The 287,334-nt window shown below is 40.9% G+C and overlaps 9 protein-coding genes and 1 long non-coding RNA gene across 30 annotated transcripts in view; 7 read left to right on the forward strand and 3 right to left on the reverse strand.

Moving 5' to 3' along the window:
* CLDND1 (claudin domain containing 1) overlaps nt 1-5,558 on the forward strand; it is a 7,747-nt gene extending 2,189 nt beyond the window's left edge. Inside the window, exons 1-5 of one of the 2 annotated variants that reach the window (XM_062622065.1) lie at nt 879-999; nt 2,050-2,351; nt 3,556-3,663; nt 4,045-4,182; nt 4,285-5,558. In XM_062622065.1, coding sequence (XP_062478049.1) covers nt 2,063-2,351; nt 3,556-3,663; nt 4,045-4,182; nt 4,285-4,505 — 756 coding nt within the window. In that variant the 5' untranslated portion in view covers nt 879-999; nt 2,050-2,062 and the 3' untranslated portion in view covers nt 4,506-5,558. Of the gene's footprint in view, nt 1-878; nt 1,000-2,049; nt 2,352-3,555; nt 3,664-4,044; nt 4,183-4,284 lie in introns of those variants that run through there. The other variant, XM_062622066.1, reaches the window with a different exon arrangement.
* Nucleotides 5,559-23,659: 18,101 nt separating this feature from the next.
* Nucleotides 23,660-35,595, forward strand: LOC134165377 (phospholipase A2-like). The gene is made up of 4 exons (XM_062622067.1): nt 23,660-24,399; nt 27,621-27,786; nt 33,145-33,251; nt 35,351-35,595. The coding sequence occupies exons 1-4, from the start codon at nt 24,063-24,065 to the stop codon at nt 35,512-35,514; spliced, it is 774 nt and encodes a 257-aa protein (XP_062478051.1). The 5' UTR covers nt 23,660-24,062; the 3' UTR covers nt 35,515-35,595.
* Nucleotides 35,596-37,738: 2,143 nt separating this feature from the next.
* LOC134165378 (uncharacterized) lies at nt 37,739-44,911 on the reverse strand. Of its 4 annotated transcripts, XM_062622070.1 has the most exons (4): nt 43,619-44,911; nt 39,520-39,960; nt 38,626-38,766; nt 37,739-37,914 (listed from the first exon to the last, which is right to left on the reverse strand). In XM_062622070.1, exons 1-4 carry the CDS (start codon nt 43,683-43,685, stop codon nt 37,880-37,882), a joined length of 684 nt encoding a protein of 227 aa, XP_062478054.1. In that variant the 5' UTR covers nt 43,686-44,911; the 3' UTR covers nt 37,739-37,879. The 4 variants fall into 4 exon arrangements, 3 of the variants coding, with proteins under 3 accessions (XP_062478054.1, XP_062478052.1, XP_062478053.1); XR_009965505.1 differs by lacking the exon at nt 43,619-44,911 and adding an exon at nt 41,580-42,113 and having other exon boundaries at nt 37,739-38,766; XM_062622068.1 differs by having other exon boundaries at nt 37,739-38,766.
* Nucleotides 44,912-47,008: 2,097 nt separating this feature from the next.
* Nucleotides 47,009-101,045, forward strand: GRAMD1C (GRAM domain containing 1C). Of its 4 annotated transcripts, none has more exons than XR_009965506.1 (18): nt 47,009-47,129; nt 48,688-48,816; nt 66,325-66,409; nt 69,845-69,948; nt 71,573-71,668; nt 72,770-72,850; nt 79,255-79,373; nt 80,457-80,577; nt 84,476-84,638; nt 91,252-91,398; nt 92,154-92,272; nt 93,244-93,386; nt 95,054-95,157; nt 95,861-96,040; nt 97,820-97,836; nt 98,377-98,487; nt 99,334-99,439; nt 100,803-101,045. XR_009965506.1 is itself a non-coding variant. In XM_062622071.1 (18 exons), the coding sequence occupies exons 1-18, from the start codon at nt 47,127-47,129 to the stop codon at nt 100,878-100,880; spliced, it is 1,947 nt and encodes a 648-aa protein (XP_062478055.1). In that variant the 5' UTR covers nt 47,009-47,126; the 3' UTR covers nt 100,881-101,045. The 4 variants fall into 4 exon arrangements, 3 of the variants coding, with proteins under 3 accessions (XP_062478055.1, XP_062478056.1, XP_062478057.1); XM_062622071.1 differs by having other exon boundaries at nt 97,820-97,877; XM_062622072.1 differs by having other exon boundaries at nt 91,255-91,398; nt 97,820-97,877.
* A 1,934-nt stretch (nt 101,046-102,979) lies between these two features.
* On the forward strand, nt 102,980-114,291 carry ZDHHC23 (zinc finger DHHC-type palmitoyltransferase 23). Of its 2 annotated transcripts, none has more exons than XM_062622076.1 (4): nt 102,980-103,122; nt 103,394-104,086; nt 104,733-104,900; nt 111,747-114,291. In XM_062622076.1, exons 1-4 carry the CDS (start codon nt 103,016-103,018, stop codon nt 111,808-111,810), a joined length of 1,032 nt encoding a protein of 343 aa, XP_062478060.1. In that variant the 5' UTR covers nt 102,980-103,015; the 3' UTR covers nt 111,811-114,291. The 2 variants fall into 2 exon arrangements, with proteins under 2 accessions (XP_062478060.1, XP_062478059.1); XM_062622075.1 differs by lacking the exon at nt 111,747-114,291 and adding an exon at nt 105,759-106,482.
* Nucleotides 114,292-114,399: 108 nt separating this feature from the next.
* RBM11 (RNA binding motif protein 11) lies at nt 114,400-122,929 on the forward strand. Its single transcript, XM_062622077.1, has 5 exons — nt 114,400-114,623; nt 118,557-118,719; nt 119,684-119,762; nt 120,496-120,589; nt 122,501-122,929. Exons 1-5 carry the CDS (start codon nt 114,522-114,524, stop codon nt 122,828-122,830), a joined length of 768 nt encoding a protein of 255 aa, XP_062478061.1. The 5' UTR covers nt 114,400-114,521; the 3' UTR covers nt 122,831-122,929.
* LOC134165383 (uncharacterized) lies at nt 115,713-116,914 on the forward strand. The gene is made up of 2 exons (XR_009965507.1): nt 115,713-116,123; nt 116,464-116,914. It is a non-coding gene; the product is annotated as an uncharacterized LOC134165383 (long non-coding RNA).
* A 2,416-nt stretch (nt 122,930-125,345) lies between the features above and the next one.
* On the forward strand, nt 125,346-157,400 carry LOC134165384 (multidrug resistance-associated protein 1-like). Of its 11 annotated transcripts, none has more exons than XM_062622080.1 (28): nt 125,368-125,640; nt 126,778-126,839; nt 129,476-129,617; nt 131,098-131,140; nt 132,149-132,326; nt 133,773-134,027; nt 135,349-135,414; nt 135,992-136,129; nt 137,457-137,603; nt 138,133-138,217; nt 138,335-138,401; nt 139,079-139,205; nt 140,941-141,117; nt 141,631-141,798; nt 142,860-143,046; nt 144,501-144,570; nt 145,500-145,560; nt 146,562-146,781; nt 147,272-147,426; nt 148,525-148,680; nt 149,681-149,880; nt 150,675-150,801; nt 152,098-152,199; nt 153,120-153,263; nt 153,922-154,080; nt 155,109-155,275; nt 156,238-156,432; nt 156,924-157,400. In XM_062622080.1, exons 3-28 carry the CDS (start codon nt 129,578-129,580, stop codon nt 157,033-157,035), a joined length of 3,546 nt encoding a protein of 1,181 aa, XP_062478064.1. In that variant the 5' UTR covers nt 125,368-125,640; nt 126,778-126,839; nt 129,476-129,577; the 3' UTR covers nt 157,036-157,400. The 11 variants fall into 11 exon arrangements, with proteins under 11 accessions (XP_062478063.1, XP_062478074.1, XP_062478070.1 ...); XM_062622083.1 differs by having other exon boundaries at nt 131,104-131,140; XM_062622081.1 differs by having other exon boundaries at nt 125,380-125,452.
* Nucleotides 157,401-159,205: 1,805 nt separating this feature from the next.
* On the reverse strand, nt 159,206-166,910 carry HSPA13 (heat shock protein family A (Hsp70) member 13). Its single transcript, XM_062622091.1, has 5 exons — nt 166,863-166,910; nt 165,319-165,659; nt 164,439-164,652; nt 163,678-163,845; nt 159,206-162,654 (listed from the first exon to the last, which is right to left on the reverse strand). Exons 1-5 carry the CDS (start codon nt 166,885-166,887, stop codon nt 161,984-161,986), a joined length of 1,419 nt encoding a protein of 472 aa, XP_062478075.1. The 5' UTR covers nt 166,888-166,910; the 3' UTR covers nt 159,206-161,983.
* Nucleotides 166,911-194,584: 27,674 nt separating this feature from the next.
* Nucleotides 194,585-272,893, reverse strand: SAMSN1 (SAM domain, SH3 domain and nuclear localization signals 1). Of its 3 annotated transcripts, XM_062622092.1 has the most exons (15): nt 272,756-272,893; nt 266,248-266,288; nt 263,776-263,813; nt 262,301-262,387; nt 257,885-257,949; nt 254,025-254,093; nt 248,736-248,859; nt 247,227-247,603; nt 212,745-212,816; nt 212,034-212,189; nt 209,462-209,582; nt 207,885-208,036; nt 205,418-205,624; nt 204,285-204,435; nt 194,585-195,820 (listed from the first exon to the last, which is right to left on the reverse strand). In XM_062622092.1, the coding sequence occupies exons 1-15, from the start codon at nt 272,882-272,884 to the stop codon at nt 195,618-195,620; spliced, it is 1,992 nt and encodes a 663-aa protein (XP_062478076.1). In that variant the 5' UTR covers nt 272,885-272,893; the 3' UTR covers nt 194,585-195,617. The 3 variants fall into 3 exon arrangements, with proteins under 3 accessions (XP_062478076.1, XP_062478077.1, XP_062478078.1); XM_062622093.1 differs by lacking the exons at nt 247,227-247,603; nt 248,736-248,859; nt 254,025-254,093; ... (3 more) ...; nt 266,248-266,288; nt 272,756-272,893 and adding an exon at nt 230,292-230,460; XM_062622094.1 differs by lacking the exons at nt 247,227-247,603; nt 248,736-248,859; nt 254,025-254,093; ... (3 more) ...; nt 266,248-266,288; nt 272,756-272,893 and adding an exon at nt 216,029-216,109.
* Nucleotides 272,894-287,334: the final 14,441 nt, after the last annotated feature.

A 287,334-nucleotide genomic window follows, 5' to 3' on the forward strand; every position in this document is an offset into this window, starting at 1 on the left:
CCTGCTCACCAGCCTGTTCTCTGTTGCTTGCCTCAAGAGTGAGTTCCCAGAGGATCTGCTCAGCTCTGAGCTGAGCTCAGCGGGAGCTGGGCAGCAACAGCTTTGGCCCTGGGGATGCCACTGATCCTGTTTGCTTTGTGAGAAGTTTGTGAAGGAGAGAGGATCTCTCAGTGAACTCACTAGGGATAAACAGGGACATCATATCTATACAGGAGCTTGCTCTCTCCCTAGTCTACTCATCCGGTGTCCTGTGTACTTTGAGTGAGATGCTGGGATATCACTGGAGAATGGAAGTATGTAACCAGGAATTAAACACTGCAAAGAGAATTTGCTTTCAAGTCTGGATCTGATTCTACGTTTTCTAAGTAAATAAGACCAGATATGATGTTTTGCCTCTCAGTATTTGCCCTAGCTTATGAAAGTTCATTGCTTGTGGATTATTACTTAAATATGGTTGTGGCATGCAAACCTTGCAGAATTTTAAATAAGTGCTGCTTGTCACTTCACCAAAACTCGGCTCTGCTCCTGCTTGTTGCTAAGGATGCAGTTTAGGGTTGAATATTGCAGAGCATGTACCTTATTTAATACAGAAATTAAGCATAGGGAATGATACGGGCACACAGTATTTCTCCTCCACAGCCCTGTTAGCCAGTTTCAGCCAAATAGAGGGAAAGGAAATAAGAATGGTGTTGTAAGCAGCAAATACCAGTGCCTTTGAAACTCCCTGTTTTAACTTGCACTTGTTTCATAGTGCAGAATTTCCTACTGGCAGGTCTGACTTAAGCTTTTATGTTTTCCCCTGTAAATGTTGTGTTTAAAGACATTTGCTCTTTCCAGTTGCAGTTTGTTCAGTTGAAAGAAGTTAGACCAAAATATTTTGATCAACGTATGTGGGAGAAGGGAGGTGGAACAAACAAGAGACAAGAGCTGATTAGCAGCTCGTGTCACCAGAGCAGCTCTAGCTGCTAAGTTAACTTCAGTTGAGCTCTTTTTTTTCTGGTAAGTGCATCAAGCCTGATTCATCATAATCCATAAATGTAATCAGGCACAGAAAACGTGTGATAATAACAGGCATCTGAGAGGAGCCCTCTGACATACTGCACTATCTGCAAAACATCCCATGTGTTAGCAATCAATTACTCATTAAAGTCACATTACTGTCATAAGTGTAATCATGCATGGTATCTATTTCCTCCATGCTTCCTTTGATCCTGAATTTATGTCACTTGTGAGCATGACCCTGCAAAGAGGGCATGAGTGACCCCTAATAACAGGGAGTCAGAGCAAAGTCCCCATGCCAGCACATGCAGGCCTTTCAGGTTTAGAAGTCTTGTCATCTTGTTCCTATGGAACAGAGCACACCCCCCCGCATTGTTTTAGTTCTTCAGAAATACTGCTTTATATATTGTGGCATTATTGCAGCATTTATCACAATTTCCAAATTGGCCTTTCAGTACTTCCTTCATGTACTATCTCTAGTGGCTGGGTGCATTTCTCTGCTTCTCTAAAGGCATTCTGGCACCTTGGCATGGCTGCCCTTTGTGAACAGCCTGGAAGAGCTTTTTTGGCATGCTTGTGGTTCTTAACCTTTGGTGTAAGCGGAAGTTGTGAAAGCTGTATGGGATGTGAGGTCCAAAATAACTTCTACCCTTGCTAATCCCTTAAGGAAAGATGAGTCTTCTGCCTGGATGCTGTGGATGGATTCTCTGCAGTTCCCTACAATCAGGATCACAAATGGCAGTGAGCTGTGCCATCTGCTTTGGGGACAGAGTTGCTGTTGCTCTGTCACTTGCTGTCTCATGAAGAGCAGCTAGCACAGTGTGACTGGGAGAAGGGTGATACCAGTGTCTTGAGCTCACAGGTCCAGTGGATGCAGACTAGTACTGTAGAGTTGCTCAGTGTTCCTTTGATTCCAGCATGTTGGAAAAGACATGCATATCCTGAGGGAAAATTGCATAAGAGGAATGATGTCACAAGTTTGACGCTGCTAGGATAACTTTAGGTTTACTGTCAGAATAGTTACTCACTTGGCTCTCTCTTTCCCTACAGCAGCAAGGGTGCAATGATGGACAACCGTTTTGCTACTGCGCTGGTAATCGCTTGTGTTCTCAGCCTCATCTCCACCATTTATATGGCAGCTTCCATTGGCACTGACTTTTGGTACGAATACCACACCCTTTACCCAGCTGAGAATGTCAGTGAAGCTGGTAGGAGCATCTGGGACGAATTTGTCAGTGAAGAGGCAGATGAGAAGACCTACACAGATGCGCTCTTCCGGTGTAATGGCACAGTTGGATTGTGGCGGAGATGTATCACTGTACCCAAGAACTCTCACTGGTACAGCCCACCAGGTATCTCCAGAGCAATTAACACTTCCCTAGCTTGCCTGTGGTGGTACGTGCGAACTTCCTAAGAACGTGTTCATGCCACTTTCTTCCTCCAGAAAGCTTATTTCTAGCTTATTTGGTTTTGTGAGGTTTTAGTAAAGACAGTCTGAATTTTTAAAGAAGCAAAAGAAGCAGAATGGTCTGTAGCTGTCAGTGCTGCAGACTCTGGATTTGACACATGGTAGTTGATCTAAATGAAGTCTGGTATAGCTTGATTTTTTTTTTTTTTTTTTTTGCATCTTCTGTCCTACTGGGGATACAGTTATAGTTGCTCTGCCAGTCGCTGTCTTTTTAGGAGAGGTCCTGGGACCCAGCAATGGAATAAAGGTACTGCTTTGTCAAGGGAGCACTTCTTTTATCCAGCCATTTGTTTTGCTCATGTCACAAGTGTCCCACTGTTGCATCAGCACATCTTGAACTCCTTGTACTGTAGTGATTGAGGTAGAATGAAATATTTGTATTCTTTTTCACAATGGTTGGGGTCTAAAAAAGTGTGGTGAGCAATTTTAATTGCTTCAAAGTAGATTTTTGGAGACTTCCTGTGTGTGTGAAGCCCTTCATTTTGAACTCTCTTGAAAAAAATATACTTTCAAACACTTTTTCTGCAGAAAAACACATGACATGAAATACTTTTTTTTTTTCTTTCATGAAAATACTTATTTTGGTAGACATTAAACCAGCTCTGCTCAATAGCGTTCTCAAAGCAAAATCTGAGACATAGGAGAAATCTATTGCAAAGAAGCAAGTATTTTCTATTCTTTAAATAGTCCTTCCTATCCCATTTTTGAATGAAGTGTTTAGTACAATACTACATTCTGCACATGGAGATAAGCACAGCTGACTACAAGAATATGTAACAGCATAGTTGAGCATCATGTGCCACGTTTTTTCCCCAATCTGCCAAGCATGGCACAATTCTCTCTGGATAACTTGGGTAAGCTTGAAGATTCTGTGTGTTTAAATGCTGACTGTAGTAACTACATCATAGTAACTACATTGAGAACGTACAGATCTCAATTGTCATCCTGCAGATCTGTTTTGAGAGTTTGTTTTTTTTTCTCTAAATGGAACTCTAAGGAGCTTCCCAGCTCAAATGGTTGGCAATTGAGGAATTGTAAAGAGGGGTGGGGGGAAGACACCTAATGGTTATTTTTAATTTTTTCCCCAGAAACAGATATGATTACAAACTGCATCAGTTTTTCCCTCTCTGACCAGTTTATGGAAAAGTACATAGAGCCTGGAAATCACAATAGTGGCACGGATTTAAATCGAACTTGTAAGTGTCTTTTACTTCTGGCAGGTAAACAAGTAGGATGGGGAGGGGAAAGATGTTTCTCAAATACAGTCACTAGTGAGGAAAGCATGTGTATCTTGCTCTGCATTTCTTGGGTTTTACAGCAGCACAAGCAACAGGTCAAAGTTTAAAAGAAAAACTTAAATGTGTTAGCAAAGGTTTTGCTCATGAATGCAGTACAGGAATTTGCAAGTTAACAAATCTTCCTACTTGAGTGGAGCCTTTGGTCCTTTTTAGCTATGAATGTAAAATGTCTGATGAAGCAGAAGCAGTGTGGGTAGAAGGGAATATAAGACGGTGGGAGAAGATCAGTTTCAAGCCCATCTTCAACAAACTTGTCTTGTGTGTTTCTTCCATGTGCAGATCTCTGGCGACTGCAGTTTCTTCTGCCCTTTGTCAGCCTTGGCCTCATGTGCTTTGGGGCTCTGATTGGGCTCTGTGCTTGTGCCTGTCGCAGCCTCTACCCAGCCATTGCCACTGGAGTCCTCCATTTCCTAGCAGGTAGGTCTCCTGCCATCCACCACTCCATTCTCCAGAAGCCCATAGTGACAGTCGGAGCACTTCAGCATTGAGCTCATTGTCCTTTCCTACTTTCTTCTCCAGGGCTTTGTACGCTGGGCCTCGTTGGCTGCTATGTAGCTGGGATTAAGCTGCTCCATGACAAGCTGCCCCTGCCTAATGATGTGAGGGGTGAATTCGGCTGGTCCTTCTGTCTTGCCTGTGTCTCAGCACCTTTGCAATTTATGGCAGCTGCTCTATTCATCTGGGCAGCTCGTACCAACAGAAAGGAATTCACTCTCTTGAAAGCGTACCGTGTAGCATAAGTGCTGCTGCTGAAGTACTGGGTTTCCATGTTATAGCCCCCGCTGTCCTCAACCCTTGCGACTTTTTTCTTTTAGTCAGGATTTTACCTTGTACTCTGTGTGCTTCTTGCCAGTTGAGACAATTTAGCCTACAGGCCCTGAAGACAAAGACCTCTGGGTTAAATGACCAAACTCTGCCAGAAGTCTGCAGAACTTGAGCAGGTTTTTTAATTGTTGGGGTTTGCTTTTTCTTAAGAATCACTGTTATTTTTTAAGCTCCAATTGGTTGCTGACTATCCCCTTGACATGCCCTTCCTAATTTTATTACCCTGTCAGCCTGGAGGAAATAGGAGTGGTGGTGTGGGGTGGAAGAGGCATAGGAAAAGATGCAGGTATAGGAAGAATGGGAACCTTGGTGCACAAATAATAAATAATCGGGAGCTGTCTGCTGTGTGATCCAAGCAGGCAGGACCTACAGAAAGTACTCAAGAGACATGGGGGAACTCATAAACCTCTGTTGTGGAAATACTGTAGCTCAGTCAGTCCTGTAGCCTAGCTTTGGGTCTCTTATTCCCGCTAGTTAGTTACCTCCTATGGCTTCTGCCAGAACTGATGGCAGGCAGAGCAGCTGGCTGTGAGAGAGCCTGCACAGCACGGCACAGCATGCTGAATGGAAGGCTATGTGCTCGCTTGTGCCAGGGAATGGGATAACTTGGCCCACATGGAGCTTTGTGCTGCTCTAGCTACACTGCTTCCAGGACCCAGGCTAGTTTGGTATCTGCACTACCTGTGGTTGTACGCTCTGATCTTAACTTGTGGTGCTTTTGCTTGCTGTGAAATAAGGTTTTCCTCTCTCTTGTTGTGTTGAAAATGACCCCTCATGAGTTTTTTGGTTTTAATTTGGTTTAGTGTATGTGTGTATATGTACATATATAAACTTAACTATTTTAAAGCTCACCTGTTTATCCTGTATAGCACACAACAAGTTTTTTTAAAAGGTGCTGCTCTTTTCCCATCTTGTCCCAAAAGTATTGTTTAAATGAAATAATAATAATTAAAAAAAGACTCAAAAATTTTCCATGTTGCATTAATCTGATGGGAGGCTGAGGGAATGGTCTGGAGCAAATTTTACTTGCAGAAAGAAGAGCCAATGTCCAGATCATTCTCTGTTTTCAGGGAAAAGACACCAGAAACAATGAGGTTAAATTTTATATTTGTAAATGCAGTTCTTGGGCTCCTGCTCACTTCAGTTTTCTCCTGCTCAGTCACTGGGGAATGAACATCCCATAATCTCTAATTAGCTCACAACTTCTGCGCATATTTCTTCTAAATCACTGCAGCTCTAGCCTGACTGGGTGGCATGTCTTATCTAGAAGACAGTGTTCCAAGACTAAACTGTTTAAATCTGAGTCTTTAACACCCCTCAGTTCCTTACTGCATCTTTAATATAAGAAGTGTGGCTTAGAAGAAATAAATCCTGGCAAAATGAGTACTTCTTTGATGGCAGGGGTTCTGTGGAATACTGTTGATGAGAGTGACACAAAAATAGGCATTTTTGTCTCACAGCTAGGGTTTTTACTATTTTGTTTTGTTCTTCTCTCCCCTTTTTTTCCCCCAGTAGTTGTTTCTACCCAGGCTGTGTTTGCTGGGTCAGCAAACACCAGATCAGGGGTATCTGCTAGTACCATTTCTTTTTTTTTTTTTGTCATGTGTGTGATAGGGATCAGCCTACTTCTCCTTTTATTATCATCATTGGAATCTTTACAGAATGAAACAAGGGTGGTGATAAAAAACAGGTTCACTGAAAAAGTCGTTCAAGATAATCCTCTTTCTCCTGCTGTTGAGTATTTCTTTACCTTTCCTCCTAAACCAGCTTTCCCTCTGTACAACAGGCCAGTTCGAACCTGGTGAGAGGGGTGGTGCTTTTGTGCACCATCTGAGAGTAAGTGAAAGTCTGTGCTGCTGCTGTGTACTAATGGGGTGCTTTTTCAGAGTCATTCTTTATTTCTGATTTAGGTAGATAAGGCCTAACTGCTCATCTTGTCTTGTTCCTCATTTGTCAGAAATACTAGGGCATGGGAGCATTAGGTCAGGTCAAAAGGACTGGAAGTTGCTATTCTGCATTTGAAGAGTAAACACAGCTGCTTGTTTTATCTACTGTAGTTCAGTGGTTTGGTTGGTTTGGTTTCTTTTCTTCAGGAGCTGACAAAAGATAGTGTGTGATGTTAATCTGAGTGGTGGGACTCCTGTGCGCTTGCTGTCTCCTCTTGCATCTGACACCTGTTTTTCTGACCTGTAAATCTCAGTTTTCCAATGTTAACATTCTTCCTTCCAAAAGAAGGATTGTTATGGAGAGAAAAGGGAATGTTAGAGGCACTGTCCTTTCTTGGTCATTTTAAGTATCAGTAAAACCAAGATGGCCTACTTTTGTCTGTGATTCAGATAAGTGCTGAAATGAAGAAAACAGGCTTTACTTGATCCTTGATTTGTACCATTTTACTAAAATGAGGGTCACCTTTCAGGATTTGTTTTAGGTGGTTTTTCTTCATTCTTGTGTAAAGAGTTCTTGATTAGAATGAATTTCAGCGAGAGGCAGATTGCATGCAAAAAAGAGGGCTAGCCCTCTCTGCTACCTGGGGTGATGGATCTATTAACTGTCATGCCTCGTAACTGTGTTTTGCTCGAGGTGTAAAGGGAGCAAGAGTTCTTGGGCTGCTGGCTTGGGTCCACTAAATAGTGTTGGAGGACAGAGAAAGAGTCGACATTGAGGTTGGTGTAATTCTATAAAAGAGAGATGATTAGGCATACTAACAGATAATGAGGCTTCTTCAGCCAGAGCGTGTGTTACAGGTCTTTCACACTGGCAGATCCTCATTCCGCATTTAAGTGCTGGCTGCATTCAAGAGAAGGTCGAAGCCTTTGCGTACATTTATGGTCATGTACATGTATGAAAATGCAAATACCCTTGCTCAAAAGAGTGAAAAGTGCTCAAACTCTGGAGGAAAGAGGTGAGATCAAAGGCTAATTTGTGTTCCTCAGTAATTTATGGTCTCGCCATGGGAGATGTTTACTGATACTGGTTCAGTATTGGAGATGGGGAAGAGGCAGATATACACAGATCAAAACAGATGAAGAAAAGGCATGTCCTTGTGTTTCTGTGTGCACAGAAGAAATGGCACGTATCTCTAATGCTGTTGTATGGGCCAGTGAAAGTGAAGGCATCTCAAAGGAAAAGGAGAAACAAGAGAAGGAGGAATTCCTCCAGACTGAGGGTGAGAGCTGGGGACTCTTGACACTCTGTGGGAGCAAGCTCCCAGGGCTCCAGCATGACTGGTACTGTGCAGCCCACCCACAGTACCCTCACAGTGGTGGCATAAGCCAGTGGGCGAGCTCTCCTTATGTGCTTATGAGAAGTCCATAAAGGTTCTGTCTGCTGAATCTTGAGCTGAGCAAGCTGCATTTGTGCTTCAAACATGCCCCTGTATGACAATGTTTCCTCTTCGTAGGCTTGGGCTTGTTTTCCTGCCACCACTGTGGAACCTCTAGGAAAGCAGGACTAGCAGAAAGCCGTGCAGAGCAATAAAGTGTTTAGTCTGCGTAGCAGCCTCTTCTTATTTTCTTCCTTGAAGTGACATTTTCCCTGTCCTCTCCCCCTGCTGGTCAATGAAGCTGCAAAGAGGGGTTTTATTGTGACTAAAGACAGCTCCCACTGATATTAGAAGAGAGATTGCTGAAAGCAGGATAACAGTCAATCCCATGTCCTTACTTTAATACAAAGGCCATATAGTGCCGACACAAAAAAGTTTAAACAGAGGGGACAGTTTGGCACTTATGGAAGAAGTAGCATGTTGTGGGTACGAGTGTTAGCACAGTCTTGGATGACCCAAGAGGCCTTTCTATATCTGTTGTCATGCTAGAAACTGTGTGGTAGTCTAGTTTTCCTTCCAGATTGCATGGTGGCCATCTAGTCCTTTCCTCATGGAAGGTGTGTTGGAGTCTTTCTGCTGACAGTGATAGTGAATGCCTCCTTTCCCCTCATCTGAAGTGCTCTGACGTGTGTTTTAAGAAAGGTGTTTGGTTTGGGGGGGCGGAATTCTGTTCTTTGTCACTTACAGTTGCCACCAAGTTATTTACAAGCTCGGTCTGTCTCCTGCAGTGCTGTCATTGTTGTGGGATTCAGGTTAATGGCTTCTGAAAAGCTCTTTCCTCCTCGCTAGCTTTGTTTGCACTCAGCCAGCACCTGCTCACCTTCAAAGAGATTCTGAAATGTCAGCACTCTGTCATCATTGTATCTCAGGTTGATTGTCTACCTCAGTCTGTGAGTATTTCCTGCTTGAGTAGATTGTCTATCTTAACATCTTGAAGTGGCTTCCACCACCTCTGTAGCTTTGTGCTATAGAGCTTCTTTATAACCTGGTTTCTAATAGGAAAAGTTCAAAAGTTTGCATGTTTACTACTGGGTTCAGTTGCTGTAGAATATTATTCTTGGCCTATATTTTTAACTACAGTCTTCAAGACTGCAGACTGCAAAGTTGTAGCCTTTTTCCAAGTTATGGTTCAGATCTATTCATGCAGTGGAAGAATGGCTACTCTAACTGGAAGACTGTATAGGTGTCTGGATGTGGCAGTAACAGCCATATGCAAAATGAGACTTCACAAGCACCTGTCTGCCTACTGATAAGTGCCAAACCTTTGTACAAATTGATGACCACTGACAAAAGGGACAACCATAATGTATTCCACTCCTCCCTCCCTCCCTCCCTCCTCCCTTCTAAAATTACCACTCTTAAAAATAACCCCAGGGACAGTGTTTTATGCATTGATCAGGTTAGAGCAGCAAGTGTCAAGTCTCTGTGCTTCATGCTTTCTGTGTACAGATAAAGGGTGAAGATAACTGATTTTTTTGCAGAGGATCTGAGTATCTCTCTAGCCTTGCATTTTCTGAGGTGAAGATTGAAAATTTTCAAGAAAACTGGAATCTGTTGTGTAATGAAAATTAATTACTTTCATTAATCAGAACTCTGCTAAAAAAGTGATTTTTTTTTTTTTAATGGCCTCTTCTATCTTACATTAAATGGTTTTAGAATATTTTTCAGATTGATGCTTGCAAAGAAGATCATCTGGTTTTTGTATTGTATCACTATCTCAGAAGTAAGTGGAAACCTTTACGTATGTAACTTTTTAATGGACCTACCCATTGCATCTGTGATTTGGGCTAGGTCTCAGTATCAGACAGGCATGGGTTGTTTGATTGTTTTAAGTTTGGAGTACCTACTGAAGATAAGGTGGATCCAAACATCCTCAGTAGCCTTTCAATAGGGTGTCTGTGGAGGATCCAAGGCAAACCTTTCCTGGTGGAGGGAGTGCAGCTCTGCCGGTGCCCCACCATTTTTCCATACTCAGCGGTGGAGACTTGTGTTAGCTCTAAGTGCTGGTATTGGGTATCCTTTGCAGTGTGTTGGGTGTGATGAGAGCCTTTCCCAACAGTGTCCAACTGTGATGTGTCATGACTAGACTTGGGCTAAGCTCCTGAATCACTACTGCCCTGAATTATGGGCTTTTTCCTTCTTCTGAGGCCAAGTGCAGCTTCTAATTTGATTCTTTGGGAGATTTCTCTGCAGAGTCTAGTGGGTGACACTATTGGCTAAGTATGGCAGTACCTTTTCAATTAAATTCTTTCTATATAAATTCACCAAGAAACCTCCCTCATCATCAACAGATTTGCATGTGACAAACATGTAAAGAGCATCAAAACAGACCATCCTATATGTTTACACCCATGTTGATTTAATTGTGTATTGAAGCACCAAAGTGATGTGTGTTTTGAAGCACTGGCTGGATGAGACCAAGAGCGTGCTGTAGCAGCAGTGCAGAGCGGGTGCTCATTTTCTGCGATGCCTCAGCTCTGCCAGAACCTTCCTGCCTACAGTGTTATTGACAGAAGACGCTGGAGAACTGGTTCCACAGCCTCTCCAGATCCTTCCTGGGTCTCAGCCCTGCACTAGACCCTGCTCCCTTACCACTGCTGATTCCCTAATTTAAACAAACTGCTTGTGTGGGTAGTCAGTTTACTGAAGTCATTTCTCCAACCCTCATTAAATTGCCTTGGTTGAGAAAAGGGTGGGGTTTGTCTTCACCAGAATTAAGCTCTGCTTTCTGAGTGCTTTCTGAGTTGCAGTCCTTGCTTTTGCAGGCAAAGGGCTTTTGTCTTGCACTCAAGTGTCCCATTTAACTAAACTTTTGATTTGCATTTTGATGTTTACTTCTACACAGAATAGCAGCAGCAGTGGTATGAAACCACAGCGGCTGCCCAGTGCTGGAACTGCTTGGGTTCACAAAAGGTCTTCAAGTTCTGGAAAATGATTAACCACAAATGATGAGCAAGGACATAATGAATGGTGTCAGTGGGGTGCTGCTGACAGTCACCCCTGCCTCCCAGTGCTGAACTGGGAGGTGAGGCAGGAGGAGCTGGTGAGTCAGGCATGGGCTGCAGTGGGAAGTAAGAAGTCCCTGAGAGTGGGTCACAGGTTCTGGAGTGGCTTCACCATTCTTGAGCCACTGCAGGCCGGTCCAGGAACAGCTCTTGGATAACTGTCAGTGCTGCGAGGGACAGCATGGACAGCACTCCGTGATTTCCCCTATAGGCCTGGGGCCACACAGGAGGCTGTAGCAGCCAGACCTGTCCTCTACAGGGAGCACAAGGAAGCACACAGCATTATGTGGAGAGGAAGCCAAACCTGTTTCAGAGCAGATGGGTGTGTTTTACCTCCTGCCACCTTTGTGAGCTGACAGGAGTGTCCTCATCCAGGTGACAGACTTGTTATTCCCCTTCTGCATCTCCTTGCTTCCTTCTCCCAGCTGCTGCGCTGATTCTCCCCTCTGTCCTCTCCTTCATAGCCCTTTTACCACAATCAGTAAGCTATCTACTCCCTTCAGAGGCATGTTGGGCCATACTCAGAGGACCTGAAGTCTGTCCACATCCCTGTTACACACCCAGCTGGGTGTGTCTGAAAGCCTGAAGCTTTGGAAATGTTATGCACAGCAACATTTGTTAGGGCATGCAGCGATGACCTATGAATGCCTTTAAAGCACTGGCACCCTTTTTAACTTGGCCTGGATGCTGTTGGCTCTGCTCTTCCACGTGCTCAGCTTATGGTTTAAATTCTCTGCATCCAGTGTTTACAGAATGAGAGATAAGACCTTAATTTGCAGCAAAAGAGTTGAGTAGTACAGTCTGGGCTAAAGGAGCTCTTGTTCCTGCCAGTTGTCTGCTGCCATTATGCTCCCTACCCTGTCATCTTCACCTGGGGAGATGCCAGCAGGGAGCTCATAGCTTCTTGATATTTGGGCATTGTTCATGTTCAACAAGCTGGCAAGGAAACAGGGATCAACTGGTAGAGCAGTAAAAGAAAACCCCGATGGTGCCATCATGCACAATGCAAAGATTCTGGTCTGCAGGTAAAGACAGTTTGTGGAGAATCTTTCACCCCATTTTTCAGAGGAGGTATCATACATTCAACTCAGGCTTTTCCTTTATTGCCAGTAATTTTTAGGTTAACTGCTAGGGTTTCTAGAGATCATGGGAGTCACCTTTGTCTTCTCACTGGAAAGGAAGATTTTCCACAAAGTTGTTGCAGAAGTCACGCTCCGCTGCCCAATGGAAAATCCTAAGGGATACTTGAAACTGAGAAATAAGCAGGACAAAGAAAGTCAATGATAAAGATGAAATTCAGGAAGATGAAATTCAGGTCATGTTCTCTGTAGGCTTCCTATTCTGGGATGTAGTAACTTGGGATATGGGTAAAAGATACAGGAAATAATTGTTTTTCCTCACTTGACCATGTTCAGCCTCAGCTGATACGTGTTAAAGTTGTAGATCATTGGGGTTATTCTGAGAGGAAGGAACAGCACCTCTAGAATGTCTGGAAACTGTAACCTACAGAACAGGGAGCAGTGGAGCCATTCTGTAGAAGGAAGGACTCTGGGTGGGGCAAGTCCTGGTTTTCACAAAAGGAATTGGTATGGGCAATGGGCAGTAGTTCTCCACAGACACTGGTGACACTACAAGGGGTAACCAGCTTAGCTTTTAGTGAAGAGCAACTAAGACGATAGACAGGAAGAAAAATCTTGGTGTAGGCATGCTTCATCCTGAGCTCGGTGATTATTTGTCCCTTCAGCCCAACACTTATATTCCTCATCCAAGCCATCTTACGGAAAAAATATTACCTACCCAAGAGCTCATCAGCTAAGTGTTCCCAAGTTCAGCTGAGTGTTAGTGGCTTCGTATTAGTGATATCTTAATATCTGTTCTGAGGTAGTGTTTTTCTTGAGCTTGTTCACACAGAGGTATTCAGTCAGCTGGCTCCCTGAAAACTTCTTTGAAGTTTGCCTCAAAATGAGGTTAGTTCAGCAAGACTTTTTCCATGTTACTGACTTCTAAGACAGAATTATTTATCTTTCAAAGAGGAAATATTTGTTTCTCATGTTGCTGTTCTTCTGACAGTAGATTCTGCCCTACCTGAGTTCATTGTGTCCTACCAGAGGTGCTTCTTTCTTGAGCTCTTCTTTGTTCCCTTGTCTTTATTTTCTAAGTGAAGTTCTTTCTAACCTATGACTGGTTTCTCTCAGATGAGTTCTTCAAACTCTTTCCAGCTCATGTGACTGAATACTGCACAAATCTTATAGTGAAAAATATACAAACAAAAAGAGAATAGTAAAATGACGAGCAGTTAAGCCCAGAAAGAGGAGAGTTGGGTCCAGCTAGAAATAACCACATTTGAAGAGAGTTCCTGGCATCTCCATGTAATGATGGTAGGCACTTTTTGTGCTCTGTGGGTATATGAAGCTGATGCAGTTGTGCTCATATTCAGAAGTTATAAGGAAATGCTGCAAGTTCAAGTCTGGTATGACCAGATCACCTATTTAAGGGCTTTAAATAAAAATCAAAGATTTTAGTGTTAGAGGTTAATTTTGTTTCAAAATCTTGCCCAGAGTCTTACAGAAAAATAAGGAGAGACTTCAGGACTTTGTTGCTTACCTAGGGTCAGTGATGTGGGGAATTTTTTTTGAAACCATATTTTGGTTTTCAGGGTATGGGGTTTGTTTTAGTTTGAGATTTTGTTTGGGTTTGCGGCAAAGAAGATCTTAGTACTTGGTTCTAGCTAAGAGAAATGTATCCCCAGCGATCACTGCACCAATACATTTAATCTCTAGGATTACATTGCTTTGTAAATTGTCATAGGGCATTGAGGCTAACAAGTTTACCTTGTCTGAGGCTTTATCCTATGAAGACTTAGAAAAATATTGGTGAAGAGGAAGTGTCAGCCAGTTGAATATTTCTGTTCCTTACTTTTTCACAAAGCACCCTGTCATTAGCCTGTTAACATCAGGCTTTGAGTTAAAGCTCTGTGTGATGGTATAGACATGAGTGAGCCAACACTACAAGAGAGCCCTGAATTTACAATGAAAAATAAATGCACCAGTACAGACCTACAGCTATGGGAAAACACTTGGACTTGATGCCCTCTCCCCAGTCCCACATGTAGGTAGTAGGAAATGCAAATTCAGAAATGTTCTTTTACTAAGAACAGTGACTGTAGCCAGAAAAAGCATGCAGAGAAGAAAATGTAAGACCCTCTTTTTTAAAGTAAGCAGGTGACTCGGAAAACAAGATTTTGGTCATATCTGGTGTTAACGTAGTGCAGGTAACCAAAAATGAATACACGAGTAGTCTCAGAAAAAAGGCTCCCAAATAAGAAACAAAGCACCAAACACACAATTTGGCAGTGGTCGAATGTGTGCAGATGTGCTCAGCACTGTGCAAGAGAGGACAGCAAGCTTGCCAAGCTGAGTTCCAACTAGACAGTGGCTTAACTATCCCTCCATCAAGGAAAGCCAAACTGCAACACCAAAGAAAAGTATGTAAGGGTTAAAATATCAGGACATAGAGATTACTGAGAAATACGTTTTGATTGATGGATGTATTTATTTATAGTTAAACTTCTTAAATAAGTGGCAAATTTTACCTTCAGCAGATTTACAAACAAAAGCAGTGCTGGAAGAGCGCACATGCAGTTTTGGCTTTTCCATAGCATAGCTGCAAAAAAAGTATGAATGTTTTGAAAAGAAAACAAGTAACATCTTGTGGATAAGCTACTCTAAGAAACAGACTCGTGTCAGTCCAGCGGAACTTTACAGAATACTTACTGAAGAAAAAACCCCACAATAATTTGTGCTTCTAATAAAATGGAAGCCATTAAGCAGATGGACAGAATCCTTGTCCTGAAGTACATAAAACCAGGAAAGCAGCTCTGACAGTTCTAGAAAACTCATCCAAGGTGCATGATTGCCTTGGCCGAAACAGTTTAAACAAAACACCCTGAAGACTTGACTGCTGGATGCATGCAACGATATGCATATAATGTGATTTGGAGAAAAGCCACAATATTCTTACAATTTGGTGCCAAAAATTAATATCAGCAATTTGGACAGAATGTTCGCTTACCATGGTAAGAACACTAGTAATGAGATAGAGGGGTTGAGAATGCCATTAAGGACCTGATTCAGGGAATATATGAACCCTCACAGCACAGTAGCTGTCCTACTAGAATGGCATCTACCGTTAAAATTCCTATGACTCTGAGAACAACTGCTAGAATGATTCTTCTGTCTCCTGGAAGGAGCCAAAAAAGCAGAACTAAAACATTTAAGGAATAAGTGCAACACCATACATGGTAAATCTGCTCACCGCCAGGGCCTGTGGCACAAGTCTGGAGAAGCCACCACAAAAAGCCCATGCATCTGTAGCTCTTGTCATATTGTAAAATGCTGCTTGCCCAACAGGAGAGTCTGGGAACTAAACAAATCTCTGTCCTCAGTCCAATAGAAGTAGCAGTAAAAATCAAGTCACCTGTGAGCTAATTTCCAGGCAGAGGCCAGGAAGAAACTGCATAGGCAAAGTGGCATGAGCCTTACAAGTGTTCACACTTGTTCCTTTGACTGGAGAAAAGAGAAGCCAAATCTTCATGTCGTGTGTCCCAAAATACCACTGCGGATTGAGTGTCCAGTATAGTATTGTTTATGGAGATGCTGAAACCCTTAATGAGTCTTATGTCAGAAAGTCTGGGAGCTGACTGCAGCACATACCAGAGCTGTTTGGAATAAGAAGAATCTCTTCAGGCAGAAACATGCTGGTTGCTGTGCAAATACGGCTGTGATAGAGATCGGGCACTCGATGTTCAGTGGGATATATAGATGGGGACAAGATGCAGAAAGTGCCAATGAAAATACAGAAATTCCAAACATACAATGGAGCAAGTGGGAAGGATGAGTGACTTAAATACAGAAAAATGCACTGAAGCTGAACGTAGCCATCTTAACTGGGGCTATACAGAACTGACCTACTCCCTGCTGCCCAGCTAAGGCAGCCAAAAGCCTTGCATGAATTTACCCACTTCTTTATCACTATAGATCTTTTCCTGCTAACTATAGAATCATAGAATAGTTAGGGTTGGAAAGGACCTTAAGATCACCTAGTTCCAACCCCCCTGCCATGGGCAGGGACACCTCACACTACACCATCTCACCCAAGTCTCTGTCCAACCTGGCCTTGAACACTGCCAGGGATGGAGCACTCACAACCTCCCTGGGCAACCTATTCCAGTGCCTCACCAACCTAACAGGAAAGAATTTCCTCCTTATGTCCAATCTAAACTTGCTTAAGTTTTAACCCGTTACCCCTTGTCCTATCGCTACAGTCCTTAATGAAGAGTCCCTCTCCAGCATCCCTATAGCCCCCCCTTCGGATACTGGGAGGCTGCTATGAGGTCTCCACGCAGCCTTCTCTTCTCCAGGCTGAACAGCCCCAACTTCCTCAGCCTGTCTTCATACGGGAGGTGCTCCAGTCCCCTGATCATCCTCATGGGCCTTCTCTGGACTTGTTCCAACAGTTCCATGTCCTTTTTATGTTGAGGACACCAGAACTGCACACAATACTCCAGGTGAGGTCTCACAAGAGCAGAGTAGAGGGGCAGGATCACCTCCTTTGACCTGGTCATGCTCCTTTTGATGCAGCCCAGGATACGGTTGGCTTTCTGGGCTGCGAGTGCACACTGCCAGCTCATGTTCATTTTCTCATCGACCAACACCCCCAAGTCCTTCTCCGCAGGGCTGCTCTGAATCTCTTCTCTGCCCAACCTGTAGCTGTGCCTGGGATTGCTCCGACCCAGGTGTAGGACCTTGCACTTGGCATGGTTAAACCTCATGAGGTTGGCATCAGTCCACCTCACAAGAGTGTCAAGTTCCCTCTGGATGGCATTCCTTCCCTCTGCCGTATCAACCGAACCACACAGCTTGGTGTCATCGGCAAACTTGATGAGGGCACACTCAATCCCACTGTCCATGTCAGTGATGAAGATGTTAAACAAGACCGGTCCCAACACCGATCCCCGAGGGACACCACTCGTTACTGGTCTCCAGATGGACATTGAGCCATTGACCACAACTCTTGGTGTGCAGCCATCCAGCCAGTTCTTTATCCACAGAGTGGTCCAGCCATCAAATTGATGTCTCTCCAATTTAGAGACAAGGATGTCATGTGGGACAGTGTCGAACGCTTTACACAAGTCCAGGTAGATGACATCAACTGCTCTACCCCGTCCATCAGTTCTGTAGCCCCATCATAGAAGGCCATCAAATTAGACAGGCAAGATTTCCCCTTATACAAGCATTCAGTCTTATTGTAGGCAGTTTCTTGGTGTGCTGGGAACTGAGTGACCCCCTGAGCCTCAACTGGCATCGTGAACTGATAAGGCATTTCAACAGGCACAGCCTGCATGGATCTCATTCCACCATGTCACAACCATCATTTTAATGACAAATAAGCACTTAAAATTATTATTATGCTATCTATGTCCTTCAATGTGGTCTTAAAGTTTACTGTGAGAGCTGACTGGTATGAGAAGCAGGCAAGAGAGCCAGGTAAAGGTTGAAATTTTTCTCCACTTGTAAGCAAAAGACTACATGAAATCATAACCAAAATTCCTTGTCAGGATTACTTGCTCAAGGTAAAAGAGGCAGTTTTACTGGCAATTGAGGAGATCTCTATGGGTCTGGGAGCTTCCTAAGTTGGCAGTTCCTCCCTGTGTCTTGAGGCACCCACTTATTAGGTATTCAGAGCACAGCAGCATCCAGTCTCACCTGACCTGTCCTTGTGCACAAAGGTACAGGCTTTGGTCAGATAAATCCTTATCATGTAAGGGAGAAAAGGACTGGCCCTGGGCCCACAAATATTTATTTATTTATCTGCTACAGGTACAAAGCCTGAAGATGAGGTGTAACACATGCAGCATGCCCTCCCCTGGGGGCTGATTAAAGAAACAAACCAATTGGGTGACCACAATGACCAGCTCAGAGCTTTGCCTTCCCAGCTGAATAGAGAGTTGTGTCCTCTCTTCTTCCTGAAGGGTGGAGCTCTTCTCACTGTTCTGATGGGTTTTCATTTTCTTTTTTTCCAAACCTTTTAATTTACTGCCTATGAAACCCAAAGACAACAATTTCCACAGCAGTGAAGAAGTGATGAGTCATGAAACAAAAACAAGGTATCAGTGGCAAATATGAGTGTTAGTGCAGGGGTGTATACATGTATAGAAAGACAGGGGGTTTGGAGAGCCTGTGGAAGTAACAGTACTATAACTGTGTAAATTACAGTATTTGAACTTCGGCTTGGTAATTCAGACTGTGCTTGGCAAAATAGCAAAGAACAGTTTCCCAGTAGGGTCCCTTGATCAAGATAAGCTTAATCATGGCTTAATCATGGCTGGTGAATGTCAAGAAAAGAGAGCAGCTAAACTTTTGTTTTCCAGTGCTTCTCCTAACGAATCTACAACAGTAACACTGAGCTCATGGACAACCTTCAGAATGGCTACAGGAAAGCAGATCGTGAATCATCATAGCACTGCCTTCAGGGAATGCTTATTTTCACGTTTCCCATAGGAATAGCAACAACCCCTAAAATTTAGCCCATTGTTGGCTTTCTTTTTATATACTCAGATACCAAATAGAAAAGATATTAGTCTGTATACTGGATGCATCCTAATAAAGCATTCCAGATAACAGAGTGAAGATAGTGTAATAGATATCCTCTTTTCTTCAGGAGGAGTCTGATTGCCCATCCTCTTAAAGGAAGATTCAGAGCTCCCAAGTGCTCCATGATCTAAACAGGAACAACTGTTGTTATGAATGGAGGCCTTCAATAAAAAGCACTCTTCTGTCTGGGTTGGTAACTGAACCTTGAGACAGTACCAGTGTGAGTCTTCAAGCTATTTATGATGTTGTAGGTGAGAGTGCGAGGTTGGGACAAAAGATGGAAGGAGAGAGGTGTGCAGCGGCAAGTGCAGAGGCACAGAAAAATTTAGCAACTGAAAAAAAGGAAAGTGAACTCTGAACAATAGGGAAATGGGAAGCTAAAGCAGGCAGCATTTGGAGGAGACGGTGCACAGCAGACTACATAGATAGGCAGCACTGGAATGCACTGGCAGAGCTGAGTGAGGATGGTGGTCAACAGTTGTCAACATTGAAATGTACTTGCAAAGGTGGAATAAGAATTCTGTGTGCTCCTGGTCGGTAGTGTGCCTCCTGCACCCAGACTGCCCCTTCCTGTCTCCCAGGAGGAGCTATGTACACACCTCTGTTTACATTACCTTCATAACCAGGAAATAAAAGTGTAATTTTGCTCTGTTAAGGATTTTCCATCAATTTAAACAACAGACTTTAAAACTCTGACACGTCAGAACAAGCATTTTAATGGGCTTCAGGGTCTGGATGAGTATCAGGAATCTTGGTGACATTGGTATAAGCTGGTCTTTGTCTCTGACAGTGGTTCCTGTTAAATGGACACAGACATTTATGTTAGCCATTCCTTTTCAGGAAACTCACAAGCATTTCAGGATCTTATCTTGGCTATTACAGTGTATATTCATCTCTGTGTGTTTGTGCTCCCTGGGCCTCCTATCAGATAAAGCAGACCAACCTCTTGGTGGTTCTCCTAAACGAAACCGCCTGAGGTGGTGTCAGTATTTGAATAAGACTCCTTTATCCAGCCTGTTCCGTTTAGGTATCCCTTAATTCTGGTAATATTTCCTCTCTTTTAAATGGGAAATGTCACCAGAGCTCTAAAATGAAAGCCAGCTGTGTATGGGTTCTCTGCTGGTAAGGTATGTAGGCTTTTGCTATAGGCAGTGCTCAATGTGCACCTTTGAAACTGTGCTGGGAGAAAACTGCAACAGCAAAAGCCTGAGAGAGGTGGCCCTTACTTCTTCATCACCTGAGGTATATGTGTGTGTGGCTGACTGTAGGCAAAGCAGGCACTGGCTTTGAGAGAGTGCTGCAGGCTGGTTCTTTAGCTTCACCCTTCAGAAGTGCCACCATCAAGATGAGGCTTGGCACAGAGCAGCAGTGAAGCTGAAGGAGATAGATAGATACCAGACACCCTCAAACCAGGAGCCACCTTTAGAACTTTCCTTCCGGGGCTGAGTTAGAAGACAGAAATAATACTGTTGTCTTTTCTCATCAAGTTTGGCTAGGCTGTGTCAATACTAACACACGGACAGACCTTGCATGCAAGATGATATTAAATAAGTCTGTTTACTTGTTATGTTGCTGTGTTACCTCCAATGCATGTGTAACTGGTTATGTCACCACAAATCATGTGGCAGTGTTAGATTTTGTTTGTTTGTTTGCTTTCCTCTGCACAGGTAATGTGGAGTTTGTTTCCCTTTAGAACCGATTCTTTCCCTTCTACCTCACAGTACCCAAATTGTCATTCTGTGTCCTTGAGTCTCTTTAGTCATGCTCCTATAAACCAGCCAGGGAGGGCAGGCAGTTCTTTTAGGGAACCTTTAACATCCGTGGTGTTGCAAGAAAGCTTCCTTTGCCCCTAATAGGAAAAACCCTTGGCCTGGGCAGCAAAAGCATCATTGAATCTGCTGGTGCTGAGCAGAGACCTCTTCTTGCAGTTGGTGGTGACATCCACAGAGATGACTGGTATTTCATTTGAGAAAGTACAGCCTCTGTTGGATGAGGGACAGCCTGGCTTCTGTAAGAAGCTCTGACACCTTGAACCTTGTTGGGTAAACATTGTTCAGAACTGTGGAGTCCTTATAATGTCTTCTCCCCTTCAGCTGAAGACTTTCCCCTAATAGTGGAAACAACAAGAAACCCGATAGCATGAAGCAGCATCGTCCCTAAGGGCCCACTGCTTTGGTGGTGCAAACCAAGGGAGCTCTGTTTCCAGCAGAGCTAGTTCATCTGAAGAAATAGCCTTTCAACCATACGGATTGATTGCCACATGCAAGTGACCGGGGACTTAAAGTTTATTGTGCATGCATTTTCAGATTGGACAGCCAGTAGTCTGTACAGCTGAGTTTGCTGAGACAATCAATACCCAACACCCTCTTGCTGCTAGTGAGAAGTGGAGCTCAAACAGGTAACATGCAAAATGCACGTGAAGGGATGGGGTCAGGGAATTCATTTTGTTTCCACAAACAGTAAAAAAACGTTCTCATGATCCCAGTGCACTTGTCAAGACATAGTAAGACCATGATTAGGACTTAATACTATTTAATAAATATGCTGATCAACTTAGGCAACAGCAATCAACAGTGTGAAACAATTATAAGGGAGCAATTTATTAATTCTGCTTTCTGTTTTAATGTTGAATTTGGGCATCACTCCCTAATAGTCTGCAGAAGTCTTCTTCAAACACTGCAGGTACATTTGGCTATCAGAAGAGTCTGTATTTATTCTGTATTTACTGCTGAATGGGGGACAAAACCCTCATCTGTTATTTGGGGGGCTGTGAGAAAGGGCATAATAGCATGGAGCTCAGCCTGGGGAGGGATGAAGAAACTATTGAGAGTTTATGGGTCAGGATTAAAGGGAGTGCAGGGACAGTGACATTATAGTGGGGGGTCTGCTACAGGCCACCGGACAAGGAAGACTGAGCGGATGAGGCCCTCTACAGACAGATAGGAGTAGCCTCACCTTCACAAGCCCTAGTCCTCTTGGGAGACTTCAACCAGCCCCATGTTTGTTGGAGGGCAGGGCACAAGCAAAGCATTGATGATAACCTTCTTTTCCAAGCAATAGAGGAACCAACAAGGAGAGATGCTCTGCTGGACCTTGTTCTCACCAACAGTTAGGGGCTGGTGGGGGATGTGAAGCTCAAGGACAGACTTGGTTGAAGTGACCATGAAATGGTGGTGTTCAAGATCCTTGGTACGGCAAGGAGAGCACACAGCAAACTCACTGCCCTGGACTTCAGGAGAGTGTTCTGCCTCTTCAGGGATCTGCTTGGTAAGGCACCATGGGATAAAGCCCTAGGGGAATGGGAGCCCAAGAAAGTTGGATAATATTTAAACATCTCCTGCAAGCTCAGGAACGATGCATCCCAACAAAGAGGAAGCTGGGCAAAACACCAGGAGTCCTGCATGGGTGAACAAGGAGCTCCTGGACAAACTCAGACACAAAAGGGAAGCCTACAGAGGGTGGGAGAAAGGACAGGTAGCCTGGGAGGAGTACCGAGAAATTATCCAAGGAGCCAGGGATAAGGTTAGGAGAGCTAAAGCCCTGGTACAATTAAATCTGGCCAGGGATGTCAGGGGCACAGGAAAAACTGCTATAGATAGGTCAGCAATAAAAGGAAGAGTAGGGAAAATGTGGGCCCTCTCTGGAAGGAAACAGGAGACCTGGTTACCGGGGATATGGAGAAGGCCAAGGTCCTCAACAACTTTTTTGCCTCAGTCTTCCCTGGCAAGTGCTCCAGCCACACCACCCAAATTGCAGAAGGCAAAGGCAGGGACTGGGAGAATGAAGAACTGCCTGCTGTAGGAGAAGATCAGGTTTGAGACCGCCTAAAGAGCCTGATGGTGCACAAGTCCATGGACCCAATGAGATGCATCTGCAGGTCCTGAGGGAACTCGCAGATGAAGTGGCCAAACTATTACCCATCGTATTTGAGGAATAAAAAGGAAGACCCAGGGAACTACAGGCCAGTCAGTCTCACCTCAGCTGGGCACTTGGAGGCAGCTCTCTGGCCTTGGGGATCCCAGGAATCCTGTGGAGCATCTGCAGAGGTTGCTCAAAACTCCCACTTGGTCCCCACTGAGCAGGGCCTGTCAGGCATCTGTCAGGGATAGAGCGTGCTCTAACAGGGTGTCTTGCTCACACAGATCCCACACGTTGCTTCAAAGCCTGCCTTCTTTGCACTTCCCATTTTGAGGACCTGTATCCGCAGGGCCCTCAAATACAGCACACCCACCCTCCAGCATCCTCCTTCCACAAACATACATTCTTCAGGTTAAATATTAGTCAGCAACAGCTCACATACATAGGATTTGGCTTTATTACCTGAGTAAATACATGATTACTGAAGGGAGTTTCTGAGGGCAGGAGGTGTGAGCTGCACAGCTCCTCCTGGGCCCTCCGGTGCAGTGGAGGAGCTGGGGCACAGAGCAGCGGGGTGCTCCCCTTGCCCTCCTCCCTCGCTGCTGCCAGCACACAGCCCATCACGGTGGCGGGCAGGGATTCTGCTGTCCCTTTTGCCCTGTATCACTTGATCTACACTGGATCTTGAAATCCTGCTCAGCAAAGACTGCCAGCTGCTGCAGCAGGGCTGGCCCCGGCAGAAAGCATCCCAGTGAATGCCTTGCTGCTGACCTTTGGTTCAAGTACCAATATTTAGCAAGCAAATATTTAAAACCATGCCGTTAAGAAGGCAGGCATGGCTTTACCATGGGGAACTCGGGCAAGGGGTGCTGCTGAGGTAGTCCTGTATTGGGAGAGGAAGGGGCAAGCAGCCTTCCTCCCTTCCTCTCCCAGCCCATAATACCCACACCTGGGAGGGGCAGATGCTTAGACCCCATCCACAGATGGCTGCTATACCAAGCAAGGCAGGCGATTTAAGGCCTTGGAGGGCTGGAATTTGTTTCAACCCCAAAAGCAAAAGAGCTGTGGCCATCCCTGCTGCTCACCTTGCCTGCTGCCCCATGCAAGCAGAGGCTGTGAGAGAGGGAGGCCACCTTGCCGATCTGGCTGACCAGAGCACAGCTGCCCCATGGGACTGTCCCCAGCTTCTGTGGGGAAGAAGCTGGGACCCACATACTGATGAGTCCTCAAGAAATCAGTTGGTGTCAGTCAGCTGCAGCAACAGGCCAAAAAGGTATTTTTCTCTCAGGAGTGGCACAGAATTAGCTCTGTTGGTCAGTTTATAATTAGGCACTTGCACCTAACAGTATTCTTTCTGTTGGATTTTTATAGTTTTGTCTCTCCTTTTTTAAATGTGAAAAATAATCAGGCTTAAAATAAAATAATGTAAAAACAAAATCAAAATTACCCTGGAAAGAGTGCTTATAAAAAGAGAAAATCCTTGCCAGAGGGATGCCACAAGCCACAGAAAGCCCAGCCTCAGGCCTCCCTTTTCCGCAGCTACTCAGAGGTTAACCAGGGTCTGGAAGCAAACAGCTTGAAGGAGCCCAGCTTAGTGCCTGGGTGTCTCAGGCTGTCCCAGGGACCGCCAGCCTAATGCCCTTCCAGCAGCCCTTCCCTCCCTCCCTCCCTCCCAAAGGCGATGCCAGGCAAACAGAGCCAGCCCTCGCCCTCCCCGCGCAGCAGGGAGCCCGCTACGGCACACACCGGACCCGTGCTGGGCTCGGGACCTCGCAGAAGAGGGTGTTTCGCTGCAGACGGGCGCAGAGCCATGTGTATATAAAGCCAGGCGGCGGGCTGGGGAGGCTGCCTAAGCACAACCGCACCTCGGCTCGCTCGGCAGCCCAGCGGCTGAACCCCGGCGCACCGGAGCGTGACAGCGACCTGCCCATGGGCTCCCGCCTGCTGCTGGCACTGCTGCTGCTCCAGGCAGGTGAGTACCACCGCCCGGCCCCTCGCCCTTCCCGTGCCTCCGCTTGCTGTCAGCTTTGCCAGCCTCACGGCGGGCACCTAGCCGTGTGTTGGCCAAGAGGAAAACAAAGCACTGCTCGACTCTCTCCAGCTCTATAAGCAAGGGCTGTGTAAGTGAGCCGCCTGCCCACCTTGCTAGCGGTCTGCGTTGCTGGGGCTGTATAAACATAGCTCATTTTCCTTCTGAATAGTTTCCTGCTACAAAGTTGTTGGTATCTCCGTCTCTTCATAGAAATCATAGACTAGTTAGGGTTGGAAAGGACCTTGAGGTCATCTAGTTCCACCCCCCGCCATGGGCAGTTGGAAGTACCTTCTTGTTCTATCAGTGACCATGGAGTACGCAGTTTAAAATTTATCTGAAGTTAAAATAATTTCTAAAAAGGCTGTTAAAAAGGGCCATAAATGTCTGCTAACACAAAGCCCTCATACGCAGAGACGATGTTACACTAAGCTGTCAGGACTGAGGTTATACCTGCAGTGCAGTTCTGAAATAAACACCTAAACCTTGACTTAATCCGCAGCAAAGACTGCCCGTTTAAGCAGGAAATAGAATGTGTGAGTTGTCAGATCCACCTCTGCTCCCCTCCCTGCAGGTATGTTCTCTGCTAAGGTGCCCTGTTAGTAGTATAACTAATGACTGTGCATGTTCCTTAACGGCTAAATGCAGGCTGCTGGGGAGATGCAGACCTTTTCAAGGCTTTCCCAGCTGTTCTGTCTTGAGCTGCCCAGCATAGAAAAAGCAGTTTCAGTTCTTGGACAAGTTATTAGCCATGCACCTGAATACTGAAGCTTACTTGCTGGGGTTGACCTCTCAGCTGCAGCAACACATCAGCTCAGAGCCCAGCCAGCCTTCAAAGAACAGAGTGGGAACATCAGAGGCTGCCTGGATGCTGGAGTGACTTCAAGCTCTTGCAGAGCGTGCAGCCCTAAGCACACTAACCAAGTCTCTTTGACTCAATTCCCTTTGGGGCTTTCTCTCCACTTTCATGAGTAGCTCTGCACTGTAATTACAGTTCCTTGATCCTCAGAGATACCCCTAAAAGAAGAAAGGTCTTTCTTCTTCTGGGTGAGCTGCAGTTACCTTACACCAGCCTTAGCCAGTGACCAGCAGACCAAGAGGTCAGCAACAGACAGCTGAAAAACCTGCAAACTGCTTGTCAGGAGGCCTGAATGCCTACAGAGAAGTTTTTGTTTTCACTTTGAGGGTCTGCAAACTGCAACAGGTTGAAAACGTGTGATTTTAACCCAAAATCCAGGGCAGCTCACTGCTTGTGATTTCCCCCTAGGGCACCTGGGAGCTGGGCCCCTTTCTAACTCTGGAGCCCCACTGTTTAGACAAGGGAAATAGGTCATCTCTTAGTTTTGAATAACACCCGTCTAATGTGTTTTTAGCATGAAACCTGAACACTCAAGCAGTGTTTAGGTGAGCAGCGCAGTTACTTTTTCAGGAATGTGCATTTAATCCCTGAGGAATGCTCCGGGAAGCATAAGGAGGCTATGTGAAACCCATACCAGCACAGCCTGAGGCACCAATCGCAGGATGGGAAATGCTGTGGGGCAGCACTCCCCTTTCTGAAGGTCTTGGCCTGTAGAGAAGGAGCAAAGCCCTGCCTTGTTCTGCATGGGGAAAGACCCTCCTTGTCCTTGCTGGTGCCTCAATCAGGCTAGAGGGGTGAGATAGCCCAAGAGATCCTGGGTGTGAAGCCCAAGGAAGGGGATTAGAGGCTGGGTTTTAAAAGGAAAGCAACAGTTTTAAATAGTATTGCGTCCTCGGGTGGTTTAGGGGATTAATTAGTCTGTGTTTGCACAGCACTTTGAAGAGGTCAAACGCGCAGGAGGCAAAGAAACTTCAGTAGCGGGTTCCCAGCTCCCAGCATCATCTCCCTCTCCGTCTGAGTGCGCTGCAAAGTACCCCCCATTCCAGCAGGCTTTTCTTGTTGGGGTGGCTGTGCATGGGTGGGATGAACTGATGGGGTAGGCAGTCAGTCTGTGGGGTTCAATACTAGGGGTGAGTAACTTTGCCATGCACGATAGAGCAGTGCGAAGTGCTCTTGGTCCTTCACAGTGGACACAGGCAAGAAATATTCTTGTCTGTTGCTATCCTTAACATGATAAGCACCAACGTTTGCAGCTGAGCATCAAAGCTGTTTGAGCATTGGGGCAGGGCACTCCTGGTTTCTGTAAGGGTCACTGCAAGGTAGAGCCTGTGATTTCTGGAGAGTTGCAAATTAACATGTGGAATGACAACCCTGCTGGAAAGACTTGTACCTCGAAACCCCCCCAACCAGTTTGGGGGCCACTGACACAGGACACAGAGCTCCCTTCGTCAAAGTTAATGCAGCCAACCTGATGTATGACTTAGATGGAATGTAATAACGGAAGCAGAGGTAAGTGTTGCCAGCACCTCCAGATGCTCAAAAGAAAGCTGCTACACATACATCTTGGCTTATGTAGGCACTCTGTCCCGGACAAAGTGTACTTTACAGGCTCAGGGACTTGTAGCTGACCCTACAGAAATTAATAGTACTGTCAGCTTTTTGTGATCTGGAGAAGGGGTTAAAACATCCAGAGTAGTAGGGGAAACCTGGATAATATAAGGCACTGTGGGTAACACAGAAACTTCTATGGAGAAGGGGTTAAAACATCCAGAATAGTAGGGGAAATCTGGATAATATAAGGCACCGTGGGTAACACAGAAACTTCTATTTTTGCTTAGAGCCCAGGTTAGGTCTGGTTGCACACTTGTCCTCTGCTGTTCCACATCCCACTTGGGACCACAGCATAGCTGTCCCAGGTTTGGGATCTCTGGGGCACAGTGAAGCCCAGCTGGCTCTGCATGGTGCTGGCACAGGCACTATAAAGCCAGGCTTGGGCTACATGTTCTGTTAAACCAGGTACACTGCTCTCAGGTATCATATAGCTGCAATCACACCCTAGCGCACCAGAGCTAGGGAGTCTTGCTTGAACTGAGCAATCTCTGCAGAAATAGCTGGCTTGGGTATTTCTGCATCCAGCCCCCAGATAAGGCCCCACACAGTCTACTTTGCAGGCTGAAAGTCATGGCTAATGAGATTGCCAGGGCCCAACCAACCCAACCAAACAAAAAAATCCCCCACTAAGGACTTAGGAGAATCATGTGAAGCGTTTTCAATCCTTGTGTGTAGCCATGTCCTGTCTTTGCAGTTTGGAAAGGTGCTCTGGGAAAATCCCATTCACTGCACACCCGAGGAATCATTGAATTGGCAGGAGCTATATCGTGTGGTACAGGACGGTCTCCCTTGGCGTATATTGGCTACGGATGCTACTGTGGACTGGGAGGACATGGCTGGCCTAAAGATAAAACAGACTGGTAAGAAGAACCCCAACTGTGTGTCCAGAAGCAGTGCAGATCTCCCCACTCTTCCCCGTGTATACTATGGTGACTCCACGGACTCACTGCTACCTCATAGAGAGGGAATTCAGTACATGCGAACATCACTGGGGAATTGTGAGGACTCACGTATCACTTGGTGTTTGAATGAGGGCTTAGCCACCTTCTGAATGGGACCAAAGCTCTTGGGGCTATGTGGGGTGGAGGGCAAAGGAGTAACCAGGATATGATTTCCTGAAATAGTTGCATGTTTATTCATAGAGAGCAAGCCCTGCCTGAAAAAAAGGGGAGTGATCAAGGTATTTGGAGGGTTGTTTCACTCAGGTCCTGAAAATGGCTGTGATGGGAATATCAGTGTTCATCCTCTGGAAGAAATCCAGATCATTGCAAGAAATAATAAATCCCATTGCCTTCATTGCCTGTTAATTCACACCGAATAGAGGAAGAACAACAACAGGGGAGAGCATTGTGTTATTTCCCCTTTTCTTTGTTGGTAGGGAAGATGCTGTGCTTATTCCTGAGGCTACAAGCAATGAGTCTAGGAGGTGTTGCAATCAAAGGTTTCTTCCTTGTACTTTGCAATTAGCATACATTTAAATCTTGAGCATGGTGGACTTTTGTGTGCTCTGAGCCTGTTACCTGCAATCTTATCTGGTTTGAAACCTCACAGACAGAGCACATGAATCTGTTCATCTACAGTCGATAGGTTGTATGCTACTAATAGGCAAGTGCAGCTTTTAGCAGAGGACAGAAAAAGGGTAAAAAAGGAACAAAAGATGCCAAGGTTAAAGACCAGCTCCTCTGGGCATGAAAGAACAGGTGTCCCTTGAAACTAGTGGAACTGTCTTCATTGATGTAGTGAGATGTTTCACTTCCAAAGCCCTCTCATCGCATCCCTGGTTTGTATCTATGAAACATTTCATCTATGAAATCTATGAATAGGGGACTTAGAAATGATGAGTAGCTGCCTACAAAATGTCATCGCTTTCATGTGTAGAGATTTCTTTTACTTTTCAGTACTATCTCTAGACTGGCTTATCACCACTTACAGCAGTGTCTGTAAGGTGGTGTAATTTTTGTTAGCCCTGTACCAGCTCTCATAAGCAGGCCTTTAAAGTAAAGCACGACTTCACTCATCTGGAGTACTTTTACTGAAGAGCTAACACCTAAAAGCTGTTTTCCATAGAGGTTGAGTGACCCCCAAGTTTAGGTGACTCTGGGAGATGCAAGTGGTCAGCACTCCTGAAAAAACAGCTAGAGGGAATAATATATGGACACACGCTCATCAGCCAGTGTTTCTGCTGCCGTTTGATTTCCATGGGATATGTTTTTTATCCTAATGGCAGAAAATGAGACTCTGCAGCTGGAAATGCCTCAAAACGCCAGGTGGTTTGTAAAAGGGAAGCTTGACCCTTTATGTGCATTCATTATTTTTCCTTAGGTGCAATGCTGGGCTGCCAAAAAATACCCAAAACAAAACAAAGAACCAAAACCAACAAAAAGGTTTTCAGTCAGGTTCTTAGCTAGGAGGAACTGGCAATGCCCCACTAGATTTAGCCCTAAAAATTCCCATTTCATGGCTGCTGGAGGAATCTTCTGTTCCTGAGCACTGCTGCAAAGCTCAGTGTTGTTGAGTACTCGTGTCTGCCAAAGTGACCACATTCTTCATATTCGTCATTCTAAAACAGAAGGAAGGCAGAGTGGCAAAATGACTGGCCAAGGGTGACAAACACTGTTTCAAATTACTCACCCCCTTGACACTTCTCGGTTTGTTACTGAGACCCTTACAAAAGGAGTAATTTTCTTGTGAGTAATTCAGTCGATCTGTCTAGACAGGGCTAGAGTGCTTCTGAGCACCTCTTTTCTGTGGGAAAATTAAAAATACCATTGAGTGGGTAATCCTTTTATAGGGTTTATTCCACACACTGACTTTGAGCCATAATGGCACTCCCTCTGCATAAAGTCAATAGATTTCTTTCTCCTTCTCCTTTGTGTTCCCCTGGATGGCTGCAGCACTCATTTTGTAAAGCAGGACCTGAAGGTGCTCAGCATCTCCTTGAAAACACCAAATACCATGACAATCAAAGTGTCATATGTGAGTTAAAGCAAAACAAAAGGATGCACAGCAGTGATGGTGCTGTTAACTCGACAAACACAACGTGACAAATTCTTACTAATGGCATTTGCTGAGAGGCAGGAATCTGATCAGCTGATTCCTGAGGACCAGCTGGAGCTGTCTGTAGCCATTAGTGCTGTCTCATAGCCCAGACGTGATGAACAGGTTGTTTACTCAGTAGATGACACAGTTGTGTTTGCTTTCCATACCTGTTGAGCAGTGCTCCCACATAGTGTTGGCTGGCTCTGTTTGCATGGGTCTAACCGAGCGTTAGCAGACTGTCAAAAGCTTAACACCACACTCTGACCCAGGTGCAGGAAAGGGCATTTCCAGACAGGAGGGGACCATCTGAAGGTGGCAAAGGACAGTGATAGGTTTCATCAGTCTTTATTCTCTGGCAGTGCAGTTTCAGCACATCTGAAAGGGATGTTTGTCAAATATGAGCCAAAGTCTTCTCACTTTGTGTTGATGTGAGCCACATGTCACCCTGCTGCAGTTATGGGTATCATCAGGAGGAACTGGTCTGATGGGAAGCAGAATGGTCCTGCAGAATTTATGCAACCCACTGATTCTGCCAAGCCGGATACGGAGCAACAGTTAGCTAGCACATCTCTCTAGTGCTCATTTGCTTGTCCTTGCCTGATTCACAGACCATCTTTTGCCCTCTCCAAGACTTGTCCTCACTTCTCGTACCTCTTTTTCTGTTAATTCCCTCTGTCTCTCCATGAAGAGCACTTTCATTCCCTTGGCACACAGGCTCCTAACGCCTTCCTTTGCCTGTCTACCTTCAGGTTGTTCCTCCTCCCCACACTCCTCCATCACTGACACCAACTTTACCAACTTGACTGATTCACTCCCCAGACCTCACAAACCCTACAATTTCTACAGCTCTGCCTCAGCTCAGCCCAATCTGTGGCTCTCCACCACGGCCTCATGTGCTCTGTGTCCCATATATGCGACACTGATGATGGGCCTGCTCTGCCATCTGTCGTCTCCCTGAGAATGGATGAGACTGTGCTGCTGGTTCAGGTATGTTAGCCAGGATGCCCTGGGCTACAGCAACTCCTCCAAATGACACAAGCCTCAGTCGTAGTTCACTGCTGTAGTCCATCCCTGTCATATCGTATGACACACTGTATAGGGACTCAAACATTGGAGAATGCTGAGGCTTTCAATCTGTCCACAAGGCTGCAAATTCTTCTCTCCTTTGGCTTTTCACCTCTAACCTCTTCAGAACAAGCCCAGGATTGAGGTGTTACGGGACCAACAAAGATCTGAGCCACAGCCTCTTACTGCCATCTTATCCAGCAGAACTGGTTCTATGGGCTGAATAAAGTTTTCTCAATTACAGCAGTTGCTGTAACTCCTCATGGGAAAGCATCTAGATACATATATCCCACAGGTCTGAGTCCCATTCTGAAGTCCTTTGAGGGGCTGGCATGGAAGGAGATACTAGTCTGCTCCTGATAACCTACATTTCTAGGTTTCACAATGCAGTGAGTAGTCTGGACATAGTCATCACACAGGTTTCATCTTCACTAGCTGAGAGAAAAAAGGCATTTTGTTGGGAGACTCCTCTGTGGGATGAAATTGCTACTTCCAGCTACTAAACTAGGAGCCCATTCAGCAAGGAAAGCACACTGGACTAAATTCAGCCTGTGCATAATCACAGCAGCTTGAATGAAGGTTGAATTGGAGCCGACTGGTCTGATTCTGTTGTCCCTTTCACATGATTCCCCTGATCTTGTTCCAGTGATTTTATTAGAATTTGCATCAGTGGTTGGTGCACTTCAAAATAGTTTTATGTTTTCCCCTGGGCTTTATCACCTCACACTGCTCACTAGCCTCATAGCTGTAAACAAGTTTCTGAGAGGAAAAAATCCTGCAGCCAAATGATGAAGTCTGTGATGGTCCTGAGCACTCGGGTAAGGTACTGAGCAGCTCCTGATGGGTCTCCAGAGAAGCCCTGGTTCCTGCACAAGGGACCTTGCCCTCCTTGCAGGGTTGTCCCACTTTTCCAGAGGGACACAATGATGGATCCCAGACTTTTACTGACTTTTCAGGTATGTTGGCCTCAGGTCTTGAAGACGACAGTCAAGGTTTTCAGATGGATTTGGTAATCTATGGGGAGCCAGCACAGCTATGCTCCCTTTGGGCCACCTCGTCAATCTCTTGAAAGATGAACATCAAGACTTAAGAGCTTCTCTGAAAGCTGTCTGCTCTTCATTTACCCCTAAGATCAGCCTGCCACGATGATTCCCAGTCAGTAGAGCAGTTTCTCTGTGAAGTCCCAGTGCTCTTGCAGGGACAAGCTTCTGGAAATGCAGGAGATTGCTCCTCTCTGGCTCCAGCCTCTGAGCTTGCACCATTGAAGCAACCTTTGTTATTCGGCAGTGGAATCTATAGCTGCTGAATATTTTCTTGGTGTATTTTGAGCCCCTAAATTACCAGAATAAAATTCAAGCGGGGTCAAATGGTCTATAAATTCTTAAGTACTTGACAGTGCGAAGCATCTCAGTCTATAGGTCAGACTGAGCTAGTCACCCTCAGCCCCCTCTATGGTCAATGAAATGCAATTGCACTTGCAAATGCAACGGTTTTCACGTGTGGCAGCTCTCTGCAGTATAGTAATATGAACTGCCCTCCAGACATGCATAAACGGAGTACAGTTCGGTGCCTTAGCTGTGGATGTTTACATTTAGGCATCTGACGTTAACTGATATGAATTCCAGCATTGAGGCTGATGCGTTTGTAGCCAGCCCTCAGAAACTGGATAGATCAAAGGCTGCAGGCCCACGTGAACTGGAGAGATGAAGTTGCCTGGGGATGCTGAGGTTACAAAACACATCCTGACTCCAAATCCTGGGATGGAGTCTGAGCCTGAGCCAGTGAGCCACGATCACACTCTTCATGGGAACATACCAGGTCCCTTCCAGTGAGATTAGCATGTATTGACCACACTTGCCCTTCTGAGCACAAAAGCTCAGAGGAAGAAGCACGGTTGTCATAGGAGCAAATATGGCATTAATGAGCTCCTGAGCCACGTAGACTTTCACAGGGGTGACAGGATGCTGGTTCATCAACAGATCATTTACTGACCAGGTGGGGCAAACGCTGATGTTGTGAGCTGTGTGTGACTGCAGCACTCCTGAGTACGTGCAAACGCCCCTGAGCAAATCATGCAGGAGGATGCCCAAGGATGACCTTTTATTCTCCCACAGGTGCTGCCACAGGCATGACTGCTGCTATGACAAGGCAGAGAAGGAAGGCTGCAGCCCCAAGGTGCAGCGCTACCAGTGGGCATGTGAGCAGAACGCTGTGCAGTGTGGTAAGGAAATGCTTGCTCGTTTCGGGTTCGCTTCGTTCCCTCCTTGGCAGGCACTAGGCTGACCTAAGAGCTCTGTGGGCCTCAGGGGTAGGTCTGTTGTATGGTGAGCTGGTTTCAAAGCCGCTTTAGGCAGCATCTGTTCTCCTGCAAGCTCTCTGCCCATCCCTTGCCTGGATCGCTAGGCTTGCCAACAGTCCCCAGCTGGAGCTGTAGGAAGGCTGGAGCTCCAGCACCACCATTCCAGGTAACCTGAGTCCTCCTGAGGTGGAGGAGTGGGAGTTGGGGCCGTGATGCGCACACATCAGCCATCTCAGTGTGGCAGGGATGCAGATGCTTCTCCGGAGGCTCTGCACTCATTCCCATTAAGTATGCCTGCTCCTCACTGACCTCCCCCCATAGCCGTGTGATGGTCTGCAGGGGTGGTCTTCCCATGGCAGTTCTGGCCCTCCTTCCAGCAGGCCTGTTCACTCTTTTACTTACCACTGTGTACTGCTGGAGAAGAGCTGTGCTATTACACGTGGATGCAAGACAGGTGAAGGAGGGTGCCAGCCTGTGTGCATGCCTCATGTGGGCCTCCAGCCTAAACCCTGGGGCTTCAGCGGGCATTTTGAGGCTTGCAGAATCAAGTGCTCTTGAGATCTTCAGGCATACAGCAAGTGTAGGCTGTGCTCAGCTCTACAGCTGGTACCCAGCCGAGGTCTTAAATTGCACAGGCACAGCTCATCAGTGGCTCACACCAGTTTGTTTTGACATACACCAGATGACTTGAGTCTTAGAATTTTTCACTTCTGTTTCTAAGCCTCCAAAAAGTTCCTGGTGGTAAAATCCATTGTGGAACACTTTGAAAGGTTGAGAAGAAACATGTGAGAGTAAAACTTGTTCCCATTCGACCCAGGCTGCTTTTTGAACATTAAAAGTCTGTTCGTCTTTATCAGAACTCCACAGGCTACTGGTGCAGTCTTCAGCCTCTCCAGCAGCTAAAAATCTGGTAGCAGGTATGGGACAGGGCACAGCGTATCTGCAGTTGCTCTTTTCCAAGTGCCAGAACAACCTATTAAGTACAAAGTCCTGGCTAAAGAATGGCTAAGTGCTGGCTAATATTTTAATATATAACTCCTCTCCCTCCCACTTACCCATATTTCCATAGCTAACCAGTATTGTCTGCTAGCTACTTTTTATATGGAAAAAAAGAATTCTTTTTCTTGTGAAGGAACAACCCTCACTGCACATGTGAGATGTACTATTGAGCCCACCAGACACGTGCAATGTCTGTCCCATAAAAGTGCACCGGGCTGCAGTTGCTCCAGCCTGGTTAATGACCATTAGTTAAACAAAGACCATTAATTCCTTAGACTGATGTCCAGACAAGGCCTGAGAAACATCCATTAACTGTTCTCCACAAGCCCTCATCAAGCTTCACTTCTCCTGACATCCCCCATGGGAAGGAACTCTAGAGATGTGTTCAGAAGGCAAATTTCCTACCCCAGGCTACCGCACAGCAGGTTTTTCTGGGCTGTGAAGGTATAGTACCTGATCCCATTCAGACAAAAGAGATATAAGAGCAACTCACAGAGCATGAGTGAAGGATATCTGGTGGGTGCTTTTACACCCTCAGTTTCCAAATGTCCCTGTGGGAGATTGCTCCTCTCACAGCAGCATTGTTTTTCCTTTGAAATTGGTCTGGTTTGCAAAGGGAGGAGTTAGCAGGGAAATGGACCGACTGGAGGGAAATGGAATACTTTTAGCTCAGGCTAAGCTAAAATAATTTTTAGCTTCCACCACTGAACTAAGCCCCCATTGTTCACACAGCTCTAGAAGTGGGGAGTGCTCTGAGCAGGGCAGATTTGTATAGGCATTGCCAGTTTATGTTTAGGGGCTACTTTCTGGTGCTCTTGGTGACAGTTAGGGTCAGACCTATCAACAGAGACAGCACAGGGGAGGGCCAGATCTACACACATACAACTTGTTGGTCCTTCTCTCCTCCTGCTCCCACAGCCTCTGCTCCCTAAGAGCTGCTTTATTATGGAATAGCTCCTCCTGAAACTGTTTCTTGCCTTCATCCAGAATCCCTCATTCTTCACTCACATTTCCTTTTGCAGATAACCTGACAGATCGGTGTGAAAAAATGGTGTGCCTATGTGACCAAGAGGCAGCCAAGTGTTGGGGAGCAGCCCCATACAACCCACACTTTGTCCTCTGGCCAGACTTTTTATGTGGACAGACTCATCCCACCTGCCATTTTGGATATGGGGGGCCAGAGTAGGTTTTTTTAGGACCTTTCTTATAACCCTTTGAATCTGAAGGCACTGGAATAAAATTTTACCTTTTTTACCAGGGATAACAATGGTGTGAGAGAATTTCTGTCAGGACAAGGTTTATGGGGAGGAGTAACAGGGTAACATACATGCTGAAATATAAGATCCTGCTCTGATCATGGCCTTCCCAGAAACAGAGGGTCTGGTCTGCAGCATAGTGGGAACGCATTACCCATCACCAAATGGCTTTTTTGTCCTTTCACATTGCCTGACCTGCCTCCCACAGACATGATCTGGAAAATACGTAGAGATTTCTGCTGGGCTGTCTTGTTAAAACAAACCAACAAAGAAACAAACCATCTCTGGGAAAGATACACTGGCCTCAGAAGTCCTGCGGCATGCCAAAATGGAAGCAGAGTGACCCACTTAATTTTCCTGGACCTGCAGAAGAGGGGACATCAAAGAGGGAGGAAGCCTCCTTATTCTTTATTTTTGCTTGAAGGGATTTTGCTTCCCACCAGAAGGAAAAGCAGAGTCTGGCCCAGGGCAGGGCTCCATCCTTTCTTGCATGGTGTGTGTGCGTTTTTCTTAATTTATATAGCCAGCTGTCTTATCCCTCATGTTCCTGCCTCACAGCACTGGGGACCCTTCTGAGATGTGTTCAGAGGTAAGCAGAGTTACGCTGGCCTACTGCTGTTGCAAAGCCAGCAAAGGTTTCTGACTTCTACTTGCTAGCAGGCACACCCATACTTTGCAAAAGAACTTATTCCCTACCCAGTACACATGCTTCAGAGCTGATATGGTGCTCTCCTATACATACAGGAGGTGCTCTCCTATATTGACATACCCCCTGGTTACTGATCACCTGGGAATCAAATATTTTCTTGTCAGGAAATGGGGACAGTGGAGAACATTAGTCACATCAAACAAATCTTTCATCACTCATTTTAAGGGCATTACAGGCTTATACTGAAACACTAAGTTTCCTTCTGGCAAAAGTAAAACAAAATCCTATTCTTTCAGCCCCTGGTAGCTATATTCAAGTTGGCCACCTTTGCCTTTTTGGTACAAACCTGTAAGCTGGAGCAAGCCTCTGGCTCATGAGACCCCACTTGGAGTATTGTGCATAGTTCTGGTGTCCTGTACATAAGAAGGACATGGAACTGCTGGAGCAAGTCCAGAGGAGGGCCACAAGGAAAATAAGGGGGCTGGAGCACCTCCTGTATGAAGACAGGCTGAGAGAGTTGGGGCTGTTCAGCCTGGAGAAGAGAAGGCTGCGTGGAGACCTCATAGCAGCCTTACAGTATCTCAAAGGGGGCTACTGGATATTAGGAAGAAATTCTTTACTGTGAGGGTGGTGACACACTAGAACAGGCTGTCCGGAGTAGCTGTGGTTGACTCATTCCTGGTAGTGTTCAAGGCCAGTTTGGATGAGGCCTTGAGCAATCTGATCTAGTGTGGTGTCCCTGCCCATCCAGGGGGATTGGAACTACCAATCCTAACCATTCTTTGATTCTATCAAGCCAACAGGACAAGAGCCTCTATATTGGGAAGTGGAGACAGATAGGAGTCACGGTTGCACTCCCAGAAGCAACACATTTGATTTTCTGGGTAGGTGTTAGCAGCTGGGGAGCTGTGGGGTTTGGGTAGGTCAGGCTCCTTCCGTCTCTTCTGAAGCACAGCTAACAAACTTCAATACTACCTTTAAAATAAAAAGCAATGGCAGGGAAAGATGCAATGTACCTCATCAGAGCCTAAATTCAGAGGTATGAGGTCAAACTAAGTGAGTTTTGGCAGTCAATAATACAAATGTCTTCACAAAAGGCTGTTTTGCTCCTGGCTGCAGGAGGATGCTGAATATGCCACTGTGTCTGAAAAGCCGCAGGAAAAAGAAACAGACTAACAAAAATAAAATGCCAAAGACAACATGTATTGAGGTAAAGGCTTTTATTCCATCTAGAGCTCCATTTTTGGGGTGTCAGAAGTTGTTCCACCTGCAGGTTTTGCATCTTCCAGTGACTCTTGTAAAGCTGCACCTCAAGCTACATGGAGCAAGAAGGAGAGTGAGTGATACAGAGTTAATACAACACAATAAACTCTTCCAAGGTTTCCTGGCAAGTAAGGAAGTTGTGACACTGTTCCTGCAGAGGGTTTGCAAAGGGATGATGCTGTGTGGACAGCAGCAGCCACGGGGTGTGGGTGCGTGTCTCGGCAAGGGCTGGAAGACCGTGCCCCTGTCTCCACCACGCTGGCCATCAGGTGGCGGCAGCGGCACAGTAAGTGGCGAGAGCATCTTTCCCTCCAGGGATTTCCTTTCTGAGCAGGACGAGGAAGATTTTTGGGTGCTGGGGTAAGAGGTACAAACCACACAGCTCACCACTGAAAGCAGAAAGTCAGCTGGGCTCCGTCTGAAACGCAGACCACATCCTGGTTGTGCAAAATGGGAACTAGGCTCGTTTCAAAATCCAGCCTTCAGTGTCAGTCTACTCTAATTGGGCCAGCTGACAGAGGTGGAAAAAACAGGCCAGCTTTCAGGTTCATCAGTTTCTTCTCGAGTCATTTATTTGGCTCATATCTAGGCATGGAAATGTCTAGTTTTGCCAACCTGATCAGCTGATCTAATAAAAGATATTACTAGGCTTTCCAAACCACACCTCAAACACACACTTAGGCCATCACAGGCTTTCTGTATGCAAAGCATTACAAGAATACAGATGTAAGCACATAGTTGGTGGGAAGAAGAACCATCCTTCAGCATGAACCTAGAAGAAGTGAAGGGGACCCAGGACTTCATTAAAAGAAGCAGTAGCATTTCATCAAACAACTCTGCTGAAGTGGAAATTAAATAAAATCCTATTGTTTTGTTTATAGGAACTCATTAGGCCCATGCATGAAGCTCTACCCTACATAAACAAAGAACTATTTGAAAAAGAGAATACAGAGCCAGCCCTGTTAGAGTTTCATCCACGTTGCTTATTTCCTGAACCAGGTACTGTGTCTGACCAGAAGTAAGTGAATGGCTAATTCCTGCTTAAGTTCAAAAAAAACAGGTACCTTTGGAAACAGACGATTGGGTTCTTTCTGGCAAGGTATTCCAGGCTTTGGCTTGTGTTTCTTACCTTGGTGAGAGCCTTGTCTCATGCAGAGGACACACCTCTTCAGCTGGGGGGTTAAAATAATGATCAGAACCATTATTCCTCCAACACCAGCTGCCACAACCCCAATTATTGTTCCAATGGATTCTTCTATACCAAACAAGCCTGGTGGAGAAGGAAGGTAGAGAGAGTAACAACAGATGTTGTCCAGACAAGTATATGCAATGCAGCCAGCATGTTTTCTGCAGTGGCTGCAGAGGAAGCTACTTATGGTGATATCAATTATGTCTATGTCTTGTCTAACATGAAATCATGGACTTCTACATGGAAGAGAGTGTATCGGACTATGGAGCTCAATTTTTATTTTATTCCAATTTAAGAAACTGCTACACTTTCTGGGGATTTAGATAGGACAGCCCATCTCTCTTGCAATCTCCCTTAACAGCTAGATGCTATGGCAAAAGATGCTGCTGCAGAGATAAGGAATGAATATGCAAGTTTGTGGGTTGGAGAGAAATTATATCCAAAAAAAGGAGTTTGGAACTGTTTTCTAAGACAGTATCTTGACACCTGTCACTCATGGAGGTTCTGCTAAACAGAGATGTGAGTATAAGAGAACTTGTCTGGCTGTTTCATTCTTGGCACTAACACTGATTTTAGTGATAAAACTATTCCTTCTCTTTTGGTTGTAAATGCACTTCCTTATAATAATACCCATGTGACTGCTTACAGAGGCAAGCCAATCAAAATTAGCTGGCTTAACGAAAATAATGAGAAATGCTATGGAGCAATTGCACTTCATGATACAAAGCCCTAACAGGTAGAGACCAAGCAGGCCAACCTCTTTCTTTTTGCATGTGTGTAGACCATCTCTGGAGAAGAAAGAAGAAAAAAGAAGTAAATAACATCAAATATTACCCAGAGCTCTCCTGATCCTGAGCTTTGTCCCATCTCCTGTCACCACCGTCCTGTCTGGAAGTGTAACCTCACAGAAATAAATACCATGGTCACTGATTGTCACATTGAGGATCACCAGGGAGGCATCCCCTTGGGACAAGTCTCCGCTCATGAAAAACCTGGAGTTATTTGTCAAGACAGTCACATTGTTTTCTAGCAGGTCCATCTGCCCCTTTTCATCTTCTTTGTACCACTTCACCATCAGGTCAGTCAGGGAGAGATGCTGTGGACTGTTAAAGTGGCAATTTAAGACCACAGTTTCACCCTCTTTGGCTTTTTCCTTGGCTGGTGTTTGAGTCACCAAAAGGTGCCATGGCTCAGGTGTTGTCAACGATGATGGCTGTGCTGTAATGCCAGTTACAGCTGCATTCTCCTTGCTTGCAGTTCCACTGACACTGATATCTGCACCAGGAAAAAGAAAGAAGAGGAAGGTTGAGGGTGATATCATGACAAACCTTCCAGCTGCTCCTGAATCCTAACCAGCACAAAGAATGGTTCCTGGAATTAGGACTTGAGGGTAGTCACTATTAGGATGATAGGCATTTTCTTCCTAGTTCCTGCTCAGATTATATTAATGTGTAAAGATAGGTCTTTTTTTGATCCTCAGTTCCTTTCTACTGCCATACTAGAGGAGGAGTAATGCCATTGTCCAATGGCTTTGGGTGACATTTAGAACCCATAGAACACTAATTTCTTTCTTCCCACCCCAATAGGTCTTGGGGCCTAATGTTCCTGCTTCAACTGCTTTTGAGGCAAAGCAAAAAAATGTACATACGCTTATACACAGGCAGCTTTGTTCCGACAAGTACAGTGAATACATGCATATCTTAATGCGGCTGCCTGCATCCCAAAATGTAATGTGAGTGTCTCAGACGTTTTGGCACATACTTCCAGTTTCAGGATGGGAAATCTTGAAATTGATGGCAGAATTTCCATTGCCAGAAACCGAATGCCCAGCAGATCCTATCAGCGACTTGGGGGATGGCACCTTAACATCCTGCAAGTACTGATACTGAGGGTGATATCTATCTTTTGTGAAAGGACTACATTGTCCTGCTAACCTGGGTTAGAAAAATATGGACAACATGCCTGTATACAGATTTAAACCTGCCTTCTCTTACTCAGCTTCTAATCATAGTATCAAACAGCCTCGAGATAAGAGTACTGTGAGTAGATCTCATTTCTGGAAACAAGCCTGGGCTCAGAAGATGAGGGGAATAGTTGCTGTCTCAAAAAGAGGGAAAAACAAACTCTTGAAAATAAGCCAACAGCTGTCTCTAAGAAAAGTGTTCAGACCAATTTTTGGAAAAGTTTCTCCTGCTGTTTTATTTTCTTCAAGTGAAATAGTCCTCCTTCACCCTAGTTGGATGTCCCAAGGACTGCAGACCATTCCACAGTGTGGAACTTGATTTTCCATTGTCTTGAGTCTTTCATTGCCATCCAAAGGATATGAAAGCTATTGTCTGGGTCTGGTAAAGCTTCACAATGACAATATTCTTCTATGCTCAGGGACAAATATCTGAGGCAATGGAAAACCAAATGCCTTGATGATTGGTTTGAGAGCTATTTTCATGGCTCCTCCAGGCATGCTTGTACACAAAATCACAGTTGTATCCATAGTTATTGTTATTTATGACTCTTATGGGAGTAGCACTGAGAATCAATGTCAGCCAGCAGGGCCCTGTTGTTCTAGGTGTCTTATGAAAGGATGGGGTATAGAGCTTACAGTTTAAATATCAGATGAGATAACTCATAGATGTGAAAACATAGAACATACAAGCTGTCTATGAAACTAGGCATCAGCAAAGCATGTGAAAAATCTTCAGAGCTGTCTGGTGCTCCGTGCTTCTACCTCGAAGTGAAAATCTTGGCCTTGTAACTGGAAGACTGATCCATGGGAACTGGATGCCTGTGATTTAGGTACCCAAGTATTATTGCAGTTTTGGATCCAGTCCCTTAAAACAAGTAGTCCTTATTAAAGATAGTGGATGAGATATTATCGTGATCACACATAACTTTACCAATAAGCCCATTGGATCTTTCTGGGGGAATGTGAGGTCCAGATTTTCCCTTTCCATTTAGATAACTGTATCAATGCAGCAGTCATAAAGTGGAAGTATCTTGACAAGGTACTTTGATGATGTATAGAGTCCAGTTGAAATACTCGACAAAGCTGAAGGTAGCTTGACATACTACAATCTTTGTGCACCAAATATTCTCATGTGACGGATTTGGTTGTTTGTTGGAGTGAATTTGGGCAGTTTTGTCATAAGTACTCTTTTAAAATCTCTGTTTGTTAACCATTATCATTAACTGAATACTGCTGCTTCAGCTAAAGCAGATGTGCTACTGCTACCTTGTTTTCAAGGAATGGCCACAGAATTTCTTGTCCACTACAAATATTCCAGCCTTACCATATACAGTCCCTGCAACACAATTATGATTTTTTATTCCTTTTAGTGATGTAAAAGTTATCATTTTTACACAGTCACTTAGTGGCACAGAGAACATAACTGGGCAGAAACAATGTGCTTTGATGTTGTCTCTGTTCATCATGAGTTTTATTTGCACCTCCTGTCATGAAAAATTGGCCTTATCATCTGTTATCCCACATCTTTGATTCAATACAAAGCATGTAACTTAAAGCTAATTAGGAAAATCAAAACGCAAGAGGAGTAGGCTGTATTATTTTTTCCCAGCTCTGTTTGGGGGTTTCACTGAGAAGATCACAGCACAGACTCTATTTTTCTTTGTTTCTGTCTTTCTTTCTTTTTCTTTTGAAAGGTTGCATAACTGGAACATAATAGTTCAGTGGTATTCAAATACACAATGCCCTTATCATACTGGCATCTGGGAGCATAGCATGCCAAATGCCTTGTTGACTTTGCTTCAAAGCTTTTTTTAAGTCAAGTGTTTCATTAGCAGTGATGTGTGGGTCCTCAGTCATGTGGGTTGTAGGGCTCAACCCCCGAAGGAAAGGAATTCAAGGCTTTTTGGTGAAAGCAGTTGAGATAGACAGAGAAATACAGCATGGATGGCCTTGTCTTCACCTGAAAACTGATTGGATGATCTAATAGGTCACCGTCATATGACATTGGTTGCTCATGGCCAGTTTTCAACCACGAGGGGAGAAAGCTCTCTGGGACTTCATGTAATGTGACAATGTGCTCCACATTTGGCAGTACTAATAAGGCACCTACTAAGCCATTAGCCTCCCCTTTATAGAATCTGCAGGTTGATACTTCCCCATGTAAGGCCATATCACTGGCTGTGAATGAGAAATGCATAAGGGAAGCTACAGGAGGTGGGGTGACAACAGGAAAGAATAAAATACACCTGCACTCTCTTCCAGCCCTGACGCCTCTAATTTACTTTTTGGTGCCTGGAGTACTCCTGAGCAGCCCTGCAAGCTGCCACCATCAGGGAAGCAGAATGGTGGCTGGAGGGCAGTGCAAAATTTTACCTCTCTAGTAGAGCCTCCTCTCCTTTGCTCACACTCAATAGATGAAGGAGAGGTTGAGGGCAAAGAGGGCTCGATTTCCAACCCAGAAACAAATAATCTCATTCTGGAATGACCATCTTTGAAATGGTTTTGTTGGCTTTAGAGCTCAACTTCACACTCTGCTGGTGCCATGGAGGTGCTTTACAAGCTGCATCCAGCTCCCAGGTATCTAAGATTAAGTGATCAATGACTGCACATTGCTCATTTTAATTTACATGACTTTTGCCCTGGGCTGAGGTTGGCTTTTGCAAATGTATTGTGGCAATAACCAGTTGCTAATACATCAGAAAACTAAAACAAAAATAAGTTTTCTACTGATGATTATACACATCTTGAGAAAGACATACTCTTTCTGAACATTTCTATTAGCTAATCAGGAATGCATCCATAAGGCAAAGTATGTTTTAATGCACTGCACAACACTAGGTATTGTTTTCCTGCATCCTGAAGAAGCCTTCAGTGGAAAGTTGAGTTTTGAAAAAAGAAGAGAACCTCTCAAGCCAAACTGTAGAAGTAGGCTGTATTTCTTCTAATTAAGGAAGGTGGTTTAGTACTCACCAACCAGCAAGAAGAAGAGGAATGAAGATGCTGCAGATCTATAGAGTTTCCCAATGTTCTGGCTCATAGCTGCTGAAGTATATAGCCTCACCGTCTCTCCCTCTGATAGCACGGGCAAAACAATATGTGTATGCTATTGCAACAAGACCTCACATTCTGCCCTGTGAATGTCACACTTACTAAAGTTACCACAGCTTTGAGCTCACAGTGCTCTGCTCTGGATGACAGCCACTTTTGAAGTGACAACAATGACTTCCCGGGGGCTGTTCTGATCTCTCCCTGAGAAGATGCTGAAAATGCTCTGAAAGCAGAGGGAAGATAATAACATTGTTTTCCACTTTGGCTTTGTATATACTGCAACTGTGGGCTGAGTACAGAATATCCAGATACTCAAAAGAAGACCTCTCTTCTGCTGAACCCCTCCATAGTTGAGGTAAGAAGACAAAGAGCTTATACTCCATTTAAGTAAAGGAGGCTGGAGAGGAAAACTGCTACAGCAGACGGCCTGTTTGCAAAACTAGCAGATGTGCTCTGGAACAGAGTCTAGGTTCACAGAAAGGTACACACACTGCACTGCTTTGTGGGAAGAGCTGCAGCAGCCCCAAACCCTGACCTGCAGCATCCATCCCCGCCAGCAGTGCCACTGCTGTACCAAGCATGTGACATTCTTGCCGGCTGGCTGACACCACTTACACCACTTCCCTCAGCTGCAGGGTCAGGGATTATGGCACACCTTATCTAACCATTCTATTTATCTTTAAGACTATTCAGATAATGGAATTGTACTTGGGTATCCAGTAGAGACTCAATTCCATATCTGTTCAAACACATACAAAGCACAATTCAGCTGAGATAGATAGGCAGGAGTATTCCTGCTTTTCTTTGCACTTGAAATCAAAAAGGACACCAAAAAATGTCCCCACCACACCATAAGGAACTCTGCCATCATGCTACTGGCATGCAGCTTTCTTGAATATGCTTTTAATGAATTCTGTCATCTTCATCTTTGCATGTGAATGCTTCTCAGTAACTGTTTCAAAAAATCCCACATCTGACTTGCAAAACTCTGCTGACCGAACATCAAAAGGAACAACCCATTCCTTGAGTGACTATTTGTTGCTCTAGCTTTGGTGTGGTAACACTTGTATCGGCAAAAGCAAGATAGGCTAAAAAGAACCTAAAAGGCAAGTATTTATTCTCTGAAATGGGTTGGGAGAGCCAGAAGACCTGGGATTACCAGGCAGGAATCACTCCAAAGTAAACTATACATAAGAAGGGAACTGGAACCAAGTGCAAAACAACATAGCACTTCAGTAGGAAGATGGAAGGTAGATTGTGAGGGTGTTCCGAAGGAAGTACTGCCAAACTGTTAGTGAGCAAACCCAAAATATCTACAAAAGGAAGAAGTTAGAAGAGTCAAAACCAATCAAGAGTTTGAGGAGGGAATAACCAGCAGAGCCAAAGGCACCTGGCAGATCAAGAGGAACTAGGGCTGATTTACTGGCTTAGAGTACTGGCCATGACTGTATGTCAGAGAAGACAGCGTGGGAAAATGGAACTGGACCAAAAGATTCCAAACAGTGTCTGATTCAAACCTAAGTATTTGGTGTGTTTCTAAAAAGCCCTCAAGTGTGTTGTGATGGACACACTACCCACAAATGCTGTTTCTGTTCATGTCAGCCTGTAACAGCAATTCTCTCATGAATCCTCCATCAAATAGGACATGCTTGAGCACAACTGTCAGGTCAGCCAGCTTTCAACTGAGGGAATACAAAGGGGTTTTAGTCTTGCTGGCAGCCGTCAGTTGAACATGAAGCTTTTTCCACTTGGATAACCCAACATGATTCAGGCAGAATCACAATTTTTGGACAAAAAGAAAAGTAAACTGGTCCCCTGAATGTTGTTGAGAAAAGCTTAAAAAATTGAGTTTCAGAGGTCGAAGTCAAGACAGCAAGCAACAAAAATGAAATAAACCAGACATGCTTTTTCACATTTTCCTGTAAATTTTGGAGACTCGCATTTGGCAGTGGTGTCCCTCTGTGCTGCTGGCAGGGTGGGGAGAAGGAAGAGAACTGGGAGTGAAGTTGAACCTGGGAAGAAGGGAGGGATGGGAGAAGATGTTTTTAATATTTAGCTTTATTTCTCATTACCCTACTCTGACTCAATTGGTAATAAATTAAACTAATTTCTGCAAGTCAAGTCTGTTTTGCCCATGACAGTGATTGGTGAGTGACCTCTCCCTGTGCTTATCTGGACCTATGACTCTTTTGTTGTATTTTCTCTCCTCTGTCCAGCTTAGAAGGGGGAGCGACAGAGCAGGTTCAGTGGGCACCTGGCCTCCAGCCAGAGCCATCTCACCACAAAGCTGTCCTGTCTGGGCCTGCAGCTGCGGGGAGGAATGTCAGCCACAGGGACTTTTGCTAATGTATCAGTGGGCAGATATCACATGGCCCAGAGATGTGCCTTCAGGGAAAGCCTCGACCCACTTTCTGGGGAAGTTTTGTGAGAAAAAGGACAGCTGGAAGAAACAGCCCTCCCATGCCAGGCTGCTGTACTTCTCCTTCCCTTGGACAGACATCCATCCGTCCATCCACCCGTCCGTCCACCCGTCCATCAGTCCATCCATGTATCCACGTTCATTGCCTACCAGCCAGCCCCCCCAGCAAGGTGGTGATTTCTTTCCGGGTTACAGGGTTCTTCATTTTCCTGTGAGGTGACTTGAGGGCACAGATGTGCAAGCCATTATTGCTCTGCTCAGGTTCCCCGTTTTGAGGGGCACGAACTTAACTGGAGCCCAGCCTTCCAAACCTCTGGGTGGTCACTGAAACCCAGAGCAGTTTTAAAAAGTCTGCCCACCATTTACTTCCTTCACTTCCCCTCACCCCGGCTCAGCCGGCAGCCTCCCCGCACAGCAGCTGGGCTGGGGCAGGCCTCCGCCCGCTACCCCTCCAGCACCCGCGAGGCCGGCCGGCATAGCGGCCCAGCACAGCGGCAAGCGGCTGATGGCAGGCTTCCCTTCCCCTCCCTCCCCCTAGGTGTCCCCGCGGAGCGGCCTCTCGGCAGTGTTTTCCGCTGAACCCTCGTCACGTTTAGGAACGGCTTTCGCGGCCCGGGCGTTGTTTAACGACTGCCGGGGCTGTGCGCCAAGGGAGGGTGGCGGGGCGCGGGTCTTCCCTTCAGGACGGAAGCAGTTAACGCCGCCTCCCCGGACCCCCCCGCCGCCGGCGAAGTTTTTCCTGCTAGAGTCCTCAAACTTTCCACCGGCTCCGAGGACTTCGTGATTAACCCTTGTGGAAGCCGCCGAGAGGCTGGTGGAGCTAGCCGAGGCGGCAATCGCCGGCCTCGCAGACCTGACCTCTCCACTCCCCGTACCGGCTCCCCGCCTGACTACCACTTCCCGCCTCGGCCCTGCGGCCCAGTAGCGCCTGCTCCTTTAAATAGCGGCCACGGCCCCGCCGTGCGCCCCGCTGAGGCAGTTAGCGGGTGCCGTGCCGCTCTCGCCCCCTCCATGGTAAGAGCCGTGGTCTGTGCGTTCCCCGCCCGCGCCTTCGGCGGGCTCCATACCCCCAGCAGCTGCCCCGCCACGGCCCGCCGCCGCACCGACCCCCGGGGCGAGTTGGCCGCCGGCGGGCTGCGCAGGTAGGTGCGGAGAGGGTGGGGGGGCGGATCCCCGCTTCTTCCCCGGCGGACGCGACGGGCGGGCCGAGGTCGCGGGGCTGCCCGGAGGTGCGGGCCCGCCGCGCTCCGCTCCACCGCCCGCGCACACCGCTCCGAAACTTTCTTGGGACGAGGCGGGCACGGCCGCGGGACGGGGCTGCTGTCCGGGCCCGAGCACTGCCGGCGCGGTGGGCCGCCGGTGAGGAGGGGCTGAGGGCGGCCGGCGGGGCTGCTGCGGACCCCGTAGGGAAGAGGGTCCGGGCTCCCGGGTGCCGAGAGCTCCCTGGGGAGATACCCAGCCGCACTGCCGGATGGTGGCTTCGGGGTTGCTGTGGCAGCCGCTGGATTCTATCAATATGGTGGGTCGGGAGGGTGATCCCGCGGCAGTATCGGGTCTGCCTGCCGTGCGTGAAGCCGGGGTGATGAGCAGCAACTAGTGGAAGAGTGGCGAGTCCGTGGGTTTGCGTGAAAGACCGCCAGTGAGCAGCTTTTCTCGCCCCACATAGCCCGGGGTGTCCCTGTTTTCTGCTTCACCCCGGTGCCTTCTCTCGAACGTACCCCCAGCCGGGGCCTGCGGTTTGGCTGGAGCCTCGGAAGAGTGCTGGCCTGCTGGCGGGGTGTTGGCACCCCTGTCTAGCCATGGGCGTTTGTGTGAGTGCCAACATTGCTCTGGTTTCGAGTCGTTTTAGACCTGAAACCCAACTTCATCTCTAATTGATGGGTCCAGTAATACAGGTGGTGTTAGTGCTTGGTTAGGGCCCTGCGCTGGTTGTGTACAGTTTCCTAGGCGGCTTGAGGCAAGTGAGTTTTTTGGCTCAGTTTCTCTTCATAAAGTAAAACTGACCTCCCAAGTGGGAGAGATACTAAGGGAGATTGTGTGTAAGCGTAGAAGTGTGCTTATCATTGTAATAAGTGATATGAATGGAACTGTTTGTCTCTGCTTGTTGCCCTTTTATTGCTATATAACAAAACGGACAACTTGCAGTGTAACCAAGTATAAATATTTGATGTATCTCATTATAATAACATATCTGTCAGCTAGTAAATGCTACACCAGCGTGACCTTTCTTAAGTTTTGAAAGGTCCCACAGATTCTGGAGACATGTTGATGTCCCATGTTGATGTTATTCCGGCTTTAATTGTCTGTGCAGCTTGAGTGTTCAAGTTAAGTGGCTGCTGTGGAAATAAAATACTCATAAAAACTAAAGCAATAATTAACTATAGTATACTCTTGGAAAAAATGTATTTAACATTTGGAAAAGCTGTAAGTGGGAAGTCCTTCCATGCCACTCAACTTGGTGAAACTAGCATGTCAAGTTTTACTTACCATGTACTTGTTATATGGATCAACCATCTTATTTTGCTTTTCTCCTCCATTGTTGGAATTACATACCTTGCTTCTTTGTTCATAGGAAGTTCATGAAGTGGATCATGGTCTTATTAGCCAGCTCCTTGCTGATTCAGAGGAGACTCCTAGTTCGTGCACAGAGAAAATGCAGGGTCCTGCTCAGTATAGCTGGAGTGCTGACTGGAGCTTTTGGGTAACATGTTTTATCTTTCTTCCAACTTGTGTTTTCTTTATAAATATATATATATATCTTGATTTTTATGTGTGTATATATATATACTGGCGTTATATCCACAGTTCTCAAGTTGCTTTGTAGTCATGAATTAGTAAAGCGCTCTCCACCCATGTAGTGAGGTAGGTAATTTTATCATTATCAGCTTACTAAAGTGTAAGCTGAGACTGAGAGGGGGTGAAGCTGTTTACCTGATGTCACCTATCAAGTTAGTGACAGGACTTCTGGTTTCTGTGCGCAGTCCTGTCTCCCAGTTCCTTGCATAGTTCATTAACCTATCCATGTCTCTCTCCATGCCTTTAGAATGACATTGTTGGTGTTGGTGCTTTTTAACAGTAAGGGCTGAGTTTTGATTCTCAGTGCTGGGTAGCTCTTCAAATGTGCTCTCCTAGTGTCTTTTGTCAAGTAAACATATTTGTTTTTCACAAGAGTAAATAAGCTTCCAGTGTTCTGTGTAAAGAATGGGATTTATGAATAGGAAGGACAGGAAGGTGGGATTTAATTTTGCTCCTGTCCAAGGAGATGCCTCATTGAAAGTTAAGGGTATAATAATAAATGCTGTCTTTAATTATTCAATACTTTCGTCATCATGCTTTTGATGGATTTCTCCTCTTTCCTTCCCTGCCCTCTCCCCCTCTCTCCGGTGCAATGAGAGAATGTAAACTTATGGATGTATACTTAGAGTGTATGTTTTGCTGTTAGTTTTGTAGATGGGTTGCTGCAGTTCAGAAGGGAAGGGGATCACTTGTGGCATGCAGCCACAGGCAGGGTAACACCTGATCTCATGAAGCACTTAGATGCCCTTCCTCATGGCTCTGACAGTCTGACTCAGGTTCTGCATCAGGAGGCTTCAGTAGATTGGCGTGCTTCAGCTTGTGTATAGGAGCATCATCGGGACTACTGTGTCCATGTACCGATGAGGTCAGCGAAGTGTTCATTGTGCTCAGCAGGTGAAAGATTAAGTAACTAGCAAAGGCCGTAGGGAATCTGTGGCAGACCTGCAAGCAGAACTACGGGATCAGATTTCCCAACTCTGTCTGTATAAATCTAGCTCGTATGTCTTTTCATTCCTCCTGTTCAAACTAAGCGGATGTTCTGCTGGTCAGAACATTGGTTTTGTATCTTGGGCCCTGGTATAACCTTCCCCTGAAATGCATGAGTACTTTTAAACTGAACAGCAGTAATCTGGAGCCAGTGGAAACGGGACAGGCCAAATGAATCCCAGCAGGCTGTAGACTTGGGTTGCTAGACAGTGAGTGAATACTTGAGTATTTTCTCCGCTGTTCCTACAGTGGCAGAGATGATACAGGGTTGTTCTGCCTTGTGCCCAGCTGTATATCTGTATGTGAAGCAATAGCAAAGTGCGCTGCACAGATGTTGGAATTTACAGCTATGCTCTCGTTAGATGGCAAATTAGGTTGTGCAAACTAGCTCTTGATGGTTTGTATACAACCATTAAAGCAGTTGGTAGTTTGTGAGGTAAAAACGTGCTTAGGTCTTGGGGCCAGTTTGTTGGACTTACAGTTAGCAACTCTGTTTTTCCTTGATCAGCTTGGCAGTATAAACTAAAGTCAGTAAAATGGAATATATGAGGAATATAACCATGCTACTGGCTTTGCATTGTTAGGTTTGAGACATGAGGGTTAGAAGTTTCTTTGCACAGAGCTTTAGGCACCTACATATTGTGTGCGCTCCCAGTGCCATTTTCTGCTTCCTGTAGTAATGTGTGCCTGTAATTTAGGGGGAATGGGATTCTTCAGCACAGTAGCAGCCACTAAGAGAGGTGTTGTCTGGTATGATTAAATGGTTGCTTTCTGTCTGATTTATACTTCAAGACCTTAGTATTTGTTTGAAGTTAGTGTTTATCAGGTTCTGCAAATATGATCTTGCAGTTAAAACAAAGGAGTCGTGTAAATACTTGCTTCTTCTAAGATGCCTGTGGCTTGTAAAGTGGCTTATAAAGCCATACTGTTTGTCACTGACTGCTTTTAAAAACCTCTACGAAGCTGGTTATAGGAGGCTGTGGTACTCATTTATCTCACCCTCAAGGGACTCAACTTGGAAGCTGCAAGAAGCAGAAAGTCAAATTCAAGACAAGTTAAGATATTCTAACTAAAATGTTATGTCATTTTCATCTTTCCCTGCTCTTCCAGGCAGAAAATGTGTTCTAATAACTTGCATGGTTTATGATCAGCTGCTGACTGTATAAACAAATTGTTAAAACTCCCTAAATACTGAGTCATAGTAAATGTGTAGGTGATAACACGGAAGGCAGCTTGTTGCAGTGTGCAAAGCATGTGTCACTAACATCTGACAAAGGATGACCTTTCTGTCCTGTAGCAGGTGTGGATTTGTTATGCTCATTCCTACTCATAGGTCACTAGGACTAAGGAATTGCTACAACAGCAAGAGTAGCCTGTGGTAGCATCCAGGGGTCAGCTTTGTTGCCTGGATTATTTACTTTGAGAGGCTACATCTTTCTGACAACTTTGGTTTGCTCCAGGGATTCATTTCTTCTAAGTACGTACTCTTTGCTTCTCTGATGATGGAAACCAGATGTGGATGTTAGAGCCTGACTGGTTTGACTTCAATTTCATGGATTTGAGTGGGAGTAAACAGTTGTGCCATGCCTCTGGAAGTCAGGCCAGGTATCATGAATGCTCAATAAGTGCTGTAAGCACATGTAATTAGCAGCAAGCTAGGGTTGGAAGCCTCTGGGATACAATTGCTCTCCTGGCTATGGTGAGTGGGGAGAAGGAAGGATAGCAGGAAAAATTAGCAGGGAAGGAAGAAGAGACTCCTACTGTGCATAATTTCCCTCCATCTCTTAAAAACCAAAACACAACTTTGGCTAGCTTGTTGAAAAATTTTGAGAAGAAAGAATTTTCTGTGCTGTTGTAAGCAGTTCTTAAATTGATAGTGTTACTAACTGCTGGTGTTAAGGTGGATGGTGCCTGGGTGGGTCTTTTGGGGGTTTTGTTTGGGGGTTTTGGGGGGGGCTGTTTTTTTTTTTCTTTTTCCTCCCTTGTCTGAAGACTGTTCCCTGGAGGTGGACAAAGCCAGACTTCTATAACCTCACTGGAGGAAGAAAAAAGCTTGATCACAAACTTAATCTGAGGGCTTTCCCTCTTCACTGGAACCTGTAAAGCTTGCACCTACTTTTGATTGCCAGTTTTGGCTACTGCAAATAGAAATGATTAAAGTCTAAGATGTTTTGGAAATTGTTATACCTGGAAGCCTCATCTCGAGAATTTGAATTCAATTTTTATCCTTTTTAAGCTCTTCATACTGAAATATAATCTGAATTAATATCCTTGGAAGAAGAAACCTTGTGAAAATCTTAAGTATTCTACTGTAATGAAGAAGGTAAAGGTGAAAGAGGAAGCTAATCAAAAGGATCCTCGCATCAAGACCGAGGCGTTCTGTCTGAGGACTCTAGTTTCTGTTAATAAGAAATCAAAGTAAGTCCACATGTGTCTACAATAAGAAGAATGCCTATGGAAAGAAAGAACAAAAAAGTAAGTCATTCCCTTGCAACGAAAAAGTAGGTGGAAAGAGTTGAAATCAAATGAGCATCTCAGAAAATTGCTTTTATCTGGGAGGCTTGTTTAAGAATTTGAAATGTGAGATGCCAAGTAGGTGTTGGGAAAAATAAGAGCATTTAAAAAAGCGAATCTGATGGCAATGTAATGTCAGTTTAAGGAGTTGGTCAGTGTAAAGGAGTACGACAATAGAAGCAAACAAATGGTACAGTTGAAAGTGAAAATAAGGCTTTTATTTGTACAAGATTTGGAAATGGAGTTTGAATTTTTACAGGCATGGATTTGGTTTCTGTGAGAGCTAGTCTGTGGGAGCGTGTGAGAATCTGGATGCCAAGAATATGATATATGACTCAAACCTGCACAGGACGGATGCGGATATACATTACTATTTGGAACATAATTTACTGCAGCACAGATAGAAGGTGGCGTACTTGGGGCCAAAGGCCAGAAGGGTTAGATGAAGTATTTCTTGCATCTCTATAGTTTGAGTGCTTCTTCCACGTTTCTCTGAAGAGTCATGTTCACTCTGGGAATGGTTTACTGGGCTTGTTAGATCGGTAACTGTGTTTTGGCGGGCTGGTATTTAAGGCCTTCTGATGGTTGCTTCATCTTTGTGTGCTTGTTATGTTACTGCTTCTGAAGAAAACTTTTAATCTCATCTGTGCCTTCAAATGATTGGGTTGTGAAGGACAGATATGGCTTGTGACTTTGGAGTAGGATTTTTAGCCTCCTATTCATTTGCTGGTATGAAGCAGTCTGCTGAGGAGGATGAGAACTGGGTGAATACTATAGGTCTCCAAAGAAGAAGACTCTTAAGCACGCTTATGCTGTTCTTTCTGTAAAGTGTCATAATAAGTACAAGCTTTTGCTGTACTTCTAGCACTGGTATGTTTTTTGTTTACATATATGGAATCTAGAATAGGTGCCTTTTCACCCATGTGATAGCACTGATTATACAGAAGCAGTGCTTTAAAATGGTGGAAAACAACAAAATCTGTATTTCTGACTAGCTTTTGAACATAGCTGCTTAAGCTAAAGTGTTTTACTTGCTTCTTGTTCTGGGAATCCCTCTATTGCTGTTGATGCAGCTCGAAACTGAGCATTGGGGTAGATCCAACTGCTGTCAAGTTTCAGCCTGTTCCAGAGACTGGCAGTTGGTGCCCTATCTAAATAAGCTTTCCTCACCTGCAGCAGTGGGAAGCTATATATAATATTGAATTACTATTTTACACATATAAAGAATTAGTCTAGAACCTGAGGATTAAGTTTAATAGATTAGGAAGAAAATACTTCAGCTTTGTGATTTACTTCAGTTCTTTCAGTCACTGGGAGCAAAACCATTAGAAATTCAGTATAGTTCAGAAAAAGAGCGTGGAGTTGGTTGAATGGTGGTATCTATTTAATTAAAGGGCAGCACATAGCTTGTGGAGTGAAATGCTTAGAAGATAATTCTAGGAAATGGAAGTAAGCTGCTTTTTTAATTTTTTTTTTTTTAACTTTATGGTTTGGTTAGAGCTTTGCTCAGTATTTCCTCAAACAGGCGGTGGTGTAGCACTGCCTTTGTCTGGTACAGGTAAGCTACTTGTATCCCTTAGGAGGGAAAGAAGGCAGGTAAACAAAACTGTACAGGATGTGATTGTTCAGTGGCACATTTAATTAAGCCTGTAGTAGCAGCTAGGGGTAGAAATTCTCCAGGAAATGTTTAAGAGAAAAAATAATCAAAATCTGAAATATTTTGTGGAGGTTTAGATGATTTGAGGCATGCAATTACCTATTCAAAACTGTAAGAATGTTCTAGCCAAGTGTATATGGCTTGTTTTCTAATGAGCACTCTGGAAGTAACATTTTGTGTCATCCTGTGTAGCAGATGGTTATGCAGTGATTGAGTTGTGTCAAGGTTCCTTGGTGGTATTGGCATTTTAGAAATCGCATGGGCTAAGTAAGGATTTTATTTTATTTTTTTTTAGGTAGTGCTTTCTTATTGAAACTGCTTGCAGAATCAGTAAAGCGCACACTTGGGATATTTGTGTATTTGTTACTGCAACCCCCTGAAGTTACTAGGGAAATGACAGGTAAAGTCGTTCAGGACTTTGGTTGGCTCATACAACTTCTCAGCTGCTTCTGTCTTCTGCTATGACTACCCATCAGGACTCAAAGATATTGCTCCTTGCTCAGAACAAGTTGAGGTATGTGATGATGGACCATGGTGTGTATGATCTGCTTGTACAGGTCTTGAAACAGCTGACCTTTGCACTCTGTTTTTATGTGAAGTTGAGGAAAAATTAAGTATGGTCTGTCTTTGCTTCGAATGGCTCAGTCAAATCTGGTAGTGGCTTTGTAATCTAGAAACAGCTACAGGCAAAATCTGCATTTGGTTCCCAAGGTAGAATAGGAAGAGATTAAATTGGGTATTTAGTAGGAAAAATTGCTTGGTGGGTGCTATTTTCCATGTAATTTCAAGTGCAGTAGGCTATTAGCAGGCTTAATGAGGTGAGCAGTGCAATTTGCACCAAAACAGTTCATGTAATTGACTACAGTCACTATGACATTAACTATGTTAACTACTGTTGTAATTTGTTTAATGCTTCTTCAGGTTTTCACCATAGTCCTCATCTAAAGTATTTATTTATCCTTCTATGAGTTGCTGAAAAGTAAATAACACCAGGAGGAATTACTACCAAGATGATTGTTTCCTTCATGAACTTTTTTCTGACTAAAATCTGGGGACTGTTAAACTTAAGTAAAGGTCAGGGATGCCGGAGTCCAGTTCTGGCAAAGTAAGGATGGGAAAGGGGAAATGAGGCATGCCATTCTTTTGCTTCTGTATTTGGCTACTTTCGGTTAAATGGAGCAAGTAAGTCTAAAGCAGCTTGATATTTATTTTCATTACTTCAGCAGCCTGCAGTGAAAGATCAGGTGAAGGAACAGATGTTCTTAACAAATAACATTGGCTAATTGTTTCACACACATGCTGTAGAAACAAATGAGTCAGATGAAACTGCTGTTCAGAAAGGAATGTATTTTTTATCCAAAAGGAAATCATCCTCACTGAGCTTTTAATTGCCATTGCATCATATTTGTTAGTACATTTAGGGCTGTTGAAATCTGGACAGCATAGTTACAGGAACTCAAAATTAAACTGGGGAGTGGACGAATTGTCTGAGCTAAAGGATAACTTTGTGCTGGGAGGGTGACAAACTCGCTTCAATTACACAATATTAAGATAGTAACTGCAGTGCTCATACATAAGAGATTATGTTTGTTTTAGAACTTGATGTATCACAGGGTTTTGATTTGTTGTGGGTTTTTTGTTTGTGTTTTTCAAATCCTTGTGTAGTAGATGAAATTACTAAAACAAAACAGATTGCTTGAATGCTGCATCTTTGAAGTCAGGAAAGTAGGCGCAGATACACTTTTTTTTTTTTTTTCTCCCAAATTGAAAAGGAGGTAGGCACTCAAGACCCTTGTGATCTTGGTTTGTACTAGTGTCTTAGGGAGGCAGCATGAAACAGTCTCTGGCAGGGGCATAATAGGCATAATTTTACTACCGGGTCACGTAAGTTATTGCCAGCTATGGGTGGTGTTGATGAGTATTGAGACAAGGAGGCAAAAAAATACAAAATGTAATCAGTTCTAAGTAATGTTAAGTTTGATGGCTTTGTAATGGAAAATAACTGCGGTGCTTGAATGTAGTTGACATAGTTTCAGGCCCTCAGGACTTCAGTACAAAAGGTGTGAGAAAAGCAGAATAGAAGGACAGGACCTGGGGATGGGGAGTATCTGGGACTAGCAGATGTCCAGGGTGGGCACAGATAAACTAACTGATAAGTAAAAGGACAGGATGATTGCTATGCTTGAGGTGTTAATAAATCCATTAAGCTGGTGTAAGCATCTACTAGGGAGTATCCCGGACTAGCAGATGTCCAGGATGAGAGCAGTTAAACTAACTGGTAAGTGGATGGGCAGGATGATTGCTATGTTTGTAATGTTAATTAAGCTTGTTGGGAAAAGTAAACGACCCTTAAAGAGCACCACATTTTTGTATGCATGCCGGAAACTTTCTGGAAAATGATGTAATATGGCCAGTGACCATATAAGGATGACCTGTATAGCCATTCGGGGACACACGTTACGAGGAGCTATCCCCCGTGTCTCCCGGCGCCGCAATGAAGAATACCTGCTTGTCAACTTGAAAGTCTGTTGGCGAGTTTGTTCCTGGAGTTTTCTCCTAATCAGTATGTTGAATGAGTCTGAGATTAGATCGTCTTGCCTCCTGGAAGCTAAAAACACCTTTATTTCTACTTCAGAGTTGGGGAAGATGTTTATTAATGTATGTGCCCAGATCTCTTGAGCTTTTTGCTTAACCTTCTTATTTAAAATGTAAATGTTTGTTTCATCCAAACTCGGAAGTACTTGGTAGTGGTTATATAAATAATTACATTAGAAGCTGAAATTATCATTTTTATTGCTAATTGCAGACATACAGATTCAGGTGTTTAATCAGCTGAAGATGGTGTTATCTTATAAACAGGAAATGCACTTATGCTTCTTCTGAGGCCTGAGCCACACTGGTACCCAGGCTTTGTCAAGGCCTTTCTGAGATCCTTTTGAGTCGTCTTACTGTCTTCTACAGGCAAAGGAATTGCCAATGAGTATTTTTATGTGTGAATTTGCCTCCCAATATCTTGCTGCCCTTTCAATACACAGCTATTCTCTGTAATGCATCCTAGCTTTGCTTTGGGAAGGCAGAAGAGTTCCTTGTTTTTCTGGTGAAACCAGTTCCTGTTATTTACATATGTAGCTGCTCTTGACAACAGAACCGTGAGCTTTCTGAAGCACCACCACTCAGCTAGGTGCACAAAGACAACTGCTTAATCCTAGTGAACAGCTGTGGCTGGCAAAATGACTGTAAATATAGCCCCATTGTATTCAATTATCTTCCTCTTTCAAGCTTTCAGGTTTAAATCTGAGTAATTAAAATGCCTTGAAATGCATTTTTCTGTTTCTTCTCTCTGCTTCCTCAGAAGGGCTGTGCTGGGAGAGGGATCTCTCCTTGCTGTTGAGTGAGTCATTAGCTCTGCGTTCAGCCAAGTGCCCAAGGGGATCCGACTTGTAGGAGGCTGGGCCTTCTGTGGGTGAGGAGGATGCACCATAGAGACACCTGCCTCTTCTATAGCTCTGAAAACCCTATGTGTGTTGTGATAGCTTCTAGGGATGCAGTCTTGCAGCTGGGGTTGGGTGGGTGGTGCCATGCAGCAGAGGGGCTCCACAGCCCCTCACTACTGCAGTGGCTCGTGGCCTGCTCAGCCTGCTGTTTCCTTTGTAGATCTCCTTGCTTCTGGAACAGCCCCCTACACAAACAGCAGTCAGAGCCTGACTTCATGTAGGTACTTGCAGGTCCTAGGTAAGGTAGATGGAAAGGGACAGACAGCACAAAGAAGTCAGAATAGATGCATGCCTGCTGTTTCCCCTTCAGAGCAGGTAGAGAGGTCTGATGGACATGCAAAACCCTATATCCATTGCCTCAAAGTGTCTGCTCCATGCGTGCAGACTGAGCTCTGGGAAGCGGGGCGGGGCGGGGGAGGTGATAGCATACTCATTTTGGGATTTTCCTGTCCTGCTCTGGAGCTCAAACTGAGGAGGTCTCTTAGCAAGGGCTTGAATTACAAAGTGGTCAATGGCCAAGTCTTGTGAGAGTAGACTTTGGGTCCATGTTGAGCTGCCAGGTGTAGATGCACTCTATCTATCTTTAAGACTGGTGTGTGGGCTATAGACCTCAGTGGTACAGATCAGTGCTGATCGGATACAGCAGTGCTGGGCATTGAGTGCTCCTTTCCAAGCGGGTGTTTCCCTGGTAATAGTACTTTCCACTGCTGTCCCCTTTGGGACTTTTTTGTGAACTTGAAATGATCTGTGCTACTGTAGTCTGCCTTCCAAATCCATTCAGATGATGCTGATTCTTAGATTGGAGCTGGGCAGGCTCTATGCCACCCCCACATCTGAAGTTTTCTTTGGCCACTTGTTACAGCATTTGTGTCTATGTTCCACAAGGCCAGTGTGTTTCAGCCTGTGTTTCCAAGCTGGCATGCAAGCAAAGGCTGGCAGAACACTAGCTTGCTCTGCTGGATGGGGTCCAGCACTCACTGAGCGAGTGGGTGAGAGAAGGGAGAGCCGTAGAGGCTGCCAGAGTGTTGGCCAGGGATTTGCATGGGTTGGAACAGGCTGCAGGCAGCTAGAGGAGGAGGTGTGTGTAGGGGTTGTATGTCTTCTGACTTTACATTAGCTTCATGCCTCAGTCAGTTTTATTTCTGAAATGAAGCATATGCTTTGCTCCTCACTGAACATGTCAAACTTGAGATTTTTATATCCAAATCAGTTGTTATGAAAGTACATTGGCTTCACCATTTAAAAACGCTTTAGAAAGCTTATTTGCCCAAAGTAAGTAGAGTATTATAAAGCAATTGCTTCATAAGCAGAGGATGTTCTCAATCCAAACTATTTTCTGTTTTTGGGGGAAAAGTCTGTAACACTACTAATGACAAGAGGCTTTCTTGTCACTGGTAAGGTTATCAGCTTGTTTCCCAAGGACCTTGTTGGAATAGCTTAAGCTGAACCTTATTTCAAAAAAATGAAATGGCTTGTGAAATTGAGCTAATTTCAGTGAGTTCTTAAGGGATAAACTTGGGAGAGTTCCTCACAAATTCTAAAATGAAGTATTTTGTTACAAAACTGTTCTGCATCTTTTCCACTGTTTGTGGTTTGTTTTTTTTTCCTAAAGAACAAAAAAATCCTCACCTGACTTTAACTGGTTGTGCAGCTTAAAGTTCGCTGAAGAAATAGGGAACCTCATAGTACATTAATAGAAAAAAATCAACTTTTTAAACATTGATTCTTTGAGCCTTCTTTCTGCTTGGAAAGGAAGGCAAATTTAAAAGTTCTTCACAAAAAAAAACAACCCCACATTTGTTCTATTCCTAGTTATGTAACCTAATGTTAGCAACAGAGTTCTCAGTATTTCATATGATGCTAAACCCTGACACTAAATTTTGCTGTCTGTCAAAATCATAATTGTGACAACTTTGTGGATTTTTCCCAAACTGTGCTCCAACATGATTTGACACTGTACTTGCATAGGCAAAGCTCAAGTATAAGACTTTCATTCCTGCTTTTGGAAGCACAGGGTAGCTGTTGAGGTGTAGATGACCAGGCCTTTTGTGAGCAGGATTCCAGTTCAGCTGAGTTCATGTCAGCAGTTGACCAGAACTGGCTTTCAGAAAAGCAGGGCCTTGCCACATGTCAGGTCAGTGATGGCTTGATGAGACTGATGTCCACGTACCAGGAGTTGGTATAGGCTAGGCTACTGTGGGATGGACTAGACCCAGACTTCAAAGTAAATTGAAGCAGTTTACATTTCTGAAGTACCAGATTCGGTCAGTTTCATGACACTGGGCACTACATGTTTTGTAAGTTGGGTATCCAGTATTTCAGAAGTTCTTGAAGAAATAGTTTTGAGGAGTTTTTTCTACATGGATTTTTGGAAGCTGTCAGTTAGGGGGGTAAATAATAATTTTTAGTATACCTTCCTGTGCATCTGTAAGAGCTAGTTAATAGAACACTCCTTTCTGGGGACTAGGGATTCTCTTTAGCCATGTTCATGGGATCTCATAGGATTTTAAAAGGAAAATAAAACAAGCCCACAAACAAAACCCTAGAAAGTAGCTTGAGTATTTGCTTGTGATCTGAATTTTAATATCCATTCCTTGCGATTTTACATGTTGTATTTCCAACAGAAGAAAGACATAGTTGCACCAAAATTCTTACTGGATGTCACTACCTGTACACAGATGCCACTGAAGGAGAACTGCCACGGGTTTATTTTCTGCTCAGTAATTAAGAAGTGTTAAAATCTGTTTCTCCTTCAGCCTCTGCAAATAAGAGGGGGGCTGGGCCTCAGAAAGGGACGTAATGACCCTAGTGCACAGCCCTGTGACTGCCAGTGGCCCACTGGAAGAGTGCCCTGTGCTTATGAGACTCCTCTCTCCAGAGAAGTTAAGGGTGAATGAAGAAGAGCATGTAATGAATGTAAGTAAAATAGTCCTGGCTCCTTAAACTCTTCCCACTCCCTCTGTGGCTATGAGCTGCATTTAGCTGCATTTCCACTTCCTTGAGAGCATGGGAACGTTTGGAAAGCAGGCTCCTAAGGCATACGACAGCTGAGCCTCCCCTAGTAACAGTTGCTTGTTTTTCTTCTTGCTGGTTGACATGCCTCATATGACCTGTGAATTAAATACAACTGTGGATAATTGTGTGTGATTAAACAGCTCCTTATTTAAAAATAAATAAAAAAAAAGACCAGACCAAAAGTGGGCACTGTGTACACATCCAGTCCCAAAGTGCATAGTGTACTGTACACAGCACAGCATGTCACCCTAAGTACGGTGGTGTTACTCTTCAGCTTCTGTGTTTTTTGCTGTGCAGGATTAATGCTTTTATGCTTTAAGAGACAGTAAAGAACAGTAGGTTACTGCGAGTAAAGCTTCTGAGTACTCAATAATTGGAAGTTAATTCTAATCCAGAATTTTTCTGTGATTCTGTCAAGGAATGATTAGTTAAAATAGATCACTGTAACAGTGGATCTGGGCTGTTTACTTGTGACAGGGTTAACAGAACAAGTCTGACGCTTTCAAAGTACATCCTCATGCTTGCTTTCAGAAGAAATGGAAAACTGTGCCCTAGAACTGTGAAAGAGATAAGGAAGACTGGTAGTCACATGGATGTGAGCTTCCACTGGGATTCTGTGTGTAAAAGCGAAATGTGAGGCAGGTTTGTGTGTGCTTACAGTGGTTCCTGCAGTGGTACATCTGGCTTTTAAGAAGCACATTGGACATAGGAAGGGATTCAGAAAAGCCATGAGAATAAGTCTGAAAAAAATCTTTTTGCTAATAGACTTGAGAAGTTTAATCCCTACCCCAAAAGAAGATATGGGGTAACTTGCTCACAATCTGAAAATAATTCACAAAGGGAATTATTAGCTAGGATGGATTTTTCCATAAGGATTGATCTTTTTAAGAAGGTAAATCTTACTTTTTTTTTTTTCCTTTCCTAAAAAATTTAGCCATCTCAGCTCTGGTTTTAAAGGAAGAGCTGAATTGCAAGATAGCTGTGGTTTGTGTGTTATAGATTAGATTGGGTGGTCGTAAAGAGTTTTCTTGGACTGAAGAAATGGTTGCAGTGGGATCAATGTTTCTGATAGAAAGGATTGTCAGACTTCACACCTTTTACAGATAACCTCAGCAAAGAGACTGGGATGGATCGAAGTGTGCCGCAAGAGTTCTTGTGTTCTTTTGGAGTATGTGAAGTCTTAAGTTTGCCTGCCTTATACTGCTAAATGAGGCTTTTGTTCAGGGCTGTTAACTTAGTCCTCTCCTAACCTAGTGATGCTTTAGACTTGCTGAAAGTGGAATATTGGTATGTTTTGTTTCTGTTTGTGTGCTTGCTTTTTAATTGCTCCCTTACCAGATAACTGTCTGACTGTTTGTTGTTCTTCTGGAATGCTTGCTTTTTCTTTCTCCTGGTGCTAAAAAGGATTTTAGATGCATGTGAAGGGAGGAGAAAACAATGCATTCTTCAGTTGAAATGCAGCAATTTTTGCCAGGATATTTAATGTTTGCTTTAATGTGTTAGTGTAGGATTAAAAACCGCTTTCATCCTAACCTTCCTCATATCCAGAGTTGGTTTTAACCATGTCTAGAAACTTCATATGCCACCTCTTCTGTCTTGGGAGAATAACACATCAGGTGGTCTTTATGTGGGGTGCTGAGATAGTGACATGGACTTGCTTGCTTGTAGACAGAGGAGTAAAGCCACGTATCTCATTGTACATCTTTTGATGGCTAAGTGTGGCTTCTGAGCATAGAAGGGGGGGGAGTAGGTCCAGCAGCTTGCTTATAGGCTTGTTTGATTCTGGGACCCCAAGCACATGGTAGTAACTGATACCAAGTCTGAAGCTCAGTGGGAGGCACATGATCCAATTGAAGATGTCCCTGATCATTGCAGGGAGGTTGGACTAGGTGACCTTTAAAGGTTCCTTCCAGCCCACGCCATTCTATGATTCTTTGTGCATCTCTTAAAGTGAGATGACATCAGAGTTGTATTACTCTAGTGTGAGGTCAACTTCCATGTGTTCTCAGCTGTTTTTATGCATAGCTGCATGTCAAACTATAGAATGCAAATTGTCAGGTAATGCGGTTTTTGTGGTGTCTTAAAACAAGCAGAAAACACTAACAAAGCAAATGCAAAATTATTACCGTCATTAGCAAATATTAAAAAAATGTGCACACTGTTCTGCTCAGGTTGATTGACTATTTGCATCCTTAGTGGTATGTGCAATCAGATAATTTCCTAATGATTAGTATTTCTGCTGTATGCCTAGGAGAAGGTGTAGCTTAATTATCCTCTGCAGTTTGCAAAATGGCACAAGCTGTTTGCAAGTGTCCATGCTTCTGAAGCTGTAAATATGAAGAGAAGCTGGTTTTTAACAGGCTTCTATTGTATAAATAACTCAGTTTAGCCCTGTTTAAGTTAACTTCTTTTTCTGGAGCATGACTTTGCATAGTTGGACTCTGGTCCATTTCTAAACAAGGGATGAGAATCACTGGATTATGTGTCTTCAAGTAGTATCTGGGTCTTACATAACTGTCTTCTGTAACTGGCACTGAGGAGGTTTTTATGCTTATGCTATTTTACAGGTTTCTAATGTATTTTGTGGCTTCAGATAAAGAATGCTAATATGTTGTTGGCTGGACCTAATAGTTTTCTTAATGATAAAGTATAGCGTACCTATAAATGCTGAAGATTATCCTTAGGCAAAGTGTTTGCCTGATGACTTATAATTAAACTTAGAAATGTGCATGTGTTAAAAATAAGTTGCTGTTTTCATCTCTTTAAATGCCATGCTACAGCCTAATTTATGCTTTTCTTTTAATACTTAGTGGTTAATTTTGTAACCCAGAGGTGGCAACCTTCCTCAAATGCTGCTGCATCTTGGGTATTATAATAGTAATTATGAGAGATACAGTTTTCATAGAAATGGAAATGTCTTATTTCCTTAAAGTTTGTAATAACAATATTATTAAAATTGTCCCTGCTCTTTTGTAAGTCCTTTGAGTGACATTTTGATCACCAAGGCATATACTGAGTACATAATAATTACTGATCTAAATGAGCTAGTTTTCATGTAAAGTAAGGAAAGGATAAGGTTAAAGTTTCAATGTGCTCACTTTTTTATGCTGATTAGCTGAAGATTCAGAGCAGGCTCTTTATAAATGTCCTAAGAACTCAGTAGAAACCTACAGTTAATAAGATGATTTGTTATAGCCTGTTTGTCACTCATGATAAAGAACACTTCTAAATGCTAGCAAGGGTTTCTCAGACAAACTATAGCAGGTTTCAAGCTCTGAAAGAATTCAATTGCTAAGTAAAACTCAAGATAACTGGAGTTTGGATTCTTGGCCCTGTTGAATTGGCTGATTCAAACACTAATATAAATGTGTCTGTGATACTGTAATGTTCCTCCTCTCTTCTTGGTTCTTTTTGTCTTACAACAAAAACTTCAGTGTAGCTCTTATCTCTTGTATACAGTATGTTTGAGAAATTGTTTCTCTCCTTAACAGCGTGGCTTCTTACATCATGGTTTCGTAGATTAGGCTTGAAGATTGTGAACTTTCTTTTGCTCTCGTGGCTGACTGCTTCTTTTGTCCCCTTGTATGTCGTCACAAGCTCAGATCTCAGTCAACTGAGGTATGACTGCGTAAATTGTAGGGCCTCTGCTGGAACTACAGGTGGAAACTTTGCAGCTTTGAGTTAACTTTTCATTTTCCCCTGTGCCTCTTTCTGGAGTAATCACACAGAACTCCATTTCTTCAAAGCTGTGCAGTCATTAGGTGCCTGTTTCAGGTGATCAGTTGAAAGCGTGTCTTTCAGGGCACAATGTGGCATGGTCAAGAAACCATAGCCTTTCTACTTTAGTAGATGACATGCTCTCAGAGAATGTTATTTTCATAATCTCAGAAATAGCTGAAATAGAACTGGAAGCATACAACTTAGTAGGACATATCTGATATGTTGCCCTGTTAGTTGTACCTGCAGCTTTCATGCTCACTCTCCTCAGAAGAGGAGGAGCGGACATATTTTTTTGTTTCACCCCTTCACTGCTTTTTTTCATTGCAATACTCAGAATATTAGTGGACATCAAATACGTACTCACCAATGGTCAGACTTCTGTTTATCAGTGGTAATAAAAGGTAACTTTTAAAGCTGAACTGAGTCAGGGTGACTTTGCCCTCTCATGTGTTTTATGCTCTTAAACACCTGACCTTGAAGTAGCACTCATGTTCTTGTGGCCAAAGATCTTGATTCTCAAGTATGGGTGGATGACAGACAGTCATAGGATGTGTGTGTAAGGTGGTGTTAAGGGAACCTCTGAACTGCAAGGAGGAGTAATCTGTTCTGTAGAAAACAGCAAAATGTGAGAATCTTAATAATTCTAATGGCACCAGTTTATTAAAAGACCCTCAAGCTGAAGATACGTCTGTCTTTGTTCTGAGATAGTTTTGACAACAATCACAGAGGTAATGAGAAAGTAGTGTCCAACTAACACGCTATAGGAGTGTGCTAAAACTGGGTATTTTCTTGTTAAACTTGCTGTAAGGTCATACAGTCAAAAGTGGTTCTTTGCCTCCTTTCTTCTTTCTTCCCTCACGCTCAGAGTAAATAGCCACTAATCTTATGGTAGATGGATTTAATGGTGAATGTCAGGTTTTGGAGTAATACAGGTGCTCAAGGAAAGAATAGCAGCCATGTGCTTAAGATCTTTAGAAAGGTTAAAACAAACAAAAAAAAATGTAAAAGGGGCTTTAATACTGTATTTGTACCTGGTTTTGGTGACACTTGAAAGTGATTAAATGACTTTTTCATGTCTTAGCTGTAGTCCAGCTGAGTCACTGCCTTACACAGCATTTAGTTAAGATGGCCCTTAAAATAAGCAGCCAACATCTGTTAAGAAAAAAAACTGGCCTTTTTATTGCTGTAAAATTAAAAATGGGGCTTTTACAGCAGAATTGTTTCTGGAGAACATGCTGAAGCTCTTTATTTGAATGGGAACAGGGACATTCATTTCTAAGAATATTGAGTTCAAGTCCATCTGGATTAATCTACTTTGCTGTTAGTTTACTGCCCGGTTTAAATTTCAGAGGAGCCACAGACAGTGATCTTTTTAAATATACGGCCAAATGTAGAACAGATCAGGGAATCAAAAGGTGATAGTGGTGCTGCTATTTGTGCTTACTGGAGGACACTTTTGCCTTTGCTCCTACTGGTCTAATTACAGCAACTGGCAAGCAACCTGGTCTAGTGGAACGTGTCCCTGCCCATGGCAGGGGGGTTGGAACTAGATGATCCTAAGGTCCCTTTCAACCCAAACCATTCTATAACTGTAGTATTCCTGAAATGGTACTCCAAATAGAAATTGGTGATCTAGGTTGTGTCCTTGTGACCAGCTGGTGGCCTGTATGAGTACTTGATCTGCTCTGTCACTTCCTGTGTCATGGCATTGCTGCCTGTTCATTCAGTCTGTGCTGGAAGACTTAGCTGTGGAAGGGGCTTTTATGTCCCTATGAGTGGAGGAGTCTGCCATCATACAACTGTAATGCCTTGCAATTGGCATCTGGCCTGATACAAGGAATAGTTTGGCCAATGCTATCCTAAATACAGAAGCACATTCTTATATAAGCAAGCATAAAGTTACAGTCCTTCATTGTTCTTTTGATGCTAATTTGTGCTTCAAGATAAAATTACACATCCAATATGAATACAGTTGATGGCTGAAAATCTGTTTGTTTGCTTAACCTTTTACCATTCTTTGTTGCAGCTCTCAAGTTCCACTTACAAATACAGGAGTGAGGAATTCAAGAGACAGTTTTCTCATCTGCCAGATTCCGAGAGACTCATAGTAGGTAAGATGCAGTCGTACAAAAAGCGTTTGTCTTCTGGCTGATAATTCCAGACTGCTGTAGTGCCAAGGCTGCTTTTTTTTTTTGTGGCAAATTCTAATTATAGCTGATAACTTCCTATTTTTCTGTCTCTGAACTAGCATCAGATACTTTCAGAGAAAGTCAAGTCCATACCCCTCTTCTGTATTGCCTGCTTTCTGAAAAAAAAGACGAATTCCTTCAGGAGGTTGAGAGGTGAAGGAGAGGGTACAGATCCTCCAGTTCATCTGGACACGGGATGGGAACCTCTTGATGTCTTTTACTTCTGCTACTTTTTAGTACTTTACTTCCTGACAGGAGTGGAGATGTGACAGCTGTTAGCTGACAAACTGGAAAGAAAGATCACTATGCAGGGTCCTGGTGAGCACTGAATACGAACTCAACATACCTGTACTGGTTTGTGCAATGCAAGTGTGAGAAAACCAGGTAGAGTTAATTCTGAGGGCACTGAATTTGTTGTATGTTCTTTCCAGCACAGACAGACAACTTAGTGTACTTCTTGTAGTGTCATACTAACCCTACCCCTAACCCCAGCCTAGACCCTTGCCCTGGGCACTTGATTAATGTGACTTCTGGGACTAAGTGACACAGTCCCAGAATTACAGTCCCACTTGTTATTTAAAAAACACTTTTTGGAGACAAATGCCAGCTACGTGATATGAGGACATAAAATTCAGCATTTAAATGATAATTCCCATCAGCTATTGTAGGATATAATTGAAAAACACAAACAAATACTCATTTTATCCTGACTTAATGGTGTGCACTTGGATGTATTTGCCACCATGGTATAGAGAGGGCAGTTAAAAACGTTTTATGCCTCACACTGGTATGTGCACATGTGGTTACTGCCCATACCGAGCATTAAGTGTATTATCTGGTGCTGCTAGTTCTGGGCTGGCTCATGCCTTGAGTGAAGGTTTTTCACATCCCAGTATACCAGTTTAGCTTACCCATATGCTCGTGACATAGGTGCAGTCACAGATATAACGCTCAGCTGGAGGAGCAGAGGAGATAAGTCTATGGGGTAGGAGGGGGCAGAACAAGGTGGCAGAGACTACGGTGCATAACTGCTTGGCATCAAAATGTTCCTTTTGAGCTCCCTGTTATGCTCCACTACACAATTCAGAGAAGGTAAGCCTGTAACCCTACCTCCTTTGCATGCAGTGATGCACCTTATTTCTGTTTTATAACTTGCCTTGCAGGTAAGTCTGCCTATGCTGCCTGAGCATTGTGTAACAAATGTACTGTCCCAGAATTGGGATTTGTTTTAATACAAGGGTGGTATTGTTTAATGTTCACCTTATGCCATCTTTAAGGAAGTGAATACTGGGAGGCTGTCAGTATGTTTCCAGTTTGCAGTGAGTTCCTTCCTAATTAATGGAAGACAAATTTGTGCAAGTGACAGCTCTGAAATTGTTAACTACCTGCATCCTTTTCCAGCCTTAGAAGGAAGCAGTTTTCCTCTGAAATGCCTTCTGCATTTTTAAAATACTTGAATTCAGTACAGAAGTGAAACAGAAGAAAGGGGTATTACTTCATAGCATTGTTTTGGTGTGTCTCGTGAAAGAGGGTTGATACAGAAAGCCATGTAGCAAACTGAAGCACAGGTTCAGTGAACAGATTGCCTAGGATTTGGAGGAAGATTTAGTGATGGGCTAATCTCAATAATGTAGGACCTGCTCCATCAGAAGCAAAGTCATTCCTTTGTATACATGATGGAGTTTTTACCCCATAAAAAGCAATGCTTCTTTGGAAGGACTTTTTGCGTTCTCTAAGCAAAGGGCTTTTTCTTTGCTTGATGCAAAGAAACTTTTATAGGCTTTACGGTGTTCAGAGAAGCAGTTAGTTGCTGCTGTTCATTAAAATAACTGTAACTACTCCCATTTCTAGTTTAGCTTTTAAAAAACTAAGCAGCTTCCACTGTAATGAGCACTGTATATAAAGATTTTGTGAAATATGATTATTTTCTTATAATGGAAAAGGAATGACTTAGACACTTGAAATGGGAGTTTAGAAGAGTGCCACTAATTTGCCTGAAAATGTTGTTTACAGGCAACATCTCCTTTTTTTGTGTAGGTAGGTCATGGTGTTGTTTATCACTTGTCTGGCTCCCTGCCCCAAACATAAAAGTCAGAATCAAGCTTCTTGATAATGCTTTCCTCAAGTCCTTAACCTCAAACTCCTGCTGCCTTCCCTCTCACTGCTCTCTGTGTTTTGGTATCTGACTTCTCTTTAAGCGTCACTTACAACTTAATGGTTTGGATTTCTTTTATTCTGTTTGCAATAATGTCTTGTATACATGCCTCATGCTTGTTGCAAGAAATTCTACTTGATTATTTGAGGGGAAAACCCAAGAGAATTTAAAAAATCATAATAAAAGCTCCTGTAGATGCAGACTTACCTTGAAGTTAGGATGGCAAGGGTCTCCTGAGCCTCTTGGTACTCAGAACAACTGTGTTCATCATCTTGTGGTACACAAAACCAAAATTCTGTCTTGGACACTAACAGATACATTGCTTTTCAAAATAACAAAACTCTTTGATGCCTCTAAAGTTAGAATCAATAACATCCTACTAGAATAGGTACACTTTCTATACATAAGGTAGGCTTCTTTAGGCTTGAGCTTCCAAAAGGGAAGTCTTGAGTTTCTAGCAGTAGTACTTGTGAAAATTCCTTTTGAATCTTCAGGGTCTGAAATTATGTAACTTGAGAGGTTTTTTTTAAAAAATGCATCAAAATCCTCTGCCCTTGTTCTTAATTAGCAGGTATCTAATGATGGGTAATTGTGTTCTAGATGAAATCTGTTTCTCAATAGGGATGTTTCAGCCACAGGCAGTATCATAATGAGGATGACAGTCAGCTTCTGAAAATACCTTATGCCTGAGGAACTGGGTAGCTTCAAGCTGCCTTTGAGTGTCTCACTTTGCAGATAGTTTTAGCTAGAGATTAGAATCTGTTTATTGGAAAATAATTATCTTACTACAACATATGAACTACTGTTATGTAGGAGTTGACAGTGTATATACTGTTATACTATAAACATGTTTGTGTATTCTGTTGTTTAGGCACTTTGAAGTTTGATTTATGAGTGCTTCTCCTGTGTACTCCTGATCTTGCCTGATACCTCTTCTGTGAAAATGCAGGATAATGTACCGGGGGAATAATACATGGAATGCTGTCCTCACACAGACATTTCCATCAGCCCTGGCATTGGGGTGTTCCCAGAACAATGATCTGGATGCAACCCAGTACAAGTCTGCCTTCACAGATTTTTGAAGACTGAAAGAAATAGCTTTTTATTTGTATTGTAATACCCTTATCTCATTTTAAGTTAGCATGTTTGGGTCAATTGAGCTGCATTAAGTGAGTAAACTTGTTCTTGCTCTCTATACATAGATTATGCCTGTGCACTCCAGAAAGATATCCTGCTGCAAGGACGTTTGTATCTCTCTGAAAACTGGCTCTGTTTCCACAGCAACATTTTCCGATGGGAGACCACAGTAAGATCTCTTAGCTTGCTTGAATCCTTGAATCCCACCTGTTTGTCCTGTACGATCAGGGTATGACTCCCTCAAATCTTGCCCTGTAAATCTCATCTAGTAACTTTGCATTGGAAAGATAGAGCCTCCGTCCCTGAGCGGAAATGCAGATCTGTTGCTCCATAAAATGAGAATAGCATTGGAGACATGAATGCTGAAATAAGCCTACTCCATCAGTCATGCAGGAAGGTGTTCAGGAGTTATGCTGAAACTGATCTCTTACATTTCTGGATGGCAATTTCCCTCTCCTTACTAAGGAGAGTTGTCCTATAAAGGGATGTAACATGTAATGTTTTCCTATAAAACCAGGAGCATGATACAGTACATAATGTTGCCCTGTTCAAGAACTCTTTAGCGTTAAAACTTTACTTGTTTTAGTCTGGTGCAAATATCAAACTAAGAACAGCCAAAGAGAATCTATAAATGACCTTGGCAAGTTCTCGTGTTGTGGTGTGTAGCTTTTGAACAGTATGGGGAAAAGCAGGTATTTGTGACATTGGCCCTCTATTTCTATCCAGTTAGGTTAATGAGTTAAAATTTTTCATTCAAGCAATTTTTGCATATGATGCAGAAATAGCATAAGGCAATGAATGAGAAAAGGAAAGTAACCTAGTTAATAGGTGATGGAGATCTGTCAAAATGTTCTGCAGCTCTAAGACTGCTCATACCTTAATCACTAAATTCTACTATGTGCGCTCTGAAGTACACAGGACAGATAACAAATACCTTGTGTACTGAAGACAATGAGGAGGTATAGAAATGTTTAACTGAAAAACAAGCTTAATTTCATGAGATGTATTTTACGATTTAATGTTTCTCATTGTAGACTTGAGATTTAAAAAAATCCCTTTGAAATCACACCCGTGAATATATACGATCTATTCAAAGACTGATTATTTTTTTCAGCCAAACTAGCATATATCCTGGTAACCTGTTCCTACCTGCCTAGCAGAGTGATATCCTGTGCAATATCATAAGGCAATCTGAACCTATTAGCTACAATGGTAGAGCTAAGTTTTGGGACCTCCTTAGCAGGCTGTGTTGATGCAGAGAGAAAGTGGACCTTCTGCACACAAAGGAAAAAGAAAGATTCCACTGCTCTACTATACAGAAACGTTTAGAATACTAATATGCAAGGCAAACACATCCAAGCAGGAAGATTTCCTTGCAGTGTGTGGACTGCAAATAAACCTCTGTGGAAATGGGATGATAGTCTGTCATCTGATTTATGTCCTACCTTATGTATAGCATACAGATTGGGATGGACTTTCACCTCTGTGCTTTGTATGTGGTTGGGATTGTGCCTTAATCCTTCAGTATTGCTCAGTGAATGGAAGGAAAGAAGAACGAACTACTTGCTTCTCTAGTCTACTATGAAAGGAGATTAGTCTTAAGTCATTTTAACTTGCTTCTACTTTGGAATGCTTGCTGTTAGCAAGTTGAGACAGTAATTGACTTTGTGATCTCAACTAAATTGCATCCCAGGGCTTGGGGTTAGTTTGAGTTCCTCTTGCATGTTCTGTGACTTCGTAAATTTTCAGTTTTAAGTTATTTGTAATATGTCATTAAATCTCTTCCTGCTTAGATTTCTATTGCCTTGAAGGATATCACTTTCATGACAAAGGAGAAGACTGCTCGGCTCATTCCAAATGCCATACAAATAGCAACAAAAGGAGAGAAGGTGAAAACCTGTATTGTGATGTGTTGGGTTTTGGTTGGGTGTTTTTTTTTTTGTTAGTTTTGTTTTGGTGTATTTTTTTTATTTTTATTTTATTTAACAGCAATGTCCAGGGCAGAGCACTTGTAGTTTTAAATCCAATTACATTTAAAGATTTGATCACCAGACTTGGTGATCTAGTCCCTATACATAGTGGCTTGATGATTCAACCTAGAATTCCCTAGAATCCCAGAAAGTAAAGGGGTTGTTGTCCCATTGGTTCTCGAAGGAAAACCATTTTAAAGTTTAGAGCATGACTTCAGAATGTGGATCCTCCAGACTGCAAAAATTTCAAATTCACTAGGTTTAAAGTGTCCCTGGAATTTCTGGAATTTCAGAAAACTGTTGAAAACAAAATGAATGATGTCGTGGAGAAATCTACTCATAGAACATGTAATTTTATGTGCTGAGAAGTGTAGGTTTTGGGTATCTATTTGGAAAAACTGAAAAACGTGATGCTCATGTGCAGTGCTCTTCCAGTATTTGTCTGCTCTCTCTCAGTTTGTTAACTTTAATCATCAAGGAAGATAAACCTCTTTCTCTGCTAAACAAACATTCAAATAGGAAAGATTTTAATACTGCAAATGATGCATCTCATTTGACATATTTTAATTATTTTGATTTCATATCTCCCTATGTGAAAAGATTAATGAAAGTAATATATAGTAGAAGGATGGAAAAGGCTGTGGCCTGCAAGAAATAGGTATACAGAACTCTAATTTGTTTCACATCCTATTTAAAAATGGGAGAAAGATGTAGCTGTGTAGTTAGTTGAGGGGGGACCTCTTCCTTTCTGCCAGAGATACAAAGGATTGCGATCAAATGCCCAGAAGAGCGAGTGTCTTTATATACTAATGGGAAGCTAACTTTTACTTACTGAAAGTGATTAAAAAGTGTGGAGTGTGAGCAATGGCACAAATGAGGTTTGTTGAATGTGAGAGGATCATGCTGTTGCTGAAAACCTTAGTTTATTCAAGACAAGGAAGGATTCTGATTTTGTTGAAAATACCTACAAGTGAGCTTTTATTTTATTTTTAAAAAGTGAGCACTTTGTTTTTCCTGCAGTTTTTCTTCACATCGTTCAGTGCAAGAGACAGAAGCTACCTCAGTATCTTTCGCTTATGGCAGAATGTGTTGCTAGATAAGGTAAGCTTGTAAGTGTGGGTGCCAGTGGTTAAGTAACAAAATAATATTTTTCTAATATAAGAAGACATGTTTTTGGAGGGTAAGAAGCTTTCCTTGAGAAGTTAGGTTTTTTCTTCTCGTACTGCCACCTACAACTTTGCTGTTGATGGAGTATTTTGTCTTTGAAGATAGGTTGCATGCTTTTCTTCACTACCACAAGCAGGTATTACTAAATTGGTATGCATTTTCTATGGCTAATTTGTGATCAACAAGGCAAGAGACTTTTTCACTGAAAGCTTTATCTTTTTGAGGAAAAAGCCTTAAGTCACCTTCTCAGATAACTTAGTTGAACCTTTGACAGCCAACTCATTACAGCTCCCCTGACCTTGAATAAATGCAGTAAAGGCAGGCTGTATGAGATGGAAGTGTATTTCGGCAATTTATGTTAGTTAGTTTGATTTATATTGCAATTTGTGAATACTTAAGCTAATCTGCTTTCTAAAAATGTCCCGACAATTTTGCAGAGCATCACTAAGTAATGCAATTTTTGTAAACCAATTCCTTCCTGTTTACGGATCTTGTTGCTTAAATATTTCAACACAGTTGCAAATGAGCACTGAAATATCCATATATAACTGTGTGCTACAGTGGTCCCCAAAGGCTTAAAGCTCTTGTACTGCTTAACTGTAGTACCCACAAAAGTTGGGTTGTTTTTTTTTTTTTGTTAGGTGAATTCTAGGGCAGATTAGAGGTACTTTTTGTCAAAAGCTGGAAATAAAGGAAAGTGCCATTTAAGGCAAAACTAATGTTTCCTGCAAATCTCTTATCTCTTGTATTAAATACTATTTTATTGTAACATCCCAATTATCTTGTCTTGAATCCAGCAGCTAGTGCTGCAAAACCCACAACGCGCTATGTCATCTTTTGACTGGAATGTGCAACTGGAAACCAGCCTTGTTTTCCTTTGTTAGCATAGTTTGTCAGGAATGGTAATTATGCAGTTGTTCAGTTCATGGTGCTGGAGGGTGAATGTATGGGCATTCAGGTACACAAACCTGTCCAAGGGTTTGGACCAGAGGCAGCAAGCTTTCTGCTGCTCAGTGTTAGTTTTTCCCCTGTGTTAGTTCTCTTTGACACTGAAATGCATGTCACATTAGAAACAATTTTTCACTTCAGAGCTGTAACTAAAGGATAGATATGAAAGTAGAAGTCATGGACTGCATGTAATATGAGATGAATTAAGCCAGAGAGTTTTAGGGACCAGTGGCTTGGGACCTCATCTTAATCTTTGTATCACATCTTGCTACTAGCATTACTTGCATCTCACTAAAGTACATTGAAAGGTAAGTCTGCAAATTTTTGCTTGGGGTTCTCAGTTGTAAGATAGAGCATTGCTATGAGGTGTAGGGCTTTTAATGTATGTTTGGAGCTACTTACTGAAACAGGATTTTTGTTGAGTTGAGCTCCTACTTCTGCAGTGCAGTAGTGACTTCTGATTCTCTGCTAGAATGTTTGAGTCACCTGTCAGCCTGCTTTATGAGTCTTTGATTCTTTGTTGCTTAACCAAACTGGATCAAGGTATAGAGGGGCACTGAGAAGTTGAAAGTAGGAAGTAAAGTTGCCAGAGCTGGATCTGACAAGGCTACAGTGACAGTTGTCCACTGACCCGTTGCTAAAAGAAACACGTTGGTGCATCCAAGCATTTTTGCTGCTTTCTCCCCATCACCCTATGACAGGAACAGAATATGTTTGAAAGATATCTCATATGTCTGAAGCTCTGGCATGGTATGCAGTGTCCTAAGTACGTGAGCCTGGTGTTTCCGGGTGGTGGGCTCAGTGGTCACAGGGATCCTGTCAGAATTTGTAAGGCTTGTGACAAAACCCCCAAATCTCACCCTGGAGCCAGTTTGAAAAGGAGCTGGTTTTAACGTTTCCTCCGTGAAGAGCTAGGTAGTTAAAGCATATGGATAATGTAGTTATTATCTGAAGTGCATCTGCTAGACCTGGAAATGAAATCCAACTGTTAAATTCTGAAATAAAGTCATTCTGGTGTCACCAGAAGTATGACTGGATGCAGCGATGGTTTGCACCTCCGCCTGATGACAAATAATCCCCAATTTGCACGATTCACATCCAGGGGATGGGATTTGTCTTTACTTCAAACCGTGTTTGTGCAGAGGTAATTTTCAGTCACTGGCACTGGCCTCTTCAATGTGTTCTGGGCATAGATTTTGTGTTACAAGGTCTCGCCTTTGAAGAAAGACCTATCTCCTTTAAGGGGATGCTCCTTAAGCTTTCCCTGCCTGCAGAACTTGTTGGCAGGGTCAGCATGTCCTTTCCCAGATCTCCATCTTGTGGCCATTCTGCCTTGTACTTTTAAAGTATCGCACAACCTAGAGAGCTGAACAAGTAGTCTTCTGTGAAGTCTGCCTTTCTATTAGAAATTAGTTGCATTATGTATGAAAAACAGTAAAGGATTACATGCTATTCCATGGCTAAGCTTGCTTTGCCCATCAGGATGCTCTCCTCCAGCTTTACGTCACTGTTCTCATAGGACTGCTGGTCTCCTTAGCTGGGCTGTAGCTCTCTAGCTCAAAGTTTCTCCTCTGAATCTTGCTCTGAGTAACAATACCATGTGCATTTGGCACCCTCCAGCTTTGGTTCCTCAGGGGATCAATGAGTACCTCTGTCTTTAGATGGTCCTTTCTTAGGCTATTTTATTTTAAATGTCCATATAAAAACTTTTCAAGGAAAAATCCACTTATTTTAATCTAGTCCTATTGCAAAATGTGCTCAGTGAGCCTCTTAGGCTTGCTATTGGGTTTTTTTATTTAAATGCTCCTGGCTGAAGGGGAAGCATCATGGAAAATAAGGAGTTGTTAATGTAGGTCTGGAAGAGACATGACACCGGTTTTGATAAAACAGATAGCTGCTTCCACATCCATTGTGGCTTTCAATAATACATCAGTTTATAAAATCAGCCAAAATTCCTGTTTTGCAACAGGCTTTCCAGATTGGTTAGACAACTTTACTAATGGCTGCTATTGATAGTAAGAGCAGTGCCATTTAGACTTTTGCTGTATTTTGCTAAAGCTTTTGGGTGTCAAATATCCACCCAGTTTAAGGGAGAAGGAACAAATTAAAATCTAATTAGGCAGGTCATTCAAATCCCAAACAAACACAGCACTCCTTATTTCTAATGGAACAAGATCTTAACTTAATCAGTCTCACTTCCCATGAGTCCTCTTCGTTAGAGCTGGATTTATTTTCCTATTGTTCTTATGCATTGCTGGGTAGAGATTTGCACTTGTCTCCAGAGACATTGTAGCAGGTAAGTCTAGAGGTGTGAGAAGGGACCAGAATTTCTGATGAGCTGGGCTTCTTGTGGCAACATCTACTAGGACAGCAGTTCTGCCTTCTCCAGCAGCTTCTCAGGGAGGGTTGTGGAAAAAAAAGTGTTTGTTGGCACCTTTCTGTGCAAGGAGGGGTCTTCTGGAGATCTAAAAGGGCTTGGGTTGATTCTGACCTTCATGTTTGGGCAGTTAGAGGGGGGAGTTGGCTGTTTCATTCACCAGCTGTGCGACAAGTTGCCTGGTGTGAGTGTGATGTGTGGTGGGGGTTTTTCTCTAAGGTAGACCTGTGCTGAGTGTCCTGTTCTTATTTCTGCGGGGGGGGGGGCTAAAAATCAGTATCTTTGCTTATGTCAGTAATATTCTGTAGTATCACTTGTGCAATGCCACCACTTTGTATAGAGTGAAACAAAGAATTGATGGTTTTTTTTTTTCTCCTTGTTGAAAAGACAAAACTGTGTGTCCCAGCTGCTTCTTGTAGCCTTTGTTTTTGTATACAAAGGGAACTGAGGCAAAACCCAGCATAGGCCGTCACCACTGGTGGGCAAAGTAATTCATGTTTAGGTTCAGCCTTTCAAGCTTCAGAGCTTCTCAAAACCATGCTATCAGAAGCATAAGTCTGACCCAGAAAATTTGTGCCCTTCTTGCCTTCAGAACTTTTGCTTTATTGTACTGGAAAGGATGTCTGGTTTGATCTTGTGCTGTGACCATTAAGAATTTAGTATATCTAGCTGAGCTAGGAATAATTGAGTGCAAGAATCCTGTTTTAGAAGCAGAAGTCAGTAACATTGACTTTAGAGAACCACAGGAAACAGCTTTATAGATTCCTAAAATGCATGGCTGAAAAGATTCTGTGCTTTCCTCAGATCATTCAGCCTGCTGTGCAAGGGCAGCCTGATGTGCTCACACACTGGTGCAGACTGTGCTGGTGAATTTCATTAGTGACATTAGCTGTTTCCTGGTTATTTTCTTATGACTTGAAATAAAGGCACTGTCAGTAATGGGCATGGGAAGTGAAAGGGGCTTTGTTTCTGCCCTTTAATTTCTGGTTGCAAGGTGTGCTATCTAAACATGCACCTCAGTCATATTCCCAAAGCATGTAATGCCTGCTTCTGGTTTTAGTCACTTAAGGGGAACAGCTGTAGGTAGTTGTGTTTAGCTATGAATTTATTGCTCCAAAGGACAGTGTGCTTGGGGAAAGCAAGGCAGCTGCGTGTGTTGCCGCATGTTTTTAGCACTGCACTGCTTTGTGGAACGAACCCCCGTGGGAGAGGCAGGCATTAGTTGGTATGACCCTTGCTTTCTATGTGTGTGATTTGTATTTTAGTGTTTCCTTTGTCCTGGGTAGGATTAAATACCTTGAACCCGATCACTGCCCATAAGATGCTTGTGCCAGCTGCTTTCTGGAAAGACCAAAACTTTGTTGTGTTGCAGAATCCCCGGGGGAAAGCCCCTCATCCAGGGCGGCCATGTGCCGGTCCGGGCTGGGTTTGCCCTGACCCCGCACGTTTTACCTGTTTTTGCGGAGGGACAGTCTCCCTCACGATGCAGCAGGGGATCCTGCATCGAGCCGGGGCAGAGCGGCACCCGGGGCCATGCCGGCGCTTTGACAGTGCCCGGCTTCCCCCCGGCTCCCCCCCCCCGCGCCGGGGAGAGCGCTGTCCCGGCCCCGCTGGCGGGAGCCGCTGCCGCCGGGCGGGGAGGTGGTAGTGGGGGGGCTGTCCCCGGGCGGGCCTCGCCGCCGAGCAGGAAGTGGGAACGCGGCGGCCCCGGGCGAGGCCGAGGGTGACCCGGGAGGGGAGCGGCGCGGCGGGAAGCGCCAGGTTTGTGGCGGCGGGGGTGCCGCAGGCAGGGGAGGTGGCGGGTAGAGCGGCCCGGTGAGTGTGTGTGTGTTGCTGGCGGGGGGTCGGCGCCGCTCGCCGCGTAACACTGCGGGTAGTGTGACACCGCACAGGTGGAAGCGGGGAGGGGAGAGGATCGCTTAAAAACGGCTTAAATAATGCATGGGCATTTAATGGGATCATTTCATGCACATAGTAAGCAGTACTTGTGTAACTGCCTCATTAGCACAGTGCTGTTCCCTTGATCAATATGGATTGTGGCTGAGGCACATTTTCCAGGATGGTCTCTCTCTTTTAAGATTGCTGGTGTTGCTCTCTGAGCTCTGCTAAATCCCAGAACTGTATCTGCTGTCTCGTTTTCGTTTTATATTTTTTTTTCGTTTGTTTTTTGTGTGTGTGTTTTTTATAGCCGTTTACATCCGAAGTGGACTTTGAAACCTTTGAAACTGGTTGCTTACTCTGCCGATATGAGTTTGTCATACTACTCCCTAACTTTCCCGATGATTTGAGGGAACTTAATTAAATATATCCCAGTACCTATGGGAATTCATGGAGCAGGGCGGAGGTCATACAGAGAAAGAGAAGAATAGCTAGTGGTGAGTCAAGGTAATACTGTTACTGAGCAAAAGCAACTTTTCTTTAAAGGGAGTTCTGGCGGTGTTCCAAACTGAGGCTCTCTTGTCCCACCTTGGCAATATGGATAGCTGGTGGCAGACCCAGACAGACAGCAGTGACTGAAACACTAACTTATCACCATTTGTAAGGCATTCTGAGCATCCTGAGGAACAGGCATGTGTCTATTAAGCAATTTGTCCAAGATCAAAGAGAGAGTCCTGTCTGTCTGGTAGTTACTGGTCTTGTGCTGTACTGAGTGAAATTCAAGAGACACTGAATTTTGCAAACATTGTGAAAACACTGGTGACACGTGGAGAAGCAAGTAATGGCTACAAGTGTGTGTTTTCTTGAAGTAACAATTTTTCTTGTGTCTGACATTTCTGGTTTAAAAGTGGGTTTAGGAATATGGTTTCTGTGTTCCCAGTGGTTTGGGGATATGAAGTAGACAGGAGTACAGTTCCCCAAAATGCTGAAATCCAATCTTGAAATGTGATACCTAAATGCTTTCAGTTCTTGTCAGAATTGAGGTTAAAGGCTGTGGTGTAACTTGGACTTCTGGTTTACCTCCTGTGCCTTATTGTCCCATACAGTAGTTCTTGACTAGCCTGCTTTATTTCAGAGGCTGACCAAGCAGGAATTCTGGCAGCTGGTGCACCAGAGCTATGGCTCTGAGCTGGGCCTGAACAGTGAGGAGATGGAGAGCTTCCACTCATCGTCTGAGGACAATGGGCAGTCTCGGTAAGGAGAAGCTATAAAGCTTATTGAAGTACTCTGGGAGGAGCAATGTCCTGTTTCTTAGAAATTCTGTTTTCAAAGTGTTGCTGTAGCCTTTCTGGAAAGGTTAAGCCTATAGTAAAAAGGATGCATAGAACCAAACTGCATAAACCGATTATCCATAAAAACTTAATTGTGTTCATTGTCTAAAATGTAGGAGCACAGCTGAGGCGCTTAGAGAACGGAGATTTGAAGACCTCGTTCTCCTTGGAACTGCTTGGGGATACCAGCAGGATAGCTTAAATAGCAACCTTTTCTCATTAAGATGTCTAGTCAGGGTCTGTATGGCCTTCAACAACATGGAAGGCCTGAATGGAATGGAGCTACACATGACGTTCGGACTCTTTCTGATGAGTCTGAAACACTTGTTTTTCTTTGTTCTCCTGATGTCTGAGATATTAGCTTATTTTTGTGTTGTCCTAATCTTGAATTCGGGAGCTGGAATAATCTAACTGTATGTGGGTTATTTTTATAGAACAGTTGCCTGGATTTATGAACTGCCAGTGTCAGTCTGATAACGTGGCTTTAATTTTTGTGTCTGTATGTAAATAAATATGGCTCTACAAAACCAAAAAATTAATTTACGTCTCTTTTCAACACTGTCTTATCTGAGCATGTTTGCTAGAAAATGAAAAAAAAACCAAGTTAATTGCAAGCTTTTTTCTTTCCCCCCCTGTAATAAAAATGCATAATTTTGCAACTCTGGGGCAGGGGAAAAACATCTTCTTAAACTTTTTTAAAACCTTTTTTTTCCAAGTTTGTTCTTGGCTATCTCCATTTCCTCTTTTTCTACAGCACGCACTCTCTGTCGTTCACCTGTACTTGGTTTTGCTAACTTTGTGGTCGGAAGCTGAACATTCTGAGAGGTGGTTAGCATGGGGAAAATGGCTTGTGAGATTAATGAGCTGGATGTGGGAAGAATGAGTTAGTAGTTTTTGAAGTTAGCTGAACAGACATGGTTTGAATACAAGAATCACACATGAGAAGCTTTCTCAGATTTCTCAGACCATGTATCTCCAATGACATCTTCCTTCTTGCTTTGGACAGGTCCAGCATTTGTGAAGATTCTGGAGAAAGGGATGAAAAACTGCCTAAAATGATTGGTTTAGTTCGGGAGCCCATGCTTCAAACAGAAGGAGAGTCACTCAGTAGACATGCATTGCCAGGAGTAAGTCCTGACACAGCCTTTCTTGCTATTTGTAACTGATAAGCATATATACTTGTATATGCTTATATAAGTGTAGGATGCATGAGCATTTTAACTTCTAAAGAAGCCCTTGGGAATTCATAGTAGTCTAGACAGTTTTCACATCAGAAAATATGAATATCTTCAGGTTTCAGGAATATTTATTGAGTTTGGAAATGATCAACATTCATAAAAGAATATTGCTTGTGTGAGTTGCAGCAATGCCTTATCACTAATCCACTGCATAACCTGGCTGGAACACTGAGGCTTAAGCCCTGTTTTTTGTGGGGTGTGTGTTTTTATTACTAAAACCAAACAAAATTAACTTTGTTTTTTATCCACCTTTCTAGGGACCATTTTTAGCCAAGTGCTTTACGAAAGTAATGCTTTTGTTTGCTTACAGTGCTTTCTTGCTTGTGCTGTTAGTTGTTCATAAAGTATCTCCTCTTCTGTCTTTCCTATACATGAGGCTTATTGAAGGGTACTTATGCGTGTTACCCTTGCCTTCAAAGGTCAGTTAGTCTGCTGTTATGAATATATGAAACCTTTTTTTTTAATTGTAATTTCTGGAAATGTTTCAAAAAGAAAGTGGAACCCCCCTGTTTCATATAATATAGATGAGTTTTGCCTTAATGCCTTGGGTTAATACATGTTACCAGCATGAATGCTTCGCTCAGTACTGTATAATTTTGTGAATATATTTTTCTGTTTGGGAGGGCAAGTGCATTGGTTCCAGTATTTGAGGTGTGCACAGTGCCCAGCACAGTTGCCGTATGCAGCTGTAGTCCTGAAAGGTTACAAACATTTTCACTTAACAGACACTGCAAGGGAAAGATCTTGGAAAAGCAAATAGAGCAGTAAAACATTTCCTATAAACTTCAATAGAGTTGGGTACCTAGCTGCTGTTTCTGCTTTGGAAAATCTGGGGAGGGAAGAAAGGAGATGATTGTAGCAGTTTTTACTACCATGTAAATCTTCTGGCTTTTGTCACTTGCTAAAACTGATCTGGAGGTTAAGCAGGCTTTAAATAGTTCTGCCAAAAATCCAAGTTAATGGCTAGAGACTTGTACCCAACAAACAAGACTGGTATGTGTCAGATGTTCAAAGCTTAGTTAATTGGGTGATGGTTGTCTCTCATGGAAATCCTAGCAGTACGAAACCAGATTTTTGGAGAGATGTAACGGAGGCCTAGGATGACTGTGGATGTTGGTCTCTTTAGGATAACTGAAAAGCTGCCCAGGTAGCCTTGATTTGGACTTGTAAGCCCCAGTTGCACAAGAACAAGCCATTTAAAACTAATTGCTCTGCCTGGAAAAGTGTTTTGTTTACCTATGGGGTGCCACACCCAGAGATGTCTCTTGCCTTGCTGGTGCTAAATGTAATTGGGCATGTTGGTAAGCAGGAATGCCTGAGGATTTGGTCTGTATGCAAGGAAAAACATTAGGATTCTCCCTTGTATAAACTGCCTTTAAAAAGTCTTAATTATAGTATAAAAGCACAGTCTTGATAAATGTGTAACTAAACTTTAGTTTACTGTTTCAGCCTAACTAAAATACGTAATGAGTGTGTTCAGCTATATGTGTCACTTGGTATTTCTCAAGAATGCCAATGCACTCTCCACAGCCCCAGGATTACAGCGTATTTTGTAGAAGCACAGGGACAGTAGGAGGAGGTGGTAGTGCTCTAGAATTTATCTGTCAAAACCATTGCACTGATGGAGCAAAACACAGTTAACACTTTCCAAAGACTGGAGGAAAACATGCTTAACCTCTCCTTTACTGCTCTGATAGACAAAATAAGTCCCAAAGTTCTCTTCAGAGGAAGCTGTGAACTAATGGAGGGGTTGGCTATAGGACTTGGCCTGTCTTGGAAAAAGTATTGTCAGTAGCTGTCCGTAGCTGATTAAAGGAAAAACCGTATGTAACACCAGTTGTGGCTCATCTGCTTCTCTAAATGCAGTTCATCTCAGTGTGGGAACCACCTTCTCACCTGTATTTTCAACCATCTTTTCTCCATCCCTTGTAGGGAGGCCTTCCAGTCCCAGAGCCTGCTGTTCACAGGTTAAAAACCAGAAAAGCCTTGGCACAGAGATCAGCAGTATTGGACTAGCTCAGGAGATAATATATAAAGAAGAAATTACACATCTTCAACTCCACCTGACACATCTGAAAATCGTTTCTCTTTAGTGTAAAAAAAAAAACTAAACACCCACCCACATCCCTCCGCAAAAAATAAAGTAACCTTCAAACCCCAAGAAAGCCAATTTGAGTTATTCCAAAGGCCTCAGCATGAATCTCCTCTGCCCTGACATCATGAAAGGCTTTTTTGTAGGAGCTGTTGCCCTTGTCTTCTGACATGAGCCTGGCATTCCTGTTCTGCTCGTGGCATGGTAGGCTGCTGTTATGCTGCTAGTGGGGGCTCCATTTGTTCACCAGATCCCTAATTATCATCAAAGTGCAATGCAGGCTCCTTGGATTTGAGCTGGATCTGTATGTCAATTTTTAGACTGTTTTACCACAGCTAGCTCCTGTCTTCCATCTGTATTGGCAGAGTATTTTGACATAGAAATGTTGGTTCTGTCCTAGTTCCTGCTGTGTGATTGAGTGTAATTTCAGGCATGGTAGCTCTTTTCAATAGGAGCATTTGTTAACTGATCTGCTTTTCTGATGCAGTTTTTTGACCTTGAGGAAGTATTTCTGCCTGCTTATGCTGCAGTTAAATTCATGCCTGCCTGTTTCCCAGCCACCCACCTTCTGCTGATGTTCCTCAGTTGCACAGAAAAGTAGATGGTCTTTATTGAAGAAAGCCAAGTACAGGAAGTACATGATGACTTTTCAAGTAATGGATGCTCTTGCTTTTTTGAGTCAGCGCTGAATAATCTGCAGGGATGATGGTACATTGCAGATGAATTGGAGCTACTCAATAAAGGAGGCCTGATCTTACTTATTTTATAGTCTGTGTGGTACTGCATGTAGAGGCTGTAATACTGCTGATTTCAGCTGTTTCATTGGAGGCAACAGGAGCTTTGAGGGGAGATTTAGAATGAAAGCTATGATTTGATGCTCATAGCCAAGCTTTTTGGGTGGCATTTGGAGGTACAAACCTTGTGCATACAGTTCCACTAGAAATTACTTCTTGAAGTATGCAATGGCATGTAAGGTTAGCCACCAGTTCTTAAAGTTTAGGGTTAAGAGCTGCATCATTGATTCAGTGACTGATGTTTTTGGGGGTTTCCTGCTTATTGGAGATGGCAAACGGTACTCTGTTGCTTTGTTTCTGAGAAGTAACATTTTTATAAGTAGGATGGCTCTAGCCAGTGTTTTAAAACTTTTTTGTCAAAGGGTAATGGAGCTCTACAAAATAAGAATGCATTTCAAATATGTAATTTGGAATTTCAGATATCTAATTGCTGATAAAAGGGAGGTCTTGTCTATTTCATTGTGCTTCTCCTCAAGATTATTGGACCCCTGGCTAAACTGTCAGGAAAAAAAAACCCTGATCAATAAAAAGTAAAAAAAGTCTGTGTTAGTTTAATGAATATGTAAATGCATCGATGCAGGGAAGGAGACCAAACTGTGCAGGTGGTTGCAGGAGGACTGGATGAGGAATAAACTGTCTCTTTTAAGGCAGCTTTTGGTATAACAGCACAGATAAGTAATTCTGTTACTGGTTACCAGAGTAAAGTGAAAACTTGAAATAGAGGAAGGGATATAAGCTGTGGCAGTGGAAAAGGGAGAACTTAGTGTTGGACTGTGTGGTAATTGAGCAGATAGAACTTGTGTCTGCTTTTACATGGCTTTATTCTTTGATGGTAACTTTTTTTTTAAATGGCTTCTGATGACAAATGCTTTTTTTTTTTCTTTCCTCTTGGTTGTTTAAGGTGGAGGAGTCCCCAAGTGAGAAGCAGGTAAAGAAGAGCCCTCTTCCATCTTCAGAAAGAAAATCTGTTAAACTGGTCAGGAGCAGGTCTTTAGAAAAGTCCTTGGACCTGAATGAGAATGAAGATCCTCCAGAGAAAAGCAGTGCCTCAGACAGTGAAGAAGGTAAATCTCTTGGCAGTTGGAATCTATAAGTCCATCTCACTTCTGGAGCAAGTTAGAGAACTTTCTGATATTATGAAACTTGCTGCTCATTTGTTTCATGGAATTGTAGCAGCAACATCTTTGTATCTTAGTTTCGGGGGGGGGGGAGAAAAAGTTGCTGGTGCTCAGAATGAAAACAAATCGTGGTTTTGCTTTTTCTGCTTTGGTGGCTAGAGAGTTGCTAACAGCTTAAACAAAAAGATTAAACAATAGGTTTATTTGACAATGTGGTGGTGGTTGCTCACTTTTCATGCTCCCATGGGTACTTCAAATATTTTGCTTTCTTCTGTTTTCACTTCTTGGGAACTGCTGGGAAACATTTTTGACCATTCTCCAGTTTTTTAAATATTTACTCACCCCCACTTCATTACACTTCTCCCTAAGGCATATGGGCTTCAGTGTTATTGATGGGGTAAACTGAGGAACTCACTGAAAACCCAGGCAAGACAACTTCTCAGACTTCAGGAGTGTATTGTGCATATTTTGAATCTGGTCTGAAGGTGAAAAAACCTTCACATGTATCTTTAAGCAGATGATACTTTGTGTTCCAGCACAGTTAGTATCTTAATGGATCCTGATATCTCATCCTCAACTCCTACATCATTACCCAGTATAAGATGAGGGGAAACTTGGACCACAGTAGTGCAGTGATTGTAACCTGGCTGTTCTGTGCTTCCTTTCCCCTTCTCACTGTAGGAGAGAAAAGCATAGCTGTATGTCTCATAGTGGTTTTGGTATTTCTGCTACCTCCTGGGGAGATAGTAAGGGCAAACTGTGCCTTCTACCTAGGCTGGATGACAGAGAGACTTGTTCTGTGGTCTGTGGGTGCTTGTTCTGTGGTCCCGTATTAACCACTGACAACTTCTTGCTCTAAGTTGAGTGTTTCACTTACCTTGGCAAACTGTGCAAAAGGGCCATAGTTGTTCAAATGGCTCACTAAGTTGTGGTGGATGTTCTGTTAAATATCCCAGTTTTGACCTCTGTAAATGCCTTTGAAATGAGGTGTGCACAACCTGGATTGATTCCAAAGTTGTGTGGTGGTGTGCAAATGATAGACAGGAAAGCTCAACAGTATCAGTGTGCTCAGTAGCAGCTGCATATTTCTTTCATATGTGAGGAGATCATTTGCTTTCATTGTCTGTTGACAGGAATAGAGGAGTTGAGTTAATTGAGGCCAGTTCTTAATCTGGCTGAAAAGCTTTGCATCTCATCCTTTCAGAGTTAGCAACTGAAGTTGCTTGTAGGTGTCATGATGTTGGAATCACAGAGGTGTCCAGGAAAGCTTTCAGAGTCATGGATTGAACTGGCTGCCTGCAAATTGTGGTTGTTGGCTGAGGATGTACTTTATATTCATCTAACTTTCTTTTTGTTCACCCATACTGCTTCTGTGCTTGCTTGTGGGTATCTTGCAATTTTCCTCTTCTTAGTACCACATCTCTCTTCTGTCTCTGGATTTTATTTTGCGACAAAGGTCTCCAGTGAAACTGATGCAAAATGGTCCTGTTGTCTTTCATACTGCTGTTTGCCTAAGTGCTAGCAGAAAATATTCCCCATCACTTCTGTGTTGGTAATGTTGAATAAATAGAGCATATTAAACTGGAGATGTCTCTTTAAAAAAAGAACTGACTTCATGCTGCTTTTCCTATTTCTCCCTCCCCTCCCCCAAGACTAGTCTTTTTTATTCAGAGCAGGATTTTCTAGTCCCACAGCATTAATCTTTTCTTTCAGATTCCCTTCTTCATGCTTAGAATATTTTTCTTCTGTTTCTCTGTCTGGTTTCTATTGCAGTTGTCCCATACTCTTACAAGGGGAATTCCTTCATGCAAATGAAACTAGCTTTCCTACGTGGCAAAGGTTTACCCATGCAATTAATTTCTCTTGTGGCCTCTGGCTCATGTGCAGGCTACCAGTGGAGGTGTCCTGGCAAATAAGGTGATGGGCAAGCTCAAGACTTGTACTTCCAACTGCAGGTCCAGCTGACACCCAAAGCTGCAATGCCAGAGCCTTAGCAGCTCTTCTTCTCTTGCCCTAAGTCATTCTCACATTGTTTACCTGGGAGGGGGGGATGTGCATCTTCCTATGCACAACTGGGCCTTTTGACTTGTATCTTGGTGCTTTTGTTTGGTTTAATAAATTGGAGTATCAGTCTCAAGCCATGACAAACTTCTGGCTAAGCTAAAAATTAGTTTTTGAGGTCTAGATTCTGAATTTCAGAAAACAATTTTTAGGTCAAGCATAGAGTATCTACTTCCAAAATAGAGTCAGAAGATTCTGGATTTCCTCACATGACTCTTGTATGTAGGTTTTGGTTTGTTTTTTTTTTTTTGTTGTGGTTTTTTGGTTTGTGTGGTTGTTTTTTGTTGGTTTTTTTTGTTTGTTTGTTTGTTGTTGGGGGTTTTGTTTGTTTTTTTTTTTGGTGTTTTGGGTTTGTTTTTTAAATGACAGTGTTCAGCAGCATAGAATACTTGGAAATTAGAAAGGGGGAAGCAGGAAACAGTCTTTTGTGTTAGAAATCTTTACTGTGTATGAGGACATGATAAATTCCTTATCCCCTTTGTGACTTATGCCCTTTGTGAGACTTTCTGTATTGTACTAATAACCACCTTAAATGTGTGGTCTGCAGGAGGGCATAACTGCTTGTGCTGTAGTGCTGTGGGATGGGTACATTGACCTTTTTTGCAGAAAGGGATATAAAGGGCAGAAAATATTTTAAAGGCAGGGTGGTTGAAATTAATTCAGTCCTGTTTGGTTTTGGGTCAGCCGTCAGCACACACCCACCCCCATGTGAGATTTTTGGATGTGCAGTGTATGTAAGGAAAAGTGGCCCTGTTGTCTTGTTGCCATTTTAATCAAAATACTGGAAGTGTGTATTTTGAATATATAAATACCAATTACTTGTTACTTTGGGGTTTGGAAGATACATGGTTATCTAAAGGCATGAGGTTTTTTTATCTTGTGAACTGGAAGAAGCTGGTGTTGTTATAATTCATACTCAGTAACTCCCCAATTTAATTTTGTCCTTAGTGTTTTAAAGTTTAGGGGAGTTCTTTGATAATGGTTAATATTGCTGATGCAGTCATTAAATAGATGGTGTCTGGAACATGTTCACTTCAGGAACTGATTTTATTGACTTGATTTCAGGTGTATATGGTTAAAGGCTCCTGTCTGCATACCTTTTTGTGCAGTGTGCAATTTTTACCTACCCACAGAGGCATAGAAATCCTCACAGTGCCAAGATTTGCATGCATGCTTCTTTCTCTCCTGATCCTCCCCCAGCTCTGTGGAGTGGAAAAATCAACCATGTTATTAATTTGTTTTATAGCTTCTACTCTTATCAGTTCAGCTTTTTTAATTTGCTTGTGGTGTGTGCTTACTTTGAGCTGTTGGTTGTTTACAGGAATTTTAAGAACATATTTTTCCCTCTCCCCCTTTCCTCTCTTCCAGTTTTCTGTCTCTTTTCTTGTGTTGCAAATTTTTCCAAACCTCTGCAATCACTGCTGCATCATGATATTATGTTCAGATAGTTTTTCACATCTTTCCTTGCAGTGATGAAAATGACCTTATGAAGTGCAAGGCAATAGTGGGGGAGGGAACAGGCTTGCTGCTCTCATTACTGAGTGCCCTGGTTCAGTCTAGGTTTACTTCTGGATTTCTGGGTCCCTAGGGTCCTAAACTAAAGTCAGAATAATCCTATGTTCTCTTATCAGACAGCAGCATCAATTCATCTATAAATGTGACAGGCTAAGAGAGTTAGTGGTTGATAATTGCATACTGCTGAGGTGTTAGAACAGCATTAAAATTTAAGGAGTTAAGACTGATATCTAGATACCTGCACAAAACACTCTGTTCATAAACAGTATTTCTAAGCCACACCTAGGTAAATGCTTGCTGTTGCTCTAGTATTGAGGTAAATGAAAGGAAGGTAGATTTATGTGTGAGTTAAAACAGTCGACAAACAGGCGTCTTCATTTGTGGCAGAGACAAGTGGTTGAAGCTTTCTATCCTGTTTAAATTGCTAGCATGTAAACTGTACAGTTAATCTTTGCTATGGTTCTGTTCCTGCTTGCTGCTTCACTTACAGATAAACTCTGGGAAGCCCAGATGGAAGCGACTTGAAGTTTGTCAAGCTCCTGGTGTATGCAGTAACTTTCTTCCACAGGTGTGGAACTCACAGCAGCACTCATACATGCATGCACCTTCCAGACCTGTTGTATTAAAGGCTTTTCCACGTTTTCTGGGAGAGAGTTGTTTGAATCTCAGCATCCAAAGTGGCTGATGGGCCTAATCTGTCAGCCCAGTTTCAGCTTGGATTTTTTGAAAATACTGCTTTATGTGATAGCACCAATTTTAAAAAATTGTTCCAAGGGCTGAGAGTAAGTAAAAACATATTTCTTAATAATGCTCTCATGCACTTGGCACTTCATTGACTATTCCTTATTAGAGACATGACTAGATACAAATACTGTACAGGAATATTGTATAGACCCATGGATGCTCTTGCTTAAGACTTAGTACAGGGAGGACAGACATCATGCTCGAAGAGTAAAGTATCTCAGTAGCAAGGTCTGCACATCAAGCTAATAATGTATGGGCTTTGTGCATATCATAAGTTGCTGTGGCTTACTGAATTACCTTGCATTATCAGAAACATAGTAGCTGTCCTCAGGAGTTTCAGGTGAATGTAAAGTTGTGTAGTTCAGCTGAGCCTCACTGGGGCAAAGGTAACTTGTATTATCTTGTATTTGCTAAGACATATACAAATAGCTGTCAGAGCTTATCTGATGCACAGTGGCTTGGTCATGTGTCTGGGCTTTTGTATTTTTTTAAGTGGTAGCAGATTCCGTGGGCCTGTCAAGGTCCAGCTGAGTGAGACTCAGAGTAACCAGGTTTGAATTACCTGGTGTCTGTTTCCATGCATATTAGCTGATGAGCAACAGGCAAAGAGGATGTCAACACCAATATCTGAAGCTTCCTATCTCTTAGTGAAAGGAAGTGGAGAGTGAACTCTGAAAGAGAGGTCTGTAATGTTGAGGTCTTGTTAGCTGAGGTCAAGTTTACAGTTCACTTGGTCTGCATTTTGCTGGAATTGGGTTCAGCTCCAAGAGGAAATACAGTGAACATAAGCTGAAAAGCCAGGCTGAATTTCTGGCTTCCCACAGAATGTTTCAGCAGAGCAGAATCTGTATTCTGGCATGTAATGACTGCATATTGGCTGGTTAAATGTATCTCTTAAAATGCGTGTTTGCTTTCTGTCCCCACTTGTAATTGCATAAGCGGAACATAGCATGGGAAGGAAATCTCTCTTTCGTGCAAGCACAAAAATATGGCAGTCATGCTTTGCTTTTGGAATCCTACACTGAAGTATGATAAGGTCAAAGAGAACATTTTTGAAGGCAGATGTGTAACAGGGACTTCTAGCAGGCTAGAAGCAGCACTAGAGTGGAAGTCTGCTCAGTCAGAATTGGATTTCATTGGGGGACTGTTGTGTTCAGTTGCTGTGTTTGCATTCATCCATACTGACTGCTGCTACTAAGCAGTAATGTTTTAAGTGCTGTAACCTTAGCTTATAGGAGCCATAGCTTGATATTTAGGCTAGCTTTGCATTGGTGGCTAGCACTGACCTTTGCCAGCTCTGAACTTTCATTTCTATCAGTTGAAAGGTTAGCTAGACTTTCATCTGGCTCCCGCAAGATTTGCTTTCAGGCTTTTTGTTTTGTTTCAGTAATGTGGGTGGGGGGGTTTGTTTGGTTTTGGTACTCCTACCTTAGGATGGACTTGCTCCTAAAGCATAAGCAGCTTGAGTTGGGGTTGGCATAGGAAACTGCTTGCCCTCCAGGATCATAATTCTGTCCCTTATACCCTGCAAGAGTGGCTGAGATGACCATGAAGCTGAGTCATGCCAGCAGCCAACAAGGAGTAAAATAGCAAAGATCAGTGCTGCAGCCACAGAATGGCACTGGGGTGCTTGTTGCAGGTTTTGAATTGGGGATGGCAATCTTGATGCTCTTTTCAGGACTGCAAAATGGAGCAGGGAACCTCTTGCATTCCTCTTACGATTAGGTATGGAGGGAAGAACTGTATGGGAGCTTACCTGGTGTCTTAGACTGTGAACACTATTAGCATTACAGATGTCAAAGGCAGAATTCTGAAACTAGCCATAAGTAAGAAAGCCAGTATAGTTTCACTGTGCTGCTTGCTATGCATGTGTCCTTTGTATAATAGCCATGTATATTAATGAAGATTATGCTAACTTTTTGTCTTCCACAATGATTCTTGTAGTAGGATTAGTAGAATACTGAAGACAAAACTAGAAGGATGGGACCTTGTGATGTTGATTTATCATTTTATGTTTGCATAGGGAAATGGGGGAGTGGTGTTGAAAATCAATTCTGGACTTTGTTTCTGAAGACAGCCTACTTACCAAATCATGTGCTGCTGTCATTACTGTTTTTTTGAGAGTGAGAAACAAATGCTGATGCAAGCTTGGGAAGGATTTGAGCTGTAATAAAGCTTGGAATATTATAAAGTTTCTTCATAATACTGTTCTTAATGTGACCTCTCTGCCTTTCCTTAGCAGTGAAGGAGACTGTCTCTGAGAATGATCTCTATGGGAGACTTTTTATAAACAGAGTTTTCCATATCACTGCAGACAAGATGTTTGAAATCCTTTTCACCAATTCTCACTTCATGCAGAGGTTTCTCAATTCCAGGAGTATAGTAGGTAATGCACTCTTCTCCTTTCTGTCTGTGTTGCAAACTATCCTGAAAATTTCAAACTCTGAGAAATATTAAATAGGGCTAAGTTGAATTCTAAGGTTCTCATTGCTTAAAAAGAATTTTGAAGCTTTGAAGCTTTACTATGAGAGAGGATATTTAAAGCTAGCCTGTTGTTTCCGTAGATTTGTAGATCGGTTATACTTCAGTGTAAAATCCTCATTTCAGTGTACCACAAAACTGCACCTTAATGGCTGAATTTGGGTTAGGCTTTTAAAGTGATGCAATCTGTGGGGTATTTCTGATTATGTTGTGTTCCAGAAATAGTGAAACATGCACAGCTGGCACAGGGGCAAGATTTTTGTATCCTCCTAAAAGATACTCACAGGCTTTAATTTTCTGGATGAGTAAACTTTATTCATTGATATCATATGAACAGAAATAAAGTCAAAAAGGGTAATAATATTTATTCAGTGTCAGCTTGGCAGGCAAAGTGGCAAAAGTGACATATTTTCATTTAATTGCTTACTCTTCTCCCACCCTCAAGTCTCTTTCAGTAGACCCAGGTTCAGCCCCTTAGTACTTCACCTTTGTTCATCAGTGAACTAGAGTTTTCACTTTTCCTGAAAAAAACACACCCATTTGGAATCTGTTTTCTGTCTCTCTCCCCACTACTGTTCTTAAACTGTTAAGATGTGAAAAGGCAGAGATAATGCTTTTTAGGTAATCTACATGTGAGGTTTTGCATAATTTCTCATCTAGATGCAGTATCAACCCCTTGGAATAGAGATTCCAATGGCAATCAGTTGAGGACTTTGACGTACACTGTAACAATTAACAATCCACTTTGTGGGAAGTTCACAACTGCAACTGAAAAGCAGGTACTGTGTGCATGTGTGTATCTTTCTGATGCCCTTTAATGCAGGGGAGAGGTCAGATGTACAGCCTGTTGGAGATCTGACCAAGGTTTAGAGTTCAGTGAGCTGCAGTGCATCTGCAATTTAAAGGTAGCATCTCTAAGGTAGACTGCTGACTCTCACCATTAGTGAGTAAATGCTGATGAAATCAGAGAGGCTTTCTGCCTTTGCAGATGGCTGTAAGCTTCTGCCACAGACTTTGTGGGCAGAAATATTAGCATCTCTTATGAATTTAGGGGTGAAAAGATGCAATGAAATGCTTTCAGTGTCTACTTACGGGCTCTCCAGGAGAGATGGAAAGAGTCTAGCAAAGGGCCACTAAGATGATTAAGGAAATGGAGCATCTCACGGGAAACGAATGAGAGCTGGGACTGTTAAGCCTGGAGAAGGCTCAGGGATGATCTTACAATGTGTCTGTAAGTATCTGAAGGGAGAGTGAGGGTGACAGAGCACTGGAATAGGTTGTCCATTGAGGTTGTGGCATCTTCTCCCCTGGAGATACTGGAAAGCCTGGTCCTGGGCAACCAGCTCTAGATGGCCCTTCTTGAGCAGGGTCCTTGGACAAGATAACCACCAGAGGTGCCTTCCAATCTCAAGCATTCTGTAATTATGCTTTGAGAAAGGTCTCATAGATCAGTCTCAAAGAGCAGCTGTGGTTGCGAGTCAGTGGCCAGCCTTGCATCTGGTACTTGAAATGGCAGTGGGGAAATACTGTTGCACAGGGAGGCATCTTCTCTTTCCCACCCCGTCTATACTTGCCGTTAGTAACTTTTTTATTCTGGGTGTTCAGGCTCTCTCCCTGCTGTAGTTCACTTGAAGTTGTTGATCTAGCCTAAGGAATTCAGGCTGAAAGGGGGGGTGGGGGGGTGGGTGTGGTGGTAGTGAGGAGCCAAACAGGTACCATGAATATACCTTCTTATTTTCTTTTACCGTAGATCCTGCATAAGCAAAGCCAGAAAGGTCAGTCTTACCAAGTGGATGCTGAGGTGCTGACCCATGATGTCCCCTACCACGATTATTTCTACACTGTGAATAGATACTGCATCAGCCGCACATCCAATCACAAGTGTCGATTACGGTGAGCCTGAGTGGTGCACAGTGGGAGGGGAGAAGCTGACGCAGGTATGTTACAGGCTGATGAAGTGTGCTTCTCTAAAGATCTGCCATCAGCGTAGGGGAGGTCAGCTTCTCTTGAAATTAGGGATCTCTTCTGAAAAATAAGCTTGGTTTATTTCTTGTCACATGTATGCTGTATTTAGATTTCATTAATGCAGTGAGAAATGAACTCTGACTGACTCTGAGGTATGGATCTCATCTCCAAGGCTGAACTGGGCTCTGAGCGGCCTTGAATTTTTAAGTGCACCTGTGTGAGTGGGGAAAAATTGAAACTATGATGTTTTATTACAGAGTTTCCCAGATATCCTTGCTAAGGGCCTGCAGAGGGGGACAGTTTCATAAGAAGGTACAGAGAAGATGGAAATGTACCTACTTTTGAAGGGAGGGTGCTTAAGTGAATCAGACTTCATTATTAAGCGCTACCTAGATATGGGAATCTAAAAAGGCACTTCTCTTTTCTCTCTCATGTGTTAAAAATGCGCTTAATGTGAAACTTGATCCCTTCAGATGCTTATGTGACTTTCTGACTATATTATCATTTCTTGTACTGCCTGTTTTATCTCAAACTTCATCAGTACCCAGGAAAGGTAAGGAAGCCTGAATTTTGTCCTGGCTTCTCTCAGGCTATAAACGCGTTGAAGGCTCGCTCTCTACTGGGAGAAGAAAGGTCCTGTTCTGAATGATTTTTTTTTTTTTTTTTTTAAATATATATTTTTCGTGAGTCCCTCTTCCTCTGAGGGCTGTGGTTTTTTTATCTGAGACACATGGCAATCCCAGGGTAAGACCAAAAACCTAGATTTCAATATGGTGCACAGAGCATGCGTGTATAGAACAGAAGGTGCGTGGTGGTGTTACAGCTGGCTTTATTATACTGTGTTTAAAATGGCTCAGAAATGCTATTTGAAAGAAGCTGTTCTATTAGACTAGAAACACAGTGGGTTTACATTGATTTGGGTAATTATTTGCAAGCATTGAAAAAAGGTATGTTCTTGACTTAAAGAGTTCAAAATCACAGCCTACCCTTTTGTCCTTTGTGAACAGCTTTGGGATTCATTCAGTTCTTAAAAGCAACACTCTGAAGGAATCTACGCCATTTCTATTCTGGAAGCATTATTGATTAGCTTGACCTGGGGAATGCAAAGCAGGAATGTCACTTCCCTTCTGTCGTACAGAAAGACAGATTTTAGTTTTGGGGTAGGATCTGAGCACTCGGCACATAAGTGGTGATGATGAATTTTAGCTGCTGCCATTGCACTGCTCATATAATACATATGTATACACATACAGAATAAATTCAGGACTTCATGATCTGAAAGCCTCAAGCCTATTTTGAATGTGCGTTAAAATGCGATCACTTCAGAGGAGAGAAATTCTCTGCTAGTCTGAAGGAATGCACTTCAAAATGTTTCTTGTAATATGGACATTCAGATCTGAGTCTTTAGCTAGATATGTGCTCTTTGGTACTGTCTGTCTTACTTCAGTGTAGGTGCTGTGCAGGTGGAAAGCCAAGGCAATTGCAGTTAGTATTTCAGATTATGGACAAAAGCTAGATGCCTGCCTCTGGTAAGAGATTTCTATCACTGTGCTACCCAGAAGAGCACTCTTTCACTATTGTATTCTGTTTATTAGGGTTTCTGCAGAAGTGAAGTACAAAAAACAGCCTTGGGGCCTTGTCAAGTCTGTAATTGAGAAGAATACCTGGGGAGGTATACAGGAAAACTTCAAACAACTTGGTGAGGCATTTTCTTTGTGCTGGAGTAAAGTGGCTACCTTTCCTATGTATGTTTTCATGTCTGTCAAACTCGATTCTTTAAAGAATTGCTTGAAAAGAAGGCAACACCAAAGGAATCTCGAAGTCAGAAGTTCCTGTAGTCAACATGTCTGCCAGTTCCAGGGTATAAAAGAAGCCTTGTGGCTCAATGCTAACAAAAGGCTTGTGTGTATCTTGTTATAATAGCTTTCTGAAGGAAACATGAGGAGCAGCAGAAAAGCTGTTACTCACAACTGTGTGTATCTGTCCTTTAAATACTTCCTTGACTGTGGGTATGAGAAGAGAAGCAGTAGCACTCCTCAGGCTCCTTGGCTGTGTCTGTTACCAGTCTGGCCGGCCATAGCTGCAGGCTCACAGTCTAACAGAATTCCTACTCTCAGTCTAGCAGTGTCTTGAAGTGCTCTTCCAACTGCTGTAGAACATATCATTAAACAATCGTGCACAGGCAAAACGTACACCATACCTGAAAAGTGTACTAAGTGCCCTCTAGCAAATAGAACAAGTGGTACAGGTCAAGGCGTATTTTATGTCAATTACCTGCTTTTATGTTTGTTTAATAGAAGGTGCAGTTACTCCTCTCACTGCCATCCTGCATATCTCACAATTGTGCTAGGCTTTTCGGCTCTCCATTTGAAAGTTGGGTAACTGTTGTTTTCCCACTGCAGAATCAGATCTCCTAATGGAGGAATATGCAATTAATCAGTCCATAGAAGACACTGGAAAATTAGTTGCCCTGAGACGAAGACGACGCACTTTACACCGGAGTCTGGCAGAATCGCTTCCCAAACGCTCTTCCCAGCACTCCTCTGGTGACATGGGAGTACAGTCCCAGAGCAGCATAGTAGGTAGGAATATTTATATCAAGTGTTTTCCAGAAGGTGTATTCCAGAAAACTGACTCTTAGAATAGTGCAAAAGTAACACTTGTGTATATGCTACTTTCACTATCTATGCTTTAGTATGCTTAAGCCTGCATAAAATAGATTTGGAGCATGCATAATTACTTATGATGAGTATCTCATGAATACAAACCTAATCTCACCTTCTGTTTCTAAAACAAACAAAAAAAACCCATCCAACACCTGAAATGTCTACACTGTACCTTTATAGGATTGAAAATCAACTGGGATCAGAAAGTAATTCAGTATGACTTATGTAAAATTGGTGAAAATTTGCTTTATTTCTTCAAATAACTGCATACCCAAGTCATGAGTTGGTTAAACTTGGTCTTTCAACTCTTGGCCCTGTGATCTTGGTTTTGGTTGGGTTTTGTTTGTTTTTTTTTTTTAATATTCAGGAGTCTAAGTCTATTTATTACGCCAAAGAGGGGAGATTTGGGTTTGATATAAGGAAGAAGTTCTTTACTGTGAAGGTTGTGAGGCACTGGATCAGGTTGGCCAAGGAAGCTGTGGCTGCAAATCCCTGACAGTGTTCAAGGACAGGTTGGACGGGGCCTTGAACAACCTGGTCTAGTGGAAGGTGTTCCTGCTTGTGGTGGGGGGTTGGAACTAGATGTTAAGGTCCTTTCCAACCCAAACCATTCTGTGATTCTATTTCCCACCTGCTTCTGTAATTCCTGGATCACTGAAGCATTTCTTGGAGTTCCACTGTCCTTAGGCACCACAAACTTGGCTGTTAGCATATATAATATTAGCTATACTTACAGAGATGAGGAGCATCTGTGCTCTGATGTGTAGCAGAGAATGGTGGATTTCGTGACACAAGTTGAATTGTACACAGTAAAGCAGCAGTAAGTGCCCTTTCCTAAAGAGGGGAGACAACACTGAGTATAGCAATGAGAGAATATTTAGATCAACAGCATGTGTAATGGACTCTTTACCTGAGTGAGATTACTTCCTGATTACTTAATTTTGCTACTGCTGCTCCACCTCTTCAGGTGAGTGTGTGTGTCTCAGCTTTTGTGCATGCCTTTTGTCCATGGCAGCAAATATGAGTGTAAGGAACTCATGTTCTTTACTATGTTCCATACTAAGTGTGTTTTAGGGAAACAGGAAATTACGTTTAAAGATTGGCCTGCCCATGGTGGGAGGGATAACTCAATTTGGAGAGGACTGTCACACTCTCTCTCACTAGTGTCTGGTCCCTGTGGCTTGATGGCTAGCAGGTGATCTTTTGAAAGGCTGCCTTCAAGCTGATGTATAAACCAAGTCAATAAGGATGAGACAGATTGCAGGGGAATTTTATTTGACCCTGATTGTCAGACTACTGTGAGGAGAACAAGCAAAAAAGAGCCAGTTTGCAGCCTATATCTGCTTGTGTGTGCCTAGCAGCACATGTGAGTGTTACTAATGGATGGACTGTAGGCTTCTCAGGCTATCTAGGTTTAATGTGAACATGCCCCAGTGCTGTGTTCTCTGGCTTACTGGGGTAGGGGGAAATCTTGAAGGAAGAGCCTTACCATCCAGCCAACTTGTCTGAGCTGACTGCAGAAATGCCTTAGTGAATGTTAGAGATGATCCTCTGCACCCACATGATCTGTTATTTTTTTCCATCAGAAGCTGTTGAGCTATTGTGTGAAATGCTGGGCACTGACATGTATCTGCGTGCATCCTTTAGGAATGTTCTTCGCTGCTTTTTAACCTCCTTCTCTTCCATGCCTTATAGGAAGGAAAAGAGATGCTGTAAGTAGGACCACCACCATCATTGTAGTAATGAGTGTCTTGTAAGTACTCATTTGCATTAAAATGTGGCTTGACTCAAGTTCATCTTGGTCTTTATTTGTATTTGTCTGTACCTCACTTGTACGTTAACATTGCATGTAGCATGATAATTTGAATGGAGCACTCGGGTATAGGAGAGAAATGAATTGTCTTAAGTGACACAAGGAATGAAAATGTTGACTTGCCAAACTAATCTACCTTGCAGGTTTACTTAGGTCTAATCCTAAAAAAAAACAAGAAGTCTAGAATTTACTCATTCCTAATCTTAAAAGATCCAGGAGACACTGTTGTCATTCTTACTAGTTGCCATTACACAGCTTAATGCTACTTGGCTAAGAATTCTTTGGACAGATCGTTACTTTCAGTATAGTGCTGCCCCACACCTTTTTTGGTTCTTAGAAGGTTTCTCTTTTCTTACCTGTTTTTAGCCAAGATCTTGTTTCTGTAGCATTGCAACTGAAGTTGTTACAGGACTTGATTTTTGTTCTCTTCTCTCTACAGCTTGCTGCTCTTGGTCTTGCTGAATATAACACTGTTTCTCAAACTGTCAAAGATAGAGCATGCAGCTCAGTCCCTCTACCATGTCCAGCTTCAGGAAGAAAGCTCTTTGAAGTAAGTTGCATTCACAGTCTTTGCTTTCTTTCCAGCTTATGTGAGGATTTGATCTAAAGAAATAAATTTTAAGCAATGAAACTCAGCAGTGAATTTTCAAAAGCTGCTGGTGCTTCCTGCTTTTCTGTGGTGTGTGCTGATATCCAGTGACATGTCTGACTGCATCTTGCAGTAATAAATTTCTCCTTTGGCAAGTTGTTTTTCGGGGAGTGTTAACCTTAGCTTGCATTTATCACCCTGCTGTGTGACTCATCTTCTGAGAATGTCATAGTGCTGATCACAGAACCAAAGCGCTCGCTTCATCGTGTGTGAACTGGCATGATCTCAAATGTAACACTAAAGATTCACTTTAGCTTTTTAGTCTCTTTCTGTGAGTCTCCTGCTAAACCTCCTTTTCCCCTCAAACTTCCATGTTAGGTGTCTTTTGTGTTCAGGCATATAGAAGAGGCTCCAATGTTGCTTCCTCTCTTGAATATGATATCAGCAAACAAGTTGAAAAAATGTAACTTGATTCCTAGTATGGAAGCAGTGTGGTGACCTCTTGTAATAATCGCTTGGAACTCATTAAAGTGACTTCATAGGAAAGACCATGTCCTGTGAAGTGTGTGAACTTGCATTATAGACATAATGTGAGGACATTTGGTTTTGGTGGATGTTGTCTGTGAAGGTCTGAGGCAGCATCTCCAAGGCAAGAGGGACTGAAACTCAACTGCAGGCAGCTTTTTAAGTGGCTTTTGGAAAAGGATGCTTTTAGCAGTGGCAGAGCAATCACAAAGAGCAGTGGCTTTTAAAAAGGCACGGGAGGTGCTTGTTTCATATTTCTGGTTTAATCTCAATCTCTTTCAGCATATCCCCAGAAATGGTATCAAAAGAGGAGATCCCTCAGTACGATAAGGAACAGGTTAAACATGTGAAGGGAGTTTTAAGAGACTCAATTGAAATGCTTGAGCAGGTATGTCTGCCAGTCTTTCCTGGTGATACTCTTGTTTCTCAACACCTCAAGTATTATGAGATGTGTTGATGCAGTTCTGAATAATGACAAAGCAAAGACAACAGTAATTCAAAATACCCTCTTTTCTAAGAAGACTCAAACCATAACATTAAGTAGTTGGTCACCTTGTTATGGGGTTTCTTCATTCAGGTTTATCCTGGCTTTGCTCCCCATTAATATTCTAGATACTGGTAAGAGCTTCAGTTAGCTTTGGTATCACAGGGCCACCTAATCTCCAGTGAAAAATGTTTCTGAGAGGCTCCACAACTGTGGAGTTAATCCTTCTCAATAACTGACATTTCCAGGCTCTTAAATACTGCAAGCACTAAAAAAATTGCAAGGTTGCTGAATGCTGTTGTATCTCTCTGATCCTGAAGTCCAGGACTCGTAAACCCCTAGGCTGAGATTTCAACTCAGTAAGTGAAGGACAGTAAATTTGTACTTTGGTACTTTGTTTTTTACTTATGCATGTTCTGATTCTAAGTTCTTTTAGTAAATCTTAAAATGTGACAGAACAAATTACTAGATTATGAAAGCTGGGATGGAGTTCACATGTACCTCTATCCATCATCAGTTTACGCTGTGTTCTCCCATGCACTAAAGGTAGAAAAAGAAGCCATTTTTTAATTCTCCTTGTTCAGAGGTGTCTTTGCACATGAAATGGTTCTTAATCTATTAACTATTTTGATCACAGCTTGAAAAGGCTTATGAATGCTGGAAATGTCACAGTAGAAATAAATTTCATTCCTATGCCATTTTCATTTTCTTTGGTTACTACATGAACAATTTTGAATTCTGAAGTGTTAAGCTGCTTTTTGAACACACAGTGTAAAAAGAATACAAAAAAAAAATCCTTAAAAGTGAGAATCCAACCACCAAGTAACACTTTAGTCTGGAAATCATGATGCATCTTAGTGCCTGTTACCTTGTGTTTTCTGAGGGTTGTCAATAATTTAAACATATTTTGTGCAGCAAAATGTACTGGGAGGGCCAGGTATTAAACGTAAATTAATGCTTTGCTGCCACATTCTTTAGAGCATTTCTTATGAGCATTAACTGTGACTAAACATGAGTGGGGTGGCTTATGTTCTGCACTGGTGTCTGGTGAGGTGCTGAGACTTTATCATAGTGGACTGTTAGTATTTATAAACTGCACAGAGTTAGGGAGAGCACAGTAAGCCAACTGTTTATAGAAACAGGGAGGAGGAAATTGCATGAAATCTTTCAAAGAAAAGGAGGGAGACATTATTTTCTTGATAGCACTCACCCATGCAGAAGACTAACTTAAGTAATTGGGGGGGCTGTGATGGTTGTATCTCCACAGCTAAAGAGCTCCCTTTCCGTGCTCCAAAGAAGCTTTGACCACTTGAACAGGACACAGAACAGCAAGACTGAGAGTTAATACCCCCATCAGCTTTCTATTCAGGACGTCGGAAGAACAGATGTGTGTGTGTGTGTGTGTGTCTGTGTGTGTGTGAGGCCTTACAAGGTAGGGATTGCAAATGTTACCTTTGGACTCTTTATTATTTGGCTGAAAAGCTGCACAGAATAAAGGTTTCTGGAAGAAGTTCTGCATTCCTGTAGCCTGGCGACCTGTCTCTCCTGCCAGCCCTCTATCACAGGGTAAGCACAGAGCTCTCGGATTGCATGGTGAGCGAGTGAGGGCAGTGGTACTGCCGGTTACCGGATCTGCAGACTTTGGAGGAGGAGAGAGCTGGGCTCCCTTTAATGAAATCACAGCTTTTTATGCCAACTTAAAAAATGACCGTCGATGAAGAACTTTTTGAAGGAAAAAGAAAAACAGGTCGTGGTTTCACAGCCACAGGATCTCTGTGCTTTTTTTAGCCACAGGGCAAAGCAAGTCACAGTCTTGAAGGGTGAATATTTTTAAGATTAATTAACTAACAGGAAATGCTTGATAATCTCTCGCATACCGTGAGCTTTGGCAGTCTGCCTTCTGCCATATGTTTCTAGTTCTCCCAGAGAAATTTCAGCCCTCGGTATTTTCCCTCCAAGAGCTGCTCTTCAGCTCTTCCACATGGTTTGTGCCCACTGGTGATGAAACACCTTTTCCTTGGGCTGGTAAAAAGAAGGGAGCTGAAAATTGAAATTGCAAGCCAGGGAAGCAGCAGCATCCTTCTGAGCTCAGACTCGTTTTAGGGCAGTGCTGGGTGGTGTGGTGCTCAGTCTGTCTTGCAATGGTGCAAACAGCTGAGTTCTGCCTGCAACCTGGGGTGTAGCCCTGCCAGATTTTAGCAAGTCCTCCCTCACTTGGAACTGGGGGAACTTCAGAGTAAAAAGATGGATTTTCTCACTCTGAATGAGAAGGTCCTACTTTGCCCATGTATATAGCATGAAGGGGAGTGAAAGAAATGCACTGTAGTCCAGAAGCAGAAAAAATTAGAAACAAAGACACCTAGTTCTCAACCAGTAGAGATGGGTAGCCTGGTGCAGGAGGTAAGTTGTTGAAGGAAGGGAGTAAAAGCCACAGTGCTACTGGTTGTACATAATTCAGGACTATCACCTGGGCATTCTCTTAATACCTGTTTGACGTGATTTCCTACTCACTAGTCATGGGACTAGCCCAGGATTCAGCACAGACAAAACAGAGCTGTGGTGCTACTGTTCTGATAATTTGGAGACCTTACTGGTGATTTTCCCAGCAGCTGAAGGCATACATCCAGGAAAGCAACCTATCCACAGGCTTCATGGGCATTTTTCTACCACCTTCTCCAGAAAGGGTGTCTCCACCAGGGATGCACTGGACCCAGTGTGGGTGGATAGCCTGCTGTATGCCCATGAACTTGGAAGCTGTAATTTCCATCCATATACCCTGAGCTTCCCCATAGGGGCACTTTGTTATGGTGTTAGTTGTAAAGATTAACAGATTTTATGTGTCAGAGGAGAGAAAGAATGGGTCTGGTGCAACACCCGATACTGGTAAGTTCTGCAGGTGTGTGACTCAGGTAATCAAATGCACTTGGCACAAACAGTGCAAGGAAATAAATGACTGAACTTGGATGTTTGGGATCCTCTGATGAAACCATAACATTCGCCCAGTAACTTCCCCACATGTTTGGAAGTCTCTGAGATGGATCATGCTCTAAAGTGTGTGTGTGTGGGGGGGGGGCATAAAAAGAAGGAAAGCTTTAATTCCCATCAAACGGGTGTTACCCTCTCAGGAGCAGGGCCTGGCTCCAAGCGCGGCTGCCGGCACGCGTTCCGAGCCGCCACCTGTTGCACTGCCCCTTTAAGGCAGGTGCCCTCGCGTCACGGCCAGCCCCGCCTCTCGGGGGCAGGCATTGGGTTGTTCCGCCGTCAGGTGGACGGGGGGCTCCTACCCGCCCCCTGCTCGCACACCTCTGCTCGGGGCGGGGGCGGCCCTCGGCTGCCAATGGCGGCCGGGCTCGGCCGAAGGGGGCGGGCCCGCTGTGGAGAAGGCGGTGGCGGGCGCGAGGCACCTGCGGCCGGGCGGGAGGCGGGGCGGCGGCTGAAGCTGAGGGAGGGCGGTGGGGAAGGGCGCGGCGCGGCGCGGCAATGGAGGAGCCCCTCTGCTGCTGCGAGTACGTGGACCGGCGGGGCCAGAGGAACCACCTGGCGGCGTGCTGCTGCGACTGCGAGGACCTGGACGAGGGCTGCGAGAGGTAACGGCTCCGCCGCCCCCGACACACCGCCCGGCTGCGAGACCCCCGCCCAGCTCTGTGTGTCCCCCGTGGGCAGCCGGTACCCTCTTGGATGAGTGGAGTTGTGGGGGAGCGGAGCAGCGCCCCGCTTCTCGGGAAACTTGACCGGGAAGAGAGAAGGGGTCGGCGGCCGGGCTGGGCGCCTCGGGGCGGGAGGGTGCAGCGGCAGGGTCTCGGGTGCGCGGTGGCTCCCCGTCCGCTATCCGGGCTAGCTTGTGCTTCCCCCTAACAGGTGGCTGACATGCAGGTCCCTGCCCCCCGGCGCTCTGGGGAGAATTGCCGACACCGTGGCGGACCGGGTGCGGGTGCCCTGGTTCGCAGGGGCCGTGAAGATCAACGTCAGCCTTGTGCCGCCGCTCGTCCTGCTGCCCGTCTTCCTCCACGTTGCCGCCCTGCACTTCCTGCTGGGGCTGGTCGTCCTGACGTCCCTGCCCGTCGTGGTGCTGTGGTATTACTACCTCACCCACAGGAGGAAGGAGCGGACTCTCTTCTTCTTGAGCCTGGGGCTCTTCTCCTTGGGCTACATGTACTATGTGTTTCTCCAGGAGGTGGTTCCGCGAGGCCACGTGGGGTATTCCCAAGTGGTTGCTCTCACGTGCGGGTTAATTCTTATGCTTACAGCCCTGTCTCGAGCCAAGACAGACCCTGGCTACCTTCCCATCCCAGCAAGCGGTGAAAAGTCATTGCACCAGGGTTTGCCCGGCAAGAGTGTTAGAGGGAGGTCCAATGGGCTCCATGCGTCAGGAGCTGCCAGTGGCCGTGCTGCGAATGGTGAAGCTCAGGGCTATTCCCGGATGTCAGCTGAGGAGCCAGAAGGTGTGAAAAAGGACTGGTGTGCTAGATGCCAGCTGGTTAGACCCGCCCGAGCAGGGCATTGCCGGCTCTGTGGCAGGTGTGTGAGGAGGCTGGACCACCACTGTGTCTGGTAGGTTTTGCACTGCTGAGCCTATATGTGTTCTCTCTCATTTTGTTTCCCCCCTTTTTAAGTTGGTTTCTTTTTTACAGCTCTTCTCGGGGTTATTACGTGGAAGACATGCTAATGTACTGTAATGCCAGTACATTTGATTTACCAGTTGTAGGTTGGGTTGACCTGATAGCTGATAACTTCTACAGCATTCAGAATTCCTTCAGAATTGCCTTTGGTTCTCTACTGTTTTTCATCTGGGCTTTCAGGTTTGGTAGTTTTAGATTTGGCCTGTGGAACACTACCAGTCCTGAAATTAACTTGCATTAGTGTTCTTCTAGGCAAGGGAACCCCAAGCTGCCTGTGTGTATGCTGTACTGGAGCAAAAGAGCAGTAACGTATGATGTGTCTTAGCAAAGGTTACTACACTTGCTAAAAGCTTGAGATAAACGGTCTACCACTGTTACCCTGCTGGTCTCTTGACTTGTACCTATAACCTTTCTATAAAAAGCTATAAAGCTTCTTTAAACATGTTTCAAAGTTCTTAGCTGGTATTGTATAGAAGCACCTTGGAAATTAGGATCTCTGACAGCTGGGGGAGGGAGGAAGAAAGAGAAAACAGTTTATTTTCCCTTTAAGCAAAGTAATCTTCTCTTTCCTTTTGGAGGATTAACAGCTGTGTAGGGGAGCGGAACCACCAAGCATTCATACTTGCCCTCTCCTTCTTCATGCTCACCTCTGTGTATGGGATTACGCTGACCCTCCACACCATTTGTAGGGGCCGAACTCCATTTGTGGCATTGTTCTACTGCCCTGGGGCCTATTCTGACTACAGGTGAGATGTCTGTCTGGGAGAGAGATGGGCTGAGAGTGGGCTTGGTCAGGTATCTTATCCTCAAAGGAGAGAAGGCTTGTGCTCTAAGCCTGTGCTGTTGGCTATCAAATCTGATCAAAAAGTGCTCCCTAGAAAGCTCTGGAAGGCAGGGATGCATCACTGCTTTTGCTGAGGCAGGGAGCCTGAGACATGGAGAAAACTTGCCATTTATTTGGAAAAACAAAACAGAAAACATTGGGGGAGCTGGTATTTAAATTCTTTATTGTGTCCTATATAGACACATCCTTAAATATGTTTGTCCCCCAAGTGCAGATAATGGTCTGACAGTCTAGAATACATGTGTAGTATCTCCCTGTCATCCCTCACTGTTTATCTAGTGACTGTCCCTCCAAATTACCTGCTTAGGACAGACAGCATTAATGTGCCTTGTCTGGTGGGGAGGATGGCGAGAAGCATTGGACATAAGTTCAGAGAGAAGTGCTACCACTGATGGGCAGAGCACACTAGCATGAGTGACTCCACCTTTCTCTACGCTCCATTTCACGATCTGTTGAGTGTGAGCATCGTTGTGTCCCCAAATAAGGATCAAGTGCCTTTACAACAGTAAGTGTAAAGAGCTAGGTTGTGCAATAGCAACGCAAAAGTAGCTCTGGTAGAGTTAAAGCTCTCATTAAGCAAGCAGTGAAGCTTTAATTTTGAGAGAGCCTGTAAGGATTATCTGATGAAAGCAGCAAAGTGAGATCACTGTGGCAGATGCAGATGGGGATTTGAAAGGATAGTGATTACTAGAGAAAGTCACTCTAAAGCAGCTGCTCCAAAACTAAATGGCTTCCTTCCCATCTTTTTCCCTGCTGCCAGCTCTGCTCTGTCGTTCACCTGTGTGTGGTACTGTGCCATTGTAACAGCTGGCATGGGATACATTCTCCTTATCCAGCTGTTGAACATCAGCTACAACGTGACTGAGAGGGAAGCTCGGCTGGCTCTGCGGGACAACACTGGGCGCAGGCTCCTGGGTGGTTTGGTGATAGACACTGGCCAGTATAATAGGGGTTTCCTATGCAACTGGGGACATTTCTTGAGCCTGGGGTCTTCTTCTCCACAGCGCTCTGCTGAAGACATTGTGTGATCCCATCTTTCTGCCGATGATGTTGACTGACTTTCTTTAGCCAGGAGAATGGCCCCTTCCACTATGACTCCCTCTTCCTATACTCTTCTTCATGGTTGGTGTATGGGCTGCGTATCCCATCGCTGACAACATCAGAGGCTTTCCCAGGCAGAACGGCTCTTCACGTGCTGTCAGCCAGCAATAGTATGCAGAAAGCAGTAAGCCATATGCACAAATTTGAAGAGGAGGAGCCTGCTGCTTTTTTCCACTGTGAGGAACTTTGTGCAGCTCAGCTTATCAGGAAGAAGAGCACAAGGTTTTGAGAACTGGAATTTTCATTAGGTGTGAACCTGGCATCAAGAGGAACCTGCTCTGGACTTCAGAGTGTGCACTGATTCCTGCAAAGGTTAAGGAATCCCTGGCTTGTGCCTGCATGTGATGTTTCAGAGATGTCAGGAGACTGAACGTGAGAGATGGACCTCTCTGGTCCTTCCAAACAGAAGCAAGTCTGTTTGGCTAAAAGAGACTCTCTAGGCAGTCACTGAGCAGCTCCCTCCTCTCTGGTACATTTTTATTTTCTATCTTCTATTCCATCCAGCTGTATACATGCTTGTATTAAGTGCCTTTGTGAGCAAAACATTCCTGTAGGGCTTTGTAAGACCCCTTCATCTTTCGATCCCTAAAGCTGTTATTCCATCCCCATCTGTCCAACTGGGTGAGAAGACACTGTCATCTTCGATCTCATCATTCTTCCTGCAGGCTGGGTCTGTGCTGTTTTGAAGCCTTGGCTCCTATCCCTTCAAGTGTTTCTGCACTGATTATGGATTGTGACATGAGACAGCAGGTAAATACACAAAGTAAGAAAGAGATGTTTTGAAGCAACATGGAACAGGGGATTCTAAGGGGAAAACAAGTACTGTCTGGTGTTACAGTAGCTTTATGGAAAGTATTTTTCTCTCTTTCTGTATGGGAGAAAGGAGTATGTGGGAGAGTAGACAATTCTGCTAACAGCATTTTTGGTCGGTAGAGTCTTGGTCTGTTGTGATCCTGTCTCCTCTTCACCAAGTCACTGTGGAGCTGCCTGACTGCAGATGTGTTTTCTCAAGCCAGGAAGTCAAGGAACACTTTGGCTTCTGCTTTTTCAGGGATAGGATGTGTTTGAGCTGTTTTTTTAGGGTAGATGACCTGCACTGGCAGCTGAATGAATGTGTTAAATGTGCTCTGCAAGAATGCAACTTGTTCCTCATCAGCCTGCAACTGTATCATTGCCTGGACTTGAGCTTCAGCTGAAATAACAAGGTTTTGGTGGCAGCTGGTTTTGGGGTTTTTTGTGGGTTTTGGTTTTTGTTGTTGCTTTTTGTTTTAAACCCTTTGTATATGTTGTTGGCCCTGCTGTTGTATGAAATACCTGTCTGGAAAAGGCTGGGGCCACGGCACGAGAGTTACAGGCCTAAGTTCAGAAGCAGAGGGAAGGGCCTTGCTCTAGCTACTGATGGTTTTAGATGTGCATGCAGCATGCACAGATCATCCTTACCACTGACTCCCCTTGCATGGCAGGCAGCTGGGGGCTGTTGGCTTAGTGATGGAAATTCACTGTGCACTGCTGTGCATTATGTCTGAAGAATGGATGGATGGTGCATGGTGCCAAAAGGCAGCAGGGCTGGGAGTGTCCCTTGAGATCCCTGCCATATTGCTCCCGATTCTGTGTCCCAGTTTCAGGTGAAACCCGTGGCCCTCTTTGTACTATTTGGTTTCCTTAGGCAGCACTTTTTATAACCAGCAGATAATTGAGGAGCAGCTGCACTTGAAATGAGGCTGTGTAGAAAGAGTTACCGACTTACTGAGTGTCCCTTATTTCCACTTACCTCTTTTCACCTAGTGAGCAATCTTTTATAAGGAAGTAAAAGGGACACCTCTCTTGCTTCCTGCATCTAACTGAACACACTAAGATATTTCTGACCACTTCCCTGGTCCTAATGTGAAGAAAAAGGCACCAGCTGGACCGTGCTAAGTGTTCCTCTGTGACCTTCTGACTATGTGGAGCTTGGAGACTGCCTGTAGGAGTTTAAATTAATACAAAGACCATGTCTGCACATGAGTTGTCTGTAAATGCTTCCACTGCACATATACACATTTTGTGGTGCCTGCTGAGATGAACTGGAGCTTGGCAACCCTGGAGACAAGGATATGTGGGCTGGCATGTTTGTGGTCTTCTCGGATCTCATCTTCCTGGCATTTGGGAAGATTAAGGCAGAATGACCTCTTGGGCTGAACAAACACCTGCAGTGGAGGTAGCCAACCCCTCTGTCCCTGTGAGCTACGTGTGTAGAAATCAGTCATACACCCATGAGCTGAATAAGCTCTGGGAGCATTTACAGGTTTGAAATAAGTGGTTTCTCTGGGCTGGGAGAAAGAGGAGGTTGCTTTCCTGGCAGCTCCTGAACAGTGTGCTCACTTTTTCCCACAGGTAGAGACCAGTTGCTACTTTGCAGCCTGTCTGTCAGCTTAGGCTTGTCCCTTGTCTCTTAGTGAGCTCTAGCATGGGGGATTTCATCTGTACTGTTTACACTGAGACTCACTCAGTGGTGTTCTCCCAGGCAGCGTGGGCTTTGCAGCACAGTTCAGGAGCAAAGGACCTTGGACTAATGTAACCATTCCCCACCTTTGGTCAAGCCCGCTCCAGTACAGTGGGGGTAAATCCTAAAGTAAATGTGATTTATTTTTGCACTCCTTCCAGAAGGAACTGGAACCATTCAGGACACTAAAAGTGTTGCAAGACTGGATTATTATTTTTGGAGGAGAATGCAGTTCTGATTCCCCATTGAACAGGAAGTTCAGTGGCTGTAATGTGCATAGCAATGGTGATTCTTCTCTTTAAGGATGTGGCTTCTGTTCACAGTTCTGGCTTCTTCCTGAGATGATTTACCTTGTGAATGCCTTGGGATACAGGAAGCATAAAGCAACAGGATATCTAAAAGGCATCTAGAAGGGCGGATGAGCTTCAGATGCCTACTATTGGAGGTCTCCTTTTAACAGCCCTGAGAATTAGCAAGAAGCCTTTGAAGGGTAACACTCCCTTTTGCGCTTACAACAAGGGCAGACTGTTGTGATCTCTTGTGCACCGAAGGACAGTTTATTTTCTGTTATTGAGCTTGTTATTGGCCACACTGGTAGAAAAACATTAAAACCTTGGCATAAAGAGTCGGTCCTGGGGTTTGCTGTGTTAGCAGCTGCCTGGATCCATACTGCCTGGTGTTGGAGCAGGCTGCATTTGACAGATGACTTTTGGATCGTGTGTGGTCTTGAGGCAAGGATCAGCATCTCACCTGTAAAACTATATGCACATAGCTGGCAGTGTAGAAAGTCTTCCCTGCTTCTGACCATCTCTGGGCCCTCTCCTCACAGAGGGAAGGATTTTGGTAATAGTTAACCTTGATGTTTCTCCACCCTGACTTGGAGATTAGTTTATCCTGCTTTAACCATGACCTCTTAAAAGGCATTTGTTGTTTCACAAATAGTGTGGATTTCTGCAGACCAGGGCAACTCTTCAGGGGACAGGCTTCCAATGTTGCCACTGTTGTAGTGTTAAATCCTCTGTGTCCAAATGCCAGCAGCCTACTGTTTGGTGACTAAGAAATGTGTACCATTAGATACACCCTGTAAAATGGTGGCTTGGCACTCTTTAACTGTCTTCTTCCATTGTGCTTTTTTGTAAGCAAGTCACAGGTCCCCACATTGACTGTTTCTCCATTTAACTTGTCCTGGAATGACAAAAGTCACTGGTGAGCCTGAGTTGTGCTGCTTGTGACTCCTAATCACATTCAGCCTTCATGCTATGATGGTGCTTTTTTTTTTCCCCTTCAAAGTAGCTTGCTTTTAAGTGTCTTAATGAAACCATTTGCTGTAAAATTTCTTCTGAAGATAAAATGGATACTGCCTCACAGCCTAACGTCTTAATAATGTGCTTGAGTTATTTTTTTTCTTCTATATGAATGTATATTGCCTCATTAGGGCAGGGAGTGTGCGTGATTATGGATGTGTTTCCCTGTATTGCTTGCAGTGAAGAGCTTTACAGTTTCCCATGATTTTCCTCCACTGCTAGAATGTTTGTACAGCAGAAATCTGTGGATAGGTGAGGTACCTTCTGAAATGTGGGAACTCAGCCTCCCAAGATCTTGTTTTTATGGAGCTCTAACAATAATGTGAAGAATGACGGGCTCTGGAGGAAATGTCTACCTTGGAGAGTGGGGTATTTCATTTTGATTTGGGTTGGGTTTTTTTCACCCTAAGTTTCAGCAAGAAACTTTGTGAAACATTTGTGAGCATTGTTGAAAGGACTGGTGTGCGTATGTTTGTGTCCATTTTGTGTCGTGTTCAGTGTTTCCAAATGCAATTATGAATCAAAATAAATTACTGGAAATGATCTGTGTAGTGGCCTGTTGATTTATGCCAACACGCTCAGCCAGGTCAATGACCAAAAGCTGCCATCATCTCATGGCTATTTAGCTGTGAGCTGGACTTGGGAATAAGGGAGCCACAGGCAAAGGAGAAGCTAGGAAATAAGGTTTATTCCAGTTCTGCAAAAGTTGACCTTTGGGTTTGTTTGTGTTGGGATGAAACAGATGCCTGCAGGCAGTTCTCACCACCCTGGAAACTGTATCTGATCAGGTTCCTAGTCTTAGTCCAGTGTTCTGCTTTCCCTCCTACACCTGCCCACACAATACATCCAGAACCCTAAAAAAAGAAGAATCTCTTACTTTAAACCCTCTTCTAAGCCATGCTTGGAAATGACGTGCATATTGTGTGTGCAGATGGTGGGAAGAGATGTAGCCTTTGATTCCATTTGTATCTTGGGACATCTGCTGAAAGGCAAAATGACTTTTCATGAGTAGAATCACAGGTGCCTTCAATTGTTCCCAGAGCTCTGCTTTGATTTGCCTGGGTGGCACTTCTGTCAGCTGTTCAGCTGTTTCTCTTTGAAGATTACTTTGCACTCGCTGACAAGGACCTGCTAGCAGTGAGCCAGGGTTGTAGCTGGGTGAGAGTGGTGTGTACACAAGGGTGTCAGACTTCTGACACCGCAGTAGCCACCAGCTTTGTTAACTCCAGTGCTGATAATAAAAACATATGAGACTACTGTTTCCCTCAGTTTTTATATTTCTTACTCCCCTGTGGCTTGCCATGTTGCCCTGCACAGCAGGAGCATGCCTGGAGTGGTAGTTCAGGTGCTGGGGAAAGCCAAGGTGCACGATATGTGTCTATAATACACAAGAGGTCTTCAAAGATGTGAGCTGTGGATCACTCTGTAGTGGCTCATGGGCCCTTCCCAAGCTAGCTACTGTTTGCCTGGGGGGAGTAGGCGAAAAGACTGCTGGGAGACCTTTTTGCTGCCTTTCAGTTCTTAAAAGTGGCCTATAAGAAAGATGGGGAGAGACTTTTTAGCAGGTCCTGTGCAATAGGGTGGGGGTTGATGGTTTTAAACTAAAAGGGGAGGTTGAGGTTGGATCTGAGGAAAAAATTCTTTACAATGAAGGTAGTGAAATACTGGCACAGGCTGCCCAGAGAGGTGGTGGGTGCACCACCCCTGGAGACATTCAAGCCCAGCCTGTATATGGCTCTGGGCAACCTGATCTAGTTGGAGATGTCCCTGCTCATTGCATGGGGATTGAACTAGGAGACCTTTGGAGGTCCCTTCCAACCCAAACTATTCAATGATTCTATGAAATTGTTTAATATTTCAGGCACTGTTTCGACTCCAGTTCAAGCTGGGCCTGGGAGACTTTGAAGAGACTGCTGTACAGATGATACCTGTGTGGTCAAGGTTTGGGGGAAAGCAGGTAAGAACTCTTAAGGGCAGCTGTCAGCAGGGAATGGGGTTGGGATAGGGGAATGTGCAATCACTTCAGGGTTCTGCATTTGCTGTTGTACCAAAGTGAAAATCCTCCCCGCTTCCCTGCACAGAAGGCAAGTCTGGCTGTGCAGCCACCTCCCTCTCTTGCCAAGAAAAGCAAGGAGCTGACAGGCAGGAGTGTGCCTGAGCTGTGAGTGTGGGCTGATGACCAGCATTAAGGCATTGACATCTGCATCTTAACCAAGCACTGGAGCAGGAGGCTGTGCTCTGGCACAGCTGCAGGCTGAAGCTGTTTCCTTAATCTTGAAAAGCTCTCTTACACGTGTCACCCTCCTGCTGCGAAATGCTTGCAAGAGCTTTAATCTTCAAACACTAACATCATACCATCATGCCTGGGATTTTAGGGGTGTCTCATGCAGTCTCCCAACAGCATCAATGGGCACAGCCTTATTTCTCTCAAGGAGGTATGAGTTTTTTCAACCAGGTGTGGGTTGAATGGGGAAATTGAGGGGCTTCTCATCCCTGCTTTGATTCCCATTGATTCAGACCACATTGAGTATGAATGTGCCTGATCTTTGAACATCATCCCTATCCTAACTGAGGCTTCAGCTCCACACTAGTGTTGAATTGGCAGTAGGCAAGGGCAAAGGAGTCTCAAACACAGCTCCTCAGGGATCTTCTTTTGGTTTCTTGCTGCTGGAACTGCCCATCCCAACAGCATCTTGCTAGGAGGATCTTGCTCAAAGCTACTAAGAGTAGAGGAAACCCCTAGAAGATGAGAAAAAGGTCAGTTTCAACAGTAGGTGTTGACTGCACTTCAAGTTCTTTGGAGTATTATTTTAATGGAAGGTGAGTGGGTGCTAAGGTGAGTGGGAGCTCTGAGCCTCGAGGATAAAATGTGCAAGTGTGGCATTGCTGGGGAAAGAATCTGCAGTTCAGTAAACTGGAAGCACCCCTGCATAGCCAGTGGTTTGGGGCACCCTTTTAGCTGTGAAAGATGTTGATTCAATGCCTGCTTAGCCTCTTGCTAGGGTCAAACCAGGCTGTGCTTGTCTGCTCTACTGCTCCATCCTGCTGCTACTCCCCATACAGCTTCTGTGTGTCCTGTCTCCAGCTGGCCGTAATGCTGCCTTCTCTCTAGCTGAACAAGGATGTGTTCTCCCCTTTCATCCTCTAGCTTGCTATCCTCCTTACGCCATGAGTCCAGGTAAAGGGTGGACTGGAAACATTGCCTGCTCTCTTCATTGCCTTGGTGAGGAGGAAGTCAGCTTAGGAAAAGGCCACCAGTAACATGAAAGCTGTCCTGGAGGTGTTCCAGGAGCTCATTAGGAACTACATGGAGAGGCTTCCAAGGGGAGAGTGTGTACAGAGAGGAAGAGGATTGCTGCTGCTGTGCTGCCTCGGCTTGCCATGATTAGCACCGAGTGGCTGCTGACTGCACTGGGGCATTAGTTCGGTAGCTCAGTCCCCAACCCCGCTTCTCCCTGCCTTTTTGGCCCAGTGAGAGACACTACCCTTCTCCAGTCGCTGTTCTTCCCTACAAGGCAACTTATTCAGCCCTCTCTCAGCTTGCTGCTTCCTCTCACAATCTGCCTTTTAATGCAGCCAGATGGTCTGTACTCGCCCACACTTCACGCAGGCACCTTCAGCTCCCTGTGTTTGGCTAGTGTGCTCATCTGACCTTCTGGTGGTCTGGTCTGTGTCTGCCTTTGGGAGATGGTGAGTGCTCATGTGTTGTAGAGAATGGCTGTGGGAGTGACAGTTGTCTTCAGACAACTTCAGATGGAGAATCTGCTTGACAGACTGGGTTGTGTGTGCAGGAGGCTCTCTGACCACATTCCTATGAGCTATGTGCATGGATGCTAATGCTCTGAAGCCTGCTGCTGGGCACCTGTCCTGTACTGCTTCATCTGTGTGCTGGCCCAGGTCCGTGACCATGGGCTGACGTCTAGTGCTGTGTAGTTGGCTTCTGCCACAGTTTGCACTGGCAACTCACTTGTGCTCGTTTCACGTTTGGGTTTATTGGAAGCTTTCAGTGCATGTACAGGTTTTAAAAGCCACTGACACAATGGGTAACAGTAAACTGTCTTCTTCCTGGCATCACGCGAGTGCTCCCTGTACTGCCATATGCTTTTGGAGGGAACTTTGTGTGAGGGGGAAATGATTCCAGACTCCTGCCTTATGCTGTTGCCAAGACAGGACATATTGCACCTTCACAGCATTACCCTCTGTGCACTATGCTGCAGGTTAACCTTAAACACTGGTAAGAAACTTTTGTTTTAATCACGTCAGCGTTATGTAAAAAGAGTCTGCCTTTTTCTTGGATCTTTAATGGCTGGATCAAGTGAAAAGCCCCTGACAGACTTGCACAATATCTCCTGAAACACTGCAGTTAAACAGCCTGGAAACTGTGCAAATGCAAGACCGAGGCGCACGCCGCCGCGCTGTGCGGTGCGGTGCTGTGCTGCGCGGTGCCGTGCCTCCCCTCGCTCGAACCGCGCCGCCGCCAGCGCGATGGCCCTGTCGTGTTGCTAGGACACCGAGGCCGCTCCCTAGCAACGCGCCCCATCGCGGAGCGCTTTACGGCAGCTGCGGACTCTTCCACCGGGCCCTTCCACCGGGCTCTTCCCCCGTCCCCTCCCGCGGCGGGGAGGGCGGCGCCGCCATGTCGTCGCCGGGGCGGTGCGAGGAGGTGGACCAGACGCTGTTCGTGGGGAACCTGGAGAGCCGCGTGCGGGAGGAGATCCTCTACGAGCTCTTCCTGCAGGTGGAGGGCGGGCCCCCGGGGCGGGGCGGGGCCGGGCCGGGCCGGGCAGCGCCGCAGCCGGGCGCGGCGGACGGGGTGTCGCCGGGGCCGTGCGCGGGTGAGATCGGTCCGCGGGCCGCAGCTCCGCGGTGGGGAGCGGCATCGTTCGCCGTTGGAACGCAGCGTGGAGTTCGGCTGGTAAAGAGCGAACCCGCCGGCCGGGTCTCTAGGCCGGTCCTGCCGTCCCCAGGCCACCGCGCACGTCTGGTTTTAGCCTGCTCGCGAAGTGCAAGGTTTGGTGCCGCAGTTGGTGAGGAAGTTAAATAACGTAAAGATGTTCTTAAAATCCCCAGGAAAAAAAAAACAAACAACAAAACAAACCAAGTGGTTTTTACACTTTCTTTAAAATATTCTGAGCAAGAAGGTTTTGGTCAAGAATTTAATTAGGAAAAAGCAGTGTAAAACCTGAAAATGTGCTGAGCAAGGCTAATAGAATTAACACGGCACTGTTAGGAATGATGTGCAGGTGAGGCTCTGGACTTCCACCCACAAATGACCTTTATATCAGAATGGTTTATGTTTTGATGCATGAGAAGATAATAAAAAATCCATTGGTGGGTTTTTCATGGAGCTGGGGAGAAATACTATGTAGCTGGCCCTGTTTCAAACCTGAGCTTAATTCTCTGTGGAAATAAAGTACGCCAAGGAAGACAGAAAATGTTAAGACACTGAGTTGGCCTCAGTTTTGATCTCACATTGACAGCATCTCTGGCTAAACCAGGTTTATTAACCTGATAGTAGTAAGGAAAATGGGGAGGATATTCAGAGAAGAGAACATTACATTGCTAGTGCAAGCATCAAATGACAAGACGTATGATGACAGTAGTTGCTGATCATGGGTTTTTCCTGAAGTTGTTTATGATGTGTTTGGTTTATTTTATTTTTTTTTTTTTCTCCTGCCATGATCTAGCAATCCTCTGTCAAGTTAAAAGGTCCCAGACTGACTGGGCATTTTATCTGACAGCACAGTGATAAACTTGCTTCTACCAATGCACTGATTGCCTCTGTCTCAGAATGAATCTTGCTTCCTTCTGGTGAGTTCAGAAAATAAAGAGGGCAAAAACAAAGAGGTGGGCAGAATCATCTGTTCTCTTGCTGTTTCATTTGCTAATCAGGACTAGTTCTACTCACCAGTTTTATTCCACTGATTAATCTGCTATTTGTCTCGTTAACCAGTATTTTCATTGAAAGGCCTTTTTGTTTGGTATGTTCCAGCCCTTTGGGTTGCTACCTGTGTTCCCTTATATTCCTAGCTTTCAGTTTTTGACTTTTCCCTGAAATTAGCAAAGAAATATTTGTTTCTTCTCTTCCTGCCCCCCCTTATTTTCTCTGCAGTATTCCTACCTGTTTCCAACACTAAACAGCAGTGTGCTGTTTAACTGCAAATCTTGGGTAAAGAAAGCTTATCTTAGCAGAGGACATGACTAATTCCATACAATTTCTGGTACAAAAGTGATAAAAGTAAGTGGATGCTCCCAAATGCGGTTTTTCATGACTTTTCTGCATAATCTGCAGCACTCACCCAACTGCTGACTTTTATCTGAGTCTTTAGGTCATCCTGATAACACCTATTTTGATTTTTTTTTGTTCTGTTCACCTTATTCTCCATCGGGTTTCTCTGTCTTTTGCTGCAACAGCATGTGCTGCTCACTGCAGTACTGCCCTTTCTTGGGAAGTACGGAGTTCAATATTCCTCCTATGCCGTGGTCCTAAAGATTCACTCCAGACCTGTAGTTTTTCCCCTCATCAAATTATGAGCAACTATCTAGTACTTCTAAACAATATTTTTCTTTATGAACAGGAAGACTACGTATTTAAAAGAACAATCAGCAAAGGATTCGAGTTTGTCATTTCTAGTTCTTGAAGAACCAGATCATCCTCATTAGGCAAATATTAACCAGAAGACTGGATATATGTAATTTAAAAAAATGCAGTGTAGTGCAAAACAGCAACAAAAACACCTGAAGGAGCCAATTCAAGCAAAAATAAATGTTCAGAATCTGACTGAAATCCCTTCTTTAAAATAAACAAGCCCCCAACCCAACCAACCAAAATAATAAACCAGAAACAAACACCCAAACAAAGAAAAAAAAAAAACAAAACAACCAAAAGACCCCAGCAAAATTCCAGATATTTGGAAATATGAGATCAACATTTTAAAGATTCCCTGCACAGGACAACCTATGTAGTATCCATTGCTGTATACCTGATCGCCCTCTGCACCACTAATAAAAACAGTACGTTATCTTTGATCCTTTGTGTTTGTCTACATGAATTCCCTATTTTCACTAGCGTTGGGGAGGTGGGGGTGTTTCATTTTTTAGTAAAAGCATCTTATTTAATTGAGGATTTAGTTCATGCACAGCTGGCAAAAGCATGAAGCAATCAAACATTATTATCACAGACAACAATCCTGAGTATCTTCAGTCTGACAACATGGAGGCTATAATAAGGGAGATGGCTGCACATCATCACTTTGAATGCTCAAAGCAAACTGCAGATTTGTTGTTTGAGAGGAATCCTAGGAGATGCAGAACAATAAAGTACACGGCTTTCTGTGGCTTATTTTCTTTATCTGAGCATATGCCCTCTATTTATTTTGAATGTTTAACTGTTTATGCAGTTTAATTGCTGTAAAGCTGTTAGGAGTTAACTTGTGTTTGCCTGAAGCTACAGATGACTTCTGAGTAACTTTTACTGCAAAGCACCTATTGTATCAGTAGCAGTAGTGGAAGGCAGTTCTCCTGATAACTGCTGGGTTTTTATTCAGAACAATGAATTCTCCATCTACTACAGTAATTTAGACATTCAGTGTTTTTTTTGCTGCTGGATTTTTTTGTAACTTACGTGGCCTTCATTTCTCATACTGTATCCTCCTAAAGTTAATCTGTGGCATTCTTAACACTCCAGAGCTGTGGCAGGAGACTGCTGTTGGCTGCTTCTTTTTTCTCTTTTTGCTCTGCTAAATCAGCCATACAGACATGTAGTTTGTTTTGATGAGAAGCTGTTCATTCCATGACTAACGCACTGACTCCATCTCGTGGAGGGAAAATTCATCTTTGATATCCATTAAGAAAATGAGTTTCTTTGAAATGGAGACCGTATTCAGGGTATCACTGCTTTAATTTCGTCCTAGAAGTACTATGCAAGGATTAAAATGTTACGTGTAGGCATAGTTGGGACTTTTCACTGAAGGTACTTCAGCCAAAGAGTGTGGTTTGGGGATTTTGTTTTGTGGATGGGATTTTGCAGGCACAAACCCAGTATGTCAGCTGTAGTGAGATGATGGGGTCTCCTGATTCCTTGCTATGTAGTTGTAAGGAGGGTTAGGCAGTACAGAAAACTTTTTTGTAGTGGTTCCAGAAGCTCTACTCTCTATTCAGCTTTGTATTCCCACAGTGCTGATGCTGACCATTTTAGGAATTTAAGCAAGAGTAAAGCATATTTATGGATCAGGTCACTTTTACATAGCTGATATTATCAATTTGCTTAGTTACGTTAGCGGTGCAAAGCAGCCCTCTGTAATAATTGTACTAGCAGCTGCACATGCATTAAGATGACTTCTGCTATGGAATAAGTAAATTAGTCTTCCCTATTGCAGCAGCTGTCAGTGTATTTTAAAAATAAGCAAAAAAATCTGATTATTAAAGACTCAGCATCATCCATGGGCTGATGCTTCATTCCCTTTTAACATTTGCGGAGCTGATTTTTGTTTGTAGAAGGCTCAGAATTTGAGTTTGGGGAAGGTGGAGAGACATCTTTTAAAAAGATTCTTCTATGGAGAAATTTACACTCTGACTATGGCAAAATACACATCATTATGAAACCATCAGAACAGAATGAAGTGTCAATCTCTGTTAATTTCTATGAGAAAATAATACAGATTTCTTTCAGGCTGGACCACTAATCAAAGTGACGATTTGTAAGGATAAAGAAGGAAAACCTAAGTCTTTTGGATTTGTCTGTTTTAAGCACAAAGAATCAGTGCCTTATGCAGTAGCTTTGCTGAATGGAATCCGTTTGTATGGAAGACCAATTAGAGTGCAGTTTCGGTTTGGTACGTTTAGTAATCTCAATGATTAAGTCTTTGTGAATGTTTTAGTTTTAATGACTATTTTTGAATCCTAGAGGCTTTTACAAAGATGTTGATTTATAGCTGGAACAAATTACAGTCCATTTTTTCAAGAAACAAAAACTTTTTGTGGCTTTTGTATAGGGGAGGATTCAGTGTTTGTATTTTTTGTTTATTAAGAGAATACAGTTGTTGGGCTCAGAACAGCCTTAACTTGCAAGACAGCTCAGACCACACTGTATGAAAAACATAGCAAGACAGGTTTTCACACCAGATTACATTTAGGAATCAGGGTGTGTCTTTAATTTTCAGTCTGGCACAAAGCATTGATTCAGTGGGTGCAGCAACTATCAAGCTGTTTGACAGCTTTTATACTAAAGCCACAGGCTTATCAGAGCTGCTGTTTTAAATTGATGGGATTATAGTTCAAAGCATGTAGTCAAATCAGAGTCACATCCTTCATTTTATGTTTATGAAAATAAACTTTCTAGGAAGCTAATGATCAGGCACTGTTTGCAAACTAAACACTAAGGACTCATGTTCCCACTGGGCACTGTGCCACTCCTTGCTTTTCAGGCTGTAGAGAGCAATTGCTGACTTTAAATACAATTGCTGAAGTTCCTAAAGTCAGAAGCATGTCCTGTGTCTGTAACTGAATGGGAATTACTGTGATCTTGGTTACTTCAACACCCTGATTTATGCTTCTGTTACTGAGTAAATGATAAATGAATGTTTTCAAGCAGTAAAATGATGCTATAAAGCATTCACCAAAAAATGGCAAATACTTTATATACTACGTTACATATACTTATATATAAAAGGAAAACCTTTATATACTACCTTATATATACTAGCACAGTACAGATGCCACAGAACACTTCCTGTGGTTTTAGCTTGTTAACTGAATAGCTGTAACTGAATAGTCATTATGCTCTTGTCTTATCTACAGGGAGTTCTCACTCAGCAGAACAGAACAACCCTAAACGTGGTTTTGAGAACTATACTGACTTACATTCACCTTCATATAGGTAACAAAGATCACCTGTGAATAAACTCAATGATTTTAAAGACGTTTCCTAAAGAAAATCAGTTATGTGGTAGAGCAGTCTTCAAGCTCTTCATTAAAACAGCTGTTGATGCTTTAATTGCATCCTTGCTGACTTGCAGAATGGGCTGTAGTTAACATTAGGTTGTTCAGCTTGCCAGAGGTTCAGTTAGCTTGAACTTTCTACTCTTTGTTTCTGCTAGATACAGGGCCATAAGAAAATACTGAAATATGCTGTTTGTACTTACAATATTTGCAGTTGGTGGGGGAAAAAAATCTGACAATTGACAGTATTTTCAAACCCCACTGAGTTTATATCTGTATTTTTTGTGTGTATACCTATAAGCAGCTGTCATGCACATATAAATGCACAGGTATACACCTGTTACAATGGAAGTCTGAACACCCCAGATTCAGTATTTTTCAATGTCTCAACATTTTCAAGTGTGACAGAACTCTCTGTGGAAGTTAACTTCCATGATGAAATCTAGAACCCTTCTGTATCTGCACTAAAGTACATGTGAGGATTACTCATTACTTGAGCTTTTGAGTATATTTTCTTTGTTTTATCATGTTTTTTTCATGCAAGTCCAGTTGCTAATATCTCAGTTCTCCTCTTGGATATTCTCATTAGGGCCCAAGAGTTAAGTCTCAGCACTGTGGTAAGCAGTATGTGGTGGACATCTAGTCTTTGTACGTTTGATTGTTTTTCCTAGATATCAAGAGCTGTATGGAAGCCCTCCAATTCCTGTTACTCCTTTTCCAGTGAACAATAGTCCACCTTGTGAATACTCGGGCTTTCCAAAGATGGTGAGTTTGTGTTAAAAGTTAAAAATTTGGGAGATTTTTTTTATTATATTGACTGTATTCTGCATTTCTGCAAACAATGGTACTTATTTAATGGCTCAAAATGGGATCTAGGCTGCTAACGTTGACTGTATTAGGTCTATTTATTTTAGCACTTAAGCGTACTATCATAATAGGGGATCTACCAAAGCATTTTCTTACAGCAGGAATGTTTTAAAAGTTAAGGAGGCTAAAAATGTCCAAGTCTACAGAGAGAGCTCTCTCCTGTACTGTGGTCTAAATCAAATCTCCTTGCTGAGTCAAGCTAATCCAGTAAAATTACAACCGTGCGAGCAATAGCTTCTTCATATACAGCTATTTCAGTCATGGAACCTCTTAGCTCTTCTACTCAATTCAGAAATACCCAGCAGAAGTTTGAAATGTCCTAAAACCAAACCTAAACCTCATCCAGAAAATCACCACTGCTCAAGTTAGGGCAGCAACAGTTTTAGAGTTTCTGGCCTGAACCTTTACATGCCCATGCAGTTCTCACATTCATGATTTCCTTTCACAGCAGTAGACAGTGAAAACCTGTATTCATTTCCACTCCAACAGACTCTGGTCCTGTCCTAATCTCTTGTGGCTGAGATACTCCACAAGGCAAGGGAACAGGTCTCTTCAGATGGCAACCTGTGGGCCAAACCCTACTCGCTTCCATCATGGAGCTTCTGAATCTGATGAGTATGGATCAGTAGGACTGAAGAAACCCATCATTTAATGTGAGGTACCAACTGTGGACAGCAGTGCTGCTGCTCAGTCTGACTGGGGAATGGCCAGCTCTCTTTAACTGAGGAAAGGGTGAAGTCTGGATAGATGACACTTGCTAGCTGCAATCTGAGCAGGAAAATGGAGAGGGCTTGTTCCCTGTTGCACAGATGTGGTAGTGGCCTGCCTCCCTTCTTCCCAGGCTGTGGCCTCAGAAGGGCCGGTGTGTGCACAGACTGTCACATCTCCTCCACTGTGGTTGGAAGGCTTGGGAGTGTTCAATCTCCCGCACTGCTCACCAATGAGCTCACTCCTCATTAACAATGCAGTATGTATACCCAGAGACCAGGCTCAGCAGACCAGCACACACAACCCACTTCATCCCATTTTCTGCTTCCTAAAAGGGACGGAATTGCAGTATGTCTCCAGTAATAGTCATGTGCAGCTTCAGCAGTTAAGTGGTCTTGTCACATGTACACCTACACAAATCTACCTCACCTTTCTTTGGGTGAGCCAGGCAAGTTACTTGGAGTCTTCCTGCACATATAACACATGCTCCCCATCATTTTTCTGGTTACTGCCAGTCAATAAAAAGCCACTCTTTTCTGACCTTTGTAATTCTATTTCTGTATTTGGATTGTGCATTTTGTATGAGAGGGACTCTTGGAATACTTTAGGGACTGGAGCAGTAAACTGGCCACTTGCTGCATTGTTCTGTGTGCTTTGATCTCTGGATTCACTATATCTCATTGGAATGCCTTGTTCCACATTAAAATTAGTTAAACCAGGTTAAAAGAAAAAATTGCAAACATGCATTTACATTTACATTCTTTACATAACGTCTTTACATTAACAATAGGCACTGAAGTTACAAATGTTTATAAAATACACAGATGGAGAAATGAAAGGAATGCCGTATTTGATTACCTTACACAAGGACTAACTGGCACTTTAAATCAGATTATATCTCTCTTCTAACTATGCCACTAAAAAATTGTCTATTTTTTCTAACTATACTAGTTGATATAATAAATACGTAAGTTTTACTCTCAAACGATCTGTGTTATAATTTATCAGTATTTTCATTGTATAAGCCGTAATGCATGCAACATTAAACCCTTCAGAACTTCCTCTTTACAGTGTTAACAACCCAAGTTTCTGTTTCTCTAGGTGAACAGTTTAGGACAGCAGAACCCAGTACAGAGTCCAATGGTTCAACAATTTCCTTATCACCAGATGACTCCACCACAGCCTTCAAATTTCCGCTTTTCTCCCTATCAGAACCAAGCTGCAAACTTTAAGTCTGCACAGAGTTCTTTTGAAATGGCCCTGCCACACTCAAGTCACTGTGGAAGGCAGCAGGTGGATCAAAGAACCTATAAAAGAAAAAGAGAACACCAAAGTTATGACAGTGACACTAGCTCTGAGGGTGACAAAATGAGAGAAAGAAAGAATGGCGAAAAATACAGGAAGTGCAAAGCCAAGAGAAAGAGGCACTAATACTGTGTAACTGGGTTAGTCTTTATGTTATTTGCTGCTTTTATTTGAGGGGAATGCAATATTTCATCTTTGCACTTTATTAAAAAAATGAATGTTCAAGATTCATATTATTTTTGAAAAGTTTTATGCGTAAAGGATACTGATAACTTTATTTAATCTCAACCTATTTAAAGAGGAAAGTACTATTTTAGGTATAGGAAGCATTTAAGAAGATAAAGTTTTCCAAATAAAGAAAAAAACCTTGTTGATTCTCTCTTCACCCAAGAATCATGGAAGGCTATTATTTCACTAATACAGAAAGAAACTTTATGAAAATACATGATTTCAGCCACTCATGAAGCATATGTATCATGTCCATCACTTATGGAATGTATTTCTGTGGCTGGTGTGAGAATTCTCCGGAGCCACTGAAGACGTGAGCAGGCTAGAAATTCATCAGAGAACATCAGAGATGTGCTTGTCACTGAAGTACTGTAACTTTATTCTGAATTAGCTCTGCCGTTACTTTCAGTTAGAATCAGTTTGTGTGGTTATTGGAACTGGGTTTTTCCAGTAGTAACTTTGAGGTAAAATACAGGCTACAGGGTAAAATACACTGGCTACAAGACTTAACGTATGTATCAGTACTAAAATGCATGTATGTACTTTATGGCTTCAGTTATGTACTGAGTAGAATTATATGCAATATATGCATCTTTCTGTAAAGTTACTCTCTAGTGTTTTATTTGCTTATTTGAGAATCTTACTGTTCATTGTAACAAATCAATGAAAAATTTTGTATCTCATCTAAATGACAGCACAAAAGCATAAGTCAGTGAAGTCGGTGCTACCTCTTAAGAAGGAAAGTTTTCCCTAGCAAAGGAAGAATAAACTGTCTCATAATGTGATGAATCAAAGTAGTCAAATGACCCATTTTTTATCTTTCACAACTCCCACCTTTAGCCTGTAGACAGGTGCAGAGCTATTGTCTTACCAATACTGTCTTATGCAATACCAAGTACAGGTGAAACACTTTTAAGATCCTATTAAATGAGAAAGCAAACCACTTGGTTTTCAGCTATTTCATATGGCTTAAAGTCAAGTCTTCTGTTCAGAGCAGATGTAGGCTTCAAATTGACCCTGATAGTAAAAAAAGACTTTGATTTTGTTAAACTCAGTTTTCTTGGTTATAATGCTGGGTTGCTTTTCATCATTATACTGGTATTGAGAAAGAATACCCAAATTTACTGGTCTAAAGGTGATGTGTTTTACAAGCCAAGATGACTTTCAGAAATTGAAAAGCATTTAGCCTGCAATGATTTCTCTTTTGTCTGACAAGATAAAATACAGCTATTAAAATCACTTTCTCAAGACACTGCTTTTAATTTGCCCATCACTTCTTTAGCCTAAGAGGCATTCCTATAACACCACAGTATGGCATCCTCGGAACATCATTAGCAACTGAATTCAGCCTTCTCTAGAAATAACTTTATGTAACAAAGGTTTGTGCCTTAAGTAAAATGTCTTATATTTTAAGAAAGGTGTTAGGTCTGCCCAATCCGTTCATCAGACAAAGGAGAAAACGGATGGATGCTCAAACCAGAGTTAGTCTACAAAAGGAGAAGCTTAGTCAGGTCTGTGCTAGTGTGTCCTTACCAGGCGTCCAGGCTTTCCCAGCGGATAGGTAAGATAATCTGTTCTGTCCAATTATATTCTACAAAAGGAATGTCAAGGAGGATCATACTGCATATGGCTGACAACATATCAACACAGTTCTTCTGAAGGAATACTTTTTTCTTACCTTTCTTCTTCCCAATCTTCTCCCCACCACCTCCACTGCCCCCTCTAGGAGATACGGTTTTTAACACCTCTCTCTATTCACTTAGTTAGAACTCATCAGTGTGTTAAAAGTCATATGTGAATGTGCTAACATTACTTTAGCCAAAACTAAATTTCTTTCATACATCTGTTAAGACGTCACTTTTGTCGGGGCCCTGATGATATTTTAATTACATCGTCACCATGATTAAGAAATAAAACAAAAAAATCCACAGTTCAGCTTGGCCTTGACCAAATGCTTCTTCAACCTCCTGTTTCAGTCACTCCAAGAAAATTTTCATTAATATTAAATGAGTGTTTTCTATGTTAGTTCTGATTATAAATCACTGTTATTTGTCCTGGCCTTTCATTTCCTATGTTACTGGCTGGCCGTGAGACCCTGCTTTCCCTGCTGTCACACAGGTCTTGCATTCATTTCTCTCTCTTTTATCCCATGAATTCAATACACAGGTATTTCTGTTACAACCTCCCAAACTTCGGACAAATCAGTATTGCTCCGTCGGCGATTTCCACACACGCTCTGCAGCCGTGGGATGCCTTGACGCACGGCCCGCCCAGGGCACCGGGGGCCGCAACCGGGACTTTCCGGGTGTGGGGAAGCGGACGGGCCTCGCCGGGCCCAGGCTGCGGGGAGGGGAGGGCTGGGCGTGGGCCTGCGGCTGGAGCTCAGGCTGCGCCCCGGCTTCTCCGCCTCCGGTGCCTCTCCCCCTCAAGCGGGCTCTTGGGCCGCGGGAAGGAGCCATGGCCGCAGTCCGGGGGAAGCACAGCGGCTTCTACGGGCGCCAGAGTCCCACCGGCACGAGGGTGACAGAGCGGGGGGCGAGCGGGAGGAGGTGTTACGGATGGGGCTGAGGGCGGGCACCTTCCCCCCACGGCCTGCCTGCTGCCCCGGGGGCAAAGCGGGGCGCTGCGGGTGGATGCGTTGAACCTGCCGGAGTTCATGTAGGATTCGCGGTAGCGCTATGCAGAAAACCCGCAGCTAATGACAGCGGGTATGTGCTGGGGTCCGTCCTTCGAATTTGCAAGGAGGGAATAGCCTTTAGGCCAGGGTTTCGTTCAGCACAGATAGGAGCAGGAACAGCGTTTAAAGCAGGGAGTGTTCGTGACCAAGCCTTCGACTGTGTTCTTCAACAGTAAAAGGAAGTATTTCAAACAAACAGTGCTGTATGTGTGTGAACCGTGGCAAACATTGACACCTGATAGCGAAGGGTGAGTAGGTGCACAAGCCGAGGTGTTAGCGAAGGAGCGCATGCACGGTTGTTGCGTGTTTGTTAGCCGTGGACTGCCGTTTAATCATTCGAGTTTTCGCAGAAAGCACAACAAAATTGCTGTGGCAAATACCCAGGGTCTCGGAGCACCTGCGGCATGCGTTTTGGATAGGTGGGGTTTTGCACCACCTGCCGAAGGGAGCTGTAACTGCATCTTCTAGAAACGGGTTTAGAACGGTGCTTGCTGCGGCACAGAACTTACCCTCAGGTGTGCTGAAGTCACTCTGGAATGTGGTGTATCCAGTCCTGAAGAAACGTGGGAGAGTTCGTATTTGATTACCTCTATTGCACTTGCCTCGAGTGACTTCTGAAATTGACAGCAGTGCACAGACCTCATGTTCTCCTCAGTTATGTGCACAGTGCAATTACTAGTACTTCATCTCTTAGGGGCTGAAAGGAGTTTGCTGTTCTTTAGGTGTTAGCAGTGATAACTTCCAATAGCTAGGTTGTCAAATTGGGGAAAAAAAAATACCACAGGATTTTAAGTGTCAAAGTTTTAAGGAAGGTTTGCTTGTATTTGACATAGAATATCTCAATTTGGAAGGGAACCATAGTGATCATCAACTCCTATGCTTTACTGTTTGGTATGTGTAAATAGTGTAAAATCAAGCTGAAGTGGTGCTTGATATCCTCTTACACCAAGTTAAATTGTTCTAATAAGAACGTAGATCTCTTTCATCCTTCATACCTTGTGTTTGAGTGTGTTGGTGGGAGAAGATAACAGGCAAAGAAACGTAGACCTTATTATAGCCCAGAATAAAATAGCTCCTAAAACTGCCTGTTTAGTAAACAAACAAACAAAACCTATTTTTTTTTCAGTCTTTCAAGTAACATTGATACCTTTTTCTTTTTTTTTAACAGAATCGCAGCCCTGAAGAGAATGTTTTTTTCTTCAGTAAGTTAACGTACTCCTGGTTTAGCAGGTGAGAATTTACTAAACTGCCTGTTGGTGTTCACTGGTGTTCACAGAACTGTAGAGCACACATTTATGTTCCACACCATCATTCTGGCTTGAGCCAGGGTTTAAGCCTGAGATTGCTGTTAGCTTTTTGTACAAAAATCAAAATTTACGACTTTAGAGGTCATGCTAAAATATTTTGTGGAGTATTGTTTATATGTAGTTAACAGTCATTTTACACTGTATCTAATGGCATTATTTAAAACATTAACATTTTGGTAACTAAGCACAATATTCTTGTCACAGTGGACAACAAAAAAGGCCAAATTAGGCTATCATTTTTTATTGTGTAAAGTCTGCCAATAGACAAAAATGAAAATAAGGATTCCTTTATACTCCATGTAGTGATACAGCAATTTGATACATCTTCAGGAATAAATACTCAGCAGTACACATAAGGACTTTTCCAAGTAGCCAATTTCATGCTCGTTTTCTTCCCTCTTTTATGGTAGGCCACGTTGTAACTGTAGGTCATCTGCTCATAAGGCCCAGCAGTGTCCCTGCACTTACTTGGGAAAGTTTCCATTCAAAAATAGGAACTGAAAGTTCAACTATGTTGAGTAACACAGCTTCCCATCGGTTAATATTTTGGATGTTATTTCAAACAGTTTCATGTTACATCTTGTGGCCATTACTCACTTTTAACATTTTCCTTTTTTCTTCTTTAAAAATCCTTTGAATCAGATATAAACAGTTCAGAAATCTAAAAGTGAGAAAAAAACATTTTAGGAATATAACAGTTTCTTGCTTTATTCAATATTATTAATTTTAAGGAAAACATGAAAATGGTGTTTATTGTTAATAAACTGCGACAAAATGATCAGATTGCTTCAAGGATTCAGAGTATTCGGTTGAACTCTGGCCCTGCTGAAATTAGGAGTTCACCACCAGTTTCAGAGTAACTTTGGTTTTTACCAATCCTCACTTTCTACACCTTAAATACAATAAGTACACTAATACAAATTTTCAGGTTTTCTAGACTGTTACTAAGTGTTCTGAATGCAGGACTTCTATATGACATTTATGTATTCATTATGTCAAAGTAGTCACCCAAATGTTCAAGCTATTCGATCCTTTGTATGTTTTAACCGATTTCCCAATGCTCAATGAAAGATGAGAGGGGAAAAAAGCATGTAAGTTCTGCTCAGCAAGAGCTTATTTAGCTATGAAATAACTGAATGCGATTAAACTAATGTTGTGAACATTAGTTATATCTTTTCACTCCAATCACAAGCAAACACAATCAGTTATGTCTTATACTCACCTTAAGTGCTTACAGTCTAAGTGAATCAGTCTCAAATAAGTGTTACATATTAAATCCATAGTGGTATACAATTTTTCTTTAGAATTCAGTCAATCTGTAGATGGCATTTGTTAGACCTGTTTATCCTCTGGCAGCAGCGAGTTTTAGGATTGAGATGAGTTATGCAGAATTCTTGAACAACAGTTCCCCTCCGGTACCTCTTAGTCTGCTTTCCTTATGTTTCAAGAGCTGTAACTGTTAGGGAGAAGCTGTGTTATTTTTGCCTTAATTTATCAGGCATAAGGGAAATTTACTTTGTATTAATGGTGCAGGTTCAGTAGATGTTTGGATGGCCCTTGGACAGTGAGGTCTATCCCTGAAAGAATTTTACAACCTCCAGAAAAGTGTCTCTGAGTCTTTATTTTCTGTCCTGTGATAAACACAATGATACCTACGTTAGCCCCAAGGCCAGCACTGGCACTGACTGGCACTGGAGTAATACACGAAATGCACAGGCGCTGCACTTGTGTTGCGGTTCTCAGGGAGGGAGATCTCCAGCAGCTTGAAAGCAGTAGAGCTGCCACTGAGAGGAGACACACTCCACTGTCTATACATGTGTCTCTTGTCTGGGACTTCCTTTAAGTTAGAAGATGTTGTCAACATTAATCCTTTTGAATTTTCCCCACATCTTACCCCCTTAAGTGGGCAAAATCCCTTTGTTAAAATTTTAACAGCTAAAGATCTGCTGTAAAGAAGCTTCCAGTTTGCTTGTGCTGAAACCCACTAGTTTAATGTTGCTACCTTGGTTAAAGCAGAGTTGCAACTTAATGAGTCACTGTCCCTGGGGTATTTAAAAGACATATGGCACTTAAGAGACATGGTTTAGTGGTAGACTTGGTAGTGTTAGGTTAACTGTCTGACTCAATGATTCTAAGGGTCTTTTCCAACATAAATGATTCTATGGTAATGTAGTCCTGTGCCAAAAAAGGTATTTCATTCCAGATTACAACAGTAAGTTGGTAAGGATGCTACACATTTGTTTACGAAATAGTATATTTTCCTATAAAGAAATATGGGATCAGAAATGCAGATATTCTGGGTTACAGAGGTTCCTGAGAATTTGCTTTTCAGATGTGGCCATCTGCTTAGGCTCTTCTTACTTCAAGTCAATTTTAGTCTATTTAAGGTGACTGTGAATATGTTCCACTATTTAGTCTGTACCATTTATAGGGTTTTTGATTATGATTATGGAGTTTATTTATATGAATTAAATTATATCATTAGTTTTTTTCAGTTAGTAGTTCTGCTGGTTTTGTCTGCGATATTTCATGCTGTCTAAATTAGTTTGTTTCTTTCAGATTAATATCTATAGGCTATAAGAAGCCATTGGAAAGGTATGACCTGTTTGAACTGAATGAAGGAGATTCACCGTACACCGTGTGTCCTAACTTTGAAAAGCAATGGAGAAAAGAAATCCAGATGTCCACCACAGGATCAATGGTAGCTACAACTCTGACAATAGGCAATATTCTTTTCTGAATGTATGGAGTCTAGAAGTTGGAGCAGATTTCTAGAACCTTACGTATTGAACAGCCTCTCTATTCTGTAGATCACAAAGGCCATTCAGTGTTGTGATCAGGGATCTCTGGTGTGGCTATTAGATTTTTCTAAATTGTTTTAAGTTTCAAATTTACCTCTTACAAAGATCATATGTTATATTTTAACACTTTAAGGGATGTGGAATCTACTTTGTTGATTAATTGCCATCTTTGTCACAACTGTCCAATTAATTTCTCTCTGAACTTGTCTGTTTCTGTCTTATCTTTGCATCTCTAGTTGAGGTAGAATAAAAATCTACCTGAAAGTCTATCTACTGATAAGATAGCTGCTTATCAGTAGATGCCCTGGTTTATAGAACACACAAAACAGGCTTCAGTTTTCTTTAATTTTAACAATAGTGAGTTTTACAGATATTTTGTTTGTTTGTTTTTGCCTGAAGTATTCTATGTGATTTTCATGTAAACCCTTGACAGTTTCAGTCACAGTTACTATTTGGTTGTTGTAGTTAAAGTACACTAGGAGCTCTGTAATGTTAGGAAGTTCATGAGAGAGAACCTAACCTGTAAGTCCAGTAAGAGTGTAGCTTTTGTTTTTTAATACAAAGAAGAGGGCTTCTCCAGAGTCTGACCTTACTTTATCTCTTCAGTGTTTTTCTTAGCTATTTGTAGATTTGTCTTTTCTTCCAGTGATGGTTTGTACACACCAAAACCTTTTGTACCAAAGCATTCAAAAGTGTTTTTCAATAAGGATATTTTTTCCATTCAGATACTGGTTTTATTGTTCAAATAATCTGTCCTTCATCACTATGTTAATTAAGAAAGGCTGACTCTTTTTTTTTTAGCCCTCATTAGAATGTTTGCAATTGCTTGAGGTACATTCAAACTGAACAAAAAATAGTCACTTGGCAACTGAAAATATTCTGAAGGAGTGGAAGGGTTATTCAGCCTTAAATACAAAGTTGGTGTGAGCCTGCTACAAATATTAACGCATTGATTTTGAAGCTTAGCTCAGCTTTTATGATACTTTTTTTGACCTGTAATAATCATTTGAGGATTAAATTATTTTCTAATTATTTATGTGGATGATTGGGCAATTCTAGAAATTACATTTATCATTCCTTGAAAAACCGCTGGCTAGGCTAAATAAAACCAGACTTCATTTCTTACATGAAAGCTTTTCTTTTAACTGTAGGAAATGCTCTTTTTAAGATCATAAGTACAGTGATGGCTTTAGATGGACTTGATATTACTTATTTTATATTTATAAATACGGATAAAGTTCAAAAATACTTTTTCTCTTAATTCTAAGCATATTTTTGTAATCTTTCAGGCTTCTTGTATGAAAAGACATAAACCATCTTTGATTTGGTCATTATGGCAAACATTTAAATGTGTATTGATTAAAGTTTCATTTCTGAAAGTTACAGCCGACATTCTGGCTTTCATGAGTCCGCAATTAATGAAGTAAGTTTTTATTATGTTTCACTTTATGATCAGAAAGTAACAGCAATAATAAAGCTAAAGGGTTTCCAATATCAAAAGCAAACCAAGGAACATCTTAGGTGTGTAAAGATTTTGTTTGCTCCCCATTCCTGTGATTATCTGAAAATGATCTACTGAGGGAAAGCTCAAAGAGATCAGGAATCTCTTAGCCAAAGGACTGAGATGAAACCAGTAGAACTTCAATTCCATAATATTGTTTTTAAGTATTTAATATATGTACAAGAAGATGTTAAGAAAAAATGAGGCACCAAGTTATTTAACTTCTCTGCTTCTTTAACAATATTGTTCCATCTCTGTTGAAAAAACCCGCAAACCTAAATATATAATAATATCTACAGCTTCAGCATTTGATGTGAAACTGCAGTGACTGTTGTTATCATGTTGGCATCATGAGGCTGGTGGAAGTGGTTTTTGAAATCGTGCTTACCACAGAGGTGTGAAGAATTTATCAGATACCTGTGTGTTTATAAGGAAAAGAATTATTGTTAATCTCCAAAATCCGAGTCAACGTAATCTTGAACAAAATCTTCAGCTATAAAATCTGTCTGAAGACATCTGGTTGCTGGTTATTTAAGATAACCTTTTACTAACACAAAAATAAGAATTTTCCTGTAGATTTTTTTCCTCTCTCACTTTCATGGCTGATAGCTGCAACCTTTCTAAGTACAAATATCTAATTGTATTCTGTTTTTTTTTTCTTTTATGCCATTATTTATTTATTCACCATTGTCAGGGATGTCAGTAACAGCACATTCATGGCTAAAATAGCATTTGAGAATTGTTTCTAAGCTAACAGATTGGAAAACACAGATAGGACCTGCCTTCTTTATAACATAGTATTTCTTCGTGACCTGTCACCATATCTAAATCCAAAATGGACTTAGTTAAACAAGTTTCCAGTATTTCAGCTTATTGAACTTTTATAGTTGTTTTAATACACAAAATGCATCTTTTTTCCTTTGTTTTCAGAGCAATGATAGTGGTCAGTGAAGATCATCCAACTTCATATGGGAGTGGATATGGCTTTGCTATTGCCCTGTTTTTTGTGGTTCTCTCACAAACTCTTCTCCATCAGTTATACCAACGTAACAACATGCTTACTGCAGTCAAAATCAAGACTGCAGTTGTTGGCCTGATGTATAAAAAGGTAATCGTGTTTTCACTTTTCTTTGAAAACAAAGGCTAAAATAAAACACAGAGTGTTAAAAGACAGTGTGCTCTACCAGCACGATCAAAACCCAGGATGTTATACACTGGTGACAGGCTACAGCAGATTGACTTTGTGTATTCTGATGATTATTTATTTATAATAATCTAGAGTTTCAGCAGCATTTCTATTGGGAGACTCTAATCCTGAAATTACATACTTTTGTCAGCCACCTGTACAGGCATAATACTTGGGCAGTATGTAGAAACTGATCTCTTCCTACTTTGGTTATGGATCAATCTCCTGTATTTACTGAATGAACTGAGAAGACTTTATAGGTTGGATGTCCAGGAAAAAGCAAGGGTATAAGTGGTAACTGTTTTTACTGTACAGTAGTAGTGAATGTGAGAAGCTGAAGTTTGCTATATTGTCTCCTTTGGAGATTGAATATACACACCCCTCCACCACCCCCAATTTTAGTAAAACTGATTTTCTGCTGAGTTGAATACCCAGTAGGTTAATTGTTTTTCAGGTGTTTAGAGGATGACTAACTGCTGTGGAAACCTATCTATAACTTATCCCACCTTTAATAAGAAATGCTGAGGTGGCAGCCATAACACATTGGCATTTTTACTGCAGTATTTAGCTATCAGGCACAAGTTAAGGAAGTAAAAAAATAATCCAGATCTGAAATAAATTACTGTCTTTGTTAATATAAAATTATAAAATATAGTCTCTTTTCTCAAGAGAGCCAAAACAGTCTTTTGACATAGGCTTCTCAGGTATGTTCTGAATCACTACACAAAATTTTACTTACAAGTTGCAAATCAGTTAAAGAAAGGACTTCATTCTCTCAAGTCTCATATCGAGGTGTGTCAGTAAATCAGATCATGAACAGCAGAAGAGAGTCTCCAGCTGGGGTGGGCATGTCTCCTGGGCAAGTTTTCACAGCTATAGGATAGAGATAGAGCTTCTTCCTCTCTCTGAGTAGAGTTGATTAGTGAATGCTGGGTCAGGTTGTGCTTTGCACGTGGGATGGATTCTGGAGTGAGCAGCTGCAGCCCTGTCTTGGTATATGCAGGATTTTCAGGTGGTATAGTAGAAAAATATGAGGCAGTAACGTGCAGAGGGAGAGAGAGCGTGTGCATGTGATTGGGTATCAGTCCTGATACACATGGAACCTGTGTTATCTGCCTGACACACTGAGATTATACATGTGCTTGTTGTGAAGCCTGCTGCTTCTGGTTCCTGCACTAGGAGGTTCTAAGCAAGGCCAAAGATGAGGCTTTCTTAGCCCTCTTTATGCCATGTTCCTCTTATAAAGAGTTGCAAGTCTTGTTTCAGAGTTCAGCTTTGCTCCAATTACTGTGTTCTTAGCTTCTGCTGGGCAGCTAAACCTATCAAAATTGTTGAGTTTTGATTGTGACCTCCATTTTCTGGTTGCAGGCTTTAACTTTAGCAAATTCCTCACGACGAAACTATACAACTGGGGAAATTGTTAACCTGATGTCAGCAGATACTCAGCAACTCATGGAAATGGCTGTAAACCTCAACCTCTTGTGGTCAGCACCTTTTCAGATCATCATGGCTGTTGTCTTTCTCTGGAAAGAACTTGGCCCCTCAGTCCTAGCAGGTGTTGCACTGCTTCTTTTGGTTATACCTATAAATGCGCTCATTGCAGCCAAAGTAAAAAGACTGAAGGTGAGCTATTTAAATAAGCATAGTAAGAGAGATTAAGTTGTCATAATATAGAAATGAAGGGGTGTGTGTACAAATTATGCATGTGTAAGAATACTATAGGTATATCTAAATCAAACTCCAAACAAATAAGCAAAGCCAAGCTGCAGCTGTTTTTCACTGGAGGGAAGCATAACTGGAGTTATGCCATATGTTTGATAGCTAAAGTAGTATTTAGTTTGGGTACCTGTATTTCCATTATCCTGAAACAATAATTTTGTATTAGTAAAAATTACTGTGTGATTCATTTAGGAAACGACTGTGGTTTTGCATATTACATGAGTTAATTCTATTAAATAAGGGATTTTTGTAGGATTACGGCTCTCTTCTACTTTTATTATTCAGGCTAAGCTGCTCACTCAAATTTAGCACATTCTCTTGAGATGGGAATTCCCATAGAGGTACTGCATGTGTTCTGATTTCCTTTCTGCTTCTCTGATGCTACAGTTCTCTTGGCACTATATTGCCTGTTAATACTTCTATTTCTATGAGGTCCATTGGAAAAAACCCACAAAACTAAAACCCTAAGTTTTGTTTCATAATCGCTATCAAGGCAATTATTTATCTCTTTTCTTATTCTGCCTTTGGTGACACAGCATGCAGTAGCGACTCTGGGTCTCCATTAATTCTTTTGTAAGGCTGTGACAGTTTAGAAACATAGAAAAAACAAGAAAACACTCTCACCTCTTTTGCAGATGAGCTGTTACAGCTATACATGCACTTAGATCCCTACTGTGATATGAGAGAGAGAGAGGAAATACAAAAGGCAATTAAATTCTGTCTAAAAGTTTGCAACTTGTTGTGTTTGAATAAGACACAAAACATTAAAGAGGCTGCTAATTAGTATTATAGAAATGTGAGATGCAGAAGAGTCTGTGTGTAGCATAGGAGTAAGAAGAATTTCTGTGTTTCTTTGGCTGGTTCTTTCAGTAACAATGTATTCTTCAGTAACAAAGGAAGTTTTCTTCCTAACCTCTGTATATATGCATATATATGTGTTCAGTGGTTTATATCCATATAGTGTTACATATATAGTCATGTTTGTGTGTATATAGTGTTATACTATATTGTTAAAATGTTATTTTAATGTATTTAATGCTTTACCTAACTAATGATTTCCTTATACTACGTATGTATCTGAAAATGGTATAACTGCTTTCTAGTGTGCTTTTTAGAAAGGTAAAAATAGCAAAAAAGGTATTTATTGCCTATAGAACACTGAATATTTTACTCTCCATTTTCTTTTGCTCCTTGAAAAATGTAAACATTGCTGTCTTTTAACCAGAAAAGCCAAATGAAGAATTCAGATCAGCGAGTCAAGCTATTAAGTGAAATGTTACATGGCATAAAGGTAATGCAACAACTAACAAGAGTTTGGGGTTTTCTGTTAGGTTGCAAAGACAGAGAGTAAGTTATTTAAAAAGCCCTAGGTTTTATGAGTAACATTTCAGCTAACAGTGAAAAAAGTTTGCAGAGAAAGTGCTTTTGGAAATATTTACTGGTTTAATTTGATTTGAAAAACTTATTATTCATGATGCATTATTTTTAATACCACATTTTAGTGAGAATGTAAAATATATTAATAGATGTCTGAAAACCTTCGGCAGACTGAAATTTTAGTATAGAAGAAAAGCACTTCACAAAGTTGTCTCACTTTTGTTGTTTATCCTGTTTTGAAATAAACCATCTCATCATTTATGATACATACGGGAAAAGATGAGCTCTGTAGAAGTAACAGTAATGGGAGTATATCTTTCATAAGAACAACCTAATTTAGAGTTATCTCAGGTCTTGCTTTCATTTGTAAAACATTCAAATTGTTGTAGTTTGCATTGGTGATTATTTGAAAATGACATTTGGAGCTTTTGCAAAATAAGCATGGTCACTGTTCTTTTGTTTTATAAAGATACCTTTGTTTGCTTGTTTAGATCCTCAAACTTTATGCATGGGAACCTGCATACCAAAGGAAGGTCATGAGCATTAGAGAACGTGAAGTGGATGTTTTGAAGTCTTCTGGGTATCTGACGACTTACTCCATGCTAACATTGACGTGTATTCCTTTTATGGTTTGTTTTATAAAAATATTAATTCATGCAAGTCTGTTTCTCCGGTTCCCGTAGCAAGGGTCATTGAAAGAGCTTTAAACTAAACTTGAAGGGGGAAAGGGATAAAATCAAGCTCATTAGAGATAAGCCTGGGTCCAGCATGCCAGGGTTTGAGGGACAGGATCTTACTGCTCTCTAAACTACCTGAAAGGGGTTGTAGTGAGGTGGGGGTCAGTCTCTTTTCCCAAGTAACAGGTGATAGGACAAGAGGAAATGGACTCGAGTTACTCCAGGGAAGGTTTAGGTTGGATATTAGTGATATTTTCTTCACCGGAAAGGTTGTCAAGCATTGGAACAGGCTCACCATGCCTGGAGGTATTTAAAAGGTGTGTAGATGGCACTTAGGGACATAGTTGGTGGTGGACTTGGCAGAGCTGGGTTAACAGTTGGACTCAATGATCTTAAAGGACTTTTCCAACCTAAATGATTCTATGGATCCAACTGGAAACTTCATTATGGATAAATGGCCACCGTTAACTTCAGTTACAAAAAATGACATCTTCTGGTGCTTAACGCATGGTATGTAAGAGCTGAAGAGGAATAGTCCTTAGGAATAGTGAAAGGGAGGATTAAGGCCATCCTTCAATCTGTAACCTTGCTAGCAATTGAAATAGTTAAAGCAGTGAGCGAGAAAAATTCACAAGTTGAATTAAATGCAGTGAAGTAATCAACTTCTTATTTAGAACTTTATTAGGAGTCTTCCTACTTTATAACTAGTTAAGTTTAGGACTCTGAAATTCAGCAAAAGGCAGAAAAGAATCCGTAGGACAGGTTGTTAAATGTGGGCTTTTCTGGGTATTTTGAAGGCTTGGCTGTCTGTTGTGTAAGAGTCCAGTTTATTCTCTGACGACTACTGACTAGATTCTTGAAAATAATTCCAAGTGTCCAACATAAAAATCCCTGCAGTAAATAATTCTATTTTATGTCCAATATCATAGCAATAGCAAGAGAAAGATAAAGAAAAAGGTGAATTTCCTGAAATACCGTGTTTGAGTGTTTTAAAAATGAAGAAAACACTTGATGAGATGGGGAAGCTATTTCATATAGTTTCACATTTATCTGGTTGGGTCAAAGACAGTTGCCATGGCCTTTGCTTACTAAAATGATGGTATTCCTGCAATCAGTATTGCAGCTATGCAACAATTTCCATGTGCAGCAGTTACAGAGCTCCTGCTTATACATGAGCAGAAATGGGATACTGCACCTTTCAAATGCAAACAAAAATAGTATCTGTGTATAACTATGATTTTGCTTCTGGATATGTGATTTTCTTTCATTTATTTAAAAGGTCTCCTTGGCTACATTTGGAGTCTTCTTTCATCTGGACAAAGATAATGTTTTAACAGCAACTAAGGTTTTTACATCTATTTCTTTATTTAACATTTTACGACTGCCTTTGTTTGATTTACCGTCTGTGATCTCTGCTGTTGCCCAGGTAAACATACTATGAATAAGTGCCATGAAAGGTTGATGTTTATACTCTTGTCATGTTTCATCTGTTTCTATGAATGGTTAAGTCATTATTTATTTTAAGTTACATTTTGTTGACATGAAACTGCACAGTAGTTTTATGGATTGAGAAGCATGAAGGATGTTTAAAGGATGTTTCTGTCTTAAGGAGAAAGAAAATTAAAGGATTAACTATAAATTCTAACACTGGATATGTCAAGCATGCTCTGTGGCTTGATAACTATAAAGCAGTAGATCCTTAGAAAAAAAATACACTTTTTTGACTTTAGATTGTTTAGTACTTTAAGGAAAATATTTTTTAAATACCTAAACACCTTTTTTGTCTATCTTCAAATAGAAGATATTTGACAAGGAATATTATCTAGAACTTTAAAGTATTAAAATATTAAGTTTTTAATTTTAATTTAAGGAAGCACAGGCATGTTGTATTATATCTAATCTATCTACCTATCTACCTACCTACCTACCTACCTACCTACCTATTCATCTTGCAGACCAAAGTTTCTCTGAGCCGTTTAGAGGATTTTCTCTGTGCTGAGGATATTAACCCTGAGGATGTCAATACAAACTACAGTGGAAGTAAGCAGTAGTTATTATTTTTTTAATTGGTCATGAGTTTATATGGATAATCATTAAGAAACTCAACTGAGGGGATGGATTGGCAACTCTTTGGTCTCTTTTTCTTTACTGCAACAGATAATGCTGTTGGGTTTATTGGTGCTTCTTTCAGCTGGGAAAAGAATGGCATGCCCATCTTAAAAAAGTAAGGTATTTCTCACTGTTTTTTTTTATGAGCTCCTTTGGCAGAATGTGATATTTATAGAGATTTTGTTCAGGTTTAATACATTTTCATTCAGATTAGTTCATGATGTTACATACCAAAAATAACATAAATTATTGTTTCCAGAGCATCCCATGTGACCAGTGTGCTCTGGAACGTCAAATCTGACCTGGTGTCCCTGATGCTCCAAGAGAAACCATGTAAAAGTGCATGTTTCCCAGTATAGCACTGTATTAAGTGCTATGGGAAGCCAGTGCCCTTCCCTTTCCTCTTCCTCTCTCCCACTCCTACTCCCTCTGCCTCTCCATTTCTCTTTCCCTAAGAGGTCTAGCAGTTGATTGTCAGAGCAAGACAGAACGTAAACAACAGGCCTGAGAATAATATGATAAAACCATTCTTTGGTTAGACTGTCTCCAGTTGATTTCATTGGGACCAGATGAAAGCACAGTCTTTTAACTTGCCGACAAATCAATCTATATATAAAGCCATTATTGCAAGTTTCTGAAAGGTACATAGTCAAAAGACATGCGACCTGATGTACTAATTCCTCATCATTCTGAGGGTAAAATAGACTGTTTCTTTCTCACAGTGACCACTACTCATACATGATGGAATGTTTACAAAGCGAGTAACTAATTTGTCTTCCTCAATATTTCCAGCTTGAGTGTCAGCATTCCTGAAGGCTCTTTAGTTGCTGTTGTGGGAAAGGTTGGATCTGGAAAGTCATCTTTTCTTTCTGCTGTTCTTGGAGAAATGGAGAAGCTTGAAGGAACAGCTCAGAGAAGAGTAAGATTGTCTGTCTGTGTCCCCCTGCCCTGCCCACTCTTCAATACCTAAATTAAGCAGAACTGCTTTTGAAAGTGCGGTTTTTCCTCCTCAGCTATTTATGGTTGTAGAAATACTGACAAAGGTAGCTCCAGCTTCTTGAATCTTCAAAGAAAAGTAAGAATACAGTGACATTTGTTATAGAATCATAGAATCGTTAGGGTTGGAAAGGACCTTAAGATCATCTAGTTCCAACCCCCCTGCCGTGGGCAGGGACACCCTACGCTAAATCATATCACCCAAGGCCTCGTCCAGCCTGGCCTTGAACACTGCCAGGGATGGAGCATTCACAAACTCCCTGGGCAACCTATTCCAGTGCCTCACCACGCTAACAGGAAAGAATTTCCTTCTTATATCCAACCTAAACTTCCCCTGTTTAAGTTTTAACCCGTTACCCCTTGTCCTGTTACTACAGTCTCTATTGTTAATAATGTAACAATTTTGCTTTGTTGTCAACCTACATGATTGCAAAGCTATTTTCATTTTTTTTATAATCTATATAATTCAGTGCAGAAATCATGAGTGTTTAAGTCATGTATTGAGACTAACCATCTCTAATGTTTGCTGGTTTTGAACGTACAAACATGGCCCACTCGGAGCAGTTATAAGCTGATATAGAAGATGATCAACTTTCTTGCAATGATTTATGTGGATAAGGAAATAGAATACAGGATGTGGATACAGGATATGGAAACAGAGGTTAAAGCTGAACTTTAGGCAGAGATGGAATTAGGGTGCTGGCTCTCCTAGCAACACAGACCCCAGTAGCTTAACTTGTCTTGTAGTTACATAGATCAATGAAAGGCCCCAGTGCAAAATAGAGTTTAGGGAAGTTTTCAATAGGTTATAGATACAGAGGAAGTTAACCTCTGATGACAGACTACAGTGCTTGAATCAGTAAGTATTAGTGAATAAGCACGGTATCAGTTAATCTGCTTGCAAGTGGATGTGGCACCGTTAAAGAAGTGTCCTAGCCTTGAAAATAAGTGTTGAACAAGAATCCGCTCCTGTGGAAAGCAAGTACAGTATCCTGTCACTGTTGCGGGGTGGGGAACAACTATGAAGTTGAGGTGTTTTGAATCTGAAAGTAGTAATTAATGGGAAAAAGATTAGCTGTGTAAAATCTATAAGGAAGGCATATATCCAACAAGTGTATCTATGCTATCAATTTGTTGTAAAATTAATAGAATTTAACAGAGCATGTAGCTGAATGTAAGAAAAGATTTATGAGCATTTCCAGTTATCGTTCCTGTCCTGTAACCTTGATTTCTAATTCTAATTTCATGCTGAGACATTCCACAGCATGTAATATAAAAATACAGTCAAACTGTATTTTGATATATACCTAATACAGACCCATTTTGCTGCATATAAATCTTACAGTAGATGCCTGTTTGTCACCAAGATCTTTCCCTGAAAGGCTGTTCAATATATGTTCCAGCTTTGTTGGGTTTATTCACAGCATGTGCTCTTGTAATAATTACAGGCAAACTGTTATACAGGACTGTTCAACAGATTGTTTTTATTACCTGACTTAATTAAAATGTTAACAGTTTAATAATATAAACAGCTTAATAATTTTGGAGGTAGTTACTGGTTACTTTGAGGAAAAGCTGGATTTTCAAACATATTTTTAAATCCTTTTTTTTTTTGTGTTCACAGCCTGAGTAAACAAATTGTTTCCAATTCTTTTTAGGGCTCAGTGGCCTATGCTTCTCAGCAGGCTTGGATTCAAAATGGCACTTTACAGGAAAATATTCTCTTTGGTGCAAATCTACATAGGCCATACTATGAACTTGTTTTAGAGTCCTGTGCTTTACTGCCAGATTTGGAACAGTTACCGAATGGAGACCAAACAGAGATCGGAGAAAGGGTGAGAATTTGAGGGGTCAGAAATGATGCAGTAAGTTACAGCTTTTATGTTTTTATGTATTACCTATTTGATAATTTATACTGATGACTTAATCAGTGCTCAGCCAAGTAAATCTATCACATCTCCTTACTTAGCTTACTTACTTTGAACTTAAGTTTTGTCCAAACTCTGAACACTTAAAATGGTTCTTTTCTATGCAGAAGTTTGAGTCAGCCCTGCCCTGTTCCCAGAGGGCTCCCTCTATAATGTAAAAATTCCTGTATGACTGTAAATAAAAGTATTTTTTTTTAATTTTCCAAACTACCTTGCATTCACCCATTTTGGAGTGAGAATTTAATCAACAGAGCTCAAACTTTGTTCTGATTACTTGAAAATCCACATTTACCTTTCTATATTCATATCTAGTATAAAATTTACTTTGTTTATCTGAAAAACTAGTGAGACGGAGTGTAATACACTCAGTATTTCATTTTAGCATTTCATATTTAAATGTGGACTATTTTGCTTTCTTAGGGTGTCAATATAAGTGGAGGGCAGAAGCAGAGAGTGAGTCTCGCTAGAGCTGTGTACAGCAATGCTGACCTGTATCTTCTGGATGACCCGCTGTCTGCTGTAGATGTACATGTTGGGAAACACCTTTTTGAGAAGATAATTGGCCCTTCAGGTCTCCTAAAAAGCAAGGTAAAGTAGGGTGGCCTCCTTTCAATTTGGGGATGAATTGGTTTGCACAATACAGTGGACACAGTAGAAGTCTCAGTCATTCTGCAGAAGGTCATCTCTCACCTAGTGTGTCGATGAAAATTGTTCTGCAATAAAGAGGCTAAATTGAAAGCACAGCTGTTTGTCTCGGTTTGAAGCCTTTTGGGTAGGGATAGAACAGACCAGAAAAAAAGATTGAGAGCTTACCTGACATGAGAGTCTGAAAGCTTCACATAATATTTGCTTATTTCTTCTTTACTGCCAGTTTCTGAGGAGTGCCAGTGTGTATAGAAGGCTGGGTGGAGCCCTTTGTGGTTACTCTTGATGCCTCACTGTAGTAAATAGGTTATAGAAAGAAAGGCTTCTTACTGAACAAAGAAATTCCTAGGGGAAAGTGGCTCAGAAGGAATAGGTTCTCCCATTTCACAACTATTCATGTGGGAAGGGAAGATAGTTTGTAAAAAATCTCTTCTCAGTGTTATGAATTAATACAGATCATTCCTGCTGGCTGATGCATGCAAAAAGCATGTATTACTGTGAAATATTTACTATTATGAATACACTACTTACTATGAGGCAAATGTCTTTCGCTTTCCCTTTCTTCCTTCTCCCTTTTATCAGTTTACCTGCTCCATGGGTTATGTGGCAGAAGCAAGAACACTAATAATGGTAGACTTGTAAGCAGATTTTAATGTTGAGATTATAAAAGTAAATGTAGTAGATTAAAATCTGTTTTATCTACTTCTTCTCCTTACAACCTAATCTAAACCATTCTTGAGCAGAGAATGCACATTAAGAAATAGAAAAGTATAAGTAATAGTAAATAGTTGTAAGCATAAAGTTTGACATTACAATCAGCAGTTAAAAGAGTAATATAGTAAAGTGGGAAATAAATAATATAATAATAGAGTGGACAAATGAGCAAAATCCCAGAAAAATTCCATATATCATTCCAGTTAACATAACTGGAATACATCATATCATGTCTACTTTTAATATACACTTTGTATTTATATGAAGAAATGGAAAACAATGTGTTTCAGACTCGTATACTGGTGACCCATAATGTAACATTCCTGCCTCACACCGATCTTATAATAGTAATGGAAGCGGGCAGAATAAGTCAAATGGGGACCTATCAAGAACTTGTTTCAAAGAGAGCTAATTTTGCTGATCTTATTCAAGTCTTCAGTGCAGAACATACAACTGAAGAGACAACTCCTGTGGAAGGTGAGAAAATCTGTATGCTGTGTTTGCTTAGTACTTTTTCTTTTAATTCAAGATGTTAAAAATATTCCTCCTGGAAAATAAATAGAATAGTTGCTGGAAAATGTCTAAGTTTTGGTATAGAATTACAGGTTATACACTGAAAAATCAGGCTTTAATATCTTGAGATCAAATGGTTTACTCTTTCAACTAATGAATATATAATATGCCTTATTCAGCTGTTTACTACCTTTGCATGCTGTATGAATTGCCTGGCAAAGTTACCTGATTCTGTTAAGTATTTGTCACCCAATAAAAGATTTGTGGACATTTTAAATTAATCTTGCAGTGTCAGCGATTATGTCCTGTTTTATATTGGATGCTTCCCATTTCCATCACCTTAGAGTGCTGCATGGAGCACAGCAGAAGGAGTAAGAGACTATTGTCCATCTGTAGGAGACAAAAAATGGATTGGGACTTAGTTTACTTCTGTACCTGAGTTGTTCAATGTGTGCTCTTGAGAGTTGCGGGAAACAAATACGTACATTGACAATACAGTCTGTTTGACCTGTTTTCATCATGTACTTCAGAAAATTGTGGTTATTTAATTTTGAGAGAGGGAATCTCTCCACATGACAAGAAGATTCCTATAACAGATACATGACTGCAGATGTTTGCAATGCTGGTCTCCAGTTAGCTTAGCTACATTGAGTCTGCAGTAAGTACAGTGCGCAATCTGGTGGTCTGATTAATTTGGGCCCTCTACTGGAGCCAGCACTCTGGGTTTCATGGGGAGGAGCAGAAAGACAGAACAGCAGATTTGCAAAAGGCAGCAGTGGGCAGTCTTGAATTAGCTGTGTTGGGCTGAAAGTATGAGATAGCTGTGTAAAGGAAATATGTATTATTCATGAAAGGTAATAAAGTGAGGGAAGAGAAAACAAAGTAATGAGGAGAAGAAACAGCATGATACAACATTATACAGCAGAGATACATTCAGCAGGATGGTATGATTTAAAAATCATATATTTGTCGTGACAGATCTGTTGACAAAACCAACATCAAATATGAAAATAAGGAAAAAAACCCATTCCTGGAAGAAAAAAGTGGTGACTCCTTTCATTAACACACAAAGAGCAGCAAACTTGGTTTTCCAGCCATGATGCGAGAATACTTTGAGATAAACACTAATGCTAATACTTGTAGGGATACACTTTCACTAAGCAAGAATGAAATGCCAAAGAGACTCTGGGGTCTTGGAGGAGATTTACCCACTGTCACAGTTTCAGTTTGGTCATAAAACTTTCCGTCTTATGTAGTAGCTGTCCCAAGACTAGGTCGACTTCAGTAGTTCATACTTCAAAGTATTCTCATCCATCATTTTGTCCCAGTTTTTAATTTCTAGCTTCCTGTACTGTGCCTGTCTACTCATGGCATAATACTGAAAAATGTTTTGATTCTTTTTTTTTTTTCTGTTGTAGTGAGATCTCCCAAAGAAGAAGGCCAAATGGGCAGGAGTCTGCAAGAAAGAGAACTGCTGAAACGTAAAGAGTAAGGATCAAAATAATAAATAAAATTAGCCCTTGCTTAACTGTTGCAGTGTTAGAACAACCCTAAGTGCTGAAGTCTGTACAACTATGCTTCACCATGCAAACATGGGTGAAGCCTGAATGATCATCAGCAGTTGGCTGGAGGGCATGTATCTGGAGCTCATCTTCTGGTTACACCTTATGCTAAAGAAAACCGGTTAATGATGTGCTGCATGAGTTCAGGAGGTCCGGTTTTGTGGGCTGCTTCACTGTGAACCAAAGCAGGAATGAAAGGAACTTTCAGAAGGCTAACTGAACTCACTAGTGTAGATGCACCCACAATTCCATGGCAGCAGTTTGGTGTATTAACAAGTTGTTTATGCTCTGTATTTTTCCCCTCTAAGATTGATTTATCTTTTTCCACCTTTAAGAAAACTTCTGGGCTTTCAAATAGTTGAATGACCTCCTAGATCAATTTTTAAAACATTGTAGTGGTATATTGGAGGTGGTAGAAGATATGCAAAGGTGAAGTAGAAGAGATTCAAACTAGCAAGCACAACACTTCAGCTTAACCACCCTGGTCCAGAAGTAGTAGAATTGGATGTGTTGGATAGTAATCTCTAATCCTGGGCCCAGATAAGGGCTGAGACCTGAGTTGCACCACATTTACATGTGTCAGAAAAGGATGGTTTTGCAACTCTAGCTGATGCCTATGCAGGGCAAGCTTGGATTTATCTACAGGTGGATACAAGAAATGAAACGGCCATACCTCATGTTGTCTTCTGACCATGACATTATTGTAATAACAAAAATAGAACAGCTGAGAACAGTTCGTGGCTCCACAGGAAATAATTACAAGATTTTACAGTATTAATTTTTGCTTAGGAGCAATCAAACATATTCTTTGTGTGATAATTCACAAGAAGATTTGAAAGTGTTTCTTTTTTGCAGTTCTTCCTTTGATCAATGGAAACTACTCACGAACAATAAAGAAAAAGTTGCCACTGGTGGCGTAAGTATCACCAACAGAAAAGCTTTGACATTAAGTTTTATAAAAAAGTATTGTTTTGCAGTTTTCTGTTTCTTTTTAAGGTTGCCTGAAATCTCATTACTGAATATAAAATGTATTTAAATACCTGCTGGAGCAGAGACTAGAAATTTTTCATGGTAATACTGCTGCAGTATTGGTTTATGTTAGAAGCACACTTTCTGCAGTCTCCATTTAAAAAAATCCTACCAGTTGCTCGGTAGAAGGAAAAGAACAAGTGAAACTGAATGTGGAGAAGGTCAAAACTTCCTGGGAAACTGTAGTTTACTTAAAATAAGAATGGGGTGGGAAAGGGAAGAAGATGGTAGAAATGGATGGTAGAAAAGAATCTGCAGAAGAGATAGAAGAGTTTGTGCTAAGTAGAGCTTATTTCCATCCTGTAATCAAATCAAAGAATCTGTCATTATTCTGTTCCTACCAGTTCTGCCTTCCAAGTTTCCTAGCTGAGTTTAGCCTCATTAGTGCTCATCTACACCAAGGATGAGAATTTTCTTCTGCTGAGACTAATTTCCTTGGCTCCAGGAGTCCAGAGTGGCAGTTCTAAGGTTTTTAGTTCCATTGATGAATAGAGTAAGATTTGCTTCATACAAACTGAATTGCATTCATTTGTTTGTTTGATCTGTTTTTGTTCATTAGTTTATTTTGTATAGAAGATAAGTTTGTATATGTGTGTTTGTTTGTATATAAGTTTGTTTTGCGTATATGATTTTTTAAGCCTGACGCTGGAAAGTGTCACAAGCAAGTTTGCCTAGGATATGTATCGTCAAAGAGCAGAGTGTAGTGGGAGAGAAAACCTTTTTATAGTAGGATTTTGTATACCTAAATTATCAGATTTAATTAAGAAATGGTTTAGATTTAATCTGAATTTAATGTATCCACTTCCCATTATGTAATATGTATTTGCCTTCAACAGTTATAATGACTTTTTTATATATATAATTTTATTTTTTTTTATATGTGTTCAGATGAAAATGTCAGTTGTTTTGAAGTACCTCCAAGCCTTCAACTGGCAATGGATGTGGCTAACCATAGCTGCTTATTTAGGACAAAACGCACTAGCTGTTGGACAAAATCTATGGCTTAGCACCTGGACTGCAGAAACAGCAAAAGTTAGTGATATCACAGAATGGAAACAATCTCAAAACTATAAACTTCATACCTATGGACTTCTGGGACTCATACAAGGCAAGGATGAGCATTTATGACTGTTTTCTCACCACTTGCCAAGTCTGATCTGCCTGAATGTGTATTAGCAAAGAAATAATGCTGGCTGTTTCATAAACAGAATTGTGTGCCACACAGTATAATAGTTCAGCCTGGGGAGAGGAGATGTACAGGCATGCTGAAGAAAATGGAATTTGAGTTTATGATACTTCTGTGAATTCTTGAAACATCCAATTGTAACCTAATGAAGTTACGTTGGCATCTCAGTGAGGAAGGAAAATAGCGTTGATGTGTGGCATGCTAACATGGGAGACTTACATGCAAGAAAAACGTACTTATGAAGTAGTAAGATGTATCAACAAACTACAAATATGTACATTTGTAAAACTAAGAAAGATATGAAATGTGACTGTTGAATTGCTCACTGTTGTAGGAAACTGTGACAGATACAAGCTCCATATGTTTCCTTCCCCAGCCATTCATACAGTCTTTTAATTCATCCATTCGTAAGGTCTTTTTGTTTGCTGCGGTGCCTATGTGGTCACCAGGGGATCCCTGTCTGCTTCTCGGTCATTGCATCATCAGCTGTTGGACAGTGTATTGCATCTCCCTCTTCAGCGTTTTGAAACTGATCCAGTTGGTCAGATCATCAATAGATTCACAAAGGTAAAAGGAAAACTCGTGTATTTTCCATTTTATGAAAATGAAGCTTGAGCAACTAATGGATTTAATTCCATTTAGTGTTGTTGAAAAATGACAGATACAAAAGCAAGTGAATTCAATATCTAGCAACAGAAAGTTATTTTAGTGCATAAAAACTTTAAGAACTGTCTCAAGCTACTTTCTTACAAAATCATGGAAACATGTTATTAGAAGTTGTATAGACCCTTTTCAAGATCATTAGGAGGTCATTCCTCAAAAACTATTCTTGCCATGCAGCAAGTTTACTAGACATAAACCTGATCTGTGTTTCAAAAAATTTGTATTTTTCTTTGATAGTATATTGCGTATCAGACCCAAATGTTTTTGTCAAATACAATTAATACATTACATTCACATTCTCAGAGGTATATAGACTTAAGGTGAATATTATTTTCTGTTTTTGTAGTGTTTTGGCTTTAGCTGGAACTGCTAATACATAAACAAGTGTTACTTACTGTGACCTTAATAGCTCCCACTCTCATCATAACTACATCATTGCAATGCACGAATGATCAGTTCAGATATAATGACTGTTGGTAGCTGTGTTTTCTAGAGTAGACCCAAGAGTGGTTGTATAATACACTAAAAGATCAGTTGATTTAGGTTCCACTCAGGACCCTGGTCTTTGGCAGTGGTATATTATAAACTGGGTTTGAAAAAGCTTTACTGTGTACAGTAAGAGATTAGTAATATTTCAATATAGTTCTAGAGTTATTAACAGGAGTATACAAGGGTTAGGATTTTAATTCCTGGCTTCCTTTTCAGTCTGATATGCTTTACGTAAGTATTGAGTCACAAAATAGCAAAAGCTGTCTCTTTCTGACTTGAATACTGAGCCTGTTCTCTGACATACCATGTGTAGTCTAAAAGCTATTATGTCTATTCCACTTTTAGAAAAATAGTAACAGTATATGAATACATTCTATTATGATATAATTGGAGGGACCCTACTAATTTTAATTGAAGATATTTTAGTTTGATTCCGTTTTTAAAGAATTCCTTCTCAAAGTTTTTAGTGGAATTTACTCACAAAGCTCTTGATTTTTCTGTGCATTTTTACAGGACTTATTTATAGTGGACTCACGTTTCCATTACTACTTACGAACTTGGCTAAATTGTACACTAGATGTTATTGGAACCATTCTGGTTATCACATCTGCCTCACCACTATTCATAGTGGTAGTTATTCCCCTGGGGTACTTCTATTTTACTATCCAGGTAACTGCATTAAGCTTTTACAAGGATTTCTGGATTTATGTGGGTGAAATATCCAAAGCAATCAAGGATACAGGCTTAAATTATTCCTTACTGTGAAAAAAAAAATCTCCAAATATATATGTGTGTGTGTGTGTGTGTGTATACAAAGAACACGTGAAATTGCTTTCAGAAAAAGTCCTCAGGCTCCTTAAAAGGAAATTGAATATATCCTGCAGTGCTTGTGAACTTTTAACAATTTTGTGCTTTCCTCTTTATTAGGAAGATACAATATTGATATAGATTCCACCAAGAAATTTGATGGTTACCTGAAAAAATGGGGTGTATGTTGTAGTGAATGTTTAAAGTTCAAGTAACTGTGAAACAGCAGACATGAAACAGAATGATGCTTAAACTACCTGTGCCATATTTTTTGTAGTGTGTCAGTTATACTACTGAGAAACCAAAAGTAAAGTTTTAGAAACACTAATTGCTGCATTTCTGTTTCTTGGTGCTAGAAGTATGGTCTGTGATTAAAGACCTTAAAAGATTCTCAAAATAAGAATATAGGGGAAGGAAAAGAGGACCTGGATTCAGTCTCTGCTAAGGAATTTACATTGATACGTTGAAGAAACAAAAGGTGACTTTCATCTGTGAAAGAAGTAGGACATTCTAATTTGAAATGTTATGGAGAAGTGTTAATTGTTACTTCTTGTGGTATAGCCCATTTTCTATAGAATTTGGAAATAATGTTTTCTTATTTAACCTTGCCACTAATTTATATATTTCAGTTATAGAAGCATGATGATGTTGGTGTGCCCCAAGAGACAGAGGGGTTTTTTTTTTATACTCTTTGCAAACAGCTTTTTTTCTGTGCAGGGACTTCCAACTTCATCATATTCAAAATTCACAGGAGTTACTAGACAGATAACTGGAAATAAATATAGCAAATATTTTAAATAATGTAAAATAAGCTGTAGCAACTTAAAATGTCTGTCTTGTCTGTTTTATACTGTTTTATTAGCGATACTACATAGCGAGTTCACGACAGATTCGACGGCTAGCAGGAGCGTCCCATTCTCCTGTGATTTCCCATTTCAGTGAGACTCTTGTAGGGCGATCAACAATTCGAGCATTTGGCCACCAAGAGAGATTCATTAGAAAAAATAATGATGTTGTGTATGAGAACTTGGTTTACTTCTACAACAACGTCATCTCGAACAGGTACTTTACAGGAGTTCTGCATCTGTGACTGAGACCACCTTCTGTAGAATTCCACAACTACCTTTAGTCAGGGAAAACCCACTGAGAAGGAGAAGAGCTATTTATCCAGCACTCTTTGTAATGAATGCATAGATTATGTATAAGCACTAGGATGATTTCTTCTTTATGTACCAAAGGTTTATAGAAAACATGCATATTCTGTTGAGAATATTAAAAAACATCTGATGAGAATACAGTAAAAGAGGGGGGAGAGGGGAAGAAAAATAAGTTTACCAATACATCGTAAGCATGGCCTGTATGACATTTCAGATTCGTCTTACAAGTTTATGAACAAAGCAAACTTGTATTTCAGTGATTCACATGGAAGAAACCTGAGAAGAACTCTCAAGAAGTCTTGAGAGGGGAATCTTTGGTTTAAGGAAAATAAATGCTTTTCCTCTCCTTCCTTTAGGATGCAGTCAGTTAGAGGCAGAGATGAGCAAGGATATTTCAGTTCTGGTTTTCAGTCATATACCTGAATCTTTTCCGGATAGGAAAAGCAGTATAAAGAGTGAAGGAAGCACTAGCCAGGAGCTGAGACCTGCATTTGGTTTTTAGCAGTGCTACCAGTTCTAGAATTATCCCCTGGCCACTGCATCTGTAAAATGGGAATGATGGCACTTACCTCTTTTGTTAGGGTAAATTGCTAACATACATAATGATCTCAAGTAGTCATTATATTAGCAATATGTTCACTATACTATAAAAAAATTTGTAGGTAATTCACTTTTTTCTTTGCCTTGATTTGCTAACAGGTGGCTATCTGTTAGGCTTGAATTTCTGGGAAATTTAATGGTGTTCTTTGCTGCACTGTTTGTAGTACTGGCTGGAAATACCATGAGTTCTTCTACAGTGGGTTTATCTATATCCTATGCTCTAAATGTAAGTAATAGTACAATTTTTTTGCTGCTCCCACATTGCTTATGAAGAGGAAATAATACATACAATGGAGCTGAGTAGGTGAATATACGCAGTAGCATCAATGACATTGAATCTCATGGGCAGAACAGAGTTTTCTTTTAAATTCCATTAATTCTGGGAAGCTTCACATTAGTTATTTTCCACTTCTCAATTTAGATGAAATAATAATAATAAAAATGTATTTAAAAATCAGTAGATATGGTTTATTTTTAAGTGTTTTGTTAATCTAAATCAGAAGCTTAGTCATGTACAATTATAGTTCATATTTGAGTCCTTGTTCTTGTTCACTTGTTGAATGTTATGCAGGATTGCTTCCTTAAAGGTTTAATAAAATCATTTACTTTAGCATTTTCCTTGTAAAAGTAATACATGAGAGCCACAGCTGAAATGTGTCTTGAAGTAAGGTAAACTGTACTGGTAAGTTGCTAGTTAAAATCAATCTTCAGTATTTCTCACTGTAGTAAGTAACTGCTTCAGAAACACAGCTGACAGGTACTCATGAACACACACAAAAATATAGACAATTACCTGTCATGGCATATCCACATCACCCCCAACTGGCAAGAGTTCCATTTTCTATTACTCAGAGAAAGAACAATCTCCTTTATATCAACATTTTTGTGGTGATGGTAGTCATAGGTACTGCACATTTTTTTACCTTCATCTGATGTCAAATTGACACCATTCTGTAGTTATATACAGCCTTTCAAAACAGTTGACTCTAAGAATTCATTTAGCTCACTGTTTTCCTATAGGAGTGGAAATATTTAACCACAGAATTGGCTCTGTCTGCAGAAGCATTTCCAGCTCTTGAAGATGAGAAATTTGGCAGACATGATAGAGCAAATACATATCTCCATTACAAATTCCTTGTTCTGTATTGCTAGCTTACTTTACCTAGGGAATAGTGCATTAATACCTGCAATATTAGCCATATATGATTTTCCTTTCAACATCATACTGAGCACTTTCTGTAGATCCTGAAATAGTTTCATATTTCTGGAGCTGTTATATTAGTGAAAATTACAATAGCCATCGGGCAGTCTGAAAGCAGACAAGAAGTGCCCAGAGGAATGCTGAGATCAGTAATTTTCTGACAGTTCATTTGGTGTGCCATCATTTTCTGTATACTTTTTGGCTTCTGTGATTAGGCATGCAGCTTATGAGATGATTAAATTCAGGGTAAGTTTTGAAATTTATATGCTGTATTGTGGTGGAGTCAAATGTTTATGTTCTATGATGCAACTATTTCCCCAGATAATTCAGAGTCTAAATTTTTGGGTGCGTAAAGCATGTGAAATCGAGACCAATGCAGTTTCAATTGAAAGAATTTGTGAATATGCAAAAATGGATAAAGAGGTAAGCATTCTTCTTGAAATGGAGAGGATTCTTCTTCAATATTTAATTTATGTGCTTAGAAAATTATCTAGATTGATTTTAATATTGGTGAGTGGCAATAGGTTATAATTTGTTCTTAAATACTTCCTCTTATTGTTTTATGCTGAGAATAATATGCAGCTTCTTCATTACATTTATAGTCATGCAGTTTTATTCTTACTTTGACCATAAAATTCTTCACATTCTTCTCAGAAGTAGATTTTGTAGTGAGACTAATGCACCTGAACTTTCTATGCTATGTGCGACCAAGAGGAGCATTTATTTAAGAGGGCATGAGAGGCCTGTCAGACCCCTAACTCTCCTCTTGTCTGAAGAGACATTTGCTTAAAACTGATTTGCCTTGGTTATTGTGCTTTTCTGAAACTAGTGCCCATGTCAGGCATGGAGGCAGAAGAGCCTTGGTCTGTCTCAGAAACAAGAATCTCTTTTACTTCTTCATTCTCTTTTACACTTCCCTCATGTTTATGTTTCCTGGTCTTTGTTCACATCTTTCTGTTGTCTCCTACTCCACTTCTTAGAACAAAACATATCTCATAAAATATGCTTTTAAATATCTGCAAGATTAGGTATCAGATTAAATTCAGTTCCTGTCAACTGATGGAACAAAATTACCAAACTATTAGCAACTACTCAGTTAAACTGAGTTCACTTTTTTAAATGAGTGTATACATGTTAAAAACCCCCCAACCCAAACCCAAAACCCCTAAAAAACCCAGCTGGAATGTTTCTGCCCAGTGGTCGTGAAAGCAGGTTCTCCTTCCCTTATATTGCATTGGAATTATCATAAACCTTCTGGGACTTTTAATAATTTTCCTAATGTTTTTATTAATTTGTAACACCTTTAGAATCATATACTGAAATACCAATGGTTGTAATTTCAGGGACCGTGGATAACATCAAAAAGACCACCAGTGGGGTGGCCTGATAGAGGAATAATAGAGTTTGTTAACTACAAGGCTCAGTACAGGAAGGATCTTGGTTTAGCCTTGAAGGATGTCTCTTTTCAGACACAGAGTAAAGAGAAGGTACTGTATATAACAGATAAATAAGAGGTATAAAATTCTGTTTTCCAACTTTCTAATTTGAAAAGATTTAATAGGAGGACACTCTATTACTAGACACAGCAAGATGAAGTTGAACAGCAAAGATACTAAGTGGATAAGACATTAAAGAAAAGACAGATGAGAAAACTACTTTCTCCTACTATGCAGAAATAAGAAATACTTTTCCTTGAAAGAAACTGGAATAATGTTTTATGAATTTAGCAGTTTTAAGGAAGATACACATTTGAAATTAAATCTCTTGGCTACTGTGATGAATACTTATGTAGAGAAATATGTTTCCAGATCAGTGCTAATTAACTTTGGGTTTGGGCTCAAGGAGCACTAACCGAGACTTAGTTTAGAATCCTTGGTTTGAGCTGAGTGCTAGAGAAAAGGGAGGGGAAATGGCAAGAATTCCCACTGAACCAGGCAAAGTCTGTGCAGCTTCTGAGGGAGTGTTCTTGATTGTGAGTCAAGTTCCAAAGTGAGTTTTAAAGTTGTATCAACCTATAGGATTGCGTGTTGGTGAAACAAACTGAAGTTTTGAAATGAAAGTTGAAACTGAATTCTCTCATCATTTTTCATATAGGATGTGTCACATGGAAAGTTACAGTCTTTATCAGGAAGCTTTCTGTTTCAGGTTGGAATTGTTGGAAGAACAGGAGCTGGTAAATCAACACTCACAAATTGCTTGTTTAGGGTTCTAGAGGGATCTGAAGGCAAAATAATTATCGATGGAATTGATATATCAACTATTGGACTCCATGACCTACGTGGAAATCTTAACATTATTCCACAGGTGAGATGTATTTTAGAGGGAATTTTTTTTTTTAATAACACAGGACACTTTATTTTGGGGGAAGAAATTATACCCCCGAATTCCAAGAGACAGGCTGCCAAGAGACAGAGGCATAAAACTCCAGTAGAAATTTATTGATCTTTGAAACCAGGCTCTGTTATGGCCTATTGGGTTTTAGAATTGAATTTTTGAGAATCTCAGCTATTGATTAGCCAGTAATCTTCAGTACTGCTGGCAGAATGCTGTCCTGGAAAACGTCACAACTGCATGTTGGCAGTTACATGGAAGAAGCTTCAAAACAAAGTGACCACATAGTTTTTATAATGCCAGTTTTAGTTTAACAGGCTTAGCTAGAATAGCTCATGCTACATATGGTATTTGCAAGTCCCACCTGAAGGCAAAAATATTTAAAATAACTCTAATTATGTCTGAAGACTGTAGGGAGTAAAGTCATGTATACACAAATTGTGTAATATGTATTTTGGCTAATCTGCTACAGTCTATCATGTAAAGCCATCCTTGCTTACTTCAGAACAGGGCAGGAAACTCAAGATCAGTTCACATATCATTAGGATTGTGTTTGTGCTGGTAGACTGACTTACACTGAAATGCTCTAGGAGAAAGTAAAACCTTGAACACAAATTTAGTGGTCACCTGAAGACCTTCTGCATGTTCCTTGAATGCCATTCATAAACCCATTTTTGTGCATGGGTGATGTTAACATCACTTACAAGAAATTTATCTGATGTGTTTCCAAAGGAAGGTCTGTTTTTTTTCCTAGCTTTTCTGGAGCTTTAACCCTGGTAATATTTGCTGTCTGTCTTTAGCATAGACTGTGCTAATTTTTAAACAAAAAAAGTTTGGGTCTTTCGAAAAATGAGCTGAATAGAAAAAACATGCATATATTCCTTCAAATCCTTGTCTGCTTTTCCATATTTGTCCCAGTTTGCTATGTTAATGTAAGGACTTTTGGCAGGCTGTTTTAAATTTGTGCAGGAATTGTGCACTTACATTCTGCTATTATTTAGGACCCCATCTTGTTTTCTGGGACACTGCAGTCAAATTTGGATCCACTTGGAAAACACTCTGATCTTGAACTGTGGGAGGTACTGGAACTGTGTCACTTAAAGGATTTTGTCCAGTCACTCCCAAAGAAACTCCTTCATGAGATTTCAGAAGGTGGTGAAAATCTCAGGTACATAAACAAGAAAGTGCTATTGGAGTTATTTTCTTCTACTGTAAATCTGTGTTCCTTGCAGAGAATTTCCTTCAGGAAGTATCAGTGTAATGACACTTCTCCTGTCCTTCTAAGTAGAATTTTTTTGGTAGTATGTGTTTCTTTGAGGTGGCCAACTGTTCACAACTGTATAAAGACCTCTGACCTGTGCTGTATGGGAAGCCAAGCAAGTAGACTATTTTCAGCTCAAGTATACGAATAGGTGTAAAGGAGTGTGTGGGAGGGTGGCAATTCATGCACTTTCTAATTAGAGCAGGATAGAAAAGTGCTCATATATTCCTACTTAAAAAAAAAAAAAAGAAAACAATAAAGCACTGAACATGGAAAGAAGACAAAACTGCAGAGAGCTTAGGCCTTTGCTTTACTTGCTCAGGCAAAGCACCCGATTTTTTTCCTTGTAGAACATTAGCCCATAGTTATGCAAGGAGTGTGACACTTGAAATAAAAGGGCTCAAAGCTCAAGGAGACAAATGCTGAAGCTTTTTGTTTTGCTGCTAAGGGGCAAGTCTTAGATGGAGCTTTCTGAATATCAACTTGAATTTTTTTGGAAGATCATTTTCAGGAGGAAGTTTCTAGAAGGCAGACACCACAGCTAACATATAGGAGTATCCAAACTTTTGCACTGTGTTATTAAAAAGTGGTCTAGTCCTCCATCATCTGGTTTATTCCCATTATAATGTGAATGTGGAAATTGAAGGCAAGACTAGGTTTATGCTCTAAAGTTCAGCCACAGGTGTTTAAGGGTCACAACTATAATTGGTATGCCGAGCAAGAAGAAATGAAAACTCCCAGAACAAGGTGAATATATTTCACTAGTCTTGTCAGAAGTACAAAACATTGTTAAGCAAGATAGGGGAGAATATCAGCTTTATATTGTTCTCTAATTCCTAACCTGATCTTTTCGCATGGATTTTTAACAGTGTTGGGCAGAGACAGCTAGTCTGCCTGGCCCGTGCTTTGCTACGAAAGACAAAAATCCTGGTCCTAGATGAGGCAACAGCTTCTGTTGACATGGAAACGGACAACTTGGTGCAGTCCACCATCAAAAGAGAGTTTCACAATTGCACAATATTAACTATAGCCCATAGGTTACACACAGTCATGGATTTGGAGAGGTGAGTAAGTTTTGGTAAGCCATTTTAAAAATAAATGGCTTCCTGAAAGTGTAACTGTTTTCAGACTACTAAAGTTTACACTCCAACATTTTTTACCTTATTGTCTTTGTATCTGTACAATCCAAGGTATCCCAAAAGTCTTGAGCATCAGTATTAACTAAATACCAGTACGTATGTCCCCCTTCTAATTACAAAGTTAGTATCTTTACTGCTAAGGTACAGGCATAAACTACTGTTAAGACCACTTAGTTGTATAGAGTGTGTATGAACTACAGCACTTCTACCAATTAAGCAAAAATGCCACTTTCAAAAGTTTTTGTTTGTTTTCTTTAATATAGGAGTTCCTAGCTTTAGAAACCAATGAATTACCTAGGGCAATGGTAATTCTTCTAAGAGTTCCCATTATCCAGAGATATCTGTATTTGGATTGTAAAATATAGTTGAAGAGCTGATTTTTCTTCTCCTGTAATCTTTCTGGTTTTGCATTGTAGAGTGCTTGTTCTGGACACTGGAAGGATTCTAGAATATGATACACCACATAATTTGTTACAACAGAAAGGTGCCTTTTCTGAAATGGTTGCAGAGGCTGGGATAAGAAGATAAAGAAAACTAAGGAATTAATACTCAATGAAGACAAGAATTCCTTACTCCAGTAAACACTGGAGGGGTATCTGGCATTCCACATATCTATGGAGTATTTTATATTCCATTTGAAATGACTAGCTTGCTCAAAAGCTCCTCACAGCATTGCTTTTTACTACAACTACAATCTGTATATATTGGTCAGGTTTCTTAAAATCTTTTCTGATTTTATGCAAATCATTTAATTTGATCATATTGGCACTGGAACAACAGAATGAAGCAGTAATTTCCATGGCATATTTTAACTGTTGCGCTAGTAAATGCAAACTGAAAAATAAATCTTGTTGTTCACACACTGTTTTTAATTAAAAATAATATTTCGTTAAGTTGCTCTGACATTGTGCCCATTTACTTCTTAATTATGATTGCAAATTCATTAAGACCCCGAGACTGTGTATTCTGTGGATATATAGGCAGATGTCACTTGGTGCTGATTTTTAGAACATGCATATTTGCATATGTACTTGGGTAATTCTTGAGGCAATAAACTTGCCACATTGGATTAGATTAACTTGCTTTTTGACCTTATGATTTCTGAATAACTGCAAAAATATTCCATATAACTGAAACCCACATCTACCGTATCTGAGCATTACAGTATCACATTGTGACACGGAAAAATTGTGTCAGGTGCAGCTATCTCCTTGCTAGTAGGTTTTACGCAAACCTCAGTACTAATTCAGCAGCAGAACAGGTTATGTACATGTACTAAAAGTGTCAGGTGAACATGCCTGTGCTTCTCTAGGCCACGTAAGTATTAATTATCATTTTTATTACAGTCCTTGTAACTCTTCAAATTTAATACCTACTGAATCACTGCAGCCTTAGCTTAAGATCCCCAGCCACTGCTTTAAAAAAAATAGAAAAAATCCACAAGGTACATGAATATAGTTTAGGCTCCAGCCCTGTTACATTACTTTAATCTTGACACCTGGTTACTATCTAGTAGGATCTTAATTTTTTTGCCTGATAGCAAGCAAGCCATATCTGCTGTTTTAGAAAGGTGGTGAGAAGCAATGGGGGCTCTCTGAAGAAAGTTCCTCAAAGATGTGATTCTACTACAGTGAAGGTAAGTGATTCTCTATCCTCTTCTGAAGGTAAAAAAGAAAACCTGTCTTCCTACGTTACACAGTACCATCATCACAGAATACTATTGGCTGCAAAACACAACTAAATATACTATCACTTACACAAAACAAAATGATTTTAGATTAGGAACAACCCTGCCCAAGTAACTATTACCTTCAGAAAGTCCTGGAGAGACTAGTGTGAGAGACTCTCTTCTTCTTTTCCCCAAGTGAGGCCATCAGTACCTTCAGAGCACGCACCTTGCCTCCTGCTGTCTCCTCCAAACAGCAGTTCTGCATTTTGAGTTAAGGTTCCAGTTTCATCCTGTGGGGCTATTCACAGACACCTACCACCTGTGACTGCTCCGTATGGGCCAGTAACTGCCAAGATCCCTGAGGAGGTGCTTGGGCTGTGCTCAGAGGGCCTCTGACAGGGCAGGAGAGCTTCATTTGGCTGGAGATAATACAAGGGACACAACTGTTCATCCCTTTGAGGAGCTACTGGTTGGCCTCCTTTTTCACGCAGGTTGCTTGGGTTAGGGAAAGGAAGAGTGGGGCAGCCAGAGTGTCAAGGGCAGAGTCTAACAATGAGGCTTAGGACACCCTGACTCTTCACAGGAAGAAGCGTGAAGCAGATCCTGCTCATGCTCTGCTTCAACTTTCTCCCCACAGCGTTCAAAAATAACACAGGCAGCACCTTTTCAGGTGTTCCTTCCCTCGGCCCTGCTTCTAGCCTTTGCTCTTCACTTTCCTGGCAGTATCACAGGAGAAACTGGACAGCTGAGGGGAAACCCTTTTTTCCCTGCCGGAATACACGCGTTTCCGCATTTTGCAGCCATAGTTGATGTCCTTGTACTAACCTGCTCTTTTCTTCTCAGTTCTGTTCCCCCACCCCAAACCGCAGCTTGAGGAGAAAGGGTTTTCCCTTCATACCCCAGTTCCTCCCAGCTGTGTGTGCCATGTCCCAGGGAAGATCTGTCACTCCAGCAACGCCTTGATAACCTGAGGGATTATGACCTCATTCTCTACCAGTGCTGTTACAGAAACTGAAACAAAGATACAGCCAAGGGACAGAAACTGCTTTTATTAAAAACATTCTAAAAGGTTATTTATAAAATGCATTTCATCATCTGCATTGGAACATACTATTGGTTAGGCATCTTGGACTTCCGTAATTCCAACTTGCAAAAAAAGCTTTAGCTATATAAATTTGTTGCATACCTACCACCACAGGCAACCATACTCAGATTTTGAGGATTGTGGAAAGATTTCAGCCTTCAAATATCAGTTTCTTTAAAGAGAGAGGCTAAGCAGTACACTTGCATACCTGGAAACAGCCACTTACTAGAGTGGAGTCACCTTTAAAATTCAGTGTGCCAAAGTAGAGTATTAAACCCAAAAGCTACAAAATAAATAACTTGACTGCAGGGTTCAGGAAAGTTATTTAATAAATAAAGATGCATTGTGAGAGACCCAATGTCCAGTAACTTCTCTATTAAAAAACCCCGACATTTGTACAGAAATCTGAATAAACACCCTTTTGTGAATTTGATTTTTTTAACAAGTAAACAACTTGCCCTTCCCTTCTGACTCCCGAATCAACACTGAAAGGGATTTAACTCCTCCAGACTGAAGGAGCGTGTGAAAGAAAAAAATCCCCCACTTCATTTATTTGCACTGAGTGTAACAGTTTAAAAAGTTTCTCCCGCTCCTACCTCCCTTGTCCCAGAATTGCAGAAAGATTTTAATAATTTCACTGTGATGTGCGGCTGTTTTTACACAGGTCTGCTCATTTTACACAGTGCATTCAAAAAAAATGAAGACTGAAGGCCTACTGTAACTCCAGTAGACTTTGGGATGAATTTACAGCAGAGCAAAAGGCCACAGGGATTCCAAAGACACTGGAATATGTGTTGAATCCAACACACACATTTGTATCTGCAAAACAAAGGCCCCAAATAGCAACTGCTTACGAGAACCATATTGTATATTGCCATTCATCCAGGATTTCACTGAAGAGGCACTTCTTTCACTGAAGGAGTTTTAGATACTGGAGGTTCCATACAGACGTAGACAGGGTCGCTTTGAAAGAGGTGCAAAGGAAAAAAATCCTCAAATGAGAAAAAAAAATAAAAAATCACTGTGGTTTCAACTCAGGGAAATGAAAACGGATGTTAGCAGCATTTTGGGAACCCTCTGTGAAGTGAAACAATGCTGATGGAATGGTTGTGTGCAACTGTGATTCAATTTTAGAGGTTTTTAATTAGATTACTTCAAAGACATGTTTAGATAATACCTATGCAAACAGCTGAATTGGCACATTTGATTTATGGCAGTGAGATAAATAAGGCCTGCTGCCAGGAGAATAACAAACCTATTTTAATATAGTTATATGTTAAACAATAAATCTAAGCCCCGCACTTTATCTTGGCAAGTTTAATACAAAAAAAAATTATTCTGCAGACTACAAGATGTTTAGAACCACCTGTTTACTAGAGCTTTCCTGATGAAGTCTGGGTTCGTTTCTAAGCTGAATGATGTGTTTCCATTGTAAAAACTTCTACACAGACAGAATAATTCAACTGGCCATTAAGTATTGATTTAACCCTCCAAAGAAAACTGCCACCGTTTTTTTGTTTTTCAGATCATTATTTTCTTCTCATGCATCTGCTAGATAGCTGGTAGCAAACCATTTACCTAAAATGAAGTCCTAAAAAGCGCTACCTCAAATCCCAAATTACACACCTTGCTTCCTTCCCAAAAGAACAGCTGCAGTCTCTGATCTATGTTCAGAGTAGAGTGGGATTCGAAAACACTTTAAACCAGAGATAAAAGCTATAAAGTGTGAAATAGTTGGGTGAATTGTCATTTACTAGGACTACAGGAACTAGACTTCATCAGACAATCCATCACTTCTGCCCCACACCCGCTCCCCAAGGACCGTACAGCTTGGGGTACTCCAGGGGAAAGATGTCAAGCGCTTGTAGATGTGCAACAATGAAATTTGTGTTGGTCAAATTCAAGGGCAGATACTCAGCTGTGGCTTTAATATACATAAAATTACTGCAGTTTTCAAATCGGGCAGGGGGAGGTATATGTAGCTGGCAATACGCCCTTGTTCTCTGGGGAGAACATCAGTGGTACAACAGTAGAACCAGTATGACAATCATCAAAACCAGATCTAAAGTAAGCCCTTGCTTACGCTACAGTAGCAAGGGCACAGGTTTTAATACAGTTTGGCTGAAACATGAGATAATTTGCCATACAGCCTCAGCAATACCATTACGCTGTTATGAACAGCAGAAGAATCAAGTGAATGCCTAAGTTTCATTCAAGCTGCAACATGCCTTTTAGAAAGGTGCTTAAAAGCTCAAATGACTCAATTTAATAAATAAATTTAAGCTGAACACTGCTAGTGCTGTGTGCATTAACACTGCTTCACATTCTTTCAAAGTAAATATATTGGACCTGGGAATACCTACAGTACCATAACCACGCTATCTGTCACCTTGGCCACACTCCCTTTTTATTTTAAACATACACCTCTACAGGACTTGCTAAGAAAATTTAGCAATAAAACATATGTGTGTCACCATTGGCGTTTTCATTTCATCCAATATCCAATCTACAGACAGACAGAACACATTAGAACTTCAGAAACCAGTCGTACCTTTAAAATAACATCTAGCTTTAACACAGTTTGGTGTTCAGGGACACCTAACTGCAACAGATAAAAACTGATACAATACGGCTAAGATTAGGCTCCATCACCAGTCAGATAAGTAGGCACCATCAGGGTACCCTTTTGGAAAAGTGGGATGCAATAAGGCAAGAGTTTCTTTTCAGTTAAAATTAGTCTTCCGTAAATGCTTATTAGGAATTTCTATAGCGCTGACTTGAAGAGGCCAGGACCCGCCAACAATTCCTGCTTGGATAGCTACTCCCGTTACAACTGCTAGGTCAGGATCTACAGAGGTGTTAGGCTCCTTTCCAAAGAAATCCTGAATAACTTTGCGTATCTGAGGTATCCGGGTGGAGCCTCCCACTAACACAATTTCATCCACTTCTGCTTTCTGGAGGTGGCCGTCCTTCAACACTTGTTCAATGGGCACAAGAATCTTCTCGAAGAGGTCCTCATTTAATGTCTCAAACAGCTTCCTAGAGATTTCTGTTTCAAACACAACTTTCATAAAGTTGTTCTCTACTTTTGAGGTGTCTCCAGGATTTTTCAGGTCTCCTGTTTTTTGTGAAGGCTCGCCTTTCACCACATTGTTTGGTTTTACCTCACTATCTGGAAGTTCTTTTGTAGGCTTCCTTTCTGGCACAGTCAACAACACCCTTAGCGTAGCTGTCTCATGAACAGTTAGATTTAACTTAACTGCTTCCACAGCCTGCCTGAGGCGATGTATTTCTTCTTTTCTTGTTGGCAGGGAACCATACGTTTGATGGAGCTGATTGTATAAATACAGCATCAACCTCTGATTAAAATCCTGTCCTCCAAGTTTGTTGTTACCTGAAACATCAGAATAAAAGGCATTAGACACATCACTCTCAAAGGTTCAGAAAGCAGTACAAATCTTTCCATTTACTGGGAGATGGTGGTTGAGGGCCAGAACAATGACAGTAGGACCATAAGCATAGTGCAAGAGCAAACAGAGCTGTGAAAATAAATTTCATTAACTGTTCACTGAAGAACATGTGATGGGTAGTAATTTCCAGATTTTTATTTAGCAACAATTACAGAATCTACTCCCCTCAATGGTTTTCCCTTGGAACTGCTCTGCTACACTCTAACAGGAAAAAGCCATGGCTGTGAACTCAGAGGTATTTCTGAAGAAGAAACCATGTAATGACAAATTTCGAGCCAGAACCCTGTGACTGAAGTGCAATCTCTCACAGCAAATTGTTTTTCCAGCTAATTTCCCCCTCTGCCTGGAATGAGTTTTTCTCTTAGCACTTCCACAGTAGGGCTTTATCAGGATTATTGTCCTACCAGTTTCAAGTTATTCAACATCTTCATGCATATGAAAAAACACATGCCACTGAAGTATATGTATATACCCCTGCCTAAAGCAGGAGAATATACATAACCAGTTCCTACCGAAAGGATACTCTTGCACTATGTTTCCAAAACCTTTCAAAACAATTGCTTTCCATTCAACAGAGCTAAAAAGAAATGACCTGCAGACTTTCAGTCATGTTGAACAATATTCTCAAAGCTTTCACCATTTGGGTTTTTTTTTTTTTGACTGAAAACAGGAATTCACTTAGTGGGTCTCTGTCTAAATGAAGCTGCTGAATTATGTCTTGCTGTTCACTCCTACTGGACTGAGCAGTAGCTCATATCAAAACTGAAGGCAACACAAGCAGTTAGCACTGCAGTCACAAACCTAATTGTGCATGAAAGGCAGCCGAGAACACATTCAGAGAACACTTTGCAACAAGGCTGGTACATTTTAAAAGCCCCTATAACATGACTTTAGGTGCACCTTTTATTTTGCTCCCGCTCCCTGAGGAAGTAAAGAGTTTTTCTCACCTGCCATGGCTCGTGTGAGGAACATCCCTCCCTGCTTGTTCAACAGAGACACATCCAAAGTTCCTCCACCCAAATCCACCACCAGAACGTTAAACACATCAGCATTGTGGAGTCCATAAGCCATAGCTGCAGCTGTGGGTTCATTGATGACTCGCAAAATTTTTAGCCCTGCAAAGAGCAAAGATACCAAGCAAGAATCAGGTATACATCTGTGAAAAGTGCAGTTCTCCCATCATAATGACATTTACCATAAGCTGGTTGGTTGATTTTTTTAAGCAAATTTACCTCAAGTAAAATGTCAGATCTAAAGGAAATAGTTTTCTAAGCAGTAATACTCAATGAACTCTTTTCCATACTCAAGCCTGAAGCATCAGGGTGAAGTCATGAACCATGATTTGCCAAAACACAGTTCTTCTACAGAAATCTTGCTAAGGAGACTGACATGTTCTATTTCTGTTTAAATTACTGTCAGCGGGTGCTCTGGACCAACTCCCTATTTGAAGATTGCCAAAAAGATTATTTTCCCTGAAGCAAAACTTACTTCTTCTAGCTACCTACATCTGCATTAGTTTGCTGCACCTGTTGGTACCCAGGAGTTCTTTGCTGTTCCTCGCAACTAGTAATGGTCTGCAAAAACTAAATATCGCTTCTGAGCCCCTCCATCACTGATTTGCTGTGCCTATACCCTCCCCAAAGACTTTACTGTTGGAGAAACAGACCTTAAGATTTCCTAGAAAAACACTAGAATAAGGATGCACCACCTGCAATATTAGCTGCCTTAATGGTAGAATTCCGTTGCCTTTCATCAAACTCTGCTGGCACAGAGATGACTGCCTTCGAAACAGGCATGCCAATATAGTCTTCAGCCATTCTCTTCAATTTCAGCAGTAGCTGAGAGCCAATATACTCTGGAGTGATGTGAAAGGTTTCATTAGTTGTCAAAGAAAATTCAGCAGATCCATTGTTGTTGAAAATCTAGGAGGAAAAAGCAACACGACCCACATGTAAGTAGCCGCCTTCTTATGCTTTCCCACCCTACTCCCACCAAATGTTTCATTTGCATATAGTCTGTGTATTCTGGAAAAATATAAATGTGCTTTTCCACTTCCTGTGTCACTTCTATTCCTTGACTATGAGTACTATGCAAAATGTGACTTAAGGGATCCAAGCATACCCAAAGTAGTGACGCTCTCTGTGCCCATGTAAGACACATTAGAAAACAAAAAGTTAAAACCTAGCAACTGTGTGAAAGCTTCAACATTCCATTCAAAGATAAAAGTAATGCTTTTTAATCATTAGACTTTTTAATTTTAGACTATGAGGGGAGCTGAAGTTTCAGCAGCTTCACAGTAAGAATTTCAAGTTGAAATTTATCCTTTAAGAAAATGGGCTGGAAGGTTACCCAGAAACAGATTTCACGGTAGAGGAACGGGTCCTCTGGAAAATCACTATCAGCTGCCATGCAGAAGTATACTGCTTCTACAACCGTTTCCTCCTCCCCTCTATGGATATCTCTTATGGTCTTCAGACACATAAGATTCAGCCAAGTGACTCGAGGTTAGACAAGCTAGTTACTTACTACATGTTTTAAGCATCCCATAGCTTACGGTCTGGAGAGAACTGAAGGAGAAGGCTACTCACCTTAAAGGGATACCTACTACTTTCACTTTTCAGTTCCTCTGAACTGAAGATTTTCCCAATGAATCTTTTTGCATCATATATGGTGTTCTGAGGGTTTGAGTCAGCCAGTTCTAGGCCATCGTATCCTACATAGACGCCTCTGTCTGTGAAAGAGACTATACTTGGAATGCTGTTGTGCCCATTTTCATCTGCAATAACCTTCACCAGCCCTGTTCCAGGAAGAAACACACCAACAGAGCAGTAAGTTGTGCCAAGATCAATCCCGATTACTTTTGGTGCAGGCATTGGTAAGTATTGCTGTGCTAGGTAGCCAGCTAACAGGAGAGCCAAAACAGCTGAACCTGAAACACAGAGTTTTAAAAAACAGGGTTAGAGTAGCTACTGCTGCAAACTTACAAGCCAGTGAGTATTAACACTTATTTAATACATAACAGTATTATGCATTACACTTCATGTGGCTTTATTTCATGCCCTTAAGCCTGTTCAGCTACTCAATTACTTTTCAGTTTCCTTAAAGGTCACCAGCAAATTCAGGTCTCTTAATCCAACAAAAAGTGGTTAGAAGAGTCAAATGTCTCAGCCATTAAATGCTACAGTGACTTTTAAAAGCCCAAGAGGTACAGCAAAATCGACAATATCACCACCCTGCAGTAATTCTTTTTCTCTGTGCGAGGTACTTCAGAAATAGGCTAATTAGTACTTAAAAAGGAACTGCCTATGAGTGACCCCTCCCTAAGGGACATCTAGTTAATGAGGCTGCACAAAAATCACAGTGAAATGACAAACTCCCAACCCAAACATCTCCTCCAGCTTCAACAGAAGTCTAAACATAAGGAGATGCAAACCCATACCAACTCCTCCTGGTTCTGTCATAGCCCCCAGAGAGTACCTTCCCACATCTCTGAATCTTCTCTATGCCTTGAAATCAAGGGGTAGTTTAAGTGTGAAATACATTGCTTTTAAAATCTTATTTTACATATATTCAACTGACAAAGCAAGAAACCTGAAAACCTAATAATGCCTCAGCAAAGGGGGGGGAGGAAGGAATTGAGAGAGGGAAACTGCAATAAACAAACAAAATCTCAAGAAGACCTCTAAACAGCTGAAGTTTCGAGCAGTGGATAAGCCCTGTTCCCCAGCAGGGCAGGGCGGGCACAGCTGTACGCAGACCAGTGACAACAGAAGAGTTTACATTCAGCCGCCAATTTCGCAAGACCTTTCCTCGCAATCCGGCGCTGAGCGCCTGGGCCCTCCCAACAGGGCGACACTCCGCGCCGGCCGCAGGGAACCCCCGCGTGATAACGGTGACAAGGAGGGCACGGCTCCGGCAGCCCCACCAAGCCTCGCGGTGGGAGTCAGCGGCCTCCTCAAAGGCCCCGGCCCCAGTCAGGGTGACGGGACGTGCCTGAGCCCCGCCAAGCGGACGCCACCACGGGCGCAGCAGGAGCCAGCAGCGTTCCGCCGCCGCTCACCTCACCTCACCTCACCCCCTGGCACCATCCCCTCAGCCGCCCAGGCGCGGACAGGCCCCCGGCCCTGCTCACCCAGCACCGCCATCTGCCCAGCCATCGCTGCCAGCTGGCCCCGCGAGCACCGCCTACCCCGACTGGGAGCGGTAGTTGTGTTGGCGGCCATGGCTGTGGAGGGCCCTCTACGGTGCCCGGGACGGTAAGGACCGGCAGCCGCTTCCCTCCCGCCACAGCGCCCCCATCCCCTGGGCACGGGCGGGCAGCACGCAGCGGTGCTGGCAGCAGGGACGCTTCCTTTCCCAGCCAGCAGGCAGGCTCCTGCCTGCGTGAGGCGTTAGAGACCGTAGATGTGGCACTGCCAAGTCAGCACACAGTAACGCTGTTAAGCATTTAAAAGCAATTATCGCGATTATTGGTTATTCTTTATCATTATTGCTGGCACCCAGTAATAATGATAAAAACACCCGGAAACACTCAGTGTTTGAAAGGCTTCTGCTGAGGCGGCAGCTGCCCTCACAGCCCCGGCGCTGGCGTTCATGGGAGAGCCACCGCTGCCGCACAACACAGCGGGTGCTGCTGCCGGCCGGGCAGTCTGTAGGCGCGCCGGCTGCTGAGGGGGAACGGCCTTGGCCCTGGACGAGGAAAGCCCCTGCTCAGGGACCTGACCTGCCGTTTGTTGCCAGCGCCGGTCGTGGCGCCAGACCGAGACCTCCCGGCACCGGGGAAGGGGCTTTGATCCAACACGGCGTTAAGCTGGAGCAGAGGGTTTGCGTTTCATCTGCTCTGTGATGCTGTCTCCAGAGAGAGCGGCTGGGTCTCCTGCGCTGAGGCTGCACATTCCCTTTTAAACACACTTAATCTCTTCTCCCTGAAGTGCTCTAATGAGTTTTGCAATTTATCAGCGTTCTTTCAATGCTACGGTTCAACAGCGAGACAGCCACGGCAGCTCTTTATCAGTGGTGAGGGGAGAGTTCCTTCTTGCCCGCCTGACATTTAGACAAGGAGAACACAGATGAAACTAGACCCTCGAATACGTAGAGTTCCTCCTCGACGAGCACACTTACCTAGCCCAGGAAATACAGCAGGAAGTACAGCGTGGGTTGCTTCTTGTCAGCTCTCCCTCTGCTAACTTCTGCTCTCATAAGGAGGAGCAGATTTTCAGGTTCTTGCAGATGAGGTTTCTGTTTCAGGCAGGAGTTAATGGTGAGAATCTAACGTTTCCTTAATGCAATTTAAGATTTTTTTTTTTTTTTCAAATAGACAATGGGCATAAATAAATAGCTGATAACAATAGCATAGTGGAAGAAAAGTTAGGCTAAGTTCCACTGCAGTTACCATCTCTAGCATGTTTGTTTCTCCTAAGTGATGGAAAGACACATAACCCAGAAGTAATTTCCAGGAGCTTGCTGCTTACAAGTTTCTTCTTTATGCCAAAAGCAGCACCACTTTAAGTTAATAATGAAAATGTGTGCATCCTCCATTTTATGGTTAAGATAGGTACAGTGATGTGGTTCATACTCAGCACAAGAAGGCAGAAACTCCCCAGTAAGCAAAGAGAAGGTTGGATCTTCTTAATGAGTCATGATCTGATTGTTTTCTAATGATGTTTCCAATTTCTTTTCCATACATATGACTTGGATACTTGAATCATGTTTCTTGAAGTGGGACCATTGTTATCATGATCATTCTTAAGTTATTTAAGTGGGGGAAAACTTGTAATCATTGTTTACACTATTTCCTCACTTGTATAACTCTAGAGCAGGCACTTTGTATTTTAGACAACTGTCAGTGGGTGGTAAGCATTAAAAAAAAAAAGAGGTTTAGTGTAAACAGGGCATACAATTAAAGTGGATTTTGCTCATAATCTTGATATTTAATGGCAACCCGATACTTTAATATATAGGGACCGTGTGAAATATCGCACTAAGCAATGCAGATATGTAGGGATGCTTTTTTAAAAAAACACTGATACAAAAGCTCATTTCAGAGATTTCTTCCTTTTCTAAAGCATAGGTCAGGCTCTGGTTTTTGTCCTTGAGGTTAAAAGACATTGTGATCTTTTGATAACGTACTTGCTGAAGGTCAGAATTCAAGTGTCTATATAGTTTCCATTCTGTTTCTTCATAACAGAGCTACTTAATGAGTTTAGCATATCAGTCAAGGACTGCACACCTGAATCAGGCTCCCCAGAGGCCCCGCTGTTCCCTGCAAAGTCACACAGGCTGCCTGCCTGCCTGGAGTCAAATCAAGGAGGGAGCCTCGGCAGGCTTCTTGCTGTGCAGCGAGCGTGTATCATGCCAGAAGCTTCTTTGGAAGCCACCACCCTCCCTGTAGCTGTTTTTGGCTTTTGTGCAGTTTGAAGGCTGGATCCATTGTACATACTCTGTAGTCCCTCAAAGGCAACACTGGATCTTCAGGACGCATGCTCAGATGAAGTCAGAAGTGCCTAATTTTTCCCCTACATCTGCTCTATGACCTATCAGGACCTGCTCATGGATACTTCTGGTCTCTGCACAGAGATGCCAGACTTCTTTTGCATCTGCAAAATCAGTAGAAGTAATCCTAGTGAGCTTGCTTTTGTTTTTTTTGAACATTCTCAAAGTGTCTCCTCTGTCAGCTTCTTTTACCTACTCTTGCACACCTCTCCTCCAGGAGAGTGAGACCTGTTTCCATTTTCTTCTCTTATCTGAGGAACTGCTACAACCAGGAATGGGTTGTTCAGGAACAGAAGGGAACATTCAGAGCTTCTGGAGAAAATGGCTTGATTTTGCACAGAATAATTAAATATTCATTGGTCAATAGAGGGAGGGGGTTATTTTGCTGGGACAGGAAAGCTGTGAGTGGCCCCTACAGATTGCCTGATGGGGAATCCATCAGTGTGGTTAGAGGCAGACACTGGTCTTTTTTCCCTGAAATAACATGCTTTAGCTACTTCCCTGTGGCAGGGCATATACTTGAGCATCCTCCCCTGAGGGTCGGCAGTGCAAGTGCAGACCCATACTACACCTTTGAAAAAGCTTTACAGGATGTAGCTGAATGAGAGTAAGCGAGGTGCTGCAATGACATGGGCTACTAGGGCAGCTGCTTCTGGTGTCTGCTGGTTTGGGTACCTAGGCTGTGCTGGCTGCATAGCGTCAACCAGCCCTTGGTGACCACCCACCTGGCCCTCAACACTTGCCTGCCACTAACTTGAGTGGGAAGTGGGCATGCAGCTAACTCCCTCTGAGGGTCTTGTCGAAGTGCTTGTTTACCCCTATTAGTGCATCTGTTCACTCTAGTAGAAAGCTGTTTGTAACATTTCAAAAGGTTTTTGTGGATTAATTTCCTTCGAGGGGCTGTTGTTTTCCTCTGGTGCTTTGATAGGTGGAGGTAAACATGGTTTTGTCTGTAAGTAGCTTGAGGGAGAGAGTTGTTCTTAAAATGTAAGAGCAGAGAGGCTGGTTTTAAAACAGTCTCCCATCAGATGTGAACTGGTGTCTGCAGGAAAAAAACCCTGCTACACTGGGGAGTAATGCTGAAAATGTAGACCTGTGATGTGCTAAATGCAGTTCAAGCATTCGGTGTGTGTGTAATCAAATACAGCTTGTTCTCATTTGTAGCATGCTTTGCATCAGCTGTATTCCCACATTTGGAGAAACGGGATTTGAGTTTGTAGAGCCATCTTTTCTGTCATCATGCAAAACAGGCTTCTTCTTTCCTAGGGTATACTCAGTGAGTGCTTTCTGCACTGTCTCAAGTCGTTTTCATGCCAGTGTCCAAAACTGAAACACAGGGTGTAGGGATATGGCCAGAGCAAAGTGTGGTCCCAGCAACCCAGTATGAACACACAGTTTCCCTCTGTGAAGGAGGAAAGGGTAGAGGGAGTTGGATCCACTTCTTAGGGGGAGAATGTAGTCAATGTCTCTATGAGAAGGGAGGTGATTTATTTAGATGCAAATATCTGAAACCTCATTTTCATTTTTTTTTTTTAACTTGGAAAAAAGCAGGTTCTTAGCCTTAGTGCAATCCCATCATCTAAATTAGGGAGAATGTCACTGATAGTTCCCTTCCCTAATTAAAACATTGATCTTCTCCTGTTGTATATGGTTGAGCAAGGGAAGGATGTCACCAGAGCCCAGTCTTCCTCTGACAGACAGTTCAATGTCAGGCAGCTGGGAGTATAACCTTCAATTTAGATGCAAAAGTTTCTATTTAAATTCCAGCACGTAGCTTAAGGATTCCTGGCTCCCGTTGAGTGGCCGACTGGCCGTCGCCACGTAGGTGTGCGCTGAATTCCTCATCAGCCAGAAACCCATTCCCCAGCCCCAGGGGCAGCGGGAGCAGCTCGGTGTTGCTCCGAGGATTCATAGCCCCGGAGAGCTGAACCAGGAGGCGAGACCAAGTACAAGAAGCTTCCACCAGATGTCTCTGCCATGCAGCGTTGCTTCCGCTGCCCGCTTTCGGCCCTTGACAGCTACCTGCGAATACATATAAAGCATATTAACCTTTTGCAATCGTTATCCAAATTCTTGTAAAGGCATAAGTCATGGAAACGGTGTCTCATTTTTCATCACGGTTTATTTAATTGCCTTAACATACGCATTTCACTGAACCCTCATGAAATCATTTTGAGGTTAACAATGAAATTACTATTTCCCCTTTCATGAATACAGTTGCAGTGATAACATTATAATGTAACCCAGTAACTGTCCAGGAAAAACCATCTGGAAGAGAAATGAGATTTTCACTGATCTTGCTCCCACTTCTCTACTTGAATTTCAGTTGGTCTGCGTGCTGACACATCTTGCTGTGGTGTGAAAAAGAAAAAAAAAACAAATAAAAGTGGAGACCTTCTATGGAAGAGACAAACTAGGTTTGACACTTACTGGTCTGATAACACAATTTGTCTTCCTGCTTCACCGTAGTGCCATTTTGGGTAGGTGTTGCAAGGCAAAGGGTGAATGCCAGCTGTGAGATTGGCAGAATTTTCCCCAGCCATGACAGCCTGCGTTAGTGGGGCTGAATCATGTTGTGGCTTGGTTCCGTGCTGATGCCTGTAGCACATAAACCATGATCTGCTCCACTTAGGTGTCCAATGTGGAAGCAGGGAGAACAATACCACAGTAACTCCAGGGGTGACAGGTAAACTGATTGCTTGTACAACTGGTGACAAGAAGGTGCTGCAAAGTGCAAGCTAGAGCAGAAGGAGGATGATATGGCTGAGAGTCTCATCATCTGCATGAATCATGATAGTGATAATGATAATGAACAAGAGTCCCAGCGCTCTCCCAGGAGACCATTTCTCATTCACATTGTTGCTGTGTTTATGAAATACATACAGATGTCAGTCAGTCTTGTCAATTTTATCTCTTATAAATAACAACAAAAGGGTAAAGAGGAATACACTCAAATACAGCTGCCCTAACAGTGAGTTTCCCAGGCAAAGAAAAGGTTTTGCAGTATATGGTAGTGAGGCAAAAGTATCAGAATATCAGTTTTACACTTGTTCTTTTTGAAGGTATCACCTGCAGTCCCTCAGGGGGGTTTTACACTGGTTAAGAACTTTTGGGCCTTTATAGTGAATCTTTCCACTGGCACAGAAGATCTATTTCAGTTACGATGTATAAGCAGTGTTAGGGTACTCCAGAATCAACTCTGATATGCCTATTTTCATAGAAGAGCTAGTCCCTGGCCCAAATTATTTGTAATCCAAGTATACAGGAGAAATAGTATGTAAGAGCATGTATTCTTTACAGAGTGTGAAGAGGAGGAGCACAGAAATTCAGTGACTTGGTGACTCAAGAACAGACAACAAGCCTGGAGGCCAAATACAGTTTGAAACAAGATGTCTCAAACACCATTGAAGACAGCTCACAGAAACATCAACCTTCTTCCATTCTTTTAAGGAAAAGAATCTGTATTAAGGAGGTTCAGCGAAGATCTGATGGGAGAGAAGTGTTCTCATTTATAGTTGCTGTTTGGGCAAAGTGGCAGTGGCATTTACTGATGATCTCTATAGTATGTATCTGTCCTGCAGGAACCAGCATTGTCATTATTGTATAAATATTTAGCATACTTCAGTTTAATGGATATGTAATTCAAATACAACTAAGATGTGAGCAAGCTCATCAGCATTACACAAACTCAGTTTGCTTTTATTTCTGAGTGGGATATGTGAAATCAATAGCACTTGACAGTGTATCCCACAATGCCTCTTCCATACTCTAGTTTGTCTGAAATAGGGAAAGAAATGTTGAGAATACAGAGAAGAAAACTCAGTATCATCAGCCTAAGTCAAGGTCCTTGTCATTGCTTTGTACCTTCCCAGGACCTCTGGTTAATTGGCATCCACTTCGCATCAGTTGTTGTCTGTGCCAAGGCTTGCAACGTACCTGGAGGGCTCTCAAACCTATTTCTGACATTATTGATGGAATCATTCCGACATTAGTCAGATTACTCTTACAAGACAAGCAAAGTTAGCCGCAGCATGTCTTCTTTTCTCAGCATCACTTCCCGTGCACTGTCATGTGAGTAGCAAGTGTCTGTTTAGCCTGGAGAGAAGTTGGTTAGAAGCAGATACTGTAAAGTTAGAGCCATTCCAGAAGTGTGGACTGCTACAGAAAATAATCCATCCACAGAAGCAGAAATGAGTCTTTCTGTGTAATCACAATAAAGTAAAAGTACTGTGCCAGCTTCCTTTCTCTTTCTTGAATGATTGTATAGGTCTGCTGGATTGCATCAATATCTTCTTGCAGCCAATAATTCATTGCCATGCTTTGGCTCAGTCCTGCTGCTCAAATATTCAAGTGCATGCTTTTGCCTATTTGAAAAATCAGCTCTTGCATATGCACACAGTAGTAGACTTTACAAGATATGCAAAATCTGTGTGCCAGCATATTTGTGGGCGCTGAGCCCTTAAGCCTCAGAATATTTTTACCAAATACAGAATACTGATAAAAATGCAACAGTATGTTTATGTCGTGGTTCCAGGAAACATTTCTGACTATGTGCAAACAGTCTCATTGGGCAGGACTGCTTTTTTCTCTTGCTGTTCTTAGCACGTAGCACGAAAGGGGCTGAGGCTGTCAGCATGCTGAGGTGCTCCCACAGTACCACTAATTTCCATTAAACAGCAGTGCGAGGAAGGGATTTTGCAACCTCAGAAAGATGCAACAGAGGTGTATTAATTCCTGCTGAACTGTTGGGACAGAGGATGCATCTCTTCATATGTTCTGGAGAAGCCCCAAATGTTTCCCATCTCAGATAATAGCTCTTTTCTTGCTGTCAGTCAGTCCCAAAGTGAGCAGAGCTGAAAGACATTGATTCTTTCAGATGTTCCCTTTCCTAAGAATCTTGACAGCTTCAGCTGCAGGAACAACAAACTTACTACTTTTTGTTAATCTTACCTGTTTAGTCCCACCGTAGCTGTCCTCTCTCTCACGAGGAGACATAGATTCAGTTCATATCATGCAACATCAATACTTTTCCCTCACTTTGCTGAAAAGGATTCAAGGAACAATACAATGTGCTGCCTGTCCTTCTCAGTCTGCTGTGTGCTACGGTAGCCATATTCCATACTTCCATTTCAGAAGCGGTTAGGTACGACAGAATAACTATAGAATAGACACAGATACTTGACAATATGTTACTCAAAAAGAATACAGTTAGGCAACTGCTACACATCTACAATACCTGCAATATGCATATCAGAAAAATAAAAGACAAATTGCAAAGAAAGGTTTTGCTATTTCATTGGTAATAAATAATCCAATTAAAGATCTGTGTCTGTATCCTTGTTGTTGTTACATTCATTTAAAGCAATGTATAGTTTTATATCATGTTCTCTATGGACACAGTAATATGCAGCTGTTTGGATTACACATTCTGGCTCAATACTGGGGAAAAATGGCATATCTGGATAGTTCTAAAGGGTGTGTGTGATTTAACCAGGTAGTTAAGCCTCTTTGGTAATTTGATTTCATACAGGTGTTATTTTCACCCATAAAATAACACTGAGTTGACTGTTACCTTCAGTCACTGAGGGCTAGTAATTCCGTTTCTTCATTCTGATTTCTGTGTGTGGATGAGAATGCTACAGATAAGCCTATTTCTGTGTGACTGTTTTGTACATTTTATCGTTCACTTACATGACCCCAAAATCTGATCAGGACAAGCAAAGCCTATTTATTTTTTTTTTTCTGGAAAGTTCATTAGACAAAAAGCTTTTGTAGCTGAAACCTTTCCCCAGTTCTCAGAAAACTCTTCAATTTTTTTAGGACAGATTGATAGATTTGAGCTGAAATATGTGATAAACAGTTAGGAGCTGAGCTCTTCCTGTAAAAGGCAGTCCTAAGAAAAATGTGGTTTAGTTTGCAGCCTGTGATAATCTTAATGAGATAATTCATGGAGGGCTTGTCAGGAAAATCAGTTTACCATCTCCATCTCATTTTTAAACAATGCATATTTATCTTTTTTTCCTTCTGTGTTTACAGGAACATGAAGCTTTCTCTGTCCTATACTGAAGGATGGCAAAAGAAATAGACATAAAGAAAAAAAGGCAGTTTTCTTCTTAAATACGAACACTTTAAATGACTTAGGGGAAGTGGTTGCTGCCAGGAGCCCTATCCACCTCTCTGCTCCTCCTGCTGCTGATTTCCATCCAGCTGCATGCTTTACAGCTTCCCTTGCACACATGCTGTGTGGCAACACCAGCTTTTCCAGCTCGCTGAGCAAGGGGAGAGCCCTACACACAAAGTGTACACAATCATGTTCCTGCCCCTCTGGGGGGAGCACACAGTCCGATAATGCTGTCTGATAATGTCTTCTTGGCTCATTTTCAGCAGTTAACCAAAAAGTTCATTTCAAAACCATCTATGCAACAATATTTAGAGCAAAACAAAATTGAGAAAGCCAGGATTGGGGATAAAACTGTTTGTGATGAAAGAAAAAGGCTGCATTTGTTGGATAGTGGTTTAACCAGCTGAACTGTGATTCAACCCTAACCCACCACCGTTGTGCTTTTCCACGTCTATTTTCCATCTCTTTTTTTTTTTTTTTAAATATAGAACAAATGTTCTGTCTGCTATTAAATTTAAGTTATTCTATGTGTCTATAACGTTCTGCTTTTCTATTTGATCAGGCTCTGTTCCATCTGAATGGCAAAATGAAGTAGTTAGAGAAACAACAGTCATATTAGACTGGAGTCCATCATCCTGTAAGAGTATGATATAATACTGTGACAGAGGCCATATGAGATATTAAATTGATGTAATACAGAAGTGTTTTACACTATCTGAAATTATAATGAGAGAGAGCACCCTAGGAGTGGATTTCTTGTCAGTGCAATAGCCAGGTTACCTGAAAAGCAAGAGTTAATGCACAGACTATTACAACAAACGGGTGCTAGGTTAGTTTGTGCCATTAAGTCCTTTCCAGCATCAGCCCTGTGTGTTCGGCACTGTGAGGTCCAAAGTGACATGCTCTTGCACCACCATGCTGCTCACTAGGCAAGTGGGAAGGGGCTGATTCAATCCTTATGGCTTGAAACATAGTCCATCAAAGCCAAGGGGAGTTTTGCCTGTGATTTTGGAGCAAAGTGCTGCCAGGCTCAGAGCAGTCCTGGAGGGAAGGACGGGGCTCGGTGCCGCGGTAGGTGGCACTCTGTCCCCAGTCAGCCCCTTCATGCCGCCTCCCAAGAGGCCCCGGGCAGCTGGAGATGCTAGATTTTTGCTTAGCATCTGAAGGCAACTCTGATGTCTTGCTGGAGGTGAAAAATCCCATGGTATATTTGCAGAAGGAGAGATAAAAACCTTTTGGCATCCTGGCTGGACCCAAAGTTAAATGGATCTATTCTGCCTAATTTCTCCTGCATTTTAATTGATGCAGCTGTAATTGATGCATTGCTTCTCCCAGACTGAAGCAGGCGTTGAAACAGCCCTTTAAATGTCTATTCCCTCACCTCCCACCACCGAAGGTGAGGTAAACCAGCATTTAACAGTGCTTATTAAGTTTGTACTGCACATTAATACAGTTGTGGAAGCTAGCACTATAAAAATATACTATTTCAAAACTATTTTCTGTAGAGTTTCTTCATCAGAATATGAAATGGTGGAATAGAAATGTGTTTTACACTCTTCTGCTGCTAGAGATAAAATTGTGAGACAAGGAATATCTTCAGCGCAGTGCTTTGAACTCTTACAACAGTTTTTTCTCTCAAAATACTTGTAACAAAAATACATTGCACCAGGTGCCTTGGTTTCATTTCTGCATGCTCTTTTCTCAGAAGTTTCACATAGCTCAGAAATGGAAAGTCAAACTACACAGTATGCATTTGCTGCTGATGGGCATATACACAGGGGTAGACTAATGAAAATACCACATTTCTTCTCAATACAGTGTACGTTTCTAGTGTTGAGTAAATACAAAACACAATGACTGAAAGATCTTGTTACTAAGGCAACCAGCTCCATGTTCTCTTTAAATATATGTACGCTACTAAAACAAAATCCTTATGAAGATTTTGTGACCTGAATACTTAAAGAGATCTGTCTTACGAAAGGCTAAATGTTGTGCCCAGACTCAGGCTGGACTTTTGGGTTCACAGTAAGGGTAGGAACAGAAATTGATGGAAAGGGTAATAATTTTCAAGTTGCAGAGTATTGGCTGACTTGTACAAAATAGGTGCTAGGAGAGAACTATTCTAAGGCCTGTGTATGCCATAAGTGCCTTCAGAAATCTAATATATGTAAATATTTCACAGTGCCTCCGAGACAGCTGTTTTCACTTGCTATATTAGGCAGACCAATATATTTCTCTAGTATGATAATTCTTGTTACTAATGAGCCTAAGCAAAGCAATGCCCAGCAGCACAGAGTATGGTGTGTAGTCTCTACATCCTGCTATTAGTAATTATTTCTGTATAAATGTCTTCAGTATTAGAACACATCATATACTGTAGCATGCAAGTGTGCGTAACTCCGTGCTTCTCCAAGAGAGGGAAGAGTGCAGCTGAGGCACTACTTGCACAGTAGTTCTCATCCAGCTGTCTTGGCTATGACTGACTGCTTTTGCTATAAATGTTTATTTTGAGGGCCACTCAGCTGTACTTTATACCCAGTGAAAAAAGAAGAGTTCCCTCAGTGGGGGTTTAGTGATCATGCTTATGCTGGTGCAGTGTCAGTTTAATTCAGCCTTTCCTCATCAGAGAGATGCTTTAGTCCCAGATCATCTTCATAGTTCTCTGCTGGACTCTCTTCAGTAGTTCCTTGTCTTTCTTGAACTGGGGTGCCCAAAGCTGGACACAGTACTCATCAGAGCAAAGGGGAAAGATAACCTCTGGTGACCTGCTGGCCACACTCTTATGCTTGAGTGGACCTTAGACTGGACAAGTTTACAGCTTCTTACAAATCACTGTGCTTTCAGCAAAGTACTACAGGTAATAATAAGGTCTCTATATTCAGGATTTTAGGAGTTGGTTTGTTCATTTGTTTATTTTTAAGAATATTTGAATAACTCCAGCTTGGTGCCCAATCCCAGCAACAAGGGACACTAAATGAAGTTATATTTGAAGGTGTAATTCAGCCCCACATACACTCTGGCAGTAAATGTCTCTGAAAAGCCCATTATTGGCAGGTATAAAAGGTGTCACAGAATAAGCTTAAGAAACAGAGAAATAGTATTAGCTGAGAATTCCTCCTCCAAGTGAAGTCTTAACCCCAGTCCATCTCTCGCAGCTGCAAGTACTGAGGTGATTCACAAATACTTTTTCCATCTTCTGTGTTGTCTAAAATGTTATTGTCCAGAATTGGGGAAATTCACCTGTGGGCACAAAGATGCTTCACTGCCTTTTTTAGCTTTTAACCCCGAGGAAAGTGTCTGTCCTATCTTCTCAGATCATGTAATAAGGCTAGGAGGTCCTTATCCACGTTCCTCAGCTAGGTTATTCTCTCTCCATGGCTTGGGTCCAAGTACTTTCAGCTCATTTCTGAAGCCTCAAGAAGTGACAGCATTCTGTTCCCACTTTTAGAAAATACCCGTGACACACTGAGGCTGAGAAAAATCCTTGCTCCTAAATAAGCTTCTCTGGAAGAAACTTTTCTTGTCTCATTTCTTTCCAGCCTTTTCAGAGGTTTCCCTCATGTGGTCTTAAAGACAGTGCTTGTAATTAGGGAAGCTCTTCATTCCAAGCACAATGAATACAGTCCTTTTGCCAGTTATCCCCCAGCAGGGATAACAGTATTTTATTATCCTTCAATCCAGAATTTAAATGTATTTTAACCAAAGTGCCCAAACCCAATGCTTAACAGCAACGTAAACGAGGTCTGTCCCATACAGTAATTTTCCTGGCTCACCAGCAGATGCTCGAGGAAAGCACCTTCCCCTTGGAGGCCTCCATCCATCTGGAGTTCCAAGCAGCCCTTAGGCTGTGCTTCTCTGTTTTCATCAACAATAAGCTCTTGCTCTCAAAACCTTCAGGGAACATGGATTACACACACATGGAAATGGGATTTTTAGTAACAAGTGGCCAAATGTTCATCTCCTCTAAAGACATTTGTACTTTTAGTGAAAAAAAGAGCCTGATCCCAATAAGAAATCTATTTCTAAATTAATAATTTTAAAAACCCCTCAAGTCTAAGATACATTAAAATACAAGGTGACATTTGAATATGTACTGTGGGTCAGACTCTGATGCTCTAAGGCACATTGAGTACTGTCTTACTTGCAAGTAGTTCCATTAATTTCAGTGACCCAGTTATGGAGTTAGACACCACCTAGCAAGAGAAAAGATGTTAAAAATCTGCCCACAGTATTTGATGCTAATTTGATTTCTGTACTGCCTCCCAGATCCAGCCACCCCGTTCTGCTTTCACCACAGTGCAGCATCTCTTTCATAGATGCTGACATCTCTAGACGGCTGTCAGACTTTGTGACGAAGAATGTTGAAATAGCATTGTATCTGTGTCAATAAAGCAGATAAGCATCCATTCATGAGGAGGCTATTTTTTCAGTGATTCTTGTAAAATTCCTTGGATTTTTTGTAACTTTGATACTCAGGTTTCTGTGACTGTGGTTAACTTCTGTGTATTTGCATATTGTAGGCTGTGCAGCCACAAAACTGTATTGGAGATAACTGATTTTCTCCCCTAAGTAATTTGGTGCTCTTCCCTTCAGAGATCATCCTTTGGATTATCAACTCCTCATTATTAGTCATTTGCAAAATTATTGCTATGACTGTGGGGTTCACAGCCCTGTCAGACTTTCGGCTTCTTTTCCTCAGGGTTTGCTTCCTGACCAGGAAGGTTTTAATCTTTTTGTACTTGCGAAAAAACCCTAAAAGACGGCTAGCTGTGCTGGCACCTTCTCCCATAAGGCTGACATTTCAAATCAGTTCTTTATCAACACATGCTTCTTGCTTGCTTTTACGATAGCCTCAAAAAATGTTACAAAGAGCATGGTCAGTGATGATAACCTCTGCAGAGCACTGACCTGCAACAAGGAGAGGAGTGTTTCCAGATTACTACATCATACTAGCAAATAAGTAGTTTTGCTTGCACTTAACTACATTGTCACCCTTTTCAGTGTTTCACAGTTGGATTAACACTTTTCTTATGATAGCTTCAGACTATTTTTTCTGTTTCAAATGAATTTATAACTTCATCATAAAACCTTGCTCTCGGCTAAATGGGACATAAACTGCCTGCCCTCAATTAACTGTATTATTTAGTCCAGAATTTTCAGAATTGTCAGGATAGCCATTGAAGATTCAGAGCATGTGAGGCTTGGGTTGGATGTTCTTTTAATGACAAAAGGTGAAACTTATGTTTTAGAAAAAAATCACCAAATGTATCGAGTTCTGTTGCTTATGTTGATTTTCAAGGCATTTAGGACTTCACAGAAGTGGTGGTGGTAATCTAAATACAAGGAAATGTTTGAATTTCAGATACTGCTGCTTCTCTGTTTGCACTCTGTTTTCATAGCGAGAAAGTGACATTTATCAGGCTCTGCAGTGTTCAAACACTGCAGGTAGTAGTGGGAGTAACTCAGTGCTTTCATTACCATCTGTGATTCCCCACTTGCTCCTTTGATGATTTCTGGCTTGCAGTTAAGGTAATCATTGAGTAGGAAGGGCCTGGTTTTTGTTGCGCAGTTGTATCTTAACTAGGCAAATGCAATAGCATCCATGGGCAATACCTAATAACATCCATGTTATTTGTTCTTTTGGTTGTATGTCAAGCTTAGTCAACTTCTTGCTGAGATCATCATCCTGTGGGTAAAAGCATGCAGAATTGGGACCCAAAACTATATACAGTTTTACTGATGTCCCAGTCATGGCTTCTGTAGTGCTGGAGAAAGACTGATGTGGAGGCACGGCATTTTGGCACAAAACATAGGATGTCAGTAAGGGCTGTGACTACTGATAACATTTCTTCTTTTGTATATTGTTAATTTCAGCAGTATTCATATACAAGCACATGCATGTGTGTATACAAAGCCCTTTCATTTTCCTCTGCACTGATAGCTTTCTGCTTGTTAGAAGTCCTTGTTGTCTGCCTGTTAGGGGCTCACGAACATTGCCATGTGCTGGAGAAGGATTCTGAATTTCATTAGACATAGTCTAGCCCTGACAGACAAGTCTCTAATGTCAGGCACATATTTCACTGGTTAGAGTGATTCCACAAATTCCTTTGTAAACTTGTTCCATTGCCTAACTTCTCCGATAGTTACAACATTTGCCTAACATTAAAACTTAATCCCCCCTTGATGCATCTTAATCCCATCACTTCTTGTTCTGTCCTTATTCTCTAATGAGAATAATTGGTCTACATCCTCTCCATAACAGCCCTTTGCATATTTGAAGGCAGTAATGCTTCCCCTCAGTCCTCTTTCCTCCAGACCGAGCAGGCCCTGCTCTCGTAACCTTTTCTCAGAGGTCTTATTTACTAACTCGTTAATCATTTTTGTTGCTCTCATCCGAACTCTCTCCAATTTATCTGTCTGTTTTAAAATGCAGTGCCCCTGTATGAATGCCGTTCTCTGAATGAGGCCTAGCCAATGCTAAGTAGAGCAGAATAAATATCTTGCTTGTTTAACATGAGGTATTCCTCAGTGTGGCTCTTGCCTTGTCTGCCAGAGCTCGGTCCTCTGGCCTCTCCATCCATTTGTTATCCTTTATAACACCACTGAAAACAGGAGCTTTCTAATGCATTGTTTTCAGGGCAAAGACCTGAATAAACCAAATCCTGAAGTCTTAATTATCCCACTTTCCAAATGGGAGGCACTCCCCTCCCTGTCTGCTTACAACACAGAGGAGGACCTGGTGGCTGAGCTGTCAGGTTTTGGGGAGGTCCAGGAGGCTCTGAGGTCCCTCATCCTACCCCACAGGTGCTCCTTGCTACAAGCCACCATGCTATGGCCTTGTGCTCCACTTCCCCATGCCTGGCCAGGGGCTGTGACCTCCCATGCCTTCCCCTCGCCTGTGCCCTACATGTGCTAGTCACAGTGACCCTAACATAGCCAGGGCATTTTCTCTGTGTGCCATTAATGGAGACCAGGGCTGTGAGAGCCCCAAGCCCCTGGGAGGCTTTGTTTGGGGAGGTGGTTTCAGCTTGGCTGTCTTTCTCACACAGGTGTGAGGGTGGAAATTTCACCAGTGTCTCCCTACATTGTGCAGTTTGATGTTATTTCTTTGGTAAATCCAAGTGCTGAGCCCAGGATGGCTGCGTCAAACCCATGTCGTGGAATGGTGAGTGAACAGCACTGACCGAGGGACCACGTCTGGGTGAGATGCACCCCATCATTTGCAGCAGAGGATTCACCCTTGTCCTTTTGGACTGCCAGGAGTCAAGCCTTGCAACTTGGCCATTGAGTTCTCCCTGTCCACTGCAGCTCTGGAGACCTGCACAGGTAGCCTTGCATGGATGGGAAAGATGGGTCTGGGGAGGAGGGTATGGCTGTCACCTGTACACTGGAGACAGAAGTATCAAGGTCAGAGGAGGAAGAGCACATTAATTTTTCAGTCACTCCCAGGAGGTGAGAGATGTATTTATCTTAGTTCAGAAACAGTTATTGATGCAAGGAATTTTATTGTGGTTTTATGCCTACACCATGAACAGTTTGCTTGAGCATCATTCCTGATACTTGGGCACTTGGTACGGAAGATGTGAGGGGTGAGGCCCCTTTGCAAGGGCTGCCTGGCAGCATGGGAACCTCACAGCTGGTGTCTTGCTGCCCATGGCAGGCAGGTACTGTTTTGAAGCTGCCTTGCAGGTGGCAGCTAATAGGTTGTTTTCCAAATTTTGTGCCAGCTTACACCAGTGGGAGGTGAGGTGCTGCTATCCTCAGAGGTACATGACCCAGGGAGAGCACAGAGAAGCACCAATTTGCTTAGGAGCCTTTGCAAACCGTGGGTCTCTTTATGTTGCAATTTATGCCCATAATACAGGGACAGCAGTACTTCCCAAGGACTGCCATCTCACATACTTAAAATGTCTTGACAAGCTTTGGAACTGAATCCAAAGCCCTCTCTTTCAAACATCCGCTTTGACTTTGCAGAGCTTGGAGTCCGCCCTGGAGACACTCCGACTGGAAGCGCTTCTGAAGATGATTACTTCTTTCAGAGAGCAAGACAATACCTGCTGACACACTGTTTTGCCTGCAAAGAATTAAAAACTCAGCAAATGAATTCTGCATAAATGTTCCAGTCTCATACTTTGAGGGGGGAATGCAAGCGGTAAAAATACACCCGCATCCCAGGCTCTGTGTTCAGCAAAGGCGCTGGGCTAGAGCTTCAGCTTTGCTGAGCCCACGTTTTTTGAAGCTGAGTGAGGAAATGGTTATGGCTTCTTAACTCCTTGACTGGCTGCCAGCCCACAGCCAGGCTGGAGCAGCCAGGGAGCTGCTGTGACATGTAGTATCCAGTGGCATCTCCAAGGCCTTAGGCACAATGAATACGGATGGGCAGTGATATAACCTGGGCATACACCCCGTGCCCTTCTTTCTTTTTCTCATCTTCGCCACCCCTGCTGACATGCCTCTTGGAGCAAAGGAGGCAGAGGAGCAGCAGCGTGCTCTGAGGGAACGTTTCAGTGCTGGCAATCAATCACGCATGCAGGTAGCACAGCTTCTCTCTTTACCTCTGCACCTCTTAAGCGATGCAGAGAATGTGCCCACAATTTACGAGGCTCGTGCTGAATGCAGCCGGCGTCATTGACTGCTACATTTTTCCAGATCGGTGCACCAGTATGCTGCTTAATAGCTCTGGCATAATGTGCAACAGTACCGAGCTCTATACCTTAGAGCTAAATGAGGAGATAGGAAGAGATGAACAGCACAGTTGTTTCTCATGCTGCACACAGTGAAATTACACAGGAAGCAAGTCACCTCTTGAAGAGACTAGACGCAAGAGGAGTTACTTTTCTTGGTTAAATTAAAAAGAATGGTTAAATGCCAGATAGCTAGAGCCTGTATGGCAGACACAGCACCAGCACTTTTCTTGCTAAGAAGGTGACCATGTAAGTTACCATTTGACTTTAAAACAACCAAGAAAGTGTAGTTGTAAAATTCACTACTGCTAATTTGCCTTCTGGCCAGAGAAGGAGAAACCAGCTTTAGCTGGGCATTTCACTTCATACAGTATTAAAATACTGTGGCTTGTAAAGAGTGCCTGAACATGTGAGGACATGGTGTCTGGTTGCTCCATGCTTGACTGATGAACTTGCATGGCCATCACAAAAGCTTCACATACTGAGCGAAGAACTGCCGAACCCAAACCTAGCTGACTATGTAGTCTGCTGTCTCTTGGCTTTGCAAATGTATAGAACACTGGATTCACATAAGCTCACTGAAGGAATGGACACTGAGGCAAGTTCTCCTTAAACCCTTTCTGAAATCTGGCATCTCTTTGGCATTTCTAGTTAGCCATGGACAATATGCCTGCCAGAGGAAATTCCTTTCCTGGGGAATTTCTCTTGCTGTCCCAGCACTAACCCTGTTCTGCCTCAATCACAGCAGGTAAGATAGATCAGAGTGGTCCCTCTGAAGTTTTTTTCAGCACAGCCTACATAGGAAATACCTCTATATCATACCTTGTACCCAGGGAAAGATTTATTTTCCACCTCTCTGGTTTTGCCTCTTTCACTTCTCACCATCTGGCACAAGACTTGTATTTAAGGGAAAAATACAATTAATTTTAAAGGCTGTCCCACTTTGTATCAAACCCTTTCTATTCATCTCAGCAAACATTGGCAAGTTGAAAAGTACTAAGGGACAATTCTGTAGGAAGAGGTGCTCATCCCATCTCTAAACTCTGATTCTGGAGTTTCACAGTTTTATCTTGTGAAGATTTGTCTCCTTCAGGAAATACATGCATGGGTATTGTAATTGGGGCTTAATTGGAACTGACCTCCAGTACAAAACCTTACCCCACAACCCTAGTTTCTTTATAAAGAGGAAAGAATTGCTGTATTAGAGCAGAATAAATTTGTCTGCACAGAGATCTGGTGCGGTATTACTACCCCACATGGGCTATTTCATGCAATCAAGCCTTAAGTTAGGACCTAACACCTTAGGGCCTTCCAGCCTGTGGGAAGTCTGGGGGAATTTCTTCATTAACTCCTGTTCTTTCAAACTCCTGTCGTTACCATAAATTCGCTGACTCAGTGGAATAGTCGTTATAAATATAAGAGAGGGTGTGTGAGCTCATCTCTCTGATGTCCTAGGACAGAGAAGCAGAAAAACTTTACTATTCAGATCAGCGTGTATAAACTCAGTTCTTTCCTGCTTTTCTTTGGTTACTTCTCTAATTGCAGTCTAAGGGCAACAGGCGAAGGAGAGCACCACAACTTAACACTTTCAGTTCATATCAAAAGCTAACCAAGACAACTTAACCTCTTTCTCCCCCACCTTTATAAATGATAGTGATAACTTTTCTAGGATAGGATTGGAATGCATCAAACAGATGTTATTGTACCTTGCTCCTTTGAAATATATGCTTCCTGTTGCCCGTATCTACTTTGCTACTCAGCTCCTAACAATGTGATAGGCTACCTATAACCTTTTTTTTAAAATAATCTTTAACAGATGAGTGGGACAGGAATTCCCTATATCTTTTAGAGACCAACTGTCAAAGCAGATTCCTTCGAAATCCAGCTATTCCAGTTAATAGGACCTGGCACAGGCACTACATCTACTATCCCAGACCTTAAAAGATAATTTATAGCAGAACTTTGAATATTTCCTGGCTCAATGCATTTTTTAATATACTGGATCATTTGCATCAGTGTCTCTGTTCACCTTATAATTCATGAGTAAGTAAATTGTGGAAGGTTAACCTTTTGTATAAAAAATAGGACTTTATATGGAAGTCAATATTGGCACAGTCTGTAGAAGAACTGTGTCTTAGCTATCTGGGTGAATGTTTTGTCTGGCCTTCATTGCAATTCTTTTGGTTTTACTGGGTCTTTCTTTTCTTTCTTTCTTTTTTTTTTTTATTATTATTTTTTCCCCCTAAAGCTAAAAAAGGAATTTTAATAAACTAACGTCAAGTATAAACTCTTTAAATTGTCAAGTCATGCTCTGGCTAGCTTTCCCCCTATAGAGTACTTTGTGCCATGGTGAACATTTATGCTTACAGCACATCCCTTCTTGAGTAATTTATAGCATTTAAAGGCTTAGATGGTCTTGTGGGCTTCTTGGTTTCTTGGTGCTTAAGTGGGCTGTTGGCTCTGTAGCAGCCATTTCAGATCTAGCAGGCAGCAGTGTGCCACTGCAGTGCTTGACTGCTACCATACTCATCCAAGGACATAACTAGCAGTATGAAAGATTTCTCCAAAGACTGATGCACACAATTAACTGAATTACTTCAACAGGGTGTAGATAGGATAGATTTAAAGTGGAACCTGTTACTGTGCCAGTGGCTGGATGAGGATCCTGCTGTGCCAGTCAAGGAGGAAGAAAATCCTTCTCTGCCAGTTCTCAATGAAGAAGTTCTTGCTGTGACAGCAGATCTAGCTCGCACGTGTGAATTAATGCCCTCAATTACCATATCTTTATAATTATCACCCATGTCTGATAACTCTTGTGGAAACTATCAGGTCTTGAGCAGAGGAGCTAGGAGTCTTGTAAGAATGTAATGTCTTGAATTGATCTTTCTGTTTAATTTTTCATCACTCCGCTACTGATTGATCATTCTTTGAGTAAAATGATAGCATAGCTGTATGCCAACACTTGTGATTCATTTTCACTTAGCTAATCAAAATGTTGTTTCACAAGACCCTGATGATGTTCAGGATGCCTTTTAGGAGGTATTACCTTACTTCGAGCTGGCTGACTCAGATGGTCTATTTCTTATAATGTTACCAGACCAAACCCCATGATTTATGAGGCATGCTTTCCTTTAGCAAATAGTTCTTATGGAGGTACAAAACTGTTTCACTGTGAAATTTTTCAACTAGCAAGAAATCATGGTAAATATTGCTTTTCAGTTGAAGGAATTGCAGCATCTTAGCATATCCTGGATCAATAACAGCACATTTTTTTCTTTCTACATGAAAGTTAGGTATTAAAAGAAGATTTCTAGCCTCGTCCATACAGACCAGCCATCCATCGTTAGCTGGCCAAGCCAAGCATCTCTTTCCACTCTATCTCATGCTGAAACCATAATGCCAAGATTCAGACACTGTCTTGTTTTTAGGAGAGCTTCTTTTAGCAATGTGAAAAATGAAAACAAATTTTTTTCCCCTTCTGTAGTCATGAACCATGTTCATGTTTGCAGCTGAATTTTGAAAGCACATACCCATCAGCCAGGGATGTGACTTTTCCTTTCTTATGAATACTAGTTGCTCTTTTCACTGATGTAAAGTTAAACAGCGTAATGGAGTTTGATGTTTTCAATAGCAATGAAGTGGTAAGTAAAGATCACCCTTATGAAGGCTTAAGCACTGAAGTAGGATGAAGCAGTGAGTCAGGATACTCTAATGTAGTTAAGAGACTGTAGTTAGAGTCTGTGTTGTAGTTAGACAAGTGTTTCGTAGGCCTGAAGGACATGGGTGAATTTTACTCAGAAAACTAAATATTTTCCTGCAGTTTTGTGTGTCCAGTATAATTATGTTCTCAAGTTTTAGCATTTTTTTTTAATATTCCATAAGTCTCAGTAGCAGTAGTACTGGGAAGATGATTGCATTGTAGCAGTGAACATTGTCTGCCTTCAGCAAAGATGAAGTTCATAAAGGACACTGAAAGCACAAAGCCCGTTAACCTCTGGTGAATGAAGGTTTGTTAGTACACTCCAAGAAAGCAATCTTTTTTCCCCCTAGGTCTTTGTACAGTACTGTATATTTTCTTTTCTAGAGAGTGAAGACAACACTGCAGTAATTTTATAACCATATCCAGCTTCAAGAAGACTGTAGAAGCACCTGGTAGGGGCAGAATTGTTATTTATTATGTCAGCCATTGACTTTCCTGTTACTTTTTAAGAAGTGAGTTAAACAGCCTCTCAAAACACTGATAGGTTTGATTTAACCATGTTTCAATGGCTGGTGTGGTCAGCAGCTGGAATGGCCACTGGATCATGGCCCACTGAGTGATCAATAATCCATTTTGGGTTTTGGTTTTTTGGGTTTTTTGTTTTATTTTTGATTAGCAATGTAATTATTAACATCTGAGAAAAAATCTTTCTCTAAGTCCAATGAGACCTGTATTTTCCCAAGTGTGATTACAAACATTCTCTTGTAAAATATTGCACATATGCCTTTTCACAGATCAATATGTCGGACTTCTAACCACTTGCCTTTGCTTTCTACAGCAGTCCTTTGGGTTAGTGGTGCTTGTGCAACTCCACATGAGAGCTCCCAGTGCTCACGTGGTACCACTTCTTCCTGATGAAGCAGAACAAGTGAGCACCTGATTGACTTTTGCTATAAATGCTGACATTCTGCAGCCAAAGGGGAAAAAAAAAAAAGAAGAACTCTTTGATACTGTTTAAAGCACACAGCCCATTTTCAGCAAGGATTTCCATTTCAAGAGATTTGTTAGTATAGCCTTGGATTAGTGTGTGCATTGAAAGCTTTACTCAGGAAGATTCTCATCCTTTGAGGCACACTCATACCAAAGCTCTTTGTTGTCCTGAATGCATGATTCTATGCTGAATAATGATATTTTAAAAAGCCTCATGCAGCCCCACTGTGGCACCTCACCAATTTCAGCCCATCTCACTGTCTCTCTTTTCCTTTTTTGTTTTTTGTAATTTCCTTTTTAGCAAAGACTTTCAGTAATTTAGAAGTTCTTCAGTGCCAGGCAACTGAATTGCTGAGATGCTGATTTATAATAAAAAGGTATCTTATGCTGATTTTGTTTTAGAACAAGCTGACTAGCTGCAATTGAGGTTAATTGACCTTTATAATGGATACACAGGACAGTACTAAAGCTGTATACATAAACTGCAAGTTTATTTGAAAGCAAATTGTGTTAATTGACATTCATTGTGCATCTTTCTGTTGTTTATTGCTAGTTGCTCATGTGAATACTTTGTTGATATTATATATAGGGCAAGCATTTGTTTCAGATAAATAGGATTTTCAGTCGAATAGGTTTTAATTAAATGATCCTCTGTACTCCATTTGGAAGCTGTGAAGTACTGTACAGTGTGAAGCTAATCCTGTTATCTAGGATCTTATATTGTTGAATCATGTCTCACACAAATTTGTTTATTTTTGGCAAATAATGTGTAAATTCTCTGCCACTTGTGCAGGTCTTTCTCCAGAGTAAAACATCAAATTATGGTGCTGCAGAGACTGAGTTTATGTCGGAATTATAGGTAATTGGTCTGTCTCACAGGAAAAAAACAGTGTTATAGTAAATGCACATTCACTGCTCCGTTAAGTGTGTAAGTCGGACTATATGCAGCTTCTCTCCTAAACATGTCCTGTTCTGCTAGACACTCAGCCATCGTCTCTTTTCATAGACCTCACTAACCACCTCTAGCACCAGTCCTATACAGCCATAGTCTTCATGCTTTTCACAACATCATACAATATTTTTGATCCCCAAACTTTCACATATGTCTACAAATTCAGCCCAAACCAGTCAGTTTTCCCGTATTTTTTTCTCTACTGAATTGAAACCATAGCTGACAAAGTCACTGGTCACTCAACCACTTCGACTAATGATGGCTTTCCCTTCACTCTGAAAGCTAAATCCAAAAATCACCCCCCCCCCCCCCCCAATGCCCCAGATGGAAGCCTTTTCTGGGTTACAAAGCATGTTTTGCTTAACAAAGTTAGAATGAGCAAAGATTGCTAATACATTGTCTAAAAATAAAGCAGAACTTAAGACAGGTAGATGTCCTGTAGGCATGTTCATAGCATTAACTGAGTGGCACAGAGCTATCAGTTACGCTAATAATCTTTTAGCTCCTTCTGATACTTCACTGCTGTCTTTAAATAGCCCCATAGCTAGACAGATAGGCAAGGAAGTAAAATAAGCATTTACTGTGTAGTTTTACTGCAAAGGTATTTAAAGACAAATAACTGTTCTTCCAGTGAGTTACGTTTTATTCTAATATACTGGTGTAAAGAATGATGCTAGTCATTCACCTCTTATGTTACAGATGAGAGCAACCTTAGGAGGCAAAGGAGTTATGTAATAAACAGATTTCTTTGAAAGCGTGTAAGTTCCTCAGTTTTGCTGTATTCATTTTTCTCTAAAGCGCATTTTCCCAATGAGTGGCTTTCTCTTCTCTTTTATTTCTCTTACATTTGCACTCTGTAAAAGTGTAAGGTTATTGCTGATAGTATTTTAAGAAGTGCTTTCCCTGGAGGATGCTTTTTTGATAGCCAGCAAGGGACTGCTCTCAAATATGATGGTAAACATTTTAGAGAGATTTGTGATATAATGTGCAACACAGGCACAACTTACAAGTACCGTTTCTTTTCACGCAAAAGTGGCAAAAAGCTGTGGCCTGATTTTCAGCTCTGGCTGACCTAACTGGTTCCATGAGCAGTCACTGGGGCCTGCACAGCGTACTGGGCATCCAAGCAAAACCATGTCAGGAGCATCCAGAGGAGGGTACTTCAAAAACTGAGAGAGCAGAAGCATCAGAGGCTGTCTGTTATGACAGCAGAGTATATACTGCTGTATTCAAACCCAGTCCCAAGTCACCAGGTAACTCTTAATGCTTGTATGTTAATTTGTGCTCAGGGTGGCAATGATTCACACGGTTTGGCTGCTTCTGCGGAAAATCTAAGGCTTGGGAATGATTCAGGTGGAAGTCCTCCCATGTCCTCCCTCGGCCCTATGGACAGGACTGGTAGTCAAGCAGTGTCAACAAGCTTGCTCGCAGTCTGTCAAAACTATCCTATGGCCATGCATACCCTTGACTTGTCTCTTGTGTCCTAATGCTGAGTTGCGCAACATGTCTACATGGCACACAAAGGAGTTATTTCGTACGTGAATATAGAATAGCTTCAGAAACCATGACTGCAGAACAGAGACAGGTATTCCGGAAAACCTTGGTTGCACAGCTTCTAACAACGGGAAAGTAATGGAACAGTAAGAAGGGGACATCTAATCCTCATTTACTGTGAGCACAGGGGAGCCATGGAGAATCAAACTTAAAAATCTGACGTCCCTGAATGTGAATTATTTGAGTAAACCAAGGGTTTGCCATAGCCCCACTTCAGAGCACCACTGAATAGAGTGGGCATTACGTACTTAGTTGGTATGGGTAGTGGGCCTTAGGAGGTGAGGACATGTGGGCTCTGCCCAGGGAGTACATGCCTTGTGGGACACTGCCAGGTTTAAATTAAGCAGCCAAGGTACATGAACTGTTAAGCAACACCACTTGCCCTCCAGCCCTCTTGTCCCTCCTTTTTGCAGGACATCCTGGCACAGGCAGATTTTCTGAGCTCTTGCTGTCAGCAGGCAGTTCTCGTGCCCAGCAGACTGCTAGGCATGTCAGACCAAAACGATCATCTCAGGTCCCCCTTGCCTATCATGGACCTCCCACTTTTAAACTCCTTCTAGAGAATATACATTTCCTAAGAAATTCAGGTTCATGGCAATGACTGCTGTTTATTATGCATAAATGAAGTGACTGTAGTTTTAATAGCTCTGTTTCCCTGAATGTATTATATCCCCCTCCAGTCTCTTTTGGTATGTGTTTGTAGTGGCATTTGTTGGCCTTTCCTAGACAGGAGAACCACTTTTGATGGTCATACAGTGAATAGGCAAGAGTTTTTTCTAGGGCCAAGTAAAATACAGGGCTTGACAGAATCACTGGTTGGTTTCCAGGCTGTGGTGAGGATGCTGTCTAGTGCCAGCCCTCTGGACTTTGGAGACAGCTAAGGAGCTACAGGCTGATGGGTTCATTAGGTAAGAAAAATCAGAGCTGAACTCAGTACCACGGGTTTGGACTTACGAGAGTGGAGTAGAGGGGGAGAATCCACTCCCTTGACCCTCTGATCACACTCCTTTTGATGCAGCCGAGCACACAGCTGGCTTCCTGGGCTGCAAGTGCACACTGCTGCTCATGTTGAGCTTCTCGCCCATCAAACTTGAAATTTGGAAAAAAATAAAAAAGTTTTATTTTAGGCCCTGGAGAGCAGGATGCTGACTCCTGAGGTCTGCAGGCCAGTCAAATGGATCGCAGGGCTGCAGTCTGCCACTGTGCTACCCTCCTTGATGGTAAAGCAGCCCGCCTCTAATGCGATGCCAGCTGTGGACAGCAGTCAAATGGGGCTGAGCACGAGGCAACGCTTCTGAAAGCGGCGTTAACTTTCAGAGGAGGCGCTTCCCTGGGGATGAGGGTGCCTGCCACCACCTGGATTTTGATTTGCATCCCCTCTGTCTTTCTGTGCTGCCAGCTCTGTGCCATCAGCCAGCGCCGGAGCCCTGGGGGGAAGTCTGCTGCAACGGCACCGCGGCCTCTGTGGCCGGGGAAGATCCCACCGCTGGAAGGCGAGCGGGGCTAGCATCGTGAGCTTCCCCTCTGCTAGCGCTGGCTGCCCTTGCATCTTTCTGCATGCTCTGTAGCTGCAGGGAGCAGAGGGCTCTTGGTTATCTCCAAATAAGAGACTTACAAACCTTACAGTCCTTGGTCATGGAGGAGGGCTAGTAAAATGGAATGGAGGTGACACCACTGAGCGTGTGGCAGAGGGGAGCAGAACCTCTGCTGCTTGCTTCTCTTCCCTGCCTCATGGACTTTTTAAAGAATCCTCTAGAGTAGCTCAGATCTACACCAGACTTTCTCCAACAGTCCCCAGAATTACCTTTTATTCAGATTACCCAGCACTAAAGGTGGTTGGAGAACTGTTGATGCCAGTACAAACAGTTTAGTCCATGATCAGTGTGATTAATGAAACCACTGAGAGATGAAAAAAGGTTGCTCTTGTAGGAAACACTCTTTTTTTTTGGTCATGTTGCAAAATTTCCGCTTTCCTATTTCTCAGAATAGCTCGAGAGAACGGAAGTTTCTCAGTTTGAGATCTAATCTGCTCTGCCTTAGCAGGAAGTCACAAATGTCTTGAACAAGCTTTCAGTTGACACATTTTTTCTGAACAAGAAGCTGTTTGGACAAAGCCTTACTGATTAGAGACAGGAGTGGTTAAATCACAGCTCAATGCCCGTAGTTACCCTTTAGTTAACTTTACACCTCTATCCTCTTGCCACCTGCCCAAGTTATTCAGGGTTTGATTCCTGTGACAGAATAGCAGCTGATGGGGATTTTCCTCTGTTGAAAGCCTTGCCTGTCACTGTACCTAGTTACAGAGGCCTATTTACATTTGCAAACATATGCAAATAAACATTTCTCAGAGCATTTTATCATGCTACATCTCTGGTCTCTGTGGCTGCTAGTCCTTGACCCAGCTAATTTAGCTGTTTCTTGTCATAATTATATTTAAAATCCCTTCAACGTACTTTTACAGGCTCAGCAATTTTACAGCTGTCTAGATAGAAGCAACCTGAAGACTAAGTGCCTCTGCCACAATTGCCAAAAGATAAGCCCCTCTTAGAGGAATTCAGGCTGATTTTATTCCTTCTCTAGAGTGAGATGATGCTAGAAAACAATCTGAATGCGTTATTTCAGAAGTTATTGAAGTCATATTAAGTAAAATCAGTACTTCATGTCATGACACAATACTGGTTAGAAAAGCATTAAGAAGGAAATATAGCTGCTTGATACGAGCTCTCATATACTTCCTGTCATATACTTCATCCCATCAAGGGATTCTGCATCTCCACTGTACCTGGGGTCAAATTCCCCAAAGATGACAATTGTTGCCAGTGTAAGAAGTAAGTTAAAACCAGAAACAAATCTTAGCACCACACATTCCTGTTTATTTTCTAAACAGAGTTTATTTACTCCAAAACTTTGAAATCTTGTTAATGCAGTTTTCTAAAATTGCTATTTTTATGCTATAGCCTTCAAAGCACATCTGTGTGTTAGGAGTCTGACAGCAGTTGTTTAAGGGGTCATGAAAACTACAGAAAACATTTCCATTTGAGGGGGGAGGTGTGGGTGTTGGAAGAAGAAAAGCTTTCCATTTGTTTATGGCTTCTTCAGAAATACCCCTTTTGGGGTGGAACTTTCTGCCTTTCATCTCTTCTGAAGGTGATTTTCTTTTGAGCTGTCAGCAGCATGCGGAAAAATTTTAACGTAAATGCAAAACACCTTAAATTATGAAAATTGTGAGCAAAGAATTTCTCTATGGATTTGATACACAGATTATTATACATGATGAAGGTGCTCAGAGGAGCTGCTATTTACTGTGTTAGCCTTAGAACAGAGCAGTCTTTTAAATGTAATGACCACATTAAAAATCAAGTAGTTTTTAAAAGGCTCAAACACATGGTTACTTTTATTATTGAATGAGGTACTCTAAAAGAAGACAGGCAATTAAAATGTGTATTCCAGTGCAAAATATACTGGGAAATGACAAGAAAATCTCATAGGAAAGACAACAGTGCACAATAGCCATATTAGCTTCTGAGTTTTGTATACGAACAAATACTCTATTAACAAAGTTCACACCACACACAAAATGCAAGAACTACACAAAAGATGATCATAAAAGGATAATATTGACACTGACTGTTTGTTTTTTTTTTTTCTCCAAGCTTGCATTTTCTGTACGATGCTTGGGAAGAATGAGAACAGGTGTGAAAATAACAATAAAGAAATTGCATAAGCCAGTCAGATGGCTATGTTCTCTAAAAGATAATGAACACAGAGAGCTTGATTCTGATTCACACTGCAGTTCTTTTGTACCTCCAGGATAAACTGTAGGAGGTAATAGTCTACTTTAGAGCCCATTTTGGAGAAGAAGGGTATGAAACAGCTTTAATATTAATGAGAATTAGCTTGGTACTTTTCAAAGTAAGATGCGAATGTATCCACCTTTTTATTATGAGGATGTACCAGTGAAAATACATTCTGTACAAATATCAGCAAAGCACATCTGAAAATAGAGAGTGTGATTAATACGTATATTTTTAAAATAAATATGTACAATATTTACATTTTGGACAACTCCAGAAATGAACATGTCCAGACCGTGTACCACTACCTGAACCAATTCTCTATTATTCTTATAGAAAATGCATTTGCTGTACAAATATTTATAAATACATATGTATAAAATTTTTCGTTGAAATATCTGTGGATTCACTGAAAAGCATGAGAGATTATCAGCTAACATTTAGCTATCAGATGTCCACATATCAAACAGTGCAGAGCATCATACATCAGCCAGAAGTATATTTTCAGTGTTGAGGATATTTTGTGTTCTGCTTCTGTGCCATCGTACTGGCAAATCTGATTGTTTTTCTGAAAATCTGCAGAAAGGCAGCAGGACTGAATCAGTTTGACTCAGTGATTGTTACTGACTGCACCATGTCAGACAAGGTTTCTGGGTCTACTTCTTCTTTACCATTATCTGAATTTTCTGATGAGATGTAGCAGCCAGAATCTCTTGGGCAGTCATTTAACTGTGATTTATCAAAGCCGTGGTGAGGGCTTAGGCTCCGCGTCTCTTGACTACCCTCGCTTTTCTGCTGTTCAACTAGAAAGAACAGAAAGAAAAAGAAAAAAATAAGTCAAATTAAGTATTCTGGGAAAGAGTTTGTGGTAGCAATGTGACTGATCTTGAAACAGAAACAGAGCTGCTAATATACACGACTAGATCAGTATCTTTTGTCTACCAGAAGCAGAAACCTCAGCATCAAAGAACTAAAACTATGATTACATGAGTATAATGACATCTAAGTTGATGTTGAGGTTGGCTTTGATCCTGCAGTATGTTGGTCAGAGATGAGGCTTTGGCTCCTTTAGGCTGTCCAGAAGTGCCACACTCACCATGCATGGTCAGCATGCCCACAATAGAGATGGCAGCTTTTCCCTTTCCATGTTCATGTATTCCAGAGCCTGTTAATGCAATTAATAATGTAGCCTACTGCACCTTGTTTATACCACATCAAATGATAAATGTTGTGTCTTTCGAATGTAACCCCCACCATTTTACCTACTCTGGGCACTGTGGAGTGAAATACAATGCACTGGTTTTCAGAAATGCTTGGCATGAAGTTGTGGTGATCAGGTTTTCTAAGCACTGGGACTAGGTGGCTAATGGAAACTTCCTAAGCTTAGTTTGGTATCCAAAAGGTCATTTTCCAAAACACAAAGGCCTCCGAGAAAGCTAACATACTTGAGTCCTGCTGCATGGTTTTGGAATTCTGTTCCAAAACTAAGTAGAAGCAAATTATCTTGCAAATAATTTCTCCTTGTTTAGCTGCTGTATGACTAATTTGCTCAAACTCAAAAATCTGCCAGTCAGTGAGAGTATTGACAGATCTCAAAAAAAGCTCAGCAAGCTGGTGCCTTGCACACAGGATATACACGTGTATAATGAATCTAATGTAGCTTGTGGTTAAAGTCTGTATTCGTATTTTCTGGCTGTGAAATACCAAATTTCTTGTGAAAACACGGTATAAAGTAGCAAATCTTGCTTTTTTTTTTTTTTTTTTTTTCTGTTATCATGCTCTTCTCACTGTTTTTTACTTTAAACTCTGGCTTGCTTTCCAAACAAATTATAAAAACCAAATCTTACAGGAAACAGATGATTTTACCCCAGATTTTAGCCCTGCAGAAAAATGGTACGGTTTTGCTTTTGCAAAGAAGTTTCCTTTATTTCACTTCACTTGTCACTCCATGGTTAAATAGCTAGCTTTGAACCTGCAGTCAGATTTAAGCCCATTCATTCAAGCCCAGGCAGAATGCAAGTCCCAGTACGGGGAGTATTTTATCCTTCACCAAAATCTAAATCTAGTTCAGTTCCCAGAATTATGGCATTTCTACAAAGAAAATTAATCCTGATGTTTGTTTAAATTGCTGGAAGTTACAAGATTTGGTAAGATGGGAAAGATTTAATATTATTTTTTAAAATTTTGTGTTCTATCATATAATAAAGAATAAATTAGAAATAAAAAAATTCAATGTTTCAGTCTGAATGAAAATATTGAAATGGAACAGCAGGAGAGTCAGTACTCTTCTTTGTTGTGTGAGATATCAATGAACTTTTATTTCACAAACCATTTTGATATATTGACAAACATATTTAGGTCTTGATGGAAACGTGTATTGGTTTGGACTGATTAAATCTGTTTAACATTTTCTAACTTTCAGTTGTCTAATTAAGTCAATAAACTAATCTGTTTTTTGAAGAAAAGAATCCAAGGTCTCAACTTATTTTTCCATTAAGTTTATAGGCATAACTTGATGTATTAAAGAAAAAAAAGATTACTTTATATACTTGCTCCCAAATAAATTAATGGTTAATTGCACTTGCATGAAAGAGTACCCCATTCAGCAGATTTAATTGCTATCTGTGGCAGTTCGATCTCCTCACAGAACACAGTTTATCATGTCAAATGTTATCTTTCTTTGCAGGGAAAATATTTGACCATGTAAGGTCCAATTGATTTCTGATTTAAGTCAGGAAAGAATTACAAAAGGCATTACACCAGTGAAGGTATTACTGCCGCTATTAGAAGCAACAGAAGTAGTTTAGCACCAATAACAGCAGATGCCCCAGTAAAGCCTTGTCTGAACTGTGTCCTCAGCTCCTCGCACCCATCCCACTGGTGCCAAGATGAAGCAGGTCTCACTTGCTGTGAGCTAACGGCTCAGCCAGTGTCTGGGTGAAGTCCTCTGGTATATCTGCGGGCAGGGATCCCCTGCCCTCCGCTGTAATCCTCTCATCTGCCTAATGCTGCTTGCTGGTACTTTTATCAGCTTCTCCAGCATCATCTGCTGCCCTGGCAAGCAGTGACCTAAAAAGTGTTAATCCTGTTTACATTTTCAAGGTCAAAGAGGAACCCCTATTCACTTTGTTTGTTTTACAAAGAAAAGAAGACCAAGTAGCTAGTGGATGAGAAAGAAAATGCGTGTTCAGTCAGTGTATTAGTGCCCTGTAACAATGTTTTATTTTCTATTTTTCATTCTGAGCAGAAAAAGTAGAAACTCCGCCCCCCCCCCCCCCGCAATTTAAAAAGACAAGACTGAAAGCAAACTCTGGCTTTTTCCTCCTTTAAAGGAGACTTAAATATTATGTAGCAACAACCAAACCACGTGAACAGGATACTGGGTATTATAAATATCTGTAGTGTGCAGCTTTAGAAGTTGCTTCTCAAGAAAAGAAACTAAGTTGTTTTTTTTTTTTACCCCTTTTTCTTTTTAGCTTTTGGCTCTTACATCCAGTTCTACTTAGTTCCTTGTTTTTAACACATACATGTTCAGGTTCCACATAAATAAAGGTATGTTTGCTGTCTTAATCTTTGTGACATCAGAAGAAAGATACAATGCACAGGAAACAGGAACTGATAAAATTAAACTGATGTGAGATATTGCAGAATCACCAGAAATAACTATCTTATCAACACATGGAAGTCCTATCATTTTTCTACAGTAAAGCAGTCTCACATAAGATAAATAGCTTTCAGTCACTATTGTCTGTGATATGGCTAGAGCGGCCCAAGATATGCATCGTTTTGACACATATATTCTAATATTACTTTAGTAGTATTAGGTGATAGGATTATATCCAGGCATCTGAAAAAATGTGAGGCCTTTAGTCTTGTTAATAGATGTGTGATGCATCTTCCTCACTATTTAGATCTTGGAAATGAATATTTGTTATTCATTGACATAGATGTGCATGACATGCATGGATAGATCTCTTTGTGGATAGATCTTCCTGTGCGGTAATGTCAGTTCAAACCAGACGAGTGGCAGGAGGCTTGGATTTTGTCTTGAATAAAAGGAAGCTCACCCAGCAGCCAGCCGTACTTCACAAGTGTGCTGTCTGAGAGTTTGCCTTCATGAGTTTTCCTCAGAAGGAGAACTGGGCTAGGGGCACGATGCTTTAGGCTGAGTCACTTGTGTGGCTTCCTGGAAGGTGCAGAGGTGACGTGCACGGTACAGTAGCTAACTAGAGCAAAGTGCATCTTCATGGCTGAACTTAGACCCAGCTACATATGAAGGCTATGTATCAACTGCAGTGCCTGTACCAGTTAGACCACCTAAGTGTTAAAACTAGATGAAAACTCACAAAGCACAAAACTCAGAAAGGATCACTTTGAAGCAGCAAATGGTGATACTCCTTGAAAAAGAAGCAGAGAAACCTGCAGTGGTTCTGAATGCACATGGAATACTTTGAGGACTCAAAGGTGTAAAGCTTTTGTGGGTATTTACAGACATGCAGCTTAAAAAAGTTGCACTTGCTGAAGTAAGTGGCAGAGCTTTTCTGGGAGGATTACTGAACTGGTGTGAGAAGAGAGTCTATGGTGAAGACAGAAATGAGAAGTTTCTTTTTTCTCTAAAATCTGGAAGCAAACAGATGTGCCTGAAAAAAGGTGAAAAAATGCTAATACTCATGCAAGGATGAGCTTCCTTGAGAAACCTGAAAGTTTTATGTCCAGGTAGCCTTTGAGCACCATTTGACCTTGATATGACACTGTGTAATCCCATGTGCATAAAGGGACTGCCCAGTGTAAAATGGTACTCCTGATGTTATGTCCTCACATAAAGAATGCAACTGAGAACTGAAAGTCATGTCCTCACCTATGTACTATCTTGCTATCCAAGTAACATAAATAAGGAACAAACTTTACTTGGTACTGGCAGTGGGATTAAGAATATAATATGGCCTTTAAATATGAAAAGTAATATAAGGAAGTGGAATTTGGGAGGTAAGCATAAAATATTATTCACCAAATTGCACATATGCACCATTTTTTTTTAATATAAAATGAACTGTATCCAGTGAAGTCTAATTCTTCTTAAACTCAGCATAGCTTCAGGCTAATATAATCCGTTGGACTTCAGGAATAAACCTCTTGCCTCACATCATCAAAGTGAGAAGAGAATCAAGGCTATTTTGCACACACAAAAACGTGTGTCGTGGGAAACGGTCAACAAAAAAGTTCCAAACTTCTTTTATTACTTTATTCATTAACCATCCAGCAACCGCTTCACTTTAAAAATAGCATCCTACAAAAGCACAGACATCCATCTCCTGTCTAGAAGCCATCTGGGAGAAGAATGGAAAGCTATTAAGAAATACTTTATGAAAAAGAGCTTTTTTTTCCCCTCCTCAGCCATGAATTCATGGAAACCAATCATTTTGTCCCCAGTATATGGGTCTCATCAACTTACAGAAAATCTAAAAAGAGATCTGGAAACAATGGGGGAAGGTCATGAGGAGCTTACAAGACTTTGCAGTTCTGGAATAGCCTCGCTATGTGAAGTGCTTGAAGATGGTGAATTTGGCCTGGACTCCCAGGAAAGGTAGAAAGGAGATGATAGTGCAGTACCAGGAAGCAAAATCTGCTTAATAACACCATGTAGTAGTATTTGCTAAATAAAACTTACTTTTTGATTTCTAGTATAAGATGGGTAAAGTTTTTCCTTTCAAAATTAATTCAGGTCTAAATCAAATGCAAGATGAAAAAATTGTCACTGCCAGAAATCCTAGATTTTGGACATCTTTAAGAAGCATGTAATGTGAAAACTACGGCTGCAGGTCTTTTGGTTAGAAAGCTCAGTAACTGTTTATTCTGCAACATGAATTAGGTAGTCACAAGTATGCAGCATGAAGAACCCAATTTGTATAACATCCAATATATGGCAAGAAAAAGCCAAGGGAAGAAAAAGAAATTAAAAGCCCTGCAAAAACATCTAGACATTTCACAGTATCAGATATCACATTAAAGGAACATTAAATCTTGTTTTACTACATTTGCAATAGGATCTAGTTCATTTTACTAGATGTTCTAGCATGCTTGGCTGTTCTGAATAATAGTGGAGTCACAAAAACTCAGAAACCCTTGTATTTCAACTCCATACCATACCTGAGACTCCATGCATTAATCAAACGCGTGCTTCGTGGAAGCACAAGTGTAATGCAAAGACATGGAAGTCTTCCAAACTCTGTGAGAAATATGGGCTTAGAACAGTAAATGTGATCTATGGACTTACTGTATTTTTTCACAAAACTTATAGAAAGAGTGAACTTTTACCTGGAAAAGTGCTGAATTTATATCTAGAATACTCCTGGCCAGTAAGCAGACTACCTTGTAGCTGTGGGTAATTCTGCTGCTCACTTCTGAGCAATGCAGAAAATCAATTTTAATTAAAAAATCATTTATGCTGGACTGAGTCATGCCCATTTAAGAAAACCCCCCAAAACTCTGATGTAGGAAAGTTCAGATGTAGAATTCACTTGCAAAGTTGCACCCAGCTCTTTCAGCCCAGTTTTCCAATTGTATTGACAGAAGGACAGAGGTCAAATGATTGGGATGAGGTCAAACATGCTGAGTTTATCCCCAAGATCATCTTGACTCCCCGTCTTTCATTGTAATGACTTAACAGGTAGCTGCTATCAATTTTAGCCTTTAGTATCTTCCTTTTTAGAGGAGTTGTTAAATTCTGTTCTGTCCCTGCTAGTCATGTGACAAATGCTATGAACCTTTGACAACCAGACAAGGCAAGGATTTCAGTTAGTCCTGATTCAAGACAGTATCCCAAACCAGGAAAGCATTTATATTGCGGCTTACCTTAAAATATACATGAGTCCTATGAAACTCCATTACATGAATGCTTACAGTTAGCATGCTATATAAAGATGTCTTGCTTATAGTTGGCATGGTACATAAAGATGCCTTGGTTCTGCTTCCTGTGAGTATTCATAAATTCTGGGAATACAGTTTTATTGAATTTGAATACTGTAAAGATTGGCTATACCTATCTAACACCTATCTAAGGTGGATGTGAAGCAAACACTAATTTAATCTCTTGATCTAAGAGTACAGTGTCACCGCTGATTTTGAAGCAGGGTCCATTTCATAAGATTTAATGTTATTATATCCAGATCCATTATAAGAATTGAAACTATTAGACTACCATACAGAAAATAGCAGGGACATTATTTTGCCTGGAAAAATGTTTTACTCCCATGCTGCCAATTTGGAAGAGCCCTATTTGGATAATTAAGGTAAGTTTATAATTTTCAGTGTAAGGGACATGTAAGGACCTTGTTCGGTTTGGTTCTTGCACAGGTGTACACTGAATATTAAGTGTTCACACTTCCAGAAAAAAAACCCACCTTGATATTATCTTCTGAAAGGGTTCGGTGTCCAAGGCTGCTTGCTATGTTTTTTGTTACACAAGGAATATAAATAGCAAACCGTATCCTTACTACAAAATAGTTTGACACTCAATTGGTCTGTTATAAAAAACATGTTTTTGTTTTGGTTTTCACACAGATGCAAGACTCAAAATTACAGTCTAACATTTTGAATTAACTTGAATTAACTTTTTTTTTGTGTTCAAATATTGATAAACATATACAATAAAAGGTGCAGAAAGTGCAGCAAGACTAGTTAAAAAGAAGTATACATAAGTATACTTATATTCAGTTTAAGGGCAAATTAGAGAAACAAACATATTTTCAGCTGACTTCCAGCTACATCCCTGCAATACAATTCTTTGAATATGTAACCCTTTTTTTCCTGTATTCACTCTTTCAACCACTACTTCTACATAGACAGCCCTTCTAGAGTCCTTTTCTAGCCTGTCATCTCACAAAGCTATAGTCCAGAAAGAACAACTCAACCTAGTGGGTGAAAAAAAGCCTTTTTAAAAGTCTCTCCAACATGTTTGCAAGAACCTTACCTTCTCTGGAAGCTGAATAAGAACAGGAAAGCCTGCATGTACAAATGGGGTCCCAAAAAAGCACGAACATACAGTAAAATACAAGGTCAGCAAAGGCATAAAGAGGAAGATTAGAGAACATCTGCAGGAAAAGCTGAATGGATGAGACAGCCAAAGTCATGCTTACAAACCTGGATATATTTATGTACTGAAGCACATAGGTATATATATGCATGCAGGTATGTTCATGCATACATATGTACGTGTGCTGAAGGGAGAATCGGAAAGCTATCCCCTACTGAGGAGACAAAAAGTGGAAACCTGACAAGAATTGGTATTAAAATATCCCAGGAAGACTTTGCTTTTCCAGCTCTCCTTTTCTTTCTTCCAGATGCCTCTCAGTTGCTAGTGCTCATTTGATGAAATGACTGCTTAGCATATACATGAATATTAATAAAGAAAAAAAACAATTCCTGTTTTGGCTGAGTGTCTAATTAAGTAGATGCTTAGCTGTAGGTTCTAGGAATTTGACATAAATTATTTAAAATTGGAACTCAGGCTGGTAATATTATTCAAATACCATGAGAACAGTATTTTCTATTCTGTGTCCTAGCTTTTCCACTCCCAATGAAAGCAAAAAGTGAAGAAAACTTAATGGTGAGCAATACACATATGTACAGACATGCTGTGCGATCAGCTTTCAGATGCTTAAAAAAACTGGAGTCAGAGTCATCTTAAGAAAAGAATGCAAACCATCTATTAGTATATGGTTTTGGTTTGGTTTTTTTTTTCTTAATTTTCAATCCCTCCTACAAAAGAAACTGATTTGGATAAGGATTTAAGTGTGTGAAGAATTGGGGGAAAGAAAAACTATTTTTCTGAAGAGTATTGTTTAGAAAAATTAAAGAAAACTCTACCACAGTTACTTTAAATAAGCTCTATTTTGGTTAAGATACTAGCACAGAGTTTGGGAAGTTTTGTTTTCTGCTCTTGCACAGACCTTCTGACTTTTGAGAAGTCTCTTACCCTCTTTGGGGGTTGGGTCTCCAGGTATAAATAGGGCTGCTCTTAAGCTATAGTTGCTACCAATCTCTAGTGTAGGGCCTATAAATAAGAAATTTTAGATCATTCATGTATTATTAGTACAGTAATCATACACATCTAGAAGAGATGCACAGTTTGTTATCTGAACACATAAGAAAATTGTCTGACTCCATGTATCATATTTAAAAGAATAATACTTCAATAGATCAGTGTGAGAATCATATTTCTTTAAATGTGTTTCTTCAGTTAAAACTTGCACATGCTTCAGCACTTACTGTCATAGTCCTGTAGATTTTCAATTGCCAATAACAGTCTTGCTCTGTCTTCTGGGTTTGAAATATTTAATTCAATCAGGTGGCTCTCCTGTAGATACTTTAAGTCCTCTAGAGTTTCATAGCCGTTTAGCAAGAGAGTTGAGGCATATTCCTACAAAAAGCAAGCAAATCCTTTCATGTGAATAAGCACTATGTTTAGTAGAGGTATACGCACAATTTCTCTTTTACTTTTTTGTCAGGTTGAAATGGACTCCATTCTCCAGTCTGACTGACCACCTCTGGCATAAAAACAGAGCTGGAGATCAAGAGAAGATAGAGGTGGAAATACCTGGGGGTAGCATCCCAGCATCTGTGCCTGAGTTGTCAAGCAGAGTCCAGCAGCAAACTGGACCAGGACAGAGCTCTGCCAGAAATTATTTAATCTGTTGAGTGTCTGGACCTTTGTGGATCAACCCGTGAGTGCCTCCCATACTGAGTCCAGGAGGGCCTCTGAGGAGGGGTGTGCTCTGCCTCTGCACAGAAGGAACCCCTTGATATAAGCAAGAGTGAGAAGCTGAGGAGCCCTCAGCCATGCTGTATCGCACATGGTCCCCCTTGAGCTGTGTGTTGATGCAATATGAAACTCCAGGAAATGAGTGTTTGCATCAGCACCAAAATAATAATAATCAGTATTAAAAATGTTACCTGTAAACCTTAACACTCAGTCAAGAGCTAGGATTGCAGAGAGAGAGGCGCAACATGCATAGTGCAAAAGGACTGTTGCTCCCTAAAGATCATGAGAAATTAGAAACCCATATTCTAAATGTTGGCACTGGAGTCAGACTGCAGTCCTGTCCTTGAGGTTTCTGCAGTCACACACCTCCTACGCTTAGGCACACAACTGCAGTCAGGTTATGGTGACTTGTCAAGTCACTACTGTGCCTCTTTGTGTGGAGTCTCTTAGCCCAACCAAATGATGTGGTAAAATGCAGTTGTAAAAGCCACTCACATCACATAAAACGCAGACACGAAGCTGCTTTGCTGACATCAAAACTGCTGAACCTGTCTTTCTGCTTCTGCCTGTAAATGACATCCAAACCCAAGTGCACAGAAATGAAATGCTTCAAATACAGCTGGGAAACACATTGGCTGACCTGCAGGTGGACACAATCCAGGAGCTCCTGCAACGTTTTAGGCTTGTTCCTTTTGCTCCCTCTATGTGGCTTTATCTTTCTGGGAGCAGCTTCCTCTTCCAAGATAATATCCACATAAATGAACTTGAAGTTTCCCACTTTGTTGTTCAGCATGCCCGTCCATATACCCATGGGGGTTTTACAGATGATATCTATAATATCTCCTTTCTAGAACAATAAAAAAAAGCACACCACTGCTTACACATCTGGTTTGTTAGATGTAGCTTTTCCTCTCTGGACCAGAACCAGCACAGGCAGCATAGAAACTTAACGAGGCAGTGCAAAGTAACGTTTAAAAATTACCTAGGTTTAGATCCTTTTCTTTCATAAAATCACAGTAAAATAATTATAGAAAATGGAGTTAGTCATTATCTCCAAACCTTTGTGAAGGAGAGTTGAGCATAAACAGCCCCTCTAACCATTTTTGTGCTCCACTTGGTCCCTGAAAAGGCACAGGGTTGCGTTAGCAATCAACTTTTACCATGGATAGTAGGCATAGCTTTGGCAAAATACAAGGGAACACTGTGAGGTTAATTTCCAATATGTGCCAAAACATTTACACAATAATCTTATTTTCCAGCCTCTCAAATGTCTTCAGAACCTGAGAGGTGAGCTATGTGAAAAGTGGACTCTTACCCATTTTACAGTAAAAACCACTGGCTACATTTCTCAATATTTTGAGAAATTAATATTTTCCTGTCTATCCTTCCCAAACGACTGACAAATTTTTCCACTATTATTAACACAATTAACTGAGACAGTGGAAGGTGTCTTAGCAGGCAGGTTTAAAGGCTTCATCTCTCCACACTTGTGCATTCACCCACAAATGTGAATGTGAAAAAGGGTGACAACGCAGCTACTTCAAGAGGGCTTTTTGGTAAAGGTGTTCACAGCCATGCTGCGGGAACCAAGATCGCAGGTCAGCAAAACAGCTGCTCTGAGTAATTCTCATAGTAAAAAGGCTCACTTGTAAAGGATAACACCTACACAGCTTGCTTCCATGACCTCAGAATCTAGTCCTGTCTTCTGGGCAGGCACCTCAGAACTTATGAAAGTGTGGGAAGTCTTTAAATAATTACCCGACAAATCCCCACGTACACACTTCATTTGGCGTTCTGCTACAAAGTTAAAAATCAAACTCAGATTGCAAAAAATATCTGTCAACAATTCCAAGACTTTCAAATCTTTTCTGGTCTAGTCAAGAAACCGCAAGTAAAGTGGTCACTCTAGTTTTGGTACAAACCCATGTATGAAATTCACTGTGTTCGTGTGACCTGGTTTTCTTAGCATATGGAGCTCAGAGCTATGAGCTTTACAAGCACACATGTTATTCTACTCATGGAGGCTCAGAAACTTCAGATGTGGATGCAGATCAGGATTAAGGCAGTGGCTCTCAGCCAGGCTGCAGATGCACTTTGAATTCAGATTCAGGGTACTGAAATTTTGTAAGATAAATTTAGGGGATTTCAACCCTAAGTAATAGGGGTATAACTCTAAAATATACAGCCCAGTGACTAATAAAGGAATCTATGTGAAGCAGCAGACATTTGCTGTTTCATGACCAGTTAAACTGTTTTGAAAGAAATGCCCTAGGTGTGGGTGGAAGTGGAGGGCAAGAAGTGAAGACTGCAAGTGCTAGCAGAGCAATGGCTGTGACGTAGGCCGTAGAGGAGGAGAGGAAGACTGCAGTGAGATACAGATAAAGATTTTGACAAAAAGAAAAGGCTGTGAAGGAGAAGAAAAGATGCTGAAGTGTGAATATAATCTGGATATGAATGTGTGTACAAAGAAGGAAAAGAAGTCTAATTACACTCATGAGTAGTATGATGTATGATGATACTGAATCTATGAGTGCATGGAAGGAGAAGAAAATGGCTGGGAAGTTTGATTGATCTTCAACTGGGCCGACATGTGGAGCTCCTTTCTCACTTACACAGCTTGGCCATCCCTGCAATATTGCCATAGCCAGGGAAAATTTGTAGTTCTAAGGTATGCTTAAAGAAAGGCTTATTGGAAAGGCAAAGTGTTCCCATTTAAGACAATGGATGCCACCGAGCTTTTCATATATCCTGGTTGTGAGTGAAAGAGCTGGGAAGGCAAGTTCATATCCCAGGAGACAGGTTTTCTTACTCCAGAGTAGTATATTCCCATATACCATGTATTTGAGAAAAGCTGTGGTACCCACTAGATATCACTCTGAGGTACTTATCTGGAGCCTATACCTTAAAAAGCCTTTGTCAGCAGCCAGCTTCACAACACTGTCTGAACTAAGTCCTTATAGAAGCATGACAAAACCGGACTGGTCTTGCTTTTAGAACGTTACATGTGCTTTACAGTTAAAAATGTATTAGCAAACATACTCTTCACATGTAAGGAATGCCCCCTGCCATTCTTACTGGGAAAGAAGAAATCCTGGAGGTTGTCTTACCTTGATTTTCAGAGAGTCGGTGTCATAAGGACTTGGTGTGAAGTTGGTGTGAACTTTGGCTCGACCGCAGAAGGGCCCACTGTAAGGGACTTCATCATCAAACCGGAGGCTGTCCCTATTGCTCGTTCCATCTGAGCAGCTAGTCACCCCACCTTAAAGAGAATGAATTTTAGTTATCTCCTGCAGCGCATGCCCAGACATGCAATTCTGCACAGCAGCCGAGAGGAGAGTGTTCAAAAGCACAGAATTAGTAGTGTAGTCTGTGTGGGTTTGACACATTCCAGGAAAAATACATTCAATAAGGTCATACTACAAGAGATCAAAGAAAACAGGTAGGAGATCTTTTATTAACATATTCCCTACAATAGTCTTTTTTCTGGTGATGACACTAATAGACTACACATTTTACTTACAGACTTTTTGAAATATCACCTCTGCAAGTGTACTCTAAAAGTGCAATTTAGGGAATTAATTCTGCTGAACTTCTCCTGTTTATTCAGAGAAATGAAAACAAATACTGTAGAAGTTATTTTATTTCCTTACAGAGCTAGCTGAAACATCAAAGGAACCTGCATTGCAGAGGGAAATTTTAATCTTATCAACATTTCTGCCTGTCATTTTATCCAAGTTGAGCAATAAAATATCAGCAGAGTAATTCAAGCAAATTTGAGCAAGCTCTGCAAGATCCCATCCAAATATGTTTTTAGATAAGAGCAGCAGAGTGTTGGAAGTAAACTCCTATATACAATTTTCACAAATCACATCACAGAAAATGATCATAAAAATGGTTTTGTTTGAGGTGATTGCTTAAGTGCACAGCTCCATCTCAGGGCCAGATTAACTACTAAGTGCAAACAGTCTGGACCGCAGCTCTAGTCCCCACTTAGGGCTGGTAGATGCCTGCAGTGATGGCCCAGCAATGTCACCATGGACAGCTGTGGCCTGCTGCCCAGCAAATGTCCACAGCAGAGCCGGGGATAGAGAAGTGGAGGCAAACTCCATTTCTCATCAAAGATCCATCTGCTCTCTGACTGAGATGACCCTGTTGGGGGAGGGTTTTCAGTGGGTTTGTGGGGAAGCACACTGTGTCTCTGAATCATGACCTGAAGTTGCAGGTCAGGCCCCCATCACCCACCATCTCAGGGAGACCTCTCACTCTGTCTGCCTCACATCTGCAGGGCAAAGGATGAACTCACAGGCACTGCTCCCAGAGAGGATGTTTGTGTGGCTGCTCCTGGTGACTGGGAGCCAGCACTTTAGCAGTGATAACCCCCCAAAACTTATGGCATATATATGAGCAACATACCCCCTAATCCCTGTTACTTTTTTTTTTTTTAGCTTTTTTTTTTTTTTTTTTACTTCAGTTAATATTTCCATTCTTAAAAAAACTCAGCTTATTTCTGGAGATTGGCAATCTACCCTACCTGCCACCCATTTAATCAAATCATGCTTTTGTCTGCCAGACTGAAGAACTCTCTACCATTACATTTTTAATCACCAGCTCTGATAACTCAGTCTTAAACAATAACAGTATTGATCCAGTGGCTGAATAAGAAGTATGGATATCTTGTACTTACTAGATGAGCTCTGGCCACTGTTCAGACTATAGAGACTTTCCATAGAGTCGCTGGCTTTTAGAGAGACCTTCTCAGTGTGTATTCCACCACCAGGATCACTGTCATCTTTTCCTTCTTCATTCTTTAACACAAAAGTCATAAGTTCACCATCAAGAGATATATTTTAGATATTTGGCTTTTTCTTTTAAATTGTCATTGGAGATTAACTCATCATTACGCTTTATTAAGAACCACTCTACGAGTAAAAGCATTTTAGAAGTTCATGCATCCTTGGAACTAAGGATGCCCAGCACCACCTCTAGCTCTTTATGACCTTGGAGAAATCACCTGCCTCCCCTTTTCCCCTCTCATTTCATTCCACTCTCACTCACACAGCTAAACTGACTTTTTGTCTCAGAAGACTCCAATATACCACAGCAGAAACAAAGGCTGTCTGTGAATGGGAAATTCGCAAGTAACCAGATAAGGTGTTTTTCTGATTGTCTCAGAGGAGGAAACGTAAAGTATAAGTAAGTCTGAAAGCACATGGTGAAGTGCTAGCTGATGTTGTGTGTTGAACTTCGGAAAATCAGAGGCTTTTGACAGTAGGCTGGCACCTCAGCCAGGGTGTTTCAGAGACAGCTTGCACACAGACAGCTTGCAGAGTAAGCCATTGGCATGTTCTAGCACCATGCTCACCACGTTGCCCAACCTACACATTGGCTTCAAAATCTAGTGCATTTCAGAATTAACAGATGCATGTTTCTCTCACAAAATCTAATAGTGTAAGAGAATGGCCCCTTGAGTTTGTAACATTAAATCACACTTCAGGAATCACAGCATATTCAAAACAATAAGATCCGTATTTTCAGTTGCAGGTAATTTAAGGCATGATGTAACAATGAAATGAAATAATAATGAGGTTTCAAAGGCAGAATTTCTCAGTAGATTTCATCACATTGTCAGTATGTGTGATATCCTCATACCACTGAAACATTCTGCAGTATTTGAAATGTTACGTTAATATCTTGGGAAACATTATTTACTCATCAGTTGGCTGATGAAATCAAGCAAAGACGGCAGTGCATGTATGAAATAGAGACCCATACAGGTACATCTAAGGCATAGCATTGAAATGAAAGACTATGTTGGTTTTCAACAAGGGCAGTGTTTGTTACACCAGTCAGCAGTATAAGCCATAGATTAATCAGTGAGCCAGTACTGATTGTCATCATCTCCTGCAGGAATGAAGATCATGCTACATGTGTGTCCAACCAGACAATTTATTGACTTTCTGTCATGTGAATCAATGTTTTAAATGTGCAGAAGGTAAGTGTTGGAATTTTGATTTTTCCTATAATAAAAAAAAAAATGGATTGCAACCTCTTAAATTTTAGCAAAAAATGGAAAGTAATGGAATAGGAGTCCTTGTCTTTGGCCTCCAATAACTGCTCAAATATATCCTGTGGAACACTGTTTTCTACTTGTGAAGTTTCTATTTACTTTCCCAGTTTATTAGATATTGACATGTGTGTGAGATAGGATGCAGACTAGCTAGATTTTTTAGGATGATTAAGTATGACAAGTCCTTTTTCCTTCTGTTTTTCTAACATTTGGAACTCACTGACACAACATATTGAGAAAACAGGGTTTGCAGTGTGTGAAATATTTTTTTATGTTTAATAAAGATAAGCTCACTAAGATTAGATAAGGTAAAAGCCGATAAGGCACATGAGTTGTCATGCTCTAGGATGCTAGCTGACCTCTACAAAATGGACTTTGGAAGTAATTCTTGTATTGAAACATAAATTCTTCTAATGAAGCATTTGGTCAAGGATCAGATTAACAGTGGTGTTCATCCATTATTCCCTTGTGTCCCTATCAGGAGATTTTTTTTTGTGGTGCTTATAGAAGTGCTCCTTGATGAAAAAGCAGAATTAAATGATGTAAACCTCCTATGTTTATGTCCTCTTAACTCTATCTTGGTCCCTTACTGGGTGAAGTTATAATTTTATATAGAATCATAGGTTGGAAAGGACCTTAAGACTATCTAGTTACACCCCCCCTGCCATGGGCAGGGACACCTCACACTAAACCATGTCACCCAACACTCTGTCCAATCTGGCCTTGAACACCTCCAGGGATGGAGCATTCACAACTTCTGTGGGGAACCTGTTCTAATGCCTCACCACCTTCACAGTAAAGAACTTCCTTATATGCAACCTGAACTTCCCCTGTTGAGGTTTTAAACCTGATTCCTCCCCTTGTTCTATTGCTACAGTCCCTAATGAAGAGTCTCTCCCCAGCATCCCTATAGACCCCCTTCAGACACTGGAAGGCTGCTATGAGGTCTCCATGCAGCTTCTCTTCTCCAGGCTGAACAGCCCCAGCTTTATCAGCACGTGTGTTTACATTAACATTCACATAAAAGAAAGAGTACGTACCAAAAGCTGCTGCAATTCAGGATGTGTTACTATGTCCTTATGGATAGTCATAACTAATGACAATTGAAATGTGAATAGGAAAAAATGCACATAACATTTTTACTTCATACACATTAGCATCAAACACAAGATTCTTAAGCTGTATTTACCATCTCCTCAGAGAGTGCCTTGGTGTACTTTTTACCCATCTTTTTCTTCATGGTAAGGGAAATGGCTCTCATCTTCTTACCCAGACTTCCTCCATTATTTGCTGCTTTAGCTTGTACTCCTTCTCCAGCATCACTTATAGTCTCCAGCTCAGATATCTGATTTGAAATGAAAAAGTAAGCAACAACTCATCATGAAAATGAAATTCAGTCTAGTAGAATAGGAATTACAGGGGAATATTGACAAAAGTTAGTCATAGCCATTTTCCTGGGGACTCAATGTGCCTAAACAGGTTTGCAACACACCACTGTATGTGTGAATGACAGAGAGAAAATATATTTTATGATAGAAGATGTTGTTTCCCATTGGTTATTGTCCTTAATCCAAATAACAATTGAAAGGATTTTTGCTGGGGTCTTGAAAACAGAAACGACACATCTGTGGGTTGCATACACATGCCAGTTACCTTGGGCATCACCAACCTAAGTGCACTTTTGTCTCTTTAAAAAATTGTTTCTAATCTTCACATCAAAGTGCCAAAGTTTAGGTTTGATTCTCTTGTTCATGTCAGCAAGGACTCGATCACCCAGACAGATCCAGGTGCACAAGCAAACTTCTCACCAGCGTAAAATTCACACAATAGTTCCCCATGGTTTTGCATAGCCGTCGTGGAAAAGAGAACTGAAGAAAGTAAAAGTTTGTTTTATACAGACCTCAGCTGAATCATCTGTCTTCGATATCGAGTGATGCCTGAAACGGTCAAAGCTGCCAAAGCTGCTTGTGCGCTGTGAAAAAAAAGAAGACAAACCTTGACTCACGGATGGCATTTTGATTTGTTATCGAGACTTAAATACAACTGTCAAGTCACCTGTTTGGGTTAAAAATTCCTCCCAGGTCAGTGGACCGTGGGTGGCTACATTCAGCTAGAAACAGACTAGGAGATGACTATAGGGGGGAAAAAAAAAAAAGGCTGTGTAGCCAGAAGCAATGAAAAGAATAAGAAAAAACAATACTGCTTCTAAAACTAATTAGGTACAGTATGAGTTCCTCTACATCAGTTTCACATTACTTACACAGAGATATCTATGAGTTACTTCTAGGTAAGACAGCTATTTATAAGCTTAAAAAAGGTGTTTCCATAAATATTATACAAGCTATGGAGCTGGTAATGGTGGTTTAAACTGTGGCAATTTATACAGTTTACTTTCGCAGCTGGGGAGAGTGTTTATGGTTCTTTACCAACAGGAATCAGCAGCGACTGCCAAGGATTATGAATACATTTATCCAAAGTGCATACATTGTGGAGCAAGTAAGTAAGAGGATAATCAGGCAGGCCTCATGTTTTCCTTCCCAGTCCTCCAATTCCTGATTTTTAAACATAAATAGATACAATTTTTCCCTGTGCCACAGCTTTGCTTAACATAAGAAAGGCTGCACCACCTGGGCTGTGCATTAAGCGACTGTGAATGGATTGCTTTTAACTCATTTTTTTTCCTTTCTGCACATAGATATGTGATATGGGAAGGAGGGAAGTGGCACAGCAGATTTTTGTGAGAAAGATCACACAGAAATACCTGCCAGACATGTCCAGGCAGAGCTGTCTGACACTACGCTGGCCAGGGTGGAAAACCACGTAACATTGGCATTGATGGCAAGTCATAAGTCCCTGTAAGCACGGTCCTAATAACAGCCAGAATTTGAACATTTATCCACTCTACAGTGTCTTTAAGAGCTTGTTTCTGTATCTTCACCAATACTCAGAGCTAAATCCAGAGCAACTCCTTTTTTTCTTACAAATTTTTCACTCTTCCCTACTAAATGAAATTCTATTAATGCAGTTTCAGAGTTCTTGAGCACAGTTTACTATTATATACTATGCAATATCGTCACAGTAGATTTCTGAGCATTCAAAATCCCCTCTGGAGAAAACAACCTCACTGAACTAAATAGAAAAGCACAGAATAAATACATCCTTAATGAGTTAATAAGTGATTTCAGACTGCTTGACTGCAGGTTTTCCTCTATTTATTCATCTATTTGCCTTGCTCACATGATTTCAGCCAAATCAGTTCCTTGCTCTGTTGCTTTCTTCCTGCCCCCCCCCCCCCCCCCCGCAGCCGTATGAGCCATCTTTTCATCTCCCCTCCTCCAGGCTCCTAAAATACCCATTGTACCCCCTTCCCCTGACATCTCCAGCTACCTCCTTTCGCTCTCCATCTGAGAATGCCACAAGCTTCAAATGGCCCTGAAAGCTCCTGGCTCCGCTCTACCAGTACAGCTTTCCAATCTTCTCCACCAGGCAAGAATTTCCATGAGGTAGCCTCAGATGCAGCTGAGGTAATAAAAGAGGAAAAGACCGGTTTAATAGCCAGTCCCATTGCTTGCCTTTGCATTGCAAACACACTTAATGCTGGCATGAGCCTGCCTCCGGAGAAGCTAAGGTGAAAACCGTCGGTGATGGTAAGACAAGCAGAACTGCTCAAATACCAAGCACTGTGGGGAACATGGCCCTTGCTACACCCATCCTCCTGTTCCCTACCCAGGTGGCAGGGTCAGTAACGCTGCTGGAGTGCTGTCCTCTGGACAGCTGGAAAACCAACGACCTGCTTGAGCCAAGATCTAAGTAATGATTTCAGCTGCTGGCAAGTTTCTGAGTGCTGGTGCAGCCCTGTTCCTGTTGTGCCCACAGCTACCAAGCTGCTGATGCTGCTTGGTCTCCTTAAGCTCTTCCTTCCTGGCAGCAGTTAGTTCTCTGTGGGGCTCATCAGTAAGTGCCAGGCTCCACAGGGTGGTAAGATGGCATTCAGGCTTCACAACCATGATCTTAAGGAAGGAGTTCATCAAAATGATGCCAGCCATGAGAAGCATGCACATGCCTCTCCTGTGTATTTCCACCCAGGAAGGACTTCGCGTTATTCTGTCCCTGTTCACAAATCATAAGGTTTCTACCCATATTAGTGCATTTATCTCTTACGCACAGTCACTTTTAAACTAAAAACAGTTTGCAGAGGAAAAAACAAGCCCAAGAAAAGCTATGGGAAGCCATGTGAAAATACTTTGTCTTAAAATCTCCATTGGAGAAGAAAAAAATTATCAGCCTCTGGAACAACTGAAAATGAAAGCTCCTTGCTGTTTCATTTTGCTGTTTTCTCACACTTACTTATTAACCAGGTCCTCCTCCCAAGAAAGAAAAGAAATCTTAGTCTGGACAAAGCAGTGGGAGATGCCTGAGCACAGCTACGTGGAATAGGAATGATGGAATTTTGGGTCCATGTTCTAAGCACTGCAGTTGAAGAGAAAAAGAATTTTTATTTATTTATTTTTTTAAACTGCATTTTTGGGCATATCCAACCTGAAAAATATTTCTAGGCAAAGGTTATTTGAAGAAGCTGGCCCAGATTTGTGAATATTTTTGACAAGTAAAATGACATTTACTATCCACTGAGGGGAAGTGGAAGGGGAGGAAGAAAAGAAAAAAAATCACACAGCTCTTGTCTAATTGATTGTAATCTCCCAGAAAATCTCTGTTGGCTAAACACTGTGGTTTGTTTGCTTGTTTTTACCTTGTGAAACTGAAAAGGACAACTTGGATTGTGAACTTTATTTTATCTAAAATTCCCATACAGAACTTCGCTATTAAGTAGATGAACAATATCCTGTGACAAGGGGTTAGCTCAATAGTATGATATAAAAACACAGCCCCAAGGATTATGGTTCTATTAGGCAGGATTAACACCTTTCACTGGCTTGTCAAGTCAGCCAAATGTGCCCTGCAGCACGGAGAGGGAGGGACAGAAAGAGTGAAGCTGGGATTCACAGCAATATTAGGAAAGTATAAAACAATCTCACACAGCGATCTCTAAACATACACTGACCTTTCTGTTGCATTCAATCACTTCAAGATGTCTATTAGGAATAGCTGTATATTAAACTGCAGATGTGCTGCAAATACTTTAAAAGGAACAAGAGGAAAAACATTGTTTATTGTTGGTCTTACCTATAAACAGCTTGAGCACAGGGAAATCAGTTATTCTTTTTCGACCCTTGAAACAACCTTATATCCTACATGTGCAGAAGCCGTGGGCTATTTTGTAGTGTACTTCACTGTTGCTTCATCCCTATTAAATATTAATAAGGGTTACAGGATGATTTCCACTATTCTAGATAATGGTCTTGTTGCACTAGAGAGCACTAAATAGGGCTGCTTCAGCAATTCTTTATACTAACTTTTTCCATTAGGTAATCAATAGCTACCACCTTTTAAAAATATATTCAACCCCATTATACTGATAACAAAAAGCAGATTTAGGAGCTTTGGGCTGCACAGAGAACAGGACTATTACTTTCTGTAGTGTCAGTCACTGCATTAGTGTCAGGGAACACCTACTTTGTGAAGACACGGACAGGCCTTATTTAAAGGTGAAGGGAAGCTTTTAAAGTAAATGCAAAGCTACTAAGAGAAAATATGCTATTGACTTTTGATACCGGGATTCAGTGTCCTATAAAGTTAAGTGATTTTTCTGGCTGGATTCATGCAAGAGCTACCAATGGATACGTTAAGCAAATACAGATTTGCTCAGTAAAATACAATGGAAGAATGGGCAGGGGAGAAACTCTTCTATTTTCCCCCACAAAGACTGATCAGATAATTACTACAAATCAATGCATTAACTTTGATCCCTTCCCCTTCGATACACCAAATTAAGATAATAAAAATATCATACATATTTTTCCAGCATTGTTTATATCCTTCTTCCGTCTTTTTCTATATCTTCAATTCCCCCAAACCCATGAACTTTAAATTATCATTTTCAAGTGGTAAGTGCTATGTAATTGCTGTTGATTTTAATTTGGACAGTCTACAGTCGGTGATCTGGTTTGTCTGTAAATAGGCTATCATTTTCCCCAGAAAATGGTATGGCATACAAGTAGAAAATAAAGAAGAGGTTCTGCAATCCTTGTCTTTCTATTATAAAACTTCCTTCTTTGTAGGGCATAACATAGAAGAAGTCAGTTAGTTCCTATGATAAATTAGTCAGAGCTTCTCCATGTCTAAAGACAATGTTTGAGCCAAAGCTGACAGCAGTTAGCATGCTAAATAATCATTATGGGTGAAATTAATCTCATATTTTCCTGCTCAGAGATTTGGTTCCCTGCTGTGAGAAATTCTGGCCCATTATGTTTTGCTTCAAGTCCTATTCAAAACAGCTTTTAAGTCCAGCATGATGCAATGGCTTTGTACTGACCCTCTTGCACAAGTTAATCTCTTCAAATTCCTCTATGCATTCTCATTTTCAGCTTCCATTCATCCTTTGACTACTCAGACCATGTAAGCTTTATAGAGGCAAATGTGGTCACTGGGAGTAGAAAAGGGGAGCTCAGCACATTGCCCAATTTCCTTGCCTGCCCCAGACACTTATTTTTCCTTCTCTCTTTGGAAGAAACCACAGCAGCTCCCAAGAGGACAGTCTGTGCTTGCTGCTTTGATCAATGGAGATAAGTGGAGCTCAAGATCGGATTCATTTCTTCTGTTCTCTGATGCTTCTACTCCCCTCAGACAGAGGAGACTACTCTGAGAATGAAGTAAAGAGCTACCAAAGTAGGGATGAATATTGTGAGTCCTGTAGCTTATCTTGCATGAATAATCAAAGAAACTGTCTCCTACTTTCCCAGAAGGCAGGATAGCAATTTTTAGTTTTGGGATGATCCATGAAAAAACATAACAAAGCCTCGCTCACTTCTGTATAAAGAATGAGAATTTGCATACTAGATTCAGTAATTCTCCAAAGATTAATAAAAAAGGCAAAAAAACAGAAGACATCATGACCTCTGTACCTCAGGGATTTTTTTCCTATTTACACATTAGTTATACATATAGAACTTCTGACCACTAACCAAGATATTAATATAATTTTACAGCCCACACGAAACATGGCCTAAAAACCTTGCACTTCACCAGTCAAAAGCAATAAAAAAGATACAGCTTGTTCTTGCTAACTCAAATAGGGCAATCTACTGAAATGGCATTTTTAACTGGCTTAAAAATGACTCTATAAAAGACTGGTTGTTATCGTGGTCTGCTATTCAGTAACTACATGGAGGTGGGGAGAAAGGGGAGCAAAGTGGTCTTTGAGCATAACTGCCACCATGAAGCCTCAGAGCAAGCACCCTAATTTTAATGACGGAAAATGACTGGAAAAGAAAAGCTGTGCAAAATAACGAGTTAATCATACTTAACACTCCTCCAGGTCAACAAACTTCACTCTCCAAAGTAAACAGTAAGCAGCTGTTATATCAGTACCTCTACCTGGTACCAGGCTTGGTCTCTCAAGCCTGAAGCAATGCTGACACGAAGCGCATAGTTCTCGATAACCCAGCTTGCACGTCAGAGTTTCCACCAGAAACTCACTTCTTGACTGCTTTGAAAAGGCACCTCGCACAGGGTACACACCGACGCAGCTGACGAGAAGCGGGAAGCTACCGTTCATGAAGTTAAATGAGGGTGAGGTGGTTTGCAAGGTCTGTAAGCCTTCCTCAGGAAGGGGCAAGCCACATAGGAAGTCTGAGCAAAAAGGCAATTTCATCTGGCAAAAATTGTGCTGTGTTGATTAAACAAGTTTGTGAGGAACTAAATAAAGAAGCAGTTTAAGAAGTGCAGATGTTAACACTAAGAAAGCTTTTTAAAATGGAGTGGTGCAAAATGTCGAAGGGGGGAGGAAGCTGATTCCTTTTTCTTTAAGTGCACATTGACCCTGAATTTTAAGCACCATCGTTCCTGCCCAGTTGCTGCAGAGCACTTTCAGTTCCCAGTGAGAAAAGTCACTCCAAGTGTTCCTCTGGCAGTCTGTCCAATTCTGGGAGTGTGCATGCAGGTATCTGCAATAATTATGTAATTAAGACTTTATTATTTATATGACATTTAATTAAAAGTGACTTTCAGTGGCACACAAAACCATGAGCAGAAAATGACTTTAAAAGAAGGTTAAGGATGTGTGACAAACTCAGAGGAGTTATGAACATGACAGTTAAGGACTTGGCATGATGTGCACTGCTACCTCTCTGGTATTTTTTTTACCCTTCACTTACACATGGGCAGAAACATCGAGGAACAAGCCTGGAAACCCACCCTCTACAGAACCGTAACTGCAGCAAAGGGGAGTGCTGAGTGAGTAAAGACTGCTTAAACACAACGTAAGCATTGAAGGCTTTGATCTTTAATCCCTTAAATACCAACATCTTTCCTCTCCTGAAACTTTCTTCTCTCCAAACGGTGCATTCACAGATGAATTCTCATATTTGAAAAAAGAATCGCCTTGTTTCAGTTTAAGTAATTTCCCTGATTCCTTATACAGCACAATTTTATTAATGCTGTGTGTTATCAAGGTTGCAGGGTTCAGCAGGATTTCCTGAGAAATTACTGACACATGTGCTTGCAGGCTTTTAAGTGAAAACAAAAATATAGATATGTCCAAAGTTGTGAGAATCAAGTAGCCCCGAAGGGGCTCAGGTTTTAAAGAGAACCCATGTCTGCCTAGCACACATGGAACAGGGCAGCTAGTGTACTCCCCCAGCAGAGGTGGGAATGTGATTATCATGAATGCTTCCATGAAAGAGCAGAACTGGTGAGAAGGAGCCTACTGCCTTATCGTGCTATACATAGACTGAGCACAGAACAGCAAGGCAACACACAGCATGCCTGAGGGCTTTCCTGTTCCTTTCGGCAAGCCTGAGAAGTGGCCACAGCTGCCAACTGCAGCACACTTGCCTGCTTGTTGCAGCAGGGGGTAGGCAGAAAATAGTCCTCCCTGCTCAGAGCCTCTGAGACTCCACCATTGTACCACAGCCATACAAGAACATTTTCAAGTGGTTATTTCGGTGGCAGCAAAAGCATCCTTGCCTATCTCATGCTTCTTTCATGTGTGACATGGGAGCTGGTCCTGCTCCCAAGGAGTCACCGGGAATGAAAAGCAGCTTCTGCATTCCTTACTAGGGAGAGGTACATTTTCAGTGGAAGGTGTTCTTTCAAATGACCTTCCAGAGGCAAACAAGACTGAAAAGTAACCTTGAAGTCATGGTTAAATCTGACTGTTCCAAAGGCTCGTTTGGTTTTTCTGAAGAGTAAGCAAACTTTAGTAAACCCTTGTACAAGTTTTACTGCCGTCCTGCAGTCTTATCCTTGACAACAGGTAATGACCAACAATAAGCTAATTCTAAGAAACTTGGGGGAGGGGGGAGAAAAAGAGAGTGAGTTTTTATTACTTTTAAATGAGTGTTTGATACATCATGTTGGTTCCCCTGATTAATGTTCACAGCAAACTCAGCCACTGGAGTTGTAATGTTTCTGCAAGCTTCCCTACAGCAAAGCTTAGCCATTAATTCAGTGGCATATGTCAGCTCAGCAGAGCAAGGTCACTCTTCTCTTTCAAGGGGAACCTTTTTAGAAATAATAAAACTGACAGAAAGTTCTTTTTTGCATGCTTTATGTCACCTGAGGTTGAGTGCTGCAGTTAATATCACACAGCTTATAAACATTCCCATCTTCAGCAGTCTCCAACCCACCGGGCTCTTGGAACCTCAACTTTTTTTTTAAAGTAATATAGTGACATCTTTATGTGGGGCAGATATACAGTGTGTAATCCTAAATGAGTAAAACATGAGTAAAATAATGAACAAATCTTTTCTTAGGCTTTTTAGAGGAGAAATTCTGGAAGGCACTAAGAGACTGCTGAGACTGCAGTCTGCATTTAGGTTGTTAGTGCTTAGAGAAAAAGATGTAGGATTAGGGACTTTGTCTCCATGGATGCTTGAACCTTTAGCTAAAAGAAAGAACATTTTAAAATGCTGTTGATCCACCTTGTTTCTATCTCACTGTTAACTGTTCCTGCAGGCTGAAAATCGGTATAGGCTTGCAGCATGAAGAGAACACAAAGATAATTGATCTATTTATGGAATACTTTTGAACTTGTAAGTAAATAAAGATGTGCTAGTCATCTGTTATGATAACTAATTGTGACTGGAACTTATTTATTGGGATACAAATATTACAGAGCATGGTAAACAAACTAACTAGCTGAAGAATAAGATCCAAACAATAGGCCAATTTTTCCCTCCTCATTATCTCCCTTCAGACATCCTGACTACACTTGATTAATGAAACCATAGTGAGATTAGCTGAAATTGCCTTAATGGAGATGCACTACAGCAGAGAAGCAAAATTCAGTGCAGTATTTGTCATCAGTCACTGTGAATTTTCATGTTTCATCAAATATATATGTCAATTTTTAACATTATTTTTATATTGGTAAAAAAAAACCCAAAACTATACTCATTACAGTGGTTTAACTTTTGAGTCCTTTAAAATGGTGAGCAGTGTCACCATTTTTTCCCCCTCATGTACCCTCCCTTGTCAGAAGGCTGAGTTGCAGTATTGTCTTACTGCCATCCATGGGCCAAAATTATCCTTATTTTCCAGTTGAAGAAAGCACACTGGCACTTCATTGCAGCCTCACAGGTTTAAAAAACTGGACATGCTTGAACAAGATGTGCTTGGAAATCTAAAATATGCTCCTTGGGAATCTGGATTTATAAAATAAATTCTGTAAGCTTTTTGTTTCAGACCGGTATGGAAGCTGAAAGAATGTTCCCAGCTCAGGGTTTCCTTGTGATTTAGCACTGTGCGCTTCCTAGTGCAGAAATGATGATGTATTAGATTCTGCTTTTTCTTTGTAGCAGGATTTCTACAACTGTAATCCTAGGAAAAACTTATCTACTTGTCTGAAGACAAAATAGCATCCTGATTCTGTTGTGGTCACTTTCATACCAGAAATTAATTAATATAATCACAGCTCACTGGGAGTACTGGGCACAGCAAATGGTACTAGTCTGGCATGGGCATATCAATTCCCCTCTTTCTGTTTGATTACCTCTGTGGCATGGGTTTATTGTGATCACAGCTCAGTGGAAAACTACAGTTTCATCTCATGAAAAACAAATGTACTAGATCCTTGAGCTGTGTTTTCATTTTGACTCATGGCAAAATTGAGACTGAGCTTTTCACCCCTCTCCTGCTCCCACAACCCCCGTGAAATTCAGGCATAGTTGAGGCACAGAGGCACAGAGAGCAGTGAGGGCTTTTAGGTGTTCTTTGAACCTGAAATTCAAGTCCATACTCCAAATTGTACTCAAATCTGGCCTATCACTACAAAGGGGATTGTGCCAGCTTCAAGATTTTAAACTTTCATGAACGTGTAGGAACACATCGCCTCTTCCCATTCCTTCAGATAGTAACTAAAATCTCAAACACATAGTTTTCAAACATTTTACCACAATTACCAAGAGACAATTAATCAAGCAAATATAAGCTCTGTTATAGAGACAGGAATAAAATCATGGTGGCATCCCAGTACACAGTATCAGAAGAGCTTTGTACTGCTGAATGCCTGCTCTACCATCATCAGTCATTTCATATACCCTCTACACAGGCTCTGAGTTGCTCATCCATCAGTGAAGCACGCCCCCCTTCCAGCTCTGTGAAGTGGTTTTTTGACTTAACATCTGATCTTAAAAAAGGAGACTGATGGGCAGAACTATAACAGAAAAACAGGCAACTGAAAGCAACTCATGAGTGGTAAAGCTCAGCATCTGCTTTGCACAGGTGAAGGCAGCAGAGAGTCAAGCTGAATGAGCTCACTCAGCTATCTTGTCCACTTTGTCATCTCATCTTCACACATCTGCTTTTGGCTGTGCTGTTGCTAAGTGAAGCTGATTTCTTTATCTCAGAGCTGCAGGTTGTCAGTGACAAAGCTCCATCTCTGTCTCAAACATAATGGTAGAGGGAAGGCATGAAACTGCACCATAGCTTTTCTATGTTTTCTGGCTGAATAGCACTTCTCCAGTGATTCTCTTCTCCCTGAAAAAGCCACAGGAAACACTGCAGAAAAACCTAATGCCAAGTACTCAAGTATTCCAGTAACCTTATGTCGCACTTGCCTTTCAACACACCTTGAAGAACAGCAAACCTACCACACTTTCTGAATAAGGTCAGCATAACAAAGTAGGGGAACTTGCTATAGTTCTTAAGGAAGCAACCATTCAGCATCCAATGGAAATGAAGTACAGGAGCATGAGGTTACTTGGCTTTTCTTGTGAAGATAATAAATGAGATGAAGACATAAAGGAGTAGGAAAGGGACTAAAACTCCATCCAGAAGCCATATTGGTGCAAAACAGTAGGTGGATCACTAGGTCTTCCCAGAGAGTTTTTCAGCCTTAGTGCTGGGTGATGGTTAGAGGTGACAGACCCTTTGCTGCTGACATTCAGCTTACCAGAAAGATGCCAGTAGATGTTATGACTGGCAATTAAGCAGCCTGAAGACTGTGTACAGAGGAATTTTTTACCCAGCTTTCTGTGTGTTCATGGAATAAACCAAAGAGGTATGGGAAAAAAAGTGGCAGTACAACCTATAATATGTATAGTCAAATAAGCAGCTTCCCTGAAGCAGTTAAAAACCTCCAGATTTTTTTCTAGCATGGAATTTCAGCCTCAATTTGGGGAAGAAAAAAAGTAAGAACATGCTCTTGCATGCACTGTAGGTGGAATAAGATGTAAAAAGCTAGAATGGTAAGAGCAGACAGGTACATAGGGTAGATTCCAGTTGGAAAAAACATAGGTTTTTCCTATTCATCTTCCTACGGAATATCAACACATGAACAACACACCTTCACCTGATACACAAACCAAAGTTTTTCATAAGGATGGCTTAAAGGACATAAGACTTGCTAAATATTGAGAACATATATAATGTGCAGCCTGGTGCCAAGCAGCAAAATGTCTAGCAAAAACACTGACATTGCTAATTTGTGTAAGGGAGTATAACTGTTTCTAACAACTGAAGTAACTCTGCTGTGTCTGTTGCAAGCTTTCAGAAGATAAAGGTTAAAGGATATTGTGATTACAGAGGCCCAGAAGACTTAAACTTTTTCCTTTTCTGGAGTGGGTATTGCCAGGGGTTTCTGCCCACACATCAAGGGGATGATTCTTCTGGCTGAAGTGTTTGTAGCCACCCACGAATTGCTTATATAAGGTTGCCAACGATGGCTTTATAACAACATCATTCTGGATTTATGCTATGACACAAATTACTAGAAGAGTGTTGAAACTTACAGAAAACTGTAGGCCACATCCTCTGCCTTTTCTGCCCTTATACAGCTATTGCTTTTTTCCAGCAATGACAGGTATCATGGGCAATGTTTAGCCTGGGGTATTTTGGGTTTCCTAGAGACACAATATTGAAGTAAGTCAACTGGTCTATGAAACTAATTAAAGTATTAGAAGGCAACTAATTCTGATTTATGTCACCTTTGTAACTGTGCTACAGTATTTACCAGAGAGCACAGTTATAAATTATGTGGTTGATAGTTCAGTTTCTAAAAATGGCTGGATAAGGTGGCTCAGACTTACTTCTTGAAATGCTCTTGCTTGCTTAGGAACACAAACATAGAACCAAACCAGATTTGACACTCTTAAGAAAAACTAATATTAATGGGAAAATATTCTCTTCAGGAAATTTGCTCTCAGTTGTTTTTAAATGTTCTGCTATTACAAACTTAAGCCTAGTGAAGGAAAACCAAGACAGGGAAGAAACAAGAAATTACTGAATTATGCACAAAGTTGGTGAAAATTTTAAATGGGCTGTAATCAAGTGAACACACAAAATAAGCCAGGACTGGACCAGGCCACAGATGTTGTTTTTTTTCCTTTGGCACACAAGCTAGTGAAGAGTTGTGTGAGCCCTCAGTGAGCATGTGTGTTGACATGAACATCAAAATGTGGAGTCTGGTCATCTTAATCAGCCTCCTGGCAAGTGGCATGAGAGAAATGGCTGCTCTTTCCCCACAAAGACTCTGGACCCTTACTTTCTGGTGAGAAAAAAAAATTCCTCATGTTTCAAGACCTTACTACAAACGATCTGTTAACATATATGGGAAGACACAAAGAACTTTCTAAAACTGCTTTTGAAAAAAAAAATAAATAATTGTCTGATGATCAAGAAGCAAGATAGTAATATAAATGAAGAAAAAAATCCCCAAACCACCAGAGGTAAGAGGAAAAGTAATACGATTGTAGAGCCTTCCACTCTCACAAGAAAAGTAACCCAAGGTTAACTCTAACCTTGTTCTAGTTTCTAGGTTTTTATGAAGCCTGAGGGAGACAGGGAACACCTTCTGAAGTGTCACCTGCAATCCCCTTTTTCCCTGTCTACACATACATGCTTATTACAAGTATCATTTTTTTTCTTTCTCTGAACCTTCCCTGATAAAGGCCCACAGGTATTTCAACTATAAACCAGGTTCTTTACTTCCTAGATATTGTCATCCACTTTTGCTTATTTAACACAGTTCAAATGAATTTTGACAAATGCCTTTCTTCAAGAGGCAATGCAGTAAAGACCTTTAATGACAGAACTATGTGTCATCTTTGCCTATAAGCATAAATTTGCACAGCGGGCAGTACGGTGAAAACAGCTTATCATCAACTCATCACATCTCATCATTGTTAGAATGAAATGCAAATGGAAACCAACATCACTTCAGTCACGGTCCTGAAAATTAACATCTGTGATTTTAGCAGTGGTTCATTGATTATGCACTCAGAATTTCAGTGGGAAAGAAAAGAATATAAAACTTGCTATTTTCAGAACTCTACCGGTCTTTACCTTTGAAATAAAATTAAAACCCTCAGCTTTCCTTACTCAAGGATAAATCCTAGTTAATATCCATTAACACTGAGCAATCTTTTCACTGCAGATCTTGTCCTGCAGAAGATCTAATTATGTCTTGATTCTTTTTTTTGTGTTTAGGTTTGCTTTACCTATTTTCTATTTTCTTTTCTTTAATAAGTCCTCCCCATTGGAGAGTCACAAGCCACTGTTTAAGAAAAAAATTGCTTACAACATATGTCTGCACCACAGGCTCCAAAAAGTTACGCAAGCAATAAACTTTACTCAGATGACAAACCCCACTGAAGTCAAGGGGGTCACTGCTAATTAATTCATTTAAGTGTTTTCAGAATCAGGATCAGGCCTCCTGTGAAGAATATATAAAAAAGGGGAAACCTGGCATCAAGTCTATGGCAAAAAATGTATGTTGATGTACATGGAGGCAGGGTTTCATCTAAAGCTTATGAAAAGGAAAATGACTGGTATAAAATAGTATTAGGGAACAAAGTTGCACACTAAAATATTTCCTCCTATTGGATTTACAACTGTGTCCTCATAACCCTGAAAAGAAATAATAGTTTATCATCTAAGTAAGTGAATATTGATTTAATTAGAAGCTTGGACATATTTTTGCCTAAACAGAATGCACATGCATTGACCCTGAGTTGTCTTACCAGGAGTAAGACGATTTTCAAGCACCAAGCACATTTGGAAGCAGAATAAGGAAACAAAACCGTCTCAAACCTTTAGCATAAACATAGATCAGCTGTCATGTAGAATAATGACACAAGACTTCCTTCAGTCAAGCCAGATAAAATGGCACGAAGTCATCTTTGCTTCAGCTTGAAGTAAAGCCAAGAATTATCAAGCAGTTCTCAAGTTTGCTGTGTCCGTAGGAACTTGAGAGAGAGAGAAAGGAATAGACTCTGCCCAGCAGTTTACCTCCTGTGAAGTGGACAAGACAATGTGGTGATATTTTACAGCTTATTTGCACCTTCCATTGTCATCTGCACCTGGTCAAATGTGTAAAACAGTACAAAGTGGAGTGGAGAATAGCTACAAAATGCTTTAAGGGTGTTTTATTTGTATGGTGCCAGGGTACGACAGAAGAACAGATACTGAATAATTTCTTAGAATGTTTTGTTTTTTTTTTTTTTTTTACAATCTTTGTAAATTTGCTTCATATCACTCCCCATACACTTATCTGTAACTTCATGAGGGCCAAAGAGGCTAACATCCAGCTGATTTTAGGGGTCTTTCTTTCATCCTCTGAGTCAACTGTTCTCCTCCCCAGCTCTCTTAAGGAGTGGTGGTGCAGATTGCACAAACTCATAGCTGAAACGAATCTAGTAAAAGCATCCTTCCCCCCCCTTGCTATAGTACTCTCCTGCTTTGCAACTAAAACACCAGCAGTGCATGAGACACGTGCTCTCCCTGCAATGAGCTGACTCCAGCCATCAGCATGACCACAAACCTCAGGGCCAGGTGCAAGACCTAGTTTGCTTGACCTCATCTACCTACAAATAACACTGCAGCTTAGAACAGCTACACCATATAGACCAAGTCATGTCTAGTCTGGCCCGAAAAAAAAGGGGCAGTTGTGGACTGAAAGGAAGAACTGAGAGGAAGCTGCCTCTTGGAGGATGCCCTGAGGGAAGGTGCATAGGATCTGATGTGATAGAAAGTCACTTAAGGTCCTGGATAGACAGGTAGATTAGATTAGATAGGCTTGAAATAGAGAGGTTAGCCCATCACTTGGCTGAATTTCTTCAATATTAAGCACGGTATTTTTAAGCCTTAGGAATTTTCCTTTATATAGAAAATTTTCTGAAAGTGTTTCTCCCACATTTCTCTCCCCATTTTGCCTGGGGTGAAACTGGGTGTAGATTTCTTTTTCCTAAAAATGAATGTTTATTTCCATAGTTTACATACAATGCATTCAGTAGTTATATGCATACCCATGCATACGCAACAGCTGAGAGATATGCTAAGAAGTTATTAGCATGACTATGGCTCTACAGAAATCCTGCTATACAACAACATTATTATTTCATGGCATAGTATCAACATTTTCATAGCAGATGCCGAGAGGTGTAAGATGCTACTTTTTGCCCGGGTAGCACCGAATGCATCTGTACAAGTTCCTTAAGCATCGCAGTAATAAATAAAGTAAAATAAATGCATTGCACATAGAGAACTGGCAGTTCGATACTGAAAATCTGTATTATTCCTGCACTGGTCATTTATTTGCACACCACTACAAGAGGCATTATACAGGGAGAGCAAATTGCCACATGAAGGGTTTTAACACCAGCCTTGAATTGTACTCCTTCATAGAATCTTTATCAAAAGGCATAATTGGATATTGATATTCTTCACATTAGAAAGTAATACACCCAAATGGATTAAGAAAAAATTTGGTGAAACAGTTGAATTAATGCACAGAAGTTCATACAATTGTGATAAAGACAACTGGTCACTGTGGCTAAGAATCAGTTACTTGAACAGATCTTCATGGTGTTCTCTTTGAGGGCCTAAGGTTGCAAAACTGATTTTCGCTTAACGCCAGGCCACACAGCTCTCCCATAGGTCATGTGTCAGTCCTGTATGGATGTGTTGGAGACACTGAGACATCTAAGGTGCCTAAAAGCAAGGTGAGGTAACCCAAGACCTCCACAGTGACAACGGCATTCTGCTTCGCAAGTATGAGGAGGTACCTGTGCAGAGCAGGGGCAGCCAGGAAGTGATCTAGGGAAGTCACTTGTGAAATCCTGTAACTTCTGGTAGGAGGTAAGGGCCTGTGCCCCATGTTACCCCATTCTGTATTAAGCAACTTAAGCATTTTAGTTGCTTCCATGTTTCAAAACATGCTACAACAATCTAAGATTTCTATTCTGTACAACATGGGGCTGTCTCCCTCCATGCCCTTTTTGTGAATAGCACATTCAGCAAGAGCATTCTCATGGAAAGTTTACAAAATTTTTTGCAAAAGTGGGACTGCTGTAGGTGAATTGTCTCAAAGCACATTACTGAGGCAGAAAGACATCCTGAGCCACTTCACCAATGCCTTTCCATTTTTGTGAACAGTTACAATAAGATAAAGCAGCACAGCAAAGTCAGTGGGTTCGACACTCAGTCAAATGGTTAGACTTTTTATGTCTCCTTTATACATATGGTGAATGAAACCCATGACATGATATATACATACGTATATATACACACACATATATATATATCTAAGAAGCCACAGTGCCATAACATGGAGTGCATTCATGAATGAATAACTGTGTAGAAAAAAATCTAAAAAAATGGAAATCAGCCTGTTGAGGAATATCTTACTTTGGAAGAAGAGAGTAACCAAAACTGGCTTTTAAAAATATTAAACAGACAGGAAAATAAAGCTCATCCACAGTGTCTCCTGGTCATTTCTTGCTTAACCTGTAGTGTAATTAGAGATTAATTATAGTCCTTCTTTGACATTAAAAGGCAGTATTATGATTGAACAGAAGAAAATACATACCATACAACCCAGTGAAATGATTAAGAAAAAATCTGTGCAAAAACGGATTCAAGATTGTTTCAAATACATGGACAAATGTAGGCTAAAACTGCAAGTACAATACTCAGAAGCCAATGCTATGTAAAAACAGAAGACATTCCTGCTGGAATAGTGTCTGCAATAATCTTTCAGGATCCAGAAGTCACTAAGTGAGGTGTATTTCCAAACAATGAGAAGATGGGTCTGTAAACTAGGAGACACTGAGTTACTGAAAACAGAGATATACTATAAAGTTTTTCTAATCTCTTAGTTAAATTTTCAGCACTGATGAATTGAAGTAGAGGCAGATACTGAAGTGCTCAGGTCCAGCTGTAGCCATTTCTCTTCAGGCTTGCAATACACTTACAAAAGTCATTTTGCACCCAATCCACGGTCTGAAAATCAATTTCTAGCACAGGACACATCCTTATGCACCTTGCAAAACTCTCACTCTCTTTTTTGCAATTCCAGATTGTGGAAAGTGTCCAGTGTAGCCCATTGGCAATTTATTCAGAATATTTCTTTCAGGCTAAAAGTATAACCATTCCCAGAAAAGTCAAGATGACAAACACTGATTGCCAAGTACCCTCTCCTCCTTTGATTATGGTGATGCAAAAGCAAATTAATATAAGGAACAAATTTAATAGCATTTATAATTCCTTACCAATTCTCACACTGTTTCTTGGGACATCATCAGTTTATCATAGATGAAAGGGAGAGAGGGAGTTTTTGTGAGCCCCTTTGTTAAAAAACTGATGCAGAACACATGACAGTAGACAAAGTCCAGTACCAGGATTCTTTAGCACAGCTATAGCAGTTTCACAGTGATGATTCCTTGAAATGGATCATTGCTATTATAAAGTGAGTATATACACATAGATTCCTGATACTGTAGCACTGGGGCACTTGCTAGAACATCAGAAAATCCTCAAGCTAGGATTTAAAAATAAATCCTCCTTTAAAAACTGTTATTATTCATTGACAATAAGAACTCAATATTCTTACCTTTGGCTTTTGACTTTTCTCCTTATCAGACACATTGGATGGTTTTCTCTTCAACATTTTTAATTCACGTTTATCCAGCTGATATGCAACTGCTACTACCTTGTAACCAAACTAAGTACAACAAAGCATACTACACGAGCATACATCGGTTATGCACTTCCTTATTCTATCAGGATGTGACTTCATGCAGCTGCTTTGCAGCATGGGTGAGTGAGCTGAAATCTTTGCTTGGGGAGAGAGTGAGGAAAGAAGGGAGGAAATGACAGGGAAAAGAAAGAGAGCGGTGCACTAAGGAGATGAATTGAAAATGAGGACAGGGTTCAGAGCGAGAAATGCTTTAAAACTTATCTCCTTCTGATGACACCACCATGAGGCATCAGCAAGACTTCGGACAACCTCAAGATAATTGTCCTCTTTTCGTCTCTCATTTTCCCCCATTAAGCCTTGTGGCACTAACTGTACCCTTTGTTTCAACTTGGGCTGGGACTTGAATGTGAAGGTGTGCTCCTGTTCAGAGGACCAAGGGATATTATTGCCAAGCAGATATGCACTGCGCTGTGGTACGTGGTCAAGCCGGTCCCTGACACCTCCCTTTCTCTCGTAGCTTACAGTGATACGATAAAAGCAATGAGATTAAAGGTCACTGTTTGGTGAAGAAGGGAACTTTTCTAAAGCTATGTTTTGCATGGTGGAATATTTTTTTGCCATTCACCAGAGAATTTGGACTCCTTGAAACAGCACTTTGAGCTCTATTGTCCTTGATTTGGTGACGAAATCATGGAGAGAAAAAGCAAGTCAAACAGAAGGCTCATAACAAAGTGACATAGGTCCTTTATACCCTCTTGAAAAACAGCCCAGAGGCTAAATGAAAGTGGAGGTATAAAGACAGCTTTGAATTTCCACTTCATTTTGTTTGACATTATTTGCCAAAGTCAAACAAAAAAAAGTCTTGAGCATCCTAAGTAAAACTTATTTGTTGTGGATCATAACCCACGAAACCAAAAACAATAAACAATTCCCCATTTTTTTCTGAAAGTTGGAGCCAAATTCTCAATTTCAAACCCCAAGCTTTGAAGCCACCCACAGAGCTTTGATTAAATCTTAATTGACATTACAAATGAAAAAGAAATCTATTTCTAAGTAAGTTGCAAGAAAATGTTCCAGAGTAAGTGTCAAAAAAACAACCTTGGTGAATTTTTTCATTTTGTTTTTCAAAATTTTGGTAACATTTTTTCAGAATTTTTTTTTTCAAGCAAATCTATTCTAAGCAACTTTTGCTCCTAAGTTTTGCATAGATGAAACATCTTTTAAAAAAGGAAGCCACTGTGGAGGTCTTTTGCACCAAATAAAAATTCCGAAGTCCTTGTGAATCCACATACTCACTACACAGACCTTTCTTTCTCTATGCCATTCCTTTAATGTTAGATCTGGCTGAACTCCAGGTTCAAGGAAAGCTAAAACTAGAAACCATCCAGACCAAAAACCAAAAGAACTGATGGTTGAAAGGTGGTAAGAAATGCACAGGTTTTATTTTTTACTATTCCCAGAAACACTTCTAACTTTTTGAAACATGCATGAGGATACAATGAGTGATAGGCAAGTAGTCTCTTGGCTGAACTGTTCTTACCTTCCTCTATCATAGGAATACTCCAGGTAGGGTTAAGTCACTAGTCATCAGATTGATTCCCCTTTCAATTCGTTATTTGGAATTTTATTTAAATGTTCAAGAAAAGTTTTGGAGGCCTACATGGATTCTGATGGGTGGGTGACTGAACGGACTGAGACTTATTGAAGAAAGGATAAGTATTATATGCTAATGGTATAATGAGGTTTTCCTTTCCAGACTTTCTAAGGACTGGCTTGGTAAGAAGGGGTGGAGGAACTGGGGTTAATGTGCTGAAATTCTTTGAAATATAATGCAAGACCGTTCTGTAGGTTATTTAATTGCAGTGGAGAACATGTTGAATCTCAGCCCTTTAACCAGGAGGTTTTGCTTCACATTTTAATGAGAAGTACACTAATCTAGAACAGAGCTGAATTTATTATTGGCATTATCAATAACAAAATAACAGAGTTCATAATAACTGTTTTATTAATAATGAAAATTAATTAATAATAACTCTGAGAGATACGCTTTTTTTCTATATCTCATAGCACCACTTGAAAAGTCCATTTAAGTTTCTAACCGTAAGGAGGTTTTACCATGGATATTTAATCAGTCTTAGCAATTCAGTAGGGCCATATGTTGTTATAAAAGTTATATGCATGCTTAATGGTAATTAAACCTGATTATTTATCTACATAGATGTACATAGCATTATATTGTTTTTCTTTTTAGTCTTTTCCAAACATATTAGATCAGACTCTGTGATGATTAGACTATGATTTCCCATCTCAGGCCACTCTTAAGATCTTTATGATTAATAAAATGGGAACTCATCTGAAGAGTAATATATGAGCTTCCTTTCTGTAGAATATTTATTGTTAAACAGGAAGAAAGAGGCTATTTCTCTTACATACAGAGATGTAGTACTCACCCATATCTATTTCCTTTCCTCATCCACATATCAGAAAAATTATAGCATCTTGAAAGCTGACCTGATTATGTTCTTGCCCTTGGAAGGCTGACCCACACTAGTTTTAAAAAGTAACAAAGTGAAGAAAATCAAACATATATAACATTAAGTTCATTTAATTTAGTTAACCAATACATTTCAAAAGGAGCAGTTTTGAATTAAAAATTAATAATAAGCTTGGTGCTTATATCCTCTGTATTTAAAGCTAATTTTTCAAAGGGGAATGAATATCTATGTAGAATTAAAAGGAAAATTCTCATACTTAGCTTTCTGTTGGATATGACTGCAGCTGACTTATTCCCTTTCCTTGCTGGTCTTTGAACCTAATCCAAACCCCAGTGAAATCAATAGATGTTTTACAGGTGAATTTTATGGGGCTTGGGTTGACTTCTCCATCCTGAAATACCCAGGCAATGCCATTCTTCTCTCTGAGAATTCTGATGGGGAAAAAGGCTATCCACTTAAAAATAATTATGAAAACCCCATGAGAATGATTCCCCCGTTGTTATATTTATAAAAGGCAACATACTTTATAGCTTATTATTATTATTATTATTCAATTTTAATTAAAGGACCATGATGAATTGTCCTGGATATTCAAGTACTTTATGTGCATTCTTCCGACATCAGAGCAAGTGCCACAACAGTTCCATATCCCCTCAATGGCTGCATCCAGTTACCTTGCCTTGAAAGGGTAGATTATTTCCAGTCTAAATCGTAACTGTAAACTTGTCCTTTCAATACCTGATTATTCTGATAAAACTAAAAAGTAGAGTTCAAAGTAGATTGAAGAGTTTAGCATACTGGCCACCTGTTAAAATGGCAAATTAAATGAGACTTTATTCATATTAGCAAATTGTTTTTCATTGTTCGACAGACAAATCTGGTCCAAGTTTAACCAGAGACTCAGGGATACCTTGGGGCTGCACATGGCTTTCCCAAATGCTAAACAATCCCAGAGTGTGTTTATTTTAATTAATATAGGACTTGTATGTTGCACAAGAAAGGAATCATGCTTCAGCCTCTGGTTTTATGGCCATGCCTCTCCTTGTATGATCTAGCTCCCTTAGATATTGCAGAAATCTCAGAATAGCAAGTGGGGCTGAATGAATAATTTGCAGTGAATAATTTACTTAACAAATTTAATCTGTGCTTCCTCAAGGAATGTTCACGAGCAGAAGACAATTTCCTCAGATGCATTAATTATGGGCCAGAACATAGCTACATACTTCTCTCTCCTGGTCTAATCTAATCAAGGGCCAGCCACAGTTACAGTCACTTCTCAGTAGAGCTCTCTCCATAAACTACCATGTCAAAGACTACAGAAACTAAAAAGAGCAAGCGTGAAAAAGTGAAGTTAAGCCATCCCTCCCCTGACAACAATCCATGGAAGAAACCAGATGTTGCTGGCTAAGCTGCCTTTACAACTACTTAAACAAAACACTGGGTTTTAATTTTAGCTCCAACGATCAAGGGTGTGGTTTTCCATTGGGATGCTGGGGAATAGAGCTGGATACTTTAGGTCTTATCTTCAAAACTCCCACACTCACCACTGAGAGCATTCAGAACTTAGTACTGAAAACTGGTCCAAAATGCTTAGGGTTTTCATGTAACTGTGTGTAATTTCCTGTTGAATAGGCTCGTAGGTGCTTTTCATCAAGAATAAAAATGAAGAAGCTACAGAAACTCAGAGTCTTCAAGAGACAAAATGGGATTAAAGAATATTTTAAATTTACACCCTTAATTTGGCAAGTGTGTTGACCCTGTAACAAGAAGATTCCTATCCCATACAAAGTATAATTGTTATGAAACCTGCAGAAACTGGCTATTCAGTAAAGCTAATAACATCTAAAGTTGGCTTCAAAAACTTGATTTTTGCTAAATAATTTATATTGGGGGGACTTTTAATGCTGCACATCCACTGAAATAGCAGGAGGGAACAAGTGGAGTCTAAGCATGTTTAAGCAACTGTCAGGGTGCAGAGAGGCAGGAATAGCTTCATCATGCCAAATCCCAGGAATTCTGAATTTGGCCTTTGTCAGACTATTTGGCTTCCTTCTTATCCTGAAAAAATATGTTTGTGATTTTTCCTTCTGTTATGCTAATCCTTTGCCACTAAGGTCAATGGAGTCACAAAGAAATATGGCAGGGACAGGTTATAGAGAATCAGTACTAGAGCTCCTATTGAATTTAAAGATATCTGCTACAAAAAGCCTTTGCAACTCTGTGAGTAAGAAAAAGTGTCTTATTGCCAGGCCCTCAGACTGTGTCCTTGGCATGCTTCCAACACTGCTTGGCAGGAAGGAAAATGAAGTACCAAGAACTTATCTCAAACTTTGAACCCAGCACGTTCTCTTGAACATTAGCAGTAGATGAACAGATCAGTCATACCTACACTATGTCAGGTTCACACTAACACTAATAAAAATCTATACTATTGTGACAGAAGGATTCTCAAGGAGATTGGCTTTCACCTATTCAACAAATCCCTTTCTTACTACCTTGAAGAGTAAAGAGCCAAAGTTGTATCTGTATCTTCTAGATATTCCTGTTTGGAAAACTTGAAGTCAGCAAGGTTGGTGTCTTGTTAAACACAGCCACAGGCTTATCCAGCATCTGTGTAATAATTTCCAACAGAAATATGTGCATCACTTGTGGTTTTCCTGTTCAGTTTATTGTAAGCAGAACACACTTTACTGTGATGAATAATAGAAAGTAACTAGCAGGACGATGCTGCTGTGGGTTCAGGCATGTAAGTGAGCAACGCACAGTTTCTGAGAGTGAATGTTAAAATGTATCTCAAAGCTATGTTGCAATGTTAATGCCTAAAACATCTCAATGGATTCTGTTAGTGAGCACCACCATTACTAATCAGTTACAAGGACATTTTATCCTGTGTAATTTGCAGGTTTATATGACTGTTGTCTTATAGTTATCCAGCTGAAACAGCTTGTCAGAAATGCATTCATAGATAAAGAGTGACAGTTGCCTCTTACATCTATTCAGGAAGCTCAAAAATGAGATTTTCAATAAAGGGAGCTGATATAAATTTAGGCTCTCTGTTTTAATCTCATACACAAAACATGACATGCTTCATTCAGCATTTAGAATACCAGCTTAGTGCACAAGCACTGGCAGCGCAGCGGGGCCTTTTTTAAGGTGTGTACATGATGTGAGCCAGCCTATCTCTGATTAGAATCAAGATCAACAGAAGTAAATTCTGGTTAACTCTAATGCACAGCCTGCTGTCAGGAAACTCTTTGTAGTTTGAACCATCTTTTACCAGTAAACATCTCCTGCTGAATTTCTTCACTGATGTCAGAATGTCAAGTCGCTGTACCATCACAGCAGTAGGACTGCTGTACAAACGCTAACATGAAAAAGGATAAAGTGTGGTACACTGCATATTCCCTTGCAGAGCTTCAATTGCATTTTGTTCTAGAGGAAAATGCTATTCTTCCTTTCTCCTTGAACATGGTTTCAAGCAGGTGAAAATCATAATTTGGAAGTGACAGAGAGGGAAAAGATGGCCTTATTTGTAATTGGTTCTAAAACTCTACTCTGTGATTGCTGCACCCTGTCCTGATCATGGTTAATGACAGGCTTGCCTCACTCGGGGTTTCATGGGATGCTTCGGCTGTGGCTGAATAGTCACAATTGAGTAAACTGCCCCTGGTCAGCTGGTCCACACTAACATGGGGGGAATTTCCTCTTAGCCCATCAGCAAGATGAAGTAAAGCACAGTCACATAAATTTATTTCATTAAGAATTTAAGACAATGTGCTTTATCTCAGGCTGTGAGGTAAAAGCACTCACAGGGACATTCATGGTATTCAGTAGGTATAAGGTAACTCCTTATATGTCTGTAACTCTCAATTTGGAGAGAGAGACGAATGGAAAGCAGAGGCTGTCCCCAAAATTGTGCTGTATGGAAAAAGAGATGGATGTTTTGCCTCTTCACAAATCTCCCAATATTCTTGCAGGTTCCCACTACCAATCTTGATCTTCTTTTCATTGTGTGATTGAACTCCTTCTCCTCTCACTTTTCCACAAAGTTTTGACTCACACCGTACATACCACTTCTCCAGAGAATCTTTTTTACCTCCTACCATCACCTATCTGATCCTTTTACTTCTTTCATAACATGTATTATTTTGTGTGTTTTCTGTCTCCTTTGCCTTGCTGCTACCACAGAAAGTAAAGGCTGGTGAAAACGCAACAAATTTTCCTTCCAACAGCTCCATGATCTGCTAGAAGTCCCACTGAGCTATAGACTGGAGAGGAGTTTCAATCCAGGAGCAGCACAACCCTGAAAGCTCTGTATAGGCCTGTTAGTTTACAGCAAGTAGGTTTTTAAATATATGTACAAACTGTGAAGAGAAATGTTAATAGTGTACTTCTCTAGTTTGGGAGGTGAAAGTTCACAAAAGTCTCTGAAATATCTTTGGGTTCAAACACTCCTATAAACCAAAATAATAATACCTAATCCCATAAAAATTAGCACAATCACATACCATACACACACAAACTCATTAGATTAAGAAAACAATTTTTTAAAGCCAAGGGAATTCAGAATTAATACTGTATGTGATACCTGAATTTCACCCTATATTTTATGATGCAGTTGTAGTGATGCAGCTCTAGTATTTACCACATTTTCTCTATTGTATATGTCTCTCATACATATTTGTCTCTCTGCAAAGGGTGAATCTGAATAGGGGTGTCAGAGCCTGTAAATAAACTCTTTGAACTTCTCTTCTCATGCTCAAGCTGGTATATGTATTCTTGCTTGTGCAACAACTGTCTGGTGTGTAAAATAACATACTATCCTATATTACAAATGAAGCCTGAGGCAGACAAGTCAAGTGATTTGTCTAATATCGCACAAGAGGTATGTAGAAGTGAAGGGAATCAAATCTGCATTATCTACATCCTTAATTACTGGATCATGATTCACAGAGTTAAGGAAGCCATGCTGCTTGGAGAACTGGAAAAAGGATTTAGTTTGTCATCATATTTCAGTGAAATGCCAAGAAATTTTCTTAAAACTTCTTTACTTTGCAGTTGATCATTGACTGCACGTAGTCAGCAGTTTTTGACCCTGTGGTTAGATGTGCAGAAAATTTGAGTGAATATAGCTGCAAGCAAAGTTTTGGAAGCTTGGCTTCAAGTCCTTCAGACTACAAATTCTGAATAATACACTGCCTATCTTAAAATGGCCACCAGAATTAACTGAGTTTGCTTTTTTTTCAACCTGTACACACCTTGCTGTAGGATGTGAGCTGTTATCTGTATTTATTTGAGAACAAGAACTATCTTGTGAGCGAGTGTGACAGCTAACACACTAGTCCCCTGTCGTAATTGAGGTCACATATTGCTGTATTGCCATGCTGATTAGTTTTAAGGGAGTTATGTTGAAGCAATGATGATCTGTGGGGAAGGAAATCTAGGTATTAAACCACCCACATAATCCAGATCTAAATATAGAAACCACCAAAATATCTGCAAAAGTTTCTGTCTCATGATCTTAAACTATCTGAACTCTTGATTTTTCCCACTTCCCACGTACGGTTTGTCGTAATTTCTTGTGGTGTGCTGTCAAACGTAAGTTGTAGGTAGAAGTGAATGAGAGGTTTCAAGTCATTTAACCTAATTAATTTGGTCCTTTCACGAAAAATATTCAGCCAGATTTCTTCAAATGGATTGGAGTGTAAGCACTTCCAGAAAGAATTATGTTCAAGTTTCCAATTTGCTTTGCTTATGTATTGGAGAAGGTGAACTTCTTCAATCAATTAAATGTCACAGAAAGTCAGTCCAAAAATTTCATTAGCACAGGTGAATTCCTTTGAAAATAAAAGAGAATACTGAGATACAAATAATTGTCCAGTTCTTTTTGAAAAGCCCTAGCCCTTGTCTTCCAATGATCTGTTCGTATACCTGAAGGTATTTAAACAGCAGAATTAGAGGTGTGTCCAATGTGTTTTACTCCCAATCTTATTTTCAGGCCCTACTCTTGTTCATTTTACCCACGACTACTTTTTCAAAGCTGGATGAAAGCCTGATATTCAAATTAAATTTTCAGTTTCTAAAAACAAGTTTGAAATGATGCGAGGCGTACCCTGCTTTTGGAGAATGTCACAACATAAGTACTTCTTTAACTGGGCTTTGAAACACCTTCATTATAATAATGCTGCAGCCCTGGAAATTTTAATGCCTTTCTGGCACTGCAAATCCTCAGTCTTCCATTTATGCCATTGCTGAGCACAGATATCATGTGACTTTTCCTTCATTTCTATGTGAGGGAGCTGTAAACAGAACTAATTTCTCCTGATTTATGGAAGGCTTATTTTACAAATAGGCTTTACAGGAACACTTTAAAGCATACAAAAAAGACTTACCAAAGAGAATAACTTGGTCAATCTACAGTCATAAAAGAAGCAAGCAAACATAATCAGCTCCTGAGCCAGCTCAGAATGTCCAGAAAATTAATGTTCCCCAAAAGAAAAGTCATTTGAATTAGCTACAGAAGAAGACAAGGGATATCAGTCCTTATTGTATGCACTGCTACCGATCACTTAACGTATTCTTGTAACTTAAAGTCAGTAAGGATCCCAGGGTCATTCTTAGGTTGTGGCTTCTTTACCAAAGCCTTAGCCTCAAAATCCTTGTCAAATTAGTCATGTGGGTAGCGCTATAATTTCAGCTTCATCAGGAACACTGAAGAAATCTGAAGCTAAGCTTGCTTGTTCTTCTGAATAAAGATGAGCACACATAAAAGGTATCCTGAGCTAATACAAGCACAGTGAAGATTAAACATTTTGACTACAAACAGGAAGCTTGTCACCAACTCAATAAGCACAAGATCAGGATAAAGTTTAGGTTTCAAAAGTGAATCTATGCAGAACTAAAACTGCATTACTTTGTGTAAGGAGATAAATTGCACTTATACGTTGAAGGCTTGGACAGGAAGATCCCAAGGCACCTGATGGCTTCATTGGTCAAAATGTTCCTGTCAGCATCAAGACCTAATGCATTAGTACAACACAGCCTGTATTAGCTGATTCATTCAACAGGAGTGCTGCTCAAGCAGAGTAATGTATACCTTTTTTTCCTGCCTTTTATAGTGTATGGGAAGAAATGATAGCTTTGAAAATGTAGGGGTTTTAACACAAAAATACAAGAAGAAAATTGTCAATTGTAAAATATCGGACTGACAGAGGATCACAGAAGGATAATATCACAACATGTATATAAAGCAGCAGACAGACAATGCAATCTATTTCTTTTGGTATGCAAAAGTGCATAATTTTGGCAGTTCTAAAGGATTCTAAGAGGAAGTTATCTTTTCATCAGTTTGTTATCAACAACTGCACTTAGTTTAATTATATTTTGACTCTGAATCATGTTTTTTCATGAAGCAGGTAGCATTCCTTTTTTCTATTAAGAATTCATATGCCATTTACAAAGAACAAACATATCAAATGCACAATTTTCCCTGCACTTTCAACAATTATATTCCCTTTCACACTACATTCATGACAGTAGTCCAAAATAACCTTTCATGTCTCTCTTTAGCGGTAGCTCTGTTGTACCTAAGAGCTATGTCAGAAGCAAGCCCATGAAATCTGGTGAGGTCAACTGAAATTCTTCTGCAGTTATCTGTAGCCATATTAAAGATGTTGTGGTATTTAAAAATATCTGCTGCAAATAAATTTACCTAATTACCATTCTGCCTTATATACACTAGCAAGTACCAGCAATCCAACTTTACAGAACACTGCAGCAATGTTTAGAGGGGAATTTAGTAGAGTTAGGTATACATGCCTCTAAGATTAATGGAAAATGTGGCATAATTTCCAATATAGCTAAGAAAATTCTAGTAAGGTATTAAAAATATGAAATAGGACGAGATTTAACAACAGCATCAGATTTTTCATGTTTTTTAAAACCTGCTTTGAGACTGCATGGTCAAAATCACCACAGATGAAGATATTCAATTTTTCACATTACTATACAAGAAGTAGCAAGACCACTGTAGAATGCCGAATGGCTGTGGCAGATATTTGCTATCAGCACCGTGCAATATTAAGGCTGGACGCTCTCTCAGGCTCCTGTCTTCTAAGCACAAAGCTTGAGAGATGATGCCTTGCACTTTGAGAGATGATTTTCTCTCACTTTTTGCATTTAACTGAAGAAACCTACACAATATTTACTAACTTCCTGATGTAATAGTTAAATAAAGCTCCCTGTGACAGGAGCCAAAGTAAAACTCTACGGACATTGAAGCATCAGAAAAGTGAGTGCACTTTAGTTCACTAGCATTTGTACCTTTCTGTCTGAGTCCATATTTGCTTGATATTTCCAGGAAAAGTAAACACTGAAAATTGAGTCATGGGTCTTGATTTTTCCCGCATTTAAAATCAAAGCCATTCAAATTTCACCAGCATTTGACTACAACAGACACGCATAAATATATCACAAATGCCACCCCCTTACGAGGCTTAAAATTCAAAATAAGCTTTCACAAGGTTTTGGAACAGACTGGGAAATAGTGAGTTTCCTTGAATTTAACCATGTGCTAGATCCAGTGGTAGCACTGTTCCTTTTTGTCAATCAGTTCACGTATCTCTGAAGGTTCTGCAGCCTGGAAAAAACGGGGGAGTTCCTATCTATCTCTTTACCTTGCAAGAGACATGCTGAGTACACAGGGTGAAGGACTGAGCTGGTGGGCTGATGCGGAGAGGAGGGTAACAGACCAAATTGGCTAGAATGTTATAAAAAGCAACGAGAAACCTGTCAGAGGGCTTATAAATGAAGGTATGATAAGACAAAAGAGAAGCAGCTGGGGACAGTTTCATATCTTAGAAAACAAATCCTATTTTCATGTCTCAGCCACAGCTTATCACCTGAAAACCCATCATCACAGTCTTGACTGTGCTGTTTGCTGCCACGGTCTCGGCTGCTCTTCATCTCTTCACTGAGCAGATTTTGGGCCTCAGTTTGGGTACCACTGCTCAGGACTTCCCAACACCAGTAAAAATTGATTTATACTTGTTGAGGATCTGGCTTCCTACCTTGCTACTGAAACAGGAACAAGTAAGAGCTAAAGCTTTTAAAAGGACCACTTATTACTGACACTGAAGCAGACAGAGTGACCGGAGCAGTAGAAAATTGGTATCTCAGAAAAGCAATCTGGGGATTTCCAGGCATTGTTTTTAGTGCTATATTTGTGCCAAATGGGGATTCAGAATGTAATTGAGAAAGCTCTTCTAACACATGTTCATGTGTCTCTCAACAGAAAGACATTAGCTGAAGACAGAAAATAATGCAGAAAATAGTCAAATTGCTTAAGAAAATTGAGCAGCCAGAAAGTCTATTAAAGCCCACAGCATTCTACTAAGTCCCTTTAAGGCCACAGCATTCTAGTGCACAGGAGAAACTGCTTGCTGAAATGAAACCGAAATCTCCCCGCAGCCATTCTCTGGGCTGTGCAAATGGCCAAATGCAACTCTCAGCTTTGAAGCTGAGAGTTCGTGCTCTTTCTCCCCACTCCACTGACTTAGAGAACAATGATCAGTCACTGGTATCACAAGAGATCCAATAGCCTTCGTAAAGCTCAAGGCAATATATAGCACCTCTTTGGGAACCAAGATGATCAGGAGCAGCAGAGGCAGCACAGGGTGCAGGGTAAGAGCAAACACAGTAAGCAAGCAAGGCTGTTATGGTGCAATCAGGAATCAGAACCATTTAAGTAGAATATGTCAGGAAAAGTTGGGATAAGACAATATCCAAAAAGAGAGCTGAGACTAAGGGTTTCTTCATCAAATGAGTGTCAGTGTAGACATGTCTACAAAGAGTCAAAGGGAGATGCTGAGAAATGGCTTGTGTGGCAGGAAAGCTAGCCAGACCAGGAGGAAAGCAAAAAGCCACAAGGTTGCTGAAGTGGCCATAATAACAGGGCTAATGCAACCGTGATAAGACCATAACACATTCCTGAAAGGAATATGGACAGAATACATACAGGCATCGGCATAAAGTCACTTACAGCTTTTGAAGACTGATTGTTCATTCCACCACAATGTAATGCATTCATATTGAATAGAAACCAAACTTTTGAAGCTTTCTACTCTCCTTTCAACCTGAAAATGTGAGAGAAAAGTAATCTTGCTCTGCAGCAGCCTTAGATTTTTTTCTTTCTCCTCACAAAAATCCATGTTTCCTCTAGCCTTGGGAAATACCTTCACCTTTTCATTCTCACTGAATACCAAACACAGGTTGCAACAAGTAAATATTCTTATTGTATCAATAACTAAATTGTGTTCTGTTAAACCTAACCACGCTTCTAAGATACTGTGAGAAACACACTTCCAGTAGCTCTCTGCTGATTTTTCACCAGTAGAAAATGTCATCTCCTCTCCCTTTTCTCTAAAGGGTGCCTATGTCATCCTACAATCACAGCTTCCATATTGCACAATTACTGGAGAGTGGATGGGTCAGCCAATGAAGTAGCGTGTGTTGAGGGAGAGGAGAAAGGGACTCACGAGCTTGTGTCTCTCTGTCTCAGGCTGTTCAAGACAGTCTGGGAACCCCTTTGTGAAGAGCACCCTTCAGCTGTGACCCCACCATGTGCTTCACTCTGTGCCTGTTTCAGGGCCAGTCAAGCCCATCAAGCTGTTATACTTCCCAGGTTTCTGACTGGAATTTCCATGATTTTAACTAGATTTTCCATGCCTTACGTGAGGTTGCAAAAGCCTTACACACTTGCACAGGTTAAGAAAAAACAACAGAAGGCTGAAATGACTTGTATAAAGTTATATGGACATGGCACTTCTAAGTATACACTTTGGGTAGTAAAGTTCTTAGCATATGAATAACAGAAGGGCAGCTTCTAGTAACCACAATTAAAAGAAAAGAGAAAAAAAAATAAAAGCCTGAGCCAGACAGCTGAACTGTCTGTGCAGGGCTAAGCTTGAGGAATAAAAAGAAGTATAAAAATAAATAGCCTTTCACATTAAGGTCAAATGGTTGTTAAAGTGGTGTCTGGACAATCTTTTTTCCACCCACTGCCTGATTTTTAGCTGATTCATACTATTACAAACACCGTCCTGGATCACTCATTTCTCTCCCCAGTATACTTTGTGGCTAGATGAAAATATGCAGTGTAGAAGTTCCTTTATCCAGGCATACATTTTTGCTGAAGTATTCAGTAATTTTTAAAAATACATTCTTCCATTTTCTAAAGAAGAACTATTTACAAATCATATCCTTCTGGGGAAGAATATCAGTAACAATAATTTCACATGGCAATCTTGACACACCAAAAAAAATCAATGCCCTGTGTTGCCCCTGGCAACTTTTTGATCAACCACTAATTATATTGTAAACAGCTGAACAATGCAGAAAAAGATGACTTGTGTCTAAGTTACCTTTGCACAAAGTTGCTAACAGTGCACTGTAGCTATAAACCAGTAATGCAGCACACTCAGTTCTGTATTTAATTAAAAGAAAGAAATGCAGACTTCTAAAATGTTTTCGTAATACATGAAGGTGGGCAGGATGGGTGAGGTTTGAGTTGTCTCCAGCATCCCTGTGCTGGAGGCAGGCAGCTAACACATTTATTGTGCACCTAACCGGGGAAGCTGAAGCAAGGGTAGCTGGAGGAGTTTGGTGAGCCTTTTGTAGCTGAAGAAGGATGTGACTTTTGAAGTTTTTTCTTACAGTTCTTGTTTAGGTGACCAGTTTGGGTGATCTTTTTATTGTTTTAGGTGAAACAAACAATGGCAATATGAAACACCATAAGGGAGGCTGTGTAAAGGGCTGAGGAGGAGGAAAGGAAGAAGAAGGGATTGAATGGAAAAAAACAGTAGAAAGGAATTAGGATCACGCATATTTTGTCTCTCTGAATAGCAATCTATCATGATGAGATCCAGGTCTTTTTCCTTGTGATTAAGGGAGAGCACTACTTAATTTACTATCTGCAATTCAAGCTTTAATTAAGGGTAGGCTAAACCAGCTTTGCCGACGTTGCTGAGATGAGTCTGGATAATATCTATCCAACCTAGATATCTGTCTGTTTCCCAAAGCAGGTCAGCCACAGTTTGTTGATGGAACAGCACAGTCTTGGATCTTAGTTTTGCATCTACCAGTTTTGCTTGTTTGTCTCAATTCAGGACATACCAACTAGTATTTCAGTAGTACATCTCAGGCTATCTCCTCCACATCATGCTGCAGTAAAGATAATAGAGTAGTAGCCAAGCCAAGATCAGCCAAGAAAATGAAATGATACTTTACTCATAGAATCAGAAAGAGTATCATGGAATATATTTGGTTTACACTAATAAGTAAATCAACATCAGAAAAAACATCTGCATCACCCCCAATGTCTGATCCCCTCATAAGAAAACCACTTATGTCAGCTTGTTTGATTCTTAAAAAGCAAAACTGAAAATCCAGCCTTTGTAATCTTCAATTGAACCAGTTGGTGGAATGCAAATGCAAAGAATGAGATGTCTTGCCATTCCCTGTAATCTGAATCTAAAGACACTAAGCCCACAGAGATACATTAAAGTCAGGGAGCCCATCAGGAGAGCAGATGGCAAAAGAAACAATAATGCAGAAAAAAAAACACTAAACCTCTTGCTGGCACTTAATAGTAACATGGGTAGGACAAATCTCACCAGGATAGAGAACATTAACAGCCTGTTTGTGACAAAATGAAATAAAATTATTTGAATTGACACACTCTCATAAATCTGACCGACACATCTATTATTACTATTTTGCCCTGGGACTTCAGCCTTAACTTGTGATGCTGAAAGCTGCTTTCGTTAGAAGCAAACATATGATGGAGCCCAGCACCCCTGACACAATTCAGTTTCTATGGAGTCCTATTTACAGGCAGACAGGAGGACTCACCTGACAGAGCACAGCCTATGTTCACAGCTACCGGCCTATTTCTGCCAACAGTCTGCCCTGAAGCTCTGTCTCCAGGGGCTCTCCCTGGGAGTCTGCAGTGTTGAGGCTGTCCTGGGTTTCACTGCTGCACCTTTCGTAGCTTTTTATATTGGTAGTTTGCTTTCTCTCTCTTTTAATTACAGTTCCATCAATTAAAGCTTTAGTCTTTCTCTTTTCTGTGTCGAATCCCAGGAAAATCTTCTGAGCTACTTTCAGCTAGATAAACCCCATGTTTCAAGTGGTGCCTGTTGTTAGGTGTCATTGAAAAGAAACTGAATTATTACCTCCATGTGTTCAGAAATACGGCTGCTATAATGACCCCCACACTTAGGTGTGTGCATCTTTCCTTACGACATATGAGCATACATTAGAGGAAATGCTGTTTTCATCAGGAGACCCTCTGATCTAAGGTTATGGCTGCTCAGGTCTCCATTTGAACACTCAGCTGGCAGGTTTCAGCAGGTATCTTGCCTCCTGTGGTTTAGATGCACTTTCCTGGGATCTGGCCTCGTTGCACAGTGACAACCAGCTCTACTCCTTGGGCACTCTAGACGGAATGGGCATAATGGGAAAAGAGGCTCTTTACTTCTTTCCTCATATATTTCAGTCAACCAGTCATCCTCCATGTGCTTACCACTATGTGGAGTGCCACAAGACCTGCTCTGCCCAGTAAGAAGAGGGAGAGAAGCCTCATTGCAGTGTCCATATTTTGTATATCTCACCAAGTAATGTTTTTCTCAGTTTTGTTTTTCCCATCCTAAATAGCCTTCAAAAAAAAAAAAAAAGTCCAGCTATTAAAATAGAAAAGCCTCCTCCAGATAGCTATCCAGAGAGATACTTTCAGACCAACATTAAACTCTACTCCTTTGTATCTGGCCTTAAAAACTTCTTGCTGCCACAAGGGTAATTGCAGAAATAGGCTCCACCAGCTGAGCTGATCCAAGAAGGCAGAAATGCCAATGCCTCTTAGACCTCTGACATTTGTCTAAATAACTTGTGCCCTTTACTAATAATGCAGTGACCTCTAGGGGCCTTATCCAAGCCCACTGGCTTCATTGTCCCTCACTGACTTAGCCCAAACTTCCAGAACATTTTCTAAGCCTGGAAGGATGAGTACTTTATGTACAGATGAAAAACCCAATGTGTGATGAGAAACAGAATAGCCTAAAGCCTTCCATCTCAATGCTGCTGATGTCTGCATGGTTAAAAATGAGCTACCTAGGGCTATATGAACCCCTGATGTTAGCCTGAACAATGCATTGACATCCATTTACCTGAAATCTTGATTTGGTTTATCGCACTTCATAACCACATGGAAGTTGACAGCATCTCTTTAATGCTGAATCAGAGCAAAAAGTTTCCACTTTTTAAACACATCAGCACAAAAGAAACCACTTCCACTTACCCAGGAGTACTGTAGGTCCGTATCAGTTAGGGAATATGTAAGATGTGGCTGATGAGAAGAGCAAGTACAGTTTTCCCATTCTTCTATTTTCGAAATTAAGAAGTCACAAGGACAGAGCTGATTATCAGGAAATGGCTTCCAGTCACTCCACAAGTGAAATTCAGTTTCTGAATGGATTGAAATAGTTCCTAGATTATTAAGTCTGGAAGTGTATGAGTGGCCCAGTGACGCAGAAATAAAATCTGCCCTTGTCTCAGCCTCTTCTTTTCTCCTCATGTTGTCTTTCCATGTTTTCTTTTCCTGAGGTTTTGTCAGTTTCATGCAAGAAGTTAGTGCTTCTTCATCCTCTTCAGAGAGATAAGCATCTTCTAATGTATCTTTAAAAATGCAGACACTTCTGTTATAATGTGTTGCAATTCATAGAGAAAATAGCACATATTTTTCTTAAATGCTGTCTGTAGTATTCTACATAATGAAAAAAGACAAGGACTCCGTAAAAAACAAATAATAATGATAATTTGGGAGATACAAGGGATTTTTTACTGGGTCAGACATCTGAGCCAAAAGCAAGATTTAGTCTCCATTTGGTAAATTTGCCTTTTTCCCTCAAAGGCACTGGTTCTGCACTGAATATGAAAATTCGCTGAATGTTGTATTGCTGCACAGTTGCAGAGAACATGAATTTAGCTTAAACATTGGAAAAGTTTGGAAAGCTTTTCTGTGTAATTCCTCTCTCACCCCTTCCCATACTACAACTGTATGTTGTAGTTACAAAGTAGTTGCTGAAATCTAAATTTCTTCATGTGTTTCAGCCCAAGCAATGACTTGGCTGGAGCAGTAGTTCATCAGACAGTTTAAAGTCACTTTGCTAGTAACTGTTTTGAAATAATCATGTACACAACTGCATTGTACAACAAATGCATTCACTGTTAAATTAATGTTGGCAAAACAAGTTCAGCTGAAGACAAGCTGCACAGTTAGATCAGTGACCCATAGGAGAATACAGAAAATAACCTGAGCTTAGCATCAGTTTAGAATTCCTGTGTCTTATGGCCCTAGGCAATCAGGTATGATGAGAGGCCATCTTGCTTATCACACCACAGACCTTCTTGTGCTCCCAGCTGCTACTGACTCACGGATTAACACCGAAAGTTATCTCTTTGCATTTGTGAGTTTTACCTTTCTGATATGAAACATGATACAAAACTAGGAACTACTCTGAAAACAAATTGCCCCCAGCATGGAAGCCCCACTGTTATACAATTCTATTTAGCTAAAATCCCCACTTGCAAGATATACTGTTACAAAACTCATGCTAGTGTGACAGGAAACAGGTTTTCACACTATGAGGAAGTCAGCACTAAAGTGGTATCACAGTAACATCTCAGTTGGGGTTTGAAAATTGTGGGTGGTGAATGACAGACCAGGACAGGATTGTTTACAGTTATGTTCAATACAGTGTCAATTTGCCAAATGCTGGAAAGAATGCTGATATGATACTTCACTTACTGAGGGGGAGCAAAACATGTTTGACATCCTCTAAGCTTTGTGTACTCGTTTTTTTGGTTCGAACCAATTTCTGCAATCTTTTTAATGTTCCCATGGACTCTGCTTTATCATCTGGTTCGGTACCCTGGCAAAAAAACCCAAAGTTGTTAAAAGTATCCAAACCCTACACATTAAAAACTAAGGGTAGCATGGTGCTTATTTTGAAAACGTTAAAGTTTCAGGTTCAAAGACTTCATCATTTACACAATGCTTTAAAAGTTAGGCACTTCCTTACGTGGGATCATTAAATACAAAACCATGAAAAAGGCAAGTCACAAGAAGAATCAAACTTACGTGTTCATATTGTTGTTTGCATATTACTTTTTAATAATACCCCAGTATTATTTAATGCTTGATTCCAGATTAGTTCCAGAAAACATTTTATTATATTCATCCACTAACATTATCCAGAAGCACTGTGTATGCACAGAAATCCCAGAGGTGCATTGAAATCTGTATGGGAGTGTGTTCTGAAATACCAATGTCTTCCTTTTTCAAGGCCTTACTTGCTTGTCTAGATTAAATGCCAGCAATGTAAATGACAATTCAGATCTGTTATTGTACATTCCAACAGTGTCCTACTGGAGAAACTCAAGATTAGGGTACTACAGCCTCCTAGAGCTGGAACTTTGTGAAGACGTGTCCATCTCACAAGCTTCCACTAACGTTAAAGCAGCTGCTATCTTGCAAATCAGTCCAGAATCACTTGAGTTTTCTTGAATCTGAGTCTTAACTTCCCCGTGATCTTCAGAGAGAAATTTCATATTCTGACAGCAAATAACCTCTCTTTCACAGTCATTTGCTGTGTTTCGTATGGGATATATGCTTTTCATTAGAAACCGAAAAAGTATATGCATTAGAAATTAATAAAACTGGAATTCACTGATGGCTACTTTTTGGATCAATACTATCGGCTTCTATGGACATTTTCCTATTTACACTAATAACAAATTTGGCCTATTGTGGCAATGCAGCTTTGGCAATATTATGAGTGATTAAGTGCTTGTGCTGATGTTATCAGAAGGTAGAAATGCAGAGACCTCTATTGCACTCTCCCCAACAATTAGGTCACACATAACAGCTCCTTTCTGCATCCTCTTATGCATAATCCTTTGAGACAGTCATCATGGAGTTTGCCGGCACAGTCTAATGTGTAGTGGGCAGGCTGTTTAGGGATGGGTCTCAAGAGATTCTGAAATCCTCAGCTTTCGTTTGGGTTAGAGGCTTTTAACTAAGTCTTACTGTGAAGCACGTCTGAAGCCCCAGCATTCACATATTATAAGTTACATCTACCCGCTGTAGCAATGATAAGGGAGAGGGTGTATGTCAATTTCAGGTTTAAAAAAAGACCACGGTTCACTTGACAGATAACTGCTTAAAAAGATGGCTGTGCTTCAAGTGCCAAAGGTTCAGATATTCTTCTATGAAGACATGATGTTCTGTAAGCAGAAATAGAAATCCAAGACTTATATGCCCAGGCAGAGGACATTTTAATGTGTATTTAGTTAATTTTGTATCACTAGAAAATTGTGTCAAAATTATAATAAATTAAAGCAGAGTTAGTGAGTCTAAAAATAGGTGTGATGTTCCCCTGTATATTTAGATGTTTGATTTTAAAACTTGAAAGGATTTATACCAAATTATTTGCACTACCAGTTCATCTTGGTCCAGCTATAAATTGGCATGGAGATTTAATAATCTACAGAATCTGCTATATACTCCTCATGTAAGACCAATGGACTAACAATATTAGAAATTGTCTTGAACCAAGCATCAACTAATGAAATAAACATATACCCACATGTGTAAAGTTACACACACAGAAATCTAAAACTAGTTTCTTTTTTCAGGCACTGTTCTGATGAAATATTCTTAGCTATGTAAAACATTATTACTACTAGTCGTAGACTATCTCTAGGTACACCTGTAATAGTCTCTTTCATGGCAAGATTCCACTCATGCTGGTAGAGCTATAGTGGCTTTTTTCCTTAAAGATAGGACCTTACGACTCCTAAGGTCCTTCTCTTGCTAAACACATTGAGCAATGCAGAAGTTTCCATAGTGAATAGCACTTGGGTTTAGATTCCTTTCTTCTCAGTAGCATCTTACATTCCTTGAAGCCTGCAGACTGTCCTGGGAACTGGGACTGAACCACAGGTATATAGCAAGAAGCCAAAGAGTTGAATGTATACACCTTAGCATGTCTCCCATGCCTTTTGTAAGTCATGGCTACGTTAGCATTTTAACTTTGATCAGGGGCATATATTTGAAGTGAATTTCACAATAAACTGTGTTTTGGTCTCAAAGAGACACAGAGTTCATCACAAATGAACTTAAGATGAAAGGTGCTTTCCAGAAGTACAACTGATGAAATCCAGCTATTATTGGATGTCCAACAGAGAGGATCTGAACACAGGTAGAGCAGCCATAATGCATATTGTATGGACATCAGTTCATCAGCACCAGCAGTTCTCCTGTGCTGATAGATACTATTCTGTGCTGGTTACTAATAAAGACAATAGATGTGCTTTCAGTTTCTGCTATTTGAAGAATTTATTTTGTAGACTCATAAAACCTAGTGGTTTTGGGTTTAAAACTCTTTAGGTCTTCTTGAGGACCTTAAATGTAGGATAAGAGGCGTAATGGTTTTAAATTGAAAGAGGGGAGATTCAGGCTGGATGTAAGGAAGAAATTCTTTGCAATGAAGGTGGTGAAATACTGGCACAGGCTGCTCAAAAATGCTGTGGAATCCCCATCCCTGGCGACATTCAAGGCAAGGCTGGATGTGGCTCTGGGCAACCTGATCTAGTGAAGATGTCTCTGCCTGTGGCAGGGGGGGTTGGACTAGGTGACTTTTGAAGGTCGTTTCCAACCCATGCTATTCTATGATTCTATCAGGTCTCAGAAGATCCATGTTAGGGTTCTAGACTGCTCAGGGCCCTTTTACAGCTTGTATCTGTGTATTCATCAATCACTGTGGGCCAAATGCAAACATCCTTAGATTAGTCATGTTCTCATTTGTATTCCAAGTCCCCTCTCCCCCCTTCCAAATTCAAGATAGCAGGACTGCAGTTTTACCTTAGTTAAAGAGGGAAATTGAGGTGTAATTTTTCAGTCTCTCATTGTGAGATGTCTTTGCAAAATAAATCACAGTGGGTTTAAAATGCTAATATTGCTCTAATTTAAAATCTTTTGTAGCAATAATCATTTGTTCACTTATAAGTAACGACACAAAAGCAACATGATGACTTTGAGTTATGATCTGGGACTTTCATCATGGAGACATCAAGATAAATGGAAGGTAATCTATTCAGATAATGTTATTAATGGGAAAATCTAATCCTCTTTACCTTAAAAGCACTCATTTGGTAGAGTCTATTGTTAGTGAAATGTCAGAAGTGCTTAAATAATAAATACAGTAACCCCCTTTTATGGAGAAAAAACCTCATGTAATATTGGTTAATGATGGGACAGCTTTTAAATACACTGTATTTCTATTTACCTAAGCATTCAAATCCAGAAGTTTAGCTGCCTATCCAAACAGAGGTAAAACATTTTTTGATGTAGAAATCTGACAGACTATCAGGTGAACTGACCATCCTGTCTCACAGTTTTAGTGTGTGTCCCAGCAACCCTCAGCCACAGCTTAGGGAAAGCATGCATAAAAGTGAGAAAAACCTATTGAATGTTATGCTCTGGTTTCAGATGATTTTCTTTCTGTTTACATTATCTGGAATCTGGTATCTCTAGCTGCTGCTGTTGAGGATATCAGAGAAGTGCAGTGACAGCATGTGCAGTGCTACTGGTTGGACCAGTAATGTAGACTAACTTGGAGTATGCTACTTTCTGGTACCTTCCTTCTCTGTGGAAGGGGAAGGATGTTCCAAAAGGAGCTCTGGGGGAATATTGAAGACCAGTGCACAGAGCAGTAAGTCTCCACTCATTTAAAATACATTTAAAGACTTCTAAATTTCCACCCTTCTATGTTCTAAGGTCAGAGCATTTGCTCACTTGAATATTATAGCTCTGCTTTTGCCCAGTCTATAAGCAAAGCTATCTATAAGGAAAGAAATCTCTCATGAATAAGAATATTCTTTATTTCCCTGTTTAATGGGTTTTAGCCCTGAAAAATCATGTCACATCACAAATAGAAACAAATAATGTAAAAAAAAAAATAAATCACAGGCTGCCCTTTAGTTACAAATAATTCCCATGAAGTGTGCATGAATTCCTATGGACAAAAATAAACATTTTAAAGATGCACTCATAAAAATGTATTACGGAAAAAAAGACCTAAACTGTGTCTGTTAAACTGTTTCCAGTTTATCCAAAGATATTCTAAATACTTTAGAAATCTTTGCTCACTGAGATATTATGGGGATTAACCTGGTGACAGAAATTCAGCAACTTGGAAGCTAAGTGTAAAACGCTGTTGGTCAGATTCCAGCAATCTCAGTCCTGTTGAGCACTCTCTTTCCTGGGTGTAACTGCATTAATTTCGATAAAAGTACTTGCACAGCGTGTCATTTTTCAGCATGAAGAATTTAGTCATGGCAGAGTTTAATCTCTGTGATTTTTCCTCAACGGGTTTGCCTTTCCCAAAGAACTGCAATGATTTAATCATGATTACCTATACATTTAAATTCAGAGTAAATTGTAATAGTGAGAAGACAAAAAATACTGGATGTTTACTCTGTCAGTGGTGCTATCATGATTGTATCATTATTGTTTAATCTCTGGAACATTCCAGGATCACCCTTGCTTCACAGAATGAATATTAAAATTATACATCACGATAGAGAACTTTCTGCTTTATTTATATGAAAAGCTAGTTCTGTAAAATACATTGAATTTGGATAAATTTTATGCTACAAAATGTCAGTAAAGCCACAGTCGAGTAATATATAGACAAACACAGTACAAATTTCTTTCACTTGAGCCTGCCCCCTATACATATCTGACCTTTATATATTCTCATTATTTAGTCTGGTACTCTAGCTACACAAAAATGACTGCAGAGTCAAACTAAACAGGCTAGGATTATAGGCAGATTTTCTCCTGGGAATCACAAAGCAATAAGAATAAGTTATTCTATAAAAGATAAAGAAATCTCATGATTTATAATAAGGATATAGATAAAGACCTTGGCAAAATAACACACAGTAAAGGCAATCCTAACTAAACCATCATGTTCTTCCATGTTGCTGGCTGCTGATGAAAAAAAAATGAACAATTTTCATGGCAACTCACCATTTCACTGTTACCAGCCATGCTTGGAACATGAACTTGTGGTGGAATCCACTGCTCATAATTTATCACCTAGATGGTAAGAAGAGTAAAATAAAAAATCCAACATAAATAAGATAAAAAAACATAATTAGTATCGTGTCACTGAATACAGATTGAGAGCTCGGCAGTCTTTCAACCCAGTGCTGCGTGCATATAAAAGCAATGGCTGACATACGCTAGCTGTTAGCCATTGAAATCAGTTTGATATTGAGCTGTCTTAATTTCTTTAGTTATCTGGGACTCACTAACATCTTGGAGACATCACAGCGTATATGGTACAATGGCAGAACCATGCATTATCTCATGGGATGTTTCCTTCCTCAGCGAGCAGGAAAGCCACAGAAGGCTTTCCTCAGCAGCAAACCCCCAGCTGAGGAGCAAGTGTCACCAGTGCATTTCTAAAAAGGGTCTTGTTCAGTCTGCCTCATTGTGTCTGGGATGTTGAGCCCCAAGGGTGTGAATTTGAATGGGATTAACAATGCAGAAAAAATGGGAGGATCCCCAAAACTAAGCACAGACAAGACTATATACACTTTCATCATCTGCCCATAATCCATTTCTTGGTCATAGTGTCCTCATGCTAGGAACACCATGAGAATACACTTTCCCTGGGGCACTGATGCAGTTCCTAGAGGGCAAGCATGACAGTGCTTATAACTTATCAGTGAAAGTAATGAACACTAGCCTTTTTTCTTCATGAATATGAATGACATTTTGAAGGCTGATTGCAACCTAAGAATTTACGTGAGAAATGAGGCATGAAACATTTTTGAAAATGTATTAGCCCAAAGACTGCATTACTTCATATTTTATGTCCTTCCCAATATGCTACAAAGGGTTTGAGCCATTAAGGGAGCCCTGCTAGACATGAACAAACAAGAACAAAGATATGAAAAATAAATGCAGAAAGTAAAGCTATTTTTGATGTTAAGGTAGTATTACTAGAGTGCTGTTCATGCTGTGTCCCTCAATCTGTATTTCTGTTTTCCAGCACTTACAGAATGAATGGAAATAAATGAGCATCTACTTACAAAAGCACTCAGGGATGCTTATTTGTTCTCTTGTTTTAGCAAGAGGATAAAAAAAAAAACCACAACAAACTATAATATTCATTCTTTATGTTAAATGAAATTCCCAGTATTTCAGTTTGTGCCTATTGCCTCTCATCCTGTCACTGGGCACCACTGAGAAGAGTCTGACTCTGTCTTCTTTACTCCCCTCCTCAGGTGTTTGTACATAGGTATAAGATTTCCCTGGGCCTTCTATGCTCCAGGCTGAACAGTCCCAGCTCTTTCAGCCTCACCAGGTATGACAGGTGCTCCAGTTGCTTAATGATCTTCACAGCCCTTCACTGGATTTATTCCAGCATTTTCCCTCTTTGTTTTGTACTTGAGAAACAATAAGCAGAACCATTACCCATATGTGGTGGGTCAGCTCACCACTGCTGAACAGACAGGAAGAATCACCTCCCTCAACCTGCTGGCAACTCTGACTAATGCAGCTTAAGACACTATTGGCCTTCTTTGCTCCAAGGACACATCACTGGCTCATGGTCAACTTGGTTTTCACCAAGACCCCAGGACCTTTTCTTCAAAGCTGCTTTCCAGCCAACTGGCCACCAGCCTGTATTGGCAGAAGGGGTTATTCCTCCCCAGCTTCAGGACTTTGCACTTCCCTCTACTGAACATCATGAGGTTCCTGTTTGCCCAATTCTTCAGTCGTCTGTTGAAGGCTCTCTGTTGGGCAAGCACAACCTTCTGGTACGTCAGCCACTTCTCCCAGTTTTGCACTGACCACGAATTTGCTGAAGGTGCACTCTGTCCCATCATCCATCTGAACAATGAAGATGATAAACAGTACTGGACCCAGGATTGACCCTTGTGGTAGATCATTAGGAACTGGTTCCCAGTGGGACTTTGGGCCACTAATCACATTCCTTTGAGTCCAACAGTTCAACCTGCTCTCAGTGCATCTTACTGTTCAATTTTCTAGTCCTCATTTCATTATTTTGTCCATAAGGAGGTTGCGGGGGAGAGTGTTGATAGCCTTAGTAAGGTCAAGAAAAACAACATTCATTCTTTCCCCTCTTCCGCCAAGCTAGTCATTTAATTGTAGAAGGCCCTCAGGCTGGTCAGGCATGATTTCCATTTCATAAATTCATGCTGACTACCCCCAGTCACCTTCTTGTCCTCTGTATGCTTGGGAATAGTTTCCGGAATTTGTTTCATCGCATTCCTAGGAATAGAGGCAAGACTGACTGGCCTGTAGCTCCCTGCATTTTCTATCTGGCCCTCTTGAAGATAGAAGAGACACCCCTGGCAGCTTCCACTTCAACTGTGTGAGCTATTCTACCATATTTCTGTGATCCTGAGGCCACAGCTTTGCAACTGCATGCAGACCTCTAATTCCTCCTGTTTATTACCCATACTGTGTGCACCAGCATACAGGCACTCATTTTTCCTGGCTTGCAGAAGTGTGAGAGCTTCCCCCATAGTGTTCTTCTCTCAGTATTTCCTTATTTGTGGGGATAATGCAGTACAACAAATGAAAAAAGACATAATGAGACAAGGTAAGAGAAAAGATTAGAATGATAAGAGGAAGAGGAAAGAGTTCTCCTTTCCTACCTCCTCACCTACATTTTGGCAGTGCAGAGAAGAGGTAATCATGGGAACAAACTAACAAACAAACTAGAGATAGGTAAAACCCTGAGGGAATGCAGGAGAAACCTGGAACATACTGGCTTTCGGAACATACTGGCTTTCAAGTCACCAGTTCCCAATACGCAGATCATTTGACCTTTGTTTTTAAGCTAGATTGCATCTCTAACCTACGCTGGAGCTTAGCACTGTCTAATGTCTGGGTCTTCACAGGCAGATATCTGTCTTACCTCAGATAGCTTCAGGGTGATGCATGTACGTTTTTTTCTTACTTTTAACATAGGCATCCAAAAGGACTCCTGACATTGTTTAGGAGCAGCAGAGGAAACTCAGCTTGGAGTCTTTTAAAAAGCTTAATGCTCACCTTGAATGTAATACCTTCCCTGTAACGGAAAATTGGGCCAGATTTCCAGCTTTTAAATAATTTACTGTATTAATTCATCATTTAGATACACACATAAGTGTGCGTTACATTCTTTTGTCAGATTCCCAAACTGAGTAAACTGTTATGTCTTGTGAAACTAGCAGAGCTAAGCTGATTTGCAACAGATATGAGCTGGCCATTTAAATCACGTATTATCAGGGCAAACATTGGTTTGGAAGTGAAATAAAAAGCAAATGCCAGTCATTCAAATTCCAGAGCTAGAAGTCTTTCTGTTCATCTCTCTGTTGCTCACCAGCTGATGGGTTCTTACCTACTTTTATGTTATTATTATTATTACTATGCAAGCCCAAGGATCATAATTCCTTAATTGCTCATGCTAGTGGGATAACTAAAGTAGTAGTGTGAAGAGGAGAGGCAGTATATGCTTATAGAAATTCAGAATGCATTAGGATACATATGTGAATATGGATCATGTAAGACTGATCTTAACACTTAGTATAGATCTTGCTAGACAGAATTCCAGCACATCATTTTAATAGAAAAGTATTTGCTCAGGGAAAGAAAACATTTTCTAAGTACTAAACCCTATATGGTCTGCATAATGAAAATGGTGAACAACATACGTAGTCAACAGAGTCTTGTTTTAAACTGCTTCTAAAATGCACAGGTATACTGACTCTGAAGTTTAGACTAAGTAAATACTTAATGAAAGCAAGAAATATGCATTTTGTCTGAATGAAATTTTAGATTCTGAAAAAAAAAAAGAGTAGTTCTTTCACCTGGCATGTTGTTTCTTCTATCTTCTTTCCTTGAAGCAAATGTATCCCATCACCAATAATATTATCTTTTGTGAATGACGGCAAAAAAAAAGAAAAAAAGAAAAAAGAAAACATGCTTTAAAATGTCCTGTTTTAAGTTTTTCTGAGGAAAATAATTTAATTTGATGTTTTCAGATGACATTTTCACTCTCTGAAGTTAATCTTGTATTGTTTAAGCATGCATTTTATTTCAAACTGCTTTGAAGTAGGCTACAGAACAAACTGGCAAACTGACTCGCATAAAGAAAATTCATTCATGCTTTCTTCTTAATCTGTACTTAGTCCTCTAAGAGTTTACTAACCCAGAAACCCACCAGGTGCTTCCTCTTGCCCTACTAATCTACAACAGAAATTCTAGAACATTCGTATAGAAAAAGTTAAGGACAAAAATGAACTTTGCAATTGAGAACTGTTTAGCTTAGGTTAGAGTAGAAATTACTTTGAAAGGATGAATGTCCTCTCATTTCTTCTAAGAAATTAATGCTTTACATGGGAAGAATATTTACCTGCATTACAAAAATGAGCAATAATAGGTCAAATAACTCTTTGAAAAGTTTAGTTTCAGTACATCTACTTTGAAAGATCTACTCTTATTCCTAATGTTAATGCAAAGCATTCACCATTATAATACTATGGAAAGGCCCTATTGATGAGATTCCATCAACACAGATATCAGAGACACTTCATTATTTTGCAGGAAAAAAATAGTTGCTAAACACAGTACAAAATGCTATCCATTTATTCAAAGTTACTAGAAACCAGTAGGAATGTTTACTGGTTTCAGTTTTTTTTTACATGCATCCTAACTTGGTGTCTTTATTGCTGCTGAGGAATACCTTACAACATGAGTAGTTCGCCTGTTTGCAAAATGACAGCTTATTTAACATATACACGAAACATATTCACAAAAACAGGCAAGCAAGGCTGATTGCATTGTTTTCTCTATGATCAACAGAAAAGAAAGATTAATTCAGTGAATAATCCCAAGTGACTGAGATTCTTCTGTTATTACGTGAAAAAAAGGGTTTGAATGTGATAATGAAAATTTATATTCAAAGAAATAAGCAAAATCTTAGTTCTCAAAATGCCTATGCTTATGTTGGGATTAAATGACACTACAATGTGTATAAAGCTATACAGAAAAACTGTAACTCATGTGAGTGAAACGATTAAAGGGCCACTGTACAAGCAAGTTAGCATATACATTTTCATGTTATTTTTAAGAAAATTCTGAGTCAAGAGACATTTTTAGAATTATATTTTTTTTCCTGAAAGAAAATCCTCTGCAAACAAAAATCATAACAAATAACAAGTAGTCTTCCTCACGGTTTCGCAAACTCACAAATTAGAATCTGGGCTTTGGGCAAAAAGAGCAATAGTCTTTTAATGTGCTAGTTCCACCCTGAAACCATAGCTCAGATGCTTAGAAAACCCCATCAAACAGTTTCCTTTATTCACCATGTGCGTCAACAGGAAGAGGAAAAATGAGTCACTGAAAATTTTATTGCATGAATTTGCCTTTAAAGGCTTCTGCAATAGTTTCTGTGTTAATAGGACAGTGTCTTTCTTCTACAGACTTAATGTTTACTATAAAACCAAAAGCTTTGCAAAAAAATTATGTTACATTCCCAAAACTAATGTGACTGATCAGATTTTAAGCTGTCTCAAGCACCTACAACTCTCCTTGAAGTCACTGAGGGCCAGGTGTCTGACAACCCAGTTTACTTAAATATAGAGCTAGCTGCATCTCTGGAAGCAGCATAACTCACTTCAAGCATTGCTTACGCAACACCAGATTAACATAACAGGGTTGTTCCTGGTCCTCAGGCTAATTTGTTTTCATCTCCTGCAGGCATCTCTGCACACTGTAGCCCTGTGCTCTGAAAGCTTACTCTAAAAATGAAGTCTTGAACTGTTCAGCCCTTGCCCACACATCCTCTTAATGTCTATCCCAAAATAGTATTATTTGGTAGCTGTTTGCAGATGAATAACAAAGAACCATGGGGCAACATATAATGTCCTTAGTCTGAAAGACTACATACAGTGACACTGTTTTTAATGTAATTTCATTCAAAACCAAATGAACAACAGCAAGTTATTAAAACAAATCTTAGTGGTCCCCCCAGCCATGAGTTCTTTTGCTAGCCATAATAATATGCACCTGCAGTACTCTTAAATCTTGCTTAAATCAGCTTTCCAATCCGCTGAAATATGGAATAGGGTATTTGGGTAAACAAACACACAAACACATATGCAAAATATATCTGAAAGTTGCAGTGTTCTTTTCTTCCTGATCTGGCAACGGACGCCAGTCACTTTACTGTGGAATGAATTGGGTGCAGTAGAGAAGTAAGTCTGCTGACTCTGAGAGGTGTCAGCTCTTTTCTCTTTGGCTCTGTAACGCTCTTTTATGGAAGACCAATAACTGTGAATTGCATAGTCAACTTTTTCAATAGTGATGCTTTTAGGCAAATCTGGTACTGATGATTTGGGTTTGGGCTTGTGAGCAAAGAATACTCCCACTATTTTATCTGTGGAATATCTAAATTTTTACTGCCTTATCACTCTAGAAATCTGAGTTTTTAAGCAGTAATACAGCAGCATTAAGGACCTAATCCGAAGGCTTCCAGTGTCAGTAGATGTCTTTTAATTTAATTCAGTGAGATTTGGGTCAGGTCGGTGAATACAGCTCTGAATAAAGCAGAAAAGTCTATGCTGGCCACCATGCACAGTTTATTACCTCTAACAGAAATTCATATTATGCAACACACTTACAAACCTTGAAGATTATCTCTGTTAAGAGAGAGGTTTGATCAATAGTGCCAAATTGATCGATAGTGATATACACTGTAAATCTCCTTGCAATGGTTTTCACTACCGTGTGAAGGCGACTTCTCTTAAGATAATTTTACTGCAGTAGGGGAAGGGAGACTTTTATTTAGCTGCCAGTTTTGCTTCCTGTATCCCTCTGGGCCCCTGCCCTTCAATTACAACACTTGTCAGCTTTCAAAATGTGCACTGCTTCTTTTGCATGCTCTGGATGTTTTAAAGGGTAAAAACATCTTGAGTAGAAAAGAGACTGGAGGAAGGTCAAAAAGTTCTGCTTTCTCATTCAGCCTCTTTCCACCTCCCAACTGACAACCTCTGAAGTATTTTGAGGAATCATTCCAAAATGTTTTTGATTAAAAGTAAGGCTTTTCTGGAGAGAAATGCCTGATATTTCTTTCACCTATCATTATAACCTTCCCCCTTGAAAGACAATAAGACTTACTGAAGGTCCCTTTCCCCCTCATCAGCTCATCACAAGATGATGAAATTCCTGTAAATGTTCCTGTCATCTTTTCTTTCTGGTTGTGGTTCCAAGAGACCAAATTTGCGTATACATGGGCAATACAATATTGCAATTTCAGATCTATTTTTCCAGCATTTCAGAGTTTATCTTCAAATGGTGAAGTGAATGAAATCCAGAGGGGAAACTGCTGCCCTGTCCTCTGCTTTCTTTGGCATATCAAGGTAACAGTGGACTCTCCCAACAGTGTATAACATCTAGACCATCTGTACAGGAGATACTAAAAGTTAAGGGTATGGCCATCTTCCGCCCTTGTTGGCATTAAGCAGAGACAAAACATGCATCCACTTTAATCTCACATATCTTCATTTCTGTTTCTGCTCAGCCTTGTCTGGTTTGGTCTGATTAGGCAACTATAACAGATCTACCTTGACTTTAAAAAGTATAAATTCCATTCCTGGAAGCAACATTAAGTAGATTATCAAGGCATTTTAATTTTTAGAAGTCCAGTTTTTTAAAAGTCCAGTTTGTGTTTAAATAGCCAAGGTGACTGCTCACTTGTTCTCATAGTTATTTTAGTGAAGTTATACCGATCAACTCTTAACAGTGTTACAAGTAACTTCCCAAATATTAGCTATAAGGTTGCTTCAATAAAGTTGGTCAAAATCAGTTTAGAAAGAGAATTGGACAAAAGAGTTGCCTACAAAATTCTGCCAACTCTCTTTTGCAATTGTCACAAGAGCAATATATGGTATATGGGGAAAATGGACTCCTACTCTAGGTTCATATTAGAGTTGGCAATCCCAATACAACAAGACTATGGCAATTTATTGTAGCAGAAGTCTTATTTGTTCTTTGGCCCATGGACTACAGTGAGTTGCTTACAGTGTATGTTCTTAGTTTCCCAGTTTTAAGGTAAGCTTTATTTTAGCTGCACTTTTTTTTCCCCTTGAGGACAAGATAAATCTCAAAAGGCCCTTGCAAATTATTTAGCTAGATTACTGGTGAAAAATGAGAAATTTTCCTAGGTGCCCTTTTAAATACTTTGTGAAAAATGCAAAATCAGCTGAAATATGCTTAGCAATTACCTTCAAGCTGACAGTGCCTTCTGATGTACGAATCATTCTCCGGCTTCCTGGAACCCTGCCAAAGTGTGCCATTCAAATTTTTCCTGTCTAAAGTAAAAGCACAGAGAGCAGTCACCTGAATTCATAGCAAACCTGTGAAATAACAGGAAAGTCTATAAAAATAGCATCAGAATGCAAATCAGACAAGCTTGCAGAACACTGTAGCATCTGCTCAAACAGAAATGAATTGATGATTTCACAATATAGGAAATTCAATGAATAGATGATATTTACTGTGGGCAGACTTCAAGATTTATCATCTTTTTCTGCTGTCTAATACCTCATTTAACACTGCTGAAACATGATCAGAATAATTGTTATCTTAACCCTTGTTTTAAGAGCTAGGAGCCCACAGAACATCTGTGCCTTTATATTGCTTCCAGGAGCTGTATAAATATTACTGAATTTTACAATTACAAGTTAGTGTGTTAGCAAGAAATTGCATCAAAGATGCTCACACATGCCCCAAGGCTAGTACTGTCTCAGCTTGAATGGCAGAAACTAGGCTGTCTTTGAGAACAAAATGGCCATTGTCCTGTTCCCTCAGTTAACTTCAAAGTGGTCATGCTTCACAGCATATTGATAACCATTAAGATTTTGTGTTTTCTGGGTTTGTTTTCTGTTTGTTTTGTTAGTTTCTTTTTTTAATGCTGAGTTTAACTCTATGTTAGAAAATTATCTTTTTGAAAGTACTTGTAGATTTTGTAACGTTCCACATGAAAGTCTTCCCAGTGCAGGGCTACAGAATGAAGCCTTAACAGAGGGGAAATTCCATCTATATGGGACACGTTGTTATGAAATACAGCTGCATTGTTACAGGCAGATAGAATAATCTTTTTATGCAGTAAAGACTAGATACAACAACTAAACCCAAACTCCAAAGAATAAATAATAGAATGTTAACTGGAAGCTCTCACTCAAAAAATAGGCAATCATCAGGTTTTAAGAAACTGATGATTATTTCCGATAGAAGTTTTACAAAATAGAATCACAAGCATGAACAAGAATATGCAGTGTCAGGATGTGTTTAAAAAAACCCCAACCCTGAATTTCTTCTTTGGTGAACTTTTTTTGTGAAAGCTGAAGCAAAGTAATTTGGGTCGTGAATCTGAATTTGATTAGATGAGAGACATTTCATTTTTTTTTAAACTGATTTAAAGAAATACTGGACATGCTGAGTATTTCTCATGCTGTCCCATAATATGTTCTTTAAATCTCAATTTGGCTTTTATGTTTAAATATTTGTTTTCAATATCTGCCTACAAACGTGTCTGTGAAAAGCAGGGAGAGAAGGAGAATATATTGACAGTTTAATTGTATTTTTTCCTTTCCTCTAAATTTGCTTCAACAACTGTAAAGCAAATCAGACCATTAACTGAAATTGTCTCTGTGAGATTAACACAGGCATACAGCAAATTATTTAAGCAGTTACTAACCAAATGCTTCATTTTCAGACATGGACTTCTGGATGGATCTAAAAGAATTAAAAGAATTTACAATTAGCTCAATGTCAGAATGAAAAATGAAACCATACAATCAAATATGGGTATTTTAAAACTAATTATTCAAAGCAGACCATGGAGTTTTAGCTGTGCAATTCCCACCAGCTTTAATTGGAGTTACTTGGCTTTTCTCATTCACTCAATCGTCTATTCCTACGTATCACACAAAACTCTGAAAGCTTCTGAGTATTCATTCTGTAAAAATATGTTATCCAAGTTTCTTTCTTTTGTGAATGAAGAATCAGGGAGCCCATGAGGAAGAAAATAAGAGGTACTTTTCTTTAGGTATAATCTGAAGTGTCCTACAACTTTTAGAAATTAGTGTCTGAAGTTTGGCAACATAATAATGGATTGAACCAAGGAGATACATATAAACATGCTATCCCCACAACCTTGAGTGACGCTGTATTGCCCAAATAAACCTTGAGCCTTTTGCGCATTTACACCAAGGAATAGTCCTAACTCATGCTTACATCTGTGGTCAGTGGTTTACAGACAATGACTTACAGAATATACTAATTTAACAGAAGAAAAAAAATCCTTGAATTAACAAAGCTCTACCCTGTGAATTACTTTGGTTCACTTTAGTCATAAAAAAACCCAATGGAGAGTAATTTAAGAGCTGGTGAATGAAGCCAGAAGGTTTTGTTACATGAGACCAGAAACTCTCTAATCTGTGACAATGACCAGCAGAAGGGAAAGAGCACAGAAACTGAGATCCATCTCCCAGTTTCAGGCATGTAGGTGCTGGAGGTTTTCCTGAGCAAGAGGGTGCAACTGAACTGTTGCTTTTTAAGGAACTGGTCTGTAGGTATTAGCTCCTTTTGAAAACACTTCGATTTTTTATTTTATTTTTTTTGCTTCCAGAGTTCCACAATTTCTTTCTTACTGCCTGAAGAAGGCATACTTCTGTTCATTTCATTGGTGCTTCCTTGTTGCCCATTTTAAGAAAAAAACACAATAATAATTCCTCTTTCATTTTCTCCATATCCACAGAAAAGCCAATGTGAAAATCTCCATATTATCAGCAGGGGTGTCATGCCAGGATGACACTGGATGTCTGGATGTCTGGACATTCACAATGAAATAGTCTTCATTACAAAAACTTTTCATGTTGAATGAAGCTCTTTTCATTCAGTTTACTCTTTTTTTTAATATCAATTAGTCAAATGATCTAGACAAACCTTGTAAATTCTGATAACTAATTTAGGATAAGATAAGTTTTAGAACAGAATAGTTTTATTTGAATTGCAAGATTTGACACTATAGCTATAGACTACTATTTCTACTCCTGGGGCAGACTTAGTTCTGATCTAGGTGATTGCATCATATTTGGTAGAGCTTGGTGTGGGAATACCTGGGTAAGGCCTACACAGTAGTTTGGCTTCTTTAAATATATTAAAGAATGATGAGGAAACCATGAATAATGGAATAATATCCATACTTTAATTAATGCAATTTTGGGATCATTTTCACAGAGCCCTGGCTGGTCACAGATAGCTGAGATCTCACAGCTCTGAGTGCGTACATCTCTCTAGTTGCAGTTGGTAAGTTACTAGTGTTTTTGTCAGATGACCAGAAATAGATTAACCCTGTTACTTAAGACAAAGGAACCCTTGATTTTCTTTGAAATCTTAATTTATTTTGAATTTCTCATCAATAGATATAGAAAACATTGATGTTCTGAATTTAGTGTAGCCCCACTAAAAATGAAGGAAAACCCCCTAATTCCAGGGATTTTCATGTCTGTTACAGTAGGCATATAGGATCTGTCTTTATCATTCCATTAGACAGGATTTCAGATTTCATCTGAAGGGGACCACTTCAGTAATGCCATAGCTTTTAACCTGAAGCCAACAAATAATCTTCAGAAGAAATTCTTCTGCTTACTAACATAAATAAATCATTAGCCCAAACCATAGTATTGTGTCTTAATAACTGGATGCAAAGCGTGATGCTGTCACAAATATACTTGATAAAATACAGTCTGACCTCCTTTATCGGAATAATTTCGCAAACTAATTTTTTACTTGGATTAAAAACACAAACAAAAAGAAACTATTCAGGAGATTATCAGGTCAATGGTGCAAACGTGTTACAAAATAGGTTACCACTTCAATCTTTCAGAAAAGGAGACATATGGTTTAACCAAGCTCAGATTAACTGCATTCGATTTTAGTTGTCCTTGTTCTGTTATTTTGGAAGAAAGCTTTATGTATATGAAAAAAATCATGGCAAAAAAGCTTTAGTAATGCATTACAGGCATGTTACTTGCTTTCCAACTGCAACATTAATACGTGTAACTGTAAGGATTAAAGCAACACTGGTAAACATTAATAAATCAAGCATGAAAGGTACAGACAAACATAGTGACACTGTGTAGACCTCAGACTGGTCTCAACTTACTTTCTTTTTTTGGTCAGTGTGTTCTCAAATTCAGGAAATTCCTTTTAAAAAGATAGAGAAAAAAGTCTATGAAAATCAAAACTATTTAATTCAAATATAATATTTTCCTCACTGGAAAGACACTGAATTCTATACTTTTGATGGTTGTTTTTAGTATCCACTAATATTTATAGTCTTTCTTTTTCCAGCAGCTGAAGCTATGGAGGACTTAGTTTAACAAAGAATATATGTAATAATGTGTCCTGATTTAGGAAGCTTCACTATCCATGGCTCCTAAGAAGCTGACAACAGTAATACCCCTGAAAAAAGAGAGAACAGCACTCTTACCCCAAAATGAATACCACATTTCTTCAATAGTGTGATTCTTTTACATTTTATGAGGATAAAATAACCACACGTTACAATGGGATGTGGCTGTCTGAGGGACATGGAAGGATGCAGACTCTGTAACTCCATTACATGCAGAGAAATGTGGATGAGAGTGTGAAATTCTGCAAGTAAAACTGAAAGTTGTGCGTGTCAGCCTGGCAAAACTCTGGGGGACCCCAAACAAGAATCAAACACTGGTTTGGAGCTAAGATTACACAGCTCCCTAGGTCAAGATTATATGCACCCTGACAAGATGTGGGAAGGGAGATGAGTTACATGGGTGTTGAAAGAGTGAACAAAAGGCTGCCTCACTCTGCAAGTATTTCCAAAACATCTCACTGCATCTTTGCTATCACAGTTACCCTGGGACTTGAAGTTAATTTTAACTTTAAGAAAACCCGAGGATGTCATGCTAGGACAGAAGAGATCTCTGATCTATTTTGATATCTCCTGAGACAGAATATCAAAGCACTGTATCACTTTCATTCTATTTCTTCCATCCTGGAAAGCAGAAACTGGGATAAAAATGTCCATGATGAATGCCACTTCAATCTGCTGTGCAACAAGAGACATTAAAAAAACACAACAAAACCAGTCATTATTTTATAAATATGAAAACTTCAGTGTATAGACCTATTTTTCATATTCTTACGTTTAATTTATTTTCTTCGTGTAATACTATCTAAATTTCCATGTCTCTGACCACAGTAATTTAAAAATGTCATCAGGTTGCATGTTGAAAATCCAAAACATGTACTAGATATAAAATGCTCAATTATTCACTGCATTATTTTATTTTTATCCTCCTGGTAAAACCCACCATAGATTTTTTGTTAAGCTTCTTCAGGAGAGGACTGTTTTACTGCACTGAGATTATTTTATCTGACTGTAGGAGGTACTGTTAGCACCTGGATATTTGTGAATACTAATAACTGTATGCAGTTTCCACAGATTTTTGGTTTTTTTTTTTGCATGTATAGATTAGTTCGCAGACACTGCATGCAGACCAAGAGTATACAGAACTTATCACCTACTTTGAAATACTGCAAGCAATGTAAGATAAATTTCTTGCTGAAAAAAAAATCAGCACTTTAGTCTTGTGACAAATCTTTTCAGCAGCTCTAAAGAAATGGCTAGATGAGGTGCACTGGTACACAGAGAAGTTGAAAGATGTTGAAAAGGTGATTTTAAGGCTCCTTTAAAAAGGTAGTGTCAACAGTCATTAAAAAAAAAATCAAATATTTGATTTCAGAGAGGCTTGTTAGAGGAAGCATTATGCATGGAGGTCAGAGACCAAAGGATATTCTAAATTAGAATCTGTATATGATCCAGGGCAAATATTGGAGACAGGACCCCCTCTAAACCTCAGTGTGGCCATGTACCTGAAAGACTATTAATTCTTATCTTCACGTGCCAAACACCTGGTGTGGAACATATATTGTTGGTTTAATCTTTTACTCCATGATTTGAAACCAATGCTTCAGCATCAGTTTCTTAAAATCCAGCAAAAGATGCATATATAGCATAACATAATACATTGAGGTGATACTGACATGAATTCACTGAATATCAAGGGATGCAGTGCCACAGTGAAAAATGCCAGTCACTTAAAACCAGCACCTTTTATACAACCCATTTCTTCTTGCTGTGTCTGAATCAACTGGTTAAATTGGGTGTCCTGGATTCAGCTGGGATAGAGTTAATTTTCTTCCTGATAGTTGGCACAGCGCTGTGTTTTGGCTTTAGTCTGACTAAACAATAACTCACTGACTTTTTAGTTGTGGCTTAGTGCTTAACCTGATCAAGGACTTTTCAGTCCCATACTTTGCCATTGAGGAGGGATGCAAGAAGATGGGAGGAAGTACAGCCAGGACACCTGATCTTGACCTGAACTATTGTTGCACATTGGGATACAATAATAAATTACCCTTGTTTGTATTTTTTTTAAATATAATTTCAGTGTTTGACTACACTTAAAATTGCAAATAACTGAAACTAGAAATCAAGCAATTTTGAAACATTTTTTACCTTAGAATGTAAATTAAGGTCAATCTAGACTCTACTCTCCACATTCTCCAAAGTGCATAATTACCTTATTTATGGGAACAATTCTTTCTTTCCCTATCCCCAATATGAAAAATCTGCTTCCTAGAAACAAACTGCACATGACATTCAGCATTATGAAATTATTAATAAAGTCCATTCCCCCCTGCTTTTACCAAATAACTCTGAATTAAATAATTAAATGAGTTCCTCTGGTGTTTACAAGCTCACCGAGAAAGCTAGAGCTGTTATGATGTCTGAAGACTTGCAAACAGGAAGACGATCATTTCAGATAACTAGCCCTCTTCTTTCTCTCACTGGAATCAAATGCCAATTATAACACTGCAGATTGAAGCAGGTATCATGACTGATTGTGGTTTTCCTGGCAATAACTTAGAAAGACTGATAAATTATTTGGCACTTTTGTGATATACAGGGTAGTTGATCATATCATGGTCAGCAGTTGAAAAATATGTGCATCTCATGACTTTGGGTGACTGCAATCTGACAGGAAATATATGAAAATAGTTTTAATACTGAAGACTCTTTTCTTAAGAAGCTTCAGACAGTTCATGAGATTGAAGACTGTAATACCAAGCTACAAGAGGTAGAAATTCAGTTTCCCAGTCAGTAGCATAGCTACAGGCAAAGAGTATCTGTATGATTGATTACATACTGTTGGCTACCAACTGTTTCTGATGAAGGTCCAGTTCAGCTTTGATGTGCACAAGGCTCAAAAGCAACTCCATAACCAATGTTTTCCTTTTGAGAATATTACTGAAGATGAGCAACAGGCAAAGTAAACAAAATATTAACAAACCAGTTCTCTGAGAGGATTAATATCAAAAGGCAAAAATGTGTGACAGGCCCAAGTTAGTACCACAGGAAAACCTGGAGTGGGATGATTCAAGGCAAAATATTTTGTATACTAAATAGATCTTCTGAGTTATGTGAAGGAGAACAGTGTACATGAAAGAGAGATTATTCTTCCTCCAGGATGTGTCATCAGGGCAGATATTTGGACAAGAGCAAAAATAATCATGGTTCAAAGGGCACGCAAAGAGTATGTTCACCGATTATGTCCTGCACAGCTTCAGTGACCACAGTACCCTATTATTTCCTGTGTCTCCAGAAGAATGTCACAGCTCAGCTATGATTAGGACAAATCACAACAGACAAGATTATTGCAAAAAAATAACTACCATGCTGCAGTATAAGGAAAAATTTCCTCTAGCCCTAGCCTCTCTTTTTTAAGTTGAAGGGAGCAGACCTTGAACACCTGTCCTGGTGATTTCTGAAGTTGTATAGAAAAAAAGGAGAGGCAAAGCCTCTTAAGGAGGAAATGTGGTGGTCCAGGTTGCTCCACCCCAGGAGATTTAACAGGTCTGTGGAATCTGCATGGCCGTGGTTCAGCCAACCATTTAAATATGCACTTGAGCCCGTACCTACTTAGCAGCTCACTTAAGTATGTGCATTACTGAATAATGATAGATGGCTAAATCAGGGCCTGAGGGAGCCAATAATGTTCTGAATTTATCATGCTGTGGGGGCTGCCCTGCATCCTGGAACCAAGTGACGGAATTAAAAATGGGAGAGAAGTACAAATGGGCTCAGTTAATAAGCTTAACGGCTTCATCCAAGGTGTAGGTCTAATAACTCACACGCTAGAAATAGCAGATAAGATTACACATAGTCCTTTGGCCTTAGTGACATTTTTCTATAGGTCCCACTGCTGACACATCACCGCTAATCTTGTTTTCCGTTTCTAGAGAGTATTTTATAAATAATCATGTTGATTCTACAGCCAGCACAGTGACACAGCATCCAGCCGTTATTTTTAGTTAAGTGCTGAGCTGAATATTCTCTCAAAACAGAACAAAATAAACCCCACAGCCAACCTAAACCCTAGTGAGCCAACAGTTTGCTTACCCATTTAGCATTGCTTTTAATGATGGTGAAATTTAAACCTAGTGATGACTAAATATGCCATCACTAAAAAATAATCACCTTTAGGAAAACAGAAATGTAGGAGAAGAGTTAGCTGAAACCAAAGTTCTGGATTCTTCTATTCATTGCTGCACATGCATCTTCATAGACTATGCAGTGCTATCCCACAAAACCAGCACTGAGAGTGTGAAAAATGTTTTGCTGCAGTTTGTTCAGATTAACATACAGGATTTTCTAATCCTACACTAGTAGCAAAATCTGCTTCTCTAGGCTGGCTGAATGAAAATAAAATTCTGTATTGGATGGGTTGATTAATTTTATGTAGACAAAAAATTCATAAAGCCTAACTCTATACTCATATAATGAAGAGTCCGATATAATGCTGCCAAATCAGAAAACAGAACAAACAAAAAAAGGCAAGAAACAAAAAGCCTGACAAGAATGTTCACTGTAGTTCCAATTTCTAGTCTTCTGTATTGTGAAAACCTTAGCAGAGCACAGTGCTGTGAATATGTCTTCACCGTATCTTGACAAGATAAGAATAATTTCTAGTAGTTATCTATTGCAAAGAATATTAGGACATCATATGTCACATGCTGAGTACAAACCAGAAAACAAAATCTGCTTTTAATTTTCATTTTAATTTTTCTAAATACTGTTCCTACCAGATAAATATCTATTGGTCCAGGAAATATCGGTGTGGTTGTTCTTAAGTATGAAGTTGTGTTGTAGTCACAGCAAAGTAGAAAAAGACTGGATGTAGGAGCTGAACTATAATGTCCACCTTTGTTAGTAGAATTGCATGTTTCAATATGGTTGTGTAATACAGCCCTAGCCAAATAGCTAGAGCCTTATACAGCTGAAATACTACAAGTATGCTAGGATTGGTTTACAGCTATATTCCACAACCATGATAAAACACAGCTGGAACAGTGTAGCATAGGTTCATTCTTATACTAACAAGATCACAACCTGATAGTGGGGGAAAAGCTGTCACACAGTATAGCATCTCCCAGCTACTGCAGTAAAATTCTAATGTAGGCACATTTCAGAGCCCAGGTTCATAGATCTTTGCCAATGCTATGAGGAATTGACTTGAGATCTCTGCCCTGCTACACTCTCAAAACCAGGACCATGATATAAAGCACCATGGTGATTATCTGGAAGACAGGGACGTGCACAGACTGAGATGGTTGCAGCAGAAGGGTCCCAGAAGAACAAGTTATTTCCATTCCTTTAGGGATTTGACAAGTGCATGCCATAATTCCAAAGCCATTATCCTATCATACCAGCTCCAGCACTTTTTCCATGCAAGTACTGTGTGCAAACATGCTTTGTGATACTGCAAAACCAACAGTCTCATAGGTACAGAGTACCTAACCCAGACTGCACATGGGTAAAGTTTGGCATAATTTCTGAAGTGAGGACAGTCTCTCTTCTTTGCATAATGAACATCCTGTTTTCTCTTTATTCCTTCACTGGAAAACATCATATGTTGCTACAGATAGACATAGTAATTATAAATGAAGCAGCATTATAAAACAGAGAACAGAGATTATTAAATGAAAAAGATTATGAAAATTAATATACTATGTTTAAGTATTTGTCAAATCCGCAATGATATATTATACCAACACCACACCAATAATAAAGGATTAAGCAGGGTAACATTATTTGGGAAGAAAAAAACCCCAACACAACACAACCTCCTTCCTATTTGCCTAATGAGGTCTTGTAAAATGCCAACATTATTTCAGCGGCCATCAGTTACAAAATTCGTACAACTCACACTTTAGAAATACGTTTTTTAATTAATAAAAAGGGCAAACAAAGACAACAATAGCATATCCTGTAGCAACAAACTCTTCTAATAGCTGTACCCAGCATTTTCACATGGTACTACTTAGAAAGAGAAATTCCCTCGCACAGTGAGCCTGCACTAATCTCACTTTGCTGCTAGCTGTATAGGAACTCATGACCTGTTTTTCAAGTGTGATTGTTAAGACTGGACAGAAATTGGGTCATTGGCTCTAAAGAGCCTAAATAGTTTAAACTGGCAGTTAAGCCAGCTGAACAAAAATGTGCCTGCACACAGAGCAATAGGTTTTTGAAAAATACATTGCATACTTTGCAGTGAAATTTTACTTACCAAAGACGTAGACCTATCAGGGGGTCCACAGCTTACGTGCATGCTCACAGGAGTGCTAGCCCGGCTGTCAGTAGTAGATGTATCCTTGGGTTCTTGACGTTCTGGGACAGGCTCATACAAGCTGTCCATTGAGCCCTCCTAAAACACATTTAAACGATTTTCAAAGATGAACACTTGGAAACACATTGAAGTAACAGTAATTCAAAAAGCAAACAGTTTGTGTGATTTACGAAATAGAGTGATTTCCCCTCCCTGTCTTTTGAAGTCCTTTACTTACTCCTTTCTCTGAAACAGAATGTAGAAATTGATTATAGTAAGTACCCAAATGCTGGAGTTTACAGTATCATGGCTTAGATTCCATGGATTCACAGGGGTAAAAATGAGCACACAACAAAATCTAATATTATCTGCTCATAAGGAGTAAAATCATCTGTGTATATCCACCTGAACACTACATGAACATTTCTGTAAAAACTGTAAACATGAATATTTCTATGTGAACTATAAAAAATGTTTTCTAGTTAGCCTAGAAATGAAAAAAAAAATACTATTTGCATTCAGTTTTTTTAACTGTATGCTATAATGCACATGGAAGGTTTCTTTTTCTCCAACCACCAAGAATATCAGCCTTTTAACAGACATTAAGATTTTCACATTTATCCCACAGCTCCAGGAGCCAGGATTACAGATACACACCACTATTACATAATTCAGGAGCTAAATGAAAGCAGATGGCAAAACTAAAAAAACTCTTAACTAATGATCCTAGATTTTAGATGTTGCCACTTTGATCTGCACTGAATATTTTCTCAATGAATTTTGATTACTGATTATAACTGCACCAATTAAGGGATAAATCAAATTTATAGCAGTATGACTTACAGCAGTGCAAGACTATTGAAATTAACATGGTATATTATTATTAAAAAGCATTTGTTCCTCTAGCAGAGAAGATAAACACAGATGTATATCTGAAGTTATATTGTTAATATGTAAAATTTTACAGGCAATATTAATGACTGGTGAAACAGCAGTTCAAAGTTATGATTAATTTTTGCAAGCACAGTGTTTATCTATGGTTCTTTATTTGCTTCAGTCTACTAGAGTCTTGATAACCCAAGATAAATGTTGTAGGAGAAATATTAGTTTTAACCTCTTAAAAATACTCAAGTTATATACCAGAGTTTATTCTAGGGTCGAAATAGCTAATGCTTCCTGGGAAAGTGGCACACGGCTTACAAAGCTCCCTACAGACGGCTTGCGCTCCTAACAGCCAGCTGAGCCTGGGTTTTGACAGCAGCAGCCTTTATTCATAAGAATAGTATTTTTTCTTACTGTTACTATGTTGCCACGTAGCAATAATGGTTCAGACTTCCAGTCTGAAGTTGTGGATTGAGCACTTCTAGACAACAATCTTGTTGCACAGTTCCAGGATTATGCAATGTAACATGTAACCATATCTTCTCCCTCTACGGCGAAAGGACTTTGATGAAGAGGTGCTTAATGGAAGTGTAAAAGAGAATGTGTGAGAGAGAAAAGAGACAGAAAAGAGAGGACAAGGAAGACTGAAGGAAAAGAAAGGGGACAGATGGGAAACAGAGATGGGGAAAGAGAAGAGGGGACAGACAACAAGAGAATAAGGGAGAAAAGAGCATAAGGGGTTGCATATGGGAAGGAGCGCTCAAGAAGGAAAGGGAGAATGTGAGAAAGAGTTCAAATGAGAGAAAGCTTGCGTGAGAGAGATGGAGTGCAAGGGTGCAAGAAAGGGCAGGTGTGTAAGAAAAAGCAAGTATGTGAAAAAAGATCAAGTGCATATGAAAGGGCGAAGGCATGTGGAGTCAGAAATGCATAAAAATAATGAAAGTATGAGAAAGAGGATGCATGCAAGAAGTAGAGCACATGAGAAACCATGAGCGCACACAAGAAAGAATACAAGAAAAAGTGAGTGCACAAGGAAGAGCGAGTACACAGAAGAGATATCAGGTGAAGAGGAGAAAGGAAGAAGCAAGACAGGAAGGAAGAGAACAGGATTGTGACCATGGACAAGAAAGGGAGCAAAAGAGCAGAGGCATGAAAATGAGTGTATGCGTGGAACAGTGTGTGAGACAGACCATGCAGAAATCAAGAAATAGTGTATAAAAAAGAGAATGTGTTGAAAAGTGCAAGAAAGAGATAGCATGAGGAAGAAAGTGAGCATGATGGTGTGGAAGAGTGCACTGCTACCGTAAAGACCACAAGGTCACAGAAAGAGCGCAAGGTTGTGAGAAAGAAAGTGGAGGTGCAAGAGACCAGGCATGAGAAAAAGAGTAAGGGCATGGGAAAAGGGGTGGGCATGCGAAAGAGTGTACCAATGTCCTGAAAGAGCAAGTGTACAAGGAAAAGTCAGCATGAATGAGAAAAGAGTGTGAGTGCGACTGAAGGGGATAAGAGAGAAAGGGTGAGAGAGAAGGAGCAAAAAAGCAAGGAGGAGCAAAAGCTAAATCAAGTGAGAAAGAGGGATGGTGAGATCAAGTGCAATAAAGAGGGAGGGCACAAAAGATGCAAGGCCACAAGAAAGAGGGGACACTCCAGAAAGGGGTTGCATAAGAAATAAGGAGGGAAACAGCACAAGGAGAGGGAGTGCAGGGGGTGGTGAGGGAAGCGAGAAAGCAAGCATGGAGGTGTGAAAAGAATCAAGAAAATGGTTGTGAGAAGGGGTGTGAGAGCTCAAGAAAGTAGGCATATGAAAAATCAAGGGCATGAGAAAAGGAGAGGGTATGGTAAAGTATGCCTGCATGCAAGAAAGAGTGAGCATGTGAGAGAGAAAGTGTTGGTGAGAGAGAGAATGAAACTGCAAGTTTGGGTGGAAAAGGGAGAGAGCACGCATGAGAGGGAATTATCACCAAAAGGAGGATGCTCTTGTGTGAAAGAGCAAGTGTGAGGGCACAGGAAAGGGTGGGTGCAACAAAGGCAAGGTTAAGGGCAAGAGAGCATGAAAGCATAAGAAAGCAAACACACAAGGAAGAGCAAGAGTGCAAGAAAGGCAAGAACATGAGAAAGCGCAAGTGCTTGGGAAAGGAAGTGTGCATAAAAAGTACAAGCATACATGAGAAAGGGCACAAGAAAGTGCACATGTGAAAGAAAACAAAGAGTGCAAGTGTCCTGGGTTCAGCAGTAGCAGTCATTTTTCTCCTTCTTAGTAGCTGGTGCAGGGCTATGTTTTTGACTTTCAGCCAGGGAACACCGATAATTCCGATGTTTTTAGTTGCTGCTCAGTAATGTTTACTCTGACCAAGGACTTTGTGAGCCTCATGCTCTGCCAGGGAGGAGGGGAAGCTGAGAGGAAGCAGAGACAGGACACCTGACCCAAACTAGCCAAAGAGGTATTCCATACCACAGCATGTCATGCCCACTATATAAACTGGGGAAAGTGACCCAGAAGGGCTAGATCACTGCTTGGGTCAGGCTGGGTATCGGTCGGTGGGTGGTGAGCGGTTGTATTCGCTTCTCTTGTTATTTCCCTTATCATTATTATTATTGGTGGCAGCAGTAGTGATTTGTGTTATACCTTAGTTACTGGACTGCTCTTATCTCAACTCGTGGGAGTTACATTCTTTTGATTCTCCTCCGTATCCCTCCGGGAGTGGGGGGAGGAAAGTGGGGGGAGTGAGTGAGCATCTGCGTGGTTCTGGGTTGCCAGCTGGGCTTAAACCATGACAGCAAGAAAGAGAATGTAAGAAAGAAAGAGTGTTCTGGGAAAAGATGGCACGGAATAGAAAGCAGGCATGAGGAAGCAAGCATGAGGAGATGAGAAAAACAGAGTGCAGGGGAGCAAGAAAGGGTGAGAGGTCACAGGAAAGGGCACAGTGGTGTTAGGAAGCACTGGCACAAGAAAGGATGTGATGGGCTGAGAAAAGGAGCAGGCACAGCTTTTGAAGCCCCTTGCATCAGGAGTTTTATGGGAAAAAATATCCTAGCTCAGATCTAGAAGAAAATAATTGTATTTAGCTCTTTTCTTTGCATGACATTATTGTCATGGTATGCAGAGACTAGATCCATCAAGAGGAGCATTTAGTAATGCAGTCATGTCATTCTCCAGCTCAGTGTTTACATGGGAATTCCTGTGTATAGTGATATGATAGCAATCCAGCTAAAATGAGCAAGGAATATATGAAGATGATTACATGGGAAGCACTACAAAACTCAACCACTCAGATCTCTGCTACTCACACTACACATTAGAGGATGGTCTTTCCTCATTCAGGTAATCCTTCTTCATTAAAACACATATTTTTAAGTCAAATCAATTTCTAAGTAGCATCACATCCCAAAAGCCATAGCAGCATTAACATCTTTCTATTTACTGTATGGATTCTTTCCGTCTAATTAAGAATTTATCTGTTACACCACTTTTACTAATACTTATTTTCTCTGCATCCTGCACCATAGAAACACTAGTTTTCAGTGCCACGGGTTGTTTCAGTTTATAACATTAGAAGTAATATATTTTACATTGTGGTAACAGCAAAACTTTGAACCACCTATCAAAATAAAATATATAACTAGTTCAATGCTACTGAAAATCACTAAGACAATTAGATTTTCTCTCGGTACTTAATTTTACATTTTACTAGCAAAATTGATGGTTAGCAAGCTACCATATGGAAGAGAAATAGACAAATGCAAAGCATCTTAATTGGCTCAAACCCTAAGATCAGTATTGAACTTAAAAATCTGATTTAAGCTATCCTGTGATTAGAAGTGTTGTATCCTTTCTCTGCTGCCCTTCTTACACAAGTTTCTGATATACAAGAAGTCAGCACCTCCTAAGTATATGAAATTCTTCCCTGACTTCATTAGTTCCACTACTAATGCCACTGTTCACTGCCAAAGAAGGTAGGATCTAGTCTTTAATTATTATCTTATGTCTTTCATGCTCCCCACATGCACTTCCTTATGGGGACTTCATTGAAATTCAATTTTTCTTTAAAACAGAAATACATCTGGCTGCATCTCTCACTAAATGAAATGATGGGCAAGAATGAACCAGTATACTGTAACGGGATCAGCTACACTGCTTCCTCCTGGCAGAATAGTCCCTGACCCACACTTGTCTTGTGTCAACAAACAGGCATCCAAATGGCTCCTTGGGACAGGATGTCGTTAAAACACCATCAAAACCATACTTGACAGGGAGGTTGCATGCAGCTACCTTGTTTTGAGGGTTTGCTAGAACAGACACAATCCTTGTGTGCCAGGGAGGCTCAACGCCTGAACATATTCCTGGATGTGCATACTTTATTAATTGGAGCCTGTGTAGAAAAAGATCTGAAAAGCCTGTTACTGGGGCTAAGTACACAGCCATGGTCAAAGATTGACTCATCTAAGGAGAAACATCCGCTGCTTCCAGGAGTAAATGCTGCCAAACCAGTAAAAGTATACTCTGTCATAAAAAGCGGGTAACTCAGGACAGGATTAACTGGGAGTGTTCTGGGTGAATTGGTGCTAAACCCAGTGTGCATATCCTTGATATTAGAGAATTGATTCAGGAAAATAATGGAAGAAAAATATTCTGCCGTAACTCAAAGACTTAAAGATTCAGTAATATATTTTATTTATCAGATATGTGGGTTGCTTATTAGATAGAATATCAAAGCAGATGGTTTGGTGACATAATTTCTCTCAATTGCATACAGAAGCAATGCTTGATTTGCGCACCTCTTTATATATTGTCTATAATATAAACGGTATTGTTCTGATTTAATTGTCTGACAAGCTAAGTACCGTAAGATAGAAAATACACTGCAAATTCAGGGTCTAAGGTTGAACTTTTAGCATAATATGCCTACAAAAGAAGGGACACAAATGATAGGATGTTTATCCTATGATTTTGGAAATGGAAAAGGGACACAAGGTTTTGAAGGCAAATCTAATTTGCCTGAAAATCCCTTGAGACCAAGGCAATGAGCAGATGCAAAATTAATCTCAGTTGAGAAACCAAATCATTCTGAAGTCAACTCAGGATACAAAGTACTGCTGGGGAAACACCTCAAGCTGTAGCACTCATACTAGGAGATCAAAGGGCTCCAGGTGGGCAAGAGAGTGAAGTAGTTTCTGTCGCCTCTCTGGGAAGGGCAGAGTCTATCCCAGGCTCCACAAGACCTTACAACCATCTTGTGGCTCTTGAATGCCTTCAGCCTCCATGTCACCACTTGTTAGACTGGCCCTAGAGTGACATGTGTCTCTCGTGCTAGATATATGCCTCAGTTTTATGGACAGGTATGAAAGCAAACCCACAAAGAGTCAAATCCAAAGGCATAAGCTGATGTTGCTTTAGCTACCATAATGTTCCACTACTTTAGATCAGCAACTCTGGTTCTTTTCTGTTTTTAAACAGAATATTTTTGCCATTCTCTCAGGCTATAACTTACTTCAACCACTGTACTCAGTAGGGTAGAAAACTAGTGTCTGAGCTATAAACCAATGCATTTAAAAAATATATGCATATGTAAACACACACACAAGCATACACTTGTTGCAGTGTGAAATCTTGTCAGTCAGTCTACATGAAGAAAATGCTTCCATCAGAATATTATTTTTTTGGACTTTTTTTTCCTGTGTGTTCATAGTCTAACTTCACTTCCACGATTTCAGGATTAGCGGTTACTCTAGATGTTCACTTGATGTAAATGAAGAGTGGCTATTTGCATCTACTAGGGAACTGTCTCCTCTAGTGTCTTTAAAAGTAATTTTTAAAGCCTAAATATTTTATTGCTGTGCATTATTTCTGATTTGACCGTCTTGAGGAGAAAAATACCCTTGTATTGATACTTCAACCACTTTGTTGCCAGCTTTTTCACAGTCACGGGCCAACAGAGGAAAAGTAGCTGGTGTACATACTTGGATCACTAGCTCATTTCCAAGCTAGAAAATCTGATTACAGGAAGAAACTTCATTGTGGCACATGCACAGGGCTCTGAGTTTTATGAAACACGCTAGTGACCTAGGAATTAGCTTTAGATCTTGATAACTTGTGAGGTGTTTTGCTAGGTGCTCAAAGGACTACCAAAGCAGACAGAATGGCTTGCATGGCAATCTTGTAAAGAATGGAGTTTATCTTCTTAGCAGCAGTCTTTAAACAGAACTAATTATTTCATTACAGAAACTATCACTGCACTAGCTTTCACTTGTCTGAACCATCCATTATTACTGCAGTGATTACCTCTCTCACAGAAACTCCTGTTGCTGTATACCCAGTTTAACAGAGAAGATGCAACTTGACCTACTCTCACCCACACAATTACTTCACATCTTGTCTAAATCCTGACTTGCCAAATGATACAAGGTTCAACGCCTTTTTAAAAAAGTGAACAGAAAGCAAGAACCTGCTCCAATGGAACAACAAGAAAATATTGATGAACAATTCTGTCCTAAAGAACTTCAGAAACTGGTATTTTCAAGCTGTCACAGATTGTACCACAAAGCCATTGTTAACTTTGAACAAATACACAGGTATTCACATTAAACTATCATCAAAAGTATTATTGAATTCCCAGAGAACTCTTTTTTATGAGTGACTCCTACCACAGAATCCCAAAATAACACTGGGTTTTACTGTAAGTACTCCAAAACAGCTTTTAATCCTTATGATCTGGAGAACACCAGTACTGCCCACTAAGACAGGATTAGCTACCAGGAAGAACAGTTTAGACAAAGCAGCTCCCCTATTTGAATTTGTGTCAGTGCAGTTTGAGTATTGATTTCTTTTTGTTCTTTCTAAACAGATGAGGAAGATATACTATAAATCTGGACAAAAGATGAAAAATGGCAAACGTCTACTCTTCTGTTTAAATACAGCAAATATACTAATCTAATTACCGTTACTAATACTGAGCATTGCTATTGGCAGATGGTTAAGCTTTGAAAACAGAAACAGTTTCTTTGGATTTCCTACCCTGACTTACTTGTTCATGCTGACCAGTTGCCTTGGGTAAAGAAAGAGGGGGAAAAACAATAAAAAAGAAGTGGCGAAAAAAAGAATCCAAACCCTGAAGAGGGTCTTAAATCAACTCCTGTGTCTGTGAATAAATATTGCCATATGAATGGTATAGCCCTGATGACTGTGTATTCATGCTTGACATATAGAAAACTAATGGTTGAAAAGTTCTAGCACTTCTTCCAAACCTCATAAAAAGGAAAAAAGATGCTACTATGTAAAACAGCACTATCCTAAAACAAATTATAGAATACATATATTTAGTAATTTTAACATATATATGAGTTGTTTTCTGTGTTGGGATCAAATGCTTCATGTTCAAATCTGCATATTTTGCAATAGTCACACATAGTGCAGAGTATATTTGTTATATTATTTTGCTTTACCTTATTTTTACTGCATCATATTTTGCTATATATAATTTCTCATACATAAACTATTTTATCTATGCTAGAGAAACTCATTGTTATTGTGCAGCCTTTGCACAGTTTGTGATACATCTTGATATTTTTCCATCCAAACACACCCACCAGTTCAAGTTATCCATTTAGCAACCCATGGAAAAATACGTGTGTGCACACTTACCAGAGAAAAACAGAAAAGATTCATGTTGGTATTGAGATCCACTCCAGCACCCCAAAATTCTGCCCCACGAACTCCTGCCACACAATGCAGCCTCTTCTTGCTCTCCCAGCTGTTTGTACATTTCTCCCTGGAGATTACTGCAAGATAAAATCCCTGCAATAATCCACTGGATTCAGAGCCCATTATCAAATGAGACAGGCTTCCCCGGGCCAGTACAAACTCTTTCTGAATTAAAGAATGATGTTTACCAACAAAACACAAGCATGGTCTGAATGATTATGATAGACTCGGGAAATACTCTCTTGCAATCTGTTGTTTCCATTGAGTTTATCATCTAGTAGAAATAAAACTCTGTCTGCCTAAGACCACTGGAAAGTACAGCTAACTCCAAGGCAAATCTTCTCAGCTTACTCAGATTATCAAAAGACACACAGAAATTCTTGGAAAATGGTGATTTTGTATGCAGATTTATTAATTTACAAAATTCAGTAATTATTGTTGACTGCATTTTGTATGGAAGCATCTTACTCAGGGACCTTGGAAAAGAAACCTGTGGGCCACAAACTATTAAAAATTAAGAAGAAATAACTGCCCCCAAAACCTCACATTCTGGGCCTGTCCACTAATGAATAATTACCAAGCTGGTGTCTAACATGTTGACTGCTTGATGACACAGGTTAGGACTAAACCAATTCTCCTATTAGAAAACATGACAAATATTGAAATTAAAAAAGTTGAGAGTATTCAGAGCTGATTTATGGGTTATAATGAGAAGTATTATAGTGTATATGGACAGCCAGCTAAGGGATAAGCAATTGAAAGAAAAACAGTAGCCTATGTCACTAAGTGGTATAAATCAGTAAAACTCCTTCATCTGTAGGGGAGTAGAACAGCTTGAAGAAGAAATAATGCTAAAAGTATTGTGAATCTCAAGTTGTTGATTATGGTTTACTTGGAATTAGTCCGCTTTTGGAATAATATTGTCTCCTAAACCACAATCAATTTCCCATAGCTCTTATTTAAATGTTATACTGTTTGGTTATGTGGACAAACAGCAGCTGGTACCAAAGGCATAAGCTGAAATTCACCACAACTGGAGAGCTAGTGTCATTTTGTGATCACGATCTTGAGTTTCTTTCTTTGGGCCCAGAGCACATTGCAGGGGGGTTGTCTAGATAACCTCTGAAGGTCCCTTCCAACCTGAATTATTCTATGATTCTATGATTTGTAGATGTGAAGCATCTCTTTCATTGCTCATATGTCTGACTATTTCAGTTTATTCTAGTAATTCTGCAGTTTGGTCCTGCACACCAGTGACTCTGAAATATCTATATTTTGTCAGGACAAACACAAACCCAAGCAAGGCTCACACAAAAGCATTCCAACAAACACCAGGAAACAGATAACATTCAAGATTTTAAAAGGAAAAGATCTTTAGTTTGCACTTTTCCTATTTACTGTGAAATAAATAAAAGTCTTCTTTGAAGGCTTTTACCAGGCCTTCTTTTCAGTTATTATTTCAGGTTGGTTTCACATAGTAGAAAAGTAGTGTTGGTTAGGAAGAGCTTAATGAAAAATGTTACAGTTTATAGATGCCAATTAACAACACACTTCTCATTTATTTGTACAAAATTGAGGAACATAAACAGATTTTGTCAATTACCACCTAACAACACTTTCCTAATGTGATTATACAAAAATAGACATCTGAGAGGCCGACCTCACCACAGATGGGCTTGCACTTGCTTTGTGGCTCACTTGCTAGTTTCCTTGTGAAGGAGCAAGTTTTTATCCTTCCTGTGCCTCAGATTCTCCAGCTGGAGAAAAACTGAAATAACAGCAGAAACCTCATGTATGAAGTACTATAAAAGTAATGATCAAAAGCACCCTGTCCCAGCTATGGCAAATTCCTTTTTTTCTTTTTTTTTTTTTTTTAATGGCTGTTTGCAGAAATGTCTGTCTGGAAAACTCCAGAAAGACTGAAGAGTTAGGAAAATGACAAGATATAATAAGGAAATAACACCTAGGTAACTCAGGGGGATGTGTTTTTTCATTCAGACTTCTTTAACCTCTTGATTTTGGGTTTTGGCTTTTGAGGGGGTTTTGCTAATCATATTTACTCTGAAGCCTTTAGGAGGAAGTTTCTTAATTTTATACCACAGATTCTCAAGGTAAGAGTAGCTAAGAAACTAAAGCTCTTGCACTGAGCTATTCAGTTTTCATTTTGCTTACATTTCTAGACATACAAAATATAGGAGAGAATATACATGAGAGAAAAGAGAATAATAAGATAAAAAGCATCTGTAAATTCAGTTACAAACATATAGGTAGGAAGGCAAAAATGCACAGCTGTACAAGACAACTTTTTGCGAAGAGAGATAAATGTTCATCTGGAAACTTTCGAGGATCATTGGGCCAACTCTTATTTCAGCTGTTCTTGCTTTACTATTTGGATGGATGCATTTTATCACAGGCATTATTCCATTGAATTAAATTGGGAAAACCAGACATAAGCATTTTGCAAATACAGAGCAAATGGATGGAACCTGGAGTCATACTGGTTTAGACTCTGTGGGCATGCTTCCTGAGTGCAGGCCACAGATAGCTTATCTGATTTCCTTCATCCTCCAAAAGGCAGACCTCCAGCACTCAATTGCTCTCATTTCATATCCTGGTGCATTCATCCCTCTGTTTCCAGCTGTATCAGCTCTCTGCATCTATCTCCCAAAGGCATTGTGGTGACAGTAACTGTGTGAAAGCTATTCTAGTCAGTTTTTAAATGTTCAGTTAAAATATCCCACTTGAGAAACAGAGAAATTTAGCCCACTCTGATTTCCATTCTGATGGCCTAATAGCTTTACAAGGAACAGCCTTCAGTGAAGACTTTGGATCCCAAAGCACTGCTACAGATATTCTGGATCCAGGCCACTAAGACCCCAAGACTAAAGACTGCAAATATGTTATTACATGGTTTTGAGTACTTTCAGAGTTAAGACTCCTCTTAGGAAAACGTAACTTCTACTAATTCACTGATATAGCTGTCTCTAAGGGTCAAGTTTGTTGGTAGACCTAAACTATAGATGACATTACCTATCAGGTTCCAGTCCTAGACTAATGGATAAATTACAAACTGTGAGGAAACACCTACTAGAATAATGAAAATAAGACGCAACTGCTTATGAATGGTTGATCAGGATAATACAAATAAGATACTCAGCAAGAGTTCTTGTCTCTTGATACCATAGATCCCTGTGTGAAGATTCTGAACTTCGAAAATAATTTAAAAAACCCAGTAACTAAGTAGAAAAAAAATTAAAGGCAACATCAGTGTTGTGACATCTATGTACATTTTATCTGGTATAGATAGAACAATTTGCAGCAGCAGTAGCATATCAGAACAAAAATCCACTCCGTAAAAAAGGAATAGAAATCAAATTTACCAGACAGGAAATACTTGAACTTTCGCTTCCTAGCTCTAATTTTACACTACTGTTAGCATTTAATTCTATTTCCTCACTGCTACATGATTTCTACATGCTTGTGCTCTACATTCTTGCAAGTAGCTCAAACACATTAGTAAAGAAAGAATGAGGCTTTCATAGATTGAGTTTTGTATTCCTGCATAATGAATAGACTTCATAGATGAGATGATTAGGTATCCTTGGGCTTCTCAGGAAACTGGGTTTCAACTGTGTATTCACAGTATGTGGCAACCCATAATCTAGCCTAGCATACAAGCAGTTAAGGTTGAAGCATGATTCAGGTACTCACAATTCAGACTTAGCTCCAGGCTCGTGGTCCTATGAAAGCCATTCTACTGGTGCAGCCTCATCTGTCACTGGAGAACTCATAAACAGAGCTGTGCAATTCACAAATTCCTTTGGTTTGCTACATAAAGGAAAAATAATGTATTTGTAATTGGTAACATGGACACATTTCAGTAAATCTGGAACAAATATTTATCCCTATTTTCTTTTCCCTTCTTTTTTCCTCACACAGCATATCTGTACTTCATGAAAATGTACATCTGCTTCTCCTCTGATCACCATCTATTTGTCATCTGAGCATCTTTATACAGATAGAAAGCTAAGAGCAACAATACTACCACCTAATACAGTATGAGTGTCAAATTATAAGATGAATGGTCACATTTCTGTATTCACTCCACATAAAAGGCTGAATTGCTCTCTGTCATGAGCTGAAGGTAAACATACTGCATTGCCACTGTGCTCCACAGGCTATCCTGGTGGAAAGTGGGAGATTCAGAAGGCTTCTTGGCTCTCCCATTTCTTTAGAAAGAGACTCTGTACCTTCTTGCAGCCAGCACCTACACAATACACCACATGCTCTCTAACATGTGAAAGCAACCATGCAGATGGCACACTGGATAAAATCCCTGCCTCACTTCACCTCCTTCTGTTCCTTTATAATAGGAGATGACAAAGCAGTTCTGGGCAGAATGCTTTCCTTGTTGACCCGCAACCTCTGACCTAGTGCTCTATGAGAAGTCACTATCTGAAACTAGGAAACTGCTGCTGTAAAATAAGCTTAACATTTCTTACCATGAACACCCCCTGAAGATACTCCAAATGGTAAAAAGCTCAGTTTCAGACCACAAACACATAGAAACACAGTAATATCTTGGAGGTAGAGCTACTAACATTTGATATTCTTCAATCAAATGTTCCAGTCACTGGCTCTAAATAACATCTGCTTAATAGTTTGGAAAGGACTCATGAAGTATCAACTAAAAATCTGATTATTTAAACGGTATTGATTTTTTTTTTTTTTTACTTTTAAATTCTGCTTCAATTTGGAGACAGCTTCTTCATTTCCTCCTTTTACATCCAGCAGCTAATTCAAAATTAGTAAGGAAAAAGCTTCACAACCCCCTTCACTCCTGCCAAATTGCAGTATCCCATTCTTCTTTTGAAAAGACAATTTTACGGATGCAATGATGAATTGAATGCAGCATCTTTTACACCTTTGAGACAAGGATTTGCAACAGAGTTTAGCTTAGTTAAAAATTACTTTAAGCTCACTCAGCATAGATAGCCAGAACATTTATTTCAGCCCAGAAAATTGAACAAGTTAAGACACAAAGAGACAGTATTTTATAACTCGAAACTGAACAGACAAATAAAATGCTTTTGCAGTTTCCAGAATACCACATAAGGTCTGTGCCTATCAAAGTCACTATCAAAATTCCTATCAAATTCAGCGCAATCAGAATTTCATGTGCCTTCTCCAGCTAACTGATCACTTTAATCACAACATCATAAAAGCACATGATGTTTTGTAGGTGTTTCCTATGCTATAACGTTTCCTATATTGTAATGTTCAAGAATGCCTTGAAGTTATCATTCTTTTTAGAATAAATAATCTCATTGTTCTTTCCCTTCTTTCCTAGAAGATTTACATTATTTTCCATAGCAGTTATATTTTAATCAAAGGAAGAACTGCATCTTTGCTCTAGAGAGGAAATCTGTATTTCCCAAAAGGAACAGCCAAATCGTCTGCTCTATAATTTTACTTAAACTTAGTGAATCTGGCCCACACATTCTTTATTGCTATCTAGCACTATACTGCAATTTAGAGTGAAAACTGCTAACTTCTATCGTCAGGCCAATTTATGTCTTATCAGACAAAACTGATGTCTACAGTGAATTATGGGTATAGGAGTCATTATCTTCCAGAAGCACCTTGAAAACGAGATGTCTAATCTCAATAATGTAAGTTAAATAAATCCCCTGCGCTTAGTAATTCTATGCATTTATTGAAAAGATGTCACACCCCTCCCCCCATGTCCTTAGACTTTAAAAAACATTTTAAAGCCTCAAGGGGATTTGAATCCTAACTAAACAGAATTGATTTCTGTACTTACTACTTAGTATTCTTAATCATGCAGTTCATGCCTTTTTGTTATGTAATGGATTGGGAAATTCAAAGGACCAGCCTGAGTTGCAAACATTTAGTTTCCCATCACCCCATTTGCCTTTTACTTTGATGGCTTTTTTTA

Source organism: Pezoporus occidentalis, unplaced genomic scaffold, assembly GCF_034315485.1.
Source record: "Pezoporus occidentalis ecotype Australia unplaced genomic scaffold, CSIRO_AGI_Poc_V1 ctg24, whole genome shotgun sequence".
Classification (NCBI taxonomy): Eukaryota; Metazoa; Chordata; class Aves; order Psittaciformes; family Psittacidae; genus Pezoporus; species Pezoporus occidentalis.

Excerpts from the sequence above, each read along its gene's own strand:
- LOC134165377 (XM_062622067.1), top strand. The coding sequence starts at position 24,063 with ATGCCCTTCCAGCAGCCCTTCCCTCCCTCCCTCCCTCCCAAAGGCGAT. Across the intron at positions 27,787-33,144 it reads CCTAAAGATAAAACAGACTG|GTGCTGCCACAGGCATGACT; the intron begins GTAAGAAGAACC and ends ATTCTCCCACAG. Across the intron at positions 33,252-35,350 it reads GCAGAACGCTGTGCAGTGTG|ATAACCTGACAGATCGGTGT; the intron begins GTAAGGAAATGC and ends TTCCTTTTGCAG.
- LOC134165378 (XM_062622068.1), bottom strand. The coding sequence starts at position 43,685 with ATGAGCCAGAACATTGGGAAACTCTATAGATCTGCAGCATCTTCATTC. Across the intron at positions 39,961-43,618 it reads CCTCTTCTTCTTGCTGGTTG|ATATCAGTGTCAGTGGAACT; the intron begins GTGAGTACTAAA and ends TTCCTGGTGCAG. Across the intron at positions 38,767-39,519 it reads CAGGATCAGGAGAGCTCTGG|GCTTGTTTGGTATAGAAGAA; the intron begins GTAATATTTGAT and ends CTTCTCCACCAG.
- GRAMD1C (XM_062622071.1), top strand. Across the intron at positions 48,817-66,324 it reads GTGCTGACTGGAGCTTTTGG|CTCTCAAGTTCCACTTACAA; the intron begins GTAACATGTTTT and ends TCTTTGTTGCAG. Across the intron at positions 92,273-93,243 it reads CAACTGCAACTGAAAAGCAG|ATCCTGCATAAGCAAAGCCA; the intron begins GTACTGTGTGCA and ends CTTTTACCGTAG.
- ZDHHC23 (XM_062622075.1), top strand. The coding sequence starts at position 103,016 with ATGGAGGAGCCCCTCTGCTGCTGCGAGTACGTGGACCGGCGGGGCCAG. Across the intron at positions 103,123-103,393 it reads CTGGACGAGGGCTGCGAGAG|GTGGCTGACATGCAGGTCCC; the intron begins GTAACGGCTCCG and ends TCCCCCTAACAG. Across the intron at positions 104,087-104,732 it reads CTGGACCACCACTGTGTCTG|GATTAACAGCTGTGTAGGGG; the intron begins GTAGGTTTTGCA and ends TTCCTTTTGGAG.
- RBM11 (XM_062622077.1), top strand. The coding sequence starts at position 114,522 with ATGTCGTCGCCGGGGCGGTGCGAGGAGGTGGACCAGACGCTGTTCGTG. Across the intron at positions 118,720-119,683 it reads TAGAGTGCAGTTTCGGTTTG|GGAGTTCTCACTCAGCAGAA; the intron begins GTACGTTTAGTA and ends TCTTATCTACAG. Across the intron at positions 119,763-120,495 it reads TTACATTCACCTTCATATAG|ATATCAAGAGCTGTATGGAA; the intron begins GTAACAAAGATC and ends TGTTTTTCCTAG.
- LOC134165384 (XM_062622079.1), top strand. The coding sequence starts at position 125,390 with ATGGCCGCAGTCCGGGGGAAGCACAGCGGCTTCTACGGGCGCCAGAGT. Across the intron at positions 147,427-148,524 it reads TCATCAATAGATTCACAAAG|GACTTATTTATAGTGGACTC; the intron begins GTAAAAGGAAAA and ends GCATTTTTACAG. Across the intron at positions 148,681-149,680 it reads ACTTCTATTTTACTATCCAG|CGATACTACATAGCGAGTTC; the intron begins GTAACTGCATTA and ends CTGTTTTATTAG.
- HSPA13 (XM_062622091.1), bottom strand. The coding sequence starts at position 166,887 with ATGGCTGGGCAGATGGCGGTGCTGG. Across the intron at positions 164,653-165,318 it reads GTAGTAGGTATCCCTTTAAG|ATTTTCAACAACAATGGATC; the intron begins GTGAGTAGCCTT and ends TTTTCCTCCTAG. Across the intron at positions 162,655-163,677 it reads CCTCACACGAGCCATGGCAG|GTAACAACAAACTTGGAGGA; the intron begins GTGAGAAAAACT and ends CTGATGTTTCAG.
- SAMSN1 (XM_062622092.1), bottom strand. The coding sequence starts at position 272,884 with ATGGACAGCTTGTATGAGCCTGTCCCAGAACGTCAAGAACCCAAGGAT. Across the intron at positions 212,817-247,226 it reads CGGACCTACAGTACTCCTGG|CGCACAAGCAGCTTTGGCAG; the intron begins GTAAGTGGAAGT and ends TTTTTTTCACAG. Across the intron at positions 209,583-212,033 it reads AGGCACTCTCTGAGGAGATG|AATGAAGAAGGAAAAGATGA; the intron begins GTAAATACAGCT and ends TTTGTGTTAAAG.